Below are 268,378 nucleotides of genomic sequence, written 5' to 3' on the forward strand. Positions count from 1 at the left end.
AAATAATGGATATAATCCTCTAGGGATTGTCTCCCCAATAATAAAGGGTATGTACCTTAACTATTTTTTTAACAGTCAATAATAAATTTAACTATTTTATTAATCATAATCACAGAAAGTGCAAACTTCATGCAAATCTCTATAATTGCCTGAACAATTCTCTTGACAAATTTCAGTACAATATAATGCACCATTGGTGAGATATGGGTCCAAATAGCATGGACATGAATTTAATCAGTTAATTAATAATAGTTTTAATAATCATAAACACATCAAAATCAATAGAGTTCTTCCTCTGGGGGTCATCAATGTCCATACCAAATCTGAAAAGATTCTTATAAAAACTGTTCAAGTTATCACGTTCACATGGAGGATCTGTGGCGGACGCGGCGGCGGTTGGGGTGAATCCATAATATCCCTGAAAGTTATTTCGGGGATATAATAATAACTGTTGGTATTTGTAGGGGAGCTGTGATGCACTATAGTGAACCCCAGTCAGTTTCAAATGCCTAAACAGGAGCAGCTGAAAGTGGCCCTGGTTTGGAATGTTTCTGTTTGTGAATTCCCTTTGTGAATGTTTATGAAAACGTCTGTACTCTTGAAAGTCCGAAACACTGGTTGGTTAATTGTTGTTTCTTGTGTTTAGTGTTGTTTTAAGATGAGGAGCTGCACTCTGAGGACCGCAGGCCTATGGCTTCCTAACTCTGTGTGGACCTAAATATCTGGTATGTGATGCATCTTTAATAGGCCAGCGGTTATGTGCAATTTCTGGCTACTGTCATGCTTTGTATTATTGCAGTTTCAAGTGCTGATGAGTATCTACTGCAGCTTAATAGTTAGAGCTGCGATTTTAATATTTGCCATCTAACACTGGTCCCTCTACTCTCTGTAGGGTCTTTGTGGTAGCCAGTGGGCGCACTGGGGGAGGTTTCTTCCTTGGTGTAGCATATATATCCTTTTGCAGTGGAGTGGTTTATTTGTGGGAACATTACAGGTAATAGTAGTGTGGTGTGTCAATTTGTGTTATCTTACTATCACCCCTCTCCTGGTGTGTCGGTGTGTGTTGCTGTGCTGCCTCATTCTGTCTGTCATCTATCCCTCAGTTTTAATTAGTAAATAAAACTGCTTGTAACAGCACTTAAACTGCAAACCTGGCTGCTGGCTTCATTTAAAAGTGAATGTACCTGTTATGAATGGTATTGAGTAAGGGTGGTGCTATACTGTAGACATTTCTCCAATTTTGATTTGGTGGCTCCATGGGTGGTGCAGATGATTTTCTCCTTGATTCCTTGACTTTGCTATTTTTCTGTGGTGCAGCCTATTTTCACCAATGGGTCCCATTTTCTGCAAAAGAAAAATCACAGAATCGCAGAAAACCGGGGGGTAAGATAACATGTTATGCTACATATAAAACACGTCGATAAAGTACTGAAGATGCATTATAGAGCATCAATTTGTAGCAGCAATAAAGCCTATTAATTGAAGCCTTCTGACAAAGAACCATATAAATCTCTGTTGAACTTTTTAAACAGCTCCAATGTTGCAAACCATCTTGAAATACACAATATTTACAGTCTTCACAAGTGAACAAAAAATTCCAATTACAATCTTTTGATAATGGGATGTCAAGATATCACTCATGTAAAAACAGAAAACAGAATTATATGTCTCTTTGAAGGATTCAGCTAGTGACTAACCAACTGAATAAGACAGTAGGTTACTGGAAGAGCTATTTACCCTAGCATTTTCTTAAAAAAGCCACCAGCTCAACACTTTAACCACCAAACAACACAACAATCTCCAACAGTCTACCTCCATCATACAAAAACAACCTATCAGCCGAGGAAGCAGACGGCATTGTGCTATGATGCCATTTAGCTGCTATGCATCCCTGACTGGCTTTCCAGTACTCGCATTTTTTCCCAAGGAGGTTCCTAAATAATGTCTTTCAACATTCAGCAACCCCCTGAATGCCAGAATACCATTTCCTGTCTCCGCAGACTAAGGTGTAGATAGCAGCCATCAAAAAGCTCTGACATCCTGCACATTAAAAGCCACAAAGCACAGGAAGTTCACTTGCTTTTTTTTACATAGTATTTTGTGTGTGTGTGTGTGTGTGTGTGGGCAAATGCATACTGATGTCGAATTTAAATTTAAATGTTTATTTCCTATTTTTTCCTGAATGGTTAAAATAAAGGAAGTATAAAGAAATGTAAATTTTTTTCAGTAAAGTACAGGGAAGTTATTGTGTGGTTAGGTGATTCCTGTATGTCTGTGCCGATTGTGCATGCATGTGTGTACAATACCAGTCAAAAGTTTGGACGCACCACATTTTTGCTGTTTCCACATTTTAGAATAATAGTAAAGACATCAAACCTACAAAATAACACAAATGGAATTATACAGTGACCAAAAAAGTGTTAAACAAGTCAAAACTATCTTATATGTTAGATTCTTTAAAGTAGCCACCCTTTGTCTTGATGGAAAGGCAAAGGCTGTGGAAAGAAATTCATACATAGGCGTCAACAAAAAAATAAATTCCAAGCATTTAAGCATAAGCCTTTAGATCAAAATGGCTTTAAGATAATGAAAAACATAGTACATTCAATCAGGTTTGTCCAAACTTTTGACTGGTAGTGTATGTATGTATTGTTTTTGATCCCATACACACCATTGCAAACATGTCTGAGCCTACTATGAGGCAATTCGGGTTTTGTTTATGTGTCTTTTAGCGGGCCTGCCTATCTTGCGTGCTGCCCCAGCTTCCTGATTCCAGCGGTAGCCTTGTCTCCGTTCAGGCAGCTGCCTTCACAGCCACTAAATGGAGGGGGAAATCCTTCAAGAGCTTTCTTACAGGCTATCTGAGGAAGAGCAGGAAACTGGTCCCTACACCCACATTACCAGCAACATCAGGACTGCCCAGGCACACGCACACACACACACACACACACACACACACACACACACATCTACACTTACATACACGCACACGCACAGAACTCCCATTCCAATCAAGCAATACAGAGAAAGATATGATATCACTGTAATATTATGCAGGAGTATGTTTATCTTAGTGGGGCACAGGAGAGTGTGAGGACATACCAGCACTTACCTTATTTACTACATAAAGATGGATCTATCCCTTTCACTGATAAACCAACAGAGTTGTAGTTTGTCTTAGCTAACAAAATGAAATTGCCTATGTGTTATGTGTTAGAACTACTGTAGGAAATGGATTGGAAATGGATTGACAACTCAGAATCATCGAGAACAACTCTAACCTTATGCATGTAACTAACCCCCAGTTTTGTCAAAATGCGGTCAGTGGTGTCTCAGATATTGGGCGACACAGGGCAAACAAATTAACAAATCATTGCAATTTTAAAAATGCTGGAACACAGCAGTGAGATGCATCATTCTCCCAAGTTTCATCAAAATCCGATCAGCGGTGTCTGAGATGTCATGTGTGACGAACAAATGAATGAACGGGTGAACAAACAAACAAACAAAAAAACAAATTAACAGACAGAGACCAAGCTGTAATCCAACCCTCAAACAAGTGTCTGTCTTTCTCTCCCACACTCTCTCACTCTGACTCATACACTAATTCATGATTAGCATCTGTTATCCCTACCTCATCATCTCCCGGTCTTCTTCTACAGCTCAATCTCTTTATCAAGCATGATTTCAACATCACCCGAGCATACACACACACAGACACACACACACACGCACACGCACACGCACACACACACACACACACACACACACACACAGTCAGCTGTGCCAAGAAAAACAGGGGTGGACTAGTTCCGTAATCCACTCAGCCCTCAGACTTCGTGAAGACAGAGTTTCAGACTGACACCTCAGGTCACTGACTGGCCTCGAAGGTTACGACTGCTCCCCTCATCACTATCCACCATGGTGTTGTACCTGCTCTTTCCAGCCCTACTCTTAGGTATGTACACCACTTCATTTCACACACACTCTTTCTTCTTTTTGGGGGGGATAGGAGTTGTAGTAGTGTTGGGTTCTGTTGGCATTTCCTGTGGAAGTTTCGTAGAGTTTGTTGCATGATTCCCTCAGTGTCTATTGTCTTCTCCATTTGAGGATGCCGCTCTGGTACGATGGAAGGACAATGGCCGGGGACATTTTAGTTTAGGTAGCAGCAAACAAACAGGCCGGTGTGAAAGACTGTTAAAGTTGTTTAGAGTGTTTCTGAGATATTAAATTATACAAAATGGTTTCAATGCATCTGTACTGGCAGGTGTTGTGGAGTCGCAAACAGGCAACCTGACAGATGAAGAGTTGAGCAAACCTGGAGGGAAACTGGGGCGTCTGGGCAACCAAACATTCAGGATATCCAAGAATGACAGTAAGACTTTTTTTTTTTCAATCCTTGTAGTATATTAGTATAGCATATAGAAGTATATTAGTGAAACACTGTTATTGTACGAAAACCTTGTATCTTTAAAACGTCTTCTTGTAACTTCTTGTAGCTTTTCAGTAATTAAAACCAAAGCAATTCTGACAATAGTCTCTAGCCCTATGATCATCAGCCTTTCTTACCCAATAAAGGTGTAAACCTTCAAATAAAAACATGACAACTACTATTGGAGTTACTGTATGAGGCTTTGACATGACAGCAGTGTCAGTATGCAATATATCATTGTGTGGATTTGAGATAATTCACCCACCAGTCATGGCAAATCCTGCCCAAATTAAACAAATAAAATTATAAATTTATATAAAATTTATGTTTGCAGCTGCCATGAAACCAGGCAATGTGACATCCACTTCGTACGAAGATGAGTTGAGTGAACTTGAGGAGGAACTGGGGCTCCCGAGCAACCAGACATTTAATGTAATCACAGAGGATGATGGTAAAATGCTTTTTAATCTTGTTAATCTGCATGTTTGAATTGAGTGACTATACGGAAATCCCCCGTTCCTTATCACTGGCCTATAAGTCAAAATGTCCTGTGCTTGAGTAGTCACTCATTATAGCTGAAGCATTGCCAAACGAGCTGGCAATGAACCAGCAATCTAGTTTCACTTTCAGGAAAGTAATAGGTTTTGACATTAGTACTGTGCTGGCATTGAGGCTGTTACTGAACTAGTGATCTTGCAGCTGTGGTATTAAATGAAGTCTTAACATTAACATTACATGAAATTAAGAGGGGTAAACTTAGAACTATGTCAAAACAAAGCACCTGTACAGAAGACAAAATTGTACCATTCATTGCCGTCGATTATCATAGAAATGTACACTGAAGATTGAGGAAAGAAGACATTTAGGGGAGGAAAATCAGGAGAAATGGAAAGCATATTAACATATCATAATGTAACATTTAATTGAGACCGCCTTGGTACTTGTTTGATATTTGTGTGTCCCCAAACAGCACCTTGTGTATGTAGGAAGTGTTTGACTTTGTGTCTTTTCTTGCATTGCAGAGAGTTTTCAGGACCAGGAGCATAACCATCCACACATGCACTGCCTAGAGGAGGAGCTGGTGGTGCACAGTCACAGCTTGTGTGGTGCGCGGTTTCACGAGGATATGCTGACGATCAGCGTGGAAAACTGGTGTGACCTGGACTACGTCATCCGGTGAGCCATACTGTGTCTGTACAGAATTCAGTAGAAATTACACAGTGCGATTAGAGATATTAAAATGCATCATGATATGAATAATGTACTGTATAAGTATGTGTTTAGCTTCTTAGTGTCACTTGAAAAACTAATGCAGAGAAATTCTCATCTGCACTTCAAAGGAAAATGAAAAAGTATAGGCCTATATTTCTTTTTCCCCAGTCCTTAATTCAAATCTAGTCTAATTTGATAAAGCAAAGTGCAGTGGTAGATATAGATATACATAGAAAGATATAGAACAGGTTTGCCTACAGAAGTGATGCAGACACAGGCCCGCTACATGCTGAGTCATCTATCTAGCTCGAGGACCGCTCAAGTTCTGAATGAAAAATCAATAATTGTCAAGTTAGATCTTAGAATTTGCTCAGCTCCATATTGATCGGAGCTGCTGCTATACATCCTCCATGCTGTGCTGAAGAGAATAATGAGAAAGGAAAATGACTTGTGCCGATGCATGCGGTGCCATTACTGGTACATTATTGATTCATTGCTTTAGTTAGGATAACAGTCTACCCAACGTGCCAGAACCTCTGTGTTTCTTCATGCCAGTGGTCTAAGAGGTCCACATCCCCCACATTCCCTTCTAAATTGTTGTTAAAGCTGTTTGCCTTTTAAAGCCTAGGCAACACATTAAGGATTTCACTGCAAAATGCTACATAAGGCCTATCCATTTTGAGGGAAAATTGATGCTTGATATTAATAAGCTTATATTTGAAAGAAAAGTTTAAAGGTAATAGCTTAAATTATATATCCTAATGATGTGTGTCAGCAATCATTTTGTAAGAGGATGTTATTTTTCACCTCGTTTTGAAATGAAACTCTTCAGTTGGAACGTGTAGCACTGGAACAGTTTGAAACGTCTACCTTCAGCTAAGACTGAGACTGCAGCGGTTAAACTATTTCCTTTTTGAACATAAACAGAGCAGTAATTATGGAAGGGTGGGTCTACGGAAGAGGACACTGGTCACACTTAAATCTGCATTTACTTGGCAGCGGGAGAGGAAGACACTCAATCTACTTGGCAGACTCTTGATGATAGATACTTCCCAGTGGCATTCTGAGGGAGGTGGAAATGTTCAGACAAAAGCAAATACTTATGGAATTTCACACACACACACACACACACACACACACACACACACACATATTTACATTTACTATTTCCAGTTTACTATTGCTTAAATATTTTTTTATTTTAAGCTGTTCTTGGTTTTAACCATGCTTATGTCGGTTGCTCTTAGGATTGGCTGCAAGATTCAGTAAATCAAGCGCTCTTTTGAATTTCAAAAATATTTGAAGCATATATAACAACTGTTCAACTGTTACTTTGCCCAAGTCTGTTCACAGTTAACAGTTTTTTTTATTATCTATTGCAGACCATACAACGACATGACAATGTGCATGGAGTCGCTATCTGGTATCGTAGGGTGCTATTACCCAAACCCCAACGTTCAAGACTTCTTCCTGCACATCCACTCCCAGTACTTCCAAAACTGTCCTGAGGAAGAGCTGCTGCTGTCGGACGCTCCGCACGAGGTGGTGGTCATCCTCACCCTCATCCCCGTGAGCCTCATCCCCGTCTTGGTTTTCCTGGTGGTTTGGAAAAGTAAGGTCCGAGAGTGAGCTGGAACTACTGTGATGTTTTGTCAGAATATACAGTAGGATTCAGGCTATATCGCCTGGATTTAGCGATGTAACTGAGGGTGAACCCAACTAAACACAGTTTACCCACAATGTCATGCTTCAGTAAAGTCATAGTACAGATTGTAGCTAGTAGTATTACACTGATGCAGATTACATGAGAATTACTTCCAGGGAAATTAATACAATTATTAAAATACATACTGTATATCATTTCAGCTGTTTAAAATGACAAATTGTACAATTCAATCAGTGATGTAGAGATAAATAAATAGGTGAGTAAATTCTGAACCCCTGGGTATAAGGCCAACAACCACAATATTAAATTTAACCAATTAAAAATGCAACCAATTGTTTATATATATTAATTAATTCATTCATTCATCCACCCATATACATTGTATACATACATACATACTGTATATTCATACATGCACATTCAATTATCAGCACGGTTTTATCACATCATTGGCAAATCAGATTGCTTGGCCGAAACCACCCTTTGCAAAATGTAAGATATTGTGAATTGCTGTTGTCTGTTAATATATTATATTATTATATATTATGGATATCATGCCCAGCTACACAGTATGCGTAACACTGAGCCAGCATGTTGTGTATTTGATAAGATAATATGAATTATACTACATGCTCTTGTTCTGAATATGAGCGTAAAGGTGTATGTAAAATGACATTAATGTTCAATATGTTTTTGAGATAGCATATTGTGAGTTCTTTATATACTACTGTTAATGAGGATTTTTTTTAATTTTTTTTATTGTGTATACAGAATTCCAATTACCTTCCAATTTAATAATGTTAATTTGTGTAAAATTTTTATTATTTTTTGGAAAAAACAGTGCTCTTAAAATGATTCCCCATTTTATTGTCGTATTGTTTCTTATTGTACATTTCAGATAGATATTATTTCAATATCCTATCTTCTTGCAACAGACACTAGAATGATACATGGACAGCTGAGAGGAGCCCGCACACATGGGGATTAAAATCCAATAGAGTCATGTTACAAATGTACATAGCAAACAAGATATATGAGTGCAAAGTTTCTGAGAAAGTTGGTGAGAATGAGAGAGAGAGAGAGAGAGAGAGAGAGAGAGAGATACACAGAGAGATACACTAATCTACTGTAACAAAGGCCTTGTGATGTCCTTGGTTCCTGCTGGGCAGTAAAGGATGCTGAAGATAAGGAGAAGAGGCATCATTAGCACAGAATCCCACCAACACTATCTCTCCTCTGCTCAGTATGCACTGGTGTGAGTCCTGAACACACACACACACACACACACACACACACACACACACTGAGCTAATTGCTCTACTTCAGCCAGGTCAACTCAAGGTACAGTCCAATTTACTCCTCCAGACATATGCCACCCAATGCAATATACTCAGTCAACCCTCCAGTGTTCGGTCAACCAAACACGCTATGGGTTTTCTTCTCTGTGTGCTGAGACACTTTACTGGTGAGCGAGCGCCCGCCCAGTTGGCCGTCGACAGGAAATTCCATTCAATAATATTTTCCTGAAAGACTTTTCAATGGTCCAGCATACAGATTTAATGATTTCTGTGATTTCATGATCGGTCGATAAACTGCAGGAATACTACCAAGAATTATGAGGTAATCTATCATGTTACAGGCTGTCACGTTATTGTTCAATTAAACAATTGAGTTCATATAATGTAATTGGATTTGCCCATATATTGCTAACACAATGAGAACATACTTTAGTTTATCTGTATTGCATTGGGGCCCTGTGCACAGAAAAGGGGCCAAAAAGTTGAGAAGCCAGCAATGCATCAGCAGGTTTCCAGGAATGAATATATTGGTTTCAGCACAATGTATTGTTAAACAGATAGGTGAAGCTAGCAGGCTGTTAAAACAATGATGACCCGCATTTCCTTTCACATGTTTATCAGCCGTAATGTGTTTGTTTAGAGCCGGGCTTCTTGGGTTATTCCCACCGCAGATAAAGAGCATTCTCCCTCTTATCTCCAAGCCCCTGTTCCACTGACTGTTGTCACCAGATCCTGCTGACAATGGCCTGTTTGGCATTTCACAGTATCACAAAACACAAAATGATGCCTTCAAATAAACTGAATATTTGAAATGGTAGAAACTACTTGGGCAGGTTGTATTGTTTATGTACAATGTATGGTTTTTGTTTTTGTTATTTTAAATCAATACAGTCAATCACAGCAAAGGTTTTCCCTCTGACGATTTAAACCACATTTTCAAATGTTCAATATATTTTAAGGAATCATTATCTTGAATAAGACTTTGTTGTTGCATAGGACTCTAACTGAGAAAAGTACCTTCTTTATCTTTGCATAAAGCCTTGGAAATAGCTCCAGTGGCTTTCTTTTTGCCCCTAAAGTTGATTATGTGTCCTATGAGATTCATACACCACAGCACCCTAGAGATGTTGCCACGTCCTTAAAACCTGTAGCAAACTGCACAGTGCAGAACATATTGCCACCTACTGGTTCAAAGTAGGGAAAAGGGAATTATTGCTGGCATGCGTGAACAGGCAACTGTGAACACAGAAACACCAAATTCAAGTGAAATTTTATTAGTCATTCTTTCAATTCATCTAGTTTAATAGCTTTCTTATAGAATTTGTGAAAACTTTTAAAGGCACACCACTGAGAAACATCAACCAAGTCATTAGGTTTATGAGTAAGAAATTCAGTGTGGTAGTGGTAGGCCAAATCACAGCTGTGCCTCTTATAGCAGGCCACAAACTACACTATAATCAAATGATGCTGATACCCTGCATGACATTAAGACTATTGTTAAGTGGGAGATAAGGGGACATCAAACAGAACCGGCCATCAGTGGCTCTTCACTGGCCTATTTGAAGTAAAGCAACGGGGGGTGAGAGAGTTATAAATGAGTAGTAGGTAAACCAAGACACTCTCAGTTCTTTACCACAACTTACTGCATCTTCAGAAACACCAACAGTCTGAGCTTTTAGTGATAGTTTAGTTTCCCTTATTCCATTCAAACAGAACATTTGTTTTAATTGGATAACTTTTGCAACAAGTGAGGTAAGTCTGCCTTTGTAGAAACGTGTCTTTTTTTTAGAACTGATAGATCTGATATCAGCAACCATACTGATGATTCTATCTGTACTAGAAGTGGATTAAGATCTGAACTATTTCTGAATACTGTATCTGTACAAATTATAGCGTGGGTAGAGCAGTGATGAGACTGTGGTCCTTGATGATGCACAACAGGAAAACCACATAAACACTTCATCAGTAGGGCTAAAAAGCCTTTAAAGCGTGTTTTTCTGCTTTCTCTCTATGTCATGTCTAGCGACATACAATACACAATAGGTCTGAAGATGTGTGGTTTTGATTTTGAACAAGCGGGACTTTTATGTTTTCTGAGATATCTCAACCGCAGACAACACAGACGCAGACTTCACACCTGTAGTTCAAACTCAGACACAATGCAGCCTTTTTGACCGCGATACAATCAGTATTCAGCTAAACATTTAATTGCTGCCTAAGTCATCCTTGTTAGTGGGAGGGTATTTAAAAAAGGGATTTTTAAAAGCAACATTCTTGGATGTCTTCTGCTCTGTTGCTCTATTTCCCATCTACTTCTCTCTCTACTAAAGGCTCTCCTGTGTCTCTGGACCCTGAAATACTCTGCAAGTGAAATGGTGGGGCATCAGTGGCTCCCATGGATTAATAACCCATCGCCAGGAACAAATGCAATGACACCAGCCAAGCAGGAACGGGAAATATGTGAGTAATACATCGACTTCAGTACCAACTGTATCATACATACAGTACAATTCCTAGAGTGATCAGATTGAGCCTAACCTTGAAATAATACAGAAATAACTCTCTAGGTAGATTCTGTGTAAAAATCTATTTAATCTATCTATTTCTATATCTATTTGTTTCAGCTCCAGATTGCCCCCACACCAAGAAACCAGCTATGGGTCACCAACTCGGGACAGTTGTCGGTCTCTCAACTCTCTGCTTTGTGTTGCTTGTGGCCTGCATAGCACTTGCTATCTTGTGTAAGTACAAGTTATTAATTGGTGGCTCAGAGAGGGGATACACTCAAAAATGAGTTATCCACCATTGTAAAAAAAAAAAAAAAAAAAAAAGTGGCACTTGCCCTTACGAAATGATTGATGCCATAAAATAAAACGGATTAAAACACAGAAGGTAACATAAGTCATTGGATGAAAATGAAAAAAAAAAAAAAAAAAACATATCCGCTATATTTTAGAGATACAGTAATAATGATAATATTGATCTTCAGGTTTTTTCAGTTTTGATACATAGCACTTTTTAAAATCAAACTTTTCATTCATAAAACCTTCCCTACTTGTGCTGGAGTTACCTTGAGAAGCATATTGTGTTGTCTTTTGTTTTGACAAAGGTAATGATACTTAGTCTTTCATTTTTAGATAACCATGAATCAGACAACAAGCCTGAATGGAACAATCTTCTCTTTGACTACCAGAACATCAGTGACCACTACCTCACTGTTGCTAAGGCAAACAATGAACTGAAGAGAGACAACCAAAACTTAAAGGAGCACAACTCCTGGCTGGATGAGCAAACCAGACTCCTCAACAGGAGCTTTGCCAAACTCACTTCCATGAACCGTGCCTTGACTTTGGAAGGCACCCAGCTACAGCAGCAAATTGCAAATCTAACTTCTACAAACTTGCAGCTCTCACTAGACCATGACCAGCTGGTTCAGTACAGCAGTGAGCAGGAGGAAAAGAAGTTGAACATGTCCCAGTCTATTTCCGATCTGATCAACTCCCAAACCCAGCTGGAAGAGGAGAGACAGAGACTCTCTGAGACAAACACCTTTCTGAGGGAGGAGCTGTTTCAAGTGAAGGAAAATAATCGAGAACTTCTGGAACTAAATAACAAGCTCCAAGGAGAAATCCAAAGTCTGGACGAGAAAATTGAGGCAGACGCTTTTCTGAGGGACGACTGTGAGAAGGCATCAAAAGACAACACGCAGCTCCAGGAGACAGTCGCAGAGCTTCAACAACAGAAGCAGAACCTGAGCGCCCTGCTGGGGCAAGAGAGGCGGGACGCAGCAGAGCGAGAGAGAAGCAGGAGAGAGGAGATGGACCTGATGCTGGTGGACATGCGTTCGATGAATGAGGCCTATCACTCTCTAGACCGCTACTGTCCTGTGGTTAACCAGAAGACGAACGGTACATCAGCATTTTGTTCTTTGTTTTCTTGGTGAAAATGTACATGTCTTTCCCAAGTATCTCAATCAATCATCAACTAATGTGCACTAGGCACTTAATCCATGCTGTGATCTTACTCCTGATTAGTTGTTGCATAATATAGTGACAGTTTGTTAATAGTTCACAGTGTGGTAGTGCAGTCTAAAAGTACAGTTGCCATGGTACAGAGCAACTTAGAGTAAAGGAAACTTGCTTCAGGCAATGAATAGCAAAATGACTTTGTGGATCCACAGAGTGCTGGAGTTTTTATATGATAACAAACTTTATTCTACAGTAGAGTTATCAGGACTGAACCAGAAAATGTAACCTTATCCCCAGAGGGTTGTCATATAGTCACCTCTACTTGATGACATCAAAGGGCTCAAGTCTGGCTTCTGGCTTAGGGAGAAAGACATGCTTATTCATTAGCAGACCTGAGGAATAAAACATGCAATATCTACAATATTTCTAATTTAAAGCATTTCAACATTTCACACAACACATCATTCATGAAGGGATTAAAAACTAGTTCATAACAAAATGACAGTGAACTAGACCAAGCAACTGATGTTTTCTTAATCCTTTCCCACAGAGCGGATTTGCAAAAAATGTCACGATAGCTGGAAACTGTTCCAGACCAAGTGCTACTACTTCTCCTCTCGCACACTCGCCTGGAGGTCCAGCAGAGCCTGGTGCCAGACACAAGGGGGCGACCTGCTCATCATTAACAGTCAACAGGAACAGGTAGGGAAAAAAGAAAGGCGCTATCTCTTTTTGCTTAGATCAAATTAATATTATAGCATTTAATTACCATTGGATGTATCACTGAGTATCCTCTGTTCAATAAAAGATGTGAAACATGACACTGGAAGCAAATTTCTGAGGCAGTTGACAGTTTATTGATATCATCTAATCAAATATCATCTTTCTTCCCTTTCCAGACTTTCATTTTTGGCACCAGCCAGGCGATGGAGCAGGCCAGCACCAGGGTGTGGATAGGCATGACAGATGCAGAGATGGAAGGTGAATGGCACTGGGTGGATGGCAGCCCGGTCACTTCAGATCAACAGTAAGTCAACCAGATTGTTGCCTGGCAGAAATATCAGTGTTACTGTAGATTACAGCTACAGCTCACTGTTTCTCTGCCAACTGGCAGGGAAATCATTAACCTTTAACCTGTCTTGAGGTTTTGAGCATTGTAGAGGATAACTCTGTATAGTTGAAATCACCTCTTATCTGTTCAGTAGATTCATTCAAGCAAGGGCGTAACTTTGGTTTGAGAAGTGGGGGGGACACAATAAAAGTCTGGGGGAGTACCCCCAGACTCCCCGTTTTATTGTCCCAATCCCATTTCCTGCATTTCTACATACATTTAGAGACTACGGTAACCAATACAAAATCCGGGAAATAATTAAGTTGGTCATTATGCTAAATTCTGCCAGAATAGTACTAAATATGCATAAGAAAAACTCTCTTACTTTCTGTATTGTTTAACCCACAACTTTACTGAACTTCACATGTTGAGTTATTCAATTATGTATATATATATATTTTGAAGAATAGGACTGACAGGTCTATGGTACATTATTGTGGCACTATCGATAGATAATGTGTCATTTGCAACTTCAATCACAACAAATATATACAAAATGTATCAAAGAATATGAAACTTTTTTTTTTTAGAAGTTTTTTAGAAGTCACACACTGTCAATACTATAAGAGCACTGCCAATGAATGTGTTAGCTTTTTTATGTAAGTCTAGTGTGTAGTTATCTTTATTATGAGTATTGGTTATACCTGAGATTAGATAGGCTTTGGTTCTACCTTTTCACAGTGTCACTCAAAATACATGTCTTTTGCCTCATTCAGTGAGCATTTTTTTAAGTGCGCATGCGTGGAACACGTCCGCGTCCACAGCAGTGTTGCCAACTCTTTTCCAAGGAAAGTAGCTATTGGCTGCTCAGAAAGTCGCTATAAGTCGCCAGATGATGTCATACGATAATTTGCATATCAATATATAATGCTGCACTTGTTATGCACGCCACAGCGTAGCCCGTTTTAATGTAAGTGCTGACTCCGCCCACCCGGACCAGTTTCGGCGTACGCCGGTAGCAGTTACAAGTGGACCCTATCCTACAGTCCCTGCTCTCAGCGGAGGGAGGGGGCTATGCTCTGTGTGGGAAGCGCTGTGATCATCACACCTTTCTGGATTAGACAATCAAGTAGAGCAAACCGGCATCAGCCATACCAATTTATTGCCAAATGCTTTGGGATTCAACACATTAACATTGCTTCCCATGGTCAGAAAAAGTCGCCAGGTTTGTCGCTAGTCGCTTTTGAGAAGTAAAGTCACCAGGGGGGTCTGAAAAGAGTTGTCCGTGGCCGCTACTCGTCTGTGGCAATTTTTTGGAGTATATCAGGGCCTTACAATCAGCAACTCAATTCACATTCTCAGCCAGAATCTGACGGCTGGCCAAACAGTAGCGTATTAAGCACGATTTTTGCGGTTAAAAAAGTGGGGGGGACACAAACGGGATTTTGAAAAGATGGGGGGACATGTCCCCCCTGTCCCCAGTGGAAATTACGCCCCAGCATTCACGTATGTGTAAATGAGTTCTATTCCAAAGGGTTCTGTATACATTCCATCATTCAATATTTCTAAAATACAGAATCCATTTTCTTTGGGGAATTCATGCCTTTATTTCCTCATATGTACCTTACATGGCTGGCAAGAAATATCCATACACCCAGTCTGTAAATGTTTTATCATTTTATCAGCCCCAAGCATACCTACTATCCTTTAAAAAGCACAATCATTTTAATTTAGTGTTATCAATAATAATTTTTTATTATTTTATTATTAAACCTTTATTTAGACAGGTAATCTCATTGAGACACGGGGTCTCATTCACAAGAGAGACCTGGTAGTAGGTATCATTTAATTTCATTTTGGAAAGAAACTCTTCAAAAGTTTTCAGCGATTAAAGTAATTCTCATTACCTGCACACCGTATCAGTACCTTTAACTTTATCTACTCTATAAGGTTTTTTTAATTAAGTTTAATAATAATACTCCACTGCAATTATTCTGGTGCTCCATTAAATGTAATGCATTTCCAGCCAGTGGGATTAAGTGTCACACCATAATAAAGTTCAAGCAGTTGTATAAGGAATGTCTGCACCGAACAGAACAAAATGTGGCTTGCTTTAATAACGCTGAGATATAACAATGGCAGGATGATGTGACACAGTTGCTCTCATTAATTGTCTAGGTATTGGCTCAGCGGTGCAGGAAGGGCGACTGAGCCTGATGACTGGAAGTTGGATAATCCCCTAGGAGAAGACTGCGGACACATAGATTCCAGTGAAAGCGAACTCACTTCCTGGATGGACGGCTCCTGTGACGTCCCGTATAGATGGATCTGTGAGAAGAATGTTTAAAATATCCAAGAAACGTTTTTTTTATTTCATGTTGTAAATATACCACAAATAAGTTGAAGTGTGTCATTTTATTATTTACGTGGTTTATGGGAATCTGATATATGCAATCACTGAGCTATATTCAAATCAATGAGTCCTAGTGTGGTGACAGTGTACTGTATGCTGAATTACATGTTATGTATCAAAATAAAAGAAAAATAGTGGCATTCAGTGTTCAGAGTCCAATATTTTCAGCTACTGCAGCAGATAAAGACAGGCTGCCCCAAGCAATGATGATTTTTTTACCCTTTTATTTTCATCAACTCTAAATTTGAGGAACTATAACAGACCATTCTAGAAGTGATCAAATTACAATACAATTCAAATAAAATGATAAATTGAAGTTATTATAACTGTGTGGTGTTGTCAAAAAAAATGCAATACACAAAGACACACACACACACACACACACACACACACACAAAGTCTTCCTCTGAAGTTTCTTTTAGTGTGTATGTGTGTGTGTATGTGTCTGTGTGTTTAAGATGACTTGCTCATTTTTATGCATATGAGGAGTCAGTAACTACTCCTGCTTAGGTTTGCTCCTCCTGCACAGTCGGAAACACAGGAACCGTATTGATCCCACTGCAATGGCTGTCAGCATCAACAGCACAGCCAAGAAGAAGCAAATAACATCTAGAGAATGATATGAGTACCAGGGCATCTTATAGGACTCGGTGCGTAAATGTGAAGCTCCTTTGTGCCTCATAACAAACTCAATCCAGTAGAGGGCAGTATCCAAAGGACGCATTGGCTTGTCCCGATGGAGATTAGAGAGTCGCTTCATGTTATCTCTATAGGAGGGATTGTGGAGAACTTCTTGTACTGCTTCCAGAAAGTTCTGGCTGGTGAGTTTTGTTACATCCAGCATCTGAGCAGCCCCTCGCATCTCCAATCTCAAAAGGTTCTCAAACTGGTCAAACAGAAGGGGTACGCCTATAATTGGCACTCCATGGTAAATGGACTCATAGACCCCGTTAGTACCACCATGGGCCACAAAGGCTTTGGTCTTTGGGTGACCCAAGAGGTCATTCTGGGGCATCCATTTCACCAGCAGGGTGTTGTTGCCCAAATTGCTGGGGCGCTCGCCTGCGTGCCTCCATATGACCTTCTGTGGAAGTTGGGCAAAGGCAGCAGCAATTTCTGAGGTAATCTCCACAGGTAGACCTTTAACCAGTGTACCTAGCGACATCAGGATGACTCCATGCTCCCCTGAGCTTTCAACAAACTCCTCCAGCTCTGAAGGTAAAGGCTCCGAGGGCTTACACTGAAAGCCACCAATGTAAATAATGTTTGGCATGGTGGGCCTGGGGAACTCAAAGACAAAGTCCACCCTCATCAGCCAAATGTCTGTTCCTTGTAAGAGGTGATAGAAGCTCACATCCGGATCAAAGTACCTCTCTACCAGTCTCTCATAGTGAGGGCTTACGATAAATCTATCAATGCAAATGTTGAGGAAATAGTGGAACATGTTCTTGACCCTTTGGAGAAAGGTCATCTTGTCTGGTACTGCGTGTCCAGAGGCTGGAACATAGGACACTGGTGAGGGAGCTACCACAAAATGGCCCTCTCCACTGGTGATCCATCTCACATTAAAAACAGTAGGCAACTTTAGTTCGTGGGCCACCAGAACACCGACAGGCAATCCTGGGTCCAAAAGAACCGTGTCGTACTCAGTGTCACGAAGACTCTGCATCAGAGCCTTGTTTTCGAACATCGCCACCCCCAACAGACTGGCTTGTTGATGAATTTTTGACAATGACGTTAGCATTTCCCAGTAGAAGGACATAAAGGCCATTACAGATGCCCCCTGTTTCTGGATCGCCAGCATCTTGACGAGGAAGGTTACAAAGAAGTCCTGCTCCTCTATGCTGATGGCTTCTGGCAAGGTGATAGTGAGGGAGCGGTAGTGTGGTGCTTCTTCTTTGATGTACCAGCTAGTGGCTGTGCGGACCACAGTGACCTCATGACCCCTGGCATGGAGGCCTTGGATCAGCAGGTTCATGTTGACCCAGTGGCTGCCATCCACTGGGAACACCAGAATCTTACCCCCCTGGACACTGGGACCAGCCAGGAGGGAAACACTCACCACCAGCAGCACAGAGGTAACTCCTGGGAGACCCATGGATCAACTCTGAGGAGAAAAGAATGGATGCCAGTTTTCTGTGAGCAAAGTTAAACTTTACGAGGCACAATAATACAGTAATAACAAAGTAATTTTAAATTTTATAGCTACCATGCTGCTTAGAGGAATCCTTAATTTATGCTTGCTGTGTTAATGATCTCTATTAAGCTCCTCTATTAAGTTCCATCCTGCTGACAAATGTAACCAACTAAAATGATCTCAACTGCTTTTTTTTTGCGTTTTGCAGTAGGACACAAAAACTGTTCAGTAAGAACAATTTCAAATGAAAAAAAGCACAAAATCATGGTGTGTCACCTTCTACTCATGCTTATTGCCAGTTACTACCAAACAGAAACAATATTTTTAGAAGGGTTACAGGGAAAGACCAAGTTTGTAGGAGTGGTGGAGTAAATATGAGGAGTTGATAAGCTCTGTGTTCCAAATTGTTGAGATATCATCTTGATCATGAATGAACTTTTGATATAGCAATTCTTATTGCACAAATGTACAGGCACCACCAATGCTTAGGTTTTTCCCCTTGACTTTTATTAACAAAAAAAAAAAAAGTAAGAAGAAATACCTCTAAAAAAACTATGACCATACACAGAAATGAAAAAAATAGATTAAGTAATATATTCGTGTGTATAAGAAGTACAACTTTTGGCTAGGATTTCCGAATGAAACCAAGTGAGTGAAATCACTCCTGCGGAAGAAAACTCAGGATGAGAGAGTGGCAGTTTGACAGGTTTATTCAATCTGCAGGTTGGAAGCCAAGGAACTCAGAATCTGGATGATTACACAGAGTTTTATAGTGTTTAATATTCATGATTATGTTAATTCATAGAATATAATAAAGCTATTGATCAAAAAGTATAAGGTCATATAGTTCTAGCACTTTAAGAAGGTGTGTAATAAGAGGTGAGCACCTTCTTCTAGACAAGTCATTATTTTGTCAAGGCCATTTGGTCAATTTTTTGGGGGCATTTGCACATTCCAAGCTCACACACAAGATGTTACTTTAGAGTTTAATCTTATAATGATGAAGCAGATTCAGTATTCTCGAGTTCTTGAGCAAAAGGTGTGAATATGAGTAAATATGAGCATATAGGGATGTTGCTTAGTATAGATACTTTTCCATTTCTTCCTCAACACTATGGATACCTAAGACAGCTTGTAGTTAACTGATTGTGAACTTATGTGAAGGCAAGCATGGTCAAAAGTGCAAGTGGGGCTGGTTATTCGGATATGGATTAAGGTTAGTAGGCCTACTAGACTAAGATTTCATTTTCAGTGGAGACCTCCAATGGTGTAAAGTTTTTAGTTTAGTTTAATTTTAGTTTATCCATGTCCGGGCAACCTGCCATTGAAATATTACTTTGAGAAATCAAAGTCCAGCCTGAGTAATCTCTGGTCACAACATGGTCACTACTCTTATCTGTATTCAGCAGTGAAGTGACTTGCTAACAGTAACACTCTAAGCTATGTACACAGAGCACAATAACGTGCAAAAGAACATGCCTTTGGTGGCCAGTTTCCTTTCTGCATATTTCCTGACCAGAATGAGAAAGTTGAAAATAGAATCTAACACCTTGGATTTATGCCTTCAGCCAGGTTAAAGAATGAAAAACTAGTGAAAAATAGCATAAATCATTCAGAGGCCAGCAGACGTTGGTGCTGCAATTTTCATGCAGTCAACAAAACAGACAGACTCACATTTTCTCTATTGGTGTTAACTGAAATATCCTTCTGAGTTGTTTAGGTGTTGTAGAGAAGGAAAAATGTTGTAACCTACCTTAAATCCCTCAGACTGTGGAGCTGTGTACTTTGAGCCCTCTCTGGCTTAGTGAAGCCCAACTTCTAGTTTGAAAAAATATGTAAACTCCGAGCCAGACTATGGTGTGTTGCATAATATGGGAGAAGTGGTGCTGGAGGGGAACGGATGTTCAAAATGGATTGCAGATGTGTGTGTAGATTGAAAGCGTGACAGAAAAAACCTTTGTCAGAGAGGGAGGAAAAGTGGTTTAAACAAGCAAACAGTTTTCCTGCAGAGCCCGCCCTCTCTCTGTAATAACTTTTCCATATCTTCCCCAGCGTCACTCCTCTTTTCCAACAGAAACTGACCTGAAGTGACCTGTAGAATGAGCTTATCCACCCAAAAAACATTCCACTAAGACAAAAATAATGTGTATATAAAGAAAAATAAATGTTTTCCACAGCAGTGGTAAGTTTCAAGACCATCAAGTATGTTTTCATTGTTGTAGATATTCAGTCAATGGGAGACGTGTTGGACAAGTGAAAAAGTGAAGATTGGTTGGTCAAATGCTGAATACATTTTCACTCTTTTTAAGTTTAATGAATGTACCGATGTAGTTTTTAACAAGATATCCTTAATGCAACATGCAAGACCAGCTTGAAATCTATTTTGGTAATTTCCATACATATTTACGGATTTCAAATTAAAATGAGAAGTTAAAAGTTAAGCAAATAAAAGTTTGTCTGCATTTCTTTCTGTTTTTCCAAGAAAGTTCCCTGTTACCGGTTACTTCACTTCACTACTCCAGTCACATCCCTCACAACCTATAGTTACCTGAAGCAGCTATTATGTCTCATAAAGCCTTATCAAATCCTCTCAGCAGGTCTTTGCCCAGGTTTTGCAATCTCTCTTGATTTATTTGATTTGATTGACGTCTAGTGATAAGATTGATAGCTTTCTTTACTTTTCACTTTGTCCTGTTAAGCAAAAAATGGGCATGTCTCTGCATTACTATACCTATCTATTTGGGTTATGCACAAACTACATTTTTATAGAATCTTATATTAGGAGACAGCAAAAGACAACAAAACGTTAACTGTGAAGCTGTGTCTGTTACATCTGACAAAAGTTTAACTACAGTCCATAAATAACTGCATAATCAGTACGCTTCTAAAGTAATTTGCCTCTCTTCTTGATCTTTAATGAAATTAACTTATTAACTTTAATTTATGCAACTTATGCAGTTTCATCAACAGTAGCCTACTGTGTGATAAACTTTATGGCATATTGCAGTTAATCAATAGCGACAGTTGCTACACTGTTTCTGTGGAAATTAGGCCATAACAATCTAGGAGAATCAAAAAATAATATATAGAAAATGTGCAAATGGGTCTTTGATAGTCCTACACGTTATCTAGCACTTCTGCAATCTTTTGAGCTATGTTCATTTTTATAAGCAGTGTATATATAAACGTTGTCTGTCCCTGTCACAGTCGGCTACGTAGCAACTTTCAGAGCAGATGACTGCCTCTTCCTCGTCACTATTTCTGAACAACTTCACAACCTCCTCCTGTAAACTTTCGCCTCGCCATCTTTGGATTTGTCTCGTGAATGGACGCTTGCTCAACTACGTCTCCAAGGTAAACAAGACACTCTACGTGATGACGTCTACCGTCGAGTGATCAGTAAAGATGGCGGATTACATCGACTGATATACTGAAAGATAGGGCTAAGTCCATGTGCCATCAAGTAGTGACCTTTTACAACTTTACCCATTACTTTCAAAACGAAACCCAACGAAACGGGGCACATACACAATATTGACTTGAGCTTGCTAGTTAGTTGCGATTCTTTATTGTCGCTTGTAAAACCTTATCTCTCTAGCTCAAACTATTATGTTTTAAAGGACAATATGGCGTTTTGGTATCGGCCGCCATGCCGTGGGTCGTAGGTTTAAACAGTATGGAGCAGAAAACAGTCAGGCTACAATAGAGATTCTGCATCTTTCACATATATTTCCGCTGATGTTTATTGTGTGACAAAATACAAAAACATTTAAGTTTTCCGGGCGATAGAAATCAAGACTTGGTGAAGGACTACTGCGTGTGCTGACCACATGGCGAAAGCTCCTGCAAGATTTATTTTACTTACATTCCGTCACTTTAGTAGTTTGTGTTTCTGAGGACTGCATTTTCATGTAAGGTCTCCTGACCCAAAGGCCTGTCATATTTAGCCACACACAATATACACATTCCACCTTTCATTCAGTCTTACTTTGGGTGTTTTTTTCCCCCCTGTGGCTTATTTGGCCATTTACAAAGGTGATTTTCATAAGGTAGGCGATGTCATACAGTTTTAAACAGCAAAGTACTATCAACACTAAAAGTAATTCTCCCATGCATCATCAATGGGCTTATCTCCACACTGTTAAACTTGATGATATGACAGCTTCAGGAGAGATTTGCAAAACTAGACTGAAGTGCAATAGCGATAATATGCAAATTCGGTGGATTTTTCCTGCAGTGAGACACACCATTGCAGAAAGTGCACATTTTAAACTGCTTCCTCTTTCACAAAGAAGTCATGTGTTATTGAAAAGGGAACAGCTTTTCTAAATGAATTCACACTCCCTTGGATGTCACTTGAGAATGTAAACTTGAGACTTGACACTTGAGGGAGCATCTGACCGCTGGATTTTACCACCCTTTGTCAACCTTCACAATATGACACATTTCCACGCTCTGGCTGTGGCCCTCCTGGCCTTTACTGGAGGATGGTTCCTGTGTGCGGCTGATGTTGGGGATTTCACTCCATGCCTGCAGTTCTTCTACACCTCATGGCCTCCCAAAGGTCTGGCAGGGACCCAGATCTGCCAGCGTTATGTTAACCAGTACCGCTTCGCCACACTGTACAGTCGCCCACGTCGCTCCCCTTGGTTCTCAGCCTATTTATACAGTTCGCCAACAGGGAAGAGGCCCACAGCATCTTGGAAGTTTGAGCCACAGGTGAGGATACTTTAGAATCTTGTATCGTCTAATTTACAGGTTTGAAACAGATGCGATGATAGAAAGTGATGGAGAGCATGCCTTACGTTAAAGATTATTTATCTATCTGAGAGATGTTGAGAAGTGGGCTACTTCTTTGTAATCCAGCTAGAATATACAATCAATATTTTTATTGAACTATTTCGATTAGAACTGATGTGATGGTAGGAATCCCATGGTTGTTCTGTACAGACATTTCTTTTTTTTCTGAATTTGCTGCTTTATTCAGATTTGGCAGCTAATTCTACTTTCTCAGGTCCTCTAAACTGACATGTAAACACAAATATGTGTTTGCAATGTGTGAGAGAATTCTTAAAGAAAAACATGTTTTAACAGGCAATTCTTCAAGAAAAAGAAATGTAGAATGCTACAATCAATTTAACTGTTTTTGTAGATACTGATATCCCAATTTAGTACTAATACATTTGCACAGTAAGCACTTCAGTAGTGTCTTCAGTAAATTAAAAATGAGGAAATGAGCTCCCATAAAAGAGAACTGTCCCATCTGTGCTTTCATGGTGCCTCTACAAAAAATACTGTGCTGTTGTTCATATTTTCAGATTTACCTAGCAGTGAAAACTACATTCAATCCAGTATGTATTTGTGAAGGAGTGTAGTTTTCCACATGTGGCACTCTGGTCAGTAGACCTACTAGACCGCATTTTCATAAATCTTTTGTTCATAAACAATCCCTTAAGTTGAAAAACATATTCTGCAATCAGCTTATTGTATGTTTACTGGTAACACATGAGAACCTCAATTGCGTAACAAAAAAGTGGTTTTGTTCAGTCTTTTTCCCCCTGAATTACATAATGCAGTGTAAGTGCTTCTAAACATGTGGCCTACTTTAACTCCTTCAGTGTTTCCTTCCATCCTCCGATGTGTCCTTCCCTCCACAGTTAGCCTACCCAGCGGCCGATGGCAACATGATTCCCTTCCCTCCGGGCCCTGTAGACCAGAATGTGGTGGAGAGCCAGGCAGTGGATCTGGACTACATTAACTCCACCTATACCCGAGGCCACCTCAACCCGAGCCTTCACCACCAGAGCCACGAGGACCGTTCCTCCACCTTCACCCTGACCAATGTCGTTCCTCAGAAGACAGGCTCCAACGACGGGCCCTGGGAGGTCCTGGAGCAGACTGTCAACAAAACCCTAGCGGCCTACTGCCTCGGAGACGCTTACATAGTAACTGGGATCATCCCGTACCAGAAGGAGGAGCATTGGCTTAAGAATCATCGTGTGGCAGTACCTGAGTATCTTTGGTCGGCCTACTGCTGCCCAAAGTACAACAATAGTCGTCCAGAAGAACTGAAGGAGGCCTTTCCTACATATGCTGCCATCGGCCGCAACGACCGCAACAGCACCGAGGAGATCGTGCCTGTGGATAAGACCGCTAAGAAACAGTTCAGGGGATATGATGTGAGACAAATGCCACTCGCAACACTCGAGATGTATCTGAAGGACAGGTTCGGGACTGTTGTGAGTGTTTTTTATGAGCAGTGTTCTGGGTCAGAGTGATCAGACACTGATGCAGACACAAGCACACAGATTATTGTTACCAAGAATTAGATTGTTGCACAACTGTTTTTCAAATGGATGTTAATTTCATTTCATTCAAATTACATACCGTCCTACTTGTGTGTACTTGTCAATTACCTAAAGTAAACCTAAAACAGACTTAAGACAGACTTAAGACTGTATGAGTGCTGGTATGGAAGAAGACAACATTATGAAAACATAATTGCACTTGATGATCTTAGAATTTATATGTAATTGTATTACTTTTGTTTGAATATACTGTATAAGTAACTGTAGAAAACGGAGATACTAGCATCTAAGATCTTTTAGAGCCAGCGTGTTTCGACCATAAGTTCTTCATCATGGCTCTAAGCCATGATAATAAAGGCTTTTTGAATTTCCCTCCTTACTGGATTTAGAGAGCCTTGGACATTGTTCATACAGCTCAAGAGTTTACTTTTTTCTCACTGGAGGTTTTCAATCTTAGAGTTAGTATCTCCTATGTCTTCTACAGATTTGATTCCTGTTGCCAACAAGCATCTATAAAGCTAGTATAAACCTAAGGACCTCACTACTTAATCCATTAATCCATAAGAGCACCAAGTGTTACTTCTATAATTTTGTAATATGTAACTAACTGTTTGAACTAAAATCACTGCAGGTTTGCAGTTATGCATGCATCAAATTATGTAGACCACTAGGTGGCATCCTTGTGCAGTACATTTAGCCTCTGATATGAACTGCAGGTGGATGGTTGTTTTTAGGTCAGCCACTGTAACAAGCAACTAGAGGGATTTTACCATGAAGTTTCAAGTTTATAGAATCTGTTGCTGTCTGATGAGTTCTGATTGAAAGAAACACCGGATATCATTACCTTGCCTATCAAAATGTCTTTTATCTTGGTTCACTAAACTCTGAAGCAAAATGTAATCTTTCTCAGTTATGTTTGTGTTCATTTTTAATGGGTTTAGTATTTAGTATTTAGATTTTTTATTTCATTTTATTTTTTCTAAATGGCAACCCCGCCTCATACTATTCTGTGTGTATCACATTAATGTCCATGTGGCACTGGAGGTGAAGGCTGTGGTTGAGATTAAATTGCAGGAGAGACCGCCTTTGAAATGTGGATATCTTAACATTTAGTAAATATGCCAATTTGTTGTTCATACCATGAAGAAAGTCCGGGTAGTAAGGTGCAGATCTGACTCATTTATGTAAATATTAACTTGTTCCACCAGTTGGACTAGATCATTCTGAAGCTTTACAAAAACAACGCGTTTTCCTTCATAATAATCATTGAGACACGACACATGTTTTGTCAGTTTGGTTATGAATTTAATCCATTAATAGATGGTGTAGTAACACAAGTGCACATAACACATGAACACATCTGACAGTACACACTGGTGTCTGAAGCTCAAATTAATGCTCTGGGATCAAAAGCTTAGTAAGGATGTTGCGTGATGGGTGTGAAGAGCTTGTCCCACACTTCCACCTTCATAATGGCCCTGCCCATAGGGGACATAGTGGCCTTGATGTCCAGGTAACTGCCGTCATGGGTGATGCCAGAGCCATTTGCCTCCAGCCGGACAAAGCCCTCCTGCGTTTTGTTGTAATACATCTCTTTGAACAGAGCCTCGTTGCACTCTTTGCCCTTGCTGTGGATCCCAACGCCGAACCAGTTCTTGTACAGGTTAAAATCGTAGGGCACAGAGAACATTATAGCTAATGTCTCGATGTAGTCGTTCCTGCTCCTCTCGAACAGGTCATAGGTCAGGACGCCCACAGCACCGGAGGCTTTGGCGCTGGTCTTGCTGAAGTTGCACACCTCAGTTTTCAGTGGGCGCACAGTGGGTTGGGGTGGGATGTGGGTGTTGCCACTGTCCAGGAAAACCCTTTTTGAACAGAATGAGGAGAAATGGAATAAAAGTAAGAGCCAAAGTTACATTGACAGTGGGATACAGGTATTTAGGGACATTGTCAAAAGTGTCTGTGAAACTTATTTTCTAACCTTAATTTAACCAGGGAAGAAATTTTGTGAACATGCATGCTCTTTTTCAACAATGCCCTGCTTCACATGCATAAAGTTACACACATTCAGACCTGGGAGCTGCCCAGTACTACAGTCTTCTACTGTTGGGTCTTGTCCTGTAAGTCTTGTACTTACTTGGGGTTGAGCAGGCAGTAGTTATTGGTGAGGTTGCTGATCTCGATGGTGACATTTCTTCGGCTGCTGAGATTAGCTGCCACAGCCTCTGCTGATTCACTCATGCTGTTGCACGTTCAGGCTGTGATATTGCAAAAGAGGTGTAAAGTGTAATTTGCAGATCGGCATTACAGTACAATGGAACAATTCAATAGATGTTGCCGTTAACAAAGCCCATAATAGTATAGTGTTAAATCTTCCTCAGATACAATTCACTGAATCATATTTGTCAGTTGGTTAATTTAACCCAATAAAGCCCAAAATGTAGCATATAGGAATAAACTGGCTTACCTGTCCGAATCACTGCTGTGTTCCTTACTCAGGTAATGCCAGATTTGAAACAGTGGGTTCACTCTTCAGATCACTCTTGTTGGGGAATGCGTGACACTGGACTTCCACCCAAAACTGTCTCCACCCAGAGCACACGCCTACTCTCTCCTGCTCTGTCTCACTCTTGTTCTGCCTCCTTCCATCTAGGTATGTGTAGAAAGGTATGAAGACAGGGTGTAGACATCAATAACAACATACCACTGTCACCTTGCTAAGGCGAGAGCTTTGTTTGTACAGCTTTCACGACTTGGCTCCATTCAGCAGTGTCTCCCACGCACCACACCTATGTCTCTGCGTCTGTTTTGGAATTTAAGAGACTGTTATCGCCCAATGGGGAGATTAGATACCTGTAGTTTGAGTAATACTGCAGTTATTGTAATAAGTGTATCCAAAATATGATTCATATATTATGTCTACTGAAAAGAATATTGAAAAAGATGTAAGATGTTTTTAATCAAGCTTATTATGATGAACTGTCAGTGCAATCTGAAATAAGTAGATCATTTGTGATGTTAGTTATCTGCTCAAATAAACAAGGATACAGAAAAACGTCAGGGACAAGATATTGATGATATTGTTTTTTTATTTATTTAGAGCACCCACCATATGTGAATAACAAACAGACAAACTGTATCTAAGTTTTCAGAAACATCTTTGTAGATTATGTTCTAACTTCCAGTGATAAACTCCACGCCAGTGATTGGTGTGAGTGATACACATTTTATTCTCAGAGCATTACAATCAGTCTCATCTGCCCATCTTGTCATACAGCTCCAATTTTATGATAGCCCTGCCCTCATTGGACATGGTGGCTCTCACGTCCACCACCCTCCCGGCGTACATCACCCCAGAGCCGTCGGCCTCATGGCGCGAGAAGTTGGTGAAATTCTTGCTTTTGTACATGTGATCGTAGAGCTTCTCATCGCAGGTGTGCGTGTGCTCGAAGATGCCCACTCCCAGCCAGTTCTTGTAGAAGTTGTAGTCGAAGGGCACCGAGAACATGACGGCAATCAGCTCGTTGCAGTGGCGAGTGCGCATGTCGAACAGCTCGTAGGTCATGACGCCCACAGCGCCCGATGCCGTGTTGTCATCCTTGGTGAAAGAGCACACCTCGGTCTTGTTGGTGCGCAAGGTGGGCTGAGGAGGGTTGAAGCAGAAGCCACTGTTCATGTACACCCTAGTGGGTAAAAGAGGCAGAGAGCAGGTGTTTTAATCCACAATCATGCATGAATGGATTCAAGTACTGCATAGAGGACATCTGAATTATACATGTTAGTGATCCTAATCCTGATCACTGTCTTTATTGGTTCACACACAATGACAATAAGGACTCAAATGAGGAGATTTACCCATTCAGAGCAATATAGATTATAGCAAAGCAGCTTTACAATGTAGTCAAATCCACATTGTCTGATAGTGGCTCTTACTTTGGGTTGACAAGACAAAAGCTGGAGCTGATATTGGTGATCTCTATAGTACAGTTGCGGTTGGTGGTCAGTGAGGCAGAATGGGACTCTGCAGTCTCAGGCATGATGATGGCTGGTGGAGATGGCTCTAAGTGTAGTAGAGAGAGAGAGAGCAGCTGTAAACAACAGAAACGGACAATCCAGATTATATGACTGTGGGTGACAAACTAACTTCTAAGTTGTGAATTCCTACCATGAACTATTTTATGGTCTCTGTAGAGAATGCCTTGAAAGTTCTTCATTAAAGTTGCTTCAGGTAGAATCATTTGTCATCATGCTATGATACTGTCATTTGAATGACAGTCTGTCTGCAAGACCTGCCTCATCTCTTATGTGAAAGTCTACACTTGACTTACATAGACTGCTAAGAGCCATGCAAATAATATTTATATTTTTTAAGATACATGCTGTGACACAATTTTGCTGGACAGAACACAACACATTACAGCACCATACTATTCCACCTTGACACAGACTAAAGTACTATGCGTATTTCTTATTTATACTGGATCAGACTATTGTTAGACATTTGTTTCTCAAAACAATGTTACGTTTAATGAATACTGCCTAATTAGCTCAAAGTAAACTTACTTACTTTGTCTTATGTCACACACACAGGATGGCAGAGAGTCCTCTGAAAACAGCTCCGGGTTTGGTATGGAGGCAAGTGCAAAGTCACACCCCCCAAAGACACACAGTCACACCTCGCTTCTGAGGCTAGGTGTGTCTGCAACTGTAAAGTGCTCTTTTTTAATAGATTGTGGAACATCTGCCACAATGCAAAATACAGAGTAAATGGTAAAAGTTATACAGTAAAAGTTATATTCAAAAGGTTGTGGAAAACTGATAAACCGTATAAGCCAATATCCAACAGACATGTACACTGAAAATGTTTAACTCCGAGTTGATCTTTGTTGCTATAGCAAAGTACATTTGCTATCTTGCTAAAGCACTATCAAATTGGATAATTTAGAGAGACACAAGGGTGGTTGGTCCAATGTAATAAAAACATATGATAATTCTGAACACCTAGGCACAAGATGTTAATGAATGATAAATGGAAAAGCACTCTTTGCATAGGCATACACTAGATTCGGTTCAGTAGCTTCGTGTTGCCAGGTAAAAAAAAAAAACCTGAAAGTCAGCATAGATTTGTTAAGCCACCACACCCTTAGGCATTGAATACTTCTGTTGATGACTCATTTTTTTGGGCATAACTCAAACCTCACGGACCAGATCATCTGAAAGAACTGAACACAATGTGGCAATTGTGTGTGTGTGTGTGGCACAATATTATGGATTCAATTTATTTTCTATGACACCCACAGTCAGTCTGGTCATTCTGGTCTCAAGAGTGCATGTGGGTTTGCTGAGTTTAACTGTCATTTCCAAACAGTGCAAAGCATTTAGAGGTATTGAGGTATTATGCTTTGCTACGTTTGAGTGCATTTAATTACATTTCACATAAAGCTGACAAGTCAGCACAGGCCTTAATTCTAATGATTGTGTTTACCCACTTATTCCTATTTAGTGTCATGGGGGTCACAGCATATCCCAGCATGCATTGGGTGGAAGCCAGAGATACACCCTGGACAGGTTGTCAGTCCATCACATGTTTAATACAGATACACAGACAATCACAGTCACACTCCCATTCACACTTACGGGCAATTTAGAGTCTCCAATCCACCTGACCTGCATGTCTTTAGACTGTGGGACGAAAGGTGGAAGAAACATGCAAATGCCGCACAGAAAGGACCGGGGCTGGGACTCAAACTCGGGACGTTCTTGCTGTGAGCTAACAGTGCCAACCGCTGAGCCACCGTGCCGCCCTGCATGCATTAATTAAAAGAACAAAACATCCAATTAAAATGTCCACTTCAAGCTACGCTGAATGTGCATCGGGTTCATTCCAGGGTTGTCTTTATAAGACTTCAAGAGGTTGGTTGTCCAAAGCCACAGGACAGTAATGTTCTATGCCGGCAGCAAAGTGGAACCCTCCTGCCCACTCTTATAGTCATCTGTCAGGCCATGACAGTGGCATTGAGTCAGCCACCACTGGCTCTTCTGTCTCGCTGTGTCTCAAAGTCCCTCCAGACGATGACACAGTGCTCCTCCCTGCTCCCAAAGCCACAGACAACATTTACATGTCTCTGTGTTTATATACTTTGCAGGGAGTATACTGTCCCAGGAGTGTACTGTATGGCATTGCAGTAGAACTCGCCCACTTTGTTGTGAATTTGATATTTCAGTCCTATGTTAATGTCCCAAGATGAGGGAGCTCAAGCATGTCTTCAAAATGTCACTCAGACATGAAAAAGATCAATGTCAGCACTTGAAAACACATCACTTAAGCACGCAGTATTTGTACACTAGAATGTAAAAGAAATTACATTTTAGTAAAGCTTCATCGAACTCCCCAATTTTGTGGATATTAAGGCATGTAAACATACCATTGTGACATGCAGACTGAGACCAGTTGGGGGCACACTAGCTTTCAGTATATACTGTAGAGCTCATAACATGTACCATTCAGCTCAAGCCCAGTCACAGTTTGGATGGATGGATGGAGCCAAAAATATATTTTTTTTCTGCCACTTCCAGCAAAAAGTTATTCTCTGCACAAGCAGATCCACACTCTCATGACACCTTAATTGAATCAGGTGTGCAAGAGTAGAGTTGGGGCTAATAGACGTATTGCCATGGAAGAGTGTACAGGTTTTCATTCAAACCAAACACTGCACCAACTGATTTCATTAATTTGCACACCTTCAACCAGAGAGCGAAGAACTAATGAGTGAAACCAGCTTCTGCAGTGTTTGGTTGGAATGAGCACTTGCATGAGACTGAACACCACTGGCTTAAAGGGAACATTAGTGTACAATCCACAAATTAATCTGATGGCATTTAGTGTTGAAATTATCCACAGAAAAAAAATAAAGCATTATTAAGTCCATAAGTCCAGCGCAGGATTAAAATATATTGTGTTAATTAAACAGTGCATCCATTTATGAGTCTTCTAAGCGTGCAACATTAAAAAAAAACTGTTTAGTGCTGTCTCTTAGTGCTATCATTAACCTAGGGGAATCTTTGATTTTCATTATTTTTATTACATCGTAAAAGCAACAATTCTTGCTATAAAAATGCTGTGGAAAAAACAGTATCATTAGGAAACCAGTCATTTCATGACTGAAAGGTGAAAGGTAATGAAATGATTGTATGTTGTGATATTATTCTATGAATCTATAATTCCTCTCATATCTGTCTTCTAGCACAACATCATCTTGATAAATATTTACAGGTGTGAAATGGACTAAATTTTTGTATAGCCAAATGCCTTTTATATTGTAGAACTGTGTATAGCTCTGTTTAACAGTGTCTTCTGTATATGCTACTCTCAGTCTTCATATGGCATATGTGTATGTGATCAGATTCTATATTTATAACCTTTCCTGAAAGTGTGTTATTTAGTATTTTACATGTGCAGAAGGTTATAGACTGAAAAGAAAACAAAATATGTGTTTATCCCAGGACAGCCATGAGGTAAGACTGATGCATTGCAAAAGGCTGTGTTTGTTTTCACACATTTTTATACTGCATACTTGTACTTGTCTAGCAATGCCTGCTCCCTGCTGTATTTTCAAATTAGGCTAATATTGTTTTTTTTCTATTCATATTCTCTGTTGTGCTGGTGGTGCATTTTCTTGCCTTTATCTGTTAATGTCTGTCCACAGAATCACTTTGGTCGACCAGCTTCAGCCAGGAAAAGTTGATGCTCTTGGTCCTCCTGCAAGGAAAATTCAGCATGTATGTCCTTTAAGCCATCCTGTCACAAGAAATAAACAGTCTGGCTCCAATTCTGCCAAAACTTCAAAACGTATGGTCAATAAGCATTTTATTTACATTGACATATGGCCTCCAGGCTGTGTCATGTGACACTCTACACAGAGTTGTGAATATGATAATCCTCAGTAAGCTACTATACTCTCAGTATCCACTTTATTAGGTACACCTAGCTAGTACCAGATAGGACCAGGACCCCCTTTTGCCTCCAAAACAGCCTGAATTCTTTTAGGCATGGATTCAACAAAGATCTTGGTCCATGATGATTTTTCTTTGTTCCTGCAGATTTTTCAGTGGCATATTCATGCTGCAAACAGCCTGATCCATTGGCTTTATTGGGTTGAGAACTGGAGACTACACCAGCCATTGGAGTGAACTAAAGTCACCGCTATATTCCTGTAACTACCTTGAGATGATGCTTACTTTGTGACATGACGCACTATTCTTCTGGAAACATACATTTTTTTTAAAAAGTATAGACTATGGCCATGAAGATATGAATCTAGTCAGCAACAATGTTGAGATATGCTGTGACTTGCAATTTCGAGATGTGAGCTGTATGTAAATGAGGAGGCATGGTTGCCCATGGTTGTTCTATCACTCATGACCTTCAGTCATCGCCATGGGAGGGTGTTCACTGCATTCCAGGAAATATCTTGTCATCTGTGTTTGGCCAGTTATCTGCAGGAATAAAAAAAATACATCATCAAACAACAAGTAAACATGTCATCCCCCACAAATGATGCAGGCATCCCTTGGACCAATCAGTGTAATTTTGAAAACGCCGGAAGAGTGCAATGACAGGTATCATTACCTGAAGGCTCGTAAAAATCTAATCAGGGGCATCTGAGATATTGTGCGTGATGGACGGACGGACAGACGATCTATAGTCCCTCCCCTGATTTCATCATGGGAGGCAACAAAATGGGGCCCAGAAATGCAAGGTACATTGCCGATAGGTGTTTTGCAAATTGTTAAGTTTAGCTAACAAGTGCAACCACCAATATTACTTGGCAGTTTGCTTCATCACGTAGCTAATGTTACTCTACTAGTACAGCACGTTATTGATGAAGCGAGAGAGGTGAAAAGAACTCGCTATCCACTACAAGTATTACATATAATTATTCAGTAATGATTGCAAAACATCTACTACATTAATGTAGTACTGTTATCATACTCATTATCACCAGAAATTACCGGCATTTAACTTAGAAACTACACATTGTAATTACAAAATAGTTACTCGTTATTACCAGAAATTACCACTTACTTTCTGGTCATTTATCTGTAATTACACAGTAAGTACCCTGTAATTTGTGTACCATAATGTAAAGTCCTACCTATTAAGTTATTATTACTATTATTATTACATGTTTTTTCTACATACGACATACTTGCAGGACTGTAACAGTACACAAAGCTTTGTGCTGGAAGGAACCATTTCGCGTTAGAGGTGAACAATTGAATTTCTCTCTGTTAGAATGCTTTGTTGGTAACGTCTTTCTTGAAATACTTGTCTTCATCATATTTAATACGTGAGCATCTTTGTGACTTAAAGGTTGAAGTGTGTTGTGTCATCAGCTGGAGAGACTCAGCTAGAGAGCGCTGCTGGAGGTGTCTGACTCAGTACCGCTGCCGTGTCCTGTGACAATAGTGGCATCAAAAATGTGAAGGAGTGGAGAGGAGTCATCAAAACTACTCTATACTCTCATTACTCTCATCGAAACATGACATTGTGCAGTGCATGCATGATTCTATCATTTTTTATTAATCATACTGTAGCCAGATGTCTGTGTCATTGACTCCAGTGTGACTTTGGTTTGTTTTGTGGTTAGTTTTGTTGGTTGGAGCAAAGTAGGAAGGTAGTTATATCTAAAGAGGGATATACAGTATATATACAGGTAGTTGACTGAGGCGCTCATTTTGAAGATAGTGCATTGGCTCACTTGTACTTGTAAAACACAAAATAAGCTTGTTATCCGCTTGCCTTGGCAATGACTACAATGCTGGCTGGTTTCCCTCCAAAAAATGGGCTTAATCAACCACAGTTGCAACTAACTCACAAATTGTCAGACGTGTTCATTCATTCATTGTCATCATTATGTGACACCCAAACAGCGCACTACTTCATGGCGCAAGTACGATAATGTACAATTTGTTCAGCAGTTCAGTTGCTTACATATGGGTTAACAGCTCAGTTGCTCTATCGGGCATCTCTGGGTGGAACTGTACAAACCGTTCAGGCGCGTAGCCATGCCACCTTTTGGTCAAAAGACACAGCACAGATGTGAGTGATTTGTTCGCTCAGTGCATTCAGCAGTTCACTTCTGTGGGTTAGTAGCTTAGTAGTAGTTCAACCCAGTCTGATAAAATTTCATGAAATGACCACGAACTCTGAAATGCAGATTACGTGTTGTGGACACAAATTCTGTGAACGTTACATTCCTCCACCACAAACTGAATTATGTGACAATACTACACAAATTGGACATTTTGTCTTGTTCGTCACATGAAAATGTTAGCTAACGGTTCATTTTAGGGAAGTAAAACAATTTGGTTAAAGTTAGGGTAAGGCCATGGTTGGTGCTGGTTATGCTTGGTCATGGTTAAATAAGACTAATAATAACACTTTAGCTAAAAATTAAAACTTCACTCACAGTAGAAAACTTGTTTGCATGACTTGGGAATCAAACCTGGGTTGCTTGAGTTGAAGGCAGGTCCACGCTTCCTACCACGCTATTTCAATGTCAGACTACTTCCTGTTTCTAGTCATGTCTCCTTCGCGTAATCCTTTCATGGTGGGAAAATGTATTTCCCGCACTTTTTATGCAGGGAGCATATATTTGCATTTTAAAACATCATGCTCATTTCACAGAATTTCGGAGACCAGGCTCCAGTTGCCAGTTTCATCCTGAATGAACCATTTAGCGTTAGGTAGGTGTAGGCAGCGCCACCAGGTCAGAAGACACGGTGCAAATGTGAGTGATTTGTTTATTCAGTGGGTTAGCAGTTCACTTAATGGACAAACTAGACACCACTAGAGACAGGTTGTTTGTTACCAATACTAGTTCAGGTCCATGGGGCTAAGTACATAGCTGGTCAATATTTTGGATAAACAGAAAATGCTTCTACTTCATGATTGAAGAGATAGGCTTCATAAAATTCTGAACTGCCCCTTTAAAGTTTGGCGTTGTTGTGAAGGTCACAGCTTGACTGACCACAGAAGCCTGGAATCGTTCCAGTGTACAAGAGCCCCCACTATACACACACACACACACACACACACATGCTTGTGCGCGTGTGCACACGCACACACACACACACACACACACACACAAACACAAACACACACAAGCAGATAAGGAAAAGTCTACACATTTTGACCTTGATAAAACTCAGTGAAGCCAGTAGCAGTTCAAACTATGAAAACATTTCATTGATCTTGTCTTCTATCTATTTTTGCTGCTGACTGTTAGATATCCTCTATTAGGTCTCCTGGTATTCCATGACAAAATAAAACATCTTCCTACATAAGTGCACGCAAACAATGCCTATACTGTTTCAGTATAATCTTCATACAGGAGGCTATATGGCCACAGGAATGCAGTATATCAGTTTTAGTGGTACAAGCTGATGTATTTCTCAAAGGCTTTTCCCTAGAGGTTTGCCCTGATAAAACTAAATAAACTTCCCTCAAGTCTTTTTCCCCCATCTTTGTCTTCAGGGATGATCAATGAGCTCCCAAACAAAAATCTATCAACATAAAGAGGAATCCCTTGGTTATCTTCTTGCCTCCTTTCTCTCTCTATCACTCTCTTTTTCTGTATCTTCCCTCGCTTTTCACATCTGCCAGGAGGAAAGTGCCCCCCCCAGCCCTGACTCACATGGTTAGTGTGAGTGTATGTTGCTCACTCTCTCCTCCCCTCGCTTCTTTCCTTTTTTTTTCACTTGAGCTGTCTTACTCTCTCCCTCCTCCTCTTCCTCTTACTCTCTCTCCTCACTGTCTCTATCTCTCCCTCCTTTTGATCACTTTCGTCCCTTCCTTCACTCCCTCTTCCTGACTCCAACACGGCTCTGTCACTCACTCACACGCACAGCCAGGCTCTCCCTGCGCACCGTCTTCAGAGATCCTCGCCGTGTCTGCGTTTCGCCAGGTGGACGTGGTGCCTCACTCCCCGCAGTCACCATTTCCACCCCGGAGAGTTCCACGCTGGCAGCGCAGCCCCTTCCCCGGCTGAGCATCGGGCGGAAGACCCTGGTGGCGGCCGCTGTGGGGGTCATGCTGGTCCTGGTTCTGGTGGTCCTCATCCCTGTGCTGGTCAGCTCCGTTGGCACCGGCGGCACAGATGACAGCGCCAGCCACTACGAGATGCTGGGTACCTGCCGCATGGTGTGCGACCCCTTCCCCAGCACGGGCACCGCAGGCTCAGGGGCACAAGTGGGCACAGACACGGCCACCACGGGCCTCCAGCTGGACAACGAGGCGGACGCCCTGAGCGACCACAGCATCGGTCCGCCGCTGCCCACCTACAGCGCTCACGGGCCACAGGGCAAACCGGGACGTCCGGGGAAGCCTGGACCCCCGGGACCACCTGGAGAGCCGGGCCCGCCGGGACCCAAGGGGCCGCCTGGAGATGGCGTGGACATAGTACGGACAGGGGTACTAGGTGTAGGGAGTAAAGGGACGGTCAGCACAACCATCTACAACACCACGCCTCGGGTGGCGTTTTATGCGGGACTGCGAAACCCTCAAGAAGGCTACGATATTCTGAGGTTTGATGACGTGGTGACGAATATTGGTGATAACTACGAAGGCGCCACAGGCAAGTTCACCTGCAAGATCCCTGGCACCTACTTCTTCATCTACAACGTGCTGATGAGGGGAGGAGATGGCACCAGCATGTGGGCTGACCTGATCAAGAATGGCCTGGTGGGTGACAGTTTTAATGTGTGTTTGATGATTTAACAGTAAATTTAAAGAGATTGCAAAAGCATAGTTATTTGCAATACAAATATTTGAAAATTAGTGATTTTCTGGCATGGTGAGTTATGAAACTGTCAACCCTTGAATCATGCACTGGGATGAACCCACATCGCAATGCTCAGGGAAGAGTGCAACCAGTGTGCTGGCAGTCTAAATTGAGTAGTCATGCATTCATGTGTATCATGATTTTAGGTCTAGCTTAGTCTGGTGTTATAGTCCTGTATAATGACAATGCACAGTGGCAAGCTGCCAGCTTGTGTATCTGTGCGTATTACACATCCAATGATGTACACCATGAAGTGAGTGCAAATAGTGCAGCGCTATCTCAACTCCACACACATCAAAACACAGCCTGAGGTACTGTGTAGTTCAAAGCTGGTGCCCTTTGAAATACAACATAGTTCATGGAACCATGATGTGCTGGTAAGCATTATCAGACTACCTGTCAGACCTAAGCCTTTTAATATCAAATCATGATATTCGGCATATTCATGGGTAATATTCTAATGTCTTTTAAGCCCTGGGTGCTGACACTGATCAAACACCATGTAAATTTGAGCCTAGACATTCCCCTGCAAGCACTTTAGCCAGGCTCCAACAGGCTCTATATCGTTAAGCTTGATGGCTTGTATTTTCGCAAACATGGATTAACAGTGCAAAGTTACTCAGACAAATTCGTTTTTTGCACATTTCTCTGACATGAAGGAGGATACCCCATTACTGTTAATCAAATTATGAACCGGTATGAACAGTTAACATTGCGCTGTAAACAATACCTCTGGCCACCTGCATCACAATATCGGACATTGTTAGAGCAGAGGGAATCGTCAAGGTTACTGGCCACTGAGGTGGGAGGGAAGGAGGGTTTAGGCTGCATTGCCCTCATCTCTCTGACATCCATCATCATGCTGTCATCCATGGCTGGACCTCTCCTCTCAGACCCTGCGGCCCCATGACAGGCACTACCGTACTCCGCTGGCACTAATTAGAACTCCGTGCCGCCATTTTGGTTCTCACTTTGTTTGGAACCTGTCGCCACAGTCTGGTTGAAGGGGGATTACACTTTTATAGCTTGTCTTGTGAGGTTACAGCGTAGCAGCCAACCTGGCAACCCAGGCCCTTAGATATTAGCTGAAGCTTAGAAGGGATATGTCCTTCAGTGGCTAACTGTCTGAGCAAGGCCACCTCCCCCAGCCCAACTTTCACTTTCTTACAATCTAAAGAGATTCTGCCGCTCTGCTCCGGATTTAATACCGCTATCATTTTTTTAGTAATTAGCCTGTGTTGACGTGATCACACTCTCATACTGGGGACACATGGGATTCTCAGCACTCCACCCTGAGACATGTAGAAGTAGGAGTAAACCATTAAGCGTGTATGCACCGCCGTCCCTCCTCAGAGGCAGACTGAGTCAGGCTGGCCCTTTCAGTTGAGTCATGGGCTTTATTCACCGTGGAGAAAAACAAGATTTTTGCCACAGGGGACACACTTTACACAAGCACTGTGGTATCTCAAACTCTTATTTAGTCCACCCTTCTTGCAAATACCTTATTTTTGCATGCATACATTGCAAGCAAGCGTTGGTCACCGGTCTTAGCCGAGGGAATGTGTCGGTGAATCTGCAACTCATTTAATGTTTGTTTGCATCAAATTTGCATTTGTTTCACTGTATCTATCTACTTTAATACTGCCATCTGTTGATATTAACTTTTGTGCCAGATTGCAAATATCATTTGGCATTTTATTGTTAGATTTAGTGCAAGCACCTAATAGCAGTGCTTCACAACAGAAATTAAATTAAATTAAATTTAAAAAAAACAGGAATTCAATTCAGAAAGAACAACAATGTGCCAGAGTAAACAAATTGGTTTGTAAGAATTTTTGCTTTTAAATGTGGAATTGATTCCACAGATCTTATAGATTGGGGGAGGCAGTTCCATAATGTTGGTGCTAAAACTGAAAACGCAGTAAACACCTGCTGTTCATTAAATAATGGCACAGACAGTCTCTTCCTCTGTGTTCCAACATCTCAATTTCATTCTTTCTTCTCTTCTCTCTTTCTGTCTGTCTCTCTGTATCTCTGTCTTTCTGTGTGTGTGTGTGTGTGTGCGTGTGCGTGTGTGTGTGCGTGTGTGTGTGTGTCTTATTCCAGGTCAGGGCCAGTGCCATTGCCCAAGACCAGGACCAGAGTTATGACTACGCCAGCAACAGTGTCATCCTTCATTTGGACGCGGGCGATGAAGTTTTCATAAAATTGGACGGGGGCAAAGCTCACGGGGGCAACAGTAACAAATATAGCACCTTCTCAGGGTTCATCCTGTACGCCGACTGAGGACCGGACGGGACAGGGGCGCGGTGGTGAAAGGTCACAGCCAGCAGACATTCACTTCCTGTCTTTCACTCGGCTCTCGCAGTAAGGTTGATGTTGCCCGTAGCCACTGATCCACAGTCAGATATTTTTTACATACCTCTATTGTTTAAGGTCGGGGATGGTGCGGTGATTAAGGCCATGGATCTGTGGTTATTGGTAACTGTTTACCTCCTCATCCATGCTTCCATTGTGATACAGGGTGCCTATTGCCTCTATTGTGACGGACGCAAGCAACGTAAAAGTGACAGTCACTGCGATGTTTTATGCTGAGGTGCAGCAACAATTCTGACAGTGCAGACGCTTCACCGTCATTTTTGAGCTGTCATCTCAAATTCAAGTCTGGAAATCACACGCAAACAGTCACGCGACTGCTTTGTACGGTTGTTACGTGCTGCATTTACGTAAGATTATGGTTTCTCATGGTGTTTTGTATGGTAAGATGTTGTGCTTCAATGACTGGGGGGGAATTGTTTTGCCGCAAGAAACACAGATTTGTCAGATATTGGCCCCAGAGTGAGATTATGATTTTGGATGGCAGTCAGTGTCACAAAATGTCTCGTGTCTCAGTGTGATGATTCGGAAAATCATGTCATATTACCCCATTATATTTGGCATATTGTTAGTCTATAAACTTTAAACTGTAAATTTGATATTGAATTTTGATGTGCAACCACAGTCAAAGCAGTATCTGTACTGCACATGCATCCTATTGTGTGTGTATTAAACATCATATAGCTGTTAGTAGATTGTTGTGCAATTATATCATTAGTGTGGGGAACTTCTCTTGTAATGGTTAATGCGGTCATTTGTAAAGCCATGCATGCAGCATTTCTTATGTATGTTTCCACAAGTGAGAATACAGGAACATCTAGTGGTGTTGTTTTTTTATTTTGTTCTTTAATGTCCATGATTTTTCGTAATAAAACACGTTTTTTGCAATTCCTCTCATATTACCTGGGTAATGTCACTCGCTCTATCTATCTGTCGATTGGTTGCTCTGATCCCGCATTTTCCCCTGAACCCCATCTTTGGTCCAGCAAATGTTACGTACAAGAGGGAGCGACTGCACAGCAAGAAGCAATCAAAGCAGAGAAGATAGCTGAGGGAAAGAGAGAGGAAATCACAGCAGTGTTAAATGCCAAATGACTCGAGAGATAATTGTGTCTCACAATCAAAGAGATATAATTTCTTTTCCTGTAATGGGTGTGGAGACAACGTGTTGAGAGGCTGAGAGATGGCGAGGGAAAGTGAGGGGACGGGTGTTAGAACATATCATGACAAAGATTAGATCAGTGTTGGGAAGTAATCCAGACAAGAAAGTAGCTTCTAGGCATTAACTGTAAAAAACAATATATTTGGCTGTTTTGTTATGAAATATATGGGTCGTAATTCCCCCTTTTTGGCAACAGAGGCTCCACAAGGGTCCTTTACTTGGTTTGACACCGCAAGTTAGAGTTCAAGTTTATTTCTACCTGTTGGTGTCGAGTTACTCTCAATCCACTGAAATACGAAAACCACATTATCATCCACATTCACATTTTTAATGAAGCTGATAAAACTGAATGTCAAACATAGAATGTCGCCCCTTGCCAAAATGCCAGTTGAAGTTTCATTAAATTCAAGAATTATGGCGAGCTGCGTAAGTTGGTGTGATAGTTTGATCTATAGAGTTAATGGGACAGGAGGAAAAGAGGGTATTTTGTGGTGCTGTGCGGTGTTAGAGCACCCTGAAGTCTGTGTAACTGTTTTATGCGCTGAGAGCTGGGAAGCCCTCGGGTCCAAACTTCAGCTTGGGAGTCTTAAGACAGCAGAATTCCTCCAGACACAATTAAGACTGAGGGTCCGTACCCAAGCAGAGGTCACCCGAGCCACGGGGCAGCCGAACACTAGCGCAGGCTGTTTTCTCCTTGCAGGGTACATGAGCACATCGTCAAATTAGAGACTTCATGTCACAATGTCAAAGGCAAATGCCCCCGGTCTGCGAGAAACAGCTTTCACTGCCGAAACCGTCGGAACTGAACGTTGCCTGAGAGTCTGCAACATCTGTACTTTTCCTCAAGTGCCTGGGGAGAAATCCTCCAAACTCCAAACCATTATTATATAAAAACACTGAAGAGACAACAAAGATGAGGTCAGAGGTCCAGCTACATTTGCCATTTAAAATAAACTGTATTGTGTTGTTGTTCATATGATACCACATTAGCGGAAATACACTGTCAGTAGCATTCAGACAATTCACTAAAGCTAGACTCAGTTAAGTATGACTTCACAGGTAGGCAGCCAGGGGCCCTGTATGTGTGTGTGTGTGTGTGTGTGCCCTCTTTCCCAAAAGGCAATGTACGTTATTTGTGCCATTATGTTAGCAAATACAACGACTGCGCCATAGTCAAGACAAAAAAGACCCCCCTTGTCATCTGACTAATATTCATCTGACTAATATCTCAGAGACGGAGCAGAGAAGGCAGCGGCATGTAGAGAAACTCTCTTGGCAGGCGCCATCTTTGCCTCGTCTTGCAAAACTGGGAGATATTCACTCAAGCCATTGTGCCGGGGTAAGCGACAAAAAGCCCTCCTCGGGGGTGTTTGGTTTTGACGGTGACTTAGCTGAACAACCTACCCAACAGAACCGTCCGGGGCCAGTGTTTTTAATTTGTGATGAAACAGCATCTGGACTGTACACGGCGCTTGAACCCTTGACTCACATTTCATTTAATGTCCTTCCCGACTGTAAGCAGGTCCACCGTTTGAAGATAAGTATTCCCCTGAGAGCCGCTCTAAGCTGCTTTGTTGACGTAAGCTTCATCTCTTGGACTCGGCTGAGGGGATATTCGAGATTGTCTACTGTACCCCTTTTCATCATGTATAAGAAGGGGGATTTGAAAGATTATGTCTCTACTGCAGACTTGTTTTAATTCAGGTAATCTCCAGTTTTAGGCAAACGTAACTGAAGGAAATTTAGATTCATTCACTCCCACCCACTCCCTATCAGTAAACTGAGATGGCTTCAGCTTGACATTTGCAGGGGCCAATTGGTGAGGCATGAGTCTTATCAGGCTACTCCAGAGTGTGTGTGCGCGTCTGTGTGTGTGTGTGTGATTGTGCGGGTCTATGTATGGGTCAGTGTGCGCGTGTGTGTTTCTGTGTGTGTCTCACAGTCTCCACGAGGCAAGAGAATGCTAGGCTTGGAAAAAGTACCTCCTCTGAAATGTCTGATGTGACGTTAATGAGCCCTTGGTGTTGTTATCTTCAGCATCCCCACTTAACTCACCAGGGGAGATCCAAATTAGAGATAGATGTTTTAACCGTCTAACTAAATTGTCCTTCATGCTCATGTATACATCCTCCATCCAAATGAACAGCCACCTGCCCACATGTAAATGCACACTTGGTTGTACAAATACATTACATGATTACACTGCAACAAACAATCTGCATCTTAACAAGTCATTTAGTCTATTATTGGGTCCTAAAATCGTAATTTTCTTAAAACAAGTGATGAAAACTACCAATGCAGCGATATAATTTCACTTGTTTCCAACGCAAATCAACTTGTTTCAAGAATTTTGTAGAATCAAGTGTCATTTTCTTGATAGAGGTGCAGTGATCTGCCTTATTCTGACTTGTTTCCAGATACTGACACTCATTTCTAGAAAATTCCTGAAACTAGTGAAACTGCATTGGAAACAATTGGAGTCATCTCACCTCACTGGCAGAATTTTTCTCTTTTTTTTTAAAGAAAAATAAGATTTTAAGGCTGAATATGAGACTAAATGACTTAAGATGGGCGTTTTTTGTGTACATGTATGAGCGTGGACACACTCACACATCTGCTCACATATAATTTCGACACAAGACTGCAAAAAAAATCTGTGCTTGGCTGCACAAATGTATGACACACACATGTTGAATTGCTTATTTTAATGCTTTAGTTTATAGTCACAAGACACAAACAGCAAATGCAAACTGGAGGTTCCAAATGACATGCTACCTATATATTGTATGGGCTCAGCCTGATACAAAGCAAATGTTAAAGTTTGTTTTGTATCAGTGTCTCCTCGTCACTGTCTGCCTGTCAATAACTACTGACAGTGAACAGGATCTTGCCAGCTGCTCTGCCATCCGCGCTAGACCCATCATCTGAAGGGTCACCACAAGCCTGTGTACATTGCCTAGGATACTAAAAATACACAACAGTAGGTGGTATGCGTACAGACTAGCTGTGAAATGACCTGAGCTAGTTGTTGATACTTCAAAAGCCTCGCAAAAAACTCCTCCAGGCTACAATCTGAAGTACAGCATACTTCTAACATGAACACCTCTCTGAAATCCTCATTGACTATAACAACATCAGAGGTGTTAGCAATAATGTTTGAAAAGATGTCAGAATCATTATTACAGAGTGTGAACATGCAGGGATGGACAGCGGTGTGTTTAGGGTAGGAACATACATGCAATATCCTTTTTATACAATATTAAGTCATTATTTCTGGCTGTACAGGCATCTGTTGACATGGCAACCGTTTAGAGTAAGATGGTTTCAGTTATGTGCTCAAATTCATGATGAACACAGCAAGAGGCATGATTGCAAGACAGTCAAAGGTAGAGATTTATCTTCGCAAAATCTCCAATCTTGCTTTTATTGTGAAAGGGACAATGCTCTCATCAGTTGCTGCGTTTTTCAGAGCTTTATGGAAGGCAAAATGGGCAGCAGAGCCAATCTCTTCCTGTTGTGGTCTCAACTGTGTTGTCGTGAAGCTGGAGTGCTGGTCCATCTTTAGCCTCTCACAGGGATGTACAGGTCTGTGATCACCTCACATTAGATATTAGCTGTCTCACAATCACACTGTATAAGAAAGGCATTGTACCATAACCTTGTAATATATGATTAGCCAGCTATTTTACTTTCGTTGATAGGTCTTTAACTAGTCATGAGTGCAGCTCTTATACTCCTTGTTCACCAGCAATTTCCCTACGTTCGCCTGTCTTTTCTTTTACTGGCCATAGTTGTTCATCAAGTGGGAAAACTCGCACATTCAAAAAAAGGTTAGTGCAGGTGCATCGGAGAAACACAGTAAACTATACAATAGAATGAACTCCCGCACAGTGCTACTTGCAATGCAACACCTTTTATTGTACAGTAACGTTTCGGTCTAACCGGACCGTCGTCAGACTCGTCATAGTTGTGCATCTGTGACAAAGAAGTGAGTGCTTGGTCCATGTTGTTGCCGTGTAAGTATGTTTGAACCGTTTAATTGTTAAAAAAAAAAATTGTAAAACGTTAGTGAAGCTGCAGGGCATGAAGTTAAGCTCGCCAACCCGCCCAAAGCAAGTAATTTCAGGAGCTTCTCAGTTCAAGTTGCCTGCATTCTAATTCTTCAGTTCCACATTAAAGAGAGAATCAGCACTAAATCATGTTTTTTGAGTTGTAAACACGGTTATATGGCATCTATATAGTGAATAGCATTGATCCTATACTTGATTTCAGCATTTTTCTAATTACGTTCTGGATCCGCTTCTAGGGGCAGAAAATTGTTGTTGCACTGCTCTCTATGGGAGAAACTTTCAACAGTGTTGCACTTCTGGCTCAATCTGTGATGTCAAGGCAGGTATTTCACTGCTTTGCGATCAGAAAATTGTTCCCGCCCCCAAGTAGAGATGGGTGATCCATTATTGCAGACACACCCCACTATTCCCTCTTGCTCCCCACCCCACTTCTTCACATCTTTTTAAAATTGTGTATGTTTTTCCTGGCTCAAAAAGAGGCTTAGGTCTGACTTTGTCATCCTGGCCAACTGAACACCCAAACCCCTTCTATTCCAATTTTATGCTATTATAGACACCAGTTTTTGGCATAGACTAACATAACACTGTCCTCATTGAGTCATTCTTTAATCCAATTTTATTCATTTTTGACTAAGAGGACCAGAACAGACACATAAGTTTGTCAACAGTAATTCATCACTTATTTTGTTCCAGTGGATGTTTAGAAGTGACTGGGATCTCTTACTTTGATTCCATTGCCCTCACAATATCCAAGTATTCCTTAAGTTATGACAGGGGAAAGTCCAATTTGTTAATGTTATGATTAATACATTTTTGATTATGATTACGATTAATACAAATTTTCCCACACTGATGCAAGAACCATTTCGCTGTCTGATAATCACTCACCTCAGGAAATCTTGATGAAGCAGCCTTGCCTATCCATTCAATTAAACCGTTAGCTGTCCAACTGAAAGTCTGGCAATTTTGTGGACATGAGCAGGCAAACTGGTTCACTAATTAGGCAGGCTTCTGCACACAGGCCAGTAATTTGTAGCTAAAATGAAAATTGCAAACAGTAAGTTGTAAGTTCATAATAAGTGGCAGTTGGGAGACACACACACACACACACAAAATCACCCAAATACACTCTTTCTTGCACAGCAGTACACGTGTATGCGCCGATGCACATGTCCCCTCTCATACCACCCCCCGCCGCACCCAGAGAATCCTACAGCGGCTTTGGGAGAACATGACAACATACAACGCGCCTCTCCCTGTGATCATGCCTGATCTGGGAACTGTCCAGCGTGTCAGTGACTCAAAACCAACGGCCTTTTTCCCTCGTGGCCCTGACTGAGCCGGGGCTAACGCGCAGGGACAGGTTGAGTCATGTGGCCGGGGACGCTCCGCTGGCATGTTGCCTGTCTCTTCACCTCACCGCAGTCTCGTGGATGCGGCCTGACAATGGGCTGCGGAGGCTCTGTAAGTGCCCCTTCCTCGGCGTGACACGGGATGCCAGAGTTCAAGAACACTCCAGCGGTTCGGGAGGGTTTATTCTACCCGTTGGTGTCGGGTTGCATTCCCGACCTGTTGTGCAGAGGGAGAGTGGGCGCAACAGCAACTTTTTTTTTTTTGATTCTCTGTCACTGCTCCAAATCCCTTTTTGCTGGAAAATAATCAACATTTTGGGCCGTGTGCTTTATCAAAACAATCAAAATTTCAATTAACAAATCATCCGCTGACTCACAAATTCTCAAACTTGTTGAATTGGCCTACTTAAAAGGCAAATCCATCCTTGGATACTCTTGCATTGTTAGAAATCATCAATTTTTCAGTGGATTCCAGTTATTTTGTGATAATTTTTACTCTACCTGCCTTGTTCACCTCTACTTTCGTTAGTTGTTTCCTACATTTCCCAGAATGCCAGAATGCCTTTTGTTCTCTGTGCTGTACACATGTAGGTGGAGGCAGCAATAGTGATTCTGATAGCGCAGTTATCAATCAGTTATCAAGTTTTTCCAGTTGACAAAAAGTGAGAGTAGAGAGAGAGCAATGTGTGCTGTGCCAATTACAAAAAAATGCATCAAATCCATCAGGGTGTTGTATTTCACACACTACCGACAAGAGATCCACAGAGGTGTGGCTGCATTACATTCTGGTCTATTGAGGCCTCTGTCAATGGAGAAATTGATATCTCAGCCTCTTCTTTGATGAGTTTCTCCCTGTATGATTGTTGAACGTCGGTGCAAAATGGTGAGTCTAGAAAGAAGCCCTTGCGGTTTGATTCTGAGGGACTGACGCCAAAATTTACCGCTGATGTTTTAGACAGATTTTAACTTTGCGCTGAGAATATCTTGACGTGGTGTCATGTTGTTTATGTTTGGACAGTTATCTCCAGGAATAAGAAAACACACCACACAGAAATGCAAGGTACATCGCCAAAAGCTGTTTTTTTGTGTTAAAGTGTTTTGGGGCGTCCGTTTCCTTTTGAATCACGACCGAAAAATGTATTAGGGAGGGAATGAGTTAACAAATCAGTTTCTGAATCAGACAGTTTTATTCAGGCCTCCCATACCTACTCAATCACTCACACTGACCAAATCAAACACACAGCTTAACTAGGGGGGTTGAGCACAGTGAGAAGGCTGAATCAAACTTTCAGACAAAGACAGTTTGTAGCCTATACCTGCCTTGCCAATGACTGCAGCTGGCTGCTCTACAGGAACTGTCCTAATTACTGGAACCGCTTGAATGAATCGACATGACGAAAAACTGTCAGAACGAGGCTCATGTGAGCTGACTCACAACGGTGTGCAAGGACTTTGAGTAGTTTGTGAACGACAGTGTAATCAAACCAATCTTTTTATTGAGATTTAGCTTATAATCAAAGACTCAAATCATGAATATTTGATATTTACCAAAATCATTAGGATGTAAAACACTCACTTGAAATTGTTGGTTGTTCAATTCATCCCTTTTATAAGCATTTAAGCAATTTGTCTTGCGTTTGCATGTTCTGGCATTGTCTGTGGGGGTTCTGCGTCGGTCATAATGGGGCGGGGATCACGCAAAATGCTGCTGGTTATGAAATTATAATTTTTGTGTGAGAGAATCAAAAGAATTTATTTACCTCTATTGGACAGCCCGAATTATTCGAGTTAGTTACAAGAATCAGACTCCCCATTTCTATTTCACATGCACAGCTTGTGCTTATCAGCTAATTATGAAAATCAGAAATGGAAATTTAACCTTCCCACTTGCCGGCGGAGAGTACATACCAGGTTGGATGATGTAAACTAAGAAATCACCTGGTATGTTCTGTGGTTTGTGGCACTGACACTGTTAACATAACTGATAACATATAGATCCAAACCTGACTGTGTGACCTCAATGTTGCTGTTTGTCAGGAGTGAAATAATTGGTTACAGTGGATTGCATACACACCCTTTTCACTGTCTTCCACACACACTTCCCTCTCCCCACTGCTTTGTCCATACTGCAGTGGAGCAGAACACAAACAACAGAAGCAACACACACACACACACAATGGACAGGAGAGAGCAGTCAATCCTCCAGATTTCATTAAGACATTTGAGAGTCAGTAAATATAGCTGAGTGAGCAGTAACACTGCAGCTTATCACAGTAAATGTGTTACTATCTGTTCTCTCTACATTTAAATGCTTAGAAAAATGTGTTCAGAGAGAGAAACAATTGAGATTCTCTCGTATGCATTGATGATTCACTACAATGTTAAAATCTGAAACGCTTTAAACACACACCTGATTAATATTGAAAAAACTATAACTCTCTTGGCAGGAATTTATTAGGGGTCCAAGCACCGCAGGTGCTGGAACCCTATTGTTTTTGTTGGGATTACTATTATTATTACTATTCCGTTTCTGCCCTAAAAGTGGATCTGGATCTCTGAAACCGTAAGAGCTATAGCGACCAAACTTGGCAGATAAGTCCAAAGTCTCAGCCACTACTCAGGCAACGAAATCCAAGTCAATTGGCCTCATGGTGGCCCTATAACAAGCAACTTTACGTTTTGGCTTATAACTTCTGATCCGTAGGGCGTAGAATCAAAATTCCTTGGGTCATTCCGCATCTATCCGTATAGGCCCGGCCCATTTCCGCCAGACTAGATTTTCCGCCATTTTGAATTTTGTCCGAAACTCTTTTTTCGCTATTCCTCCTAGGCCGTTCATCCGATTCACACGAAACTTGGTGTGCAGCATCTCGGGACCTTGCTCTTTCAAATTTCTATTTGGATAATTGATTGCCATAATGGGTTGGATTTTATCAACTGATAAACTTTTAACGAAACATGCCCTAACACGATATTGGCCATAAGTCCTTGACCATTCATCTAATCAAGCTAAAATGTGTAACACGTTGAGGAGCGTTGCTTGAGCACGCCCACAAAAGCATCTGGAGTTCCATCACTAGTTGGCGCTACAAATGCAAAAAGTTTATATCTCATAATTGACTGAATAGATTTTTATGAAACTTTGTACACATGTTCTAGGACCATGTCCAAGTCGATATAATTGATTAATGGAGTGCACTAATACAGTTAAAATACTCTTTGTAAGGCTTTAAACGGCCTATAGGTTGGACAGTCTCATAACTTGGCCCTATTTTTTGGTGTTCCCTCGATGGCCATCCTGTGGAGTCAGTAGCCAAGAGGTTAGCGAGTAGGTCTGCAATGCAAATGATTGTGGGATCAAATCCTGTGGGTAACACTGTTGTCTCACACCGCTAAACTTGTGGTAACTAAGCGTAATGTCTTAAGTTTCTAATTTTTGGACAAATGACCATATTGAGCTCCGTTGCCGCTTGCGGCTATATTTTTCATTGCAGCTGTGATAAAATGAGCCTATGTAAACTTTACAAACCCGATGCTTTACGAAAACAATGCTGCATCATACAAAGTTCAGGAAAATGTGCTCATCCTGGCAATCAGCCTGGGTTACAACTGAGTTTGGTGCAAAGCTAATTATTTTGTTTGCCTTTGCCCTAGCTGCTTTACCTTCCCTGACAGCAGTGGGCGGGGGGATGATGAAAAATCACTCAGACAGGAGATTCCAAAATGTCGACACACTGTGGTGCCGTGGGCCAACTCTCTGAACATGATGTTGTGATTACGGAACTCTTCACCCCCTGCCATCAGAAAATTATTTGCTTTGCCCCCCGAAAGGCCCCGCGACGCACGCTAAAATGCCAGCTTGTGCCTGTACTCATGCATATTTGCGTGTGTTTAAGGCAACTTAGAACTCTCACCTTTGTAGCTTAACACCTTCTGAATTAAACCCCTATTTAAATTCAGACTGAGACTTTGCCACCCTTCTCTGCCTGAAGCGTTCACACTTGCTGGTACAGATATAGTCCTCCTTCCGCGTTCCGCATCGGGTCTCCGTCTGTGTCTCAAGCAGACTGAGGAAAGGGACACTTGGAAATCTCTGCTGAACAGCTGGCCGCCCAGTAAAGCACAGTGCCCCCTGGATGGACAGAGCAGCCAAGAAAAAAATCCAAGAATAGACCGTGTTCCTTATCACGGCTCTGGCTGATGAGCAGCTCTGCAGTGATTTGTGTTACACTGCAATTGTGTGTACGACGATGTGCGTTTATACGCGAGCAATTGTGTATTATATGCATGCGTGTGAAAGATTACATTATGTTAGTGTGTGTGATTTTGTGTATATGTGTGTGTGCAAGTGTGTGGCCAGGCGGCGCTGGTTCACTGCCCCCCTAGCCCAAGTCACTCTGCATTAATTCTGCAGTGCCTTGCTAAAAAACAAAGAGCAGACCAGCAGGGGTTTTGGACGGAGCCAAGTGAGCCACGCAGGCTCGCCCTGCTTCTGCAATGCCAAGACAAGCGGGACCACAGTGCCAGAGTGATGTCACTAAACCCGCCTTCGGGCTTGGATTTTCGTGCCTAAGCTCCGGTGTGGACAAAGGGCATGACAACTGGCCGCTAATACAAGTTCAATATTGATTCCTAAAAGACCAGTTAGGAACACATTTTCCTGTATGATTCTAGTTACTTGAAGAATTTCGGTGTTGTTTGCTGAGGATATTGGATTGGAGATGGATGCATTTCAATATTGTCAATAGGATTTATATTTATCAGCTTCATTAACTTTTGGCTGATATCTAGACTGGTGAGGTAGAAGAGAGTTAGGGATTTATCACTAAAAAGTAATTAAAAACCAAATAAGGGACGTTGAGACGTTGTGGTAGTTCTGGTTACTTTAAAACAGTAATGTATGATAATTTACATTCATCTCTGACAAGTTAAGCAGCTGATCTTACAAATTATGTATATTAGTTACAAGTGAGAGTGTGCATACCCAAAACAAAAACAAAAAAATCATTGACTTAGTATTTACAGAAGACAGTTTTAAGTGTAGGAAAATACAGTGGTAAATACAAAGTCTGCTTGTTAATTTCGCTTAACTTCCTAAAAATGTGTTAGTGTAAATTCACATTGTTTGTGTGAAAAGTGGATTGTCAACACATCCTTTCCTGTTCAACAGCTACAGTATGTCTTCATAGTACAGGTCGATAAAATATAACTTTAAAACATTCTGTAAAGGTCGGATCATTCATATTACTTTGTTCTATAAGGAATATTCCACCCAAATTAAAATTATTTCATGAATGTGGATAATTTTGCCATTTTGCACACGTATTCATTACCTTAAACAATTAAATAGACTTGTTTTAAGTGAGAGCTGTTGGGTAACATACCAACTAAATGTGTACACTATGAAAGACACCATAGTAAGATAAAGCTGAAGAAACCATGACTCCAGTGTATCACAGGTAGCAAAAATAAACCATTTCACTTGTTAATTTGCCCCTTGTAACGTCCTTGTGTTTCTATTTACAATCTATAAAATCAACCAAATTCCTGATTTGGATAAAATTATAAGGTGTAAAAGGTGTAACAAATTATAATCTCATTGTTCCCACTGTTATCAGTTTTGATGATCTTACTGATGTTAGGTATCTGCTGCACTAAAATAAGGATTTTAGCTTTAAGACCTTCGTTTTCTTCACTGAGGATCCCAACAAAAATTGCACATGAAACCCCTCTGAGTCGCTAAACCACATTTGTCAGTGCAAGTTATATGTCAACAATAACAGAGCACACTGCACCACTGAGCTCTAGCGGTGGGTGCTCTGATACTAATCTCACAGTATACTGCATCGGGACCTCCGACCTGGCTACGCCTACTTCTGACCATGACCACACCCTTGTTCCCCTCGCCTTTCCTCTGCTAGGACAAAAGCATCTTGGCTGCATAGAGTAGTATCCCACCCAGACCGGCGGAGGCGGCGATAGCGATGACCCTCACTAAGAGGAACTCCATGGAGTCCTCCAGCTTGGTGTGCAGCCGCAGGACCTGCCGGTGGGTGTCCTCCCGGCCGCCCGAGTTCTCAATGACATGCTTAGCCAAGCCACGCTTTTCGTTGAGCGGCATCTGGGCGGCCACGCGCTGCTCGGCCTGCTCCTGGGTCAGGCCGTCCCTCTGCATCAGGCGCAACAGCTGAGTGGCAGGGTCGCTGAAGAGGAACAGACAACGGAGGTTATTTATGGTACGGCCAGGGTGCCTTGTTAAAAATCCAGAGGCAGTGAGTCATGCTAATAAGGCATAGAGAGAGTTGGAGAGAAGAATCCAATAACTTGCAAAACTATGGACCTAATGGCCAGTTTCTGTCAAAAACAACTTCAAAATGTCACCTTCTAATGATATATTTAAAACCTGACACCTGTAAACAAAGTCTATAACTAAAAACCTAAAGTAAAATGGGAAAAATGAGCAGTGGTCTTACCAGTAGACCACCACAGTGTGGTTCAGAAACTGAGTGAGGCGCCGGGTCTCAAAGAGCAGGGGCACGTCCAGCACCACATAGCGGTACCCTTGGGACAAGGAGGAGGAGGGGGAGCATTGTGAACAACAGAATTAATTAGTGTCTTTGACACAATGCTGCAGTGAAGAGATGGTGTTTTCCAGTCCATGCACAACACATTTACACTCTCTGAAGGCAATGAGAATACTAGTAACACAATTAACTGAATTGTTTTTTAAAAAGCCCAAGAAGTTGTGTTTTAAATGTATATTTAAAGGCACCTCCTCATACTGTTTATGATGCACTGGACAGGAGAAGAGGAGTCGAAGGAGTTGCTCATGAATTCATCTATTGTGAGTTGGACTGAGGGTTGTTGCAGTATTTCAAATTTTTAAAAAAGATGGCTTAAAGGAATAGTTCGGTATTTTGAACCCTGGGCCCAAATAACATGTTTTCCGTCATGATCCCTATTAGTAGAAACCATAACTTTGCTGGCCGCCTGCTCTGCCCATCCGGTAACACCGGGCTGCAGCCTCCTACTCTACTGCAATAGAAACCTAGGGACATACGCGACAGTCTTTGAAAACTATGATAAACATTGTTTTGCAAAATACAACGCTCACAGTATAATCATAAAAAAAAAGTTTTCTGTCAATAGATGTGTTCTATTTGGATAGGAACTATTTTTTCTCAAAGACACACTACCTTCTAAGCCAGTGTAAGCTCTATGAGAGCCAGAAGAATCCAAAAATAACTGCTGACAGAAGGCTCATTTTTTTTTTTTTTCAAGATAACATACTGACACCGGTATGATTATACTGTGAGCGTCATGTTTTGCAAAACAACGGTTATCATAGTTTTCAAAGACTGTTGCATATGCCCCTAGGTTTCTATTGCAGTAGAGTGGGAGGGGGCTTCCCGGTGTTACAGGACGGGCGGAGCAGGTGGCTAGCGAAGTTATGGTTTCTACTAATAGGGATCATGACGGAAAACGGAAAAATGTTATTTGGGCCCAGGGTTCAAAAACCGAACTATTCCTTTAATTTAGGAAAAAACAAATGAAGAATAATGACAAATGCCCATCTATGTTTTACTATTATTGCCATCCATATGCAGATTGTGAGTTTGAATACAATGTTTCTAACCACTAAAGACTTGTTTGGATTAACAAGAACTGTGATGGTTTAAAAAGTTGACCGCCAAAGATCTAATGTATAGCAACCATTTACTACTCTCCACCTCTTAAAATGTTATAGACTTGGGAATATTTTTCTTGTTTTTAATTTAAGAGCAATTATTATGCTTATAGGAAGCTTTGTGAATAACGGCCTCAAATCTGATGGGCACTGCTGCCTCACAGTGAGCTAATTTTTCTCCTTTTTTTCCTGTATAAAGTCAACCTGTAACTGAGCCCTGTAACCCCGATTCCTCCCTCACCTCTGAGGAAGCAGAGCAGGATCTCTTTGAGCATGGCTTTATGGATCTCTGGGTGGGTGATGGAGTTCAGCAGCTTCCTCTTTTCCTCACTGGCGAAAATGAGCTGGCCCAGCTTCTGCCTGTCGATCTCCCCGCTCTCCAGCAGGATCTCTGGCCCGAAGTGGTAGACGATGCGGCAGTAGGCCGAACTGTGGGGCTCCACCACTGTTACAGACGCAAGGGCAGTTACAGTTGGTGCCTTTCTTAAATTGTTTTTTTTTTTTTTTTACCTAACCAAGTAGTGTTTTGTCCAGAATTATTTCAACTATATTTTCATTCATTGTGTGAACCAGAAGAGTTTGCACTGGAAAGAACCAGCAGAGAGAGAGAGAGAGAGAGACTGAGAGAGAGAGAGGGAGAGAGAGAGAGAGAGAGAGAGAGATTGGCCTACCTTTCCTGGCCACCACATCAGCATCAATAATGGGGCAACCAAGCTCTCGCAGCATTGAAGACACTGTGCTCTTCCCTGAGGCGATACCTCCCGTCAGCCCCACCAAAAACATCTTGAGGCAAAGGTAAAAGGACAAGATGTTACCAATCAGTGTATGATAGTATTATGACAATATTGACATTGTCATAATACTATCACTATCCATATTTATGGTGGTTCAAAGCCAAAGCCACACAAAAACTGCAATGGTGATAACATAAGACCAAAATTTGGAGATTGGTTAAAGATTGTCTATTTTGTTCAATTATTAATAGCCTAACATAATAGCCTCAAACTGAAAAAAAATATGAAACTCAAAATAAAAATGTCAGGGCATGGCTAACTTGAACAAATTAAAAATACCTGGATACAAGAAAATGACAAATTACAAATCTGCAGATCAACAGGTCATGCATTTGATATTGTATATAAAAAAGAGATCCACACATAACAGTGTCTATTAAAAGCTATTGAAAGAGTATACATTTACATTTACAAAAACATTTGAAAGAACAAAACAGTTTTATTCAGGCCGTTCGGAGTCTATGAGATAAATAAGTAAAAATCTGTGCAAAATGATGTTGGGCTGCTGCCTCTAAGGCTAATAAGGTATAAAAGTAGACTGGCTCAAAGCCATCTATAAACTGAATTGGGAGCCAGTATTAACTGGACTGATACATTAATTTCTAGAAAATCTAGTTAGGAGCCTTGATGCAGCATGTTGCATATTGAAAAATATTCTTCTATTCTGTGGAATAGAAGAATATTTAGAAGCGGGATGAATTATAACCATTTTAAATGAGAAGAAACAACACTGGGGTTACTAAAAACTGCTAAAAGATTGCCTCAATGTGTTTCCCAGTTAGGTTAATATACTGAACAAGCCTGTTGACTTGATCAAAACTGCATGTAAATAATTTCTAGGCTTCTTTCTGGCTACTGAATTGTTGTTCAATAGACTTTCTCAGGCTACCAGGAGGGAACACGCCCTCTGCTGTGAAAGTACTGCGCCACACCCACAACTGATGTTAGGCTCAGCAGCCAATTTATAGTGTCAGACTTGTTTGACTGGTTAGGAAAGTTAGCTGCATAGTCATTCTTGGTTTAATGGGCATGGCAAACCCCGAGGCTTAACAGATCCAAAATGTTAATTTGTCATTCAATTCAAAAGCATGAGAATACCTTACTGTTTGGAGACTACGGTTATTTGCTCCTGCTTTCCACATAGATAACTAATGTGCCTTTTCGCTTTACCTTATATACGTGCGGCACTCCTTAGTTCAACTGAAATGACACTGGAAATCCGTGCAGAGCCAGAGTGGGGAAGACGAAGTAAACAAACAAGCTTGCTAACAAGCTAGCGTTAGTACAAGTGTTGATCAGGTCAATACGACCACAGACATGTGAGCAAATGAAGCCGCAGCCATTTCCACCTCGAAATAAGAAACTATGCAGCCAGATGAAAAGGTTCGAGCGACTCGTATTTCTTGAAACTGCTATCTACAACTTTGAACTATAACGCATAGTCGACTGGCTAACTGCTAACAACCTAGCTTCTTAGCTTGACAGGCGCATCGCCAACAATCTTCCGGAGTTTCCTGCTATTTTGACTTGAGTTCCTCCTACAATTTTGTGTTGTAAGCCAAGCCCAGCCTTTGTTGACACACTCTCCAAAACTTGTTTATTTCACAGCCAAAACAAATATGTTTTTGTATGAAAGAAAAAGTACATAGTGTTTTTGCATGAAAGAAAAAGTAAATACAATGTTTTTGCATAAACAAAAACGTAATTACAAAGGTAATTACAAAGTATGATGTAGGCAAGTCCATTTTCTTGTAGAAAAATGTATTAATGTTCCGCTTTCTGATCCTCGCTTTGTTTTGAAGATGGCACTTCTAAGGCAACAGGCGGACTGGGGGCATTGTGGGAATGTTTGGACCTTTTGCCCCTGTGAACCATTTCCCCTCCGTTCTCCCCTTCCTCGCGCTCCAGCCTGCCTCTTTTCACAAAATGGTCTATCCTGGACTCCAGGCTCTCGCAGCACGGACGCTCCAGCAAGGGCCGATAGTTCCTTTGTCTGCTGCCCTCTATCAGCCAGCAATGGTTGGAGGACATCCCACCTGTGGTTGGAGAGGGGTGAAAAAAATTATACATTTTAAACCCTAAAGAAAGTTGAGTAATTCTACCTTATATAATATTTTACCTACACCTGAACTATTATGCATAATGGCAACCTCCAGGTTTGCAAGTCTGACATAATTCCTCATTCGTTTTATCCCACATTGTGATAAGTTCCTAATGAAAACACTGGGCTACTGTGCTCAGACCAAAATGTCAAGGTATTATCCTTATATCAAATGTCTATTTGAAAACTCATGTACCCATTTTCAAGTTCCTGGTGAAAAAACTTTAAAAGACTGAAACTCCAAATGTCAAGATGTTCCTCAAGTCTTACTGAATCCTACTGAACGTCTCACCTATGGCCTCCAAACCCTGGATCATCCCATGGAGGACGTGGGTCTTGACTGTGCTCTGGGTCCAGTGCTGCTGCAGTGTAGCCAGGGCATGGTTCACCTCTTCAGGCTCCTGCTGCCAGCTCAGCCCTTCAAAGTGGCAGTCGTGCAGCACCAGGGGGTAGTCTACTGCCATGCTGGAGAGAAGAAGAAGGAAAAAGTTGAAGTAGAATTCATACTGATGCAATCGTTTAACAGTATTATCCTCATCATTTCACAAAGCCTCAGACAGCATCAGTTGGGTATTAGTGATTTAGTTCTTTAGGTGGTTCAATTCCTCACACATGAGCTCACCTGTATTGGGGTTTCCTGGGGTTACTGTCAACATCCAGCAGCTGTCTGATTATCTCCGGGGTTTCCAACTTCTGCCCTATCAGGAGCAGCACTGCCATCATGCAGCGGACCTGCAGAGCAAGTAACACAACAGATATTTCACTGGCTGATAATAAGATACTGCAAATGCTCTTGATCAAAGCAGTCACATATGGAAAGAGATTAGTGCCCGCAGACATTCGTCATGCTCACACTGAACTCAAAGAATGATTTTTAAAAAATAAATGAATTCAAAAACTTTTTAAAGACACAATTTTAAATGCAATGAATGAATGCAATGGCTTGAAATTGAATGTGAACTTTTATCTCTGATTTTAAATTCAGTTTTGTCAATAAAAATTTAGTTTTCTTAATTCATTTTTTGTCACTTGTCACTTTTTCCAAAACGTGGAATCGGTCATTTTCGAACAAAAACCCTTGAGTTAGTGTCTCTCCACACCTGATGGTAAAGGAAGGCTAGTCCTTTGATCTCAAATATGAAGAGGTCATATGGGTCCGTGCTGGAGATGTGTTGAGGCTGGACAGGCTTGACCGAGGCCGACAAGATGGTCCTCTGGAACTGCAGCACTCCATTGCCCACGTCCATTTTGCACAGGTTGCGGAAGTCGTGGGTGCCTTCATAGCTGTTGGGTGTCAAGAGGATCACAAGTGAGAACTGTGACTTCATGGGATGAGAGAACATAATGTCTTCTTCTTTCCTTTGCATTCCCCCTCCTCTAAGCGCTACTTCTCACCTGCCTAAGCCACTGACTTCAATCAGCACTTGATGAACACTGGCTTACTATTGTGAAGGCAAACTACTGGCAGATCTTTTGTAAACATCTCATGGCTAAACCACATAGACTGCAATGGCCATTTTATAATCCCAAAGGTCCTTGGGTTGAGGATGGCATATGGTGGTTGAGGAGGGATATGGCAATGCTTTTTTCTTACACTTTTATATTCCTGATATAATTATGTATACTGATGTTTCTTAGAAGGGACAAGGGAGTCTAGATGTTAGTTCAGTCTTAATTTGTGAACATGAACAGGTTTCTCCTACAGCTAGAAGGAAAAGACCCAAAACTCCCTTGATGACAACTTCATGGAAAGTGCCCAGGATGATCTTACTGGGATGTGGGCACATTTTATGGTTCATACCTGCACTACATTAAAATGTGTGTCATTTGAATGGAAAAGCTCCAAAAAACATTCGACGCATCCAAAAATAAAATTTGTCTCTCAGCAGCCCCAAGACCAAATTCTCTGGTTTCAAGACTGGGGAGAGAGTCCATGTCCTCACATGCAGGTTAAACTGCCTAAGACATACATTTTTGCTTTAGTTATACAGATTATTATGAATTAGAAAAAAAACTCATAAAAAACAGACTGAGGAACCAATGTGTGTTTATTAGTTTGTGTCTCCACCCACCTTTTTGCAGCATCTGCCATCAACACCACATCCAAGGCCCCGCGGGGGAAGTAGTACCGGTATGTCCGGGACTGACAGTCAAAGCGTGCGCTGAAACCCTCTGCCACTGGTGCCCAGTCCAGGATCCTAATGTCCTGGGGCAGGACTCTGTTCAGCATCTTGCCATATGGCAGCTCAGAGCCAACAGCCTTTGTCTTGGCACTGGCGTCAACATTGGCTGGGAGCGTGACACCCAATCCTCCACCAAACTGTGTGGAGCGCAGATCTATGGTTATGACCTGGAGGAAAAAAACAACATACTTAACTATGTACAATTACAGAGATATTTGTTTGTGCAAGCGTAGCGCGCAAAAAGTGTACTGTCCCTCATCTTTATTCATATTTGCATATTAATGAGGAAAAACAGATTTTCTTGGAACTAACATAACTCCTTAATGCTTTAATGTACAGAGTTTATATTAATACCACCCATGTGTTATGCGAAGACAAGTTGACAGAAATATTTGCAAATTAATTCACTTTATTAATGACCTAATTAGCATAATTGTACTGAGATGTCATCTGATTTTTATGCTTCTTATTTGTTGGTACTGTGTGTGTGTTTTTATGCACATATCTGTGCAACGCCATGCTCACTGACTCTGCAAACAGTGTCCCTATGAAGACAAATGAATTTAACTTGAGTCTCAGTGAACTCACTTGGGAAAAGGCACTGACTCCCTTATCGGTGCGGCCACACCGGTGATAGTTGGAGCTCTGTCGATCCTGTATCAGCCGCGTCTTCACCAGAGCCTCGAACAGTCTGGCCTCCACTGTGTTGTCCGTGTTCTCCTGAACCGCGAACCCCTGGTAGGCCCAGCCCAGGTACGCCAGCCGCAGAGCCACGTGGCGCCGGGGGTGGGCAGAGAAGTCAAAAGGACGCTCTTTGCTCGCTTTCTTACCCCTTTTTCTGCTGGTGCCACCATCAGGCTTACAGTCTGTCTTTTCATCAGGACCTGGCTCGGCCATCATCTCATCCCCAGCTCCACTCCTCAATCTCAGCTGGGACCTGAGCCTCTCCACCTCTCCCTCCAGGTCCTTTATTCGCTGGATTAAGTCGTCTGACATGCTTCTTATAGTCAATGGCGAGTGCTTTGAGAGAGTAGATATGCCTGCAAGAATGAAAAAGTACCATGGTTAGCCAATGCATTACATCCAATAAGACCTGGCACTCTACTGAGCAAGATACTTACTATGTGTTTATACTTTTACTTACAGTGTCTAAGAAATCTACTCACTATATGTTCATACTTTTGCTTTACACAGTATTGAATTTGACCCCCAGTGTTTAGGCAGTTAGTGTTTGAAACAAGTCAACTAATGTTGACTAGCTTGTTACCGTTGCACACACACAGCTTTTTGGCTCGTATTGTAGATGGTAGCAGGATTGCAACAATGTGAGGTCGTCGTAAATAACATCGCAATAAAACAGTGTCTTTACCTTTACTCTGAGGTGCACCCTTTTCCCGATAAACTGATAAACAGTGCTTTATCCAGTGTGATAGGCTGCTGGCGCACACATGCTTCCTCTCATGCTGATGTGGGAGCTGAGTCGGACAAAGATTGAGCACGGACTCATTTCCTGTGGGGGGGTTCTGGGAAATGTTGTTTACCTGTAACTGCTTCGGCTTCTGAAACTGCTGATAAAAATGTGTTTTGTGTCAAGGTAAGGTTTTCAACTTTCTAAGATTTATTTTTAAACTTTTTTTTATTATTATGACGAGTCCCGGCTTTGCAGCTTGGGCAGAGAGAAGAATGAATTTACATCAAAATTATTTGTATCATACGTAGCCTAAAACTTGAGACTTATTTTCAGGTGGAGGGGTTCTTTACAATGCAATACTAATACTAATACTGGTACTGATATTGAAACCAATACTACTGCTTACAGTAATAATAATTATATATAACGTATATGTAGTCTAGGTTTATAACACTTTTCCAAAAGTTTACAAAGCACTTTATAGATAAACCCAAGTCATAAAATAGAAATAAAGAAAAGAAATCATGGGCAAAAAAAAAAACATTGAAGAAGAGCACATTTGTAAAAGTATATCTTAAAGCTGCAAGATGTTTATGTAAAAATACACCTGTCATGTCACCTGATTGATTTGCCCAAATGAAATTCTGGTTATTTACAGTAATCATTAAATGTCAAACAAATGACATGTAACATCTTTCTACTCTTAGTCTCAATAAGTAGTGCTGCTAAAAGATTAGAGGTGTTTTCTGTATCATGTCATAGAAAAACATAACTTACCATGATGCTCACAGCTGTTTTCAGTTGTTTTCCAAGACACAGACAATAGGCCAATAGAAAGAACAAATCATTTTCAAAAATGACTGGGCACACAAAGTTAAATCAAGTACATATATTAATCATTTTTATTTCACAGCTGAGAAAAGGCAGTTTCAAAGACATTGAAACAGGGTCCCATAATGTAATAACTATAAGTAAAAAATAGATGAAATTGTCATGTAGGAAGCCAGCTGTGCTTGGACATGATGACGCATCAGCCGAGGTCTTCATAGCTCCTTCGTTTTATATCCAGACACAAGCACATACCAAATAGTACATCAAGGACCTGGAACAAGAAGGTTATAAGTTACTGGCAGCAAATGAACTAATAGACAGAGCAAGAAAGCTGTTGCCTCTCTCAGTAAACTCTAACTGATCCTGGACAGGACTAGCTAGGCCTTATTTGGTGTATTATTCATGCCATCTTCCTCAATAAATCTGTAATTCCATTAACATCCCTTACAAAAAAAACACACATGAAAAGGAGGTTACATGTGAAATGTCCAAATTGCCATAATTTTTTAAAAAAGAAATTTACTTTTTAAAAAAAAAAAAAACAGGTGGATGTTTTTAAAGGATTATTGAAAAAGAAAAACCACCAGGACACCTTACCTTTATGATTTTTAATGTGAAAATCCACATGCAGGAAAAAAAAAAAAAAAAAAACTTAAATGTTTCATATGATAGACACAAAGTTTATCATGTGAAAACCTAATTTTCACATGTTTTCTTTGTAAGTGACTCCCTCCAGAGGTGATACAGTATGTGAGCAAAGGCATAGTGTCATACAGCCTAATCGAGTCAGTGTCATAGATATTTTAAGTTGGCCCTGTTAAGCCCTTGTTGGCACAGGTGTGGAAAATCAGCGAACCACAGTTTACCTGTAGGACTCCAAGAGCAATGCAGACAGCAGCGACCCACACCAGGTTCTTCAACAGAAACAACTTGACAGCCCAGATGCAGCCCTAAGGAGGAACACACACTCATATAATACTGTACCAGTTGTTCACAAAAATGAAATGAAATGGGTGTGAGATGAAGAGGGGTTTGTCCACAGACCTTCTTGTGTATGTTGGAGGGGCTGATATCCTGTCCGCAGGCCTCAGTCATCACCACGCAGCAGGAGTCTGGCACCGCATCGGTCTTTCCCCAGCCCGGACTGCTGAGCCAGTCAGCCTGGCCGTCCGCACCGCAGCAATGGAACTGTAACACAGCGTCCGCACATGGAGATGGCGCTACAGCACAGATACTACATCCAGTCTGAGGCGCTGCTGCTGCATATGTGCGTTCATGCTACACTGTAAAAATGAGATGTTGAGGATCCCAAACAGCCCTTGGTGGGCTTTGAGGACTCTTTTATGGAGGTTTAAGGAACATTAGAATTTGAATTTTGATTGACTGTTTTTAGGAATAATATGCCAGAGTGCTTTACAAATGTTCTTTTTTTAATGTTATGAATGTTTTAAATGGCTTTTGCATGCATTTTCAGGAGACATCCTTTAGTATGCATGTGTTGCTCCAGTTAGTGTAAACACTGTGGGTGGATTTGAGACGACTGTACTTGGTAACCCACTGACAGATTTATCAAAACACGTTGCAAAATATACCATGGAATTTGATCTAATGGACAGTTGTATTCCCAATAATTATGAGCAACAGTAAAACTGAGTTAAAGACTGAAACCAAAGAAATTATCTAATAAATTCCTAAATTCTTTGTTATTATCACTGGGTTTGGTGAGTTTCTGCAAGAGGCCTGTAAATCAGGCTTTTGCTTTTGTTGGAACAACCTTCCTGAAGTGCTGGGTCAGCAGAATCCATTGCCATTTTTAAAAATCATTAAATCAAGACCCACTTCTTCTCTATGGCCTTTCAGTGTGACTGATGTGTTTTATCTGCTTTTTTAAAAATGTGTTTGTTGTTTTTTGTCTGTTTATATTGTTTTCTTTTAGCCGTGTGAAGCGCTTTGTAACAAAGTGTTTAAGGCTCTACATAAATAAAGCAGACTTGGCTTGACTATAAGCTCAACATCTGCAAGTAAATTCTCAGAGGCCTTCATGGCGACTCCCAGTGTCCTCACTGAAAGGCATCCCCTGAAAACACTGACGATTTATTGTCTCATTTTAACCACATTTGTTTAGCCCTTCTTGACTCTGTCACTCCCTTCAAAATGAAAAAGTTAAAAATAAGAGTCCTGTCATGGCTTAATGATACAACTTGGGCCCTAAAAAGCAACTGAAAAGCTGAGCAACGATAGAAACTGATACCTAAGCTACAAATCCTTTAATATATTATTATTATTATTATTATCAGGTATCAGGAAGAGGTTAAGGATGGCAGAGTGACATATTTCTCTGATCTAAATAGAGTCATAACTCTATCGTTACTGTTCATGTTGTTAACTTAGTACTGAAGCCTCCTTTGAGAAGTGTCAAAAACACAGATCTCTGTATCCAATACATAAGAAAATGATTTTGGTTTACACTCTTTTGAACCTATTTCCCTAATGTTTTTTAAAGGAAATTGTCTCCCATAGCTACTGCTCTACTTGTCCACTAGATGTTGTTCCCACAATATTCCTCAAAATGTCTTTGATACAGTATGTCCTCCTCTCTTCTTGCTCTGCATGCCCCCCTTGGCAGCTTCATTTGTTAACATGTCTTTTTCCACTAATATGGAGACAATACCCAGGTTTACCTTACATTAAAAGTTAGTGAGTCAAACTGCATGAACACTCTCCAAAACTGCCTTTGAGACGTTTTATAACTCCATGCAAACTTGATGTCTTATCGGGCCCTTCCAACTCCAGAAATGTTATTCTAGATGATCTGTGTAGTTTATTTTTCGACACAAAGCCAGAAGTGATTTTGGACGGTAACTTGACTTTTGATGAGCAGGTAAACAGTGCTCCCTGCAGTTGAGAAACACAGCAAAAATCATGTCACTTTTATCCTCCACAGGTTGGTCATCTATGCTTTTATCTCATCTTGATTAGACCGTGGAACACCCTGCCTGAAGAACTTAGACCAGCTATTTCACGTTAAATCACTTCTTAAAATGCACTTGTATAGTGCATTTCAACAGCTGCAGGCCTCAATGTATGGTCTAAAGTTGGTTCTTAATGCTAAGAAAACCAAATTCATGATCTTTTCCAGAGCTCGCTCCCAGATCTCAGATAATGTTGGCATTCATACCTTAGGAGGGGACTCAATTGAAAGAGTATCATCCTTCAAGTACTTGGGTATTTGGGTGGATGACAGGCTCTCTTTTAGAGTGCATATTGAGAACCTAGTGAAGAAACTGAAGGTTAGGCTGGGTTTTTATTATCGAAATAGGGCCTGCCTTAATTTAGCAGTTAGGAAAACACTTGTACAGGCTACGTTCTTAAGTGTTCTAGACTATGGGGACATTATTTACATGCATGCTGCCTCCTCTACACTTCGCTGCCTAGACTCTGTGTATCACAGTTCTCTAAGTTTTATATCCAACTCATTGTCCCGTACACATCACTGTGTACTTTATGATCTGGTCTCCTGGTCTTCATTAAGCCTAAGGAGACAGCAGCATTGGTATATTTTTATTTACAAAGCCATACTGGGTAAACTCCCTTCATATCTGTGTAATCTCCTATCACTCACCAACAGCTATTATGATTTTGGCTCCACTAGATGGCTGCTCTACCAGGTACCCAGGATTTGCTCAGAACTTGGTAGAGCAGCTTTCTCCTATTTTGCACCCTGGTCATGGAATAACCTTCAGAACACACTACAGCTTAATGATTTTGTCTTTGGGAGAGTTCAAAGCTCTGATAAAAAACTGTGTAACTGAAGAGTGCAATAGCTATTCCTAAACTGGATTTTGTATTATGTATCTGTTGTCCCTTGTCTGTTTTTAACGTGCTCCATTTTTAAATTTTTGTAACCTTGTAATGATGTGCTATCTTGGCCAGGTCTCCCTCGAAAAAGAGATTTTAATCTCAAGGGACTTCCTGGTTAATTAAAGGTTAAATAAAAAAATAAAATAAAATAAAAATTAGACTTGCTGTTATGTTATGTTTTTATTTTTGCGCCCACTTTCTACTGTCATCCTGTGTTGTTTCTTACGTTTTTATTTTTAAACACCAAGTGTGGAGGTAAAACACCAAGTTTTATCTCCATCATATTTTTTGTTTTTCTTGTTTCCATGCATTTTGTAAAGCACTTGGTAAACTCAGCTTTAGATAAGTGCTGTATACATTCAATTTATCTTCATTATTAGCAATATTCCTCCACAGCTTAATTTAAAAAAAAAATCCTTTAGGTTCCTTGAAGAACATATTATTTTCACAGTGTATATCATGTTCTGTTTTACAAAGAAATCATGATCTGTTTTCTTCAAAGCTCTTTGAACAGAAGTGCTTTGCTTTGCCTGCTTGTATACTATCAGCAGCTGCTCCACAATCTCTCCAGCCTATCAAGCGCTACAGGCAAATAAAGCTCCGTGTGTCACCTTCTCTTGAATGTTGTCGATGATGTGTCTGTTCTTCAGGTTGTATTCGGAGATCACCGCTCGGGCTTTATTGTTGATGGCGCTATTCATCTTTAGGGGGGCAGTCTTCAGAGAGAAAAAGGTATTGTATTTAAGGCCACATCGCCTCTTGTATGTCTAGAGAAGCACTGCTAATGTTTTGATCTCAGAATATGAGTGTCTCACCTTGCTGCGAAATATGTAAAGGGCAATCCCTGTGATTATCTCCAGACCGATTATCACCACGAGGATACAGATGAACTATGGAGTGGCGGAGTGAACAGTGTTAGAGATGCTGATGGCCTGAATATAGCCGACAACCAGCCAGCCACCCTCCCCCATGTGACATTACAGCAACAATTCACTGCCCCTTGCACCAGAGAGAGAACTGTGGGCAACAACAACACATCACAACAAATCTGTTGAAACATCTCTGGTGAATGTTACACAACATTTTGAACCAGAAATCCAGCTATGCAATCTTAATGACAGAACCAAATATTTAGCCATTATAAATTTAGGAACAGGCAATCAAACCGCATATAAATTTTGATTTCCTTCATCCCAATCGACGTCCTTTCCCAACTGGCCAGCGGACACTCCTCTGTCCATATGGGAATCTGTGAGGAGAGAATCTCAAACCCGTATTGTGGAAGATGAAGTCACTTACAGTAGCCAGCATGGAAGAATTATCTACGAATGCCCCGAAAAAGCCCAAGAAGGAGATGAGGGTGATGAAGACGCCCACTGAAATGAGGAGCACAGCGGTCTGAGACAGGCCGCTGCTGGCAAAAACTCCAATTTCTGAGTAGGTGGTGTGAGACCGCGCTCCGATAATGATGAGGGCAACCCCAGACGCCTGTAGGACAAACACAGCAACTGGATTATGATGTGATACTTTAGTGATCTGGTATAGAAAAGCAGGATTCAATGTGTTGCTCAAGGGCATTGAACCCAGGTCCTCCAGTTGAATGGCAGTCTCCCTCACTGTGCCAAGATGCTGGATTATGGCACCAACAAAACCAAGAGTTTTAAGCTCAGCCCTCAGACCATCTTGCGGTTCAGATGGACATAATGAGACTGATCATGGTGTTCCCCTTCACTCTACCTCTCCATTGGGACCCTTGAGACCATTTAACAGGCTTGTGTTTGGTGTTGTTGGGAGGATAAACTAGTTCTCTTTCGAATGAGGTTGTCCATATGGAGCTCCTGGGATAGATCTTACTTCCATTCCATTTCCTTGCCTACAGACAGTAAATGTTCTCTCTTGGTTTACTGTGACCGGTAGTAATGGCAGACAAATGAAAGATTACAATTAAAGTAAACCTCCTGGACTTCAAAGCAGTTATAACAGGACCATAGTCACTTGGTACTGATTTGTTCTGGATTTTTGCCTAAAATTTAAATGGAATATTTAAGTAGGCCATTTATGCCTACCTGAATGTGCGAATATTTCAACACACAATTGTAATACTTCACGCCTATCAGTCCAAAATGAATGCTGCTGAAACAATTTACCCGTTTACTTGAAAATGATGACTATGAATAGGTTTTAGGAAAAAATTAGCAATATATTTATTTTATATATTTTTCTTAACCTCCACTACCATAGTTGCCTTTGAACATTTCGTCCTTTCCCATTTTAGGATGTTTAAAAAAAAGTATAAAAAATAAAAAATAAAAAAATCCAACATAGTTTTACAAACCATGCATAACACTTTAAATGTTATAGGAACATAATGGAACAGGTCTATATAATAAATAATAATGATGACGTTTCATGAAATAAAGTGATGTATCTAAATATTTTGTAAAATTTAAAAACAAATAAATAAATATTATTGATATATCAAATCAATCATCGACTTCATATATCATCATAAAGGCAGAGTATTTCCAAACATTTTAATAAATTCAATTACATGAGCGTTACTTACCAAGAAGAGACAATTGAAGAAAATGAACACGTATTTGATGTTGCAACACATTGTGTAAGGACTGGGTGCAATCCGATACTTTGTAGAGGAATTTATAGCCTAGTGGGATGAATGATTTCTAAATACATTTCTAAATTTCTAAATTGTATAGTATAGACAGTGAGAGGCGACTTGATTCAGTCGCATGAAGTCAAGTCTGAAGAGACGCAGGTTGAACACTTATCCAAATGAAGGTGAGCTGAAACGTAACTCAGTTGGGAGATCTTGCGATATTGACTGTTGTGGCCTTATGGAAATTAACTGGTAATCCTACTATAAATTGTAGCATGATATACCATGCAAATACTACATCAATTAAGTCCCTATATAGGAATATTACAGTGGTAGCGTACCACAGGCGATTAAAAAAGCACCGTAAAGTACTACGATAAGGTCATTAGAACTCACTAATAGCCTATTATGGGAATGTTATAAGAATATTATCGTAATTTTTAGTGTAGCCTATTCACTCCGTTATTAAAATGAAAATTAAGGCCACAAGACCAGATGAATGAGGTCTTTGATAGTAACAATTTCACAAACATTTCATCAGAAACTAACAAGGAGACTGAACCATTAATAAGAAGTGTTCATATTCATGGGGTCATCTTCTGTCTACAAACCTTTTCACAATGTCCCTCTCTCTCTCTCTCTCTCTCTCTCTCTCTCTCTCTCTCTCTCTCTCTCTCTCTCTCTCTCTCTCTCTCTCCCTCTCTCTCTCTCTCTCCTCTGTGTCTCTGCTCTCTGTCCTCAGCTGTCCATGGATCTCATCACTCCATCTGGGTCAAGGCGGACCTGCAGCTCAAGGTCAGGTGATTTGGACCAAGCTACAGTATCTTTGTGATTTCCTGACAGTAGAAAAATATCTGACCTCAGGAATCTTGAGATTGTGGTTAGAAAAGTAGTCTCCACCTTTCATTTTTATAATTTTGAGATGAGAATGAGAATCTCTACATGGGTGAACAGCACTTTCTCCATTAAAAAAAATCAGTGTTAAAAATCAACGCTATGCCAGAGTTTGTTAAGTCCACACCCATCAGAGTTAATCCTACACTTTTGATCATTTTGAACAGTCGCCACTTGCCAACAGAATCATGACTTATGAACACTGGAAAATATGCTGTACATGACATTTAGGATGATTACAGCCACAATGGCATCATGACTGATTTTCAAGATTGGACCAAATCCATTGGAATGGGTCAGCCTTTGTCCCATGTTATTAAAGTAATAATCCAGAATCTTTTCAAATAATAAATGTCCATTTTGTATGGGGCACCAACATAGTTTTGCTACTCTTTACACCATTCAAGAGTGATTCAATCTTTAGCCAGTTCATTAAAGCTTGTACATGCTGTACTAAATACCTGTGAGGGCATCCCTCTTTCCTCTGCTGCACAAGAAGTGATGTGTTTTATGTTTATGGAAGCAACAACTGCAGTTTGGTTGGAAGATATAAAATGATAGAGGAAATATAAGACACACTGAGAGTCTTTACTAGTACAGTATGTTGGGCTAGTGCCTACATATAATTTTCTCTCAAGACATTCTGTTTATTCCTTGTTCTCATATGAGTTCCCATCATCATTGAATCTCATGAGATATTCTATTACTTCATTTCTGCTTTATTGTGCAGATAAACTCAACTAATCAAACGAAACATTAGCTTTGACAGTAGAAACCATTAATACTCTTGGCTCCACAAAATATTAGACAAACATTACAGACCAGACAATACAGACCAGGCAAGACAATATCAACCTAATATGACTCTTTATTCTCAAAAAAAGAATATAAATATCATTCCTTTCTGCTCTGTTCCTCCGTCACAGTCCGAAGACGGTCTGCTTTCTGTCTGTTAGTCTGTTTCCTTCTTTCTCTTTTTCCCTTTTTTTCTCTCGTGCAAAGTTCATCAGAATCAGAGCATCAGAATTTCTGTTCTTTACTCTCTTCTCTCTGACCACTGAATCAAAGCAGGCACTTCGGCCTCTTTCTGCATGTAGACAGATGGAAAACAGACTCGGTTGTGGACTGAGTCACAAGGTCTTGGCCAAAAAGCTGCCTTCTTTGGTAGGACTGGATATACAGAGAGGAGTCTGTCTGGCTTATCGGTTATGGGACAAGTCATTTACATGTGCACGAGTCTCTGGTTTTGTCTTCTGTCAGCTCCTCAATAACCCTCTGTCCGTGGAAACTTATCTCCTCGCTCTTATTTGCCTGGAAAGAAATTCAAGCTTGACAGAGATAAAGGGGAATATTTTGGATGCTGGCAGCTAAGTCTGCATGTGTTCTCACGGTCTTCATAATACAGTCAATATGGTGACTTATATAGTCATACTGTCTTATGGGAGTCTTTGATGGATTTCAATGGGTCTTGGCATCTGTTGACCATCCTCTGAATGGTTAGATTTAATAATTTCTGCAGTGTGGCCTATACAACCACAGGAGGGCGCTGTTTGACTTTTTTCACTTTACTTATGTAGGGAAGGTACATTTATCCTGTAGTTGTTGAAGGAGAGCGTTAGTCTTTTGCTTTCTCCATCCATATTTTCACAGCTGGTCTGTAAAGTCAAACCACCATCTTCAAGCCTTCTCTAACTTTTGGGCTACCATCAGTCCATTTTAAGTTATTTGAACAGATCATGGTGTCAAAGGTCAGAAGCCTGCCCTCTGCCACATACCGTAAAAATTTAAGGAGCCTGCGTGTCTTTGAAGGATTTCGTGGGAACAGGATGCGAAACGATTACCATAGTTGGAATACGCTGTCACAGAGAGAGCGAACATTGTCCTTCCCACTCTTTGCTTTTCCTGTTTTGAATTCCTAAGACTTGGTCAAAACCTTGGACGATTTCCTTCTGATAACGATAATTGTGTAGTGACAGGGGAAGAGGTGGGGGTGAGGGCGCTATTTATGTAATATTAAGGTTAAAGCTCTGTGTTTGGTAATGACGTCATTCTACAGTGGAAAGACCCATATAAGGTAAAAGGTATAGAATGGGCCCTGTTTTGAAATTAAGGAGGACCTATACTCTTATACTTAAGTCCACGTTTTTCATGATTTATGTATATTTTATTGTTTTATTTATCATCCTTTTACATTTTACAACTGATGATATTTCAGTCAGTGTGTATGTCCAGTATGCCAAGTGGCTCTCCAACTCTGCTGGAGCACTTCAAATGCAGATATACTGTATATGTAGATGCCTCTCAATATATTTCTTGTAAATGTTTGCGTTTACAAAGTGAAATTCCACTCAAGAAAGCAAAACACCATTAGAAGTGTTTGTGCCTTTAGCTGCATTGCTGACTTTTCCTCGCGTCTGAGAGATTAGAAGAGCGTAGAGTGTGTCTGTCCAGCAGTAAACAATTAAATCACTATGCGTTTTGCACCAGGGGACAACATGTTTGTAGTCTAAAGTAAATAATGCCTGTGATCATCATGCCTCCCGCCATATGGGACTACTTAAGTGTACCAAGCCTTATTAACTCTGTTTTCTCTTACAGTCTGCCCAGCATTGAGTGAAATATGCCCATTTAAAAATTCAAAATAACAATTAATTATATTACTTTTACTATTATTATTGTACTCTCCGGATAAACAATTATTATGCAACTATTGTGTTTGTATTGTGGCAAAAATGTACTGCATGAGAAACTCTGGGAAGCATTTGATGTTTGTTTTCATAGCTAATCATTTACAAAAGTTATCTAATGTTTGTGGTTTGTCCCAAAGCCACATATCAGGATATATGCTTGTATTTAGATATGTGATTGTGGGTTGTATTGCACTGAATAGAACATTAACAAACTAATAAAGCAATGTAGTGGTTAATACAATATGGTATCATTTAATAGTAGTGGCAGTAGTAGCAGTTTTAATACTAGTACTATATTGATCCCACAATGTGAAATTCCTTTATTAATTGAAGCAAAATAATAAACACAATATAGCACTTTCCCATAAAGCAGAAAACTTCACATAAGTAAAAAACAGTCCAAGATACTTTGAATGTAACAAGGCTAGAGTCATTCAGTGAGACCGGTCTTCTGAATGGTCACAAAGTCACAAAAACAAAAAAAACACTGAAAGCCCATTAACAAGTGTCACAGGCTTTGAATATGCATGAGGAGTCTGTAGCTAAACAGCAGAGTGGTTACAACAAAAGGTAAAGGAGAACACACCTTGGAGACACACCCAAACAGAGGCCATACGATCCCCATATGAGCAGGATTAAAGACTTTTGAAGTTTCAAGTGCTGTGGTTACCTCTCATGGTCACATGATCACTGTAATCTGAAGAAACCCTACCAAGGAAATCCACAGTTTTAAAGTGTTACTCAAACGGAGATCACCTGAGTTTTCTATTTGTTGTCACACGGCGGATCAAATGCAAGCAAAAAGCCGTCCTACTGGCTCGCCTTGATTCCTGCTGCCTCATTAACAGTGAGCTGAACCTAACAATGAGGGGACGTCAGTTGCATATCGAGTGTTTACAGGGGGAAATATGTCAGAGGGAAGTTGGCAGAAGACATCAGTGATTATGTGCAGAAAACAGAGGCAGTCTTTTTGAAGTGTGCCACCAGGTACAGTAAGAATTGTTTTCATATTACTTCCTTATGTTTTTGTTTCTTTTTTTTACCACCCATCCCACTTACTGCTCTCTGTTTCTGTCCGTCCCTCTTGTTTTGTCTCTCCCACACGTTTCCTGCGGTCTCTCTCTTGTTTTCCATCACACATGTTTTCTGTTTCTCTCTCTCTCTCTCCTTTCCTCTGTTCTCGGCACAGAGGGACAGGGGCTGGATGCCTGCGTTTCTAATTGGCCTTCCGATAAAGCTAGTTGTTTCCTGTGTGCTGTGGGGCTGAGAGTGGGTTGTGATTGGGGAGGCAGTCCGAGAGCAAAGCCTCCTTCTGTTAGCAGCTCAGGAGATGTGTGAGTAGGGACAGGGGGAGTGTGCGACAGGACAGTCTCACACAGGAATATAGTGGGTGAGACACATAACCAAGAGAGACTGATCAGTGACCCTGTTTCATACTCAGCTGTTGTCCGGGTGTCGTTTTTGCTCCAGGATGGACAAGGGCGGTAGGACCCCAAAGACCTATGTGTCCACTTTCCGGCTGGACCTCAAGCCTGCTGGGCCTTTGTGTGTGGAGAAGCACAAAGAGAACGGACTGGACACCAGTAAAAGGATGGTTATGGGACACAGCAAACTGGGAGTCTCATCTTCAACAGGTAAAGGATGGAAGAACTAGCGGAGAGCATTTTCCACACTCCCATATAGGAATCACACATTCTATGGAGCTAGGGAATGAAGTGTTTGCCTTACAGTGTATTATCACCAGGCCTATTTGTAATGTGTCAGTGTCATTTATAACAAGTACAGATTTGTTTACACTTCTGTTGGGTGTGTCTTCTAATTGGGGGAACTCTTTTTTATTGTTTAGTAATTAGAAAGTGTTGAGTAAATGTATTAGTTGCACCCCACCCCAAGCCTCACCCCCTGCAGCCCCCACAGGCATTTATATGTTTCAATTTGAATTTCTTTTACTTGAACCCTTTGCAAGAGGCCCATCAGGGGAACCAGGAATACTGGAAACAGTGAGATGTTAGACTTACGTTGGTCTAATGAGGTTACCCCCATGGATAGTTTTCTATTACTTAGGGTGCAACTTTCTATACATGATTATTAAGATATGTGTGGTTTTTGTTGTTACAGTGATAACAGTGACACACACACACACACACACGCACACACACACACACATACACACACACACACACACGCACACACACACACACACACAGTTGACATTCCACTACCCACAAGGGACCACCCATTACCCATGGTAGACATTCCAACACCAAAAATACACATGTACAAACACACATGTGTAATGTGAAAAGCGTGTAAACACAAAGTAAAATTCCTTGTACTTGTTCTTGGAAGATAAAGCTGATTCTGATTGATAAATGTCACATGGATACAGCCAGATGATAAGAAGTGTGCAGTCCAATTGGTGCTCAGCCAAATAGATTACTTCTGTTTATTCCCATCAGTCAACAGTTCTCTGTTGCACCTCATTAACATAGAGGATAGCACACATTGCATGTATTGCTTTTCACAGTAACTTGTGTGCAGTTTGATCAGTTGATGTATTTTCACTTTAGTATAGAATAGCATTTTCACTATAATTTATTTCTTTGTGAGGTAAAAGACCTCTGAAACATCATTTACTCCACATAACATAAAAAAAAACTCTCCACAGAAACCAACACTAATGAAAATCCTTTCAGGCAAGCTGGCCCACCCTGATTGTTCAGTGGTAGAGGAAACTCTGGTGTATACAGAACCTCAATGAAGTATAATCAAAAACTAAATCTAATGCCCGTACCTCCTCTTCCCTCTTCAGATGCCAGACACACACCAGTCCAGACCGGGGTCGCACCTCACTTCAAAGAGCCACTGGCGGACTGTGCAGCCTCAGTGGGAAGTGATGCTACGTTTCAAGGTGTTATCACGGGAAGTCAGCCTCTAAGCATTTCCTGGCTACACAATGGTAAGAGTGTGATGACCATACCTCCGTCTTGTTAACGCATCGTCTGCTCTCCATAATGAGCAAGGAAATCACTTTACCAAGACTAAATACTGTTCTATTTATTAAGAGATGCTGCTAGAATATGGAGTAGGTCAATTTCTGACATCAGTGTAGCATCCAGAGGCATCAATATTACAAATCTACCACAACAGCATCAACATCTTCTATTTGGTGGGACTTTTAACATGCCTATCAAATACAATAAACAGAAACATGCATGTGTGTGTCCATATTTCTTGACATTTAGGTGAGAAGGTGCATTCAAGACAGACTTCCTTCAAAAGCGGTGTTGCCTGTCTGGCTGTGCTTGAATGTTCACCAGGAGATGCTGGGCTCTACACCTGTGTAGCGGAGAATACTGTTGGGAAACGGTCGAGCAGCGGCGCGTTACATATTAAAGGTAAAGTAGGAGTAAAGCGGGATTGTACATTTATCGATATACAGTAAGTCTTCGGATGTGTTTCACTCTATTGTTTTGGAACGGAACAGGAACAAAGGAAATCCCCAGGACAAGTGAGCATGAGCCGCCAAGGGAGCTGACATGCAAGGACAATGAACCTGAAAACACTCAGCTGTACTCCGCCTCTAAAGGGGAAAGCCAACACAGAGAAGAAGAGGAAGGTACTGTGGTTTCTGACCTTTGTTCAACTTCCAAAAAACTCATAAACCCTTCCTTCTTTCCTCCCTTTTTAATATTAATGCTTAAAAACTTCTTATAGAAATGTTGCTAAGTAAATGGTATTTATTCTCATAATTAGGGTAATGGAGGCATCAGCAAATTGTATTTTGAGTGGTATATTATATTGTGTATGATATTTTGTTTTGTGTGTGGTTAAGTTAATAAAACCATATGGAATATACTTTCAATGTTGATGCCAATAGTTTACTCAGTTTTTAGTTGGAGCTATTATGAATTTTTACAGTGCACTCACAAAAGTTTTTTGATGAGTGGAAATGGCATCCAACAAACAGCTCTGCAATCAAAAGTGCAACACATCAGCTGTCTGTTGAGTGCAAACAATTGTTTGCCATTGCAACCAAACATGGCTACTCACATGTGATTGGTTGGATACTTGTTAAACCTGCCTAACCTAAAGTGCCCCTGTAATCCCACCTACTTCTCCACAGATGCCAGACCTCAAAGAAAAGCCTCTGCTAGCAAAGGTGAGAGGAGTGGAACCATATCATCTGTGTTTTACTTAACAATTGGGTCCATTTCAGCCATGTTTGACTGGCTCTCACTTTTAAGCACACATTTATGGTAAAATCGAGTTGTTGTAGATGAACATGATAGCCCTTTGTGTGGCATATATCAAACAATGTCAGTGAGAGCATTAAAAACCAAACATCAATCCACTCGGTATCTCTATCTGGTGTGTTCATTGTCTCTGCCTCTCCTCAGGATCCCCTGTGGAGTTTGTGGACTCCCCAGAACAGGTGGAGGTTCGGGTGGGAGAGCAGGCCAGGCTGCACTGTGTGTTCAGCAGCAGCTGCGTCCCTGTGGCCTGCTGCTGGATCTACAACAGAGAGAAGGTAAGGGGGGAAGGGAAGTTTGTGAATATCATTTGATGCCTTATTTTTCACTCCCTAGTTGGAATTGGTGAGATTGCGGATACCAAAGAGCATGATATTCCAAAGCCCTTACACACATCAGTCATGCAGGTTTATAGATACAAACATTGCTTTGAATCCCTTTGCTAATGAAGCCGTTCATTCCTTTTTTAACAGTCTGCAAGGCATTTGAATTGGAAACACATGTCCCGATGCATTCTTCATCCTGCTCTCTGTTCCCCTGCAGGTGGTGGTGGGAGGGCCGCGGACCTGTGTCAGCAGCAGTGAGACGCAGAGCAGCATGGAGATCTCTCAGGCTTGTCCAGACGACACAGGCTCCTACACTGTTATAGTACGAAACCGAAGTGGCTCTGCCCAGCATACAGTCTCCCTCAGCGTCATAGGTGAGACTCGCTCAGGATTTTAGCTTGACAGTGGTCAGTCCAGCCTCTTAAAGGAATATATCAACATTTGGCAGTTAAACCATTTGGTGAACATGCCATTGTGTGATGACAAATTGATGCATTTTCACCTGTGTGTTCATTATTTAGTGGTCTCTGGTGCTTTTTAGAAGAGAGTTCCCACACCTTTTCACTGATGAAATTAATTAGACTGACTTAAAAAGTAGCCAGCAACTACACTAATTTTAAGCATTATTTTGTCTTTCACTGTAAAATTAAGGATTCTAATATTATTTCAACTCTGTCAACAAAAAACAGTCAGCAACCAACAATATTTTCCTCCAACAGGGAGGTCTAGACTGTTTCAGAGCCAGCCACAGCTTTTTGAGACATTTGACAGTATTCAGGAAAAAAAAATGTTAACTTCACAAATAAAATTTCATGACTTTTCCCAAACTATTCTTCCTTTTATCATTTTTCATAACTTTTCCAGGCCTGGAAAATACTATTTTAAAATTCCATGACATTTCCAGGTTTTTCAGGAGTCTGGGAACTCCTGCGTATGTACATTGTGTGCTCAAATGCATACTGGACACACAGTTGCACAGTTGTAAATTGCTCAGATGGCTCATTTGCCAAAAAACATTACTGCATTTCAAAGAGGGACAGGAAATATAGAGGAGAGAAATGTGTCATGCTAGGAGCATAATGTAAACCAGATTCAAAGTCTGCTCCAGAAAAGGGGTACAAAGACATGGCATTTCAAAGAACTGGACTAGAACTGATGATGACTATAAATATCTCAGATGCACCTGCAGCCTTGCAGTTGGATATACTGTAGAACCAAACTCAAAGCACTGACTCCTGAATGTCTCCTCAGACCGTCCCCACCCCCCAGCGTCCCATCCTGTTGTGTCCCAGCTGTCCACTCTGTCCCTGGTCCTGTCCTGGACGGGCCCCAGCTACGACGGAGGCACTGCCATCTTGGGCTATGTGGTGGAGGTCAGACAAGAGGGCGCCGACAAGCCTGGGAGCTGGACGGAGGTGACGAGCCGCTGTAAGAACACGTCCTATAAGGTCCGCTCGGGCCTGGAGCCCCTGGGGGAGTACCGCTTCCGTGTCCGGGCCTACAACTCCGCAGGGGTCAGCGAACCGAGCGAGGAGTCCGACCGCGTCAAGATGACCACTGCAAGTTAGTGATCTGTTGGATTTGAAGGGAGGGTTTGAGACGGAGTCTGATTCTGGTACTGTCATGGGAAATGTGTTTAATTTCTCACCACTCTGTATTGTCTGTGTGTGTTTGAAGACAAAAAGAAAGAAGAGCCCCAGTCGTACACAACGGTGACCATTGACACCACACATAAAGTCAAGGACTACTACAACGTGCATGAGAAGTTGGGAGTGTAAGTATGGATTCTGAGTGTATTGAAAATGTATTACATAAGACCAATTTATGTGGGACTGATATCAAATTCTTAATTTTTCCATGGTTAAACCAATTAATGTATCCTACACAGATGTAAGACATTGGAGACAAGAGTCACTGTTCTTCAGAGCACACTTGATCTTAAAGTTGACATTGTGCTTAGTTCAAGAAATCAGTAGAAAATCTTACTGAGGGTTTTTTTCCATTTATCTTGTGTTCATTGAAATCCTAATGCTCCTTTTTGTTTGGTTGAAACTTCCAGTGGGAAGTTTAGCCAGGTGTTCCGGCTGTCCCACAAGGAGACGGGTCAGGAGTGTGCAGGAAAGTTCTACCGCGCCCGGAGCTCCAAGGAGAAGTCAATGGCCCGCAGGGAGATTGAACTGATGAACTGTCTTCACCACCCGAAACTGGTCCAGTGTCTGGCCGCCTACGACACACGCTCTGAGTTGGTCATGGTCATGGAGTAGTGAGTATATCTGAGGAGTGAAAAGTCATTTGCTGTTGTGAAAAAGTACATTCTACTCAAGCAGAGACTTTGGTGATTGGGAGTTTCTGCTACTTTCATTCAGGATACAGATGGGGACAAGTGATCAAAATATCTTCTACTAATTGCAGTCCGGGTCGGGTAGCCCTGGTTTCACATCAGCCGCTGCTTGCTAATTGTTTTTTCTAGAAAAGGAACTTCTAGTTGCACAGACTCATCAGTACTCATCATGTGTATCACAGTACAGCAGTTAAACCAGTTAACAAATAAACTAGGAAGCTACGGGTAACAGACTACATGCAATAGGATATCAATCTGATCACAAAAATGGTAACTATGTTACTGTAAATACAGTAATGATATTACTGAAACGTGACAGGTAGGGTTACAGTGAAACATGTTTGAAGACTGTAAAATTGTGGACACAAATTTTACACAACTTGTAATGTTATATGTTATATATATATATATATATATATATATATATATATATATATATATATATATATTAACCGTAACATGCCCGCAAACCGTATGGGACAAAGGTTAAAAAATCATATTAGTCTTTACAGATTTTAGAAGCCAAGTAATCCAAAAGTAATCAGACCACATGACTGCACTGGATCATGGATTACACTGCAGATTACATCTTGTACCAGATAAACGCTAATTGGTACCAAAGACCACAAAAAAATATGCCTTTAAGTCATCATGAGAGCCCAGTGGAACTTGTCAACAGACTTGATAAATACAGCTAGACAGACAGAGTCAGAGCTACACAATTAAAGGTTGTTTTTGAAGCGTGGACCTGTATGGTGTGTCTTGTGTGTCCAGCATCGCCGGTGGGGAGCTCTTTGAACGCATCGTGGATGAGAACTTTGAGCACACAGAGCCCACCAGCGCCCGCTACATGCAGCAGATCCTGGAGGGTATGCAGTACGTTCACAAGCAGAACATCGTCCACCTGGACCTCAAGCCAGAGAACATCGTCTGTGTGGACACCACCGGGACACGGATCAAGATCATTGACTTTGGCTTGGCTAGTAAACTGGGTGAGTTTGGCTGGAACTGAGGTGTGTTTGTTTTCTGGATATTGAACTCACTGGGATCTCATGTCCTTATCTGGTAAATATGTTTACTGAAGCAGAATTAACAAAATGAAAGACACTGTTTTGAGAGGGAAATGCTCTTAGTTAAAAGCAGATTTTTTTGGAATGCCTTTTGCAACTGCTCTTAACCACTCACTAGGGACACTGGATGATGTGTCCCATGTGTATGCTACTGAAACTAATAAAAGAGGAAAAGCCAAGGTTCCTCTTAAGGCTTGTTTGTAAACAAGAGGGGGATTTCTTGCAAACAAGAAGCGTCATGCATGCAGCTTCTAGAGTGAAATGATTGTTGTAAGTCATGACAACAACTATATAAAAAATTCAAGACTCAAATTTGGTTTAAAATCTCTTTTATCACTATATAATACAAACAAACAATTCTGGTGATGCATTTAGTACCCGTGTTGTATGTTTCTTACTCTTGTCCTCTACTTCAGAGTCTGGTAAAAGTCTGATGGTGATGCATGGGACGCCGGAGTTTGTGGCTCCTGAGGTGATCAGCTATGAGCCTGTGGGTCTGGAGACGGACATGTGGAGCATTGGAGTCATCTGTTTCATCTTGTAAGTCAAAACACAACTGTGATGTCTTGAACTGTAGCTACAGTAACTCAAAGGCATAGCTGGAACTGTATTCTGATTAGATACTTACTAAAATTAGAGAATTTAGCTCAGAATAGTAGCAGATGTTCTATGTTTGTCTATGTCTTTATAAAATGTAGCATGGAACAAAACTTGTGTTTGTTTGCAAAACTGAAATAATTTATAAATAATTCAATTTAGGAAATAAACAATTTCCTGAATTTTGTAATGTTTCACTTTTTGTTCATCTGTACCTTTTTTTTTATAATTGAAATATGGGCAAAGTAACCTGGAGGTAACACAAGTAATCAGAATACAGTACTGTGTTTGGGCAATCCCTTGGATTACTTTACTAATTAAGCTACAATTTTAATGAAGTAACTAGTAACTGTAATGTAATACATTTCCAAAGTAACCTACCCTGTTCAAAGGCTCTGGTTACAAATGGCCTGTTTTCTCTCACTGAGCACTAAAAGTACACATTTGACGCCATCTGCTGGTATTGCCTTGCCATTACTAAGGAATGTGATTTTAATTTATTGCTTTCTTTATTATTGGTGTTGTAAAGGCCTTTGAGACTGTAGCTGTGATTAAGGACTTTACAAATAACTTTGACTTGAATTCAAACCATCACTTGCCCACACAGTCCTCCACAATTGTGGTGCAACACTTCTTTTAGCGCTGCATAGTTTCAACCTTCACTTTCCCATTAAGCATGCTGATTTATGTCAAGGCAAAAAATAGTGACACTAGAGTCATCTAATGAAAGCTATAATGACAGTCATTTTTAATGTGTTGTTTGTAAATGTTGGAGTACAACATATCCACATGGAGTCAGCAATGTATGTGTCCATCATAAAATATTCTGAATGGGGCTTAAACTACCAGTGCAGGTCACCCAGTCCAGTAGAATTCAGCATTTGTTGTTTTTTTTCGGGGTTTTTTTTTGATGCACAAACTGCCTTTAATTTCTAACTAGTGTTGTTCTTGCCTCTCTCTTGCTGTTTCTGTGTCCCAGGCTCAGCGGGGAGTCTCCCTTCCAGGGGAACAGTGATGCTGAGACCCTGACTCTAGTGACTGCTGCCAGCTACGAGTTTGACCAAGACAGTTTTGAAGATATCTCCGAACAAGCTAAGGAGTTCATCAGCTCTCTGCTGAAGAAAGACCGGAGGTTAGTCTGCTGTTAAAACGATGTATGGCCCATTCCTTTTTTATCAGGACACTGGTGTTTGGGGGAACTCTGTGCTCAGTTGAGCTACATAGGTAATTCTCACTGTGGGTGCCTATCTGTTTGATGTAATCTGTGCACACAAACTGCTTCACTTCAAATACCACACTGTGATACAATGACAGAAGACTGGCAGGTTCAGTTCCTGTGAAAAGCAAGCTGTGAGGGGAAGGGAAATGGGTGAAGGTACATAGCAAACTGCTTTCTGTGCATCAAGTACTCCTGCTTACCCTCCTGAAATGGTGTGGCCACAGCAATTGATAAAGAATTGGGACGGTGCAATTTTCAGTGACATCCATCCTCCACAAACCTGATCCATGTGAGCATAAGTAACTGATACCATGTCAGCTGATGTTAGGAATGTCACCATGATGATGTTACATATTCTAAGCACTGTTCCATATTCCCAGTCGATATTTCTTGGCTCTGTAGAAAGGATATTAACATGGTACCTAAAGCACAATCTAACCAAATGATTCATCAAGCTTTGAGTGTAAAATATGGGAGAGTCCAGGTCTTATTTATGCTGGGCAGCAGATGATACATTGGTTTGCATCCCAGTGTACATGTGAGTTTAGGATGATGGCTACTCCTGGCAGCCTTTGTTGACATTTTGTTTCAACTAGCACTCTGGCACTACATGAGGAACATGTGAGACTTTCCTTATACTGTCCTGTTACTTCAAACATTTTCTCCATCCTGTCCGTTTGTGCTCTAGATGCAGGCTGTCATGTGACGAGGCTCTGGCCCACCCCTGGATGGTCTCCTTCACCCCTCTGAACCGCAGGCCCACCAAGTCCCTCAAGAAGGAGAAGATGAGACACTTCCTGGCCAAGCGCAAGTGGAAGGTAATACACACAGACAACTGAAGGGGAGGGCACCAACTCAACTTTCTCTCTCTCGACATGGATTCCAACTACTAAACATGCAGCATTGGTCAACACCAAGTACCAATCTTAACTATTTAATCCGATCTTAATGAACAGTATAGAATTGGACCAATAGTTTGGTAGTTTGTGGTTGCTGGATAAAAATGACTGGGCTACAATCCATTTACCTCATTACTTTGGGGGGCATGAAATAAGGTCATATGGATCCTGGTATTGGATTTTAGTGTTGGGGAAATTCTCCAATACCCTATTTTAGCCCAGCAATTGGACAAATACCCAATATTCGTATTGGTGCATCCCTACTACGACCTTCAAATTCATTGTCCTTTATAGACCTGAAGCTTGGTTTCGAGTGTAGTTCATCATACTGTGGTATTTGTCCTTTCAACTTAGAAAACTGGTAAGGCTGTTCTGGCCCTTCAGCGGATGGCTAACCTCTCCAACAGACCAGACTCTCCTGGCAGTTCCTCAGAGGGTAAGACTGATAAACAAACACACACACACACACACACACACACACACAATCACAATGCCCGCCTAGATCCTAGAGCTACATATGGCAGATGACTCATCGTTTCAGATTGTCACTTCAAGTTTCCCCTTTCGTGATCAGTAAAGCCTCATTTCTCTTTTCCTCATCATCATTCTCCTCCAGAGCCAGGCTGGAGCCAAGAGGCAGAGAAGGCGATCCAGTCCCTGGACCAGCAGCTTCAGAGTGAGCCTCGCTTCCAGCAGGCCCTGAAGGACACTGCCCTACCTAAAGGAGCTACTGCCCAGCTAACATGCCTTGTCCACGGTAGGATGCCAGAACGTAAACTGTAGCCTATTAAATATCTTCCTCCTATGCCACATTCTACATGGTGAAAGTAAGGAAGAAAATATTGCCTCAAGCGCTGTGATTGCAGGTGCAGCAATATGCAGAGTCAGACTTTATGCATCATAGTGCAGTTCTGGGCTGCAGAGGCAATTTGTGATAACAATGTCCTCCTGCATGTATTCCTTTAAAGGCACAGTGTAATTTGTAGCAGAATTTTACCTTAAACATCTAAGTTACCACACAGCTTATTGTGAGCTTGAAGGGAAAAGCAGCTGTTACAATACTGTATAATCTAATCGGCATTTATCCCATAAAATAACTTAGAAGAATATTAAACACCTAGCTCATGTTGATACTGCAGACTATCTTGATAATACAAACCATTTGGACAAGTAAGGTTGGCATAATTGATGGTCTCATTCATTTTATATGCAATTGTTGTAGCCTATTATGGATATATGATATACGTGCTTATGTGTGTGTTAATGTGCTTAATGTAGTTTGCAATGGCATGGAATGACAGCAACTTTTTTATGGTCCAAGACAAATTTCTCTACAGAGACCAATAAATCTAAATGCTCTACCTTCTAAATGATCTTCTTGCCTTATGTAACCATATCTTATTGTGTCAATCCTAGGCTACCCAGAGCCGGAGGTGCAGTGGCTTCAGAATAAGGAGCGGGTGGAGGAGTCGTCCAGAGTAACCATGGAGCAACATGATGGACTCTGTTCTCTGGTTCTGGCTGACCTGAGGCCTTCTGACTGTGGGGTTTACATGTGCAGGGCCAGCAACAAGCTGGGGGAAGCACAGTGTTCTGCCAAACTGACAGTGGAGATGTAAAGGGAAAGTGACTGAGGAAAACCAGTGGGGTGAAGATATTGGTGCACCTCAACAATTTAAAATGGTTGCCTTCATTTACAAGGAGACTCTTCATTAGGAGACTCTCTAGACTGAATGGAATTTTAATAAGGCTTGGACAATGACACGAGGTGCCAAGATGGACAATCACTGCTGCTTTCACTTAATTTCAAGGCAAGTAGACTTGTTGTGGTCTTCTCCAGTCAAGTGGAAGATGAGGTTTGGACACATTCACTCACAACCCTGATTCACAAGTCACCACTTAGTTATTAGTGCACTTCTGGACTCTGTATTCTTTAGTGTGTGGTAAACATATGTTCAGTTACAAACACTCTCTTGGTTCTTGTCAAATTAGATGGCAATATTATGAATTATTATGGCTCGGCACGGCACTGTGCACTATTCACTAAACCAGTTACATGAAAATTTTTGATTTTGTGTATTTTTTTTAGATGGCTATCATGGCTTAAATGTAAATATTTTGAAAGCATAACATCAAAATTAAAGGCTGAATTTTACACAAAAAATAGTGTTGTTTTCCCAAAATGACATCAGCCCATGGTAATGAGCCACTGTTTACACTGAACGTAAATATTGAAATGCATATAATTTTGGAAATGTATTTTATCCAATAACTCAAGCAGATAAAGTTGGATAGACTGTAAAGTTGCATTGGACCTGCAACTTCAGATCCAAAGGAGGCATAAGGTCTGCTATAAATTTGTGCTCCTATTTTAGATTTATAGCCCCGCAACAGGCCTTTGAGATTGAAGATATGGCCAAAAATATGAAGCAGTATTTCATTATGGCTATGTAAATATTGATTTACAATTCACTGAAGGGCACAACATGAAATTTACTCTAACCAAAATCTCATCATTATAACTATACTTTCCACTCCTTGCCAGTTTCATTGCCATTTTCTTTCACATAGAACGGTGGAATTTTCAGGTGAGCAGAGTGGAGAGGGCTAATCATGTGACGACTGGCTCCAGTAAGACCTATGAAACACATGGTGGTCAATGCATTTCAAAGAATACCAATATTCTTCAATATTGTATTTATACAATTCATATTTTTAAAGGTATATTCTGCTAAAAATCTGTCAATGCCCATTTAAGTCTGCACTATCTACTACTTAGCCAAGTTAGCTAACTTGCTGAGTGAGCTATGGAGCTTTTCATATCCCACCCATAAGATACCACTGTGTTTACAACATGGAACTTTCCTCAAATCACACTGAATATTTGTTTATCCTCACTCAACTTGACAGAACAACATTGGAACTATTACAAAGGATCCTAATATAGTGCACACTAGAGTATACGTTTTCTTTTGGAAAGTGTGCTTTGTCTAGATATTTATGATCCCTTGTATTTTGAAGGCCATTAGGTAATGACAATCTAAGTTGTTACAATATTCCACAAAACACAAAGTAAGTCACATCATTTAATTCCATGATTCAACAGGGGCAGTCATACAATCTTTTTAATATGGTAACGCACAATCACCCAACCAATAGTTCCTTTAAGCTAGATTTATACTCCATTAAGCCTGACCTACAGGAGAAACTTGTAAAGTGTCATCAGTTGACAAAGTGCAACCTTTTGCCTGCAATGTTAGGACTTACAGAAAATTTTGGTCTTCAAAATGATCCTGTATTGTTGGATGCTGTGCATTCAGTTTAAACAACAGTATCCATATAAAAGCATGTCATTCATGGGACAAAATCTTTTGATAAAGTAAGAACGGCAATTCTTTACCAGCAAATCGCCAACTCATTCTGTGTTGGTCATTTTTGCAGTGCTGCTCTTCCAACATCCATCTTTGAATAACGCGTTGTGAAATAAAACTACAATTTAAAAACCTGTGAAAAGTCAATCAGGCACTGAGTCTTGGTCAGAGAGGTGAGGAACCTCGTTGGGTTTGCTGCAATGGCACAGTGACCATTCTCACACTTCCTCCTAAGGCAAATTTCCCCTATGTGGATCAGACATGTTTGCGCACGTCTCTGGGCCTGACACAACCTTGCACTGTATGTGCAAGTCACTGTTGAAATGGTGTATGAAACTGGAGTGGGGGTGTGTGTCCTAGTATGGTTCAGGATGGCAGGTTGGCTTCTTGTCTTTGTTGAATTCTCTTCTGGAGAAGATTCCAAGCCTTTAGTACCTTCAATATCAAAGATAAAGCAAAAATGATTATCAGGGGATATCCCATGGGAATATCTTGCAAATATACAGTCTTTCTTATTTTATAGAAACAAATGCTCTCCACTTAATGCAGATCTGTGAAGCCCACAGTGATGGGATTGTGTGTGTGTGTGTGAGTGTGTCTGACCTGTTTCTGAGTGATGTCTGGCTCCCACAGTGTGCTGAGCACTACGTTGGCGTGCTCTAACTGCTTAGCGTTGGACCACTGGCTGTGCAGCCTCCGCAGGGCGTCTTCTGCGGTCACACCGTCCCGCTCAGTTATCCTCAACACTGCCTGGGAGGGGGAGGAGTCAGAGGGGAGAGATGGGGGTTTAGGCACTGAGTGATAGCTTTAATGGTTAAAAACTTTACATTTTGAATTTTAATTGATTATATTCCTCCACCAGGCATTCCGCCACATTACAGTGGAAAAGTTGTTGCATTAAAACAACTTCTTCAAAAAGGGATTGACAGTTTGACTTGTCTGTTACTTTTCTTCACTTGTCACAATGTGGTGGCAAAGTTGCTGTGTTGACACATCAGTTCATTAAGAAACAGTGTCTTAGCACTGTTAGCATTCCTTGTGGAAACCAAATCTGGCTTTTTTTTTTCTTGCCAAACTGCCACATAAGATTCACAATGTCAAGATTTTGAACTCTCTGTGAAGGCATTTGTATATTCTGAGGTGGGATATGTGAGACGGTCATCAGCATTTGTTGGACATTTGCCTCACAGCCATTCAAACTATGGTGACTGCATGCCCACCCCCAAAAATGAGCCCAGGTACAGACAGCTTACCTCTTCCTCAGGGATGACTGTGACCCAGACCTCGTGGACCATGTCTGTCCAGCCTGCCTCCAGGAGAACCGCTGCGTCCACCACACATACCTGTTTACCTGGCGAGGACAGAGTGTCATGAGCGGTGAGGAAGTCTCTCCTATGCTAGTGCAAACAAGCATTAATCCTCTTTCTCTGTTTTCTCTATCACAGTAAGGAGTTAGTAGTGTAGAGGACAGAGTACAAAGGTCTTGTGTCACTGGTCTTCTGTAGAGGCCCAATGACTCCTCCAGATTAATCATCAATTCAATTTTGTTACATATCAACACAAGAACAATTTTAGTGCTGCACAAGAAACAAAACGGACTATAACCAAAATCACCTCCAACACCACATCTACAAAAACATTCTAGGGGAAAACACTGCCTGGCTGATGTTTACCAGTGTACAGTTCTATAGCACTGAGGTTAAAAAAATAATACCTTCCTCTCTGGCTTGCAGAATTCTCTTGTTGACCAGAAGAGCGATCTCAGGCCACACAATGTCTGTTAGGGCTTTTAACCGTTCCTGCAACAAAAACAACCACCTCAGTAAACTGGCAATATATTCTGACATTTGCAATGTCATAATGAGCTGAAACATTGATCATACTGGCCATTTTACCTTGTTTCCAAAAACTTTCTTTCCTAATGCACACCTGTTGATGGTTTTATCTTCATTCAGAATATCTACAAAAGACAAAATAATAAAACAAAACCACAAACTCACATCATTGCATTGCCAGAGACAACATGAAAATCAAGGCAAAAGTAAACATGTCGTCCCTGATGCATGATGCAGTCATTGTTTGGGCTACTATTGTTAAATTTAGTCATACAGTATATGTGTATAAATAGAGGAAAATTTGAATTCCTATAATATGGGACCTTTAAACGACAGAACACAGTGACAAGATACATTATCCCTCCAAGTTTTGTCAAAATCAGACCAGTGATGTAGCACTCATGGCCTTTCAAAATACCAAATTTTGACCTTTATTTATAGCGCCCTCATCAGGCCAACCAGTGTACCAAGTAAGTCATCCCACCCAGTTTCATCAAAATCAAACCAGTGCTGCCTATCACATTTAAATAAATATCAAGTTTAAAAGGTATCAAGTTTCAACATTTTGGCCTTTAATATATATTTAATATATATTTTATATCACCCACAGTGTGAAGATGCATTGCATCATTCCTCCCAAGTTTCGTCAAAATCAGACCGGTGGTGTCTGAGATATCGGCTGAGGTATCACAGACAGACAGACAGACGCACACAGCCGAATCATAGCCGCCCCTCGTTATAATATTGCCTGGTGGCAATATGCTTCCTCACCTGACCCAAACTCCTCCAGCACCCGGTGGTAGGCTGCTGTACCCGGCTGGTACGTCTCGTGGCCCAGCTTGTCACTGTCGATGCGGACCGCACCCAGGGCCTCCAGCCGCCGGGCGATGGAGCTCTTTCCACTGCCGCTGCCCCCCGTCAGGCCAATCACATATGGAAGGGGAGGGAGATGGGACGTGTCCTAGTTCAGGGGAAAAGTCAGAGAGGTGTAGAAGGGGGGCAGGTAATGATAAAAAAAAAAGAGTCATGACAGATATATTATGACAGATATATTGATTAAGAGCAAATTTTAGAAAATCTTGCTGTTCAAATCGTGAATTGTGCAACTGACATGATGCAATCTTGGTGACATGCCTACAACTGACAATCCACTGACTCATGGCTGTGATCACTAAAACTACTCCAGCTTTAGGTGAGCAGAAAAGTATATACATTGAATTTATATCAACAGACAAGAATATCAACAGACAAAATGGCACTAAACATGAAAATATCAAGATAACACAGAAAAGCCCCGAGACTTTTCTCCATTGTAATCCTTTAACAATGGAGGTTGGGATAGGGCTAGACAACACATCTGCCATAGCAAGAATGACAAACAGCTTCTAGGGCAAGTCAGGTGTGCTACAGAAATGGTCTCCGCCCTAGCCGGAGGGGAGTTAACCTTTTCTCTGAAAGCACTGACAATGCTCTCCGTCAGCCATGACAAAGTAGGTCACCTGTACGACAACTGATCTCAGTTTACTCCATTCCAGTTACGTCATGTTCTCTTCCCAGTCAGATTTACTCCACTGCAGTCAAGTCACATTTACTTCACAGTCAGATTTGTCATAGTGAGACAGTATCTGTCCGTCTCTTGCCATACTTTCTTGTTATCAGGAAAAATAAATCTTACAGATTCTCTGGTATCTAACAAATCAATCTGAACTATATTAATCCTTCACTCCTAGTTGTCTGCAAGTCCCTGTGTGGAAAACATGAAAATTGGCCTTGTGAGCGCTATTTCCCTTAACACTTAACATAGACATTGTACTTTAGCATATGCTGGCAAGAGGTAACTGATGCTGTAATGTTTTACCTAGTGAAGGATGGTTCCTATCAAAACAGTTACAAATTAAGGTTTCAACACATTGCTCATAGTGGTTGAAACGGAAAATGCCCTGCCACATTTTTTGTTATGAAACCGCTATTCCACGACTGTGCTCAAATGCTATGAGAAAACAGCAGGTCAGATTAAAAATGTACAATGTTTTGACTCAATGAGCTATTCATGGTCTAGTTGTAATTCAGAGCCCTATATGAGTTACTTACAATTAATTTAATTCTTGACTGGAAGCTGTAGTGCTTGTTTACCTTTTGAAACTAGAATTCATTAAACAGGTCTGAAAACTGACTTTGACTGATGCTGATGGTCTGCAAGTTATTCTTTTACTTTTTTTATATACTCAAGTTTTAACACATTTTTTCCCTTGTTGGCATATACTTTCTTTAAAGACAAATGGAGTATCACATTGCAACTATTTGGGTTGTACTTTTCATTAACTTGCAACCTAGTCTTAGAAAAGCAATATGAAAAATGCAATGCAAGGTAACATGTATATGACATTCTGGTGTGCAATATCCTTCGTCCTGCATTGGAATCCCTTATCAAAATGTAAACAATGTTGAAGGCCTTACTGTAGGGGTGGTGAGGAGGGTGCCCAGCAGACGAGAGCGGAGGCTGGAGGAGCTGATCTTCTCCTCCTCGGTCTCGGCATGGTGGGCATCCTTCAGCAACTGGATCTCATGGAGGACCAGACCTGGAAGACCCTGATTCAAGGAGCAGAGAACACAAGATACCAGATATGTAATAACGTGCTATGGATCAGTTCTGTTTGAATAGCCTATGAAAGCCTAGAACTTTCTGGGACATGCAACTTCACATGTTGGTTCAGGATTCTGCACCAGAATACCTTGTATAGGAGACCATGTGAAACACTTTTCATTGCGATTATTCCAAAAATTCGTAAATTGCAGTAATCAATATTGCAATTTGTTTTTTCCAACCCAATCAGTTGTGCAGCCCTACACCATCCCTTAAACATAGCAAAAAAATAGCATACATTTCTACACAAAACAGTATAGGCCAACTGCACAACAGTAAAACGGTGCAATTCAAGCAATTTAGTACAGATGAATTTCAAGCAATTTGTTAATGTCAGAAAAGTAAAAAAAATAGCCTATGGTTTGGACTCTGGATAAAAACTATTACAAATAATACACCCACATATTCAGAAAAAAGTTATAGCAAATGGCAAACCACTAACAGAACAGAAACATGGACATATACCTAACCCCAGTTCAAAGTTCACCAGCTGGGGTTGAAAACAAAATGGACTATAAAAGAAAATCTTTAACACCAATAAAAAATTAAACCAGATTACATATTAGATGACAACAGAAATAACTGTTCTACCTTCTTTGGTAACTGAAAAGTATGCTCAAAGCAACAGTAAAAATTGTCTGCTCTGATTTCTTAAGTAACCACTACACAGCTCACTGACACTAGACGCTGTTTAACAGAACAAACAGATAGGACTTTCCTGATCGTCTCCTGAAGGTCAAACTGATATTTCAAAGACACATCAATGGTCCTATTCCTTAAGAATGACTCAATCACACTGGTTTTGTTACCATTCACATTTATGTGGAAAAGCTGATGTTTAGGGGTATTTTCACAATTGGTCCAATTCCACATAAAGATGTAGCAGGAAGACCAGTGTATTCAAACTAGACTGACTTCCATCTTCGACGCTGGGTAGAGCTTTAAACTAACAAAGGTGTGCCAACTTTTAAACAATTGATAGAGTAGAAGGGCTAGGCTTTTCAAACACATGCTATTGCTCTAAATGCAAACAGGTTGACACCCAGAACTGTCAAGCATGCCCTGCATCACTTGTTGACTTGGATTCTTTACTTTAATAAGGAAAATAATAATAATAATAATAAATATATATATATATATATATATATATATATATATATATATATATATATATATATATATATATATATATTCGCTGTCCCAAACATGTAAAATCAGCATATGATCTCTCAGTCAATCAGCTGACACACTGGCCTCTCCCCGATGTGTGCCAAGTTGCCAACATATCAAATATCAAAGTCACAGACAAATTAAACTGTAGGGTTTAGTTTTTGCACGATTAGGCAGGCTCACTGTCTTGACAAGAAAATGATGTTAATTATAGCTACATTTTGGGCCTTCGTGTTGTTCAATCTACACAGTGCCACCCCATGCTGTCTTTTGTCTGAAATAATTGTACGATTATTCATCTCTGGTTCCCCCTCACTCTATAACCTTTAACACCTTCCTCCATTGTTCTAAAGGCACATTAGTAATTATATGTGTGAAATTAGGTTTGATAGAGTTTCAGTGTGTAATTGTGGCCAGTCAGTTGTTGTTAGAACAGCCTAATAATAGCCTAATCTCTCCTGAAGAGATGGAGAGACATCCACACCTTGGAAAAGTCCTGGGAAAAGTAGTGAAAGTCATAGAAAGAGCAAAACACTGCAATTAAAGTGCTTGAAGAATTCAATTTTTAAATCTCAAGGGCTATGGCAAAAAAACCTATATTACACAATAATTGTCCTTTTCCTGACTTACATTCTCAATACGCCTCTTGTTGACAGCCTCGCCTCCCTTCTTGGTCTCCTCGCTGACCACAATGCATTGCAGCTGGGAGTCAACCACAGAGGCTCCGAAGGGGTCGTCAAGGGGAACGATCTCCACACGCAGCGAGGGCTTGACGTCCTGCAGGAACTCCTGTAGTCTCTGCACCCGCTGGGAGTAGGGCTCGATCAGCTCCTTCAGGACCTTTTCTGCGGCCAGGAGGGAGAGGAGGTCAGGGGCACGGCCTTTCATTTGTCATTTCACATGTCATTTCACAATATGTCACTTTTAAGCCTCTGAAATGTTACGTCCTCATGGTACAGTTGGACAACATACAACTGGCCACATAATGCACTTCGCTCTACAGCTACATCATGCATGCCATGTTACATGAATGCACATACCTACATACCAGTAGTGAAGGTTAACGTTATATAAGTATAGTCTACTATCCATGGTATGTCTTGTCCCTTTCCATTGTAGCGTCCTGTTGTCCTTGTTCCATGTGTCAGTATGTACCATGAACTAACCCGTAACAATTATTGATGGTGATTAAAGTAATTGTGATTCTGAATATGAATCAGATATACGCCTGTATCAAAGCCATGCACAGTCATCAGTCTCACTCAAAACCACTCACTTTTCAGCATTTCTTGGTCACACACGCCAATAAGGAACCTTCTGTTGGCTAGTAGGCATGAAATGTTGAGCAGCGTCTTGTGGGCCCCATGGAGCCGGTCAAACGTCCCCCCCACCACCACATCACTGTAAGTCTCCAAGGGCTCTGCCTTTTCTTTGCCATTCTTCAGCTCTTCCACTGTCTCCTGCCCAACCCCCTCCCCGTTCTGCAGCTTCACCAGCTGCGGGTGGAGCAGCACGGAGGCCAGGCGGGGGCTACACACGTAGCAGTGGCCGGCGTACCTCTGCAGACACTGAGTAACCAGAGGGGACTGGCCTGGGTCCTGCACAGGGAAATCTGTTAGCACCACCTCTGGAGAGTGAGAGAGGGGTTGTGGGGTGGGGAAGGGGCAGCTTGGAGTCGTTCCCTGGCTGGAGGCAGCCGTCTGGGCACGAACATTGGTCAGCAACACGCGAACATCCAGGTGCCCACACACATCAGCTGCGTTGCTGTAGAGGCGGGTGATGAGGTTGGACAGGTCCACCACTGGTGGAATGAAAACGGGCCGAGGCTGGCTCCCGCTTTCCAGGTTCAGCCCGGGGTGGAGGTGGACGTACAGGGTGCGCTCGACCACCTGGGCAGCTGAGAGGAGCACTGGAGCAATCCGCGGGGGGAGGGTGTGGAGAGGAGAAGTCAGCACAAGGATGCCTGTGCTGAACATGGACATGTTGCCGGCTTGATGTCACAGGGGATTTGCTGAGGAGTCGCTGTTAGGGGGGGGGCAGAGAGAGAGAGAGAGAGAGAGAGAGAGAGAGAGAGAGAGAGAGAGAGAGAGAGAGAGAGAGAGAGAGAGAGAGAGAGAGAGAGAGAGAGAGAGAGAGAGAGAGAGAGAGAGAGAGAGAGAGAGAGAGAGAGAGAGAGAGAGAGAGAGAGAGAGAGAGAGAGCGTGGCCGTAAGAACCCAATAAATAATCTGTGTTTTCATAGCAAGAAAGTCAGTTACCAGACCTAGCTAGATAAAGTTGAGGCTAATGAGCTAAATAGAAGAAGACAAGAAAACAAGACAGGAACTATTTTCTTTCATTTCAAAAGAAGGAAAATAATGATCTGCTGCAAATTTCTGAGTTTGGGTTGCTCTGTTCTATAACATATATCTAATCTATGACAACTGTCTGGAAATAAAATCTTGCCAGAAATGGAAGAAAGCAGCACAGTACAAGCAATAACTAAAAATCATTAAAACAATGAAGAAACCAGTTCACTTGGCTCAGAAACTTGTTATATAATACCATGCTGACCTGCGGTCATCCAAACAAAAGGCTGAATATAAAATAAAAATACTTAAAGAAAACCCTGAGCATTTCACTGTGAACTACACATCAGAGAGAGAACAAAGGAAAAAAAAGTCAGACTTAATCTTCGTACATCTCACTGCATGGCATACTGCTCTCTGCCAAACCTACCGAAATATAAAAACAGAACAGTATTTGTAAAGGATGGCTGATTACAATTCACAAAGACCTCTTGGAATGTGCAGACAGACACAGCCCCGTCTCTCCTTGGTTGTCCCACCAAATAGCAACCTTAGAAGAGGAGGAGGACAATCAGGCCCTCAAGACTGAGTTTCAGAGGCTAGGAGAGGAGCTGACCTCCTCTACCCCACATCAACAAGTCCTGCTCAGTCTACAGACAGAGGTTCAGGAGCTGTGGGTACAGCTTCACAGACAACCAACCCATGCTGCTCCATCCTTCTCTGCCTCCCATCTTAACTGAAACCTTTACACCAGAACCAAACCTCAAAAGCCAAAAACCTAACCCAAGATCTTTCCACCACAGAGCATTCCTATAGCTCTTGTCCAGAGAGTGACCCCTTATATCAACTGGCTCTGAACAACAATGTTGAAACAAATTGAAAAGAGTAACAAAATTACAGCCACTATTGGCAAAATGAAATAAAACATAACAGATAAAAATGTAACGATGATCTGGAGAGAACGCTAACTTGCAGACTATCCTGTTAAAATAAAGGATAAGAAACAAAGACACATTTTAACAAAATACAGGCTTAGTTCTATTGAAAGAGGCTGCCAGAGAAGACAGTGTTCCCACTGCCAAACAGGAAAGGTAACTAGAAACAGAGTCACATCCTGCTGTCCTGTAAAAAACTACAAGGAAATCAGACAGTTGCACCTGCCCACCTTCAGGTACCACTAGGGGAAAACGTAAATACTTTAAATAAAGCAGGAATCTTTGTAACTAAAAGTCATCTGAAATGTGAGAAATGGAAATGTTGAAGGAAATGTATATGCAAACGTTTGTATGCATGTGCATGCACGGTTTGTTTATTTACATGTATGCATACACATACAGTATACTGCCCCTCCCCATTTTTCATCCTACACATCTATACAGGGAGGACATTATAATCAATAGAATGGAACAGTTGAATTGATTTAACAGAATTCATTTAAATTTAATTATCTAATGCTGATAACAATTATATGAATGAATGAATAACATTTCATTTTTGTGTCATGCCAAGTTGGCCCATCCCACATGAGATTGTATGACAGTGTTATATTTGATTGTTACTAGTCATTTGTTAATATCTATATCACCTGAGTCGATACACTATATTTCTTTGGCAACACGGGTTTCTGTCCTGTCATGCCAATAAGGCAGATCTGAATATTAATTTTGATTTGAAAACATATCTTGTGACCTCTGTTATGAAACCCACAACTCGCTTGTCACTACAAAACTGCCATAACCAAGGCTGGTTGACTAAATTGAAAGGGTGTAAAAGACGTAGGCTACTCACTGTTATTGTCGTTAATGATAAGCTAACTGTTAGTAGACAAGACTTTGCTTACAAGGTAAGTACTAGTAATAAGTAAGTAAAAAGTAAGCATCTTGAGGTCAGCTAGCCTATATTATTATTGTCTAAAAAGCTCTCGTATACATTACCGTTATCTTGAGTGCAGAGCTCGCAGCTCCCGTCTGGCTAATCGAGCTGCCTGCTAAATTATTCTTTCAGTCGCCGTCTCTGGATTAGCTAACTAATGGTAAATTGTTGCGCTAAACGGGCAGATGTGACCAGAAGCAGCCTTGCTAGATAAGGTTAGCAGTTTAGCATAATCTTACCAGTGTTCAACAAATCTAAAGCGATGTGAAGAAAGGACGACTAATGTAATGGGATAGTTGATGGACTCTCCAGCTATCCGGCTATTTTGATCATCTCCAAGAGCACATTGTCAAATCTTCTTATTCTCTGAGTTATTGGCGGACTGTTTGTCATATCCAGTCTACTCCAGTTAAAATGAGCCCAGCTGTAGCCTGCAGAACGGGGCGGGGCTACAGATCGGGGCGGGGGTACAGGTCGACCGCTAAACCAATGAAATCGTCCGCTAAAACAACGAAGTCGACCGCTAAACCAATGAAATCATCAATGGGCGGGATTACAGGTTCGATATGTAGCTAACGTTAGCAGCTAGCGATCTGTAGCTAACATTAGCAGCTAGCGAGCCAGTAATGATAGCATTGATGTTAACTATGCTTGTCGGTTGTGCATTGTGATGATTTTAATAGTGAGTACTGTAGTGAGTGAAAAGTAATGCTCTCTCTCTCTCTACACACACACACACACACACACTTAGTGTGAATTGTACTGTCTTTGTCATTTGAAAAAAATCGAAAAGGTAATAAATATATTTCACCATAAAAACATTTTATTTTAATTGCTGGTGTTATTGACTTTTCTTACATGCAACAGTGTTTGCGAATATATGTACGGTAGGAAACTAAATTGAATAACTACCGCTAAGTAAACAAACCACTACTTCTTTCGTTTCCAACCATAGTGGATTCTCAGTTTAGATTACAGGCGATCTGTAGTCCCGCCCTGTTTCGACCTCTAAACCAATGAAATCATCAATGGGCGGGATTACAGGTTCGCTAAACCAATGAAATCATCAATGGGCGGGATTACAGGTTCGATTTGTAGCCCCGCCCCGTTCCGCAGGCTGCAGCTGTCACTTACCATGTCACTTACAGATGAACTGGCTTTGATCACGTGACATTGTACATACCAAATTATTGGTTAAGAAAACCGTTTTGAGAGGTCTGGGATTTGTAGTCACATAACTTCACAGATTTCAACCACACTCCCTTTTCCAACGTAGTTCTGCACAATGCTTTACTGTTTCACACACTGTACCCAATTTGGCGACTTTGTATGGAGCGAGACCACTACCACATGCTGAATTTTCAAGCCAAGCGTTGAAACTTAGTTTTAAACGTTTGACGTTTAATCTTTGTCCCTGGTCAGAATGTTTTGCACACATGAAATAAAAAAAAAAATCTGTCTTTGTTATCCCATTTTGAATACTAGTGGAAAATGTGAATGCTGTTACTAAGGTCCAGTGCAATGATAACTGCATTTCCTATAGCCTATAATTTAACAAAGGACCTGTTAATGTTAAGTTACCCAAATCATTAAAACTGCCAGCACTGTGGAAATTTGACTAACTCACCCTCTGGCTGTCAACAGATTTAGAATTCCAATCTATTTCCTGGTGTAAACGATTTCACCTACACCCAGGTTTGGTCACAAGTATGCAGTTAATCAGGTGTCCCATAGTCTCTCGGACAATAGCCAGCCAGCTACTTACCAAATCAACCAAAATCTCTGTGCCTCCATTGTTGCTGGGTGCCGAAGAACCAACACTGGATATCTGATCCCCAAAGATAGAAATACTGGCATGCAGTGGAGCAGTACTGTAATTGTGTCTAAAACATTTAAATGCATTTCCTGCAATTCTACAGACTTTGGCATCACTATTGAGCTTTCTTGAATACAGTAAAAGATAGACTAAATCACCCTCATCAAAAAAGGAAAATGCTAAGTGACAAACTATTGATATATGTAGGGGTAAGTTTTGAACACAATTAAAACTGTTTTTAATACCATCCTTTTCTCTACATGGCCAAGAGCCGTATCAAAGAGTATTTTCTGGAGCTCCGTGAACGCACCTCTAGGCCACGGGAACGCTCCATGCGCATTCACTGCTTCTACTTCCACTGTTGACAAGCTATACAGCTAGCTGTTCGTTAGCGGAGGCTTTTAGCTGTATCCATCAAACTAGCAGTGGTGGGTAGAGTACTGAAAATCTATACTCAAGTAAAAGTACAATTACTCCCATAAAAAAATGACTCAAGTAAAAGTGAAAATTACCATTTGAGAAACCTACTCAAGCAAAAGTAAAAAAGTACCTGGTTAATAAATTACTCAAAGTACAAGTTACTTTCCATTTTAATATTTTTTAGGGTGTGCGGGACAGTGCAAAATAATGAAAAAACAGCACTTGTTGATAAAACTTTATTAGCCCTTTATAAAACAGAATATAAGTCTGTTTAACTCTAGTATTTACAGACATTATCAAAGTAACCAAACCTATTACAGCCCCAAAATGCAGTAGATACCGAATACAATACAATTAATTCAAACTCAGATTTTCTGTTCTGTAGTATTACTCCCTGTACCAAGACCTCAGTCAATCAACTAGAGAATGAAAACTTCTTTCCATTCACATTTTTCATTTGGGGATACCCATTTGTTGGAAGCTGCCTCTTCGTTCTGGGTTTTGCTCCGTCATCATCGCATCGTGGTCAAAAGACATGTGGTGCTTATTTTTCTTCCAGGCAGCTGGCAGCTTGGCATCTGCAGTAGAGGTGCTCCTCGCGCGCTCTCCCCCCTACACTCAATCCCCGCATTTAGAGCAGACTAGTTGTAACAAAGGTATAAATGGCAAATGTAGTGAAGTAAAAAGTAGATTACTGGCTCAAAATATATACTCGAGTAGAGAGTAGAAGTACGGTTTAAAAAAGGAACTAAAAGTACTCGTTCCTTAAAAAAAAACGACTTTTTTACTCATGTGCGTTACTTGTAATGCGTTACTACCCACCCCTGCAAACTAGATTACATTAAACTCAACCTACAAGCCCGCCGGTTTAACAGGCAAGACTTCAGAACAATAACGGATGGTTTCTATTAGGGTTTGCTGTAGTTAACCAGCTACATGTAGCATATGCAGTTCTATGCACCTACTTACTGTTGTATATTTATATCTCGAAATTCTCAGTTTACAGACTATGCCTAGTACCTTTCTTTATCCTATTAAAGCTATGAATATATGTGGGCTTTGATGGTTGTTCTAATTTCTTTTACTGTCTGTAAATTGATCTTTAGATGTCCAATTTGAGTTAACCTGCTTGAGATAATGTCTATTATGGCATATAGGGAGATCAAGCATATAGAAATGTTGCTATGACAGTGTCAAGATACTAATAACTACTTGCAAACTCAGGTAAACCTTGGCGTTGCTGTGACACCAAACAAACCTAGAATATCCCCAATGATAATCGTTTTTTTCACTAGCAAACCTTGCATTTAAGTTGCATAATGCAAACCTTTTTATTATTGTTTATATAGGACTGCATTTGATCAGAGAGCACTAATATTTATGTCATGGTCAAATGTTTTGAGGCGACTCACCTTTGATCCAGTGTAGTTCAATCCCATGTCTTAAATCATGACGTGCAGCAGAATAATAGCTACAAGCAATACTATCTCTACACTGAGGCAACAGCATGTTCATTCGTTTGGACTATGTGGTCTAGATGTGTGGCTACTGTCTGAAATTAGGGCCGTGCAAAAATTACTGATACAACGTTTCGGTCCTTAGATCTTCATCAGGTAAGGATTGAAACGTTGTATCAGTAATAAAGTTTATTGCAAGTAAAAGGACAGTGTGCGGGAATTCTCTCTTCTCTTGCCTATGGACATTTCCTCCTACGTACCTGTCTACAAGAAACTGAAGGTGTGCATGAGCCTCTACATTCAAAAAATGGACACAGATAAAATCCAGGCTGCATCTTCATCAGATGGTAAGACTATAAATTGTATTTGTATGGCGTTCATGTGATTAACCCATTACAAGTTCAAGTTCAAGTTTATTGTCATGTACTAGATAACAATGTACATCATTACCAGTAACGAAATTCTTGGTCTCAGAGCCACCTCAACTTTGCATAGTAAGAAATAAAACCAGTATTTAGAAATAAAACATTATTTGAAGAATAAAACAGTATTTAAAAAATAAAACAGTATTAGAAAATAAGAAAACAGTATTTACAGTATTTTGGATAATCTTGACAAAGACCTCAAATAATTCTGAAGCAATTTATTACAGGTCAGGCACAATCGTCGTCGGCCGCTGTGGATGTGCCTCTGTCACAGGCTCCACTGGACTCTGCCACTGCTAGCCGGAGGAGACCCTCAACCACCACTGCACCACCACGGGCGGAGGTGTGTCTGCCGCTGTCCTACAGAATCAAGAAATTATATTGCAAACCATTGGCCAAATTGCGGCCACACTGGCAGAAATGTCAAACACGCTGAAGGACATAAGTTCAGCTCTGAATGCTAAAAGTAAAAATAAATAAAAATGTGTATATGCCCAGTTATGCATCCTTACTTCAAAAATGAGCAATTAGTCGTTGGCGAAGTTGAACAGCAGGCCTGTTGTCAGCTCCAATAGGCGGGTCCTGTGGCATGTCCAGTGTAGGTGGCAGAACTGGTACAGGTACACCGCCTTTATTAGCGATGTTATGCAGGACACAGCAGGCCATGGTTATCCTACACACCTGTTATAGTAGATGGGAATGAATAGCTTCATCTCAGACTGCACAAAACATGAATTGGGTAATATTATAGCATACTGCTTTCAGGTCTTTGCCTAAACGGGAATGTGTAGGCTATATATTTTATTTGTATTTCATACTTTGTCAGGTTTATACAGGAGCTTTCCACCTGCTGTGTCCAAGCACTTCGAGCGGCCTTTCAGCACGCCTATGGCGCGCTCTATGACGGAGCGAGTGCGCGCATGGCGATAGTTATATGACCGCTCCTGAGGGGTCTGGGGGTTGGTCAGGGGTGTCATTAGCCATGTGTTCAGGGCATAACCTCTATCACCTACAGGTAGGTGAGAGATAAAGTAGTTAGCCATGAGATCCTGTAAATTGAATTTCCATTTAGTCAGTGAGAAAAACAACTTACCAATGAGCCATGCGTCTCCAGCAGCAATGGTCAAGGCGCAGGCCCACACTGCTGTTCTGAAGCATGAACGAGTCGTGGGCCCTCCTGGCCAACGGGAAAACCACATTCAGCAGGTTGAGGCTTGCGTCACCCGCCTGATCACCTATCTCCCTCTGGAATGTCCCGGTAGCTAGAAAACCCAGAGCAGACAGCACCTGGACATGTGGCGGGACAGGCTGGGACCTGTTTGTTCTCCTGGTCAGCTGTGGCTCCAGGGTGTTGCAGAGATCCAGGAGAATTGGCCTCGGTAGTCTGAGCCGCATGATCAGCCATTCATCGCTCTCTGCAAACATGTCTGCACGGTCCCTGAAGATGCGCTCTCTCCTCATGGCACGATTAGCCAAGTATTCCAATAACTGCAAATACACCATTGTTGCCGGGTTTGACAGCGAGCCCTTGGGTCCTTTATATAGCATCATTAACCACTTTGACCAAGCTGGTTATAATCAGTAGCCGATTAGGTCTTTTTTATTTATTTATTTTTTTTATTTTACAAATGTTGGCCACTGAAACATTTTGTTGTTAGTGAGGTTTGGCACTACTGTAATTGATTTTGCATAAAGAATAAGGTATTCTAAGTGCCTTCCCGCATGTTTCCAAACGCATACGGATGTTTAAAAGCACACGTGAGTTTTGTTTGTACCAATGAACAAATTCAGGTAAGAACAAAAATGATGAATCGGACTGTGTTCGTAGAAACACTCGTACGAGTGCTTTACGATCAAATCTGACCGTACGCACGTTTCGTGAATGAGGCCCATTATCGCTAACAAACCGCCAAAAGCGGCGATCGGGAGGAAATCTTAACAGATATGGACAGCCTGACAAGGTTTTTCCTGTTTTCGAGTAGACAAGTCTGTCAAAGAATTATTTCAGCACACTGCCTCCAACAGAGAGAAGGTACACTGAAAAAATGAACTTAATTGGCCTCCATCAATGTCCTTTTTCAATAAAGCTGGATAAATGATCCCACAGTGGCCTGAAGTGAAATACTTCGACATTTACCACTACTTAATTTAATCACCAGGTAAGATAAGTTGACTTTGAATAATTTCACTTCATATTTAAAAATTGGAAATACAGCTATGCTTTTCAGACTATAAGTTGGAGCGACGCTGATGTAACATTGGTTATTAAAGTGGATTGTTGTTAACTGTCTTATGTTAGCTAACAAGTCAGTGAGATTTCTCATTACTTTTGCACCCTGGACTGGCAGTCAATACAGAGCAAACTATCCTGACCCACACATGAATACAACTCATCTGTTTTATAGAGAGGAACTGGCTCAGTAATGTTAGCTTAGTAGCAGCCTAATGTTAGGACAGCATGGTAGCTTTTAAACACATTTTAACATTCAGGTTATCTCACAAGAATATAACTAGATAATTACTGGGGTCTCAGGGTCCCAAAGTTTCCCCCCTCTTCTACCATGTACCACTGTCAGTGCCTCTCTCCTTACGGCCTAGATCCTCATTTTTCTTCTCAACGACTCCCTTGTTTTACTCGGGAGCCCAAAAAACTGTAATTCACGGAATAATGACAATGATGAACATTCAGTCACACAAGGTGAATGGAAAGCGGTGCAGCGGTTTCCCCCACGATGGGTGTGGCCTATTTTATGCACTGTCTCTATTTACGCCATCTAAATAGACAGCGCGTCAGACTTTTAACGTGCTATGTATTTTGTTGACGTGTCGCGCTATGTATTTTCTTGACGTACAAACTTTTGTGTCTTTAGGGCAACATTATATTGTAGAAGAATGGGAAGAAATTAAGACATATTAAAACCTAATTCCAATTCCTGACAGGAAAAATTAAAATAAAATATCTCCCTCACACTACTATTCTATGGATTGAACCTGCTACATTGAGGTTGAAAGCCAGAAAACGAAACTGTGCACCACTAGATCTTACTTGGTCAGTATATGATAGTTTATACACGATATAATATATATTTTACTGTAAGCATTACCTCATAACACTTAACAAGTAAATCTCATATTGAGATGTAGACTAAACATAAGCAACACAGCATTAGCTATGCTGTAGTTAGCTCTCCGCCAAACATGGAATTCCCTAGCCTGAATGGAACATTCAACACACCATGACATCGCCAAATGCCCAAATGTCCTAGGCGCACTTGAATGCAACGCCGTCAAACACTGGAATTTCCTAGCCTGAACAAAATACATAGCGCGTCATGAGCGCCGCTGGGCGCTCTGGTCGCTGGCTGCTCGCTGCCAGCCCTCAGCAGTCGTCGCTAGGGGGCGGGCGTTCAAGCAGCGTTGCAGACATCAGTTCGGTTGTGGCCAATATATCAAGTTTGTAGTAGAGCTATTCGGCAGGCCTGCCGATATAACCTTCTTGGCCTGCCGTGAACTGTGACAAGCATGTTCAAATAAATAAACTTCCACGTTTTCCTGCAAAATATACCTAGTCTGTATTTCATAAAATAATACTACCACATGCTTCTGGCATTTGTATTTAAGCTAGTAGCACAGTATATTTAATTTTTCTACTTCTACACTGTACAGTAGGCCTAATCACGCTTACCAGAAATCCCTACTATCTCTGACACCTTCTTCCATGCATCATTTTTTTTTTGTTTATGTCTCTATAAACGAACAAGGACGGGTCATACAGCTCCGGGAAACCGGAGACCGCAACAATCAGTTTCTCCTCCATTGTCAGTATGGAACAAATATTTGCTAGGAACTTCAGTACATAGGGAGACGTTTACAGCGGGAAGAAAATCAAATCCCGATCTGCAATTGGTTGCTGCTTCAGCGCGTCGCTGCTAATTTGCATTAAGTTCACCATCAGGGAAGGTTAGACTCCCACTCAGTCCTACAAGCTTTGTACCATCTAACCATCAAAAACTGAAAAGAAATGTTGCTCATTGTGTTAGAAATCAACATCCTTTCCTGACTGAGTTTAAATCATAGCACTGGATCGTTAATGCTTATATTAATGAAATCAATTATAATGAAAACACAAAACTTTTCCATTTGAAGCATTAGCTTGCCTGGTAACACCACTCTATGTACTTTAGACATTTAGTGTGCTTTTTCTATATGTTTAGGGCACTGCGTTAAGCCCTGGGTCTGAAAAGGTTTCTGCAGGTCTTACTGCATCTTGGTGGGTTAACATGAGTTTGGTGTTGGTTCTTAAATTGATGGGGCATCTGGAGGAAGCTTTACCTCCCTATGCCTTTAACTGTCCAGGTGTTCCTGGACTCCTGCTTTGTTGTATTCAGACTCCCACTCTTTTCCTTGCAACAGTGATTTCACAAGTTTGAGTTTTGGTCCTTCCAAAAGTATTAATGTTATAGTTAATGGGAGATGCACTTCATTTATATAAAAATATCAAAAAAGCAAAAGGCTGCGTAAATAAATGACTGTTTCCATACTCAGCCAAAGACACTAAATTAATTAAAATGCTTTGAAACATTCATTGCAATTGTAAAGACTGAGGCAAACCACAACTCTTGGAGAGGATTTTTTAAATTTTCAATTTATACTTTGAGGCCAACAATTTGTTTTACAAAAATAATAAAAAGAAATCAAGTGTTGTCATCTTCATACTGTAGAAAGAGTTGCATGACGAAGCCCTAGGGTTGACTGGGCAGAGGCATTGCATATTTAGCAAAAAAGGACATCAACACAAGTAAAAACAACAGATTCAAGTAAAAAGTCATCTAAATCATAATGAAGTCACATTAAAGCCTTGTGGCAGCTCTTGGAAATTAAGACTCTTGCTCGGTTTCACTTTTGGTCAGAGGAGTCAAACTAAAGCAATGGGACCAGTCCCCCTCAGGACAGACATTGGGAGATTTGTATCTGGTTGTAGTCCTCACCAAGGCTTTACTGAAGTGCGAAACCGGCCGTTTGACAGAAATGTGCCAATTAAGATTCAGAGAACCCCTTTCAAGAACTCTAAACTACTATTAACTATGTAACCTTAAACAATTTCAAGTGGGTAATGAACTGTATGAGCAATTCTGATCAAAATGTGAATTGTGATAGAGAGACTGAAGTATAGGTTACATGCATGACATCTGCTGGGGATAGGTACCCAATGTACACACTACAGACACTACTGGTCCTTTTGTTTAGTTTAACTCCCCTGTTTCACATAAAGCCTGCTGAAATATATTAATTAATTTTCTTCTCGCTGGTGGCATCACTGGCAGCTGTGTCGTAATGGCACTTCTCCACGCATCGCCTTGGGAACCATCCCCTTATGCGGTCCCCCACTGATAGCCAAAACAGAGAAAGAACACAGACATGTATTGCTGACCATGGATTGTTCAATATGTGATTCAAAAATTATGAGAAATTAAAAAAAATCTGTCATTCAGTTTAGGCTATACCTTTCATTTGCTCCTCCCTCAAAACTTTGTCTCCGTACATCCACCATCTAAAAAGGGGAAGAAAAAAAAACATGAATTAGGTGCAATCCATTCTTGGAGACAGAAAAAAAGCCAATACTGTTCATCAAGGATTCACCATGAATCTTAAATCGGGACAATAACCAAGAAGGCTATTAGACAAACCACCACAATGATCACGGCGGACTCACTTGGTGCCACGGGTGGCCAGGATGGTGTCCCCCTTGCTGAGGGGGATCCTGGGCTCCTCGGTGCAGGGGGTTCTGAAGAAGGTGTGGAGACCCTTGCTGACGGGACAGCAGGCTCCGTTGTAGTCCTCCACCGCCTGGTACTGGACCTGCTGGCCGAGGCATGAGAGACATCTGGTTATTCTACTGCTCTGACCACAGCCTGGATTAAGGCAAGATAGATGTATTTATAGTCATGTTCCTAGGTATTAATGCATACATTACAAGTCTTTATTAATGCCCTTATAATGAATTACAGATACCGTGTGTTCTTTATAGAAAGTGCTACCAATATATGCTACTCTGAACATCTTATCTATCTTGATATATATATATATATATCATATCAACAGTGCTTTTATTGCCTTAAAATGGCACATTGGCTGTACTTAAAGGATACGGCTGGTGTTTTTAAATACATTTCGTATCGTCAACAAATCCTATGAAAATAACAAAATCATAACAAACAATGCGTTTGCTCTACTCCCATTACTTTCCGACTTCCTATGTTCCCTTTTTAGCCTTCAACCCGGAAGTCATTGGCTCCAATTGTAAGCTAAAAACCTTAAAATACAACTCACAAAGACATAGTTTCAATTTTAAAAATCGCTAACTGTTACCATGAGAAGTCTGGCTATTGTAGTTATTACCAAATTAAATGGGAACAAATTCTTCATTACGCTGGGGACTATTTTCGGTGCTACGGAACTACTTTCCTGAGATGGAAGACGTGTTTACGGTCGGCTTATGAAGTTGTTTGAGGAAAAAGTCGGCTGGCCCGGTGCATCGTGATGATGAAATATGTTGCCCAGAGCAACGGCATGGCTCTTTGACATGTTTTTAATAGTTTTTTACTACAATGGAGTTCTATGGCTACTAGGACATGGCTTCATTGGGCACCGGTTACATGGACGAGACTTGTTGGCAAAACAAAATCATTGCTGATTTTGTTATTTTCATAGGATTTGTTGACAGTAAGAAATGCATTAAAAAACACCAGCCTTATCCTTTAACTGTTCTTTGGCAAGTGATTTGCATGGGGACTGTTGGCAGCCATATCAAATTACATATTTAACTCCTTAAATCTCATAAACGTTACACCAAGATCACACACACCAGTCCAGCCTAAAAACACACGTGCTCTCCTCTGCTGTCTGGGAATCAACACCACACTCATGTTGCAATATAAATTTGGCAGGTACTTACACTTCTCACTCGCTTGTCAGCTTTCTGCTTCAGCTGCTCAATCTGTTCAGAGGAGAACAACACCACCACCAATAAATGGACTATTGTTCGACAGAGATGTCAGAGGTTTCTGCATTTGGGTGTCAACATGAACTCTGAATGGAAAAGATGCTTGCAGACACTGAAACGGTTTGGGCTTCATCTCATTATGGTACACACATTGTATATACAGTAGGACTGATTGTACTGTACTATCATTCTACAAATTAAAGATAAATTAACTATTCATCATTTCACATACACACTGACAATGCATGCAATGTGCACATTAAAAACAGTAAAAACTGTAGTGCAAGCATTACCTAACACAGGACAAACAAAGTAAACCTACAGTTAAGGTGTGCTGGTGACACTTGGGATGGACCGGCCATGCAATGCCATCACCCTTGGGCGTCCCTGACCAGGTGAAGACTTGTTTGAAGTTCTGCCAGCGGCTGCCGAGGTCATAGGGGAAGGTGAACTCCTCCCCTGTTTGGTAGTACTGGATTCTTTCTTTGGCCTAGTGGAGGAGAAGCAGTAGTATATTTATTTGAGTGTGAGCGCGCATGTGTGCGTGTCATGGCGATGGGGGTGGGGGGGTGGGGGTTGGGTGCATATTTGATTACTGTTTACTGTACTTGACCACAGAACTTGAATTTCTGCAATTTGTGGTGCTGCAGTCTGAATTCAAAATTGACTAAATTGAGAGTTTTTGTCAACAATCTACACAAAAAAATCCCATAAAGACCATCAGATCTATTTTTTCAGTGCATCCTTCATTTTGCTGCTTGGGCACAGACTTCTTGTGAGCTACTACCTGTGAGAACTCGCACTCCTTTGAATGGTGTTTCTTCAAATACCTGATTAAATTACTAGTATTGTAATTACCTCTGCTGCCTGTCACCCCTCGAAACACTCGAAATGCAAACATTACAATTGGCTGTGTGACTGCTTTTGCTCTCCGGTTAAAAGTAATTGCAGACTGCAGACATGACTGCTACCCAGCTGCTTTCAAACAGTGTTCTGCTCTGCTGTAAGTGGTGGACAGTGCTTGTATGTGAGTGTGTGTGTGGATGGGTGTGTGGGTGGGGGTTCAATAAATACATTTATAAATGGATCGAAAGTTGATCAAACAACCAGTAGCCCATACAGATGCCTCAAAATCCACCAAGATCAGCTCTGATTCTGATATCGGAGCAGTGCATCCCTAATTTCAGCTTTTAATTTTTAATGAATTTGTAGAAATTTGTGAATAAAAAAAAAAAAGCACTCTGACGTTATGGGTTATTGTCTGCAGATCAAACAATACAAAAGAACAAAACAAATCCTAAATGAATCTATCTTCAATTACGCTGTAACACCACACAATGCGGAAAAAGACGAGGGGGTTAAATACTTTATGAAGGCATCGTACAACAAAGACGGACATTCTGACCTTTTCCTCGATCCAGGCTTCGATCGAGGTCTTGTTCCGAAGGATGACTTTCATCTGGGAAGGACAGACTGGTTAAAAATGTTTAATTATCAAAGACAACTTTATTAAAATTATTAAAAAGAACATGTACTTCTAAACATTTTCTTTCATAATTATTTTATTATTGTCTATTCTGTATTGTCATACCAACCATTTTTGTATATATGTCTATATGTCTATTTTCTACTGCATACAAATTGTGGATGTTTCATGGAATGCAAGATGCTCACATGCTCATATTGAATGTCACATTTCATCGCCAATTACTGTGTAAATTCTGAACCACAATGCGCACAATATGAAAGGCTTACCTGTATGAAGAAAAGCATGCCGACGGCAATGGTGGTGCCCAGTGCCAAGCCTAAGGCGAAGAGCGTGGCAGCAAAGGCGGGCACACTAAAGGGCATGAGGGGCTGGAAACGCCGCATGGCACTCATGTCAATCTTCACAGTGCTCCAGCCAAATGAAATCTACAGTGAGAAAAAGGTAAACAGCTTGACATGTGTGGAAAGTATCAACAGCTACGCTGGGTGAGGAAACTGTGCCTGTGGAAAAGCTGTGGTGCTAACAAGCCATCTAGAGAATCACTATATACACAATGAAACCAAAAGACATAATAAAACACAAACTCAAAGAAATATAGCTTATGTGTGAGAGTAGATATTTTACCAATGGGTACTGCTGGTCCCAAACTAATAAGCTAACTTATTAGCTTACCTGTCACCTTTTTATTTACTTTTTTGAAATGCACCAATTCACTGTATTTTTAACACCAATGGAGACTACTGACCCTCTCATAGAGCTGAGTGTACATGGTCATAATGAAGATGATGGCGGCGTGCGAGCAGCCCAGGGGAGCCAGCAGCAGGAAGCTGGTGAAGTAGGCGTGGTTCTGGTGGCCACAGCAGTTGTTGATCCAGGGGCAGTGGTGGTCCATCTTCATTACGCACCTGGGGGACGGGAGGCAGAGGAGGAGAGGAGTGCTGGGGGATTTGACTGGTTGTTTCGGGAGGAGGTATAGTGACAGGTTCATCAACAAGATTCATAGCTTTTCAAGATGATAAGCATACAGATTATTTCAGTGTCAGGGTTCATTGTACATCTGTGTGATTGTTATCCATTATGAGTGTAACTGTAAAAAAAGAATGGCAAAAATAGATTAACATCTCAGACTTGACTTACCTGGACCAGCTTATTAGTATTATTAATTAATTCATTGTTCAATAATCACAGTCTCTGAGACAAGTTCCAATTAAGTCATTTTTTATGCTCCACCCGGATGATAGGAACACACAGTTTATTTTTGGGCGCTGGTGCCTTGAGTGTTCTTTAGGTCACCGGCCTATCTCACACAGGTGGAAACCTACCTACAGTGAAAACCTACTTCTGCCACTGGAAACAAATGTAGCTACCTGTTACACTTGCGACAGTGGTGGGATCTGGGGGCCTTGTACCCTTGGCACACTCTGCAGAACTGTAGGTACTGGGTATCTTGTTGATTCTCCTGTTTGGGGAAAGACAAATACATGACACCTACATACATGGGCTGTAGTGCAAAATCCCCAACCAGTGCTCCACACTATTTAAGCCGACATCAGTGACAAAGCTTACTATAGGCCCTCAACCCCACTGAGATCCTTACTGGTTTCCAGCCAAGGGGGATGTACCCAGGTCCAACAAACATAGCGTTGAAGTAGTTGTAGAGGATGAGGACAGTCCAGTTGATAAGCATGATGAAGTTAATGCTGCCTCCCGTCGTGTCTAGTGGCCAGTACCAGATGATGGAGTCCAGGATGGCCATGGTGGAGCACACAGCAATGACAGACAGGGCTATCACTGGACCCCAGTGGCACAATCGCCGAACCTCATGGAGGTTCTCAAATGACACAAAGGCTGATAAGAAGTTCATTTTTTTTCTTTTTACAAGGTTAGTCTTAGTATTTTGGCTGGTGAGTTCCTGAAATGTAGTGACAAAGCTTCAATGTGTTACTTTTTTCCACTGCTATCTTGCAGAGTGAGCAGTCCAGGAAATGCACATCCTCTTTCTCGTCTTCTGAGTACCCAGCGACTGGCTGGGTCGTGAGTCACAGGGGCTTTCTGTGTCCCATTGTCCTTTGCCCTGGCAAAGAGCAGCATCCTCTTGCACCAATCCTGGGAGCACACTATCCTTGTGACAGACTCAAATTCCCCATCTAAGAGAAAAACAGCAACAACACATCAGGAACAGTGATACTACAATTCACATGCTCAATGCGATCACTTTGACTGTGAAATACTTACAGTCCCAACAGTGTTGTGTATTTATGTTTCACACAAATGCACTTGGCATTAAATGTGTTAACCCGAATGTGAGGAGGCTAAGAATTCATACTTACTGACTGGTTGAATGTGGTAGTTATTAACAGTGTTAAATGTGACACCACTCTTTATGTCTTGGTTTGCTTAATACCAATGAATCGTAAAGTTGGGGATTGTCTGGGCGCCCAATAATTACACCAACTGCATCGAGTAACAGTGTCTCTTACAGTCCATGTTTTCCCGAAAACCATCTATTTTCTTAATAAGCGGTTTTCTTGTCCTTACACCCCTTTTCGCCCGTAGTTATGTTCTTATTTATGTTAGTTATGTTCACAGCTATACTCTAAACTCTGAAGCACCAAAGGATCAGCTTCTGCGTAACATTCCCACACTTCGGCTATCTTTAAGTAAATCCTACTTTTAAAAGTAATGTCTTATCAGCAGGTGGACTATAGACAGAAAACACAACATTGGATTGACGTTACATGGCAGCATTTCGAAGCAAGTTACTCCCTGGATGCAAAGACAAATCACTTCGCAACTAGCGACCTAATTAGCTAGCTAACGTTACCCAGCTAGCTAATTCCCATCAAGGAAAATAGCATAGCAGGATTAGGCTAGCACTGTCCATTATATTAACAGGCCAAAAAACACGAGAAACATCTTTTTGCAATGAATATCAAATCAGTCAGTACACCTTTTACTCCTCATTTTGATTCAATCACCACATCAGGTATCATCAGGGCTAAAGCTGCTAAAACTAGTTAGCTACTAGCTAGCCTGCTCGCCAGCTTGCCAAGGCTACGTGATTGACTACTGCCAGATAACAAAGGTGCAATGAAGAAACATGAATAACTATGCATCTTGAAGATAAAATGAATGCTTACTGATACAAGTATATGCACAGATTTTGTGAATGAAGTAAAAAGCTGTCACTTTAAATAACCAACCTGGCCACTTCCTTGATTTTTTCTTTCACCTCTTCAGTGGACGGAAAGGAACCTTCCTCATGTGTCTCAGAAGAATCACACTATTAACGTTACCCTTCCAAGAACCGCCCGGCCATATAACTTATCAGAGCGATTAGTTAGCTAGCTAGTCATTACAGAAGAGCACACAATTATTTATGTATTCATGTTAGGCAAAAAACAAACAAACAAACAAACAAACAAAGCTAGTGGAAAGAGTTTCATTGGGAGGGAAATTAAAAGAAAATCCTGTTTCTCGTCGAGCAAAATTTGCTGCGACTCAAGGAAGGGACTCCATTCCAGCCTTGTTTTCATTATTCTGAGCTAACTGTCAACCAGAAAACCACCTGTTTTAAACTTATACTTCAAAATGTCTTCAGACTTTGAAGCCTACGAACAGGACTTTGGAACCCTTACTGCAGAAATAACCAACAAAATTGGCAGAATTCCCAAACTAAGTGGAGGTAAGGGAGATAAATTCATTAGCTAGGGATCGCTGAGCTATATAGCTAGCAAGTCTCAGCTGAGAAGGCTAGCTACCGTTAGCAGGTGTAGCTTGCTTGTTGTTGTATCATGTCATCAAAGTACCAGTGCTTTAATTTGATCTTCTGGGAAAGCTTTATTAGAATAATTGGTGAAACACAGATAAAGTGCGTTCTTACTTTGTAAATAGACTAATTTAGTGTTAGTGGCTGACATGTTAGATATGTTATATAATGGATTTAGTGTAAAAAGTACTATTTGTATGCTTGGTGGCTAATAACATCCTATGGACTCCAGTGGCTCTGACAGACAGATGCTCTCCCAGGCTGCTACCTCTGTTAGTGATAGTTATACGAGGAGAACAGAGCCTCTGTCAGAGGTCCTTAATCCCTTTTATATGTTTAGTAAAATGTAATTATTATATTATTATAATATAATATATTGTTATATTATACAGAACATTTGTCATGCTCTGCTTTGTGAATTTGGATAAGGACAGTAATAAATGGTGAATTTGATACTTCAACCTGAGTATCTGTTGTAACTGGTACCTTAGAAACATCAATTTGTTGTACATTGTAGTTAATATTATATTAATGCTCTTAGTTTTTTTTTTATTTATGTTTTTTTTTTAATTACATTTCTATGTCAATATGTAGTAGCCTATCCATGTGGCATCTAAAATGTAGCCTACATTTTGTGTTTTTTGCATTTGTAAAATATTTTGTGTTGTACTAGCTTGCACATGGGTTGCATCTATGCAACCTAGTTTTCTAGTCAGATGGCTAGGCCTGATGTACAACAACATATAGCAAAACATGCTCAGCATAGGCTCAGAAACAGTACATTCACATTGTAGATGCTTTCCCTTTGTGATGGTTGGGCGTAGGCTATGCATTCACAAATGTTACAGGCCTTTTACTAGCATAGTTGAATGTATCCACTGAACTCTTACTCTATTGCTTAAGTAACTTACACCCAATATGCTGGATAAAGACTTCCACCAAGATCACTTTTAAAGTTAATGTTCATCACATTTCTATTTTATTAGTCTATATACAGTGGAGAAAGACACAAAGAAAGGGAGAGAGGTGGTAATGACAGGCAACAAAGGTGATAAATCCATGGAAGTATTAGCCTATATTATCGGGTCGGATAAATCTGATTTGAACTTACAACTTTGTGAGTACGTGACAGAATCCCTTTATTCATCAAGAATAGTAAATGTACAGGAATTTGTCATGGTTGAGGAACATATCCACAACTCACATAGTGACATAAGTATATTGTACACACACTTCTTCCAGGGACAACTCACACTCGTGTTGCATACAGAAGGTTGCAGCCACAGAGTGGGAAGGTGACATTCCATCAATACACTGAAACAAAATACCATGAAATAGTTACTGAGTAGGATGGTAAGCATGAAATACGTTCTGAGCCGCTATAGAGCATTGACATGGGGCTAAAGTGTTGTAGTGTAAAAAGGCATTTGCAGACATTATGGGTCCTGAAAGACTGTGGAAACAACAATAGGCAATGATAAATTGGATGGACAAGAACAGTGTTGGAATTGCAGTCAGTTCCCATAATAGGTGGCCCCAAGATTGTATGGATGTACAGGGGGAGTGTCTTAGGAGAGCTGTTGTGTAGGCTCATGCCTCTTGGCAAGAAGCTGTTAAAATGGTAACTCATCCGGGTGTTACTAGACTGACGCCATCTCCCAAAGGTGAAGTTTTGGAATAGGTGGTCGAATGGATCAGCAGGGTTGGTGGCAATCTTTCATGCATTTTTCTTGCACCTCCTTCATGGAGGGCATCTGACAGCTGATCACACACTTTGTAGTACAGATGATACGTTTGGCCTTGGTGTGGGTGGACGCAGGGTAGAACCAGATTGTGATGTGATTGTGACTGAGATACTGTATTGTGTGTCCTCTCTTGCCTCAGGATGAGCATCCTTTGTTGGGCTTTCTTGGTTAAACCAATGTTCTTATCCCATTTAAGGGTGTTGTCGCTAGGGTGAGACTCACACCCTATTGAGCAATTGATCATGAGTGGGTGACGAGCATGCGGGTTCCTCCTGAAGTTAATACTCATCTCCACAATTTTGAGTATGCTCTGTTCCAGGTTTTTGGTGGCACACCATGACATGAAATGGTCCACCTCTTTCCTGTATCTGGATATATGTTGAGGCCTGCAAACTTAAGCAGATTCATGAATGGGTGGCAGCAGGCACAGCCATTTGTATACAGGGAGACGAAGAGGGGATAAAACACACACCCATGTGGTGCTGCTGTAGTGTGCTTACAGTCAGGGCTTCAGACACGTAGGGGCCTAGCTGCACAAACTTCTGTCTGTCAGGATATCAGTTCAATCTGTTCACAGAGAGAAAGGCTTTTATGCCAGAGAGACTTAAGTTTTTTACCTCCTTTTCTTAAAAAGGATAATTGGCAGTCCATCCAGCCATATTCCTTAGAAATAATGGGAAGGTTACAGATAGGTAGGCTAATTGTAGTATAGAAAATTATGTAACTGGGAGTTACAATACACAGGGGGGCTTAAATGGGCAGAAAGATGGATGTGCTACAGGTTGCACACACTAATTTGCCCCCTAGTGGAGATGATGCACTTATTTTACCCATCTTATTCCTTGTAAAGATATTTTTCCTAATCATCTTCTAGCTTATCTTTTTGATCATGTGTCAGTGTTGTTGACTCAGCATGCTATCATGACTGTTATATTTTTACTATTAGACACTGGGTTCTCATAATCCCATCACTATTCCTCTCTACTGGACCTGCAGAGCTACCTGTAAGAAGCAGATATCGTCATTGGGCCATCATTGTGCTGATAGCAGTCCATTATGCGCAGTGTTTGTTCTCGTCTGTGTGAAGACCTGTCCTTATTTACATTACAAGGATCAGATGTGCACAGGCTGCCTCTTATATACACAATGTATACCACTGAATACTAATCATGGTTGGAACATTTATTGGACATTGTCTTCTGCTTCTGGGCTCACACTTGCTCATTCATTTTTCGAAGGGCACAACCTGTCAGAAATATTTTGCCTGACTGCATAGCTCTGGTTTGGAATTGGCATCTTTGCAGAAACGTGGTAGCCCCTTCCACAGACTGATTCCACTTTGCTTCCACCCACCATCTGTTGACTGTGTCAGAATAAACCCATATGAATATGTACAAAGCAAGGAAACACATTACAACCATAAGTAATTGTTCAGTGTCCTCTGCCACTACCAGAATAGTTTACACTTGAATTTCAATTCTCTTCCTACTCATTAAGGCATTTTTCCTCCTTTCCTTTCTTTTTTCTCCCTGGCTCCTCTTCCTGAAGTGCCTGAATTTTGCCCATGGTTCGACAGCCCTCCATTTAATACATTGATAATAGCCCCAGACAAAGGGCTTTTGTCATTGCTGTTGTTGCATCTCTCCATTTCACATGTGCACAATTGCTGATAATGGCCAGGGCATGCGAAAAACTGTCCTTGACTGTCTTCATTCACACAAGAATCAAATGAATGTGTGTTTATATATTTATTTGTTTGCTGTGTTACCATCCCCCAAAACTTAAGGGTTGAGGAAGATTTGAATAAGAATACAACAGAATGCTAGGCCTTGTTTCATTAAACATTAATGTCATTTTTTTCTCTTATGAGTGTTTACGGAAAAAGAAGGCCTGTCAATCATTGCTGCTCAAATATTGAACATTTATTAAATATAATTCTTCACTTGCCAAGCCCAACTTCTTCTTTTTCGCCTTCCTTCTCTCTGTTTACACAACTCCTCATCTGTCCGTCAGCAGGTTGTAGTCTTGGTAAATATCCATGCATATTTCACAGCCCTCCAGCTCAGGCCGGAGTTTGAGCAAGCAAGCACCATCTCACCTTGCAGAGAATCGCCTCTGGCTGTTTACTGTGTAGGCTGTGAGGTTGGACACAAGTTTTAAAAATGAATTTGAGGACTGGCAAAAGGCAATGTAGGCCCATAGGGCCCAAGAAATGAAGATCTTGACTCAGTTTTTTTGCACTGTTGCGATCCCACCACTGATAGCCTTGTGATTTGCTTTTGAGCTGGAAGTTTTGTTGAGTCTGCATTTCAATTATTGAAAATGCTGCTAATTATTTATTAAACTTTGCAACTGAAAGGTTGTGCTCATGATCCTTGACCCATTGGATTTCTTTTTGAATTCTCATCAGTTGAATTATCACTTCTAAGAATGATATCTAAAATGGCATTTAATATATAAAAAAAAGTATTTGGCTTGATCACAGTTGAGATTTTCTGAATGGTTGTTTTCTATTTTTGAGGCAGGAAATTGAGATTGGTCCGAGTCTAGGTTGGGTGTCTTTGTTTTTCCAAATCTACCAAGGAAGAGCAATACTAATATGCTGATATTTAGATTGCATCTTCTTTTCTGTTCATTGTGATACTTGGCTTATATTATCTTGGAAGAGCCTTAGTTGCAGGTATCCTTAAAATAATCTTTAGTTTTGCCACACTACTATGACATATAAAATGAACTTTGAGAGGACAAAGGAAGGCCCTGATCTTTACTTATTTTACATACGGGATATTTCTGTTTTTCAATGTGATATCAGATGGGGTCTTTGGCCTGAGAGTAGTCTAAGATCTTGGTGAAATTTTGTTCTTGGGTAATAGCCACACAAACCTTAGTAAAATAATGCTAAATGAATGTGAGTCATAACAGGAACCACAACAATGGATTTAAGATATTTATTTTCTCTCTGTGATTTATTCACAAAGCGTTTGAAGGGCGAACATATTGTTACAGCGAAACACTAGTTTGAGGATGTAGAGGGTTTGTTAAAGATGAACAACAGAGTTTTCCATGTAAACAACATGGATTTGTTTACATCCACAGACATAGCGTATGTTGCTAGACCCCAATGACTATGTTGAATATATTTATTTCCTTCAGTGTCAGCGACATTCGGAAAGTCTTAATTTTTAATGTTTACAAGGCTACAATGTTTACATCCAAATCTCAGTGCAGCGGCTTGGAGAGGAAGCTCCCGCCCCTTCATTTGATTGACAGCCTAAATTGCAGCCGTTCCAGGTAACCATCCCAGCTATTTCACCCATTGGCACATCATTTACTAGAATTTCCAGCTCAGTATAGCTAGACCAGCTAGCAAGCTGACTTACCAGTCGAGTAAGAAGAATGCTGCGGTCTGCATTTGTACAAAATGCTTTTTCTAACTTTTCTCTACCGTTCAAAAGCTTCTCCACTATTAATACAGTGTCTCCTTTTATCCATGAGTTTTCTCCACTCAACATTACGATCAGGTTTTCATTTCTTTGCTCTCCCAAACTCAGCTGTGTCTCTTTCTTCTGCCGACATGGTTATTGAGTGAGCAGAGAGGAAAAACAACCTGGAACGGTGTGCAGGCCCTGAAGCCTTCTGTCTCCACACAATATTGTGTAGCCTACTACATCACCTCCATGCTCATGGCGTGCTCACACATCCTTGTGTGCGTGCTTGAAAGCCACGTGAAAAGCGTTTTTGTTGTTGCACGGGGATCTACTTTTCTCACTAGTGCTACTAGTGTCCGAAAACTCTGTTGTTCAGCTTTTAGTTTTGTAAACTCTGGAGTATTATTGGTTAAGAAAGTTCCTAAAAGCTTAGGCCAGTTTTCTGTCTGTAAATTGAACTCTTAAAGAACATTTGAATAATATACTCAAAATTTAGGTGGTCAAATAAAGTTCGGCATTTATAAATATTGGTCAAACTTCTCTCCATTTTCATCTCCATTAACTGTTGTTTATGATGCTTGTATGGTGATCACTAGACCAAACCTCCCAGTTTCACATGGCTCTTAAACCACTCTCACGCCAAAGAACCAATACCACAACAAAATTCTTGCAGAATTAGAGGAAATCCCAAACCAGTCTCATCCATTAATAAATTAAGTGGTAATGTTGCTGCCTCAAATGATGATAGGGTTTAGTTTAACACAGAGTTGGTATATGCGCGCACACACACACAGATGCATACACACACACATTTACACACTTCTTTGGAACTCTCACAAGTCCTAATGAGTTTCAACGGGTAATGTAGAAGAGCAGCCACGGGGTGAGGCGCAGAACAGTGCGTTAGTCATTCTGAGTGGGACTCAGACTTCTGGCAAGCGAGCAAAGCTGACACCTCCCTTCCCTTTGAGTTGGCACGAGGTGTCTCACCGCTCCTCAACAGAAACCAACAAAGGCCTCATACACGCCAATAAATAAGAGACATCAAATGTTGGCTCGTCGTGCGGAGAGAATGTGTAAATATATCTTCAAATGTGTCCTCGTGTGTTGTTTTCTCTCAGTCTCTCTCTCTCTCCCCCTCTCTCCCCCCGTTGCGGGGGAGTTAGGTTGTTGTCATGAAGCGCTGTTCCTCTGTCGACTGATCAATATGTTACTGTTTTTTCCCTTTCAGAGGAGAAGACACAGCTGGTTCTAAATGTCGACAAACAGCTTGAAGAAGTCAGAGAGTTGGTACGTCTTTGATCAGTAATTTTCTCCACTTCCCATTTCCTAAATAATGAATTTGCAGAAGGAGGGAGGGGACAATTTTCACCGGCACCAGACAACAGCACCTGTATTATCCTGGTGGTGACATGACATGCACACACTCACACACACACACACTCTCGCACACTTCACATGGCGGAAAGGAGGCTTCCTCCTCACTACCGGCATGATTACTTTCCAATAATCTGCTTTTAAGTGACACCCCTATGACACATTTCAAGCCATTATCTTGAGGTGGGAGTCTTCATGTTGCTGGTTAAAAATGAGCAAAGTCAGCTGACAGAGACAAATTGTTGTTGCGGTTGTCTTATTATGTCACAGTGATTAGTTTCTTCCAAATCTGCCATAGAGAGACCTGTCTAGCCATGCGTCAAATGTACTTTTACTTCATTCAATGTGACATTGTTGGGCCTCTGCATGTCGTTGCAGTGAAGGGGCCCTCACATTTGATCATGTATTTATTTACAGAACAGCCTTTTTCTGTCACCACTTTTATCACAGTTGAGTGACATGAACGGGGAGCAGTCACTGTTTTTCCACAATCAACACTGGAACAGATTAAAGTTAATGCCACTGAAGTTGCTCATTTCAGAAAGTTTAACATTTTCACAACTGTCACGATTTCTGTTCTATCTTGAGCATCTTTCTTTTTTTGTCATAGATACTAACTTTTGTGAGAGTTTTAAAAATACAACATTTACAGGAATATCTAGATTATGAGAGAAACATGATCATTAGAGAATAAGGAAGCCTAGATTTTTGAGCATCTGTGCATGAATTGTATCAAATGATTGTAATCGAAAGTGTCCATTTAACTAGGTAGTAAGCTGTAATTTAACACTATGATGTAAAATGAATAATGAGCATTCTGAACGTATCGTATTTTGATTCTTCATTATATTGTAGTGTTAGTACAGTGTTAGTGGATAATTGTAATGTAATGGTTGTTGAATTAACTGGGTTGATTGCTGGCTGTAGCTGGAGCAGATGGACCTGGAGGTGCGGGAGATCCCCATCCAGAGCCGAGCCATGTACAACAGCAGACTGAAGAGCTACAAGCAGGAGATGGAGAAGCTGGAGAAAGACTTTGTAAGTACTTTGATGCTTCCCTAAGTCTCTGTAGACACATCTACTCGCCAAAAGATGCTGGATAGGAACATGTATTCTACTGTAAATGGAGTAGTGTTACTGCAGACACTGTTTGCCTTCACATGGGTAGACTAAGCCTAGCCTAGATCTAAGTTTTTCTTCATACTGGGACTCTACACTGACTGAGTTTTGCTATGAACAAGGCTTCTGCGTTCTCTGCCAGTGAACCATCAAATTTCCATTATAGTAGGTGAGTAAACTCTGAAGGTTAGGTTACTGTAGAGTGGCCTTCACGTTAGTATTCAGCTGTGTACATCATCCCACATCATATGCATATGACATAGTTCATGGTTGTCAGATGTGCACCTTCTCAATTCCTTTGGGGTTTGAGTTGTTGAGGTGAATTGTGAGTTGTTCAGGTTTACAAATACTGTTCAGACGTATGAGAACTCTTAAATTTAAGCACCGTTTCCTATTATGCCATGAGTAGGCTGACCTTGAATAGTTCAAACATTTATTGACTCATGAATGTGGCATAGATTTGCTTTAATTACTTCTGGACTGCAGAGTCCATGGTTAAATGACAAAGACAATCAGGCACTTATCATACTCACAGAGTTTCCTCAAAACCCTGAAATGAATTTAAGCTGAGACCTTCAAATGTTTACAAATGTAAAATATTTTTTCACTTTGATAAAGCTTTACATTTTCATTTTTTGGCCTTTTTAGTTGAACAATAAGAGTTCATGAATAGTCAGGGGGAAAAGCTTAATGGGCAGATTGGAGATCGATTGCTTTTGAACCAGAGGTTTTTCTGGAGGTGTGCATGCTGAAAAGTGAAATGTTTCACCATTGTGAAATAGCAGTTTAAGAGCATCACAACATTCCCTCGTGTGTGCCAGTGTTCAGTTTACCTTGTGCAACTTTCCTAATTCAGACATGATCAATGGTTAGCTTTTTGATGCAAAGATGATATAATCAGTAAATGTAGATTTAAAGAAAATCATTCAAAATGTACCTCTTTGAAATGCATATCAGTGCAAAAAGTAAATGTTTTTAAGCAGGGTCATGAGTGTAAAATCATTTTTTTTGGTGTGTGCTATAAAATTATAAGAAAGTCGTAAGAATCATAAAAAATAAACATATGATTCTGTGTCAGAAACTGAGAAATTGAGACATTTTAATTGTCAAAATTCATGACATCTCGTAACTCATCTGTATCTTATCCATGCCACTGACAATCCAATACCTGCCACTGACAATCCAAATTAATCTGAAGTAAATTCCTTCCTTAGTCCTAGAATATCTGAATCATTTGATAAATATATTAAATCATTCTCTACAATACAAAATTATTTTTGTTAAATCCCGACATGTCTGTGCCCCCACCCCCCTCACCCCCATTTCAAATATAGAACAAACAAGTAAACATGCATAAACAAGTCATTTTGATGGAGATATCAGGTGCTAGTGATCTGTGAGTACACCACAGAGACGCACTAACTCAGATCACAGAGGAGATCTCTACGCCATAGACGGTTCGCTTTCCTCGCCATGGGCATTTAATTGGCTGACGATTAATCTTTAGCTTTTCTTCTCCCCACACTTACCGTGGTTAATCATCAAGCAATTAACACCTGCTGTGGCTGATATTGGTGCTAATTTTCATTACTTGCATTTTTATGCCTGTGTTAGGGGCGTATGTGAGGCGACCCTGTTGTCATCACTGTATAATCTGGATTGGGGGGACATCCCTCTGTCCACTTTATAAGATGCTCATCACTTGTGTGTTAGTTAAGCATAACTGAACTTCTGTCCTCCTGCACAGATGGTACTTAAGCAGAACATGAATAAAAAGTTGCATAGTATTGAGCTTTGCCTCACCTCTAAACAGTTCTTCAGGGTTATGGATCATGGTGTGCGATACTGAAAAGAAAAGCAGAAACGCTGAATAGCTCTGAGCAAATTCGCTGGCAAACCTAGTGGACAAAGAAAAAAGGAACATCGACCTGCTTTAAACTGCGTCTCCCCAGTTTGACAGAGTAATTTGTATTTTTACACCTTTTGTGTGTGCTAGGGTCAAAAGTTGTGTACATTTAAACCCGGACCACCCACCTGTCACACTAACATCTACTATATCTGTTCTCTGGTAAATCTGATCGAAGGCAAGAAGTTCAGCCTCCTCCCTCAGATGTGTCAAACGCTACAGCCGAGCTCAGCCTCTCACTTCCTGCAGGCCCAGAGAGCGCATGACACTCGGCTCGAAAGGCGTCTAGTGGAAAAAAGGCGATCTCCTCTCTTTTTAATGTAAAAAGCTCAGGCTTTGTTGTGCTTTCCCTGGATATCAAGGTCTTGCCACTCCCCCACTACCCAATCCCCCCACTCCACCCCCTACTGGCCTCCCAGGGGTGTCTCCCCCCTTAACCTGCTCTCTCATCCTCTCGTTCACCCGCGGTTTGAAGTCTTCCTACCACTGGTGTGCCAGCTTGAGACCTCATCACCGCTCCATTCCAGACAGGGCCCGAGTCGACCTCGGTAACCTAGCCATTTTATCCAGGGAGACAAGTTATCAAACAGGCATCCCGAAGGTGTATATATGCGATGTGGCTTTGTTGGTTGACAGCTTCATTGCGATAATAGAGGGGACAGTAGGGGTCTTGAAGGTATTGGTCCACGACAAACAGGCATTGCAGCAGCCAAAGGGGATGCCGGCCCCACCAAAAAGCCCAAGTCAGAGGGGAAAAAAACAACAAAAAAACGATGAAAATCCTGTTTGATGGAGGCGGCTTGTTTAAGTCAGGGGAAGCAGAATGGCATGGCTCTTAGCAATGGCTTTGATCAGGCAGAAGAGAGGCCTAATGCAGGCTTAATTTAATGAAATCTATTGGGTAAACAGACCCACCATCTTCAAAGGGCCACGTTTTGGTCCATCCCAATGGGAAGATGGGGGTCCAGACGTCTGTGCTGTCTCACTAAACACACACTATTTTTGAGGGCCACACTGGGCTAATTGTAACTGTGTGAAACCTCTGACATGGGCATGATGTATTCATAAGCTGTCATTCAGCAACATTGGCTCAGAAAAATGTTTGAGATTTTTGTCACTCCTGGTGGTTAGCTGTCTTTTCTGTTAATATTTTGAATGTCATAGCCCATTCTTTCTTTCTTTTCAAAGGTTTTCTAGGTTGTATCACTAGATCTATGCTTCCAGTTGAATTATTGGTTCAGTAAACAGAACAGTTTTAATTCTAACACAATGAAGGCATGAAACAAACCTAAAGTTAACATTGTTAAAGTGTGTACAATGTGTCTGTTTTCCAGTATCATGATAATAGTGGTAACACAGATTTGAGACAAACATGTCCAACATTCAGGCCCATTTAACACATCAGGTAGAATTTCACCAGAGATGTTGGCCACAAATCATAAAGGAACATCTCTAAATTCACTGTAGTTACTTTTATTTACAATAGCTGAATTTGGTAAGTCTTCAATAAGCCTTGAATCACAAAACAAATTTACATTATTTATGTTTTTTTCTAGACCTAGTTCAACATATACAATGTTAGATTATTGTTTGGGAGATGACTTTGAATTGCATTTCTCACCAATTCATTCAGAGTGTGTTGCTTTTATTTACTCTATGAAACCCACTTTCATTTGCAGGAGATGCTGTTCATCTGCTTTTGCAGCAGATGGCGGTATTGCTCCAAGAATTTAGGTGTAGTGAGTTGCATGACAAAGACAATATGGGGCACATTTACCAATTAGTGCGTCTTCTTTCAGATGTATGGGTGGACTTGCTATGATAAGTCCCACCACTTATTGCTATTTCTGACCTCGGCCTTTATGCGTTGTAATAGAGCTTGAAAATAATGTTGTTACCAAAAAATGTCCATGTGGTGAAAGCCCTTCTGGGACCATCTATCTCATACTGGTCTGGGTTCCAACTCTTCTTCAACTCTTCTTCAGCTAAAGTTAAAAAAAAACTACAAGCAAAACAAAATATGAATCATGTAGTGTGTCAATCTAAAAGTTGAATTTATTTTCAAAATGGCATTGTAAACATGTCACATTGTCATTTTGTTGACTGTGGTAGTCACCGATTTTCATCTCTCCTTATCCAGTGAATCATTCAGACATAAAGTGTTGTTCCTAATAATTCACCTCCTTAAGCGGGACATCAAGTTTAAATCCTCTCTTTTCAATCGCACAAAGCTTCTGGTCCAAATGGTAGAGCCGTTGTTTTCAAGGATCCTTGACTCTGGTAAAAGCTAATTTGTCTTTATTCAATATCAAGAACCAACAAGTTTTATTGTTGATGAGAATAGTTCACATTTTTCTGTCATTACAGGCAAATTGGTGCCAGTAATGGTCAAGGCAGTTTTCTTGACAGTCATTGTATAATTTGTTATTAGAATTTGAGACATTCATTTCTTTACATCCACAGCAGTCCTGAATGAATAGAAAGGTATTGTGAATTTGTCATGATAGGTTGTAGACTATTTCTTCAGGGACCATGAAGATGTCATTCACTATTGAGCATCAGTGTTCCTTTTGAAATACATATTATTATCCAGTCATTAAATTAGAGATGGGTACATATGTTTTCAGAGCACATAATGCAAGTTATTGCAAGATATCAAAAATGGGATGAACTCGACCTTTTTATTCACCTGAAGTACTTCACTTCAAAAGAGGCCTATGCAGTAAAGATTAAACATATGTTGGAATGTTTTTCTTTTACCTCACACTCATTCATGCAGCCTCATTCCATGCTCTGCTGAAGTGGCACTCTGGCTCCATAGAAATATTTCTTATAGATACAGCAATTGTTGCTCTTGTTTGTGTTCTCTGATATTAAATCTCTAGGCCGACCGTCGCAGGGATGGAAGTCTCTGTTACCTCAACTATCTCTTCCTCTATTCTAATAGTCTATTAGAGTGTTGTTAGGAGTCACAGTCACGGTCAAGTAGGATCTCCGGACTGCTTTTTACTTTAATAAAACCTTTAGATGGAAAGCCTCCCAGTGTCTACCCAGGGAGATAATTAATGCATTTCCAAAGAGTCAGTCAGCCTTGAAATATTGAACAGTTTATTTGCCAGGTACACTGAGGTGAATAGAATGAAAAAGCTGTTGGCACCAATCCCATAATAGTTATTTTTTTCTTTTGCCTCGATATGTCAGTTTCATAAGTGGTCATCACTGACCTTCAAGAAATAATTTGATGAAATGTTGCTTCCTGTTAGGGCAGATATTGAGTGCTGTACTTACCACATTAGCACATTTGGCCTTTGTGTACTACTTGTAAATGGGGAAAAATGTTTTGACACAAATGTGGAAATGCAGATGAGTTCAAATCTGATGTGTGTCCCATCATAACATGCTTCAGATGAGACAAGGCATGGCAAACTTCAGTAACTCTTTATTTCTCTTTAGTCTCCCTTTCCAGGATAAATTGACTTGTGGTAGAGACTTGACTTGCCACACATAGCTCAGGCTACAGTTGGGTAACCATGAAGAATCCTATCAGTCTGAAGTTTGCCATCAGTCTGAAGTTTGCCATAAGCCTCTTTTTTTCTGGCTCCAAACCCAGGAGCTATTGGTTTCCTCCGAATCTGAGGGTCATCCATGATTGATTCATCACTGAAAATGAATTAACATTTTTCTTGGGTTTCTGAGATGCCATCTAGAATATAGGATATTATCTGTCTGCTTTCTGCATAAGGTTAGAGTTCACTGTGTAAAGCGTTATTTTCACAAACCGTGCTAATATCTTGATATATATTTGTCGAGCATCCCTTCATAATGTAGCCAAATGTAGATAGTGAGGCTGCTCTAAAGTCATCTATGAACATACCATGCTCGGTGTCAACTAGTGGTCATGGACAATTCAAGGGCATGGAGACTTTCCAACTTTAGCAATTAGTGGTCATAAACTCATGATGATAGGCACAATTAGCGTTCTAAGTAGAGAAATAAGTGTTTGCAAAGTCATTTTTCAGAAAGTTGCTTTTTGAGACACTCTGTCATCATAAATACATTATTTTTAAAGACCAATGCTGATAATTAAGTTGAGATTTAGGTTTTGATGAGAGATTTTAAGACCACTGTGCTTGTCTGTACTACTTGTGTTTAAACATTAGCAGTGTTTATAAATGTGCGTTGTTGTAATCCATCTTGGAGGTTCCTTGTTGTTTGCCCCCTGTCCTCCATTATGGCAACTCCTGCAAGCAGACGACATGACAGACAAACATTAGTTGGATGTTAGACACTTTAAATCGCCTTAGGTTGCCTTGGCTTGCTTGTTCTTATTAAACACTTATGTCTTGGCAAACCACTGAGGAGTAAAGGCAGATTACTTCTTTTCATGGTTTGTTGCTTAACGACCCATCAATGACACCAAAGTCCAATCACACATAACCGATTATAAAAAGACCCCCTCAATTGACAGGGATTTTTCCTCTATATTTCCTCTGAGCCCAGTACAGATTTAAGATGTAAACAAATCGATCTTCTTCTGTGTTTATGAATTATGTCTTTCATTTGGAAGTTGTTGTGCACAGTAACTCTTCCCCACGCTCTTTGTGGATTTGTGGCATTCAAGGCTTTTCCTTGTCCCCTTTATGGACACGAAGATGGGAGTCATTACCGGATTAGCCTCTTGTCACTCATGGTGAAACCATTTTTCCATGGGTTTGATGGTGTAATGGCAGTGATGGGTCAAAGCTTGGTTGAAGGACTGTGTCACAAGAAGGACAAAAAATTGTGTTGTCCCCAAGTGGTGCATGGCTAATTTCCAATCATTAGAAAAGATGGCAGAGAGACACATTATATAGCCAAAATATCACCATATGCAATAGTTTGTTTCTTATTAGTGACCATTTTGGGCTTAAAATGTGTGGATCATGTTTTACATAATGTGTACAGGGTATGTTTAAATTGCAGGAAACATTGAAGTGAAGGGTTCTGGTGGTTTTTACTGAAGTATATCACTTTTCCTGACATCAATCAATCCAATCATCCCTAAGACACCAAATTCTACTCACAACTAACATAATAATTCTAGTGATCACCTTGATTCAATAACCATGTCTGTCTTCCAGGTTGAAAATGCTCCTATTGACAAGGTGTGAGCGGTCACTCAATGATTTGAATAGCATGTCGATGCGTTTACCTATATGCCAAGCCATGCTCATCAACCAGATATGATGCCGATTAAGCTTTTGAATCTGAAACTCCATTTTCCACTGCTACTGTAATGATGGATTTTCCAGATAACTTAATGTCATTATGTTAGTGATTAGCATTGACCTTTCCCTCTAGAGGAAAAGCAGCACCCCACTTCATGACAGAGCCAGCGTCATGTCATCACACTGGTGCTACCTTTATTATGACTAAATTCTGTATGTGCTCCTGATATTAAAGGTACAGGGAATACAAGTGCGTAATTATCCCAGAGAAATCTGTTTCCCAGCCATAAAATAGGTGCTAAGATGAGGACAAAGAAGTGGGCATAATTTTTGAGGTCATTTGCCTCACTATCCTGAATTCCACAGTCATTAAGAAGATGAGTTCTTCTCATCAGTGATGGTTGACTTGCTGAAATCACATAACCTGTAATTTGTAAGCAGACCACCCCGTGCTCCCTCTCCATCTCTTTATGTTAACACTTGTCTGTGTGGATGGGGTGATGTGCATTATGCCTGGAGCGCAGGTTTTGTTTGGCAGTGTGCAAATTCGGCCGTTATCCTTCCACGCGATCGTTTCCTCTCTCGCTTATCTCTCCTGGCCCCTCCAAAGTCGCCGTACTTCCACACACACTGACAGCGATCAGTATAGCTTTCAGACGCTTGTCTGGCTGCCTCTGCCATGAAGTGAAGGCCCTCCCAGGTCCCCTCTCTGTCCTCAGGGCTTGTGTGATTGAGTGACTGGAGTGAGTGGGGGCCAAAGATAATAAGGGAGAAAATATAAAGACATGGGGCGATGATATGATAACTCCCCCCCTCCTCCTCCTCCTCCTTCTCTATACTCCCCTTTCCACCTCCCCTTCACTTTTCTTTCTGTTCTTCTTTCTGTCCTACCCCCGATTTCCGAGCGCTGAGCCTGTCCCACGTACTAGTGTAAACCAGAAGTGACATGTGACACCCACTCCCCAGTGATGTGCTGACAAGCGGGTACTAGAATAGGTGACAATGTTTTCTTTTTTGCCAGACTGGCTTAAGTATGGTGGAGGGATTCATGAAGTATTTATGAAATATATTATGAATCATTGGGTTATAGGCCTGTGTTTTTTTTCCTCTATTTTTTGGGGGGTGGCATTTGCTTTTTAATAAGGGAGCCTCTGAGAAGGAGAGAGTGAGGAAAGGGGTAAATAGAGGAAGAACTCTTTGCATTGCGTCTTCGCTGGTGCTTGCTGGTGGCTTTCCCCGTCGTTAAAGCCCCATGTTTACACATGTTTTACACCCCCCCACCCCCTCCTACCCACCCACCCACTCACACACCCACCCACACACACAGGCACGCGCACACGCACACATGCGGACACACAATCAAACTTGGTTTCCCCCTCTCATCCGTAAGTGTTTCTAATGAGGGAGCGTGCCAGAGAGAAAGGGAAAGTGTTTTTGCTCTCAGCGACCAACAATTTTGCCTTTTCTGTGTTTTTTGAAGCCTGCAGTGGAATCTGGCTGTGGCCTTGATCAGAATTACATTGTGGAGGATGAATTAAGGATTTGTTCAATTATCCCAGAGGTTGGCCGCCATTAGAGCATCAGCCCACTCCTGCAGTGAGACTAAACACTTTAGTTTTGTTTCCCTTGCCACCACAGAGCACTTGTTTGTTCTGCATTGTCAAGCTTTTTGTGGATTTTTGTCTTTGTACATTTCTACTCAGAAATAATCTGTTGCGTATAACACATATTTTTTGCTTATATCAAATGGCCAAGAATTCCTAGTAGTAAAATAAATTAAGTTTCAAGTTTTAGTGTTTAAAAAATGAATTTTCTAAGCCCTATTTCAAAAAATAATTGTAAATACTTGAATAGCTCGTCTATCAAATTCCAAAATTGTTTTTTTTTTTTTGTTTTGTTTGCAGCAGCCCTTTGGATTTTCTGTTCACAAAACGAGTATTTTTTTTTCCATGTACATGGACGCTGTTGCTTGAATAATGGTACACTGCAATAAGTTGAAATGGACTAAGTAGGTTAGCTAAAGGATAATTAGCATAATCAACATAATGGATGCTAGAACCTAAATTGCTAGATTCACAAAACATACTTAGAGGTCTTCACTTTTTTATGACCCTAAATGTGAATAAGCCATTGGACTCTCTGCTGTAGTGAACCCCCCCCTGGGTTTAGTGTAACGTGTTATTGTGTATCCCCATTCTGCTGCTTTTTCAAATCTGCTTAAGAGGTGTAAACAAGTCTTCTTTACAGCCCTCAATTGGCTATTTCTCATAGTTTTAGGATAACTGTTGTGAATTCCAGTACAAAACCTGCAGATTCCCAGGAAACCGGTAAGTGTATTGGGAAGTTCAGGAGGGCACATGTTGGAAGGGCTCTGGAAGAGGGCCTTACTGGCCTCATCAGCATTTGAATGTGTCCTGGCTAGTGAAATAAGAAAGTATACATAAATATATAGCGGTAATGATCTGGCTAAGTCCCTATGTATGCTGCTGTATTCTTATGCTAATGAGGTAGCTATTCAGCACAAACAATGGTCACATTACAAGAAAAGGCAAGGCACTGAAGAAGATAGTCTTCTCTGTGCATTTCCATAGATGGATTGACGGGTGGACACACACACACACACACACACACACACGCAGACGCAGACGCACGCACATGCTCACCAGGCCCAGCTCCTCTCCCTTTGTGTCTAGGTTTTTATTTTTTTTTTATTTTTTTATTTTTATTTATTTATTTTTACATTTTTCATTTTTAGATAACACTCCAAGAATAGACATCAAACAACAATGAATCATAAATCGAGGTCAGGAGTGAACCTCTTTCCAAAGCAGAGAAAGGGTTAAAAGTGAAGGTATTTCTTTCTTTAAAAAAAGATGGAAAGACTGATAGTAGAGGAGTTCTTCTCAGCAGAGGGTTCAGTGAACCATATGTAGGTAGCCACAGGCTAATGGGCCGGTTGGTCCCTGGCTTGCCAGGTATCCCGCAATGCACATCTCCTAACCCCCCCCCCCCTCTCCTCGTCACCCGCCCAAACACCCACCTCTCCTCCCTCTCCCTCCCTCCACTCTGTGAAAATCCCTCCTCCACTTTCCTCTAATCTCACCTTTTTCTCTGGTGCTGACCCGGGGAGGCCCACTTTATTCCCCACTGCACGCCAGAAGCCAGCGTTGTGATCGGAGCCTGGGCCCCTGTGCTGGTTCCCCCTCTCTCTCCTCTCCTCTCTCTCCTCTCTCTCCTTGCCCAGGCTGCCCGTCTCCCCGACGGCTCTGCTCTATTGATTTACTCCTCCAACCACTGCTGTCTGTCTCTATGTTTTGCACCACCAGCGCCTAGGTCCCTCGTCTCTATAACCCTCCGTCTCTTTCTCTCTCTTTCTCTCTCTTTCTCTCTGTCTCTTTCTCTCTCTACCCCTCTCTCTCTCTCCACTCTCCCTTTCTTTCTTTCTTTCCCCTCTCTCCTGCACGGCCATGTGCAGGGGGAGAAAAAATGAGAACAAGAGAGAAAGGAGGGAAAGAGAGAGATGGAAGGATGCGGGGGGGTGGGAGGAGAAACAGGGGCCTTTGATTTTTCATTAGAAGCGCCTCCATATTTTAATATTGGGTTTAATCGGGCCCTCATGCCTTAAAGAAATAACCATTGAGAGATGATCCCTCGGCCTTCAAAAAGTATATGGCGCTTCTTCAATCAAAGCTCTCTTCGAATTTGCTCTTTTGTTTGGAGTTCACTTGCAATCCTTTTCCCCCTCCTCCCTTCTCTTGCCGTCTCTCGCCCTCTTGCTTTGTGGGTACAGTCGTTAGGCTTATTGACTGATCTCGGCTCTACTTAGCAATAGAAATGACTTTGACAGGGAAATACACCACCGGTATCACAGAGGTAGGAGCATGAAAGGCCCCTATCAGAACAGTGTACTCTATCACCAGTGAAAGGCTAGATATTTTCCCCCTGAGATGAAATCTAAGTCTGTTTACTCGCAATCTAATATATAAATCTTTGATAGACATAGCAATGTGATGCTTAAATTGGAATTATCATTTTTAATGTTTATTGAATTTGACTGATTAAGAGAAGTTACAAGGCTGTTTCATGCTTTTTTCACTGCCGTCTCTGACCGAGTGTCGTTTTTTTAAAGTAAATGACACCAGATCTTTTTGAAGCTGATGCACCGTATACACTGTCACCCTGAAAAAAAAATCCCCTCACCTCATACCTGTTTAGATATGTCGCAGGCTCATTTATTACCTCGCCGCGGTTGATCATTCACCTTTATTTGTGTTTTCGACAACAGCTTCGGTGAGACTCCTTCAGGTTTTTCATGGAAGTACAACACAATGCCGTGTGCGTGGAAGCCACCAAAGCACCAACCTGTGAGCTAATGAGAGGCCCCATGCTGTTATCTAAGGCTCCGGCTTCTCTACCACTGCTGCACTTCTATTAAGGGAGAGAACACACACCGGGCTACCGTTCACATATGTGGCACATGTACGTTCTCTAAAGGAGGTTTCCCCGGGATGCAGAGGCTCGTAGAAGCCTCCATCCTACATACACATGCATGCGCAAAGCATGCACACGCACACACACGATAGACAGGAGTGGAGAATTTGATGGCACCAAAGACCACGACAAAACAAAGGCACAAATGACACCCTCCTGTGACAATCTCAATTGTAGCCGCTTGCCTTCATCTGATAATGTATCAAATGCATTTAAAAAGGACACTTACTTAATTGAACAACCTCTCCCAATTTGTTTGCGTTGAAGGAGCGAAGAAGAAGCTAGACAACAATTTTGTGTGTGTGTGGTTTCCTTTGTGCTGGCAGAGTGTGTGTGTGTGTGTGTGTGTTAAACCCCTGCCAAGCAGAGATGCATTATTTAAGATGCTGTTGTGATACTTGTGCCTGCTTAAAGGTCTCGGCTTCCTTTTAACGCCATGCCGCATCAGGCCACCTCTGCCCCTGCTTCTGGGGGGAACCAGAGAGCGACCTGCTGGCACCGGTCCACACATCACCTGGGAAAATATCACAGTGGGAGGAGGAAAGGAAGTGATATAGATAACCTTTTGAGTTTAGTACACATCCTTGCGCGCAGTTAGAGACGTTTCATTATCCCACATTATTGTGATTTTATAGCTGATTTTGAGACTTTTGTATTTTTAGATTGTATTTTTCTGTTTTGACAAGATATTTAAGGATATTAAAATACCAGAACAAAATTATTTCTGTATACTGTTTTTAATTGTATGCATTGCACGCTCAACTGAGAGTCATGTTAAAATGGGGGCTCCAATATGTTAAGAGGTCCACATTTGTGGAGCAGCTCCTCTCCAACGAGGTACGGTGATGACGACTGGGAAAATGAAAGGTTAAATGCCAATTTGTGGCCAGCATGCGGAGCTGGACATAAGTGTCATTAAGTCCAAATTTGGAAACGGCCAGCCGCTCTCCCACTGTTGAAAAAGCCTGTAATGGAACATAGTATTGTAAATTGAATATGGTTAATTACTCTTCACGCTATGCCACCAGCCGTGTGTGCAGGGCGAAAAGGAAAAGCTCGGGAAAGTGGAGGGAAAAAGCGTCTGCAGAGGAACTTCAGGGCCCCTCATTACACTCTGCCCCTGGGTATTTTTACGCCTTTTATTTCCCATCTAATGAACTGTTTACATTTTTCAGCTTTCCAGGCGCCACAATTATTTGCGCTTGTCCTTGTGTCGCTCGTTGCACTGGGCAAAAAGCGAGGAGGGGAGTTGGAGGGCATAGAAAATATGTATAATGAATATCAGTTTATTTGATTTTAATTATTCTGGTAGTTTATACAGAGGGAACTTTTTCTTCTTCATTTGCAAAGATGGTGATAGTCAACTGTTTAAAATGTGTGTGCAGTGTTTTTGCAATTACTGATAAATGTTCTTTTTTTTGCAAACAGATGTTTTTATAGATTTATTGTTTTCCTGTCTGGAATTTGATGGAGGAAACTTAAATATCAAGACATTTATTTATACATTATATACGCTTATGTTCCCATATACTAGTCAGGGATTGTGCAGAAAGTAGAGATTCATATATTTGTTATAATTATATAAATATCATTTGCTGCTTAGAGGATCATTCCTAATGATTAGCATATCTGATATGAATTGTTATGCATGCATATGTAATTACATTTTGATGGGTGAAGAAGAATCGTTTTTTTCTTCTGCCATCCATGTCAACAGAGGTAAAACGTGTGTTTTTGACAGGACACCAGCACCTCCATCTCCACATTTGATGAGATGTGTAGAGTTTTAAAGGCTGGCCACTTTGCATAAAGTTAAGATATATCTTTGTACTTTTTTGTGTGCTTCCGGGAATAGAAGCAAATTCTCACCCAAGATTAAAAAAGTGACAAAAGACAGACCTTTCAAAAGGATTAAAAAAAGCTTCTTTTTTTTCTTTTCTTTTCTGAGCAATAAGGTATCTTCTGAAAGTGCTCATTCTTTTTTAGATTACAAAGCCTGATCAGTTGGTTTCATCTTGTTTTAGATGCATTAATTCCAGAGCTCAATCTTCACCACATAATAACTAGAATGAGACAGTTTCAATGCATTTTCTTTATGAAATCTCCTTTTAAGTCATATGCTCAGTTGTAAGATTTTATTGTGGAACAGGTCTGCTCCAATAACTGATAGGCTAAATCTACTTTCCTGACCTCAAGAGCAACCCTGTTGTCAAAAATCCTAGAAAAGGCTGTCCAACCCTATGAGTTGTGCCTTTTTGCATAACACCCCAACTTGTAATTAAAATCCATCACTGGGTTAAGCAGTCAATATTGCACAGCTGTTTTTGTTTTACATCAAATAGGAAGGCAATAATCACTCAGGAATCTGTTGTTTTCCGGAGGGGGAATCCAAAACCTCAAGTATATAGGTACAGGGGAAGTAGCGGCAAGTCTTTTATTTCCGTGACATTTTCCATTCTTTCTACTTTCTTTGTTATCTGTGCTGTGCTCATTGCAGAAACGCTTCATACACTCATCTGTAACAAACAGCTATTTAGAAATACCAAAAAAACCCTGCATATGGTTTGAAGGCGACGTAAGCCTTAACATTCAAATCAATGCTTCTCCCAGGCTTCCTCGTCTCAATTACTGGTGAAGTCGTCTTTCCCCTAAGTTGCACTGCAGCTCTTTAAGATGAAACTCGACTTAAATGGAATATGTGGGTGTTTTCCCGGCAAAAAATCTGTGTGTGTGCCTTGTGTACGAGTGTATGTGCCGTCTCCAGATTGATGCTTATTGTCTTTCTAGTTTCACTCCAGTCTGAAAATCCTTTAATTTCATGACAACAGCAGCCAAGTGACCACGTATTGACCTGCTCACGGCAGATGGGGCTTTTTCAAAATAAAAAAAATAGAAATTAGGACTGTAATGGAAAAAAAAAAAGAATTTTAAAAACATTTTTTTTTTAGTCAGAAGATATGATTACTGCGATTATTACTGCATATATTTCTAAATTTACTGCAGAAATTACCATTGAGGCTGGGATTTAGAAGTAAAAAACAAACAAAAAAACTTCTATGATACACTTTGACCTTAATTGGAAGGGTGTTGAGGAGAGCAAATTGACATGTGTGATTTGAAGAATCTTGTATAATACAGACATGCATCAATCAATTATATACTGTATTTTTTGGAAGGTAACAGAATTTGGTTTTGCAACTAAAAAAGACAAACTTACAAATTGTATTTATTTTTTGCTTGTGCTGGAAGGGAAAAAAAAACAACTCTCAACATAATTGAGCTAAGTGGTAACTGTTACAAAGGAATTACAAAAAAAATTGCAAAAACTTCTGAAAACAGCAGGTTCACCGCTGCTATTTGATACACGAGGTGTCGATCTCCCGTGGTAATGTGTGTCAGGAGGGCCGACGCTGTGTTTTTTTTGAGTCCATGCTGCGGATCTTCTCTTTTCCCCACAGTAGCTGTTTGGTGGTTAGCTTAGGTCCCCGTGGTTGAGTAGCTGCCTGCCGAGTGTATTGTTTGGGTGCTCTCTTTATCTAATGGGTTTTGTGGTCCGGGTCAATCAGGCCCTCCGTCTAGTCAGTAATTACTCCAGAGAACTGTGGCCCTCGCCATCACGATAACAACAGCCAAATCACATCAGCCATGGCTTTCCACTCACTGCTCCAGATTATGAGGAGAGACAAATAAAAAAAAAATCAGCTGGCCTGATTGTGATTGGTTCCAAAGTTATTTCAATCAAGGAACTTGATATCGTCATTCTTGAGGTTAGATTTGGCATTTTCAATTTTGGTTTGCGCTTTTCTCGTGGAAAGTGGCATCAAAGTCCTTTTTGCAATAGCTTCTCCAAACTTTCACTGATAATAGAAAGATACTGGGAAAGGATACTGTATTTGAGAAAAAATGTCCCCACCAGGTAATTGGTGTTCCTACACTGATTCCCAGTCTTTGTTTTATTTATTTAGAATCGAGGACTAAGTAAATACAGAAAATAGAGAGAATTCATGTTGAGAAAAAGTGATATTTTCATTCCTATGCTAGTATTTGTCTTTGATTTTGCCCACCTCCTGCAGCCCACCTAGAAACCCTGTCAAGGCAGGGAGAGAAAGCGAAGGAGGCTTAGTAAACACTTTCTGTGTCTGCTGCTGGTGTGTATTTAGTTTAGAGGGCATGCCAAGAGGCTGTTTTTCCACGGGTCGGGCGTCTGTAAACAAGCGGTACAACGGCAGCCCACTCTTCCACAATCGGAGGTGGCACACTCTGAAGTGTGCATGAAATGTGTGTGTCTGAGTGTTTGTCTTTTTTTTTTTTTTTTTTTTTTTTTTTTTTTTTTTTTTGGACATGGCATTCCCTCTTTTCCCAGCCTATCTGGAGAGAGAGAAAGAGAGAGAGAGGGAGAGAGGGAGAGAGAGAGGCAGCCCCAAATCTGATGGGCCGCCAATGGGTGATGAATTATTCCCTGTCTGAGTCTCAGCATCGGTGTTATCACAGAGCCTGCCACTGCACTGGGATGACAGCAGTGACAGCCCCCAGAAAAGATTTAGCGCTGACAAGTGATACTTCCTCATAATACATCTCCCTGGCCCTTTCCCCTGTCCCCAGTTCCACAGCCTCTCCATGCACACAAGATGAGGGTTTTTTATCCCTCAACTTGTATTTGTTTAAGTGGGCAAGGGGGGAGGTCTTTGCCACCACTTCTGTGGCACAAGTGCACTAGGTAGATCACCTTGGAAGGAGGCATGGGCACAAACCCAGATGTACGTGTCGTCAATACAAGTGTTGTATGGGAGCACACACACGCACACACACACACACACACACACACACACACACACACACACACACACACACACACACACAACCTGCAGGTGTAAGGCTCAGTTTGTCAGGGAGTTCCATTAGGGGGCTCTCGTGCTTAAGGAATGTCTCTTCTGTTTTTCCACCAACAACGGCACTAAGGCATATTTCTCCCCCTTGTTTTCTCTCTTTCTGCTCTCTTCTGTTTTCCCCTTCTCTTCTTCTTTTCCTCCTTCTTCCTCCTCCCTCTCCTCCCCCTGCAGAAAAGGTCACGTATTGCCTACAGTGATGAGGTGCGCAACGAGCTCCTGGGGGATGACGCCAGCTCCTCGGAGAACCAGGTGAGGTGCTAATCAGGGGCCCGCCGGACTCCGGTGTGGGTGGCTGACTGGCCCCCAGGGTGAGGAGGAGGGCCCCTCATAGGGGCCGTCGAGGGCCACAACCACAGTATTGTCACCTAGTCATGCGGAAGGAACACTGTTTAATGCAAAGCTGGCCAGGCTGCCAGTGAGTGGGCTCAGGGCATGGGACCAGTGTCTGGCCAAAGCCAGATTGTGACCAAAACGCACACACACACACATACACACATGCACACAATCCAACCCAAACTCCAAAACCTTAGCCTCCCCCACTCCAACCGCCCCACAGCTGTTCTCCAGCCGGGTGTGGACTTAGGCCTACAAAAGATCCTCCACCAGTGTCCACACACACATACACACATACACACTCACGCATGCACGCACACACACGCACACACACGCACATACACGCACACACACACAGAATTCCCAAAATCTTGATCTCTCATCCTTTAAACTCCAAGGGAGGCAAAACCTGCACAATGCAGATACTCAAAATGAATAGGGACGCGGGTTCTAGTATTGTTGACAACTAGTATCAGAAAATCGTTGAAATGTTTTGATGTAATACTCCATAGAAATCATCATTTGGCTCTTAAATGTTTTTATTTATTATTTAATAATAGCCTTTGATCAAAAATCTCAAATTCTTTTTGTCTTCTTAGATATTATAATCTATTATCTATCAAACATATTCAATATTGGTATATTGTTTATAAAAAGACGGCAGTGACTGACATTTTGTTTGAATATCTTAGTACAGCTTGTTGAATTCAAGGGATATAAACAACAGATAAAGAACACATTAGAAATCTTTCTTTCATTGTCACTAGACCACAAGAAGCCAATACAAAAAACATGAGAAATTAGCAATGTCTACAAAAAGATTCATTCACAGCAGATATGAAAGTGGCAACGAAGAAGAAAAACAACTATCTTGAATTGTGATCTTAATTGCCCAAAATATGCCACATGTTCTTTTAAACTTATATTGTTTTGAATAAATGTCTGAAGTGCTGCATCAAAACAGCGGCACATCAACGGATTCAGCAAGCAGCGTTTTAACATTTAAGACGCGCTTACCTACTGCTCACCTGCACAGCTGCCACTCATAAGCAGCCACTCTCAACTATGACCAAACGTCCTTTGAATAATTATATATTTCCTTTAGAATTGGCTGTCAACTTACAGGGGTTGCTGTGTCTCAAGGCACACACACACACACACACAGAGACACACACACAAATAAATACTCTACATTTGCAAGCATGCACACTCAAAAAAGACAAAGATGAATACTCAAATGCACATTTGCACATTTAGTCCCACAGAGCTTTATAAAAGTATATTTAGATGATTCACAGCTGAGCAAAGCTAAATAAAGTTGCCTCGTCTTTTTTTTTTTTTTTGTTGTTTTTGAACGCTTCCCTATTACCATTTCAATGATGACCCATGAACTACACATCTTAGAAACATATGTATCACGAGCCAAGATGTGTAATTGATATGCATATTCCTGGCAAATTAGCGAGACACAAAAGTGACTCTGACATTTTATGCAGAAGTTGGAAGGAGATTTGCTGTCAGAAATGTCACATTTAAGACACTGATGAGTTCTATCAACATCTTGTCAAGGGAAAGCTGAAAAAAAAAGTATCATATCTAATTTCAAATGTTTCCATTTCTATTTCATTCAAAAATGTATGCACACAAATTTTAAACGTAATTATTCATAAACATAGAATTTACACATCTTAAAGAAAATTGTTTGTTGAAATAATAAAATGCACCAGTAGGCTTAATATTGTGGAGACGCTATTGATAATATCAAGTAATATTATTAATTTTGGTAATTGTTGCTGCTTTATTCAACAATAATTAGCAATTATTTGTTTTTTTTATGAGGATTATATTGCTAAAATAGGTTTGAGCAGGTTTTCCAGCAATGCAGTGCACTGAAATATTTAGATTTTGTTTTTGTTTTTTATGAGACATGCATGTCAGGGAAAAATAAAAAAAAAGTTGAATGTTGCAGTTAAACCTTAGAACAATATCCATTCTCACTTCAAATATTCACATAATGTAATATCAACAATAAAAAAAAATCCCAATTTATGTTAGATGTGTATTATACAGTTTGCTACAAATTAGATAAATTATATTTACCTAAAAACATGTTTGTAATTTTAGGTTAAACATAATGCATTTGAAAATTCTGCCTTGCTGAGTGACTATTTTTAATTCTGTCAAGTATTGCTTTCCAGGAGTAACTTAAAGCCTTAATATGTTTAATACATGAACTATTGATTATGAAATAGTGAAAGTAGAATAATAATCATCTTTGCCTACTGTGAAACTTTTTTTTTTCTTCCTAAAATGATAATGATGCATCTAAAACACACGCACGCAGGCATGGAAAGAGTTAATGTCAACCGGGGGCAAAAGCAAAGTAAATAGATGATACATATTTTCCCTTTTTCTCCCAGGTGCCATATTTACCTCATTTTCATTTTAAAACTTGTGGAGATAATACGAGTCTTGGTCTTGCTGTGAGTGGAGTGCTCGGAACTTCAGGGTTTTTTATCGAACGAGACGGCGGCGATAGGAGAGGGGAAAGGATGGTGGGGGCCGGGGCAAGTCGGTCAATTTAATTCCTGACGATCTGAAAGAGGTCAGGATCATTTCATATAGCCCTGGCTGAGCAGATCATTACCAGTCACAAATCTGTTGGTTACATGGCAAGGATTTATAGCTAAGTAAATAGGGAGCCGTCATAAGTTCTGAAAATGGCGTGTTGGCCCTGCGATAATGGCTAAAGGACGATTTAATAGAGTTCGGCATTTATTCGTTATCTGTATGCGGACAGAGACTGAATTGGCACTATCACTCGTTTTTTTAATAATGTGGTAGGCTACCATTGCACATTTTTTCTTTCTGTTTCTCCTCTGCATGCAACACACGCACAAACGTTGGTGTGCGCACACACACACACACAGACACCACACACAAAGCAGCAAGTGCACACACACATTTTTCACACACGAACGCTATACGGAATAGTTTCGATTTCAGTCACAGCAGAAGGCTTGGCCACAAGAGATTGTGCTGGTTTGAGCCGGCATGGACCAGATTTTACAGGCTACAAAGGAAGCAGATTACCACTTGTATCGAATTCCGTATTGGATAAAAAAAAAAATCTTTTGTTTGAAAAAAATTGCTGATTATCATAACAGAAAAATTGCAGCAGTGCAATTTTGAATACTGGCTGGCATCACAAAAACACAAGGAAAGGCGCTCGTGCAGGAGTAATTATAACATTTACAATATTCTGTGTTTACCACTCTATATCTCTCGAGCAAAGCTAGCATCGTTGGCTATACTAAAGAATGGATGCCAAAGGAAAAAATAAAGCTAAATGGGAAGAAAGAAGAAACGCTATGCAACAAACCCCTCATATAGTTTCAGCAAATCCTCCACGAGGACTTGCAATCAGTCAGGCAGCACAAATGAGCTAGAACAAGTTTTGTTTGGTACCCATTGACTCAGATGGCAGGACTGGGGTGAGGGATCGCAGGATCTGCTGGGCTTGTTCAAGCCCTAAATAACCACATCTATAGTGTAGTTTTAAACTTTGGCCTCGTCAATAATGCATTCTTGGTAGGGAGTTGTTACTTAAGGTAGAAAAGACAGTTTCCACTCTGCAAAGTGGTTCGTGTTACTGCTGACATTTCCAAGGCTGTGTAGAGAAACATATACATTTATGCTTGCTGTTACAAATATTGTGACAGCATTTTTTATTTTCAATTTTAAAATGATCCATCTTTGCCATACTGTTTTAATTTGAAAAAATAAAAAATAAATAAATAAAACCAACAAAAAAAACCCAGAAAAAAATGATGAATAAACTATTTTAGAGATGGCTTCTAAATTTAAAAGGGGGGAGGTTGTGACTTGACAAAGAAAATGTTCTAATAGATGAAACATTTGAGATTTTTGTTTTAGGCTGTTCATGTTTTCAAGTATAAATATCATTCTCAATTCATTATTGTATGACAAGATTATTCATGTGTTTACCAGTGGTGGAATAAAAACAGACATGTTGTATTTATTCAGCACAGTAAAGTTACTTTGTAATTTAAGAGGAGTTCAACATAAGATGGGTGCAAACATTAAATGACACTTCTTCGACTGATCCTTGTCATACAGTAGGTGCTGAAAGACAGAATTGGTGCTTCTCGGCCCCTCAGTGTGTCACTTGTTTTGAATTATTTGAACATTGAGGAGGCTGCCATTTCCTGACCTGTCCCAGCCAGGTTTACTTTTTCTTTTCTTTTTTTTCTTTTTTAACCTTTTAGTCAACAATCAAGTTTGTAATTCAGGATCCAAGTTCTGCCTTTTTCTGATATGATAGCAAATTATTTCAAACCCACAAAATTCAAAATTAATAGAACATACAAAATGAGATGAGAGAGAAGTAATGGTGGCCCTGAGCCTCCCTTTAGATCTGCTAACCTTTAATCTTGCCCAAGAAATAGAGATAAAAAAAATCACCTGCAAAGGCTGACAAATCAAGAAATTTGTCCTTCCCCTATTTCTGCCAAATGTTTTGCAATCCCATGATAAGCCTCAGCCTTCTCCTTCTTTTTCTTCAGTCGTCACTTGAGAATGAGCCATGGAAGCAACCTTTTAATTGTGATTAGGCTTGATTAATGGTAAATGGGATTATTGCCTTTCCTCGAATGTCTGACTCATTATCAAAGATGCAAGGTTTCCCAGGACAGGGAATAGGAGTAGCATCTCCTAGTAGCATCTCCTATTTACTTCACTTTAGATTTGCTATTCTCTTTCATCAAAAATGAATAGCTATGCTAAGATTCATTTTTCATGATCCATGGCTGTCCCAATAATAAGCTGCACTGTTATGTATTTATGTATATGTATACACACCGGTAGCCTCACATGACTTTCCATACATAATCTACGCAGCAGGCACCTTTATTGAGATACATAAGGTACATGAAATATTGACAACGTATCAGCATTGATGGACAGTGGCTCAGCATTTCCTCATCTCAGTTAAAAAAGCACAGTTTTTTTTCTGCTTTTCCATAGAATCCAGCAAAATGACAGATGCAATATCAATTTCCTTAAGATTTTATTCATACTGTACCCAAACTGTATTTTCTCACTGTGCTGACTGTATTCTAGCCTTTTTTCTTTTCTCTTGCCATATCAAGTTCTGTGATGTGACTTCCTTGATAACGCTAGTTGAGACGTCGCAAGTCGAGCAATCCATTCCCTCTCTTTGTTTAATGTGACAGCGCCAGAACTTGATCTTTGTTTGTTCAAAAAAGTCAGCGCGAGTGGCGTGTTTAGCTTCGTTTAATGTGTTTGTCTTGTGATTTCCAAATGCTAAACATGCAAACAGATAAATCGTCAAGGTTAATTCTGTACCCAGCCACATGACTGATCTCCTTCCTGCCATGTCTCTGCTTTTTATCTCTCCTTCACTCTCTTTCTATCTCTCTCTCTTCCCCCTTTTGCTTTCACGATGCAGTTGATAAAGTTACGTGAGGAGGTAAGTGCTTCTCTGCTTTTAACATTTTAAATTCTGCTTTCCCACTGAAATTTCCATTTGCCCTCCTCTCTCCTTTAGAAAATTAAAATCAGCTCATTTGGACACTTTTTTTGAATCTCTGATTGAGCAGCCTAAAGGCCAAGCCAAAGATAATGAATGCATTGATGGCCAGTTTCCCCTCCCTTAAAAATCTGAAAATGAAGATAAGATATTATTTCTGATACTCCTTTTTGAAGACAAATATTGGGAAATGAAGCAAGGCTCAGAATAGCTTCAGTTATGAGGCCCAATATAATTCAGAACTCGGTCAACTTCTTAGTTTCAAGTGGGAACAGCTGCTTGTACGATTTACCATCCCTTAATTTTATGAATGGGGCCAAATGAGTTGCGTTCTGCCTTTAGTAATGAATTGGATTAAGGTTATCATCATAATGGTGAAAGACAGTAGGGTAGTTGGTGCGGTCTAATTTGTTTCCTCATTCACCATTGCACACCATCACCACCATTGCCAAAGATGTACTCCATCTATCACATTATAATGTATCTGATAGCTCTTACACTTGACTGTGAATGTTGCAGTCTTAAAGATAAGAGGCAAAGGAAATAAAATGTAAACTGCCCCAATCATGTCTATGTACTTTAACTCAAATGTCAGTTCAAATAAACAGGCAGGTTAAGAAACATTGCCAGGTCTAAACCTGGCATAAAAAATAATTCTTGAAATTGTCACATTAAAATGTTCTATAGGTCAGCTACAGACCTATAGAACATTTTAATTTACAGTCATACAACACTGAAAATGAGTTTTTACTAAATACAGGTTATATCTTAGCTACAGGAGACAGCCAGTAGCAACAAGCATGGTAGCTAGCTTGTTGCTGTCTTCGCTAATTAGCTTGCTTGTCACCCTAATTTCGGTTCTGTTAATTAACTCTGGCTAAATAAGAATGTAAGCTAATAGGCATTTAAATTATTTTACTATTTATATACTTAACTTTATTTTACTATTCATAATACCTTTCAGGAGAAGTTTCCTGCATCCAGCTACGTTAGCAGTATAAGTTATACTTTAGCGCTATAATCTATATTGGCCTCTATGTTGGTCATAATTCTGTACCAAAGCCAGAAACTATGGAACCAAAACTAATCTGTGATCTCATCAAGACACACACAAAAAATCCTTTTAGCAGGTATAATGTGGAGCCACCATTACAACCGGTCCATACATCATGTTCCCTCAGACACCAGGTTGCTAAGCTGTTTTGCTCTGTGTTTGACTGAATAGCTTGAAGGTCTGTTGACTGGCATTTCTACTGTTGGTAAGATACCACACAATCTGCTAGTATGATGTGATTGATATTTACCTAACAACATTTAGATATGTGATATGGCATGCATGATAATGGAAATCAGATGTGCAAAAATACCAAAATCCTGATCTGACGATTGTAGGAGGCGCTTTATTGAGTTCAGGCCAAAATTCTGTAAAAATCAAACCAGCTATGATCTTCTACACAAGGCAGTGTATTTTGTAAGCAAGTGTACAAGCAGTTATTTTAGGTATAAAGCTTCTGCACTGATTCTTGGAATATCTAGCAATAACCCATGTCTACAGCCAGGTAAATTACACATTTTTGATCAGGTGCCAGTTGCACCTTACCTATAATGTCAAATTTCAATAACACTTTGCTGGTATGTTAATTGTAAACACAGCAGTAATCACAATATTTGTTATTTGTTATCATAAAGTAGTATTCACAATAGTTGTAGCATTATATTATAGAGGTAATTCAATTTATACTCATGTAGATCATATTTAGACAAAATTGTGGTATTTATTTCCTTTTTCTTTTTTTTACTGAAGCAGATTTTGTCAGTTTCTCTAGGTTACATGGTGTTGCCTTTCTTTGAAGCATGACTGAACTTGTGTGTGGAAGTGTACTTATGTTGTTAAATGTGCCTTTGAGTGAGACAGTGTTCAAGAAGGTTTCTGAACTGTCTCCTGAAGCTGAGTAATTCAATTCCTATCAAAGCCTCTCCATTCACAGCTATTCATAATTTAGAGCGCCAACCTGGCCCAGACGCCATGTTATCATGCTTTTTTCTTTTATTTAGCTGTACTTTTGTTTCCCCTTCTTCCTCCCATCTTTTATTTTTGTGCATTTCCCCCTAGCCTGAGGGTCAGGAGACATCTTCAGTTACCTCACCTGTCTTCCCCGTCTGGAAGGGCCCGAGCTGTGTAATCGGGCTTGATTCTGCGCCCTCTTCGCCATCGCACTTCTCCATTGCAGTCTTTTACCCTCCTGCTCTTCCTGCATTTGAATCAAAGGCTGGCACAGCTTATACACACTTAAGCCCCGCTTTTAAAAACTATACTTTTTTTTTCTTCAGCTGGAAAACATGTTTAAATATTTAGCACCCATATTCACAGCTGTTTGACACTTGTAATTCCTCGTCTTACAAGTCCCAAACAAACGGCAGAGAAGATCACACAGTCAGTCTGAATCACAGCTGTCATCATTATTCACTTTGACTCTCCCCCACCCTTATTGAAATAATAAGGAAATCATCTGAACTTTGGAAAATGGTGATAGTAACCGCCTGTGTTTGATATTGAAAAAAGGCAGGAGAGCGAAAGAAGAGGGGAGAGATTTCTTTTGAGCTACAGCTGCATTGTTCTGGGGCTCCCTGTTAATAACTTACAACTGAGAGTGTTTCTTGACGCAAAAAAGCACAACAAAAAAACACAATTTTTCGTGGTTCCTAAGAAGGTCTTTGTTCAAAATGTAGGTGTCAGATGAAAAGGCATACATGCATAGGCAGAAGTGGCGGGTGGGGGGGGCGGAGGTGCACCACTGCACTCATATATTCACAATATTTATCATATATTGTGTTTAAATCCTTTGCTAGAAGGCTCCATGAGATGATCAGATGTGATTTTGATAAGACCCTTAGGTTTTTCTTGAGTAGATAAATGGCAGATCCTGATTGCAAGCCAGTGTTCGTGCGTGGATGGGTGTTAGTGCATGTGTGTCTGTGCGTTTGCCTTATTCTTAAGGTTCCACAATAGCTTCTATCAGAGCCATGGGGGTCAAGCCTTGATATTGGAAGTTGTAGCTCACTAGGGGCTGGCAGCCACTTTGCATTTCTCTTAACAAAATTGCTGACGAGGATGTCTTGGATTTTCCTTGCTAACTGGCGAACAAAATCTGAGTTGAACACTTCCTTTTTGTAAGCCCACTGATGTTTATGCATCCATACTGTTGTTTTTGTTGTATAACATTCATCTGTTGGAGCAAAATTACTTGCCTGGAGAGAACAAGTCATCTCATTTTAGATGAAGTTTATAGGCGACATCTCTACATCAGCCTCGACAGGGAGTACCTGAAGCGTACTGAGGTATTTAGTTTTAATTATACATGTTCTTTTTCATTATTTTTCACGGTATCGTCCTGCGTTCTTGCCGGATTGTTTCATTAGGAGGGCCATCACAGTGTGCCGTTACTGGATCTTTAGTGGCTGAACTCTCACCCCTTACTTCAGGTTCTGTCACCGTCAAACTCGGGACACATTATTCTAATGATCACACACACATACACTGCCACTGCCACTGCCACCACTACCCCCCTCCACCCCCCCCCACCCCCACCCCTCCCTCCACACACACACATACACCTCGCACACCCACCCACACTCACACTCCCCCCACCCCCCCCACCCCCCAGCCCTAAAAGAAGACAGAACGAGGGAGAGAAGAGAGAGAGAGAAATTCAGGGGGAGAAAGCTTTGAAGTGGCTTTCCATCGCAGTGAGTCTGCCGGCCGTCTCCCCGAGACGTGTCACCTTTGCCGAGAGGGAATAGGAAAATCACGTTTCGAATGGTAATGATAACATACTAATCACTTGAGCTCTTTGAAGAACCCAGGGAGCGCGCTACTCTGTCAGTATCCCCGGCTGCCTCATGCTCCCAGGCACACACAGGCACTGCAGCCATGGTCTAGGTGTATTAGCTTAAGCATTGCATGTCAATACGTCCCCACCATCTCAGCTGATCCATAGGGGCTCATTAAAGCCCGAGCCCGGTATCCATTTCTTCGCAGCGTGCACACTGCCACCATCTCTGCCAATGCCACTACCACTTCCACACCCATGTGAACCCCCCACCCACCCCCTTCGCCAGAAACACACCATGCATTGCTTCCTCTCCCACTCACCCTCTTCCCGTCTCTTTCCCACCACAGCAGCCCATTTCACCACCCACCCACCCACCCATCCTCCCTCCCATCCCTCCATCCTCCCCCTGCCCTCCCTTTAACTATTAAAAAATATCTCTGCAATTTTAAATGACATCTGTCAGCGGCGGGAAGAAAAAGGGAGCGAGGGAAAGAAAAGAGTTCAGAGGGAGTTTTTTCCTCCCGCCTCTTTTCCCATCCCTCTCATTGTCAAACTTTGAAAAGTGTGTCGTCGTCTTATTTTTTTTTCCCTCTTTTTTTTCATTTCCTCTGAGTGATTAGCTGGTACACATTTTTGACAGCTTAACCAGAACTAGAGATTTCACTTCTCCCCCTGTCCCCTTCGCTCATGTGACGGGCATAAACCCTTTTCAGAGAGGGGGTTGTCATTCATTTGGTTGTTTTTGAGTGTCAAATGTGTTACATCTGATAGCTTGCTTAACATAGCATATTAGAAGGGCCATCAAAACCAACAACATCTAGTAGACATTTAAGTCTTCCAAGTTTATGTGACCCTCTCTTCCTCAGGCAGTACAGTTTGAATGGGGTGTAACCTGGGTCTCAGTTTGGACCTTTAGATGAAGTTTGTGGCAGCAGTAGACAATATGTGGGTGTTTTGGTTGTTTATGTCGATGTGTCAGATGGGTGGCTGAAACTTTGCACTAAACAAACATACATAAACTGCAGATTAACACCGCACATAATTTAGAATACACAGCACAGTGCCTGCACCCAATTAGCTACACAGCATAAGGACATTAACTAGCTAATTAGGAAACGATGTACAGACAGTATGCACATGCTGACAAACTCGAATTAAGTAATTTATTAAAATGTGGCCAAATATTTGAGTTGTAACTGGTAAAATAGTGAAAGTAGTCTAGTCGATGAATATCGCTGAAATATCTATAATGACCAATGGCCAATTTGTCCAATATTTAAAATACTGTATTATTAAAATCCCAAAAGTGACTGTGACAGTGACATAAAGTAAAACAAAACTACAATATAAAATTCTTAATGCATTGGCATCAATTGAAACCCGTCCAAATATGACTCAACTTGGATAGAGTACATCAGAATCTGTTAAATACAACCATAGCTTATTTGATTTTGGGACTGGTACCCATATTTGTTTCAGGACCTGGCAAATACTGAAATACATAAGAGCTTTCATTAAACAGAAAGATGTAATTCAACTTAATCCAAAATTTGGGGGATTGCCACAACACAATCTAACAATGAAGGGCCTTACAGGTTATGGATATCTACCTATCTTTTTTTGACGAAAAGGCCAATGTTAAAACAACAAACTTTAGCGATTTTCAGTGTCTTTCTCTATAAAACCAATGCTACAATTTAAACATTCTCTGATGAGCTAGCTAGCACTAGTTGAGCTAACAAGTCCTCTGTGTAGTCTGTTCATAAGAATCAAGAAAACAGCGTCAAGTAAAACATTCAACTAATAACTCACTGGAGTAACAAAGATGCATAGAAACACTCAATTTCCACTCATTTCTGAAAACTCTATATACCGGGAACATTGATATTTAATTGAGTTCAGGTTAACAAAGACCACACAGCCATGACAAATACAAATGTCAGGCGTAAGTTAACAAGGATTCTTGTGCCAGCAAGAGTTTAAGCCCAGCACCCGGCCCTTGTATAACTGTAGTGTTTTCTGATTATTTCTTTTTATTTGGATATGAAATGGAATTTACTGAATCAAATGGTTTGTGAAGCCAAGAAAATAAAGAAAGCATGATTCTGTATACTTTTCCATAGATGCTGCATGTATGTAATGTATGTAATAGTCTATCTGTTAATACATAGGAAGGGTAATTGGATACATGCACACAATGAAAGAAAACCATAATGTCACTTTCATATGTGTGAGAAGCAAGAAGGAACTCAAGGCCATCAATCAACATATCAGACCTTTTCTTGCTTTGCTTGTCAGAGATGAATTCTGTAGCCGTAGAGAATAAACCACTGGCTTTCTTGGTAGTTTTCTCGGTATCTTAGGAACTGTTATACCATCAATTGATGTTATCTGTGCTCATGATATAAGAGCCCTAGCTAGCACCGTGATACTCACAAACACCTCCATCTTTGAAAAATGATCAAATTGCTTACTTAATTATTTATGAAACACATCGTTCCTTGATATGCTCTCAAAACACCATGCTTTCAATGGGCAGCCTTGTCAATTGTTGATAGCTATGAATAAGCCAACATACGGGGGACTTTACTTTGAGATTCGCTGTAGAGTCATGTATCATGAATTACTGGTTTGGTCTACTATAGATTTCAAGTTACTGGGGTGTTAAGCTTGTCCATTAATGGCAAATGTGGAGAAATCAGGTTTAGAAAAAATGAACATTATGTTTTCTTCGACAAAATGATTGTTTTTCACACCTCTACAGTGATATTTAACAAGTCAAGTAGATTTTGTCATTGTCCTAACTATTTCCTAAGCCCTCTGGACACTGCCAATTTTGAAAAGGCTTTCTTTTGGAAACCTTGCGACTCTTTGGATATTGTAACTTTTTCAAATGATGTGAAAATGCAGCCATGTTGCCATTAACAATAGGCAGGCTTTAAAACACAGGTTTTGTTCATTCACTCCTGTTGGTCAGGGTTTTTGTACACACTAGCTGCTGTGGCCATGAACATGCTACACCGTCTGCCAACTTTTTTCAAAAAGCAATGTTATATATGTTCCATTACTAACTACAACTGAGTGAGTAAATGGGTTGATTTTGTCTTGAATCATTTCTCCTCAAGTTGGAAGCCAACCATTATTCTTTTTTTTTTTTTTTTTTTTTTTTCCTTGAAAGCTGCAAATCAATGTTATTAATTTTATTACTCCCTCCCTCAACTCTGCCCTCTGTGCAAAATTTCAAATAATGAAAGCTGGAGCTGTGAAACAAGATGAGGAAGCAAAACACCTTACAGCGCCTCTCGATTTTATGTCCGAGATGAGGCGACAGTACATTTTACATTGTCAGCCTCAACATGCATATGCTTGATATTCCATCAGCATATAACACACTGTCGTCCATGATGGTTATTGCCAACCTGGCTGTGTTATGTTGTTGCTGTGGATGTGGTCTGTCTGTTTAGGTGACAGTGTTGATGTGTTTCTTTGAAATGGGTCCCAGCCCTCTCAATCATTTTTTTTTTTTTTGTTTGTTTCTCTGGCTTTATTTTTCTTCCATTTGTTGCAGAGAGCACATCTGTTGGACAACACAGAGAAGCTGGAAAGGTCATCACGGAGACTGGAGGCCGGGTACCAGATAGCAGTAGAGACCGGTACGTATTCTGTTTTGGATTGGGTTGGGAAGGGGTGGGGTGGGGTTGGGCGGGGGTTCAAGATAGTGGTGGGGATGAGTGAGCGACAGCAAATTGTCTTGCTCATATGCGAGGTGGGCGGGTGTGTGTGTGTTGTGGAGGGGGGGTGTTAAAAAAAAAAAAAACGTTAAAAAAAAAAAAAACCTCGCCTTCACGACTGGTGACATTTTCAGGAGCACATCAAAGGCAAGCCAGGGTGGGAGAGAGAGAGGTGTACGGGCGACAGAGCGGGCGCCGCTTCTCCTTGCTCTGCTCCCGAAGAAAATTCATGCATCTGCATGGCTCTGTGTGTGTGTGTCTGTGTGTCTGTCTGGGTGGGTGTGTGGTGGTGTTTTTTTTTTTTTTTTTTTTTTTTTTTTATAGCACACAAACAGACAGGGGGTCTATGAAAATAAACAACGTCAGCGTTCCTCCAGAAGTTCTTAATTCAGAGAGCAGGAGGAAGAAAAAACAGTAATATCACTTTCTAAATAAACCATCCATAAAAACACACAAACTCATGTTTTTTTTTTCTCATTATCAAGGTTAGTTTTTATCTTAAAATAGGAAAAAAGCTCATTTGGATCTTAAATAGATTTAACCAGTTAGCATATTTCTTCCTGTCTTCCTTCCTGACAGTCACCACATTATTGAGGCACAGTGTATTCCTCAGAGAGGTATCAAAGCTCATTCTTGAAGTATCAACCAGCTTTCTGTGGCTTCCGTTGTAGTTTTGAAAAAGTTTGTCAATTTACACTATAATGGCGGGGTGGCTGGCGCGTGCGACATCGACAGATTTAATAATTCAAGTCAAGGAAGGGTTGCACGCAGACCACCGTCTTTTGATGTTCTCTGTAAGTTGCATTCACAAATTCATAAATACAATCTGCATTCTCTGCTTAAAAATGTTGTTTCATATGTCTCAGATGATCCTGCGGCACGACGTTATCCGGGTTTCTCGACTGTGTCAAATTCTGCGACAGCCCAGATTTTTAATTCCATTCAGTCGTATCTTTCAGTAGAGTGGCTCGATTTGATGTGTCGCCTCACAGCTCGGTCGATGTTAAAGAAGTGGGCCGTGGCTTAACGGTGTTCAGTACCTCCCGGGCCCAGCGGTTCCCCTGCCATGGCCGGCCACATGCCCCTTGACCCTCTGTCGCTGGTGGCCGTCTCATCCACTGTGTGTGCGGCTAACTGAGAACAATGCCTGTTTATCCTGCCCTGGTCCCACACACTTGGCTGGGTCCACACCAGCTGTGGGGTGTGTTTGTGGTTTGGTGGGGAAGCTTTGCCCTGTGTGTTTAATCCATGACCCCTTCCTTTACCCTGCTGTCGATACCAACCCTCCGCTCAGATGCACAACCTGAAATGGCAAAGGCTCTGGGTCAAACAGGGACCACATCTGTACAAAGACCATAGATGCACGGGGAATATACAGTCATACCACCAGACAACTAACTACTATATATGCCAAGGTCTCAAATACACCAAATACACAGGGAATACACATCAAGTAGCCATATTCATCCACCAGGTTTATGAGGTTTGACATGCCTATCCATCTGATCCCCAACTCTGTTTGGTCATTAATTTGGTGTTTTTCATCCCCATTCTCCAAACTGTATATTTATTCTTGTGGATAGTCCCACAACGGCACATCACAACACTTTTCAGACATCGTCAGGAAATCCTGCTCTATTTAGATCATAGTCCTACCATAGTCCTTAGTGTATGGAGACACAATACACTAAGGACTAGGATTTGTTTCTTTGCAAACAGTAAATTGTTTACTTTTATAGTCCAACAAAGGCCCCATTTAGTTCTTTCTCTTTCACACCAACAAATAAATAATAATAAAACAAAAAAAATCCAAGAAGTGCACCGGGCTTTATTCATGCACATTATGAAAATGGCATTGGCAATTGTTCAGGTATAAGCTTTGAGTTTTCAAACATAGAGGTGTGGCATCCATAGAGGTTAAACAAGAATAATTAGAGCATTAAGTGTTTCTCCAATCAGACACTCTCTAGTCACACTGTAAATACTTTTCTCACCACAAAACCTCAACTCTCCTCAGACATCTAAGAGCTGCACTTTTAGCGAAGAGCAGTTTAGCGTCGTTATTTCTCAGTAATTCAAAGTTGCATTCCCAATCCACAATGACACAGTAGCCTCCTAAGAACTGTAATTGACCAATGGGGGAAGAGGAACTTAAAGACATTTTATTTCAAAGAGAGAGTTCCTGAACAAAGAAATGGTGTTCAAACTCAGCTTTGCCCCCTTTCTCTTCGGCATCGACAATATATCTCTTAATGACCAGGAACAAAAAAGCCAGGATGCTACTAGGTCACATTTAAGGGAAAAAAGAGGGCTCTTAGTTCTGAGAAATGATGAATCTTCACACAGTACCATTTTATCAGATTTTATCAGGGGTTTTTTTTTCCACCATCCCCAATGTCTCCAGTGTATTTAGCGAAAACAAAGGCTTGCCAAAAGCAGTGAGAGCCCTTAGAGGGATATGGAGGAGGCTCTGTGGACATGCAGAGCTATTTACCACACGCACCCTCAAGAACCAGGGTCCTCTGTTTGTCTCATAAATAAAGTATAGAACTTCATTAGTGGAGAGCACTGACTTAAAAGCCTAGGCATAGCAACAAGCAGACGAGAGGGCTAGCCCAGTTAAAGAGGGCCCTAAATAAAGAGGGAGGGCATGCAGTTAGCCAATTTAAAGGCATTTGAGTCAGGGGCATCTGAAATGCCCAAATGCGGAGGCATGACTGATGTTAAATCAAAGACATGCCAGATTTCAGTCCTTCCCTCCACAGTTGAAAAGATTTTGAATGATTTATGATTGCTTGTTTAGAAATAGATAGCATGTCAGATAAGACATCTAAGTTGCACTGATTAGCTTTCTACCTTTTTGATTATTATTCATTGAAGAGGTAGAGAGCTGAGTCTTACATACTGATTGACATTTCACGCAGGATATGGCTTGGCTAGAAATATTCTATCTATACTATGCTGAATTTGCCATTTATGTTAATTTAACTCCATGTTTTTGTTCACTGCCGTAACTCAAAACATTACTTAAATCAAACTTGCTTTGTGGTGTCAACACAGAGCAACCTTTGCTGTTTGTACTGTAAAAGTACAATAATTCAGGAACATTATAATAAGTGTGAACTTTCTGTTCACTTACCTGTAAGGTCACTGTTATGCTGCTGATGCTATGGTGAGCCATAGCATCAATAGTTTTGTTGTTTACTAGGAGCCAGTTTTCTGTCAAGGAGACATGGCTAATGGCCTAAGTTTGGAAGTTTGTTTATACTGGAAATGTTCGTTTTTATCCTTTTTATGGCTACACTGGAAGTAAAGTTATGATAGTGACCTTAGTTGGTACAGAAGCATCTGTGAGAAGCAATAATATTTTAAAATCACATGACTTAACAAATCAGTGAACTTAGATTGGTAGATGTGGAGCAAATGCCCTTTGAAAACACATCCCCCTTCATATGAGTTCAGTTGACAGTCATTCACTAGATAATGCAAAAGGTTGGTTGAAAAAATAATTTTTATTCACTCCCTACACACACACACACACACACACACACACACACACACCTAAAACTCAGCAATCCAAGCAAAACGATGCAACTGACACAAACAATAAGACAAAAAGCAGTGCTGCTCTGCATTTTAAAAGAGGCCAGCCACGAGGCCGAGGACACTTCCCAGCCTGGCGGGCTTGGTGTTTGGGGGCCTGCAATCAATGCTGCAAAATGAAAACAGCTCATTAGGGATTGATTTCAGTCCCGTTTAGATAAGCAGAGAGGGTCGAGGCCTGGCCCCCGGGGGCCTCCGCCTAGCCCAAAGTTCACGCCATGCCAGGTAGAGAGCAGCACCGCAGGCCATCAACTTTATTAGGAGAGAGATAAGCTGATTAGACCTTGTCAATCAAAGGGTCCAGTGACTCAATCAAGATCCAGGGGACTTTCTTTCTCTCTCTCCCCCTTTCTCTCTCTCTTTTCCCACTCACACAATCTCCCTCTCTTTTTTGTGATAAATCATTGAAGCGACCAACAAAGTGGCAGGCATCGCTGGGCTAAGCTAAGCAGCCCTGCAGTTGTCACCAAGGCAGACGCGTGAGGACCCTGTGATGATGTGACGACTATATTAAAGAGTACATCAATTTGTTTTAGAGCGGTTTGATTTCCAACTGCAGTGGTATTAAAAGCGAGGGGGGAAAATGAGGGGAGGGTGAGCGTGTCGGCGTCATCGAACATGATTCCAGCGGCAGAGCACGGGGTGCTGGGACAGCAAGAAATAAATAGATAAATGATGGAGGGACAGAGAAATAAATAAATATGTTTTTGTAAACATAAAAAAAATCTTCATGGCTCCCTTTTGAAGCGGAGTGTGGCTTTGAGTCTTGCTGAGAGTCCATGGGCGCTGGAGTGGCCCAGTAACACAGCGCACGTTTGTCCCCGACTCTCTATCTCTCCCCCTCCATCTTAGTCTCTTTCTCTGTTTCTCTCCCACTCGCTTTATTTCTCCCTGTTCCCTCTAAAGATCAGGCTTGATCATTCTTTTGGTGCCGGGCCACCAAAGTGGCGCTTGCTCTTCAAATCCTTATAGCAAACACTTAACAAATGACATAATCAGTTATATTTATAAATACCCAGTGATATTTTTAAGCAAAGGCTATTATTAGTTCTTAAAGGATTTTTTTTCCAAATTTCAGTTAATCTAATGAGATACGATGTCTAATATTTAATAATGTAACCATTTTAATAAAACATCTATCTCTACAAAATAAAATGCAGAAGTAAAAAAAAGAATAAATGTTTTTATTGGTGTGGACATTTTTGGAAATTGTCCCAATAGGAGAAATCATAGTCCTTATCACTTTCATTTAATTTACTTTTTCGAAGCAAAGTCAAGTTTAAATGTTGTTTATTAATTTCCATGCACATTGTTTAACAATAAATTAAAGTGTATTAAGATTATTTGAAGTTTTATGACAGATACACCTGATATGCCTGCAGATACACAGAGAACAATCTCATATTTGGTTTTATTAATCAGCATATGAGAAAATGTTTTTAAGTCACTACATAAATGGCTTGTACAATTGTATATGCACTGTGAATCTTTTTCTTATTAACATATAGCTGGATTTTCTTTCACTTCTTTTTTAGTTTATTCACTCTGTTCTACAGTGTAGTTTGAATATTTCAGTGATTTCTTTTTCATTTCTCTTTTATAAGGACAGTTTGCTAAAGTGGATTTCCTCGAGGTATAGCATAATAAATAGTTCAGTTTTTTGTAGGCTGATAAAATCTGAATGTTGTATTGTGTTCAAAAAGAATATGAAGTTATTTGATAATTGTTTGATTAATGGGGCTGAGAGCTGGGACTTAAATATTTCACAGCTTGAGTTTGCAGCTGAGGAGCAAGGAGGCCTTTTTATGAAATACATTTTTAAGGGAAGAGCGTGTTTGTCTTTTACTATAAAAAAAAGGCAGCTAATTATTAAAAAAATAGCCCGGAATTTAGCTTGAAACCGTATTTCCTCTCTCTCTCTATATATATATATAAATATATATATACATATATATATATATATATATATATATATGCTTCAACGTATAACATTTTGCTCTCAGAAAATCTACCCACGGGTGAGCTGTTTATCGGTAAACCCCCCGGCGGATGAAAGGCGTCGCAATAATGATTTTTTCTCTCCTAATCGGGCCTTGTCAGCAAGGCGTCTTATCGTGGAGAGGAAAATGACACCGATCCTATCGAAGAGCCTGGAGTCCGAGTCGGCGGCGTGTGTCCCCCCCAATCATGGCCGGCCGCGGCCTAGCCATATCTAGCGCCGCCACAAACGGCGAGCGACGCTTTTTTCATGTGGACTTCAAAAACGGTGCGAGTCATTAAAATTGCACCCGCGTTCGGCTGCGGGGATCAGCCGCTCTGGAGCGAAAATGGGATGTGGGAAGAGGAGACTCGCTAAATGTGCTAATTCCATCCTCACATGTTTACGGCTTAATTTTAATCTGTTTGAGGGAGGAGGAGGGGCGGAGGGACGATTGGAAAGGGGGGCGGGAGGGGCAATGAGAGAGCCTCGCATTGCAATAAATCGCCATTATCTTTGACACCCTAGGACTCAGCTGTTCCAAGGATTTAGGGGTCCACTGGCAACAGTGTATATCGTAGTGCATGAAAACACTGTTTACGCTTGAACTGCGGTAGCTAAGGTGCAATCACCAGTTTCAGGCTGCACAGACAAAAGGCCTTACTCGCACAATGGCCAACTAGCATACGGACCCTCAATGGAAGAGCTGAACCAACAGACTTGAGTGTGTGTTTATGTGTGTGCGCCTGGTTGCCCGTGTGTGCGCGGGCCAATCTGTGTTTCTCTGTGTATCGGCAGGTGTTTGTCGCTAGAATCCAAATCCCGATGTTAGCTCAAGTTAAGTGGGGCTCCAGCGATGGCAGCCATATCAGAATGCAGCGAGTGAGATGTTTGTGCAAAATAAAATTAACCTTATGCCCGAGATAGATCGTTCGATAGATCAAGAATTATCAAGAATTCCTGACTGTAGAGTAAAGCTTCAGTTGAGTCCACCAGCTAGCTCCGCTAGCCTCCTTCTTTCCCACCATTGGGTCTGCACAGTACATGCAGAGTTCGCTAGCATTAACAGAATGCAAGGGAATCTAATAATTAGACCTTTAGTCAGTTATTAGCTACAACAAGGCTCTCGACATAATGAGACTCTTGGAAGTAATGATCTGACTAGAGAGCTCATTGGAGCTTTCCTGCTTAGTAAAACATTAGACAACATTGCTAAGAGAAACGTTGGTTTTCCCTGTTTTGAACTTAAGAGCCCGTTGTGAAATCTCAAAAGAGATCGATTTTGAATCTCAGCAACAATTTTTTCAGCGCAGATTTAATTAAACATTCAAATGTTGAAGATAGGTCTTAGATAACATACAGTATCACTACAGTCATAACCTTGCATTAAGCCATATTTGCGCAATTGGTAAATTGGTCTATATTCTCATCAAACCTCATACTGAATGATTCATTGATATGGTCTTATGTGTTTATAAATATGTTCCATCCTTATCTCAAAGTACGAAACACCTTCCAGTTGCTAGATAGTGTTATGCCACTATATCTTAAAAGACAGCTTATTCCCAACCTTAAATCGGCTTATTTTTTGCTATTTTTAGGTTACAATAACTATAAAGATACCCCCTGTCTCCTTGCATGCAGAAGAAAAAGTGTAGCATTGACCTCTGGCTGACACAGAGAAAGTTGGGTGGGAGGGGGGGGCAAGGGAGAGGGAGAAAAAGAAAAGCAGTAGAAAGAGCGACAGAGAGGCGAGCGCTGAGAAAACAACTGTGAAGAGCCGCATAGGGTTAAAGAAAAACTGTTTCAGAAGGAAATGGGAGACAAAAGCGAGGACTCGGGCCCCCCATGGGCGCTTTAAAGAGCCGCTACATCTGAGGCGCTGAAATCTTAAAAACGGAAAGGGAGAACCAAAAAAAAAAATTTAAATAGTGAAATAAAGTAAAGGAGTGGCAGCGAGAGAGAATTGTGCCACCTTGTCACCGGGGGGACACATATCAGATATATTAATTCTGTGATGAGACTGACGCACTGGCTGACAGTGGATTGATGTCAGTTGAAACCTTAAAAGGGGGTAAAAATTAGGAGACATTTATCACAGTGAAGATGGAGGGGCTGGATGTACAGTAGCAAGATGTGGAGATGGGCGGGGGGGGGGGGGGGGGGGGCTGTATTCATGACAGTCGTATTTATGTTTTTCAATTTTTACATAATGCCTCTCTGGCTTTTATTTGACCAGCAAACTCCTTTATATTTGTTCTCAGTTACAGTGTAGTAAGGTAATTAACCATCTTATTAAAGTATAAATGTATAGGCAAGGGACTACAAAGCACTTGTAATGACAACCAACTTTGAGTTAAACTATCACTAGCAGTGTGTCTTATTGAAATGTAAGCTACACAATCACAGTGGCTGGTCTGTCAAGCTGGCAGATATACATGGAGCACTTTATGATGGAAAGGAGATTTATAGGTAATGGATAGGGAATAGAGATAAAATCTGTAACAGAGTTTTAAGGAACAAAAGTGTAAAGGTCCAAAAATATTGCTGGTTGCATTTCCTTTCTACATTGCTGGCACTCATGTAAAATAGCCATTGTGTTAGTTTTACAGTGCCGGATAAAGTCTCCTGATGTTACCTGTTGTCATTATGTCAGTACTAGTTGCATTTTTTCATTTTCAATACAAAAATGAAATTGTTGAGAAGCAAAGGTCTGCATTTTCACTTTTCAAATAGACAAAAGTCATATGCAATCATACAATTTGATTTTTAATGAAAACCCACATTTGTCAGGGATTTAGCAGATTTTGGAGGATGGACATCATTTAAGCTCATATTGACAACTCTACCATCTGAAAAATATAAAAATATTTTCTGTTTATTTTCTGTTTATTTACACATGCACTCTTTGAAATATGAGTTGAGATTCATGTATGACAGTTAATGCTGAACTAGTCCAGTCAGAAAATAAGTCTGTTCCAGGATTTCTTTCAGATTTCAGCCAAGATGAACTTTCTGAGAGCAGAGAGACATCACAGTTCATACTGACCTAATGGCACCAGAATGAACTTTTCCCATTTTAAAACAATAGATCCACTGAAACAATTTCTTAATCAATCACATTAATTCACAGTGCCATTGTAATGGTGTTTCATATTTAGCAAGGCAGTAATAAGTCTAAGCAACTAATATTAGCTTGCTACCAAGCTGGCTGCTGATGGCATTTTAATGCAAGTAGTCTGCCTACATTCTACTGTATTGTAACTACTGTAGCTAGCTAGATAAAAGTTTGAGTTTGCAAAATTTATATCTAGGCTTATGCAGTCTGTGACAGGAAAATGAAATACTCAATACATGGAAATAGGTATAGCATCATTTTTCTGAGTTTAAATGCTGTCATTGCCAAAAAAGAAAAAAAAAAGTGAGGTTTATAAATAAATGCCTATTCAAGTTACTCTTGCCTCTTCTCTTGCCCTATACTCTTGCCCTATGCCCTATATAACCCTCTCACTTTTCTCTCAACGCTTCTTCACTTTTAACAGTACATATATCTTTAGATTTATATAATGCCTCCATTCACCAGTTCACATTTATTTTGTGAAGCCATATTTTGTTGCTTAAAATTGATTTGTGTTTATTTTATCCCTTAAAGACAGTAACTCTTGTCTTGTGGATTTACAATTACTATCCCATCATAGCCCAATTCAGTATTATGCCAATGTTTACACAGATACAAAATTTAACAACAGGTATGTGGCATCCCATTGTGTTTCCCATATTCCCGTGACTGTTTGAAACCCAGGCTGGGGAGTAATGGATCATATATAATGTGATTACAGTGATATGGTTCCAGAAATGATAACTGTATTCCTAGACAAAAAAGTCTGAATAAGTCTGTTACTTAATTAAGAAATACTTACTTATTAGACTATTTTGAATACTTGGAGATGCAGCATTTTGTTTGTAAGATTACAGATAACCATAATCATTTTGCACCTGTGGAAAAAATGGGTGGCTATTGTTGTAGATGATGACAGTAACACTATTCACATTGCAGTCTGTAAATGGTCAAAATTGTCCATTAACCTTTATGTGTTAAGGATTTTAAAATCATAATAGTCAGAAACTAATAAGAGGTTATCAAATTACAGCACTGAGTTAGAGTAATGTAGTGCATTATGGTACTGATTATAGTTTTAAACAAGTAATTGGTAAAGTAGAATGGATTACATTTTGGAAGTAACCCTCCCATTTGTGGTCAGGACTGCATCCAAAGGTCTGTGAAGGAATAACCCAACAGCAGCACTGCCTCCTTTTAGCTTTCGATGGTGTGGCTTGTGCTTTGTTGTTAGTCTCATGTATTGAATGCACTGTCTGTCAGGTCTAGCCAATTCACACAGATGTTTTACAGGAGCACAGATAGAGAGACCTTGTAGCCTCACGTCTGCACTTACAACTGTTGTTTGGCACCTTTTGTCTTTAAATAAGCAAGGCTGGTACTTTTAGATTTAAACTACTAAATCTAAAGTTAGTTGAAAAAGTACAAGTGCGCATAGTCGTTGTAACTGCGCTACAACAGTAAATGTTGGTTCTGGCCTTGAGGAGTGTATTTGGTCCTGAGTTAGAAAACCATATAAGGCTAAATGAAGTCATTAGCTCCGTCTTTATCGGCATCTTCTGTAGCCCAAACCCTAACCTCCCACCCCGCAAGACACACAATTATACTGTACAAACACACTGAAGCACATTAGCCATCTCCGTCTGTCCTTGCTCTTCTTTTCCTCAATGGTAGCCCCAAGGAGCATACCCCCCCCCCCCCACCCCCACCCGCCCCCGCCCCTCTCCCCTCCCTCCCCTGTCAAAGGAGCTTCCTCCTTGGCTGTCCCATGCCCATCAGACAGGGTGCCCGCCCGTTTAAGACACCCAGGGAACATGAAACAGAGCCGGGCCGAGATGTCAGCTGGTTGCCCCATCTGCCAGTCAGTGGGACAGTAAAGCTTTTGTCCTGGGGGGTAACCTTAGGAGTGCTCTGCGTGCGACTGCGCGTGCGTGTGCGTGCGTGTGTGTGTTTGTGTGTGTGCGTGTAGCTTTGGGAAGCGAGAGTATGCATCACAGTTTTGGACAAAGCTAGCCACAAACAACTAAACATACTGGATTTTCCCATTGTGGCACCAAAATGACCAACATTTAAATTTAGATTCACTGTTGTCAATCAAGGTGAAATTACCACCTTGTATATCACAACATTTTTGAATGGCACGTATTTCAAAGGAACACAAATGTGTGTGTCTTAAAGAATTGTCCTCGGCTGGATTGAAGTTAATTGGTCTCATTCCAGATCTCCCCCTCACTTCTTATGGAAATCACAGTTGGCGGAGCGCTCGTCAGAATTTTAAATTGCTTGGAACTTCTCTCTATCCTCTCCCTGTTCCCCCGTTAAATAACATAACCTTGACAGTACAAACAGTTTGACTCCCATATAAATGAACCAGCGTGCTGACTGGATGGCAGGCTGGCCGGCCGGCTGAATCCGGGGGAAAATTCCACTTGTGCATTCTACCGTTTGGTAGATAGGCCGCGCCCTTGAGCTGCCGTAGGAGGGAGGCGCCGCTTGTTCTCTCTCTGTAGAAGGTGCTGAATGGGGGCCTCTATACACACAAATGCATGCACGTACATGCACACACTGTTTAAGCCTTTGGACGGGTCTATGTGAGCCCAAGAGTTCCTGAAAAGAGAACGCACACAGGCAGCAGGAACTTATTTATTTACCACTGAGTTAGGCTTTTGTAGTTGCGCCTGTCAAGGATATCAACACAAGTTGATATGTGTGATTTTGTGTGTGTGTGTGTATGTGTGTGTGTGTGTGTGTGTGTGTCTGCTTGTATTATGTGCATGCTCTATGTGCTTTGCCCCTCTGTTATTTCAGTATCAGCTAAAATCTGATTTATAAGAACAAAGTCAGCCTTGTCCTGTACTGTAATCTTTTTTTGTCAACTTTGACTGTTGAATGCCATGTAGAAAGCCTCTCTTAAGTGGTCTACATAGTCCCCATGCTCATATCACTCAGCCTCACCACATGATGTATATAGTGGTAGTCCTGAAGGGCTGATGTATGCACAGCTCTGCACCAGCAAGTCCTCCCTGAGCACATCTATGATCTTTGGTTACTCAATCATCAATCAAGGCCCACTGCAGCGTACTGTACTGTCGCCCATCTTTTAAAGCACAGTTGTGAAGGACTGGCTAAGATGGCCTAAGGGACACTTTCCTTGGTCTGGCCTATCTCAGGTTTGATGTGAGTATGTGCCTAGTTAAGACTACACACAGAACAGAGACCATGCATTGATGTAGACTTTTTTTTTTTTATGTTCAGTTAAGGCCAAGTGATATCAGGGATGTGATTATTATTATTATTTTCATTTTTTCTTAGAATTTTGCGTAATTTTCCAGTAATTTGTTTAATGTTTTTCTGCTTTATCCCTCATCATTTCCAACTCTGTATTATCCTGATCACATTCCTCAATAGGAACAAAACCGTCATTTTTATATATGTATTATTTCGTATACTATATAGTGAATGATTTTAAGAAAAACATTTCATCATTATTTCATTAAATGATTTTCTCTGACCTCTTCCAGTGTGAGCAAAGACAGCAGTCTCTTAACAGCAACAAACATTGCAAATCTTTGGCTGACAGTGCATTTGCCAAACATTATTGCCAAACTTGCCACCTCTACAATAAGGTTTACCTGAAAAATGCAAAGCCTCCAAATTTGAGACATTTATGGATAGATTGAGCAGACAAAACAAGGCAGTGCCGGAGAACAATGCCAGAGAATCAAAAAGAAATATACATTCACTTTCTCCACATAGCCACTCTAAATTCATCATATTATCCGGAATGGACATTCAAAACCATAAGATATTGCTCTGATAGAGTTGCATGCCAATTTTCCTGTGTGCTTGAAGTGAGGTATTGTGCTATTTTAATGAGCTGTTTAGACTAGTGGCCGGTTGCATTTGGGCTATAACAACCTGCTTAATGCATAATTGTTATTGCCTCTTAAAGTCCAGATGTATGGAATTCATGCAAATTCGGAGCAAAGGGAATATGTGTGTGTATGTGTGTGTATACGTGTGTGTACACTTTTGAATAATTGTATTCCAGGTGTCCTTCTTTCATGTGAACTGCACACACAGACAGACATACACACACACACACACACACACTAAAAGGACAGAACAGATGATGGTGATGATGATTAAGATCTTAAGCATATGGAGAGACTGTGTTGTTTTAGTGGTTGTGTGTGTGTGTCTGGCTGTGGCGTTTTTGAACGTTTCTGCTCCCCCAGTCTCCTGTGACAGGTTCACCTGTCTCTCCTGGGGAGGCCTTCACTCCCAATTTAGACGCAAGCATCGTCAAATGACAACAATGGCTCCGGCACCCTACCTTTGCAATATGACTACAGTTAACTTAACAAGTCTCGATATGTGAGCTCCATCTTTGATGTAATTGATTTGAGTGGTTTGAGCATCTTTCCTGCGGAGCGGTTGAATTTTTTGGTGGAACTGTCAAGATGATCCTCGGAGACAAATGCAGGTCATTTCTGTCGCATTTTTAAACTAAAAAAAGTCATTCCCTTTTTATCATATTTCACATTATCAGAATCTGGACTGTATTGTGTGTGCTTGATGACCATCAGAAAAAGTGCTTCTTTTGCTTCAGACATCTCTGTTGAGACCCAAAGGGGCCGGAACACACAGTCATCAGGATGGATGGGCATGTGTGGCTCCACTGGACTCAGGTCTCTGAACAGGAGAAGAGCAGCAGCACAGTATCGCAATCCATCTGCCCAGGCCTGCTTGTTTTAGAGTGATCATAAATGTCAGCAGCAAAACAGGAATCAAAGAGCCCCCTGGTGCAAACCTGTTAGGAAGGTGGTCACTTTTACAAGCAAATGTTGCATTTCAATATGTTTAACGGCTACCTTGCACCTTTCCCGGGCCAGGCTTTAGTGTGCATGTAGAGAGTTTTTGTTGGGCTTTGTGTTGATGTGATTCAAGTACAGTGTATCTATTGTTTGTTCTCGTCTTTGATGTCCTTGCTGCCTCTGCAACACCTTAAACTTGGATGTTGCATCTGCTTTATAAAAAAAAAAAAAAAAAATGAGGAACCACATTACTGCAGTAAAATGAGCACATCAACGCAATATACTAAAATAGAATAGAAATAGATTAGAACCAGTTATCAAGCAAAAAACTAATACTAACATCAATCAGATAACAATTTAGATAAAGTTAAAAGCCAAAGCCACCATTTTAGTTTATGCTCTTAACTCTTGTCTGATTTTTCTTTTATTAGTGAAAATAATCTGAAATAAACAAATTAATCAATCAAATTAATATTGGTTTGATTGAATTAAAAAATCCACTTTGTTCATCTTAAATTAGTTAAAATTTTGGCCTTTTCATCTTCAGCAAAACTGACATTGTACCTCAAACAGCCATTCCCATGTTCCCCACAACCATGCTGAAGACCCCCTTCAAAACTAGGAGATTTTTGGTGAACCACATGTTTGTGAGTTTGTTTAGGAGTGTGCACAGTTCATTTGTGTGTGCACATGTGTGTGCCTGTATGTGTGTTTGAGGGGGGTGAAGTTGTGTTGAGTGACAAGGGCCAGCGTCATGGGCCACCTGGATTTATTTGGGCCAAACAAGAGGGGCCCGTGTCCGTCTGGGCCCCTCTTCTGTCCGCATCAGGGCCTCAGAGCCACGAACAGAAGGTGCCTCCTCACAACTCACACCTGAGCTCCCTCCCAGCCTGGGACCAACCTATCTCTCTCCATCTCTCTCTACATCCATGCAGCCTCTTCTCCCTCTCTTTCTTTCGCCTCCCTCTGTATCCTCTCCTCCTCTCCCAGGCCATGGCCTGGCCTACTTTTACCTCTCCCACTCTGGACCCTTTGATGTCGACTATGTTGGCCCTTTCCACAGATCATGTGTACGTTTTAAAATCGGCCCCTTTGCTCAATCCTCAGCCTGTTTATGAATATACATTTCACAAACAGGATATGTAGTTAATGGTCCACAAAGACATGCATTCTCTCTCATGCATTAGCCGTGCTTATCACAGTAAATAGTGCTAAGGTTCACAGTCAAAGCCACTCAGCTGTTCAATTGATTCACTCTTTTCTTTTTCAGACACTGCCGAGTTCGTTCCCCTTTTTTGTTGATGTTTTTCCTTAAGAATCTCTTAACTCAGTTCCTGGAAAAGAGGCTTTATTCAGGGAGGAAATGTGTGTTTGCCTGTCTGTTAGCATCTTTTTCATTTAGTCTTGAAGTGACAGGGTGAGAAGCTGGGTAGGCGTGTGCATCTCAAAAGAAGTCAAAAGCACAAACACTAACAAGACACCAAGTCGGCTGCTTTGTTTTTAAAGGTAAAATCAACTGAAAGTCAACATAAGATTCATATTTCTGGTTAGTTTGGCGTTTGATGAATCAGAGAATGTTGTTGAATGATATAAGTGTATTGTAGCAGATTTCACAGAAGCTTGGACTTAGTACTTTGACTTGGCCTACAGTTCTCATGGAGAACCATACAAACTCATCATTGGTTCAAATGGAAGTGCCTGTATGGATCCTGAGATGTGAGTGCAGATTTGTCACCTGACCTGAATACATTGGATATCAGAATATTTTCTAAAGCTTTGTTGTTATTTTCTTGACTACGAAATTCATTTTTGAAGCAGAAAATGTATTGGGTTGATTGTTCCCTCAGAGTGATATTTCACTTTGTGGGAGTTTTTTGCTTTTTATTACAGATACAGTACATCCAAAATTAATTAACATATTCCCCAGGTATATGAAGTGACATCACTCACCTGCCTTTATTTTGAAATTCTAGCCCATAAATTATACTTTTTTTCAAATATAAATTACAAAGTAGGTCCCTGTTAGTATATTTTTGTATCCATGGCAAATATTAATAATGAGTCAGAGGGAAGAAAGCCAGTATATTTTATCAAAAGCACTGCTGATCCTTCAATGACTGCAGAACCCCAGAGCAGCTTATGTCTAAGGTTAACGGTTATTCCTAAGATAACATGAAGATATAAATAGAGCAAAATAATATGTTCAACCAATAATCACTATCAACACTCTTGGATGTCAGGGCACAATTTCCTGGAGTCTTCTTAGTGCTGGATTGTGAACACCATTAAAAGACAAACCTGTAGTCTTTGAGGTGGTCCCAGAAAACTTGCATCTCCTTGAAGTTAATCAGGTTGTTAAGAGATCTCTGTAAAACCTGGCACTTATGCCCAAATTCCAAAGGACCCCGTTGTCTTCAGATTGGGTGTTTTTCACTCAACAACTCGGGTCACAACAGCTACACCCCTTAGACTTGGTTTGTGTTTTGGACAGAAACTTTTCTGGTCTGGGGAGGCATGCTCCAGTCATGCTGTATGCCTAAGGCTGTCACAGGCCAGACTGAAAGTGTAGCTTTTTTTTAAGTCGGATCTCACAAGGAAACTCTCACACAATATCAAGTTTATAATCCATTTAAGGATCAGCGGTGCTTTTGATAAAATAGACTGGCCTTGTTACTATTAATGTCAAATTGAAAAATGTAGTCTAATGAATGGCATATCAGTTTCTATGCAGGCAATTTAATATGTCTCATTTAAACTTACTAAAGGATCCTTTATAACTTGATTTTGACCCCAGAGATTGGTTGTTTTTGGCTATAATATCCACATTCCTTTAGAAAGCAATAACTGATCCAGTGTCAGGAGAGACAATCTAGATGTTCTTGCTTGCTCCTTCCACATATGGAGAATGGTATTGGCCTGTCATAGCAGCTGTAATCTAAGTAATCATGTCCTTCCTCCTCACATAGATTGTTTTTTTCTCATAGTGAATTGATCTATAGAAATTTTCTAATTCACACTAAAATAACTAGCTAAATCTAACTGATCACCTTCATAATCCAGCCTTTTCTTTTCAAAGTGATGGTAGTAGTAATTTCTCCAACGATGACAGTCCCTTTTTTCATAAAACACTAGGGGTTTTCCACTTGCATAATAATGTTGGAGTGCCCAAATTTTCAATCTGTATCACTGTTAGCTGAGATTACCAGTGTCCCTGCCCTCTAGGAGATCACTAGGTCAAAATCATGCCAGAAAAAGCACTGAGGTAAAAACGTATTCTGATGACCCTATTTTTCCTGTATATATTGCTGCTACCATTAGCGTTTTGGGGAAAGGGTGAACACATAACACAGCAAAAGGTAAAAGGCTGCAGCCTATGTCGAAGTGCTAATCAGTGCCCCCAGTGTCAGCTCCTCTGGACAAAAACATAGACAAAGCACTTGTTTCCTCGGTTTCCCACTGAAAGGCTAAAAGTGACTCGGTGTCGTTAGTGGTCAGCACTAACTCCTAATTGATCCCAACTGGTCTTTAAAGGCGGGGCAGGACCTGGACCATCGTTGCAACTAGTGGCATGGGAAACCCGACAATTAATGGGATGTGGTGGATGTCTCAGATTCAGCGGTATCGGCGGAGAGGTGGCTGCGCTGCAGCAGAGCACAAATTGAGCCCTCAGTCTGCTTGGGCTGTTTCAGTTGTAGAAAGCCTTTATATGACCTTTGACATTAAAATATAGCTGTTTCATACGGGCTTTGCAGAAACTCTGATCCAAACGTTGCAATTGATTTGACATTTATATAATATTGTTAAAAACTTTAATATCATCATTCTATTATTGTCCATCTCTTTTAGTCATGCTATCCATAACAAATACTCTTGAATACAATTCAACGACATGAGTGAGTCAAAGTGTAGAAAGTTTCTCAAAAACCTACACAGTGCATGTCCTTAAATTTCTGGGATAGTGCCAGTACAGGGACTAATCTGTCTGTGTGTGTGTGTGTGTGTGTGTGTGTGTGCACTGAGGAGGCTGTGTCATTTCTTTATCAGCCTAATAGTGTGTTAGTCCATTCTCCAAGATGTCTGAGACCGTAATTAGTGGATTGCTTTGAGTCAGGCCGGCCCAGGGCGACGGGAGGGACGGCGGGGAGAGAGGGGAGGGACAACGTGAGCGAGGCTAGAGAAGAAAAGGGCCGCCCATTTTATAGCCCTGATGGAGGTTATATTTTCTGTGACAACTGGACCAGAGTAATCAAAATGTGTTAATAATCCCTTCAAAGGGCTTGGCGGCGCATCAGTGAGAAGCCTCAGCGAACGCCAATCCCCCCGCTAGACCCCGGTTCTGACTGCCCCACCCTCACCGACCCTCCCTCGCTCTTTCTATCTTCTCTGCTCTGTCTTTATGTCTTTGTCTCTTGCTCTCATCTTTCGAGTTCACCCATTGTTTTTTCTTGTTTGTGACAAACTTGCACCAAAGTCACATGCCAAACTGTCTCTCTTCTTTCCCAAATCAAGGTAACAGCCAATTGTTCCCACTTAGTATACTTGTCACAAACCTCACGTTTTGTCATGTTGTAGTGGAGGCCAGGCCCAGAAGGGGGTATTGGCCTGAGTCTTATAGTCTTTACTTTAGCATCCTGCTGTTTGTGTCCAACCCCGCGGGACCATTCCAGGTCAGACTGTATACGTTCCAATAAGTTCTAGCTTTTGTTCGAGGATTAACACAAAGGTCAAAGTTCACAAAATGGCCAGATGGGGTCTACAGGGCCAGAATATCCCTACCTTCCTACCCCTAAAAGGAGTTTGAGCGTTTGGATCAATGGACTCAATCAATGTGCATAGTGGTGGAGGTAATGCCGGCAAAAAGTTTGATTGCATGCATATTGATCAGAGAGAGGGAAAGAAGCTGTAAGGGTATTGATTTAATTGTAGATTTGCACTATTTTGGTTTGTTTCATTTGTCAGATGTTTGGATGCAGTATGGTTGTATGTGCGCAGACAGAGGCAATACACACAGACACAGCAGATCTTAGTCAATGGTAATTGTATCAACCCAGCACTAGATTAATGTACATGAACTAAGACCCAAGTACTAGCGCAATTTTATCAGATGATTCTGAAATTATGTTACTCTGTTGATTAAATGCTTTTACTACAAAATGTATAAAACTGCCCCTTTTTAAATGTAATAACACAAATAACACACACACACACACACACACACACACACACACCCCTGTACTTTACTTGGGTGCTAGAGCAACCTAGAACCTCAAGACCAGAACCTCATCAAGTGTAATGTTTACACATACACCCACCCACAAATACACACACAACCTGATAGACATGCCAAAGATCTGAGGTATAACAATTTTGACACGTCTTTTGCAATTTCTTTCTCATTCACATTAACTTTCCTTGGAATTAACTCCATGCCAATTAAGCGAAACTCTAGTGTGAAGCTGCGTGTCAGGATCAGTTTGAAGCAGTTAAAAATGCATGGGGGTCCAGGTGAAACACCCAGGCCCCAATCTGACCTGGGAGCAGTTTGTGTGGCGTCTCAGGAGAGCCTGTGTCCAGTGTACAGGCTAGGAGAGGGGACCGTGCTTAATAATGGAGCCACCGCATCAAAGGCTGCAGACTGCTGCTGGCCGACATGGCATACATCAAGAAACAGATTTTTGTGTGTGTGTGTGTGTGTACATCAGTGTGAATGAAAGTTTTGTTTTATTTTGTTTTGGAACATTGATGTATTACGCTGTATTCCACCCATATTTACATAGAAGTGTGTGTATGTGCGTGTGCAAGCGCAGTTGCGTGTGTGTGTGCACGCATACGTGTGTATCCAGTTATACACTCCCTCTTGTGTGTGTGTATCACCAGTGTATCAATACTTGGCATGTATGCAGGAGGCAGCTGTTTAAGGTATATATTGTGTGTGTGTGTGTGTGTGTGTGCGTTTGTGTATGTATGTGCACAGTAGGCCCCTCACTGGCGGTGTGGCTCCCTGGGAAGGCTGGCGTAGCTGCAAGCGCTAGAGGACTCATTGACTTTCTAATGATTAGTGGTCAGGCCCCCAGCCCATGCTAGTACCAGGGGTTTGGCCTAGCCGCTGCTGCTAGCCTCTGGCCGCCGCCGCGCACCACTATCGACTCACCCCCAGCCCCTTCTCTCTCTGGCCTGCCGGCGATGTGTCAAAACCCATTAGCACAGAGTTCCGCACCCATAGAGAGAGATCATTTTAGGTTTTTCTTTCTTGCTCTCCTCTTCCTCCTCCACCGCCGTCTCCTCTTCCTCTCCCCCCTCTCATTCGCTCTCTCTCTCTCCCGCTCCTTATCCTCCTCCGCCCAGCTAAAATGAAGAGAGAAACACAGAGAAAAAGGAGTAACCTTTGACAGGAGTTGTTCCAGTTGTGGTATGTATGGCTGGGTATTGATCTGCATTGGCTTTAGGAACTATGGAGAGGAGAGCGAGCGAGTTGCCGCTGCTTTCAAGTCCCACACATTTTTCTGGGGAGAGAAAAGGAAGTTTCAGATGCACACTGACCTCCTTAGGTCCCATCAGCTATGGAGATTTGTTTGGAGAAAGGGGAAGAGGGGGTTGTAACATGTATATGTGTAACTACTACTGTAAGTGCAGGTTTCTATGATCCTATGTAATCTTCTATCATGTTAATTTCTTTGTATATTTAAGATGCTTATGTATTTGTGTGTGTGTGCGTACGTGTGTCTGTGTGTGTGTGTGTGTGTGTGCGTGTGCGTGTGCATATGCGTGTGTGCGCGCACACTCCTGTTTATCATTTATGTGTAGTTTGCCTCTGTGCTCTGCTTATTGGGTTTGACCTCTTGACATTGGTTGTTCCTTTCAAGTTATTGACCAACACAGCCAGTTTATCCAGATAACTATCTTAGGGAGTGGAACTTTTTTATTTTTAAAAAGCTAAGCCATGGATTGAATTTGAATAGATATTTGCACACACACAACACACACAGACACCACACACACACACACACACACACACACACACACACACACAACTCAGCGAGACAGCATCCTTCTAACCCAGCATTTCTTTTTCTGATAGGCTCAATCTCCCAAGAGAAAAGTGCCTGTCAAAGACTTTGTCCAAACAACGAGAAATGTGTGAAAAAAAAACCAAATACTTCCCCATCACTGTTCATCAATCCAGCTAGTTGTGAATTCATTATTTATTTATGGAACTTTGGGGCGCGTTATTTGAATAATGCGGGGTATGACGAAGGGGGAGCCGTACAAAAACAACAAAATGACAACCACACCAAAACCACCCGAGGGCACATGCCAACACGTCGCATCAGTGTCATCCTCCCTCGCTCTGCCCCTGTGGGCTCACTGCTCAGCAGGTAGCCGCGCGTACACACACACACACACACACACACACACACACACCCACACCAAGCATGCACACACCAACACTCACTATACAATATTCTGATACATACATAAACATATATATAAGCTTGCTTTCTTACCCTTGCGCATGCACACACTCACTCTATAGTTTTGACATAATACTGTACACAAACTTACTTATTTACACACACACATACACACACACACACACACACACACACACATATATATGCACCACACCCTCAGGCCCTGGAGACGGCAGCAGTGGCATCAGCGGTCTGATAGATGGATCCCATCTCCTTGTGATCTCCACTTGTCAGACAAGCGTCACACAAAGCCCAAACACAAATCAAAAACACAGGTATGGAGCACATGTCAGTTTGATAGGACCTCGTGGATGCCTCCCCATCCATCACCGGCTGAGATGCTCATCCATCGACTTGGAATGAGGGTGTTAAAGTAAGCCTGTCAGAGTGTTTGGGCTATTGATGTATCTAGTTTACAGACTAATGGGTTGAACAGTTGCAATTGGATTATGCTGTTAGTGCTCTTATCTCGAGCTTTGGTGTCAATGAGTAACATACTGTCAGTGCACTAATAGTGGTTTTGGAATAGCTGCTATTGTAGGCTGTTTGTGCGAGTAAGCACTGTTGGAAAAGGACAGATGTTTTTGTTTTTTTCATTTGAACCCTTAACATCACAATTGAACCATTAACCACACACAGCCAGACTTGCTTGGCTAAGTGTACATGCCCAAATTCTCATGCTGACACTCAACTATATCACCTCCCCACCACCACCACCGTCCCACCCCACCCTGTATCACCCTCCACAACACTCAGCCCCCTCAAACCCCCACCCCCCCAACCTGCACCTTATCACCTGCACCCTTTCACCTGCACCCTTCCACCAACACATATTGGGGAAGGGGGAGAGAAAATTTACATGCACGCACCCAGATACGCATTCTGTTACACAGACATACAAACATTCTCACGCATGATCCTGCAACAACCTTAGCCTCCAGTTGTAAATGCGGTCCCCACAGCTAACAAGGGCCGCTCGCTTAACACCCGACTGTCACAACCAAACCACAAAGGCAGCCAACTTGTCCAACAACGCAACACAATACCTAACACCCCTCCTTGCCAGACAGGAACAGCCCAAACCAGACCACAACAAAAACGAGGGAGAACCCACCTTTTGTTTACTATTCTCAAAGGTGGATCACGGGCCGAGCCTGGTAAGGGATTGTGACAGAGGTGATGTCTAAATTAATCATTCATGCTCTTTCACATGGGCTACAGTAACGGTCCTGAAATATTAATGACAGCTGCAGAATAAATTTGATTCCCTTTTCTCTCTGATTATAATCCACAGGCGCGCTCACACACACACACATGTTTATTTATGCCCTGGAGATGAGGCACGGGGGTCACTATCAGGAGTTTGCCTGCACACGTACACGCACACACTCCTTCCCTCTCCCTCTTGCCACTTGCACTTGTGTACCGCCTCATTGTTTTGGAATATGTACATATTTTTCGCATGTGGTGGGCGAGTGGGCTATACATTATACATTATATGCTTGTACCGCCAAGGTATGATATACTGTATGAATACTGTGCAGCCGGCAGCCAGGGTTTTTGTTTGTTATTTTAATTAGGTGAGAGGCCTTCTTCATACTTTTTGGAGAGCAGGACCAGAGTGGAGGGGAGTGGGTGCAGGGTGTAGTGTGGTCTTCTCACCTCTGGGTGGGAATTTGACTTGCTGTCTTGAAGTAATCTGACTTGCAAACTGAGACGGGCGCCTGTTGAGGTCATGTCTCCTTTGGATTGAGTTACTCCGTTATTTGGGTCATATTGGAACTTTGTCAGTTGTCCAGTGGTAAAACAATTCTCAGCGAATGCCTAAGGCAGTTTGCACTATCTTGTTAAGTGATCATAAACATGAGTAAATATTCTCCATTACAGACAAACCCTTACAATCCCTCTTTTTGTACGTAGCATAGCTGAGAGTCGGCCGTCAAAATGGCCCGTCCCTTGGTTGCGACCACCTGACTTCTCTCCAGCAGAGTGGAAGTTGTCTGTTATAAAATGTCTTGGGGTTTTGTTTTCCCATCCCAGACACCACTGCTGTAACTCTAACTCACAGCAATGTAACCTGGCCTTGGTGCACAGATAACTATCAGCTGTTTATGTCTCAACATGTCACTGGAGGTCTGTGTCTTTCTCCCTCACCTCCCTCTATCCCTCCTTCCCTCTATTCTTCCCTCGTTTCCTCTCCTGTAATGAGGAATGCAGAACGACCCAACAGGGTAGAAACCGGAGCTTATTTCTCAAAAAAGCTTATACGCACATCCACCTTTCTCACTGTTGCTGAGCAAGAATAAAATCGTAGTTTTTCAGTGTAGGCCTGCACACAGCTGTAGCCCCACAAAAAAATCATTACAGATATAAAAATATTTCAAGCTGAATGGGTCCTTGTTAGGTCAAAATGTTTGTCTGTCTCAAGAAAAGTTTTTGTTGAGCAGTAATGCTGTGTGCCGTACTTTACTTTACTGTAACAAACCCCAGCTCTGTCATGATTCATTCTCACAGCTCGACTGGGTAGTCCAGCAGCACACTTCTCTTAGCACTGAGTTTGTAGAAGCATTTATCTAAAAAGTTTCCTTTTAGGCTTGCTTTCATCCCCATTGTTTGTTTTCTTCAGCTCTACTTTGGAAAATTGAACAGGTGATGGGCCTAATTACACATCATTCTGTTGTCATTTCCTCTCAGGAGACAGGCTCATGAGGAAAAACTAGTCTGTCAAATCCCAAAGTTGCTCATTTAAATTCATCAAGGTGAGCTAATGCTATTGTCAAGTCGGTCTTCTCACAATTTGTCCATTTATCACAGATTATTTTAGTATTATTTGGAGTTATCAAATACTAAAAAAAAGGGGTTCAGGCCAGGGTCTGATTTGGTGAAACAAAAGTCCTTGTGCTTTTTGTTTTATTTTGTTTCAGTCTCTTTTGTTTGAGCTATTGAAGATATTCACACTGATTTGATTTGGTGTCTCACCCACTGCACTTCCTCATACCTCATTGTATGACACTCAATATGGACATTGATTTGTAGCTTGCAACACTGTCAGGTAATTTTAGGTTCATCTACAAACCTAATATTGTCTGGGAGTGATGTCTATATTATTCCATGCCATGTCCTGTGGAGTTATATTTAGTTGTGTGTTCATGCTTATATTTAGTTCTGCCTATAACTAAGCTGGGCTCTGTCCAATTATCTGTTTGTTTCTCCTGTCTGTTTTGGTTGTGTTTAGCCTTGTCTGGTTCTGTTGCATTGTGCTTGCCACTGTGACATGACAGCGGCCACAACTTCATGCTCCGTTTGAGGTAGACGGTCTCAGTCATGAAATGGTAGTTTTCTTTTTTTAACACATGTAGGCCTGCACACATTTTCACATGAGGTGTCTGATCATGTGTCTCCCATGCGCGCATTCTGTATGTCCATACTTGGCCAAGATGAATATTTGTGTGTGGATGTGTCTGTCTGTATTTGTATATTTGTGTGTCTGTGTATATGTGTGTGTGCTGGTGTGTGTGTGTGTGTGTGTGTGATCCTAATGATGCCTTCCTCCTCTACTCTATTGGGCTGTCAGCACGGTGCTGGTGACTGTCACACACACTGCCCCCCCTCCACATCTTGCTGAGATAGGTCATTTTTCAGTGTCAGGACAGACGATTCACATTGGCACCAGATTGATCCGGGACACGTTGGACTCATTATTCTCTGTTTGCATATGTCTGCTTCATACAGAACTACAAGCCGGCAAAAACAGAAGGCTTGAGCTGAAAACCTTTAGCATTTGTCAATATTTTGTTACCATTAGCCTAATTAAACTGCATTGTTGTGCATCTCAGGTGAAATGCAAGTGTGGAAGAACTGTCCAATACTTCATGCATAGTGAGAGCTATATGCTTTTTTTTTAAATATGATTTTGTTTTGTTATTTCTCAAGACAAAAGGCACTCCACTGTTTTATGGAGTCTTAATTAACTGACTTAGGAATTCAAAAAGGAATAGGCCTATATGCTGGAGACTTGATGATTTACTGTCTTCCTTAATGTATGGTGGCAATGAGGGACAGCCAGTGCAAAGTAGGGATGTTTTACTTGAACTATTTACATACAGTATATACAATACAACATATACGCTGCCTGATGCAAGACTGCCCATTGAAACGTGTAGTGTGTGTTTGTGTGCCATTTAAATGTAAATGTAAATAGCTCAAGTTATTTTTGCCTTGGGAGCCCAGTCCTTTTCCACTTTTTACCTAGTGGTGGCAATGAGGGACACAGATACTCAATAGGAATGATGACTGCATGGGAGTCACAGGTGAGAAGGCTCATCCAGGATTTGATCCCAAACCAGCAGTTAACCCACTGCATGTTTTTTCACTGCCGGAGGGGTGTTAGCCATTACTCACCATCCTCAGCATCTCTGCTCCATCTGGATTTCATTTCCTTGTTCGATGTGTAATCTTTCTTTCTTTCCATCGCCCTGGTACTGTTCATTTTTTATGCTACCTCACCTTTTTCTGTTATTGCTGATTCTCTGCATTTTTGCGAATGTCCAAAACCTTCTCTACCTTCTCTGTTCTCCAAGAATCTTTTACCCTGCCTTGGTGCCATTCTTCTGGTCAGCCGCCCTCTCATCCCAACCATCAACGTCATCCCAACCTCCTTATCCATCTATCTTTCCTGCTGTCCCTAACCCTAAGAGCCCCTCTGCTGTCCCACTCCCTCCAGTTTGACACAGTGGATGACTGTGAGTGTTTGTGTGTGTGCGTGTGTCTGTGTGGATGTTTGGTGATGGGGGGGTGGTTGGGGGTCAGGGCCTGGGCCCCGGTAGTGTGGTATTTTAATCTGGGCTATTTGTAATGACAGGCCTCCTATGAGCCCAGAGGAGTGGCAGGTTGAGAGGCTCTGACAGGTTCTAATCGCTGACAGGAAAAGTAGCTGAAGAATGTGCCAGCTACCCCCCCTCCCACCCCGACCCCCTTCCTATCCTCTCCCATAGCTCTTGTTCGCCACTGTCTCTGTGTCCCTCTCTGCCCCCCCCCCCCCCCCCCCCCCCCCCCACTCCCTCTGTAATTTTGGCTTGGTTCCAGGAGCCACTACCTGCCAATGTAATCCTTTTCTCCATCCCTCCCCCTCTTCCCTCCCTCCCTCTATTCGGCCCTCCTTCTCTCCTCCTGTGCTGCGGACAGTTGTTGACATTCGCTGGGTGTAAAGACTCGGCCCGTCTCTGTGCGTCCCATCGTCGTTGGCATGCCGCCTGATCAGGGCTCAGTGTCTTTCTGTCTGTCTGACTGCCCGTCGCCAAGTTGGCCAAGGTGGGGAGTGTATTGGGGTTGTGGAATCAGTGTGTGTGTGTGCATGTCCCCCCCATCTCCAATTTTATTAGATAGTGAACTGTTAGGGAACGATAGATCCTCTCTGTACTGTATGTATACAATGTGGGGTTACTGGAGGCCTGTTAGGACAGGAGTAGCTGTAGCTAGTAGTAGCTCAATGAACAGTGGGGGTCATATATGTGCATACTCCCTCTGCTCAGGCATACACACAGGCTCACCTGCCTTGGCCCTGCCTTGAACCCTCACCTGTTTGAAAGCACAAGCAGTCCCCACGGCCCTGTGGTCTTCAACAGTCAAAGTCAGGGTGGGCAGTCAGTCAGTGCGACACTTCATTCCGCTATACCTGGGTGCTATGGGCCCTTTCTGTGTGGAGTTTGCATGTGTTTGCATGGGTTTCCGGTTTCCTCCCACAATCCAAAGACATGCAGGACGGGTGAATTGGAGACTCTAAATTTCCCATAGGTGTGATTGTGAGTGTATTTGTCTGTCAGTGTGTTAGCCCTGTGATAGAGTGGTAACCTGTGTTTCCCTGCCTTGTGTCCTATGCCTGCTGGGAAAAGCTCCAACCCCCCATTACCCTGAATAGGAATAAGCGTGTAGGGAAAATGAATGAATGAATGTTCTCTATTGAGCAGTATCTAATAAATAAGAGGAAGAAAAAGTTGTATTACTATGAAACTATAACTTAAGTAATTATAAATCTTCACGTTAGTTGTGATTTTTCACACAACTCCCATAACCTTCTCGTAATGGCACTGTCCTGTAGACTGACTGGTTAGGCCCCCATGAATTTGAAAAATAATTTATTATTTATTATTTGTATTACACATAACATTTTGCAAATGTATACAAAATACCTGTTCTGGACTTCTATAAAAATACTAACTAGAACTGGAACTAAATACAAACTAAACTAAAACTAAACATTTGTAAATTAAATAAATAATAAATAAATAAAACTACCAAACCCACACTGTAAACTAACTAAAATGAAACTGAAATTGAAATAAAAATTAAAAAATATATAAAAATTAAAACTAATGAAAAGTCCAACACCATAATAACGCTGTTAGCAACAAAGTCACCAAGTTCAATGCATCAAAGCCAACAAACCAAGTATCTTAATGTTAAGTTATTCTCCATAGAAGAGAATAAGACTAGGGAGCCACATTCTAATAAAATGCTAATTAACAGATCTACATGTCATTACCACAAATGTGCTGTGGGAGTGTACAATCTGTACTTGTGGTGACTGCCTTTACATATGAAGTAGATTTTGGCCGTAGTGAAAGATAAACTTCCAGCAGTAGTTGTGGCTTGGCTGTGGATGGCTCCTGATCGGAGCAAAAGCTAAATCTTATCTTCTCAATCTTTGATCTGCGTTGTGTGTCTAAGTGATGGAGTCCCCCCTTGGTGCTGATCAGAAGAGAAGAGAGATCAGTGGATCAGCAGGATGCACTAACAAACATCTCACAGTAATTAAGCTGTATTATGTCTTTTAGGTCAATGAAAACACTCTTGGTAATGGGAATTATTCTCACATAATTTTCAGTTAATTTAGGACGCATTAACATTTTGTGAAGATACATTTTGTTGGTTTTAATGTGTATTCATGCTCATTCAGAGTACAATTTCAACACTGTTGTTTTATGGCTGGAAATGGCTCTGTGTTGATGCAAGCAAAGTTTCTGACATCGTTATTGTAGATGCAGTCACTATTCATCTAAAAATCAATGTTGAAAGAAGGTAACTGAAGAATCAACCCCAAGAAATTACTGTGAAAGCCTTTAAAAGTTGGTATAAAAATTTAAGATGGCGCTTGCTCCTAGACAGGTGAAACTCCAGATGTCTTCTATTCTTACTTTCCATTTTGACAGGTGTAGCTGGAAACGGACCAATTTGATTTACCATTCTGATGGGTCCATTTTCATTGAGAAGGCAGAGCGTCATGGCAGACGTTGTAATTTAGATGAGTTCAACTCTATTTCAACACTTGTTCATCATCTTTCACAGTTGTTTGTCACAGTATTGCTAATAAAAGGGTTTATCTAGGTTCACAGACAAACAATACTTGGCTGACAGTTTAGAAAAATAACTGGAGGTGCTGATAAATGAACAAACACACCCAGTAAAAAACATTATACTATACGGCTGCAGAGTTAAAAAGCCTTACAGATTTTTGACATTTGTTTTCTGTTGCAGCATTACTGATACAGTATTACTGTCTACAACTGTTAGTTATACTTCTGATCCACAATAAGGAAGTAATTTTCAATTTCCCCCTCAAGGACCAAGCCTTTATCTAAAATCTCAAAAGAGAGATATAAAGTACCTCAAGGAAATACAAGACGGCCAATATAACTTTTCAGGTGCATCGCAAACTTGCTGTTCTGCTTCTCTTCTCCTTTGGCACAGGACGGGGATGGCCAGGCTTGTGCCCAGGTGCCGTCTGTGCCATTGGCGCCAAAGCGAGCAGAAGCTGGCACACTTCGGGCATGGCCACGGCCCCTTCTTCCTCAAAGGCTCGCCTCGTTTCCCTCCTCTCCCCTCACGGTCCCCGCTGCTCCATAGCCCAGGGAGCTCATTAGGCCAGACTTCCTCTTCATTTAATCCATTTTTCATAGCCTAAAAAACAGCCCCTGATCTTAAAAATCCTGGCTAATTTAAGCCTGGATGTTGGGGAAAAGGGGGAAAGTATGATGAAAAAAGCAGGCCCGTGCACGCTTTTTCATATTTCTGATGTCAGAATTAAATGTTTTTTATAGAGGAGCGGCATGTCCAGAATGGGAAGATGCAGAACCAGCACTAAAATGAGCTGTTCTTCAACAGAGTTCTAGACCCCAACAGGCAACATCCCATCCACTTCCTTGCCTGCTGTCCATTGGTCTTGTGGGAGACCGATGCGTTAACTTGGCCTAATGAAAACATTGGTAATAACATGCTCCCTCTCCGTGTTCCTTTAATTATGTATCTCCGACTGGGTACCAGAAGGCCCCAGTAGGCTCCCAGCTTCACTTGTTGTGGAACTGAAGTTTCATTTGTAGTTTGGATCCTGGTGGGGAAGATTTGTACAGAGAAACTAACTCTCACCCTCTCTCTCTTCCTCTCACTCTCGCTCTCACCCTGAAACTCCCTTGCTCTCTCTCTCTCTAACATCGTGTTATTTCTATCCATCTCAGATACTTATTGACTGAGAGAAACTTCATATAAACATAGCTTCTTTCAGAATCACATAACCGAGCATCAGTATTTCCCTTTAGAGTGCAATGACTTTGGCACAGATACTACACAAGTTCATTTTCTGCCTTGGCTTTTACACTCATCCACATTATATCCACATTAACGCTGTCAAAGTTAACAGCCTCAAAAGTTGTCCAAGGCTTTGTCCTTTATCTCTCTCTACGAGGACAAAGCTCATTTTTTTTCTTCCTCCTTCCAGCCAGCCATCACAGCATTAATATACCTCCCAGGTATCAAGTGTTGATGAGCGCCTGTCTCCCCAAGCTGACACGTATTTCACCAAAGGTCTCAGAGCAGGGGGAGAGGAACACTGAGGGAAGGGAGGAAAAAAGAGGTGCTTGCATACCCAGCCAACGGATGTGGTGGAATTGTTAAGCAGTCTCGGCTGCCCTCTCGTTAGCCTCCAAGATGCCTGGTGACAGAGGTGAGGCAGTGAAGGTTGGGGGGAAGTTGAGAGGGGGAGGGTCAGTGCCCCCGGGGGTGCCGCGCCATGGCCGTGCCAGGCCGGGACCCTGTGCCACCGTCCCCTGTGCCTCCCCCGTCAGCGCGCCCTCTGCCCCGGGCCGCTGCGGAGGGGGCGCGTGGGGGGCTGTCACGCGTCGGCCTCAATTACAATCAGGGGATGGAACATGCAAAGGCTGCCCACTGTCACCGCTCATATTGCTGTTGTAATCGCTGCACTGTATCATAGCTGTCTGCGGGGCAGATAAGGCCTGCTGGATCTGTGTTTAACCCGATCACACCTACCACCACCAGGGGAATTTCTCTATCTCTCTCTTCCACACTTACTCTATCATTGAAGAACTTAAAGCGGAGAGGTAGTGTTTAGACTCTGAAGGGGTGTCAGGAACACTCATGAGAGTTTTCACACACAAGTCAGAACACAGTGCTGCATGCATGCATGTGTGACCGCACACACTAACACACACACCCACACATAATCACGAAGACCCCCACATATGCATGTTAAAAGCTTCAATGTCAATTTTTGATAGGCCTGTACCATTGACAGCGTGCACAAGTTGTGTTTTTTTAATCTCTTTCACTTTGACATTTGCCTGTGTCCAGGTCAGTATCTGCTTTCAACTCAATCTCAGACACTCCAAAATTTTGACTTAATCAAACACTGATAGAAACATTCCTGTCACTCTACTTGAAAGAGACTTTATTGCTGGTTATTGACAAGCCTTTGAAATGAGAGTTTTCACAGAATAAAAACACTTGGGCACCCTGGGACACATTCCATCAATCAAAGGACACCCATTGAATGTTCTTGAATTCAAGTCTTCAGTTCAGTTCTTCAATTTCTTGCTATTGTCAAAGTTATGAAAGTAGTTGTTTCATTAGATGAACTTGGGTCTGCCTCTGTTTATATTATTATACGTGTCACACATAAAATGAGATTTAAATGTTATGAACTATTTATGTAATTAATTTCATGTCTCAGAACACATTAAAAAATATTATTTTCTGAAAAGACCTCATTAAAAGGTTTTGGTTTAAACATATAACATTAATCCAACAACAAACACATACATCGATAGAAAGATAGTTGATTGAAAGATTTGATCATTGACACATGTACACAATTAATTAGTACTGTGAGAAATGGTAAATTGATTTATATCCCTTTCTCCCTGTGAAGAGAAATGACACAGTGGGCTTTCAGCCCCACTTAGTCTTAGCGGTGAGATACAGACGAGGGATGAAAGGAACAAAAATGTATGCAGTCACTGCTGTAAAGCATTAATGTTATACAGCTAATCATATGTCTATATTTATTCTGACATTTGTTTACAACCTCAATGCTAACAGCAAGTGTGAGCTACCATAATGACAGCAAGCTTGCTAGTTTCAAATGTCTATGGTATTTTACCACAAGTAGGCTAACAAGTTAGCAGGCTCACCATGAGTGCATTTTCAGCAAAGAAATACTTCATCTCAATACACAGTTAGCAATTTGATAATAATTGATGACATACGTGACATATCAGTGGTAACAAAGATTTTCTACTCACATTAACTAAGTTGTTTGAATTTGGACTGTCGCCAGCACCAGGCGCTTAATCGTTTGCCTACAAACGCATTTTATGTCGCACTTACTACGCCAAGTGTGGATGGTACATGGTTTCGAGCCCACCCAGAGCAACACCTCATGCCTTCACTGGACAAGCCATGGCCAGCACATGCACATTTCAAAATATCTAATGTTTACACAACTTCCTTAACATACCAGAAGACAAAACAACTGCTTGAGCTGGTCGCCAGCTGTGGCTACTGCCACCTGCTGGTCCAGCCAAAAAAGGCATTTTAGCCCATAGTTCACAGTTCAGATTAAATAGCCGTATCCAATAGGGTTTCTTGCCACTGCATTGTGCGGCATGGCAACAGACACAGGCTTGTTTCATGGTGGCCTTGGGATGGCCTATGGCCTCCCCTCTGAGGCTCTGTTTGTGAGGCTACTTGCCTTCAGTCCATCCAGCCCAGTATCGCTAACAACATGTCTTCTGTTCTCACCCACTGCACAGCTGTTCACACACACACACTCATGTGTGGTGTGTTTGTGGTTACTGTATGTATTTGTGTGTGTGTGTGTGTTTGGTGTGGCGAGGGTTGCATGCACATATGTATACATATATGCTCATAAGTGTTTGTGGCTTTGATTGATCTTTTGACCCTTTGTACATGGGTACTGCAGTTACACATGGATACTCTAGTGAGTTGACATTTAATTTATTGGTTTGAGAGAGCTATTTTTTTTTTTGTGTCTTTCTTTTGTTAGCCTGACTATGTTGACCACATGCTGGTTTGCACAGAGGATCCACATACTGATATGAGGAATCAGCATATTAGTATCCTCTCTATGCTAGTAGCCTTCAGAGTTGGTAGAGATGGGCTTCTCACTGTAGGGGTGTTGTAACCATGCCTGGCCATGCTGTTCCTGTCAGTCAAACAGGGTCGCATACCATCATCCTGCCCCTGAAAAGAAAATGACACCCAGCTTGAAGAACCGCTGTGTGTAAAATCGAAGTTGTCCCACCTCCTGGTGGCCAACCCGTCTAAACAACATTAAGGCAAGGTGGGCTTTGCCAGATGGCATACATTATTCATAAGGAGAAAAGAAAAGGTATCTTGGGTTGTGTTATTACAGACATGATGACTTTCTCTCTGTGTCTTTCTTTTTTTTTCTGTGGTGGAGCTGGCCCCGTCAGCATACTGCACAAACCCACAGGGAGCCGCGCCAATCGCAAAAACTCTCCCCTACCCCACTGCCACCTCCATCGGCAAACTTCAAAAAACAAAAAAGCAAATTATTTTGTTCAGTGGCTACAATGACAATGTGTAGTGCTCAGTTATAGATTAAAAGCGAAGGACTTGCTGTAAAAGAAAGGGAGCCCAAGACAAAAGAGAGCGACAGACCGGGGGGGTTTAAAAACAGGCCAGCCACTGAGTTGACAATTGAGTTATAATATCATGTCCTTTATGAATAATTAATTTGATGGTGCTAAGGCCCCTCAGAAGGTAGATTAAATTAGTTCTGCCATGTCTTAAAAGTTAGATATGCTTCATTAGTGTGGAAGATGGTGGCAGGCGTGTTGGGTATTCAGTCAGAGCTGTTTTAGTTAATACTGAGGAACAGGAGACACCTCGTCACCCTACCAGTGATACACAGTGTTATATCACACTTACGTCAGTTCACAGAGAAATACACAATTTGAACAGGTGTGCTATTTCCTCCTTGTCTGGTGGTCAGGTGAACTTGGAAATATTTCAGTCATATTTGCATGCTAGTCCTTTGATCTTGATGAATACAATATATAGGCCTATGTGTTTTGTAGAAGCTCAGTACTACAGCTATGACGTCAAGTTGTCTTTAGCCTTCGCAGTTGAATAAGCAAATGGATTTTCAAGCTCCACATCACTGCAGTAAATATTTCTATGCTGCAAATGAGCTTTGTCAAAATAGTTGATGGTGCTTATTGAGTTGGTAGTTTAGTTTCTTTTGAAATACTTGGAAATGTCCTAGTACCATCCATCATTGGCGATCATTGAAGTCATAGCTATTGTATTTCAGTGGAATATTGTAAATTAAGCCTTATACTTGACAGATTTTGCATTGACATGTCTGTATTTTTCAACAGTCAAACCTTCTTCATCCCATAATGAGAAATTCCATAAACCTCTTGCTTGGGAATGCGTATGCATTTTATATGGAACAAGTGAGTGCAAATAAACATTGTACAGTATACTGTACACAAGGGCTTTGCCGTGCCCTCACATGCAATGCCATGTTGTTTGTATTCACACTGGCAGCTGACAATAATCTGCCTTCAACTCTATGGCCCGGGTCATTGTTAAATGAGGCGCATGATGCGTCTCCCTTTTGTGAGTCCGCTCTATGCCTCGTATCCCCCCTATAATAGCAGTATTATTTTCCTTTCACCAGAGCAGGGAAGTGTGTTGGTATTACCCCAAAGTATGACACAAACTTCTGTTGTGCTGTGTGTCAGAGCCACAATGACGCAGTGTTCTGATAACAAGCTGCACTGTTGCTCGGTGAGATGAAATTCTCAGAGCACCTTAAACTTTGCTGGAGAATTTGATGTATCCTCTGCGCATGCAAGGGCAAATAAGCCAAGTCGTAATGATTTGTTACAAAGAAATAAAGCACATCTCCAATATGGACTTAAAATGTTCCAAGGTATGAAATATAAACAGTATTTTTCGTACCATTCAATGTCTGAATTATCAGAACTCCAACACCAAGAAAACTCGGTGAGGCAATTCTTTTGAGTTCAGTTTAAATAAAGTAACAGTAGGCCAAAGTGTTATAGTTCGGCACTGAGCTTTATTTCTTTAAAGGTGCAACTATCTGTCATGTCTAAAAAATGCAATTACTTAGACGTTCCATAACACTCTCTGTTAATTGTGAATATATTTGCATCCTGCGTGTTTTGTGGCTTGTCATTTGTCTTGTCATGTGTCATTACATTATCTCCTTTGTTTGTTTTGATGTTATGTGTCACTCTATTTCTAGTTCATAACTCTTGAGGGTTCTATCTGTGAGAATTTGTTTGTTTTTTTTCTTTTGGAAAATCATCAGTCATTTGAATTAAGGAAAAGTGATTGAGAAGAGATGAAGCAGAATTGATCTGGTTTTGGATGTCTTGTTTTATTTTTTTCATGATGCACAATGCAATAGTCTCTGATTCAGCAACCGACCCAATGAACAGATTTGTTAGCACCAAGATATTTAAGGGTTTATTCCACACTTTGAAATGAGCTCCGAAGAGACTGAGCTGGCCTGCTCAGTGCACCCTGTCACTCTTACAGCCAGCCTCTACACTTCGTCCGACCCTCTCCTTTTTTTTTTGCTGTGTTTTGGGAGTCGTAGCTCAGCTCATGAGTATTAATGAATTCAAAGTTTGAGGAAAAGAATCTTTAAGTGTTTCCAACTGTCAGATCCTGTCAGTGCAACCACTCCTAATGGCCTGCGCCTTCCATTCAGGCTAATGTTTGATGTCTCGCTTTCATGCCCTCCTTTTCCTCCATTGCTAAATTGCCGCCGACAGTCCTGTGTCCCCGTAGATTGTTTGTTTGTTTTTCGACCATGCATGTTTTACATATCATTGACGTAGCGAGGATTCATTTAGCGAACTGTTAATGGGGGAAGGGAGGGAGTGGTCCGTTGCTGTATTAAATTGGAATGTGATCATGAGTCAGGTCCCAATCTGGTGTTGCATTGAATGAGCTAAGGAACATTTAGGACTTTGAGAACATCCAAAGCGTTGATCCGTGTGAAGCCAAATCTTTTCAAAAAAGTAGGAAGAGTTTTTTTTTTCATGTCCAAACCACTTGACAGAGAACAGCTGGGCAGGAACAGTCAGGCTGCAGAAGGCGTCACATCCTTATCAGTTAAAACAGAAGTGGTGATCAAGCATTGATCAAGCCAGTCTAGAGGCTCCTCCGTCTGTACTTCACTCAGTGTTTGCATCAAGTTTTAACTTTAACTCACAAATGATGGGGTTGGGTGGGGGGACTGCAACAAAGCATAATTAACAAGTTATTTCATTCATTTGGAGACAAAAAACTTATTATCAGTAGGTGTTGAAAAGTGCTAAATACTCCTAGCGCTCTGATGAAGAAAAATAGAGGGGGGCTCCCAACAGGCCTTGTCAAAACATGCAAATGAGGGTGATGCCAAGTCCGATTTTGACAAACATAATTAAGGTGTTCCAATTTGGGACACGCTAATAAAGAGGACTGCAGGCCTCCCCCAGGTCTTCACTAATCATAAAGCTTTAAAGCTTTGTGTGTGGGGGTGTGTGTACGTGCGTGTGTGTATTTTCTCTCCCCCATCTCCCATTTTATTGGATAATGAACTGTTATAGAGTGTTAGATCTCCTTTCGCAGTCTTTCACTGAGTTTGAGGAGATAGGCAGGGAAGAGCCGCCCGAGGTGTGGTGTTGTACAGATAATTAAAAGGCAAGAAATTTGCGTTTCGCTCTTTGATCTGCCTGTCAACTTTCTGATTAGAGACGTAAAAGCCTTTAATCAAGAGTAATGCGATGATTAACGCTCCTAAACTGTTGAAAAAGAATCAGAGGAACGTCAAGTTTTCTCTCTCTTCCTCCCTCCTCCTCCATGTATCTCTCCCCGAGTCCATTTCCGACAAACTGGCAAACTTTTCCTCCTCAGCGAGTTCCGCCTGAGGTTGTTAAATCAGATGTTGTGTGTGATTAGGGCCAACTGACATGTTGTTTTCTCCTAGGTATACCGCTCTCTAGTCTTGGCAACGTTGGTAGAATTCACCCTTGCTCAATGTATTCGTCTTTTCTTCCAACAGGCTGTTCCCCTTTTTCCTCTCTTTATTCAATGTCAGCCTTTCGTCTCTCTACATAGCTTTGGCCATCAGTTCAAATATGCCTATTACCTGTATGTTAGTATGATTTATATGCTGTGATACAATAATCTAACTTCGCCGCTGCTCAATCGATAATAAATACAACTTTTCTCATTTCTTTAAGTTGCAGACTAAAGCACTCCATCTCTTATGGTTTTGTCATTCAGTGGTTTGAAAAGATTTTGATGTACTAGTGTTTTTTATTTGTAATGTGGCCCGTACAATCGGGTGCCACGAATGTCAGCACTATGAATAATACATACACTATTTAGCTCATTCGGATATGACTTTTAATTCTACACTTCATACATTTTTTACGCTTTTGACCAAGTTTAATCAACATATAGAAATAATTTCCCCAGCAGTGGAAATGGAATTAATAAGTCCGCTCTGTTTGAGCCTCACAATTGACCAGTGGGGATACACTTAGAATAGACGTATAGGCTGACCAGCCGTCTGTGGAAATTCCCTGTTTTTTTTAATTGAAGACCTTGGAAAGCAACGTTCCTGCCCGCACATTGTTGCGTGTGGGGCAATCACAGCAAGCACCCAAAGTCCATTAGTTTTCATTTGGATGGTTCAGTAAGACTGGTTGATTAAGTCCAGGCAATTTGCTGACAGGAACCCTCCCCCTCCCCCCCCCCTCGCTCACCCCTCCTTCTCCTCACCCCTCTGCCACCAGCAGGGTTGTCGTTCAGGTTAATTTAATCTGGATTGTTAGAAATTGTAACACAATAGCTTTGTGGCTGTCTAGATGCTTTGGAGCCAAGTAAAGCAGTTTGCTGTAGTTTATTATGGCAGAACTTGGCATATGAATGTTGTTGGATGTCTGACCACATCGGTAGCTACAGTGCAGTTACAGTAAGCTTCTTCAGCCAATGTTGCTAACCAGTGGACAGCTATGGCATTCTCTTGAGTGGAGAGCTCAGAGTATCTGTAGCTGTGTCTACAGGGACATGCAGGTATGGGTAATTTCATAAATGTAAAACAAGCTTCTCTCTTCTAAGCCTCATCTATTCTCATTCAATGAGGGTGAAAGGGACCTTGCTGTTAAAAAAAAAAATAGTCAATTTGGGTAGCTCAGAATTTGAGCTTTGAGGCTGAGGTGAAGGGAAAAGAGGAGGGGGAGTTGAAATAGAGGGAAAAGGCAGCTTTCAATTCTCTCCGCCCTGGTTCTACTTAAAACAAATGGTTCTATTACCAGCTGGTCTCCTACACGCCTGGTCATTTATACCCATTAAACTTGCGTCTTATCACCCATAAGACACTCTTACATCTCTCCATCCACCAATTGTCCATAATCAGCCATTTAAAACAGCGGCGGAAATTTCCTTTGCGCCTTGCTCCGGTCTGACGGACAGGCAAACGAGCCAGGAGGAGGAGGAACGGGGGAGGAGAGAGGGATATTTTCTGCGGAATGATGAATAGGCTAAGTTGAGTGGCTGACTAACAGAGATCTGTCTTAATCAGAAGTGATTTGTCAGAACAGGAGCTCTGCGGGGTCAGGGCGCAGGCGATGAATAAAACAGAGCCTGGCGGAGTGAAGAAAGGCCCCAGAAATCCACCCTGACTGCCCACCACCACTCATACACATGCAAAGGGAAGGGCCGACGGATGGGCTAAGCCAGGATGGACTGGTTTGGCCCCTGTATTCCTCGCCCAGAATATTCCTTGTTTCCCCCCTTTTAAGCGCTTACACTCTCGCCCCTCTTATTCTGAAAGTTTACCATCCCACCACAACCAATACGGTGAAAATCCCCAGTTGGACTGGCTGGCTGGTTTGTTGTTTCGAACACACAGAAAACACAGAAGAAATGTAAGGAAAAAAATGGTGTGGAAAAATCCTTATTGGGAAAAAAAATGCACCACTTCTCATGAAACAGTAGGAATCACATTCATTCCTTATTAAATCGTTTATTACAGACTTGCCCATCCTGCGGAGTAACAGTTCCTGATTAACATGCAACGGGGGACAAGTTATTATTATAAGTAAGCTGTCATAACATTGCTGAGCCCCCAGATGCTACATGCCCCCCCTGTGACCTAGCAGTTGGCACCTCTTTATTTTGAGCTATAGCTCAGTGTAGCGAAGGCGCTAGCCTCATGGCCTGTGGGCTCAGCATTACAAATACATCCCAGTGTGGGTACAACTTTGATGGGGGTGATGAAAGTGTGTCACCAGGCAGATGTAGACTTGAGAAGTCCTCAAAAAAAGCTTCTCTGGAAGTGTACAAAGACAGGTAACTTTGTTCACCTGGGAGTCCCAGGCATATAAGTTGACTGTGGTAGTGCGTGTGTGTGTGTGTGTGGGTGAGAGAGAGAGGGAGAGGGAGAACGTGTGGTTTATCAGGCTGCACCTTACCTCCCCACAACCCTCCCATGGGCTATCATACCCCGTTTGTTGGTATGTGTGAATTGTGTCCGGATATAAGTGTGTGTGGTAACCTTCAAAAAGTGGTCTCAACCGCTTAATGAAAAGGAGCTGTGCTGAGCCTCAGAGCGCACCAGTGTCAGGTCTTGTACCCTTTCAGCTCTAGGGACAGAGGGAGCAAGGCAAAAAAAAAAAAAGAAAAAAAATGCAACAGAGAAAGAGAGACGGGGGCCCCAGACATCCCACTGTGGAACTGCTCTGAAACAGCTCCTGTAAAATTGATGATGTGTCCAATTATATGTGTCCATGGACTGGAGAAAGTTGAGGGCTGCAGAGGACAGGGTGCCACTGGAATTGTTTGGCCATTTTTGCTGTGTTGTCCTGAGCTATGCTGAGCTGACATGCGCAGGTTACCATATTCACATTTTACATAAAATTGTCGGCACCTAGTTGAGCCTGTTCTTCAGATCATCTCACAATAAAACGGTAAAATAAATGAACATTCTCCTGTCACCACAAGCAACCTCGCAATAAACGAGTGCAAAGGATGACAAAAGAGTTATCCCTTATGTTCTTTATTTAAGAAAAGGAAAACTGAGATTGAAGATAAGCGCATGAGTTTCCCCCACATTCCGGGAATCTGACTTACAATGTACTGCATGTTCTCTCTTACTATGCAGTGTCTGCTCTGGAGAAAAGGTGACGCAAGTACAGAGACCACTGTCTGTGTGTTTTTGATTAGGCTTGCATTCAACACCCACTACAAAGACAACAGCCCCTTTTTTATTTATTTATTTTAGCCTAACTGATATATAATACAATATAGGCAACCTCTTAAACCTCAAGCCACTTCCAAATTATTGCACTTATTGAAATCAAATTAAATAAAACCACAGATTATCTTATTGCAGGCCTAATGAACTAACAATGCACTGATGCAAGTCCATATAATATGCTAATTAATAAAATAATATAATTGGAAATATGGCACAGCTTTTAGTCCTATTTGATCTACGCTATGTTTCTCTTTAGGCCTATGGAATTGTCAATTTCCCTAAATTAAAGGGCTTCTCCAAAAGGGAATGTGACTGGCCCACAAAAACATACTAATGTTAGAAACCTGGCAACCCAGTGGGCAAGTGTGAAAGAGGGGTAGTTTTAATATTCTCCCCTGCAGCGCCCCAACTCAGAGCTACGCACCTGTGTGGCACGAGTCAGAAAACGAGTATCTTGTCTCACATAGTTTTTGTTTTGGCTGAAGGATGTAGATGCATGACTTACATGGGAATATGACCAGCTTATCACCCTTAACTGACCAACAAAGTGGTGGAGAGATAAAATAGAACTGAACTGTGCTATGTGAAGGTTTTATGCAGAAGAATTCCTAATCCAGACATTATCTTTCCCCTCGATCTAATTTATGCCTTCAACTTTCCTACACTAATTCTTATCTACAGTTAACATTAGAGGAATGAGTTAAATTAAGGCTCTCTAGTGCTGGTGTGAGTGTAATGTAATGGAGTAATGGGCTTGTTAAATGGACCTTTGGGGATGTGGATCTTTAGCAAGTGAGTCAGAGCAAGGCCTCTGCGCCAGGGTCATTTAAATTGTTAATAGCTGTTTAAACAGGAGGGGAATATTTTACACACTAACGAGCAACAAGTCAGGAGCATTAACAGGAAATTATCTCTCTCCTCCTCTTATTTTGGTCAACTGTAATTTTTCCATCTTGAGAGGATGCCACTTTTTCCAATACCCCACATTTTCTAATTGTACTATTCTTGGTCCTATATATTCAACTTGATGAGATTATTGTGCAGTTAAGTATATTATAAACTTTAATGATGCCTAATATGTTGACATTACACAAGTCAGAATCTTACCAACCTACATGGAATCATTAGCTCAGCGATTAACAGCAAATTCAAACTTTAGCATGAGCTAAGACAATATCACCGGTGGGACCAATTCACTGTAAGATTTTACAAGTGCTGGCAATTTTGGGATGGAAAGCATGTCTACAGTTCATTGAGCATGTCGTGATCGTGAAATGCCTGCCACATTAGGGGAGTAGACTGTTATTTGAGAGGCCATCTTTCATTACGCTCTACATTAGCTTTGTTGTTTTTAAACTCAATATTTTGCCCCATTGGCCGCTCAGCAAGAACTTCCCCTTCCAGATGACTAATGAAGTTTACACAGATCACTGGAAAGCAGGGCTTAAATAAGATGGATGGAAATGTAGATACATGCCAGCGAGTGAGAAATGGAAGGGGAAGATGCAAGACACGCGATAGGAGAGAGTAGTTGGGAAGCCCAACCTCACCCTCCACACCCAGCTACCATGCGCTCCTTTGGGAGGTGTTGTGTACACTGCTAATGGTTCAGTGAGGTGGAGGCAACCCAGGGAGATATGATGAGAGATTTTGGAAGAGTGGGGAGAGATCTTAATAGGAGCAACCATTTCTGGGCCCACAGCTAAGGGAAATGTTTATCTTTGGGCACCTCAGACATGCTGTGCTGAAACTAGAATCTCTGTTTTTGTTTTTTTCCAGGCAGCTCATGGGACTCTTCTGTGGATTGCAATGTGCAGATAATAATGCAGATTTTACAATAACACACAATGGCCCAGTATGGACATCCATTGAAAGCGTACCTATTGAGCAGATATGCTGTCTCCAGTGTCATTATGTGATTCTTTTTCCTGCAATAGCATGTCATGATTTTTAGTAGCTAGAATTTCCTTGCTGTGTTGCAGAATAGTCGTTTACTATATGCAGTTGTTTCTGCTTCGGTGTATGTGCCATGTTCTCTAAAAAGTCTAGCAAGGTCTCTCTCTCGATCAAGGTTGTGCAGACTCAAAGTATTTGAAAACAGTAGCTGTCTTGTTTAGTAAGGTTAATAGAAATTGAGGTGATTTGAACAAATCAGCTATGTGTAAAGAAATTCATCTTTTCTTCATTTTTCCTTAGTGACTGCTTACATTTGTCAAGGGCAACTGCTTGCTAGGGTTAGTGGTTACATCCCCTTGGTATAGATAGCGTATAATAGTGGAGTTCTGTATTGGATAGAGCACTCCTGGAAACCTTGATGCTGTATCGTTCTTCAGATAGCGCCGGCACTATACCCTCTACAGCACCCTGGAATGGACAGAAACCTGAATCCACTGTGGTTCTTTTCTTGCCCAGTGAAAGGTAGCTCACTGCTGAGGCTGGTTTTCTTTTCCTTTCCCTTTGTGCATTTATACACCTCTCTGTTACTTAAAGTTGACCATTCAAGACCCAGGATTCTCTTGCAAAGCATGCCTTAACAGAATGTGTGTAATACTCTCTTGGTACTTTTGCGATATAAGATATCATTGGTGGTCTTTTCTCCTACTACCTCATCCATCTTGTCATGCATTGCAAGCCTTTCCAATAACGCACTTGCCATCAAAAAAATAAATAAAAAAAAACTCTGCTGGTGCAGTGTTTGTCACACTCATTTATTTAAAAAAAGCCACATCCCTGACAGAGATGGATAGATGTGCTTATTTGTCTCTTTAACAGAAGATTTCCGCTACAACTCCCTTCCTGTTTATCCCTTGTTCTCTTTCAATGGGGATAGGGGAGGGCTTGTATTATTATGGTTATTAATACCTGCACTCAGTCTTTTAATCTGCCCTATTTGTCACATGTGACTGTCTGACTGCACTGTTTAATCTGGGTATCCTTCAATCTGTCTCGTCCCAGATTAGAAATTAATGAAGGCAGGAAGAGACACATTTGAGTCAGTTATAGGCGAGGGGGGTAGAAGGGAAGGGATGAATGGGAGATGAACGTCGCTCATTCGACAGTGCTTTCTCTTTTTTCTACTTCTCCCTGATCCCCTCTCTCTGTCTCTGTATGTCTCTCTCTCTCTCTCTCTCTCTCTCTCTCTCTCTCTCTCTCTCTCTCTATCTTTCTCTCCATCTCTCTCTCCCTCTCTCCTCTCTTGTTCAGCTGCCAGATGTAGCCCATTTTTGCGCCGCTCCCCCCAAACAGGCGCTCAGCACGTGGGCCCTTTGGTGTGCGGCACCTGTGTAGTGTAATACAGTCAGCAACTGCGTTGTTTACTCCGGATTTGTTTGGTGCGCTTGAAAGCCTGTCTTTGATCCACGCAAAGATTCTTCACTTCTTTTTCTTTTTTTCCTGATTCTTCCTCTGCCTCCCTCATTTTTAAACGCTAATGCTGTAGCAATATGGTTACATTGATGGCAGCAGTGGGTTTTTTTGGGTAGGGAGGGGCTTATTTGGTTTATCTTTTTGCTTTCTTTTCTCGTCCCTAACCCAAGGGACCAGGAAAATGACAGTGACCACTGACGAGCTTGTCAGGCGCCTTGTTGGGGATGTTTTATAACCACGCGTTAATGTGTTTACATCTACAACTGACGAGAGGCATTTAAAAAAGAATGGCTTAATGAATATTGCATTGGCTTATTGGACCCCACTGGCAGGGTGGATGCTGGGATATTGTTGCCTAGAACTTCCTGGCTATCTACTGCTGCTTTCTAAGATATCTTTCTAAGACAATCGGTGTCACTACATACAGAATATTGCATGCTCACTGTATATAGAATGCATGCTAAGACTGACCAGGTGAATCCAGGAGAAAGATATGATCCCTTATTCATTTCACATTAATTCTACCTCTGCCATGAAGATGTAGTTGAAGGGAAGGAGACAGCTTATAGGAGGATTTTTAAGACTTGATACTACAGAAGGCATTCTTAGTATTGTGTACACAGTATATGGAATAGATGGGACATACAATAGAGCTGTTTACAAGTAGACAAGTGAAGTCATCTCCCATTCTTCTTTGACTCATTGGTTCATGTCCTTGGATGGATTTTTCCTCCTTACTTTGTCAGCGGTGGACATTTCTCTTCCTCATACTGTGTGTGTTTTCTGATTCTTTCACAGAACAAGTGGGTCAAGAGATTCTTGCTAACCTACACACTGACCGGGAGAAGATCCAGAGAGCCAGAGAAAGGGTGAGTACACACACACACACACACACACACACACACACACACATATATTCTAACAAGTGTTTGCAAGACCGTTGGATGAAGGACCAGCACAAGACATTGATGACACAAAGGCTTTACAGTTGGTTAGCAACATTGACAACATTCACCACTCTCCTCATGAAAGCGTTGCGTGTTTCAGGCTCTGATGCCATCCGTGTGTGATGTCAGATTAGCTAAGTAAACACACAAATGCAGGTCTACACACACAAACATACCACACACACTGCTTGTACATGCTTACAGCATAGACATACAGTACATTCAAAGGTCTCTGTCAGTAGTATTGTCCTGACTAGATACAGTATGTATCATGTTGCTACAGTCAGTGTTAACACTGTATTTAATTCAAAAGTGTGACCAATCGTAGTGCCATTTTCACAGCTTATTATGTTTATTTTGTTTCATTGGAGGTTAAATGTAGACTGACCCTACTTTGGCATGTTGCATATAGTAAATTCTTGGAATTCGGCCCTTCATGCCTATGCAACGCGCTTGGGGCCACATACTGCTCTCTGGCACACAGTGTGCGTCTTTCTGTGAGATTCTGCGAAAAGACTTCTTCCTTTCACCTGAATGGAGTCAGCTTGGCCAGCTGCCATCTTTCCTCGTCCCCCCCCTCCCCACCTTACCTCTCCATACTCCTCTCCACCCTCCCTCTTTCCTTCCCACTTTCCCTCAGAGAGTCCCCCAATCCTGAGCAGTGCCCCTCCTTACATCCAGCCAGCCAAACAGACAGACAGACAGGTAGGCAGAGACAGAAGGGACCGAGCACAGTAAGGGGGCCCGGCCCTGACGGCCCCCTCAACGCAGAATGCTTAAAGATCACAACATGGCAGTGGGCCTCGCGCAGGCAATTTCAAAGGAAATCAAACATCTCCTTTCAAAAAGGTCCATGGTGTCTGCTGAGAGTACCTGCTCTCTCTATATTTTGCTTTCTCTCTCTCTCTCTCTCTCTCTCTCTCTCTCTCTCTCTCTCTCTCCCTTCTTCCCGTGAGTCTTCTTTGCTAAACCCCCCTCACCCCCCTCCCACACACACACACACACACACACACACACACACACACACACACACATACCCACACACGCACGCAGAGCTTTAAAGGCAGTTTGTGGGGCTAAAGGAAAGTGAGAAAGAAGAAGAAAACCAAGATGTGAAGACACAGGATGGAAGGGTCGGTTAACGGCTCTTTTGCATGAAAGAGATTGAAGATGAAGGAGTTTGAGGGGCATAGTTTTAGCATAAATGCCAACACACAAGCACACGCACACACACACACAAAACACCCCCATACTCAGCAGGAGGTGTGGCCTTTTGTTTTGCTTTTATGGTACAAATAGAAGTCAATAGCAGGCTTCAGCACTGGGTCAAAGCAGCATGCTCCGAACACTCGACCCCTGACTGGATTATAGAATCTGACTTGACCATCCTTCATTCTAGCTTACAATACTTTATCACCCCCCTCAAAAAAGAAAGACATATTATTCATTGTTCACGTTTCATCTTCAAGAATGAAAGCTTTCCTGTGACTCTTTGCTGAATGCCCTCTTTTGGCTGTTAGAGATTGAAGGGACATGAATTAGAGACTGACATTGTGGACTCATAACAATAATATATAATAGTTTATCTAAGACGAATGTGGCCTTAAAAGTAACCCAGGATCAGAATCATAGTGACCTTTGCCACATTTTCCATTTCTCTCTTTGGAGTTGTACACTGTGGTTAAAAAGGTGGTAGAAATGCTTCTCTCATTTTCTGCATACAGGGGACAGAAATGACTTTTCACTAATAGAGACTGAACTGTCTTAGGGTGTAGTAAAAAATCCGCTTAAAATTCAGTGGTATTCCATTTTAAGATGGCAAGAGATTTGGTGAGGGGCTGTAGGGGAGAGAGGAATGGAGAGAAGGAATGATTCAGAGAGAGATGTATTTTAGGCGAAAGTGGGAAGTGTCTAGGGGACAGATCTGTGGGTAGAGGCAGACATCAGGCAACTGCAGGACTTGTTGTCTTTGCCAGAGGGCCCAAACCCCAGGCCCCCCACCTCCCACCCCATACCACATGCATCCTTGGCTCTGGCAACCGGCATCACACCGACCCTGGCTGCCAGAGGGAAGGAAGGAAGGATGGAAGAAGAGGAAGAAAGTAGTAGTGAAGGAGAGAGGGGGAGAGGAAAAGGGGGGGAAAGGACTGCGAGATGAACCATATTAAGCAGCGAATAGAGAGTGATGCTGGAACCTTGGAGAAGAGAGGAAGGGTGGAAGAAGAGACGTGCAGAGGGAAAGTGAGAAATAAAAGACTAGAATAGGGGGATGAAAACCATGAGAAATGTGGGAACATACTGAGTGAGGGTGACTTTATTGGAAATGCAGTTATTATTTCAGAGAGAGTGGGAGAGGGACGACTCCCTGCTGACTCTAGAGAGAAGCTCTCTGTGAAGACTCATCCCTGCACCCCCCACCACCCACTGGAAATGTGACTACAGGTAGACGTTAGTGGCAGCTCACTCAGTGCGGTGTCAGCATTTTTATACAGACACACGCACACACACCTTGTTGGCAACATCTTTCTGCCGATTCCTTTCCCTCTGAAAGTCCCAGCACCTGAAAAGAGAATGGAAAGAAAACATTTCTGTGACCCCTGGAAAAAAAAACAGAGAGAAGTGAAAGAGAGAAGATGGAGAAAGTAAAAAGGAAAATAGCTGAGGCAATTAGCCCTGAATAGCTGTGATCATTATTTCAAGTGCGCCTTCAAGGCCTACCTGTGCTTTCTACGTTAAGTCAGAAGTAAAGAGCCCTATTTCCTCTCCTCCCTAGACCCCTCTAATGTTTCCTCTGCAGCAGGATGAGCTGAAAGGTCACTAGAGTGATATGTCTTTCTAAGTGGGCGAGTGGGAATCTGCCATTGACTATGTTCCACAGTTTCTCTGCTTTTCTACCTGTCACATTAGCCGAAACGGCTCCCAACAGCTCTGCTTTATAGACTTCTGATAAATGGTGAAACTAACATGTGTTTTGTGCATGGTGGAGCTATTTGCATCTTTCTAAATCCATCAGCTCTTCAAAAAGCCCTACAAGTGTGTTTGGGAGAGGGGGATTGGGGGTTGTCTTAGGCCAGTAACCTGAAGGTAACGAAGCAAGCTTGTGACCGTAAGATTTCTGGTTTGACTTTCCAAACCAGCTTGGAAAATTTGGGTGGAATAACTGAACAAGAAATGTTCACCTGTCCCTTCCTCAACAACTACCACTTAAGCATCATTGAGCAAATCACTTCACCCTTAACTGCTCTAGTGGAGTTGCTCCGTGGCCAACAGTATAAGGCTATGCTTGTACTGGGCAGCTGCCACAGTTATGATACTAATAATTGTAATGACTTAATTTTAATAGCACTTTGCCAGCATTTGAATTGGTGTTTTCCTGTAAAAAGTGTGTCTATATGTACAACTACCCCTGCCATTAATCCTCCAGGCTGATGCTGTAATAAGAATGTAATGTGTTCTTAGTCAACTTGCTTGGTTTAATAGTGTTTGCTTCCCTCTCCAGCTCCTCTTGCCCTAAGGCCTATTGCACAAACTCTGTATTGAGAATTAATGGCATAATAATGTGAAATGGTGGATCAAAAGTTGATTTTTTTAACAACTTAATGCATTTTTTTAGTCGATGTTCAAGTTGTCATAGAAGACGTGACATTGTTTTTTCTCTTTAATTTTGACACGCTGTTTCTCTGTAGACTGCGTGTTCAATAACCTTGAGAGTTGTATCACCATGGAAACTTAAACCTGTCTTTCACCGTTTCTGTCCTTCCCACAGCTGAGAGAAACGGACGCCAACTTGGGCAAGAGTTCTCGCATCCTTACCGGCATGCTGAGAAGGTAAGAGGCAGGTAGGGACCCAGTTTCTACTGCACCTCTATGAATGTGGTGTGCTTCACCTGTGCTGTGAGCTTTGCTTTGAGTCACTTTTTATTTTTATTTTTTTAATGCAATGGCCATTCATTCATTTACCCTGCCCAAATTCAGTTTCATTTCACAACCAAGACAGAGACATGAAACAAAAACTCAAATGCTCGGGGGAAAAAACAAATTCATAACAAGCACACACCTAGCTGCGGTCACCGAGAGGCCGAGTCTTCACCCCCCACCAGTCTTAACATACATTGTTTACATATCCAACCATCCCATTCCATCTATGGTTAGTCCTTAACACTGGGTCACTGCTTACCACAAAGAAGTGGTTTTCAGGCATTTTTATGCCAAGGCACACACGTGAAAAAAAAAAAAAAAAAGAAGAAGAAAAGAAAAACAACACCACAGCACATCTCAGGTTAAAGTGTGATTTTAAGCTCATGAAATAAAATGAATGTAATGAAGTAAACTTTGTTTGAAAAGGTAGTAATTCATTTTTATTGACTTTCATCTGAGCAAAATTTAAACTATTTGAGCGCTCCTGAAGCTTTTCCACAGAGGATATCCACCCAAACATTTACTGTCCTCAAGGGTGGAAAGTAACTAAGTAACTTTTTTTTCAGGACTCTACTTAAGTGCATTTGTGCTTTACTTTAGTGTTGTGATTTTATGCAACCCTTTTCAAGTGTTTCATAAGTGTTTTAACGTATTTTACTGATGCATCTACATTTCAAAGGAAATATTCTACTTGATACTCCACTGCAATTATCCAGAACCTGCAGTCACTAGTTACCTTCAAGAAAAACCTTTTACTTGAATGGAATTTTTTTTGGTTGACACTTATCAGAGAACTACTCTACCAAGGTGCTGTGATTAGATAAAGAATTTTGGTACTTGTTCCACAACTGAGGTCATGTTTTCTTTGTCACATCTTCTTTTTTTTTTATTCTAATGAGTTGTATATTGTGATGATTTGACACTTCTGTCAGGACAACACACATGGTATGAATGCCTGTACTGTTTGTGTAACACCTGTTTATTTTACAAGCAATGCTATCGCTGCTTTGTTCCTGGGTGGACTGGGGAGAGAGTCCAGCATAGCATGCTTTACAAAAAGGGCTTGAAAAGACAAGCGTGTACTATACACACTAACTCTCCATTCTTTTCTTCTCCTTGCCTTTGTTTTTCACAAAATGGACTTACTGTACCACCCATAGACAACTTGCACTCTCTCTCTTTTTCCCCCTTGCTTGCTTTCTCCCTAGTTCATGCACAAGGAAGCCCCACCAGGCACACAAATACACTTACACACACACACACACACACACACACACACACACACACACCGTAATGTCTTGTCACATCTCCATTTCATAAAGTGCCTGTGTGCCTATCCCTGAACCGTGACGCCACGGTTTTGTTTCTCTCTCCCTCTTTCTTTTTTTTTTTCTCCCCGTCGCCCACTGTGGATTTTGATTAAGAGTAATATGTAAATGACACCAACTAAATGTAAAATCCTGGGGCCAGGAAGGAAGTGCCAATTGAAATAGATGCTTCAGTGCCCGTAGACAATTTGGAGGGCGGCTCACGGGGCGGCCGGCAGTTACTAGAGAGAGAAGGCCTGGGCAGGGCTGTTACGCCGACTGTAACCAATATTTCTGCATATGTCTCCATTTTGTCAAGTCTGATTATGGGAGGGGAGGGGAGGGGGGGGGGGGTCAACTCTCCTGGCATGTCACCCAAAGCTGTCCAGAAATCATTCATCATTCCCCCCCTCCTTCCTTCTCCTCTTCCCTCCTCCCCCTCTGGTGCCGAAGTAAATAACACACACTTATTTCAATATTATCATATTAATGTTAAAGTTCAGCTGTCACCTAATGGGAAGACTTAATCAGACGTAGCATTTTAAGAGGCGAGCTGCCACTCCCGCCCACTCGCCAGCCCCCTCCCCGACGCGCCTTACCTCCTCTGGTTAGCGCCCCGCTCAAATCAGGATTTATGAGGGCTTTCCAAAGCGGGGGCCCGGCTGCGAGCCTCTTCCGCTGCCGCCCGCCTTTCTGCTTGACGGGAGCACCACTACATACCCCCCCCCCCCCCTTCCCCACCCCACCCCCCTCCCCTCTTTCTTCCTTTCCTTTACAAAAACAATATTTTTTTCTCCCCGTTTATTCAGTGTTTGAATAAAAGAAAGTGTGTTTTGTTGTAAGGTTGTGGGGTTGGGGCGTCAACTCTGAAGTCATTTATAACCAGGGACAGAGGACTGAGACACAAAAGTGAGTTGCAGGATGGTTCCATGATTACACCCCTCCTTCCCCTCACCCCTCCCCATCGCCCTCCCCCTGTTTGGCAATTCTTCCTCATTTCCCCATTCATTTCATTATTTGCTCCCCTGGTTTTCATGCCTTTGATTAATAGTACATTTGTGTACGATGTCAGGGCAATTGTAGTTTGTTTTTACTGTTTGTTTTCTTGGGGGGGGGGGGGGGGGGGGGTAAGGTACTTTGTTATTCTCCACTTGTTTGTCTCAACTGTCTGTAGTGTATTGCTTTAAGTCTACCAGCAGTGTGCGAAAAACGTATAGTATTATGTGCAAATGAGGGAGCAAGGTAAATCTCTCCTGCTGTGTATTGTAACCTCAGCGCTTACGGACACAAAGCAGAGATGGGCACAAATACTCATTCACCCCCAGGTTAATGGACCGCTCATCTTTTATTTTTGGAAAAACTCACCGTGCCTGAACTGAAGAGAGGCTTTTTTATTTGAATGTATCAAGTAAAGCCAAACTGGAAGACAAATGTTTTATTTTTGCCCAAGCCAAGAGCATTTGGGGAATTGAATTATATCAATAATACAAAGAGAAAGATTTTATTTTTTGCCATTACGTGACCGCTGTAATCATTGGAAATATAATTAGCGATATGTTTTAAGATTATTTTGAACAATGGAAGTTCTGGCCTCGACCCATGCCTACTCAAATGTGAATGCTTCATAATGATGATGAAGTATGTTTGGAGGGATCTATTGTGATCTGAAGCATTTAAATCTATTGCCAACATAGGAGAAATGGAGCCCTTTTCACATTGCCAGTGTAGTTTCTCTACACTCACACCTCTCCTTGAAGGGTCCCCATGGTCTGGTAGCTATCACCCCAGCTGAGCAACAATTAGACACTCATTAAGCTAGCTGTCATGGTTCAAGGGAGCCAATTAACTTAAAGACTCTGTGAATATCACTTGTTGTAAGAAGCATTCAGAGATACACACATCTCAAATAGCTGTTGCTTTGTTTAAAAAGAATTCTTCACAAAATTCTGACTGTTTGAGTCATCTATGCCAATGAGGGTAATTAAGAAGAACAAAAAACCGCATACACTAGACGGTGTGGATTGGCTGCATCTTGAGTTTATACTAGTCCCACAAACTTCTCTGTCTGGCATGTCAGTGTTTCTCATTTACTCAGTGATTGTCGTTGGTCTAGCGGTGGGCTTCCAGAGGCATCCAGTCCTGGTAAATTATTCATCCGATCATCTGAAGTCCTGAGGGTTTTAATTATATTGTCACGGGCACAGTGATCTCATTAAGGTTTAAAGGAAAACATAATATTATTAAAAGTCATAATATCAATCATACTCATCAGCGAGTGTTACAATTGACAACATACAATTAAAATGCTTTCTTTTAATGTCTATTTAGACAGTGTCGCTCCACCAGTTCTTTTATACCAGAGCCGTAAAAAGTGTTGGAGGGATTCAGTAACAGTGCAACCTGTGTGAGTTTTCTCATCCACTCTGGTTGGCTCTATTCTTCATTCACAGAATCAGATCTTTTCAAATGGAGAAAAACACATTCTGCATGTGATTGAGAGAACATTTGAGACATTGTAGAATGGTCCTCTTATTGAAATAGAAACACTAAACCTTTCTAATATGAATGCTGAGTATCTGAGGGGAAAATCTGCTTTAAAATAAAATTGACATATGTTATTCCCATGACCATGGGCAGTGTAGTCTAGATTTGTGCACACAAGCAAGTATCTGCCAAAGTTAGAAACAATAGAGCTAAGACTTTAATCTGTGACTGAACCAAAAGGGATTTTAGTGTGAGACCTGTGGTATGTATACATTTTAGCATTCAGGATTGTTAGCACTTCTGTAAAATAAAGCGTATTTAAGTCTACAAACTCAAGCAAGAATTGAATCCCCAAATCACTCACTGTTGACAGAACAGCTCTAGAAAGTTCTGCTTGATGCCATCAAAGGCCTGAGTCTTAAATGTCACCTTTCTAGTTTTTGAAGAGACTTGTTCTTGTTCACAAATATTGGGTGAACTCTGTTTGATGGAGTTTGATAGAGGTGTGGGTGTGCTATGGGCTGCCATGGGACGGGGCACAGCTCAGGGTGTGGATCACCATGCCTGATTAGAGAGGCCACAGACCCTTTGATTAGGCATCTGTTATCACCGTTTCCATGGCACACTGACACTACGACTCGTCTCGCTAGAAACAAAATGGCCCTGTGACTTTGGCCTAGCTAAAGCATGCTGTAGCATGAGCCTTCCTGCTGCTGCACTGCAAACATCTCAGCCACCTCACCCACCACAGTCAGAACAGTTGGGAATGGGATGCAGCTCCAGACCCAGTTAGGACCACTGGGGCTCCTGGCAGCTTCATGGAAGGAGGGGGCACAGTGAAGGGCAATGAAGGAGGGAGGACGAAGGGGGGAGGAGGTGTATTTTGAAGCAGAGGGGTTGTCTGCTCTCGCTGGCAGCTGATCCCGCATGCAGGTGGTCGACTCAGTCGCCAGGCAGATCAAAAAGTCAAGGCCCCGGGTGGACCTCCCTTTGAAATGGGAATGGGGCCGAGATATCAGACAGAAAACATAAGCAAGCTCCCAGCCACAGAACAGCTCCATATTCATGGCTGAGACTGGCAGTAGCGGCGGGCAGGCAGGACGGACAGAGCCTCAGCCTTCAGAGGAGGGCTCGCGCACGCTCTGGACACTGATTAAGAGATCAGCCCCTGGGCCTGGGCGAGGATGATACAGTAGCTCGCAAGCTAGCACAGCCACACTATCACCAACACACTAGCTTGCTTTCTTGAGACATGTCCTGACAAGGTGGGCTAATGTGGCCAAGTCCATCTTTCTAATTTTACTCAGTATTTACAGGTGCCAAATTCATTGAAACGCTGATGAAGGCTTAGTGCTGAAACACATGCTGCTGTGCAAATAAAGAAGCATTAGCCTAATTTACACATTTGTAAGTGTAGACACCCTTTTGCATACCCAAATGAAAGCACAGCTAACTGCACACAGAGCATCCCATTAAATCCTGTTACACTGTTGATCTCTTCTCTTGCTGCAATGGAAAATAAAGCCATTCTTATGACTACTTTGCAAAAGCAACTTATATACAGCTCATCCTCACCCTATAGGAAAACCAAAGGTTGCCTGGTCTCCCTTTGCCTTTTGATTCAATGGAAAGTGGATTTACGACTTAGGTTTGTAAGAGGAAAGAATAACAAAAAAAAGAATAAGTGTGGCTGTTTTTGCTTGTTTGCTTGTCCCATTAAACTGACATTTGCAAACAATGTCAGGAGGGAAGAGATGAAAGTGCTTGGCCCCAGAAAAGCGTCTGCAATAGGGGACTTCTGATCTCTCTAAGATCTCCAAGTTTAGCCTCTTTCCCTTAGTATTGGCTAATATGATCTCTCTCTCTCTCTCTCTCTCTCTCTCTCTCTCTCTCTCTCTCTCTCTCTCTCTCTCTCTCTCTCTCTCTCTCTCTCTCTCTCTCTCTCTCTCTCTCTCTCTCTCTCTCTCTCTCTCTCTGGAATATTAACTACTGGGATATGTAGGTCACATAATTAATGGAATTCAACTCCACCAGTGGGCTGTGGTGGGATGCAAATGGATGGGAGTCTTGGGGCCCTCTTGAAGTCTTGTTGTGAAGTTGAACAAAAAGATTTGATTTTTTTTAATTGAAGCTGAAAGATAGAACAAATTATAGTTCTGCTGTTTTTTTTTTCCCCTCCTCCTTTGCCTTCTTCCCCTTCTTTTATTTATTTGTGTTGCCCTTTTTTTAGTGTGGAAGCAGAGGAAAGGCCTCATTACAACGCTGGGGGAGTCAAGGGAGTGGGCCCAGTGAAGCAGTGGCGGGCTTTGACGCGCTCTGTCCCACCCATATACATTCACACAGTGCATATACACGCACACACATGCTTCCACATGCATACACAATCCTACACACGCATGTGCTTCCTCTTATTCTGTATTTCACCAACTGGAAAACACACTTGTACACTATCTGTCTGTCTATCTCAGTCTCAGTCTGTCTCTCTCTCTCTTCTTGGTAATAAGCCCGCACCCACCAATGTATAATGATGGCCACAAGGAAACATAGTTCCCTTTTGAGTGAGAGAGACAATTGACTCCCACACTATGCTAACATGGCTATATCAATATGCAGGCCTTTGGTTGCAGCAGAGCATGAAAAGAGACACTAAAGGCTCTGGGTCTGGGCTGGGAGTGAGTAGCTCTGTGTCGTACAGTATACCTCAGGAAGAAGGGCCCTTGCCAATCTTTCAGTATGCTCTCATACAATAGGAAGTTAGAAATATGTGTAATATTAACATGCGCTTGGACAGTTCAACCCATAATAGTACACCTTCACTGCTATCTCCCATAGCTAGAGACAACGGTGTAACAGCATATCAAACAAAATTCTTTGGAGCCCTAGTTCACAGATGTAAAATTTGTTAAATGCATTTTTTTAACAAAATCAAAGCTTGTGTAAGACACATTTGCCCTGTTTTCCATTATATTCTATTTCCAGCTGAACTCGTCAGAGTGGCCGAAGCTGAGCTTCATGTTCCTCGTCCCGAGAGTGGCAGACCACTCCCAGTGGATCCCACTCGCTCTGATCTCCTCTCTATGTTGCTGCCACGATATAATTCCATGTACTACATTTGTACTCATTCCCTTTGCTTCGCAATTTGTTCAGCCTGGCATGATTACCCCCCCTTTTTTCCATATTGCTGCATCCCTCTGGGTCAGTTGTATCCCTGGCCTTTTCTGCCCCCTCCAGGGAAAACTTCTATACTTTTTTTATGTCCAGTCTCTTTCTCTGGCAAAGGAGCCAAGTGCCAAAGTGTGAAATGTATCTGCCCCCGCCGCAACCCCAACTAAACCTTATACATTTTGAAATAAAGGCAGCTGTTGTGCATATCTGCATGCGTGTATACGTGTGTGTTCAGGATAAGGATAGTGCGTCAGCCTACAGTGGGGGATACAGGGTCATGGTAGTTCACCTTTGGCAGCCAAGCAAGCAGTACTGGAAGACCACACAGGCATATGTGGATTGTAGGCCTGAGTAAGACCAGCACACAGAAGTTCCTTAGCACCAATCACTTAACTCTAGGGTGTGGATGTGATAGCCCTTAAGCTTCATCAACCTTCATCAACCAGAAGACCAGAGAGACAGCCGGTGTTTCAGAGACCACTTGAAAAAGTAGAGTGCCAAATGAAAATGAGCCATTACGCCACAAGATTGAACATTAGAGTGTGGAGATGTAACTCTTATGAATTTACCTAGTAGCTGATTATCTTGTCTTCAGGTGGCCCCATCATTTGATACTGAATTACCTATCGATTATTTTTTTTATCAAGCTTGTTGAATCCTTTTTTAGTCCACGTTTTTTGTTTGGAAAAGCAGATATGTGTCAACAATCTGCAGTTTTCTTCTCAATCTGTTTGGAGATGGGAGATACTTTTTAGTGTTCCTTTTTGCGTGTGTGAGTGTGTGTGTGTGGCTACGGCTGCTGCTGGGACAATGACAGGGTGCGCCTCAGCCTCATTACTCACTGCTCCTGAGCCAAACAAGCACCACTGCCACCTCTCTCTCTCGCTCTCCCTCCCTCTTTTTTCTCTCTTTTTTTCTCTTCCTCCACCTCGCCCATTAGAGAGTGCTGATGGGACGTTTTTTGCAGAAAGGAAAAGAAACACACAAGCCTGGGCTATAGAGGAAGGGGTTGTTGACAAGGGCAAAGACGTGTTGTTGTTTTATATAAGGGATGCATTTGTCTGTTGAGGATTGACTCGCGTAACTGGCTGCCAAAGCCCTCTTTTCTCCCTCACCATTTCTGCCTCTATTATACCGCCCATACCCGGCTTCTGTTTTGATACCTGAGGCCATAGTTGAATTCTAATTATTTCAAATGTGGTGGTAACAACTCTTTTGATTTTCTTTCTTAAATTCATTCCAAAAATATCAGAGGTTGAGAAGGACAGCTAGCTTTGTTAAAAATGGATAAACAGTGATTATTTGTAATACATTTTAAGGTTGACGTCATCACTAAAGCAATGGAAGCACAACGAGCAAAAACTACAGCGCAACTCAAATGCAGTGTGTAACCGCTGTGTCAGCACTATTAGCACCCTAGTGCTGGGATGGGCAATCACTTACCATGGAGGGCCAAGAGTATGCAGGTTTCTATTCCAGCCAAAGACTACAGCAGGTGATTTCACTGATTAGCGCATGTTCAAGCTGAGGTGAGGAACTGATCAGTGAAATCACCTGGTGTAGTCTTTGGTTGGAATGAAAACTTGCACGCTCAGCTCAACTCTCAGAAAACTCTCAGCCCTCCATGGCACATGATCGCTGCTCATCGCTGAAGTAGTGCATTCCAACATGGACCGCTCTTTGCGCCGTCACTTCTCCAAACATTGTAGGGTCAGCCAGCCGTGACATTGAGGTGATGCCTCGTTCGACCTCTCTCATTCCAACCTGGTTGAGACAGCTTTTTTTTTTTTCCTCCTTTAACCCTGACAGACTGTCGTTCTGACGAGCTGACTGGAGATCAGTGGCGCTCTCTTCCCTTGAAGTGGCTCCAGGTGTCACTCCAAGGGTACCCGCCCCGTTTGATCTGCCGTCGAGCGCCTGTCGGGCCACGGCACCCTCTGATTTCCCCGTCAGAGGGGAAAGAGGCGCTCCTGTCCAAAAGTTCCACTGCTACTTTTGAGTGACAGCAAGGGAGAGGGCTTGGCGGCAGCAGAATTGACAGCGGCCATGACAGTTTGGGAAGGGACTGTTTCGATGTCGCACCCTCCACCACTATTCCCTGGCTCCTGTTTTGCAGCCATAGGGAAATCCCCCTACCCCTCGTGGTAGCATTGTGTGGAGATGATCTTCATTGGATACGCCAGGCCCCAACAGCCCAAACAACAGAAAAAGGAAACAAAATAAACATCAGATGAAACCAAACCCTTTCACTGATCGTATTGTGGGCCTTGACTTAAGAAGAACAAAAAAAAAAACACCCTCTCAAACATCTTCAGATGCTGTCCAAAGGAGGTCCCTGCCTTCGCTGAGAAATGACAGAGGAGCTGCACAAACAAAAAGGATAGATAAAACAAAATGGAGGAAAATTCTGTAGATATCTGTTCGGCAAACATAGACGCCTGTATTCTTCCTTCCTTTCATTTTATTGTATCTGTTTCTTTTTTCCCCACCTACTGTGTGCTTCTGCTGAAATTACAGGTGAGATCTCAGTCTGTGGCGGGGCCTGCCTTTAGTCTGGAGGGAGCAGGGGGATGGGTGGGGGTTGGAGGGGGGGAAAAAAGGCTGAGAGGGAGAGGAAAAAGAGATTCATGCTTTGCAGTACTGCTGTGTTGTTTGCGGAGCCCACTCTTCCCTTTGTGTGTCTGGCGATAACTTATTCAGCACAGGGCCATTCATCCAGGGGTTGAGCGCGGGCGTCCGTCAAGACGGAAAATAATGAGGCGACAGCGGCGCAGAGGATAGCTTTCTCCCTCTGCCTAGGTCGCCCGCCCCCCTCCTCCTCCTCCTCCTCCTCCCTCTCCATCTCCTCCTCCTCCTCCTAGCCTCCCATTATCAGCCGATTTAAATAGATAATAGGGGGCCTTCTTCAGGACATTTTGAAGCAATTAGAACCTATCACATTGTCTCTCCCCTGACTGTCGCTCCCTCCCAGCATGCCATTGTGCGTACTTCTGGGCGTACTATGCAACAGCTGCCTGGAAGAATGTGGAATTACTGGATGCCAGTATTTGTGTGGAGGAGAAAAAAGGGCTAATTTGTTTCCTGTATCTTTGCAATACAGACGCTATGCCCACTTGCGCATGTCGGGCAGTATGCCATCCTGTGCCACGCCAGGACATGGGATCCTTGTGCCATGAAAAGTTGCTCTTGGGCTGCATTGGCTACCAGGGTGGAGTGGCCACTGCCCAAACACCTAAGTACCTTCCCTGCACTTTCACTCAGCTCCCATGCAACCCTCCCTCTCACCATCACCGTCTACTTTGGTGACTAAAAAGATACAATGGCAAAGGAAAACATGTTAGCCCTATGTGCACTTGAACTACAGTATTCCACATTGTTTTAAGCTCACAGCCTGCTCAAAAGGAAAATATTTCTAATTGGTCTGAAAATTCTAGATACTAGATTGCTGCTGTGTATGGTTTTATTCTCATTAGCAAAGATATCTAAGTAGTTTTTGCAAACAGTGGCAGAGAAAATAAGAAAATAAATAAGCTGTCTTGGTTTTGTTTGCATCTGGGTAGATGGTTAAGTACAGTCTTTGCAGTTATTGTTGTTGCCTCTCAGATCTCTCTTTGGCAGGGTGCAAGAGCTTGAAATATTAACAAATGCTGAAATTTGACTTTGTTTTTTTCTTTATAGTATTCTTTTCTAACCCATCAATCATGTACTGCGCCTCTCTATGTCTGTATCTCATAACATCCTAACAGACCCCCAGGATGGTGCAGTGAAACAAAGGCGGCATATTGTTGCCATGTTGTTGATGGCATAAAAGATCTCCTTTATCACAATGGGCAAAACAATACAAGCAGGACCACTTTTTTTTTCAAGGAAGTGAAGAGGTTGTAAGCCAAGGCATTTGTAGGCACCAGGATTCAAGAGGGGCTCCTGTCAAACTACTTCAACACAGGGTTTGGTCCCTTTTCTCATTGAAAAGCTTCTAACCTTGAGTGCTTTTATACAACACAGAAATAGTATTTTTACATTCCAGAGATTGGAAGGCGAATGGACAGACCCCCCATCACCCCACCCATCCCTTAGTTTGGTTTAGTGATGTTTGCTTTGAAGGGCATTCCAAGATTTGCAAAACACAACAGTTTTGACAAGTACTGTAGAAAACAATGCTTTGAAAAGATCTTATTTGCCAAATCCAATCTCACAGTGCTGTCTACTATTACCCCAAAATCCAATCTCAATCTTTGTTGAATTCCCTCTTTTGTCCTATGAAAATCCTTGGTGTGATTCTCTGCTGACAGAATATCAGTGTGCCAGATAAAATGAATATGACAAAGGAAGAGATGACAAAAAGCTAAGGAAAAATGTCTCTTTTTGGTCTGGGGTCATTTAATCATTAAATTTCAGGTCAAAAGTGTCACCACTGAAATTCCTCCTCATAGTTCTTGAAGTATATATTTCATCCTCATTGTATATCAGATGTCTCCCTAAAAAAGTAACAAATATAATCCCCACAGTCCCCACAATGTTTCAGCAATTAATAATGTACAGTACTACGGTATGAGATTTGAACTCTCCATCTGTAGAAATCATTAAGTGGACCAATACCATAGCAGATTTGTCATGGTTGTACAGCAGAAGTAAATCACTCCGAGCTGTTGTGGGGGGTCGTTGACCCAATTCAGCTTGGTCATTGACCCTTTAGAAAATGACTGATGTCCAAACGAAAGGGCTATCATTTTAAACTGCCACCCAGCAGCCTATGGTTCTAATGTCAGCCTTGCCAAGCTTGTGTGTTTGTGAACTCGACTCCAGACTCTCCACTGTAAGCCCTTAGAAAATACCAGGAATTCCAGGTTTGACATATTTGATACAACTTTTTACCATTGTGTTAAAGGTTAAGGTTTACCTGCAGCATGTATGCTTGCATGTGTGTTTCTATATTATACCAATCAGTGTTTAGGGTGTGTGTGTGTGTGTGTGTGTGTGTGTGTGTGTGTGTGTGAGAGAGAGAGAAACAGAGAGCGGCAAAGACAGAGTGTGTGTTGAGCTGGTGGCTCAGTTCACCAGCCTTTTCCCAAGATAAAGACACACAGCTACCACTTGTTCCTCTGTTTTATTTAAGCATGTCTCTTAAACACACACACACACTCTATCTCTCTCTCTCTCTCTCTTTCTCTCTCTCTCTCTCTCTCTCTCGCACACTCTCTCTCTCTCTCTCTCTCTCTCTCTCTCTCTCTCTCTCTCTCCTCTCAGTGCCCTTTTTAGTCAAGGCAGGGACTTTCATGTTGAGTCTTTGTCTTTAACTTAATGTTTTCTCTTCATCCCCCCCATATCTTATTGCCCCCATTAATTGTTGTATTTTAATTGAGTTGCCAAATTGGGAGAACATTCAGTGTCACTTACTTGACTGTGAATTTATGGGGCACACAGTACTGTGAAAGAGTCTCTTTTATGCAGCCTTGAGATACACTATCTGAGAGATAGAGGAACCCAATTGTTCTTTGTTATGTACCTAAAGCCTGTACCTAAAGGATTTTTTCTTGGAGAAATCTTTTATGAAAGTCCATTATCAAAAGTTTGATAAAATCTTAAAGTCCTGCATTTTTTAATTTTCTGTTTTGTTGTCTTTCTTCGGGAGTGTTAAAAGAGGACCAAGGCTTTAGTTTTAAATAGTAGTGAAAGACCTGTGAAATGAGTTCAGGTCATGTTGAAAGAGAGATGCGCTGCTGCAATGTCCGCCTCACTTCAGCGTGCACTCTTACTAGATTGAGCAGGGGCTGAATAACAGCAATGTTTGAAATGCAAATTCAAACTCAAAATAATTTGCATTTGCATTATTAATTTTCATCATTATTGGCCACATTTCATTATTGTCTATTATTATTATCATTATTGTTATTAGTAAAATGTAATTGCTTCCACAAAATGATAGTTATGCAATAATCATATTTATGTTTTTAAGTACATCTCAAAAGTTTTTTCTCTTCTGGTAATTTTATCCCAATGTAATGTATATACTATGTAGTATGATGATGATGATGATGATGATGATGATGATGATGATGATGATAATGATGATAATAATAATAATAATAATAATAATAATGATAATAAGGAAACAATAAACATGTCGTCCCCCAGGAATGGCACAGTCCCCCTCTGGGCCAATCACTAACACATATGTCACCTTCTTCTTTTGGCCTCTTAATTTCCCTGTTGCGCCAAATGGCAGAACATAGCGGTGAGATGCATCATTCCCCCATTTTTTGTTAAATCACATCAGTGATCACACTCAGTCATGTCTGAGATATCGCATGTGACACATGGACAAACAAACAAATGAACCAACGATGTAGCGCCCTCTCCTTGGGCAAATTAGTGTAATTCACAAAATACCGGAACACAGTGGTGAGATGCATCATTCACCCAAGTTTTGTCAAAATTCAATCGTGGCGTCTGAGATATTGCGTGTGACGCATGAACGAAACAGACAGAGACCGATCCATAGTCATTGGCATTAGCAGGCGGCTCTCTAAATGACTTGGGCATGACCGCTAAGAAATATGTTGTTTGCTTTTGTGGGGAGATAGAAGATTGAATTATGGGACTAATCCCACTGAAACAGTGTTTCTCTCTCAAATACTGACACAAGCAATTCATTACACAGGTTGTTTTGTTTGTTACTATGAGTCACTCCTTGGATGCCTTTGTCCCAGTGGTGCATTCCAGTGAAAGCAATGGCTGGACATTGGATCATAACGGCCCTCTCTCTGACTGATTAGTATTTAGTGATGTTGAGGACTCCTTTTTCATGAGGGATGCCTCAAACCATCATCCGTTGTAGCCAAGCATAAGGACAAAGCAGAGTTATGCCACGAAAGCCTACATAACCTTGATCAATGGAGAAAACCCCAGTTGGGGCCAATGCCCATAGAGTCCACTTTTAGCCTGGGGATCATAGGAAGTTGACTAGATGTTGTATAATTAGATGGTATGCAATTCATCCTAAGAGACGGTTTGGCAGGCGCTGTCTGTCCACTCTCAAGCTTTTCACTCATACACAATAGTCTTAAACTTATCATTCATGGATTTCGAATGGTTGTTCTCAGTGCTTTGAGAAGTGATCACATCCTTATTCAACATTACTTGTATTAGGTAGATAGACATGTATGCCATGATATGCTGATGATCTGGCATTATTCTGAAAAGGGAGTCTCCTATGACATACCCTGGCTGAGACATTTGCTAGTGTCAAGTGCAGTACACGTTCAAACCCTCGGCCTGGCCGGGGTTTTGGGGAGTGAACCAGCCACGCAAGGCCGGTAATGACAGGTTCCATGTTGCCCGTGGCTTGTGGCCCACTGCGCTGTTTGTTTGGAGAGTGGTGCTCGGCCGTGAAGTGCTGGCCCAGCTGGCAGCAGCCTCGTTGCCCCCTTGGCCCGACGGCTGGGGCTTGTTTGGCCCACACCAGCCAGGCAGACTGGCATCCAGGAGGCTGCGGAGGAAGAGGTGGAGGAGGGGGGCTGACAGAGGAGCGGAGCTGTTGGCTGAGCACCCTGGTGCTAGGCCAGGCCTGCTGCCAGCTGGAGAGAAGACTTCCCCGCTCAACCCCCGACCTTCACGTCTCTGTGGCGACAAGGAGCTCAGTTTGCACCTCAAGGGTCAACATCATCCCATCGCGACCTGTCTTAGCCCGGACGACCCTGCTCACAGAACAGCACTGTCCTCACTGAAAACTACACAACCGTTTTTTCCCTCTTTTTTTTCATTCTTCCTTTTTTTTGTTGGCAGTCAACACCTCTTCTTGTTGGCAGTCAACACAAAGTCTGGATTGAAGGCAGCCATTTCAGATTTTCTTTTCGGTTTTGCAGCTATATCACATTGTTTGCCTACGCCTATTTGACAGTTAACAATTGATGATTTTTTTGTTTTGTTTTGTGTTTTTCTTGTATTTACCTCTCTAGTACCTCTCTAGTGTAATTAATATGTGATATTACTTACACATACCCACACACATACACTTTCCCTCCACCAGCCCAAAAGTTCAGTTCTTCACGTTGCATCTGCCAAACGTCTTGCAAGGATGTGAGAATGAAAAATGCTGACCTGTCAAGTTGGTCCCCTCTCCTCAGGATTATTTCCTTTGCCAACATTTATGGCAAAAGAAATAATCTGAATTAATTAAATTGATTTAGCTCATCTATCTTTTTATACTGATATAGATTGAACTAGCAATAGCATTACCAGACAGTCAAGAAAAGGCTTTGTGATCATTACTTTCTCTAACCACTTCTGCAGACTATAGAATTGCCTGGGGTCAACAAGGGGCTGTGAACTCTGACCTCTGACCTTTGTGCACCTGTTTAGCTAGAGGCAACTGCCTGGACCTGGCCTTGGACACACAATAAAAGTTACACTAGGCCTTTCTCAGAACCTTTAATTATCAACCGAAAGGATTAGGTTAAACTTGATATTGATGACCTTGTCAAGGTTTGTGTGCTTGTGTGTGTATGTCTGTGTGTGAGACAGAGAGAGAGAGAGAGAGAGAGAGAAAGAAAGAGTTTTTGTGGGTCAAACTATTGCCTTACTCATGGATATCTTTTGTTAAGATTATTTTGACGGCATTTCTTCTTTATTAGATAGTGAACTGTGGAGAATAAAAAAGATGGGGTGTGAGAGAGAGAGAAAGAGAGGATGACATACAACATAGGTCATGAAGCTGATATGAACAAATAACATCATAAGTACATGGTATGTGCCTTAGACTGCTCGCAAACCGGAATGCCTCCCACACATACAGTATCTGAGGCTTCTTGAATCACCAAGCGCTGAAGCCCGTCGCCTCTCAAAATTCAGAACCACTTTGTTTATTTATTTGTTTGCTGGGTCACAGGGGTGCATCCTGTCAGCCGCCGTGCAAACTTTAACCCCGACCCCATATTCTGGTGGCGCCAGGGCTAACATTGCCTCAATGTTAAGGGGAAGTTGTGAGGACACTGGTGCCTTGGCCTAGCATCCTGGTGTCACTTTCCCAGCCTGTTTGTGGAGCCCGCCAATCCCTTCAATTTCCTCAACTGACCTGAATGCATCGCTGAGTATCACACACATGTGAGGAGCCTGATACCGCAGCCAACAACAAACATCCTAACGTTGTATTACCATTGTACAAATCTTAGTCCTCTGACCTGGCTGACACAGAGGCTCCGTCCACTCCTGTACATTTTTCCTGACTCTTTAGGCCAAGACTTTTTTATTTAATAAGACGTCGATGCACACCCATCCCATCTAAAAGTTGCCCTGTGGTATAGCATTTCAGGACAGACTTGACATAAACCATTTCTAAACACTGGTTTCATTTCACCAATCTTTAATTACATCGTTTGGTAGAGACTGAGGTACAGAGTTGAAGCAAAGCACCATGTTAGCAAAGCGTATAATAGTGAGGGATACCACAGCCAAACAGAGGACAGTGGGTAGCGGAGAAGGAAAAAATATCATACACAAACAAGGATTGAAAGAAAACTTAAGGTGTTGAGGGTTTGCAGACTTTTGAAATTGTTGATGTTGATTTCTTAAATTGTTTTTGGCCTACCACATGGCTAGGTTATCTTTCATTCTTTTCAAAAATATTTGGTTTGTGCAAAAATAGTGACGGAACATTATCAAGTGAGCGTTTTGTGATCATTTTCAAAGTAGTCACCTGAAGTTGTGTTCATTTATTGAACTGCACATAAAGTACCACAGATTGATATAAACATGGAAATAGTTTTTACCACTGTCTCTGCCATGACCTTTGAATGAACCTCAGCATGTCAAGAAGAGACTGTTCATTTCCTATCCAGGCATTCATTAGCATACAATATTTATTTCAGGATTCAAGCCTCATCCTGGCACCGTCATTGTTGCTAATTCAATTTGTGCCGTTATTTTGTCTGCCGTCTTTCATTTCTTTTGTCTCTTGCCTTATTGTTCAGTATATTTCAGTAAAAAAAATGCTACAACTATACACAGCTACCCCATTTCTTGAATAGCCTCATGCCAGCCATGGTCAGTCAGTTAATTGTAGGAATAAAACCCATTGGGTTGCATTCCAGTTGCACAGTGTTTCAGTGTATTATGGTGCCATGAAGAGTGCCATTGTAGCCTAGGGCGGTGGACAAGCCTTCCTCCAGCTCTGTCACAAAGGCGGCTGTGAGGTCGTGCCCTAGGCTAGGACTATCAGAGCTATCAGTCCGGCAGAGAAAGACCTTAACAACAAGCCCTGTCAGATAATGGTGTCAGCGGTGGGATTGTTTAGCTTCATTTGTGCAAGGAATGTCCCTGGTTAATGGTGACGTGTTGCTGTCTATTGACTCCGTGGGTCAGATTTTACCCGTTGTTGTTTTTGTCTCTGTCGTTCAATGCGTTTTCCCTGCAGAGTCGTGTATTGTGGTGTGTGCTGTAAGTTGTTGCACAATATTTCCATATCCTCAAACTTGTCAGAAAGGTCAGCTGTCAAAGCCGCATGATAGTTGGCCCTAAGACATAGTAGATGTGGGAGGTGACATGTAAGCTCATGTTCCTCCTCATTGAAGCCTATTCTTGCCTCCCACTGAGACTTGTACCATATTAGCTGTGGTCACAAATTCTCAGAATTTTTGCCCTCCCTGTTTACTAAGTTTGGTTGTAGTTCAGCCATGGACATTTAGATCAGGCCTAAATTCTGAAAGGCAGGCAGTGAGAATCAGTTGATTGTTAATAATGAAGGATGAATTGTCACATCCCTTTGCTCAACTTGCATGAACCCATCTCTCTGCATAGGGGTCTGGCTTCTGCAGTTATGAAGGGCCCACACAACTTCTAAGCTCTACAATCATTTGAATTGATAACATACATTTATTTCAATTGCCTTTCTTCCATGTGCAGTCCAGTGTTTTGAAATGGAACAGATTTCAGTGTTTAGTGTAACTACTGTGTTGGCTGATACTCTCCTCATCCAGGAGTGTTTCCAGGGTTCCGGATGACAGATGCCCTTTAAACTGTCAGAGTATCCATTATTATTGAGCCCCCTCTGCCGCGCCTCCCCCTCTGAGTTTCAGCACTTCCTCTACCTGACCAGCTGGATAAAATGATTTTTTTTTCTCCCTCCCTCCTTCTCTAGTCAGAATATTGCTTCTCCCCACCGCCCCACCGCATCCCCCACCCCCCTCTCCTAACGGTAAACGTTAAGATCCAGGAGTGGATCAATGGCTGTTTCCCTTTGATGTGCCGGGACGCATTACGAGCGGTGAGTTCTAATTGGAGCAGAGAGCCGGGGATCGATGTTGGCTGTAATTGCCTGACACAGGGATGGGTGTGAGACTTTATTATCATTAATATTTAGACATGATGTGGGAGGACCCAGCCGAGGCTAAATGTACAACGGCGGCGTGAGCCTTTCATCTCGGGAGATAAGCAGATCGATTGGGGGTTGGTGGGGGGTGGCTGAAGGAAAAGAGGTCGCGGAAGTGCGGCGAGCCGGACGAACAAATGAGCGAGGCCTGCTCCCTGGATTTTATCGGATTTCTCGGGGAAGTTTCCCTTCGGTTCGGGAAAGGTCATTCTAGGCCCCGTTCTCCCCTATAGCCGAAATAACAGCCTGGCATCTGGTCAGAGTCGAGGGAGGAAGGAGGGCAAGTGGACTTTCTTCTAAGCTTTGGACACAAATAGGAGACAACCATAACTTTTACAGAACAGACACCGTTGTGCATCCATTCGGTCAGTAGTTACTGAAAGAGCAAAAAAGTTTCAAAAACAAACAAGCCCACTGCCCTTATTTAGGTGTTTTTATATAACTTGTGACTTCACCGGGTTCAGTTGTGTCCATGAATCTAGGGTGTGTGGGGATGGATTGAGATTCAGCGGTGAGAAGGAGGAGGGATGAAGTGATATTTAGAGTTTGTCTTTTTGTCAGGGTCCATTGTTCGGGAGACGAAACAGAATATGGTGGAGGAGAAGGCCCTACGGGGCTCAGCGTTGCTTCGTTGGTGTCAGCCAATCCAAGACGCCGTTACCCAATCTCTGACGGGACTCTCCCTGTCTAGCAGCGTCACCAGGGGGGCTGGGGACTATCCCCTGTATCCATGGAGGCTAAGGGCATGCTGAAACCGTGAGGGTGTGATGTGTGTGCTCACTTCTGTCTCCTCTGTTTTTGTCACCTGGCTCCCCAAGGATTGATACCTTAATCATTGTACTTAATGGAACAAAGACGGGTAACAGGTAGGACAATGGCAGGCGTGTCAGTTTTCATGGCTGTGACCTGCTGCCTGATATTGGACAAAGTGAGAAACCCTCCAGGATCCAGGTCAGCAGGGATGGTGATAGTGACAAGAGATGGAGTGAGGGGCTGGGGCAGTGTTTCATACAGGAATATTAACATCTCAATACTTTAAGTTTCCTTTACGTTACATTTGGCTGTATAGCACACACCTTAAAATAGTTTAGGTCCACTTTAAATAAAAAAAAATCCTCTTTGCACCCACTCTCATCATTTTGAAGACGGACGGTGGTGTGTACAATTGTTGAAAGTTTTGTGCTAAATATGGACTATGGGCCAGCTTTGTCTTTGCATTCATTGCTTCCAGTTTTGTGTACATCCCTAACACACATACATGTTCCAGAGGCTAGCACCATTGTGAAAAAGCCCAGGGTTGAGCAACAAACGACCTATTATATAACATTTTGATCATTACGACAGCTTCAGCAATGTTAACACATCCATTATCTATTGTGTTGTGGTCGGTAAATGTGTACAAAGCATGCACTGTCTAAACCTAGTAGCCAAAGAACATGAAGTTTTCTCAATTATGAGTACAAAACGTATACAACAGTCATAAATAATAAACATGCTGCAAGAAAAATATAAGACAGATCTGGGCAGAAAGGAGCCAACATTTGCCATGTAGTACCTTGCTTTTCATCAATATTGAAAGCTCTTGTCCTTTTCTCAGTGAATGTTTTTACCATCTCAGTTTGGTGTTTTCAAGGTGTCCACGTTTTCAAAGTTCAAGTTTAGCTTCTTGTAAAGAGACTTGTCTTTAGACAGTTAATGTTACAAGTTTGTTCAGTATGCTCTCGTGTTCCTGACTGTGCCTGAATGTGCGTGTGTGTGTGTGCCATAGACTGTAAAGTGTGTGCATGTATATTTCTGAAGCATATGTGTGTGCATGCATGCTCACATTTGTGTATTTTTCTTTATTCCTGTGTGTGTCTGTGTGTGCGTGTGTGTGCGTGCGCGTGTGCACTTGCCTGTGTGCATGTGTATGAGGGAGTGAGATAAGAAAGAGATGAAGAGTCGCTCAGAGGAGCTTTCTCACTCAGAGGCGTCCCCATCTGTTCGCCTGGGCCTAATTGTTCCTGGGTGCGAAGACACGGAAAAAAGGGAAGAAAGCAACTGTACTCGTCCCCCGTCCCAGAGTTATTTCCGTAACATTAAAAGAGCGCCACCAGCACGCTCCAGATTATTGCCATGTAAATAATGGCACTTGGCTCGATTCCCTGCTAATGAATGTCATTTACTTTTCCAAACGAGGATTAATTATCGACCGAGGACCCCTCTCTCCTCCCACAGGGAGCAAGCCGCAATTAGCCACCAAAAGATGGCTGCTAATATTTGTGTTTTTTGAATACATCTATATGTATGTACATGTGCATATGTTCCTGTGACACGGCGGATAACCTCGCAATTAATTGTTTGCCTAATTCTGTGGTGAAACTGAGACAGACCAGTGAGGAGAAAAGCAAAAGAGTCGCATGTCGGCTTAATGTCCTCGGCTGAATAGAGTAGAAGGGTTTTTGTTGGACGTCGGTGTCGGACATTCTTGTTGTGAAACCAGAGGAAAAGAGAGAGTTGTGCTGCTTGGGAGCCGGCCTCCCTGTTGCAAAATAAGGCCAGGAAAACAAACACGGGCCTCAAATTAGATTTCCCAAAACATAGCATTCCCTCTCATTTTACACACCACTGTGGCCTGAAGACGAGAATAGAATAACCCGTGAAATCCGCTTCAGATTCAGAATGGCACAGTCATTCCTTGGAACTCTTGACAAACGAATGCCCTCTGGATCTATGCAGTGACCCCATTTTCTCCTGAAAAACAGCATGCCAATGCAAAAGTCTCACCTAATTTATCTAGGCATTTTATGAAACCGCCCGGCTAATTTGGATTTACTACCACTGATAGAACAGGTTAGTCCAACTATTAAAAACTTTTTTTCCTCACTCTCATGTCAGATTCCTCCTCTCTCGCTCTGCTCACTCCCTCACTCCCACGTGCTCTCTCTCTCTCTCTCTCGCGCTCTCCCTCCTTTTCCCTCCGTCAAACCGTCTCTCCTTGCGTGGGTTGCTTGAGCTGAGGCACTTAACCCAAATGAAGGGGAAGATGGGGATAAGGGTTATTTCTGTCGACAGTGGTGCTGTTTGAGGTGTGGACCCCCTCCTGAGAAGCCGAGACTTTGATAATGCTGCTAAGCTGAAAGGGTTAAATTCAAAAAGGCCCCGGCTTTTGAAGGAGAAATATTAAAAGAGATCTGTGCTGCCAGGTTTAAACCAACAAGTCGTTTTTCCAGCACATGTGAGCATTTTAATTTTTTGTTGCAGTGTTTGGTCTGACACTGTGTTATCAAGTGGTTATTGACCAGCTGACCAAGGCCAAGACTTTGGAAGTTGGACTGGTGACACTATTTTTTAGAAATCAAAAAAGTCCACTTTATGTTACAAAAGCCAAAGGAATTTTCCTATGAAAAACGACACAATAACCACTCACTGGGACATAAGGGAGTAATTGCAACTACAAAGAGCATTTGATATTTCAGCCTTTTCTTAATCAAACCGCATTTCCACCTGGTTTGTTTATGTCAAAAAGAGGCCAGCCAAGGTGAAAGCTGCCATTCAAAGAGGGCTTGTGTGTCAGGCGCGCCTGGAGAGACAGGGGTTATGATAATTGATAACTGTGAGAAAGGCAAGGAGGGAGGGAGTCAGAGAGGAGAGGCAGTTGGACACATACTATACCATGGCCCATAGTCGCCCTCCCCCCCTCCGCACTCCCTCCATGTTTTATGGCTGGATTCTGTTACTGCTCCCTGGCTCACCCCGCAGTGTGAAATGAACAAGTCTCCACTCCCCACCCCACCCCACCCCACCCCACGAGCACACAGACACACACACACACACACTCTCAAGAATGGCGTTTCTGTTTGGGTCTAAACCTGCGTATGTTTATGATCTGCTGAGCTTGTCATTTGAAATGTGTTTGTACAGTATGTCACAGTGCTCATGCGCATGTGTTTATGTGTGAATGTACGTACAAGTTTGTGTGTGTGTGTGTGTGTGTGTGAGAGGAGAGAAGGACTGTGCACACTTTCTGTCCTGCTGGCGTTACACTTACAATAGCAGGTAAACGATAGGAGGGCCTGGTGTTTACTCAGTGTAGATTGACACTTTAAGTCTGAGAATATTCTAGCACCCCAACATCGCCTCCCAACCTTGTCTCTGTGGCCTTTTCCCCCTCTCTCTCTCTCTCTCTCTCTCTCTCTCTCTCTCTCTCTCTCTCTCTCTCTCTGTGTCTCTCTCTGGGGGAGGGAAAGGGAGCATGCTCCAGGCTGCAGCAGGTTTAGCAGGTTCTTGGGAGTGCGGGAATTATTTTGGCTCTGCTCCGTTTCATCATTTCCTGCTGTCAGAAGTTTGTTTCTGAAGCAGGAGCCTAAGCACTTGCTTTCTCGGATGGGGTGTCACAAGTGGCACTTTGTTGAGCAGTTTTATTTGTCTCTGTCAGATTTTACATAGTGGAAATGAACAGGGATTGTACAGTGAGCAAGTTATGATCTCTGTTTAGTGTAAACCAGGGCTTTGTCAGAACGTGTATTCTTGTTGTAGTTTTTGTGTGTTCATTTCAGCGTTTGATTTGCATGTGCACTCAGGTCCCTGTTCCCGCAGTCTCACCCACAGACATACCCTTGACATGTAACTTGTGAACATAACATCTTTACTCACCATAAGATGATACATTGTGGCTAGTTTCACTATATTCACAACTATCTGGGAGTGGATCAAGTAAATATAAATCTTAAAAGGGAGTTAAAAAATGTTAAAAGGGAAGTGATTTGATTGTTTATCTAAGTAAAGCAAACCCACTATGATTATTCAGTAACTGTTTTCATGGTGGCTTGCCTGAGTGTATCAACCCTTGTGTCATATAATTGTTCCTTGCACAATCAAAACCCTAGAATAGATTTTCAAGCAATTTTCCTGGGTGGTTGAAAGTAAAATCTTGTGAAAACCTGTGGAAGTGGGTTTTAAGGAGTTGAAATGGTTTTCAAACTGCCAATGTGTATGAGGCGTAAGTGAATAAATAGATAAATAACCACTGGCCCTTGTAGAACGAGTCACTTTGGCCGCGGGCCAAACAGGTAATTCCTCCGGCATAGTTTCGGAAGGCCCACAGCAAGCCAAGCCTGCCTCAGCAGTCAGGCTGTCTGCACATTTCTGCCACTGATGGCATACCAGGGGCGCCATTTTCCTCCCGGAGACAGACAAGCCAGAGGATCTGATTGGCCTACCGCCAAAGCGCACTCACAAAGGCTCCTTTGACAGCAGGTCAGTCGGTTAACCAAGCAGTAGAGAGAGGGAGAAGCAAAAAAAAAAAACTCTTCTCCACCTCCTCACCCCTTAGCTTCATTATAAAAGGCTTCCTCATGATAAAAAAGATGCATCTTCCTGTTTGTCAAAGGACGAGGAGTGTGCATTTTCAGTAACTTGGTGTTTTTCAGGGAAGTAAGTAAATTAGTGACTCTGTGGACCTTTAACTCTCATTTGGAATACATTGGCTGCATGACAGCAAATATGGGTCTGAGCATGTGCATAGAAATCAAGGGTAAATCTGACCTATGCTTGTATATTCTGTGTGTGGGCCTGCATCCTCTGGGCTTTGTGTAGACATCCGGTGCTGGCAAGGACATGCCCTGAGTATGTAAAATAATCAGCCGCTGAAATTGACAGTAATCTGTGTCAGTTAAATTCCCCTGCCTGATATAATTGTCTAATAGAGGCTGCTTAAAGAAAATTTGTCCCATTTTCTGTGACCAAGGTGGCATGGCTGTATTTAATTATGTGGCAATAGTATGTGCTAACTCATCATTAATGGAACCGAGTCATTTCCAAAGTATTTCTGTCAGACTTGGCAGATACTACAACTCATTTCACAACAAGTAATTTGCGTTACACAGCTAATGGAAAATTTGGGGTGTAACTGGCACTCATAATATATGAGTATTGATTCTGCATTTTGGCCAAAATAAATATGTGCTCAAACATTAAGTCATCGTTGTTATGGTGTTGACGCAGCCTCACATCTTATATTTTCATCATAAGGCTGTGTTGGAGCTGACACAGTAGTGTTAAATAGCTGCTGCTGTTCTCCTGCGGGCTCCTGCGCTCATTATCTCTCCAGTCCAGGCCTTGCTTCTCTGCTTTCTCCTGCCGCCCATCTCCTCCCCTGTGTACCAGCCGCTTTGCATACGACTGATGTTTAAATGCTGCATTGTTAACTGACGTGGGGTAGCCCTTTGCTGACCCGGGAGGTATTTGCTCGTTTGATCATGGGGCAGCAGTTTTAATGTATCGAAGCACCGCCGCTCTGTAAAGCCCCCAGTATAGGTGGAGACAGAGGGCGAAGGCAGGACGGGGGATCCATTGGTTGCAGGCCTGACAGTACAGAAAGAAGGTGATTATTAGAATATCTATTGGTCAGCAAGGCCAGAGGGAACGCTGCTGACCCTGCACTTCCACTTCAGCTGCGATGGTGGGTGTTGGTATTTCGGGGAGGGAGGGGGGCTGTTTCAAAGACAGAACAGGGCCCCATTGATGATTGAAGTAGTTTCAATATTTCCCTCATATTGTGTTTGTTTTTTTGTGTGCATATTTGCATGCAAGTATGATTGTTTGCGTTAGGCCGTGTGCGGTTTCTATTTTTTCTTGTCGTCTACGCTCCTATCTGATTTGCATCCTCTAAAATAGACCCTCTCACCACAGTGCATCATTTGTATAAACAAAGGCTTTTTCATTCCCAAAGAAAACTTTTGTTCATTCTCTTCTCCTGAAGTCATTAATTTGCATGAGAATTTAACCGATATGTCTTGCAATCAGTTATAATATTGGTCAATCCTGTAACTAATTCTGGCCCTTGGTTTGTCTCAAATTGGTGAGAAAGGACTGGAAGAAGGTGATAGAAAAGCCCAGCGTCAGCGAAAACCACCTTGCCTTTACTTCAGTGTTACTGGGCATGAGAATCCCCCTTCGACAACTGACTGCAACGCAATAGAAAGAAGTGTTGAGAAAGAGGAGAAACATGGGCACAAACAATGTACAAGTTTTGTGTTTGCACCATGGGGACCTCTGTATCAAGACCCTGCTTCCGTTGAAGCTAACCAGGCTTTGGCCCCTCAAAAGAAACTATTGAACACCCATACACCCTTCTAGCCTTTCCTTACCCTTCTTTGCCCTTTTCCCTCTGTCTATCCTCTCCTTCTTTTCTCTTTGTTTTTTTTTCTTTGTGGGGAGACTCTTGGAGCAGCAGTGGCCATAGATGCCAGGGGAGAAAAAAACAGTGAGAAAAACCCACTTCGCTGGACTCGATCATTAATAATTGATGGGCAGTTCCCCCATGAATTTCCCATAGCGTTCCATAGTGGACTTGTGATGTGCAGGACGTATGGTTACAGATGGATACTATCTGAGAGAGGGACTTGATGCCCAGCACAGGGTCAGTGTCAAGACTACTGTGACCAGATGGACAGGCTTGACCAGAAACGGAAAACTATGGACATTTGTATCGAGATGTGTGTTTGTGTGTTTCTGAGTTCTGCAATGTACAGTATAGGGAGTTTGTTGGCCTTTGATATGTGCACAACATTAAGCATATTATCATCATTATTATTATTTATTATTACATCATTATGCAGGGATGGTTAAGATAGCGCTTTCTTTAATCGATCCCCTTCCGAATAATCACCTTACAATGTTTCAGATTAACTCTTTTTGTATATCCAAGTCGAGCATTATGGATCCTCTCGAGACCTCGTGGCTAGATTCTGCAAATATGGATTGGCTCTTCCATTTCCAAGAGTCCCTAAGCAGCCCACATGCCCCTTGACCTTTGAACCCTGGTTCACAGGGATGCAGAGGTGAACCACCAATCTCCATCTCTCATGGTGCCTCACGCCTACTCAACTAGTGAGAAAGAGAGAGAGAATGCCACATGAGTTTACCTCTGGAGTGGGGGAAGGAGAGAAAAGATGAATTGAAGGAGAATTCTCAGTCAATTAACTCAAGCTGTCAAAGTTAGCTCCTAAAGGGTTTGTCTTTCTCTCTTTCCATTGCCCCCTTCTGTCGTTCCTGCACTCAGCCTTCCATAGTTTTTTTTGTGTCTTTTTCTTTTTTTCTGGAGTTTTCTGCAGAAGACTGACCCTGCATGGCTGCAGGCCCTGATTAGCAGGGCTTCAGAGCCCAGAGTCTATTGATCGGGCCTCCAGGGCACTAAGCAAATGTAGCCGGAGCAACAAGTCAATAATGCCGTTATTGCAACAATCCCCGTCGCACTGGTGGCTTCCCCCGCACGCTCCAAGTGGTTATTTTTCATGGGTTAGGGAAGGGGGAGAGGTTTGGGGGTGAGGTAGGCAATCATGAGCAAATCAGTGTCACTCAAGGGCTGGATGTACACACTCTCTCTCTTTTTTTCACTCTTTCCCTCTCTGTCTCTCTTCATACACTGTCTTTTTCTCCATTTTAGGCCTCTCATTCTGTTCCCAACTTGGTTGTAACTGGTCGTTTCTCCCCTTAACAAGACTGTTGCTCGAGTTTATTCTCAACCATTGTCTAACTTCTCCCTGTATCCCTCTCTCAACTCTCAGCTCTCCTTGCTCCACCCCCTCCCCTCTCTCGCTCAGGCTCTCTCAGCTTAGACAGAGGTACTAGGGAAGCCGGTCTGCAAATTTAATGGAACAGCATGGATTATTTAGACTGACTAAAACCTCCCTTGTAGTGTCAAATGGTGGGTTGTGGGATGACATTATACCCCTACATTCTCTCTCTCTCTGTCTCTCTGTCTCTCTCTCTCTCTCTCTCTCTCTCTCTGGCTCTCACTCTCTCCTTCTCTCCCTCCCTCCCTCTCTCTCACTCTCTCTCCCTTTAAACCCTCTGCTCTGCTGGAGAAAGCGGTTGGTACCTGCGTGTCCAAACAAGGTGGTTCTCACCTGATGATTCACGTGGTCCTAAATTGTTTTGGGGAACTGGTGGTAATGCACTTGTTATTTCACACCATTCCGCCAGACGCTGTCCTTCAGTTTGCACACATTTTACACAACGCCCCCTTGAAGCGGACATGCACGTACACTAAATCACTCTCTCACAGTGTCTTACACATACATATGGTCACACACTGTGAACCTTGGCTGGCTTTTTCCTTCCGCGCCTGCACAGGGAAAGAGTGGCCTGAGGGTCACGAGGTCAAGTTCAAGTGTCCCTGATATCAAATCCCAGCTTGCTCAGTCGGCATTCTGTCCACACTAGCACCACAAACTTGAGCTTTAACCTCTGAACAGCAACCAACAAAACTTTGTTTATGTCCTAAAAGTGTGATTTTGAGACCTGTTTTGCCACACAATGGCAGTGAATGGAGAGAGAAAAAAAACGCAATTCTCCAATCGTCTCTACCGGAGCACCAGAGCAACAGATAACAGAGAATTGCCGTTTTTGGGGTTATATCATGTCCATGAAGCTACACAACCCAAGGTACTACCAAAGTTCAACATCACTTTAACAGGCATATTCAGACAACTATGCCTGAATCATTGCTGTGTGGCAGATTATAGCCAAACAAACAGCCTCAGCTCAACAGAGGCCAGCCGTTCTTTCTCTTCCTCAATTTGCTAGTTTTGAAAGTCAGTTGATTGCCACTCTATTGTACTTTTACCTTGCTGTTAAAGTGCTTTACTTTCGTCACCATACACACTGACTCAGAGTCTGGCCATGGCAAAGACAGCCAACGCTTCATACTATATGAACTGGTTTCCTTTTCTCTTTTCAGCAGTAGTTGAAGTGGCCTTAATTTGACACCATCATTCAGTGCTCCAGACAATTGTTAGATTGCATTACACACATTATTCCTCATTTATTACTCTTGTCAAAATTTTGTCAAATGTGTCAACATTAGTCAAGTGTGGGTTCTTACAATCAGCCTGGAATAAAGGAAGGCAGAGGCGTCATGTTGATGTGCTTAAAATTAGTGAGAAAAGAACTCTGAAAAACCTGACGTTTCATCATGTTATCATGTTCACTGTATGAAAACTTGCATTGATTCAATTTCCATACAAAAAGAATCTCCTCAATTGATTGGGCTGCTTAAGCCATACTTGAGTTTTTACATGGTCATATCTTAGCAAACATTATCGTAGATTATTGTTTATAATCATGTAACTGTTCTGATGATGTGCATGGATGCAGTATTTTGACAGGTGGAAAAATGTAGTAATTTTTCTAAGACAAGCAGAGGTGCTAGTTGTCATACTCTCCTGGTATGGATCCGCACTCTCAACAAAGACAGGAGATATGGACAAACTTTGGAGTAGGATGTTACAGTAGTATGTATGAAAAGGTTTCGTTTTGCAAGCCTTGTGTATTGGAATGTTTGCAGGCAAAAGAATGGTTGTGACTTGGCCAATGTACATTTGTATAAGGGGAGGGTCAGTATGTGTGGGTGTGTGTGTACTACTTGTATGTTCTTGTGCTCGGATGTGTTTGTGTGCATGCTGGTGGGCAATATCGCAACATCGTCCATATCTGGAGACACACAGGATGCAAAGCGAAACCACACGGGACTTAAAGCAAATATTTGGAGACTTGATTTGAAATGGCAAACAAACACCACGCAGAGCTTCCATACCAGTTAATAAAAAGACTCAGACATAAACACTAATATCCTCATCACTTCTTTGTCGTGGAATCCTAAACAGTCCTCTCTTTAGGTCTGAAGAGTTTAAAGCATTTATCTGATGGAGAGTTCATGTTTTTGGGCGGAAAACCACTTTCTGGCGCCTCACTGCATCAAACTGTGTCGTTTGGTCAAGAGAAGTTATTGTGAAGATAAGTGCTTTGATTCCAATTTGTACCACACAATTAAAACTAAAAACTCTATGGAGGATGAAAAGGAATCCATTGGAAATAGACGTTAGTGCCTTATAGAAAAGTCAGTTCTGTTGTGTTGTAATTGAACTTCTTTTTCACATTTTTTTCTATTTTTTGCAACGTGAGCCCGAGCATTTCTGCAGAAGTACACAATCCTGATCCAAAAGCTTGAAATAGCCAGATTGAATTTCACAACAATAGAGTAGGTATCAAGTGTCAACCCCTGGTTGTATTCCTCCCTGCTGCCTGCCACTAAGTCAAACAGAGGATCATCTCGGTATCTCTCTATTAAAGTAGCAAGAAATAAAAACATACTTAAAAAAGTTAGGTAGTGGCAAAACTGTGAAACAATCAGGAATCGGCGTGCAGAGTCTAACCAGTCTCTCTCCTGTATTGTGAACCAGTAATGCAGCACGCAGACGTCATAAACTATTGCCCCAGGTCTGTCCTACAGCTCCCAGAGCATCCCGGCTCCACTTCTCTTTCTGATTCCTCCTCTCTCTTTTCTTCCTTCTCATTCTCTCTCTCTCTCTCTCTCTCTCTCTCTCTAGTTTGGTGCAAGTGAGCAGTAGTGCGCACAAATGATTTATGTACTTTAATGAGATTTCAATACTGAACAAACAATAAAAATTTATGGACATCATAGTTTCGGAGGCCTACAGCTCTATGGCTAGTGTTACGCCCTTTTTTCACCAGGGCCAGTAATCGGATCCACAGCTGGCCCCAGGCCCTTGCAGAGTGTATGCAAGGGGGATTTTGTGTTTTGGGAAATCTTAGCCAGAAAGGAGAAATGGGGATAATTGTCAGCTATCAGGGTGTAAGGAAATTGCATCTATTTACACTGTAACCCCCAAGTCAAGTTGTAGTTTAAAAGCACATGCATGAGTTACATGTTCACTTATTCATGATATGGATCCAGACATATGTAAGTGAGCTGTCGGCAAACCAAGCAACACTGAACACATCATTAATTGATCAGCATCCTTTTGGTCTGCTCACTTACAGTGCTGCCGTCTAATTCACACAAGTGATGAGTCTGGCTTTCCTTTCTATCCCAGGCAATCTTGGTGACGACCATAACAGCTGAGAGCCAGAAAGAGAGAACTTCAGTCCAGCTCAGTTTGTCTTCCACAACAAATCCCCACCCTGTTTGTGCATAAGTTTCTATCCTGACAAGTCAGGTTTTCATTCATACACCACTATAGTACAAAACTACCATATTTTTCAGTGCAGAACACCTGCAGCATGCCAGTAATATTGGTGACTTTTTGCTCCATGTTCCAACGATGCCTTCTGGGTCAAGGCCTTCCAGTGTTTCCCATATTTGAACACATTCTGGTTCTCTTTTAACCTTTCACAATCACATGACCAAATTTGCCACCATATTGCAGGGAAATCCAGCTGACTGTAAGGGTCCTTATTCCAAATTATTTGAATATTCAAATGATCTAACTGCCTCTCCTGGCTTTTATTTGTTGTGACGCCACTGAGCCTTGTAACCCAGAAAAGCAAGTATACCGGGGCGCATAATGCTTCACACACCCCTATACAGTACCTTGTATTTTTACAGCAGCCTTGAACAGGGCTGTGTTAGTCAGCCTACATTGACCTTAGTGTGAATATCGGCTGTTGGCATGCTCCTGTTGGTGTGACTATACACCATTAACATAACAAGAACACAGGGCAAACCCGGGAAAACAAACTAACAAAAAAAAAAAAAAAAAACGTCTCACATCACCCCCACCCCTTCAGCAAGAGTGAGAGATGGGGGAACATGATTGGAGAAAGAAAGGGAAAGAGTGCGTGAAAAAGAATGCAATGGAAGATTTGAATAAAGGCACTGAAGGTGTAAGTGAGGCGATAAAGGGAAGACAAGATGGTCGAGGGAGAAAGAGGGAGAAGGAGGAAGAGAAGGAAGAGAGAGGAGGGAGAGGAGGGAGGCGCTGGCAGGTAGCCAGGCAGGGGAATGATCTGTGTATGTATGGAGCTCAAAAAGCCACCTGTACATCACACCGGGATGGGGAGAAGCTGCCGCAGCTGCCTGAAATCGCTGCCGGCAAAAAAGTTCTTAAAAATTCCAGAAAGAGTTGCAAACAATGTATTCTCTCTCTCTCTCCCTCTCTCTCTCTCTGTCTCTCTTTTTCCATTTCCCTCTCTATCTCTCTCTTTTTCTCTCTATTCCTCTTCCTTTCCCTCCATCTCTCCCTTTCTCATACACACAATCCCTTTCATATACACACACTCCTCCCACGCTGTATTTCCTCCTTCCTTCTGTCTGTCTCTCTCTCTCTCTCTCTCTCTCTCTCTCTCTCTCTCCATCCCTCCTCTCCCCTCCTTTCACTCGTCTTCTGCCTCGCTCCCTCCTTCCCTCCCTCCCTGCAACACTTTTCCAGGAGAGATCTAGGTCCCAGTCTAGGCTGCTGCTGGCCAGGGTTGTTAGCCGCCAAATAAAAAATGGATGAACTTGTAGAGCCCTGGTGCTGCTCTCCGGTATGAAGAGAGAGAGTAAAGTGGGAGAGAGAGAGAGGGAGAGGGAGAGAGAGAGAGAGAAACAGGCTGACATGAAATACCTTGCTCAGGCCACGTCCTCCAAATGAAAACCCGTCCATTTTTTATCTCAGTCTTCTCAGTTGCGTAAACAGACTTTGTTTATCAATACAGGTCAAAAAAAGGTCTGCGACTCCTTTTTGGACACAATTCCTTTATCTTTACATTCCCTTTATCTTTCCTTAGAAATACTGTATGTTTTTAAATGGTAGCACTGATCTTCAGAAGTGATGGCAAATTTTAGAATACATTTTTAAATTTGGAAATTAATTATATATATTTTTTATTTTCTTACTGCAAAATTATTTTCAAAAGAATCTAATTTGTTTAAGGTATTGTACATGCCAGAATAAATGTAGACATTTCAGTAGCCTCATAGTACAATAAAAATAGATTTAAGTAAAATATATAAATTGGATACAAAACATGAATAGTTAGTACAGTATTTTGTAATAGTACATTATTCTATACAGTATTACTTGTGTCATATTACATGGTTACTAACAACATGCCATTGAGTAATTACACACCAATTTTGCTAATAAACCCTTGTGAAACTGGGACACTGTAGTATTTAGGCTACTTCTCAGTACAGTACAGTGGTGTCTTGAGTGTGAACGTCGGTGTGTGTGTGTATATCCGTGTGTGTGTGTGTGTGTCTGCCTAAAGTATTGTTTTTCTTTTGTGAATTACATGATGGTGGCTTTTTAAATAAAGTAATAATGTGAACAACGTGCAATTAAAGAGCTGTTCCAGCAGTGTGTGTGTGTGGGTGTGTGGGTGGGTGTGTGAGAGAGAGAACTTCTGGACTATGTGTGTTTGTGTGTGTCAAAATTCATCATTTAGCTTGAACACCCCCTTGGGGGCAATAGGCGGAACATACATAGTGGGATCAAATCTCTAGCAAACAGGTCAAGTCATTATCTCTTTAGTGCAACACGAACCTGATCTGCTTGTTTTGGATTGTTTTGATAAAACCACCAGGAGTTTGTCCCATTCTGCCCTGTTTCATTCACTTGATTGAAACGTCGCAAGTTTGTCAGGTTACTTTGTCCAAATTGGATTGATCGGAAGCCCATTTACACATTCTGATTTGACGTGTGTGTATTCGTGTGTGTGTTGCAGAGCCAAGACCGAAAGCAGTATGTGTGCGTGCGTGTGTGCGTGCTTCGGCAATGAAACATTTATTTGTATTAGTTTGTGATAACAAGTCAGTGCGTTAGTCAGGATCTACCCCCGCCAGCGTTCCACCTCCATGTCCATCACTCAAACCATTTGTGAACACATTGATCCTTCCCTCCCTCCCTCGCTTCCTCCTCTCCCGTGCCGCATATTCCCAGGGTTTGGAGGGAGGAGAGCCAGAATGGCTCAGACAGCCATTGATTTTTATTTTATTGGTCTACTAGTGGAAAGAGGAGGGCTAGGGGAGGGCCTGAGAGATGCAACTCTGGAGCTAAGTTTGTTTTTAGTGGAGACGCTGTGTGTGTATGTGCGTGTGTGTGTGTGTTTGGGGGGGGGGTGGGCCTATCTGCTTATGTCTGTCTGACTGAGACTGTATTTGTTGGGGGGGTTATCTGCCTGTCTGAGAACTGTGTGTGTGTGTGTGTGTGTGTGTGTGTGTCCAGCCACCTCTGAGAACCATCAAAGGTGTGTGTGTCTGTGTGTGTGCATGCGCATGTGTGTGCCCACCCTCATGTGTTGTGTGTGGGTGTACATATGTGTGTGTCACTGAAGGGACTGGGGAATCTGGGGCACTGATGGAGCTGGCACTGGGGATCTGGACCCCTACACCCCCCTCACACACACATACACACACACACACACACACAGCTGAGGTGTATCCCGGTGCTCATTAGAGCTGGTAATAAGGCTGTGCTGCTGGAAAAGGAGGGGAAAAAAACAGGGAAAGGAAGAGAGAGAGAGGGAGGGAGAAGGGAGAGAGGGGAAAAAAAGAAAAAAAACGGGAGATTTTAAATTTTAATAACACTGGTACGATTTTGTAAATCTTTCCTGACAGAAAAGTCCTCATTATTTTCATCTGTCTCCGAGGAGCCTCTCCTCCAGCTCTGCCTCCCCGGGTAAACGGACTCCTCTCTCTCTCTCTCTCTCTGTCTCTCTGTCTCTCTCTCTCTCTCTCTCTCTCTTTCTCACACTCCCCCTCTCACTCACTCTGTTTCTTCTCCCCATCTCTCTATTTCTCTCTCTCTCCACTCACACTCTCTCTCTCACTGCTGCTTTATTGTCCATTTCTGTCCTTCCGCCTTGCTTTATTTTTTTTGCACTCCTTTGCACTCGTCATTTGACTATTCTTTCTTTTTTACTTTCTCTCTCTCTCTCTCTCTCTCTCTCTCTCTCTCTCTCCTGACAGTGTGCATAGCATCAGTGCTGTATTTCTGTCTAGTAAGGTGTTCGCTGACTGGCTGCCTGGGTTTGAAGGAATATCAGGAACCAATAGAACGGCCAGTATTAGTCGCTCTTATTGGCTGGTGTCTCAGTTACAGCTACTGTGGGTCTGTCTGTCTGTCTGTCTGCATACACATGTGTGAGAGCGTTTTTTTTTTTTTTTTTTGGAGGGGGGAAAGTACTTGGAGTGGGGATCATAGTAGGGAGTGGGGTAAAGGTAAGCCTTTCTTAAGCTGTGTGTGTGTAGGAGTGTGTGTATGTGGGCCAGCATGTACGTCTGCTGCACACTTGTACGTGCACAGTGTGCTTCACTCACACACACACACACACTCACACTCCCCACCCACCCACCACCACCACCACCACCCCTACCACCCCTTTCCTTCCCTTTCCTTTCCCCCCCTATGTCAAGTGTCAAAGCCAGAGGATGGATCCGGTTTGATAAGTTCTGTTCTGTCTGGCCACGTGTCAGGACGGGATCAACCATACGACAGAAGAAAACCATGTTCTTCACTCTCCTAACTCCCAATTTTGGGATTTTTTTTTGGTGGGGAATACAGGGGGGGTTTTTATATTTGCGGGGGAAGTTTTATTTTAGCTGCTTCTGTTGCCTGAGGAGTTTAAAAGGAAAGTAAAAATGACTTTTAGTAGCTCATTTGACTCGCGGGCTGATAAGAAGTGCTTTGTTGGACATATAATACAATCTGCAGATTACATCTACGCGTCACAGGATCTCAGAGACAAAAAAAAAAACAGATTTGCAAATGAGTTGTCCAGAGGATTATGAAAATGATCTGTCCTCTGGGATGTTAGTTTTTTGTTTTGTTTCGTTTTTAGAGCCCAGTTGTTATGAATGACTAAAAGGGAGAAGCTTAAACTGGATGCATTCTAATGTAAGATGAACAGGATGTTTCCTTATTTCTTATTATTTACCAATAACAATCATTAATCTTTTTTGTGAGATCATACACAGAATATTGATTTGTATTCTTTTGTGTCTTGTTTGATATTAACGTTATCTTGTGATTTGAATGGAAAAAGAATAATTTACCACCTAGCCTATAATGGAACATAACCCCTGGACCCCCCCCTTCCCTCCTTCCCTCCTTCTCTCCTTCCCTCCTTCCTTCTTTCCCTCTGTGGTGGGAGTGGGTGTATGATGCCTTTAATATCCTCGCTGCTCGGCTGTCAGAGGGCAGGACTGTGGCTCTTTACAGTGTCACAGACACTGTTTCTTAAATGGATTTCAGCATGGCTCATGTGAATTATAACTGGACACCCCCCCCCCCCCCCCCCAACCCCCCACCCGCGCCTCACCCCCTCCTCCCAGACTGTCTGGCTGGCTGCCTACATATGTATGTGTGCATGCGCCTGTGTGTGTGTGTGTGTGTGTGTGTGTGCGCACAGCTTGGGCCCTCTTGTCAAAGGTGTCCCTCCCTCCTAAAACCTCACAAGATCTTGTAGTTTGAAATGAATTCTTGTGTGTGTGGGTTTTGCAAGAGCATTAGAATAGAATGAGAGGTTTGAGGTTTTGTTTAGTTGCTTTGCCCTGACATGTTGCTCATACTGGATTCAAATACAGAGTTGGTAAACTGATATGCTTAGTTGTAGTTTGGACTGTGGCAAGATTAAAATGATTTAATTTATTCTGGAGAAATTGGGTGCTTTGACAGCTGAAAGTTTTTGACTAGGCAGTTCTAAATTTGTATCAAGCTTCTGTTTATGTTAAGTTGCCACAAATTAGATAAGCTACTGTATATTAAACTTCAAGATATATTTTCTTAGATTGGTGTACAGAGAGTCGGTTTAGGTCAAAAGAAATATTTTTAAATACGTGTCCCCAGAGAAAAAGTTCTAAAATTGCAGCGCTGTCATTCCTTACTGCTTTGAACATTGTTTGAAGATATTCAACATCATTTGATACCAAATCGGTCCTTAAATGAATACAATTTATACAAAATTGAACCCCTTCTCCTGGCACCCTGACTCCTCATCCATAAAGGCTAAAACAAACTTCCTGTATATATTTTTCCACCCAACTCCCCCAAGGCCTCCATTTGCCCTCCCCTCTTTTCCCCAGCTGTAAAATTAACAATCAGCACAACGCAATCTGGAACCCCCAACACACACACACACACACACACACACACACATACACACACAAACATCTTGGTGCACTAGCATCTCCACTGGGCATTGGGCTTGGATAAATAATGAGTCTAAATAATGGATGTCAATTAATAGGGGGAGACGCGGCCTTGCTAAGCACACTCTGATTAGTGTTTCTGTAGGATCCCCTCCCCAACTGGCTTCAGCCAATCGGTTCAGCATTATGCAAACAAGGCTATCCTATCATAACAACCCTACTGCTGCCTCCACTCTTATCACAGCACAGGGTTGTGGGCATATGACGTATACTCTACAATGTTTTATAGTATTCCGTTTTTTTGTTTTGTTTTGTTTTTTGTTTGAACAATGAAATAGTGACTGACACAATAAAACCTGTATCGTATGTTTGCCGTGTGTACACTCACAGGCTCTTGGACCCCTGTTTCGTGTGTATGTGTGTGTGTGTGTGTGTGTGTGTTAGAGAGAGATAGATAGAGAGAGAGTGGCAGAGGCTACAACAGGACTAGTATCAACAGGATAGGAGAGAGTATCATAACTATACCATAACTTTTACTTATATTTTTCAGTATAATAGTGTATAATACATTACACCTTCATAGTACTGCGTGCATATATTCAGGATATACTGGCTACTAAATCATTTTACCAATGAAGAATGACTATTGTCATTGCAAACATTAGCCCTAATAAGCTCTCTGTTTGCTTTCATTTAGCAGAACTTGGGATCAGATTTTTAGTGAGAAGCTTGGAAATCCTTTGCAATGGAGATATCAGATGAGACTTTTGAACCAGTTAAAATAGGCAAAGTCTTGTTCCCAGTGGAAGCAGGCCGGGCTGGGTTACAGGTGATTGGTTACAGTTTTTAGGAGCCTATAACAGTAGCCTCTTGATGTACTGCAGTGGTTAAAGTGTCATTTTTTTTGTATTGGGCTGGAGAGTGCTTTGTGTAAAGCGGTTGTGCAAGGTAAACAAAAGTCTCCGGGCTGAACTTTTTCTGTGAATAAAATACCACCATGCAAATACAAATACTACGACGTAAGCACAAAAGCACTACACACAAGTTCAAGTTTGATTCTGTGTGTTCCTACATTTTTCGGCATCTCAACAGAAGTGGGCTGCAGAATAAGTAGCTGGTTGTTGGTGCTGGGGATCTGAGTTGGAGCTGGTGGACTGGAGGAGGCTGATAGTTTGACTGGTCTAGGGGGCTGGGGCCGGGGCTTTGGAGGGTAGCAGGGTGAGTGAGCAACCAGCCAGCCCCCTCCCCAGTGATAAATGGCCACAGCATGGGCTATTCATCTCCTGCTTAGAGAAGTGGACACTGCCCCCCTCCCTCGCCGTCTCCTCCACCCCTCCACATGTCAGCAAATGTGATAATTCTGTCATTTGTCAGGAGCAATGGAGGGTTAGGGGATTGTGTGTGTGTGTGTGTGTGTGTGTGTGTGTGTGTGTGTGTGTGTGGGGAGACAGACTCTGGAGAATTTTGGGGACACACACATACACGTTGAGGCGTGCACACGTTGCACACACACTCCCAATGCGGCCGCTATGACCTACAACACTCTCCAGCTCACCAGTATCCATGCACACTCCCTGTCCCTCTTCTCCCTCCTGTTCTCCAGCATTCTCCTAAGCCCTCGCTCCCTCTTTCCCTCCCTCCCACCCTCCCACCCTCCCTCCGTCCCCGGGCTTGTGTTTTTTTGGTTCAAAGCCCCCTCTTGTCAAGTTTACTTAGGCCACAGTGGGAAAATTGAAATGTGCAAAAGAGTGAGTCGTTTTATGGCAAATTCCATCAGTAATTCAGTGATTTTATTACCTCCAGGAAACTACTGAGCCACTTTTTCCACTTTATTGTGCAAATAAACTTTTTAGAGTCTGTCTGCTGTGTGTGTGTGTATGTGTGTGTGTGTGCATGTTTTTGTTTGTGTGTGTGTGTGTGTGTGTGTGTGTGTGTTTTCAATTGTGCATGCCTTATTTATATGGGTCTTGCACTTTCTTTTGTATGTTTGTATGTGTATGCATGTCTGTATGAAAGTTTTAAAGAGGCTGAGTGTGTGTACACAATTCAGAGATAATTTGTGAGACATTTTAGATAGGAGCCATGAGCATATGTAGTTTTGGAAATATTGTCTGTCTCTGTGTGTGTGTCTGTCTGTGCGTGTGTGTGTGTCTGTCTGTGCGTGTGTGTGTATGTGTGTGTGTGTGTGTGATTCCCATGCCAGTGATTGTATACCAGTAAATACCATGTATGCAGGCCTCATGGTGGCTATTAAACATGATAACCCCCCCGGTTGATGGCTGGTCATTTAGTTTGCACATAAACATATGAATGTTTTGGGTGTGTTTTACATTTCTCTGTAGACACAACGTGACTACTGTGAACCCTGACTAACCTCTCTCTCTTTCTCTCTTTTTCTCTCTCTCTCTCTCTCTCTCTCTCTCTCTCTCTCTCTCTCTACAGGATCATCCAGAATCGCATCCTCGTCTTCATCCTCGGAGCCATCATCCTTCTCACCATCATCCTGGCCATCTATTTCAATCTGCGAGGCCACTGATCTCTCCCTGCACACACTCTGACACACACACACACACACACTCTCCGACACACACACACACACGTTCCCCCCTGACACAAACACAAACACACACACGTGTGATTAATAGCGACAAAAGCGTTGTTCTGGTGTAATTAGGACAAATGGTCCCCATGAATCACTGTTTCCAAGACCTGACAGGGAGCTTTTTTCCATCTCTTTCTCCTTTCCTGCTTTCCGTTCCCCCTTTCTTTCACTCTCTACCTTTTTCCACTTTGCACGCCCTCCCTCTTTCTTTCTTCCTTTCCTTTCCTCCTCTCGGTTTCGTCTTCTCCCTGTCAGGTTCTGTATCTCTCCCTCCTTTCCGGGGACAAGGGGAGTGTTTTTATGATAGTTGATATTATTCATGTTGTTGTCCTTTAGTGTGGTTTTGCATGGCAACAGCCCATCCTGTCCCCACCTGGGTGTTTTTTTTTTAGAAGTCCAAGCTGATTCAAATATGTAGAAACCATGTTTTTTTTTTGTGGGGTGGGGTGGTGGAGGGAGTCATGTCTTATTTAAGGTGTGTGTGAAGGAGAGAGAGAGTTGTGTGCATGTATGTGCTCGTGTGCATGAGTGACAGACATAGAGGGAGGGGGCCACAATGTGCAAGTATTAACACCAACAGCAGAGACATGTCCTGTAGCATGCATCAGCTCTCTTCTGTTACTGTATGATTCAGCTGTTCTCCACAAAGCCCCATGCAGCACAAAGGACAGTGCCTTCAGATAAGACATGCTGTTCACACACTCATTCCTTAAAAAGCTTTGGAGAGCCCAAAACAGAAGGGGCAGCGCCGCCTCGCAAACAAAAGGACGCACATAGAAAAGGTTGAGGTCAATTCAGCTTCAATCAATTAAGAAGAATGAAAGCGTTCTTCATTCGTTAATTATAACGTGCTTATTTTCAATGATTGCATTCAAGATGCGATACGTGAACCTTTTCAAGACATATTTTGGACTTTGGAAAAAAAATCAATCTCAGTTGGTTTAATAGAAAGGGAATTGACCCCAGCCTTGGCACATACAGTGTATGAATACAATACAGACACAGATGTACACACACACTGCAAGCACTCCACTGCATACTTTACAATGAGAACGGTTAGTCTATGTTTTCTACTGACATTATAAATAGATTTAATAACCACATTTGGTACAATGCCCCCTACACCTCCCCAACACACATTTCCACTGTTTTTGCCCCAATTCCCATTCCGATGGACTTTTTATTTAACATACCTGTCACTGTAGAAAATGAATAATTGTAGGCATCATACTGTATGTACTAACAGTCAAATCTACATAATGTATAGTGTTTTTGCTCTCATTACCAGTGATTCTGTTACTATTTATTTATAAATGCATAAATGAATTCTCGATTAAAGATTCCGTGCTAGAGTTGCATATTTTATGAAGGTTGAAGCTATTCTACATGAACATAGACCACAATTTTTTTTGTTGTTGTTTGTTTGGTTTTTGTTTTGTTTTGTTTTGTCTGTTTGATTTTGGGTTGTCAGTGAGTAGACTGAAATGTAGACTGCACACCAGGACCAAGTGAAAAAAGTGTGAATTTCTAGTTTGGTGTCTGAACTCAAAGGTTGTTTTTTTTCTTCTTCTTCTTCTTTTCATATAAATGGAGCTAACCTGTTTTAGAACTTGTACTTTTTTGTTCTGTATTTTCCTTGTCAAGTTCTAAAAGTCATAATGCAGTACGTTTTCTGTCGAGGATTTATCTGGAAGCTGACTGATGAAGTGATGTGTTTGCAGGTGTTTGAAAATGTGAGTCTACTGCTGTTTAGGTTTTTGAGAGGAAAGCCATTCTTGAGCGGAGGGGGAATCTGAATCAATCTGAAATCTGAATTCAAGATTTATATTTGGAGAATTCCAGTAAGTCAGGATTCGTGAAAATATCTCATGCTCTACACACCTGCGTTCAGCTGTGCCTGGTCATAGGAAACACACGCAAATTGGAGCGTTTGACCCGCACCCCGTCACCCTTGCACTGCGCACACACACACACACACACACACACACACACACACACAGACACACAGACGCACAGAGCCAGTCATGTGCTTGTGCCTCCCTGGTCGGTGTGGCGGTGCCCAGTGAGGACATTTGCTATTCTGTTTCAGGGCCACGGTTCATTTTGGAAGGTGCAGGGACTCAGCAGTGGGGGGGCTCCTCACCCACCCCACTCCCCCCCCCTCCCCCCCCCTCCCCACCCCCACCCCTCTCCCACCAACTACCATCTCACAGCCCCTCACCAGCCACGGCGCCACCGTCTGCTTCAAAGCCTCAAATTAATGGCCAACAAAATAGTGCGCCTCTGACCGTCCCATGTGGGGCCGACCCACCAAGAGTTATCATTAAGTCGAGGAAGAATGAAAGAACGGAGGGAGAAGGAAGGAAGGAAGTGAAGAAGGAAGGATTGGGAGGGGTTAAATCCCTGGCAGTTTGACAAACCTCATGTGATAATGACCCTCAGTGATTGCACAGTGTGTGTGTGTGTGTGTGTGTGTCATCACTGAATATTATCTCAGCGTTGGTGTGTCCCTGCTGATGTGTGTGTGTGTGTCTGCATGTGTAGCCTACCTACATGCCTGTGTGCTCTCCTCTCTTCCTCTTCCTCTCTCTCTCTCTCCCCCCCACATCACCACCTCATCCCTCTTGCCCCCCCTCCTCCCTTTACCTCTCTTGCCACCTTTTCTCCTCCTCCCTGTCGCCCCCCCACCCCACCCCTCCCCTCCCCTCCCTCTCCCAGCCTGTCAGATGAGCGGAGCGGTAGCTAGCGAGTGAGCGGTGGAAGGCAGCGTGGCGGCGGCTTCTATTTGAAGTTGTAATGGTGTCAAAAAGTCAGGGCTGACTGACAGACGTCAGTCCCACAGGGCCTCATTAAAAACAGACCCACTTGACAAGGAAATAATTGAGCGCCGGCGACAACTCGGGGGCCCCTCCGCGTTTTTAGATGTTTTTATTTTCTTTTCATTATTAGCGCCGAGCTATTATGTTCATTAAGAAATGGCATTAAAACAAGTTTTTAAAAGGGGGAAAGGGAGGGAGGGACAGAAGGAAGGAAGGATGCATGGAGGTGGGGAGATAACGATTTGTTTAGAGCCCCCGTCCTGTTTTATTATTTAAACAGGAGCACTGTCATGTGATACCTTGGCAGACGCCGGCGATCATCTGCCTCTCTTCCCTTTTTCCTCTCGCTCTCTCTCTTTCTAGCCTCCTCTCCCTTTTTTCCCCTTTACCCATCCCTCGCTTTCCCCCCCTCTTTTATCTTCCCCCTCTCTGTCCATCCGTCCCGCTTTCTCTCCCTCTTTCTCCACCTGCCCAGTTCTCGCTCCCTCTTTCCATCCCCGTCTTTCTCTCCCTCAGAGCGGCGGGTGTCTTTGGAATATGAACTAGATTATTCATCAATGCCCCCCCCCCCCCCTCCCCCCGTATCCACTGATTTGGTTTTCGACGAGCGTCTCACCGCAGAAGGCTGAGGATGAAAACTTGTCAAAAATAGGTTATATCTTATTCCAAGGGGCAACAATAGCAGCAGGTACAGACACCTTTTAATATTTAATTTAGACGGGTGTTAACCCTCCTTAAGTGACTGGAGCTGTGTCTTCCATACAGACACAGAGAGAGAGAGAGAAACAGGGGGAAGGGAGAGCAAGAGGGGAGAGCAATTAATTATTTGATGTCTGAAAAGTGATTTTGAAGCTTTCCCTGCCTGCTCCTGTTTGCCAGAAAGAGGATCTAGTCTTTGGGTGTCCCTGTTCGGAGCGGTACGATCATTGTCTACGCCAACCACGTCCTTAGCTCGGCCGTCCTGTGAGAGCTAAAACATTTCCACTCAAATCACATTTAGATCCTACCTCCGCTGTGCCTCGCTTGATATAGCGATGCTACACGAGTGATCATAGCATGGCTGATAAACCTCTAAGAGTTTAGGAGTTTTGAACTGATTTTCCAGAGGCGTTAGCTAAACATTGCGCCTGTCCCCCCCCCCCCCTCACGTCCCACGGTGTCCCCTGTGCCCGGCTCGCTCAGCAGTCGCTCCTGTCCTCTGGAAGCTTTACACCAAAGTAAAAGAAGGGGAAGGTTCCCCGTCAAGGAACCTCTCCCGACGCACCACCGTTACAGAAAGCCTGATGTTTGTCAGCCATTTAGGACGACAAGGGATTGTGACAAGCATCGTTTGAGCCGTCTGTCCCCCAGCGAAGGGCGGGCCTTAAACAGATAAACAGCTCCAGCGGTGGGATCACGACGGGAGGGTGGGCGTTTCATCTCCAGGAGTGTCCATGAGACTGCCCCCCCCCCCCCCCCCCCCCCCTCCACCAACACACACATACACACACATTGTATTGAAGGAGGCCCATCAACAACTAGCCAGGAAAAATCCACAATAGCACTGTTTGACAACTTGGGGATGAATCTGCCACTGTTTGATTCTGCACGCACACACACACACACACACACACACATTGTCATACATGCGGTGGATGTCCACCGTCAAACAGACACACACACACTCTAGTGTACGGCTGCAAAAGAGGAGCCATGTTCTCCGTTTGTACACGCCACCCGTCCTAGCAGAATGGCTTTCTTTCTCTCCTCAGCCCCTTTATCTGTCTTTTCTTTTCTTTCGCCCCCATCAGCACTGTCGACCATTTTAATGGTGTTTGTGCTCACAAAGACATGACAATGCCCCCCATTATTTGGGGAAGTCGCAGGGCTGTAGCCGTATATACATGGCATGTTTGTGTGCTTATGTGTGTGTGTGTGTGTGCATGCATGTGCTTCCATGTGTCCCCCACTGGTTGAGATAGAGCTGGAATGCTCAGTGTAAAAGCTTTTGTGTGTGTGTGTGTGTAAAAGCAGTGCACATAGATCTGTCTGTGTGTCCATCTGTCATGTCCGTGTGACTCATAATTCCTGTCGACCGGGATCTGGTGTTCATTATGTTCCCTTCATCTCAACTGAGCAGACCCTGTGCTGCTCTCCACCCAAAACCTAAACTCTACTCGGACAACTTTTGTGATCTCTGTCGACGCCGGTGTTGTTTCACATTTGTCATTAAAGCGGTACTGCATCTCTCTGCAACCGAGACGCTGTGTCATGACTCGCATCGCTCCCCCCCTCCGTCCGCCATGCCGGGTGGAAGAAGCTGACGCCCCGGGAAGAAGGAAGGAGGGGAAAGCCTGGAGTTGATGTTTTCACCCACGCTCACATGGCAGTCACATCCAGCAGCACCGTCTGCCTGCCTTTTGTTTTGGAAGACACACCTAGCCTTGCCCAGGAGAAGCGCTAATACCGCTAGGCCGCTGAGACAATAGAAACACAAAGAGCCGGGTCAGAGCTCGGCTGAGCCAGGCTAAACCAACTCAGCTTCCCCCCCCCCTTTCCCCTCCAAGCCTCCCTCCCCTCCCCTCCGCTCCCCTCCATCCCTATCTTACCCTCCGTCTCTCCTCCCTGTAGAATACTGCCACAGCCTTTGAGCTGAAATTAACGCTTTACCACTACAAAGACTATACAGTTGTAACCAGCGTTGTCATTTGCATGATAATGGAGACTTGGATATAATGGACCCAGTAGTACTAGCTGCGTTTTTTTTTTTTTTTTTGTATTTGTAAGCCCTTAGCGCTCTGTTAGGAGTTAAGTAAGGCACACCATTTAATTCCTCCATGTAACTGATGTTCAGTATGCCCAAGTAAATGTTTCAGGTAATGATAGTAATTATCTTTTGTGAGGTATTAAATATTGTGCTTATGTATATGATGGCCACCTGTACTGAATGCATATCTTTGCTATCAGGCCACTGGAATTACAGCGATGGACACAGCAAAAAGAGCAACCAATGAGCGGCAAATTCATGACGGCGTGATATATTTTTTTCTCTCTGTGGTTTTTCCTCTGTTGCTGTTAATTTGAAAGGTGGACGGATGATGGAAAGAGGCAAAGGAAGAGATGAGGGAGGATGAGCGCAAAGGAGGCCAGGTTGCCTGCGAGGCAGTCAGTGGCCCGGACGTTCTCAGAGAGAGAGAGAGAGAAGCTAGTTGGGCTCGCCCCTGTACAGTAATTTACTTTGCATATGGTGTCTTAGCAGACACGATTCTAAATTTCCAACTGGGAGGCATCAGTGGAGGAATCACTGTCTTCAAAAGACGGCCTGCCAGTCACGCTCCCCCCGTAGCCGGAGATCTGAGCGCACGGTGATAACCCGCGACATCTTTCTGGAAAAACGGGGAGTCGATCAGCTTTGATGGAGCACATCCGCCATGACAGGCTACTGAAGAGCTCGCTAATGAACTGGGGGGGGCATCGCTTAGCATGACAGCACGGAGGGGGTGAGGGGTGCTGGAGTGGGGGATGGATGGATGGATAGATGGATAGATGGACGGACGGAATAGGGAGACGGGAGGGAGAGAAATACCGGTGAGACCCAGCACCCATCCGAAGCACCTTCAGCTCCCAGACAGACAGCTGGACGCAAGGGTGGATGGATGGATGATAGAAAGAGAGAGAGAGAGAGAGGAGAGTGTATTGCATTGTCTGGGAAAAGGGCATTCCCCCCCCCCCCCCCCCCCCCCCCCCCCCCCCCCCCCCCCCCCTCTACGACACCTCCGCCTCAGATGGTTGGTGGTAATTAAATATTCATAAGAGGGCGTCCAATCCCGGAGCTCGTCGGCCGGTTTTTCTCCTCACAGGCCAGGAAGTGGAATTGGATTGTAGCGAGGGGGGGGGGGGGGGGCCCGCTGCAGGCTGGCGTGTGGGGGTCAATTGAATCGGGAGTTCAAAGGTTACAGAATCTGTATGATGTCGCCTTATATCCCTCCGCCTCCTCTCAGAAAATGGTGACGCGCTCGCCACACACACTGAGGAATCCTGGCTTGTCTATGCGGTGTTATATGTCCTATAAGAGGCAGATGTTGGCCTCAAACAGTTTAGATACACAAACTGGCTCGTTGCAGCGTTGGACCAAGCTTGATGTAATGCAGATCAGCCGCATTTAATCACATATATTTCACATAATTCACTCAAGATCCTAAGTATGGGCTTTCACAAATACACCTTGTACACAGTCTTACAACGCAATGCTGTATCTCTAAAGACACAGAAGCTCACACACACGCTCGCTCCGACACACAAACACACAACATACACACACCTCTCTATTGAGACGTATGGCTGTGGCAACAAAATGCACAACTTTTTGTTCATCTCAAGGACTTGTGAGGGCCCCAGTGAACTGAGAGGCCATATTGATTTTCCCTCTTTTCATGCTGTGACTCTGGGATTACCCATTTTCTCATTCATTTTTAAAGACAACTCGTGAGATTCTTCCCCTTTTCTCTCTGTTTTTTCCCTTTTCCATCACTCCCCTTTTCCCCCCACCAGCACAGCGGTTGTGCCCACCCCTTTTCCACAGCCAAGTCCCTCCTTGACCCTGAAAATTGTAATTCAGCTATAGATCACAGCTGCTGAATATTAGGGCTTACAAAAGCAGTTAAATAAAATATGTTGAAATCGTCCAATCCCAGAGGCCACGGCAGAAATTCTAATCAGGTGAGAGAAAGGGGAAGGAGTCAGCGGGGGATTATGGGTAAGAGAGAATCGTCTGAATCTACCGGGCAAGAGTGAAGAGCTGACACAGAGACGGGCTTGAACCCAAATCATAGCAATCATAACGCTGTGTCAAGTTCTGCGGGCCATGGGGTGCTGGAACGGGAAGCTTCAACTATATCATCATATATCATTCCTCTTAAACTCAAAAATGAGATTAAAGCAAGAGGATAAAATGTGATCCATAGTCTCTTTAAAAGGAAAATCAACCCCAGATTACAACAGCATTTGCATTTATTATTTCAATGATCTCAGACAATTCAATGAACAATATTAGTTTCCAAAACTCAGAAACCAGAGAACCTTCAATCTGATTCTATTGAAAGATCCTTTCTGAAGCATGCACATTGCTATATTGAGGCTAATTTTATAGACTCTGATTTTTTTTTTTTATTCTTAGCTTTTACACCCAAACGATGTGGAGTTCATGATAGAGCCAACTGTAGTGAACCAGAAAAAAGTTCCTATATCCCAGGAAAATCACCCTGGGTGATGTAAGGGTGAAATATACTGACAGAGATCACATGGTATGTAATTTCACATACAACATGAAATATATTTGTGGTTTTCCTATTAAGCTAAAGAAATTAAAAAAAATATATAATAATAATGAATGGGAATTGAATGGGAATCACCTGAAATACATAATATCTAGTAATCCACACCATATTATTATCCATAATTAGTGTCAATTCCAGTGTTGCCTCTAGCTAAAGGTCTTCAAAGGCCCCAGCTTCTCGTAACCTGCAGTGTCAACCAAACTATTTGCAAAATAATTGAGTCTCCGGGTATTAAATAGCATGCACTCATTTTATGCTAAACAGGGCAACACTTTTGGCCTATAGGCCTTCCTTTGACCAGTGTAGGCGGGGTCAAAACATATTAATTATGCTGTTGGCGTGCTTGTTAAAAGTGAACCACAAAGGTTGACCAAACTGAGGACCCTTATATGGGACAATGCTGCCCCAGAGTATCAAATTTAGTGTTGTTTTTCCATATAGTAAGGAAAAGATTACATCTATGCCATATAGTTGGAAACAATTAAACTGGCAATGTAAATCCAACATAAGCTCCTGAAACGAACTAATGAAAGATTTATGACTTAAAGAAACAACAAAATGTGTTGTTTTGTTTTGTGTGGCATAGTAAAAAAAAAAAAAATGAATAGCCCACGCATCAAAACACAGGCAAGTATTCCTTCAAGTGAAAGAGAACGTCATGCTACATCGATGTGATCGGAAAAAACACATACAAGCACGTCTCTGAGCAATCTGGTGCATTCCCAGTTAAGAGCAAACTTCTCATACTCTCTTCCCTCATCGTTCCCGCTGCAGAGAGCAGCTTGAACGCAGCCACATGTAAAGCGCCGGACAGTCCGGAGAGGGGTGATTGATCGAGGTTCAATCCCTCAGCGGCTCTGCAGACAAGGAGACGCTCGATTACACTCTGGGATTAAAATGCTGAATTCACAGACTCCCCTCCAACAAAACAAAAAATCAACAACAACAAAAAAAGACATGGCAGCCAAAGACCTTCGCCAGGCAAATTCAGCAGTTTGGCTTTCACAACTTGTGCTTTGTCTTTGGCAACCAAGTAAAGCATTCACCTTGATTCTGTCGTGTCTGGATAGTTGGTACCAAACAACAGCAATAACTTTCACAGCAGTCATGTGCGGTGTGGCTAAAATGAACCTTCATACCAAGTATACTAAGCAAACCACCTCTTTTTCTGGACTGTTGGAAATATAGAAGGGTGACAGAATCCCAGTTTCGTCAAGCCTGGTCTCCCGAAATTTTGTGAAACAGGCACGATGTCTTGAAATGCAATTACGTGCTACGTGTAAGAAATTTGAGAGATATACGACTCCCCACCACTAAAGGATTATGTGGAGGAGACACGACTCAAAATCAACACAGTCTCATTATATTTCATGAATGAGTGCGAACGCTGAAACGCAGATTACGTGTTGTGGACACAAATTATGTGAAGGTTTACGTTCCTCCGCCACAAAAGGATTATGTGACAACAGCACAAATTGGACGTGCCAGTTTTAAATGTTTGTCACATGGAAAGGTTAGGTAATGGTTAAGTGTAGGCTTGTAAAATAGCTTTGGTTGCAGTTAGGGTTATGGCTGAGGTTAGGCAACTAAAACGATTTGGTTAAGGTTAGGGTAAGGTTTTGGTCGTGGTTAAATAAAACAAAAAAAGCTTTTGCTAAAAATGAAAACTTCACACACAGGAGAAAAGTTCTTGGCATTAGTTGAGATTTGAACCCAGGTCAGTGAACTTGAAGGCAGATGCAGCCACCCATCCTCTTCAGCCATAACAGCCTCACTTTCTACAGCATTATTACAGTGTCAAACCACTGCCTGTTCACTGCAACACAGTGCTGACAGTAGTTATTTATAATGTGAACATGAGAAACTAAAAACAGGATTTGTATATTTGATTGGCCAATTTTAATTTCCAATTTTTTTCATTGACTCCAAATGCATCAATGTGCATATGATCATCGCTTTTAGCTTTCACTTTGATAGGAATAATAAAGACTGAAGTTAATAGCGCTTAATACACTTGCATGATAATCACTGATAACAATGGGAATTGTACTTTATGACAATTTTTACCAATGCCTTACAGCCTTTGAGAAGATTCTGTTTGTCATACCTGCCTGTTAAGGATTCAAAGTTTGATCAAATATTTGCCCAGACTGCGTGACCACATGGATTTATTTAGGATTTATCCTTTGTTTCATTGTTTGTCTAATGCTGTTGTGAAACCAGACTGAACCAATACAAGAGCGAAAGTGATTCAAACCAAGTCAAACACACCTTGGGCAACAAAAACACCTTCAACACTGTCTCGTGTGAAAAGGATTTTTATTTATTAATTTATATATATATATATGTTTATTTTTATCAGGACTAGCTACATAAACAAAACGGGAAATAGCTGACTGTTGATTCTGATTGGTTGAAAGGAAATGTACCCTTTTCACATGCAGGCAAGGCATTTAAGCCTGTTTGAATAATAATAATTGTTTGCATTCTACATAGCTTATAAATCTTTAATCATGAATCTATCTGGGGGATTTTGTCAAGGACTTGGGGCAGGGGGGGGCGGGATTCATGAAGAAAGGGGGGATAGCAGCAGAAACAGGGAGCGAGCGGAGCTGAACAAAGGTGATGTGGTCAATACTCCCAGCAAAAGCACTCTAGAACAGCATTTATGAAATGTACAGGCCAAAGAAATGACACCAAGGGACAAAACCAGAATATCTCTTTCATGACATGAATAGGTAGTTTCTTATTCAACCCAGCCACTGTTTGTGCCCATTGAAATCAAATGTAATCTTCTTGTATGCTGAGCTGATGGCAGTGGTTGAAGGACAGGCCATTTAGAAAGGGAATGGTCTTACAGTTGTACACATGTAGTGCCTTTCAATGGACGCTCAGAATCGCAGCGCTCATCTGGAGTGAAATGCCTCCTCAAGTGGTGGTCTTTCTCCAGCGGGGGACAGTAGGATGGAAAAGTAAGTAAAAGAAGGAGACAGTGTAACTAAGAACTTTTTTGTAAATATCTGTCGATCCACAAAGAAAGCAGGAAGGTCAGTAGCTGGAGCACTCATCTCCATTGGAGTGCTGCGTGTTGTGTGATTGTGCTGTGGCCTTGGGCTCCTATTGGTGCAGAGTGGACGTCTGTGCCAGAGTGTTCATTATGTTTGACTGTCAGGTAGCATCCTGGCTCTGTCCTCTCCATGCACTCCCTCTCTCTCTCTCTCTCTCACACACACACACACAACACCCTTTGTTGTCACATCGAAATTAACAAAGTAAGCTCTTCCTTTCTCCAATCCGAATTAAGAGATCCTGATTTTAACAAATGGACTCTACTCACAATCAAAGTGTGGAGAGAAATACAAAAAAAACGTAAAATGTCCACATCAATATCCAGTTTGTCCTCAATCGCTTATTTACATAACTTTCCCCCATCTACACTAGATGTTGGCTTTAAGAAATGGGCCAAATATGGCCTGATGTTTGTCCACCAACTCCTTCATGATGGACAAATGTTGTCATTTCAGGAGACTATGGATAAATATGCCATTCCCAAAACAGATTTTTATAGATACCTGCAGCTTAGACACTTTCTCCAAAAGCATAGCGACTGGAAAACTATCCAAACTCCCAACACCTTAGAAAAGTACTTGATTCAATATCAGGCAAAAACATCGACAGCTACTGGAATTTCCTCCCTATACTTCAATCTTCCATCACTAGAGGAATATAATTAATTTTATTTAAAAACTAAGTGGGAGACGGAAATCCAAGAGGTCATTTCGGAGATGGAGGGTTGTTTGTGCCGAGGCACATAAAGTAACCAACTCAAATTCCTGGCAAGAATTGAAATGGAAAACTAGAACCAGATACTTCAGGACACCATCACTCACTGCCAAATCAGGCACCGCTGATAGTAATGCCTGTTGGAGAATTTGTGGAGAGAACGGCAATCACCACCGCATACTCTGGTCATGCCCGAAACCTAAAAACTTTTGGGACAGAGTATTCAGAGACGTTAATTCAGTCTTTGACGTTATAATCCCACAAGATTTTAAAACGGCCATTCCTGGAGTGATACCGGAGGGTCTTAGCAGCAGAAAAGAGATATACATGTTACAAATACTGCTTGTAACAGCAGCGAAAGTTATCACACGGAAATGGCTTCAATCTGATCCCCCAACACATGAGCAATGGATATCCAAACTGAAAGAAGTACAAGAAATGGAAAGAATGACTCAGGTTAAGGTTACAATCTGACAATTTTATTTCTAGATGGGCTTTAGCAGATGACCTGATCCTCTCTAACCTATAAAAATATATCTATTAATAATTTTTTAATAATTTCATGTAAAACCGTACTAGACATATTACCACCCACCATGTCAGGTACCCCCCCCCCCCCCCCCTTTTTTTTTGTGGTCTGTTATCTCATTATTTCTTTATAAGGATGTGTTTTTGTATGTGAGTCTGTAATGACCTTTTTTTTTGTTGTTGTTTGTTTTTCTCACAAATAAAAAAAAAACGATTAGAAATTAACCAAGTAAAATCTTCGACAACGCCGGCTATTCTCATTGTCACGAGAGCCTGGTTACCTTTATTTTCATATATTAAAAAAAGCATACTGTCTGCAACCGCGGTTCAATTGAGAACCTTACTTTCTTATGTGAAGATTGAACTACAGTTGACTGTGCTGTTGCAATTGTCATGGGAGAATCCATAAGAATGGACTCAGACAGCCTTGTGACTGAGGGAACATGATAGAACTGTCTGGCTAGTTAGGATCTTAGTGAGGGTACAGTTGAAAGAAGCTATTTTGCTATTAGAAGTGACCATTTGCAGCAAGAATATATAGAAAGGCTAAGGTCATGACCCTGCCTTTGCATCCTAACAAATAACTGATTATATGCCTGTTTAAAATCTAATTGTGTGTCATGACCTCCTCTCAGCATGCTGCTAAACACCCATCCTGATCCTGCATGCGTTCCTTAAGGACTTACTACAAACAAACTTCAGGTATCAGTAAATTCAGACTTTCATTGTTGGATCGCTCGTGTGCACTCAACTCGTAATAGCATTTCTACCAGCAGTTGAATGCAGCATTACTGAGGGAAACATCAGTGTGTGCCTCACCCCCACACCCCCCCACCCCCCCACCCCCCGTAAGTCAGCTACTTGGGGGTCAATGGAATTCAGAACAGGGAAAGCTAAGAAGGCATCAAAATGGTAGCAGCCATTGATAATGCGCCATTCCTGCAGGAATGCGAGTTCAGGTTTCGGGGATCTCGAGATAAGTGGTTTGCTATGTGTACCTTACCTGTTGTGTGCAGCATCGAATGGCCCCGCATTCCAGAGCTAAGTAGATGGAGCCGTGCCTGGGACACGCCGCTGAGAGAGCAGAGGACCCTGCTAGGCCCACGGGCCTTTTCCACATGTGCATTTTACCGCCTGAAGTGGTGGGTCACACACGGGCGGAGATTTGGGGGGAGACAGGCGGACATGGACCCCTCAATATTTGGAGAAAGATTAATTGTCCCCTCAATTAGTTATTTATTCATTATACTGTATTTTATTCAGTCTGCATTTTTATACGTTCAGTTTTACTGAAGCTCATTATGTCATTGGCTTTGGTCACAAGCACAAACAACCCTACCCTTTTAAAAAATTGAGCCTTTTTCCTAGTTGTCTGATTCTCCTTTTAGTCCCTTTAAAGGCATCAAATTAGGCCGCTGTGTTTCATATTTTGATTAAAGTTTACCCATTAAATCAGGGATTCAGTTAGTTTCACAGTGACCAGTAATTCTCCTCACTCTCTCTCTCATACCTGCATATTTTTCTCATGTAAATTAGTATGTTCTGTTTCAATCTTTCTGACTAAGTGAAGGAAAGCAGGGTTGCGTTTTAGGCGACTGCTGTACCCATAATATGTCAGTGTGAATTGCTGCCCAGAGTTAGATTCAGAGCGCCCCCCGAAAAGCTGAAATGAAACCTACACCATTGGTTGCATACATACAGGGCCTTTAAAGGTCTGAAATATCCTTTAACTTTTACAATGTCTCGAAATCAACAAAATAATCTGCAAAAAGATATTTTCCAAATGTACTCAAATGTAATCTTTGCATTCGAGACAACACCACAAAAAAAACAACAACACCATGCTGTCTACAGATATAGTATCCTAACATTGTTTAAATCACCTTCAACTTATACTTTACGGTATAAAGCTAAAAATGAAATCAAACTCTTATCTAACAGCAACCCACACTTACAAAAAAGCCCACCTACTTACAAGTTCAACTCAAGTTCAACTTCTAAAATGTAAACGTACCATTAGATGCTAGAATGATGCTAGAATGACTGAGAAGCATGGTGTTTAATGTGTATTTTGTATATTATATATTGCGTGTTTGTTCCTTATGTTTATCAAGTAGGCCTAATAATAATATATATTCTGTATTTCTAAATCTAAATGGAATGTAACCTTATTTGTAACCTCCTGGTCCCACTGCTAGGGAGCAGGAGCAGCATGGTGGCTAGCAGTGTTTAGCACTGTCACCTCACAGCAAGAAGGTCCCAGGTTCGATTCCCGGCCTCGGCCTTCTCCATGTACAGTTTGCACGTTCTCCTCCAGGTGCTCCGGTTTCCCCCCACAGTCCAAAACACATGTCAGATGGATTGGAGATCCTCCATTCCCCATAGGTATGAATTGTCTGTCTATCTGTGTTAGCCCAGTGATGGACTGGTGACTCACGTCCCGTCCCCCATGACCCTGAATAGAATTAACTGGGTAGAAACATGAATGAATGACACTGGCAGGCTCATTTCAGCACCATGGACAGATTCAGTAACATCCAGGGTTAAGTTCCACTAAAGGGGAATAAAAGGGCAATTCTACCTAATTAAATGATTCATATCTGTTATTGCTGTGGTCAAGTACAATCCAATCAATATTTGTGAACATAAACAGCTCTCTTCCAATGCACGAAACCAGACACAAGACTCGCATCTGTGATGTTCCATAGACAATGAATGGGAGACCCACACAATTTTGTTTGAAATGTATTGTCTAAATAAGCTTTTATCTACAGTATATTTATTAGTTGTGGACCAGAACGTTCCCTTATCCTCAAAATATCCCCCTTTGTCCTAAATCAGTCTATGGAGCAGCTCCAGACTTAATAATGAATCAGTCTCGCAAGTCCTAGTCTTCCTTTCTGGCCTTGAAAGAGAGCTGTTTATGGTTACAAATGTTGATTCGACCATAGGACTGCCATATAGAAATCCATGAATTGAGTAGTATTTCCCTTAAAGAAATATATGTCACATTGGCCATGAAAGTAGTATAGCCCTATGTACAGGAGTTCCATTATTATTGAGAAACCAACCTATAAAGCAATACATTCCTGGCCAGAAAAGAAATACTAGTTTTACATGTGACACACACTGATACTCAGCCAGACAGGGTGTGATGAAGCAGAAGCCCTCCTGGTTACGTTGCGTCTCCTTAAAAACAAAAATCCCCCAGCGCAGCTCCAGCTCGGAGCTGATGTGCTGGGGAGCGAGGTCACCGGTTCATCCGTCAGAGAGGCTCCTCGCTGATGGATGGCACTCAGAGCAACGCGGCGCCCAATCCACTGTAGCCCTAACCGCCGAAAAAGGGCCTTCGCAGGCAGAGAAATAAATAAATAAACAGCAACATCAAAGGGATGTTCAAAAGAAAAACAAAGCCTGCACACGTTCGTTTGCAAACACACACACACACGCGCACGCACACATTGGCTCGCTCGCACACATCCGGCGAGAGAGAAAAAGGGAGGCGGAGGGGAAAAAAATACAAAGGGCTGAAAACATACACATAGTTTACTCTCCAATGACACTCGGCTTGAAGAAAATCTAGACAAAACAAAGCAGAGTGGCGAAAATTGGAGCGTTTGATGGTTCGATATTCACACTGAACAGCCTCGAAAACAAAGATAAGGCCAAAAACCATACAGTTTCAGTTGGTTTTTTTTCATGAAATGTAAAAAATACCCGCAATGATCTTTATCCTCAATCCTCCTATGTCTTGTTGATGGGATAAACTGGAACTGTAAGTCGCCTTTATCCACTGGGCGCACTGCTGTGGCTCACTGCTGAGGTTTCACACAATCTGTTGTAAGAAACCAAAGATCCAGAGGATGTGTGTGATCTATTACCTGTAACGCTTAACGATGAATTAATACATACCTTTCACAGATCTTCCTAAAGCATGATATATGCCATTTGGTGAGCGCTTTTATCCACAATGCCTTACAGCACCATGAGTATGTTATTGTTTGACCTCCAGCAGGAAATAAACTCTCAACCCCGGCAGTGTCTGCGCCATGCTTTGCCCATTAACCCACCCAGAATCACACGAATGTAAGAGCAGCTCTTTGTCTGAGCGTGTTAAAAGATTTACTGTAAGCATCCAACCAGGTTGGGGTTTTCATTTGATAAGTTTGTGGACAGAAACCTGTATTGAACAGCTGTCTAATGGGATCGGAAAGGAGGACCAGTTGGCCTAAATGAAGACAGAAAACTAGCAGAAAAAGTTGAAGAATCTTGCATGAGGTAACTTCATGCAATCCTGCAAAAACAAGTTTGAGCTCAGGAACTTTTACCTTTCCGAGACCCGGAGGACACTGTCGGAGATGAGTCTACTTTTAATTGTGTTTGGGTTCAGCCTTCCAAAATGCACAAAATTGATTGGCTTTCCACCGCGCATCGCTAAAAAAATGCTACCACGCTGTGTTCTGATACAGCTAGTCGGACTCGTCAACCTTCTCCACCCTCTGATTGATTTCCTCGCTTTTGGAACCGCGGCTTCACTTTCATTTAAAGAGGAAAACATAATATCATTTACATTTTCTGGCAATCATCTTGGATTCACCATGTTTTTCTCACTTATCTGATTGCTGTGAATTGCGGCTAAGTGTTATTGTTTCCAGGATCGTGGATATTGGCAACTAGGAACCTCACCAGACTATGAGAGCTTTGGTTGGTTAGGGAGGCTAGCCTGCATGGCCTTGAGTTACTCAGCATGGGCTCATCCTATGAAATATTGAGGAAGCTCGAAGGGGCCCTATGTAGGTGTATGTGTGTTTGTGTGTGTGTGTGTGTGTGTGTGTGGTGGGGAGTGCCTGACGGTGGAGGCAGTGGAGGTTGTGTCAGCTCCCCCAAACCAAAACAAACTCCTTAGCCCCCCAGCGTACTCCTAAAATCAGAAAAGTGGATTGCAATATACCTTCCATTGAAAATATTCCATTCTCTCTCTTGTTTTTGCACCCCCCCCTTGCCTTTCTCTCCCTCCCTTCTGTCTTACACACACACACACACACTCAAACACACACACACGCACCAACTCAGCTCTCCTAGATTAAATCTCATGCTTATTCTCCTGCCCTTAATCTTTACATTTCTTTACATCTCCATTTCTCCATGCAAATCAACTCTTCTCATCTTCCTCCCTATTCTCCTTCCCTCTCTCTTCTCTCCTCTTTCCCTCTGTTTCCACCCGCGTCCTAATCAGCCGACGGAGCCGCTGTGTGTCTAGTCAGTCGGTGAGCTGGGCTACAGACAGTTTAGTACAGTTGAAAGAGCACATCAGACTTCTGCCCTGCTCTCTCAGAGGGCTGATAATATGGGCCCTTCTTACCTGTTAGGAGCTAGTGAGCCGCTGCTCCTCCCTTTAAATGAACTTCAGAGGGGGAGCCAGATTGACAGGAACACAGAGAGGGCCGCCCCGTTTGACTGGCGGTCCTGTCAAGGTGAACCCAAGGTGCTCTCTCAGGCCCACACCGCTTTCCACTACGCTGCCCTGCTGAGCTGATTGGGTCTTAATGGTACAGTAATGACCAAAACAGGCGCACACACACACACACACACACACACACTCAAACCCTCCAAGTCCATTGTTTTAACCATGGACACATTATCTTAAAAGATTCTTGCGTGATAAACTGAAAGGTCTAAGCCAGCTAATTTAGCAAGTGAACATCAGTTGAGGCTCCCTATTAGTCTCTCTCGGTTGTGCTATTAATCTTTGTCTCAAAGTATGTGAGGGAAATATAAGGCAGAGCCTAGTAACTGTTTGAGAAACCATTAAGAGTGCGTGGTCTCGTTTTCCCTCCTCTGACAGATACTGCATAGTAATAAAGGCGAGGGGAAGCCTCTTTAAGGCCCAGCACCTTAATAGCCTGTATGATGACACTTTATCTATAGTTTGTGCATATAATCACCAAACTAAAGGGGGTGACCCCAGGGCGGGGGTGCACCCGCTGACATTTGACATCTTTATAATTAACTGGGAAGGTCTAATCTCTGCCTTCAAATGACGCGTGGCCACATTCCATTTAATATGCTTATAAGCACTATGTATTATTCAAATATGCAGATTAGGCTCCGTTAGAAAACAGACTTTTTGACACAGGTTTTTCTCTCTCGCCGTGGCGGGGTATGGGGCCACTAATAGACCTGTAGGGATCGAGGAGCAACAGACCTTGTGAAATTTTCATTCCCCAGGAAAGACGACAAACTTTTCGTCCACATCTCCTTTGTCCATATCCCACTTCTTGAATTTTAGTCAGTTAGGAAAGAGAGAACTGAAAGGAGCGTCCTCCAGTGCTTTGTTTTAAGTGCAAAAATAAAGGCACTGAAAAGCTTATTAAAACCTAACACTTAATCCCTTCATTGTGCTGCTGCTCTACTGTATGAGCCAGAGTGCACATTTATCAAGCCCTCATTACTCTATATAAAACATGTTTGAGACAGGGACCCTTCTGAACCGAGAGCTGCTTGTGTGGATTTTTCGAAAAAGGGGTTTTAATAGTTTTTGGTCTGAGATGTTTGGACGCGTCGGCCATCTTTAGACTGAGCGAACCAGCGGAGCTTTTTATGGATGCGGGCTCTAACAGGGCTGAAAGAAAGGGCCTCTTATGTTCACTTTTGGCTTGAGTTACTTTTGAGAGGCTGGTGGTCGCTGGGTCAGAGGCTTCAGTGAGCCGGTAACCACTACACGAAGCCCTCAGTCCTCACCGGAGCTTTTCAGCAGCAGCGCCTTGCCACATTCACAACCTTATATCCTCTCACTTTGGAGAAGGACTCAGTGTAAAAGGAGTTAGACTTATCAGCAGCACGTAGGTGTCTAATAACGCCGCGGATCCATTGCGTTTTCTTCAAGCTTATCTGTTGAGCAAATTAATTTTGGCATAACCCAGTTTAGCCTTATTCAGTATTCACTTAGGAATTAAATATCTCAATACATGATTGAAACAAAAGAAAGCAAAAGAATTGGCTTCCCTCCCAAAATCCAAAACATGGGAAGGAAGTTTTGTCTTTCCTAAAATTAACAGAGCTCTTGATCCACGAACTGCTACTAAACAACAGCTAAACAGACCTAATGATCATGATACAAAGATGGAAAAAGGCTATTTATGCTTTTATTGCTTGGAAACATTATTATGGGATGATAAAGTGTAAACATTTTAGTTTCTATGGATGTTACCCTTTCAAAAACATACATACAAGTATGCACATATACAAAAAATGAAAGCATTGTAAAAAGAAATCACAGATTCATGCATTAATATGCAGGATCCTTCCAGACACACAGGAATATTTGTTACATCTTTGAGGTGAGGTGCTGTGGCTCTGATCCTTGCACTCCTATTGTTTTCTTGTAATGTTGGTGATCTAGAAATTTAAGCTTTTGGCGCTCAAGTAAGTTGCTTTGGATAAGACCAGCAGCTCAGTGGATACAGAGTAAACTGTAAATGTTTAATGTTAAGTGATTTTTAAAAGACCCCAGTTTAAAATGATGATAGATTTAGAGCATTAAAAGAAAACTCTCTAACTTGAACCTGAAGGCTTCTTATGGTCAAAAGCTATACTGAACAACTTTCCCCACATGACCTCCTCTGTTTGGTTTACACTATACTGAGATCGGTCTATCTCCATGTACATTATATTTGCATAAGCAAAAATACAGACCTAAATGTGCTAACAACCTGTTTCTGAATTTGGCCTGGGTTTTCAGTTTGCTATTCAAAGCTCAAATTTGCAATTTCATCTTCAAGCCTTTCATGAGAAAAACTTACTACTTTTTTTCACAGACAGTCTGTTTCTTGCTGGTCGGTGATGTTTCGGAAACTGTACTGTTTGGTTTGAGACACTGTGAGTTTTGTGGGTGTGCTTTGAGAAGACGCAAACTAAGAAATATGAGTAACATCAGTTTGTATTACTTTTCAATTGAGCTCACATTGATATAATATGTGCCTGCACATGCTGTTTTGAAAAATTGTGTTATGTGTTATGTTGTCCTTTGCAGCACAGACATCCTTTGTAAGAGTTACTCAAACCTTTTGCCCTCTTCCACAGACAGAGTGTTCTCATTTTCTCAACTATTTAAACATTGAGAAGGTCCAGAGTAAAAAAAAAAAAAGGACCTTGGGTCAAAACAAATGTGAAAAAATAATAATAAAGACAAAAAAATAAACAAACCTGTGTCGTACCTGTATCCCCAATTTGCTATTTGGGGCGTTATTGATAATCGAACCGCATATTGACGCACCTTTTTCTGTTCCTTAAAGGATGTAAATATTTGTAAATGAGTGCTTGCATGTGTGGAAGGCGTATCAGGTTGTTCTCCCTCGTGTCCGTGGGGGATTATCGAGTGTGCGGTTGTTGGTGTAGGGCCGTGGATCCCCTCCCTGCCCTCTCCGCTGCCTGGAGCCTGCCCCCAGCCTCTCCACAGCCTCCCACTGTGCTGCCTCTCTCCCCGGCTTCAGCTGCAGCTCCGTCTGCCCGGCTCGCCATCGCGGCTCCCGCCTCCCGCCTCCTGTCTCGTGTCCCTTTTAACTGAACGCTCTTGTCTTTTTTCTTCATCTGCTCTACCCTTTTTCTAACCCTTTGTTATCCATCCTTCTCTTATTTCCTCATTTTTTTATGTAGCTGTTTCTTTGTCCCCTCTTTATCTTTACATCATTCATTTTTTTTAATCTTTTCTCTCACCTAATATGTCTTTTTCTCTGTTTTAATCCAACATATATTAGAGATTTCCGATGCCTGTTTCTCAGTGCTGTCAACATCACCTGTTGACAGTGCATCAAGAATTTTTTTTTCACCTTTTGAATGACATAAAACAATATGCAAATGTCTTTAGCTTCCCTCCCTGAGTGTACACTTTACATGGGCCCCTTTCAAAAAATGTAAATGCGGGCCAGAGGAGACAATAAAAGACTTAAAGCTTGTCGCAAGTGTTCCGGTTTTCATGACTCAGTGACACAGCGATTTGTCCAGTGTTCCTCACATACAGCTGTTATGTTAACTAGAGACTCCGTGCAATATTGTGCGTTCGTGTGCTGGTGGGAAGGTCCGACATCCGGGACTTCCGAGTCGGCTGCTAAACGGCGCAGCGTTCACGCGCCGTTTTGTCGGAACAATCAAGCCCTGAAAACATGCAATAAAAAAACACATGGACGTCCTGGAAAGGATGATGTGGATTTGGCTGCTTCTTGCTTTTAAAAGAGTTATGATGGTTAGTCTGGGTAATCATGTAATATATCAAGTGCATGTGCTAAATAAGTGTTTTCTTACAGCTGAGTGGCCCAAAATTTGATTTCTCCGGCATGTTGAGAAGGTTAAAGTCACATTGAAATGAAAAAAAAAAATACTTTTTCACATTTTTAACTCTATTCTAACTATCATACCATACACCTATTTGACAATTTATGACAAAACAAATGACAAAAAATGTATTTTCTTGTATTTTTGTATCAAAATCTCATTACTTTTACTTCCTGGAAAACAGAAAATCTTTAGTGGTGAGTTCATCATGTACCAGGAGGCGAATATCCAATAAAAACATCACAGATTTTTGAACAATATCGCCTCTCCATCCCTCTCATCAGATGAAACTGCCTTTCTCTCCCTAACTGATATCCCATTGGTTTACACTTCTGAATGATCCCTCCCTGCATTATGTCCCGCCCCAATATCCTAAGGAAGCAAGTTGCTCACAAAATGGCATTTCATTGTGACTTTAAAGGTTATCATTGTGCCATAATTCGGAAACTGGTGTATGAAATTTCCAAGTGGGAAATCAGTTTGTCCGATATATCCTATAGCACATGAATGCACGGATAGTTTTATCATCCCATAGGTCTTCTAACATCACTGCAAATTTGACCCACAAAATACCAGATGGAAATGATGTGTTTAAAAATGTGTGTATGGATGTAAACAACGTCTTTATGCATCTGTGAAGAGCGCATGTCCATGAAGCAGAGCGCTCTACACCACTTCCTCTTTGCAGACATGTAGAAGTAAAAAAACAGGAAAGCACAGGCTGAGGAAGGACAGCCCGGGCCACTCGGTTCCCTCTTTACCGCCGTTGGCAGCCATAATGGCCGAGTGATTTATTGCTTCTCTCGCATCCACCTGTTGTTTTTCGTAGGGTCTTAATTAGAAGCCTCCTGTGTGTGTCACGACGCAGCGTCACTCACACAAACACGGGGGCAGCCGTGTGAAATTCGATTCACCCAAAATAAACAAGGTAAGAAATATTTCCCGTCGTCGGCGCGAGTCGACGGCGCCAAATGGGCTTCGGTTATTCCGGTTGTCGTGGTTGTTGTCCGAGTTTCTCGGGACTGAATCACGTAATACAGAGCCGTGTTAAAGCCTCATGCTGCCATTCACTCACTTTTTCAACAGCCTAAATTTAACAAGTGAAATGATTTCCTCTTTCTCTCCTCTCTCCCTCTATCTCTCTTTCTCTCCCACTTAGCAATCTCTCTATATCTCTCACCGCATCTCTCTCTCTCTCTCTCTCTCTCTCTCTCTCTCTCTCTCTCTCCCCCTCTCTCTCTCTCCCTCTCTCCATTTCCAGGCCCTGCAGATTGTCACTGTTATTTACCAAATATAGTCTGACAAAGAAGAAGTGGGATTTTTTACTGATTGAAGATCAAAGTAGCAAAGTCTCCTCCTCGAAGCCCGCCCCTTCTATTAGCCGCCCTTAAGAACAGAGGAAAACATCAATTTCTCGCACATCAATGGCGGCTTCATAATCAATTGAAAAAGACACTTGTATGGGGATGCAAATCTTATCTTTGTCTTATTAGAGCTTTTAGAAGATGCATGTCGGGATTTAATGTTATGAAATAAAAGGGGGTCGCTTTTTTTAATCTAAAGATGCAGAGGCGTTAGTAATGGTCGAAATCAAAGCCCAGAGACTGTGGTAATTACTGGAGGAGTTTGCCTATCCTTATTAATATTGATCAAATATTACTGTGATCTGATCTCTGGGCTTATGATGAATTTGGAAGGTGGTTAACGAACACAAAGAAGAACATGGCACTCGTTTTCCCCATGCATGCGACCACGAGTGAATGTCCGTTGGTGCGATTTTGGCACAGAGAACAACGGGAAAATGCAGCTGTGTTCGGGGGTAGAACTGCTAAGGTGCTTTGCTGTGGCTCAATCAAAGGTTTTAGCCGCGCATCTTTCTCTTACGGCCTTTTCTTTTTCTCCATTTTGCCTTTTGCCTTGATTCGTTTAGGTCCTCGAGTGACGCACACTCACGCTGTTTGAGTGTTGGAAAAAGACAATTGTGTCAAAGGGAATTCAAGGTTGCTTTTTCATTGAACTGATGATGATGTGCGCAGCTTTAAAATGGCCCTAAATAAGCTGATGTCCTCTAGGCAAGGGGGATGCACAAAACACGCCGATTCATCCATGAACAATGCGGCGGAGGATCACAGAATGTTAAAAGATCCCCATTTTGAAGTGTAAATAAGGCAGGCTCAAAAGTGTTGCCGGTAAGGGCACCGTTTCCACACAACGTATCCCAATACTTAGAAAGCTTTCTAGCGTTAAGTGATACTTAAGTGGCGACCAAAGACATCATTTCATGCCCCAGAATATACTCCGTGCATCACAGAGGATCACGAAGGTGGAGAATTCATTAATGTTTGTTTCATTGAAATTCATATATCGAAATCCTCCAGCTACGAACACGTAAACAAAAGAGTGAGGGAGCTTTGGAGCCACCCATGTGGAAAGCATTGATTGCTGCTTGCTTGAAGCCTTCAGGAATATATTGGACACAAAACTTGAGGCCAATTGATTTTTCTGCATTAATTTCTCAATTAGGATCCTGGGTAGAAGACCATGAGGGGTGCTGCCAAAAACTCCAGTTGAGGCTGAGGCTTGAAGCTCAGGGGCCTTATCGGTGTATGTGTGTGTTTGTGTTTATGTTTGTGTGTGTGTGTGTATCCACGCCGTATCTGATCTACCTACCACTGAACTATCTGTGTGATTGCGAACGATTTTGAGATCAATTTTTAGGGAAAAAGGGATACTTCAGAGGTAAATCGATATTTGAACTAACTATGCCCTTAAACTTCATACACTCACATCGCACCATCGCAGTCAGACATTACAACAAAAGGCCAGCAGACCTGTGAGCAGAGCTGTGAGCATACAGTATGTATCATATTCAGTACAGTATACAGTATCATTGAAAACAAAGAGAGAAATTACAGTAAATAATGTGGTTTTGTATATTTTGTTGTCCTCCCTGTTTATTTTGCACTGCTTTCTTATATAATAACCATTGAATTAATATGTCTAGGGCCAATTCCATTAACATGACAATAGAGTAAATGATTTTTAAAATTTTATCTATTTAACCAGGTCGACTAATGGACAGAAATGGCCTGTGGGAGTAGTTACAGGGTCAAAGCTGGTTTACAACATACTGTACATAGTAATAATAAGTTGTTCTGTATGGATTTAATGGGTTTGGTGTCTTACTCAAAGGTACAGCAGGATTTTAGTGTTCCTCACCTTCCAGTTTTCTCTCAAATTTTCACACAAATTTCCATCTTGACTGAGAATTTGAATCTTTGGATCACAAGTTTGCTTCTCCAATTCAGACTTGAGTGTCTTTCAGTCTTTTCAGTGTTTTTCTCCCTCAGAAGGTTATTCGGCTTGTGTCATGTACTGATGCTATAATGGGTTCAAAACCGCCTCACAACCTTTGTCAAATGCCCCTCACCCACCTTTACTGTCATTCTCAACTGCATACTCTCTAATAAAGGCAACATTTTATTAAGACTAATTCTACCCTCTATGATAAATAATTCCCATGGTTTATAGAAGTACTTCACAATCTGATGAATATAAGATCTACATGCTTTTCTCCTTTTGGACTAATTCCATTTGGCTAAACAATGACAACAATATTTGACTGCACAGATATAAGGCTTTGCATCAACTATAACCTGCTCACAACTTAACCTTGGACAATATTCTGGTTTCTATTGGCCCCTATTGTACAAAGAACATAGACTCTGCTTTCTCATTCATCTAGGTGCATGTGCCCACCTGCCTGCTGTTAATGAAAACATACCCAAATGAACACAACGTAGCTCCAAATAGTATTGAGAGGCAATTCATTTCACTCAAGGTCACGGCTCCATTGTGTCGGTCATTAATGTGTATGCATGCACAGCGTTAAATACGCAATTGTTTCTCCCCGCTAAAGCTTTTCCAAGAATGTTCAGCATTGACAGAAAAACAGCCGCTGCGTTACAACTCAAATTCAAGTGTCAAGTTCAAAATGGGAAAAAAAAAAAGAACTTGCCGTATGTTTGATATGGCTTTAATTTCTTAGATTGTTGATTTTCTATAGAGATGGTGAGATAATAAAGATCCTTTGCAATCCAAACTTTTCCTTCACTATAACCTGTGTGTTGAATGTCTTGGTAAACGGCGCCGTGAACCTGGTCAGTGTGTATTGCAATTCAATGAGTACCTCTATGCGCAAGTGCCATCAGGCAATATCATGTTTCATATTAACAGTATGAGTTTCATTGTACAAAGTTATAGGCAGACAAGTGGAGAAAGTGCAACTAATATGAAAAGAGTCTTCAGTGAGGCTGTAAATGAATACACACATCGTTTCATATCAACCCACCTACGTGCACACACACACACACACACACAAAAACTTTGCCCACACACACACACACACACACACACACACTGTCACACACAGACAGCCCACCTCCAACAGCAACAACACACACATGATTACTCTTCATTCAGGCCCGAAGAGGTCAAATTGCCCTCAGCGTGCTTTTAATTATGGTTCCATTCTCATGAACATGAATAAGAAAACATTGTTCCTTCTGTTTCTTCTCGTTCTTTTTTCTTCTTCTCTGCACAATAAGGCCTCCTGTTTCCTGTTTGCCTTCTGTGAGATGCTCCCAGTCTCTTAACACACAATCAGAATGGGTTTTAGGTGGAGGTTTCCCACATACAAGACCATCACTGAAAGGGAGAGTTCCTTTTGCTCCTGAAACACAAAGCGGCTGCCTACAGGAAGCAACGGTGCTTTCTCCACACTTGTGCTGTGCATCTCCTTTTGGCTTCTTTATTCGTTTGGCTAGTCAAAGGTTCAAAAAGACAAAAGTCAAGAGAAAATCAGACAAAAAGATTGGTTCTCTGACTCCAGCTGTTGTGGTGGCTCAACAGTTGACAGCTGAATTTCTGAAAGCAGCAAGATATAGAAAGAGCTTATATCTCATCACAAGGGCCCACGCTCTTATGAAGAATACCCTTGGGTGTTTATCTGTGCATGATTCCTCTTCTGGTGTAATTACACAGATTGTCAGTGATTTTCTGTGTGATATGTGGTGATGACTCTGCATTGTAATCCAGATTGAATGCGTCCAGAGAACGGTAAACAAAGTCCAGTAAAACCATAACATCTACCCTCCCAATCGAGACATGAGTCAGTGTATAAAACTCCCATTGGCTGTTTGACAACTGATGCATTCATTGTAAAGCCGGTGTGAAAATATGATGCAAACCGCCGGGCCCGCTGGTGTGTATACCGTTGACCTTTAACTAACATTTACCAGTCAGCGGCGGCTTGGCTCGCCGCTCCCTGCGAGATGCTGCCGTGACGGACAGGTGGAACGGTGTGTGTGTGTCTCGGCCAGCGAGGCCACGGACCGCAGATCTGGAGCGGCCGAGTACATAGGTTACCTTGTCTCTCAGGTGGATTCCATGTTTAGAGAGTTCAGGACCTGCCTAGGACTCTGATTAATGACTGTCGCGTCCATTTCTGAAAAACGCTTGCCTGTTTGTTTTGGAGGCATGGGGAGACAGCTCACTTAGTTGGCCTAATATGGTTCCCACGATGCTGTGTTTCTTTTTTTTTTTTTTTTTTTTTTTCATGAGGTTGGATGAGTTCTGGAGACAGTCAGCTCCCGCTTGAGGCCAATACCTACAGAGATATGAAAAGCAGCGTGTCTCCATTAATCACGGGTGTCCGACCTGTTCCTAGCACAAGAAAACTCCTGACCCCACTCCTGGGATTCTTCTGGAAAAAAAGCGAGGCTTTATATACTGCTGTGGACAGATTTGATCTCTTTTGATTATTGATTCATAAGCCTCTAATCTAGCTGACTGTTGAACTGAATGTTTCTTATATTAGTAGAATTGTGTCAGGGTAGTAGTATTGATTTTAGATAAGTGCAGACTAACAGGCCAGTGTGACTCACTCTTCATCGCACTGTATTATTCCCTTCCTCCGCTGTCTTTGTTGTATATTTGTGTAGTGGATTGTAAACATAGACAAAAAAGTACATTTTCCAAAGAAAAGGTGTGTTTGCTGCATTTACTACTAGGGTTATTCACACATATACTGACGCAGAAGATGGACTGGACCTTCAGACGTTGTTGACTTTCAGGAATCTCACACATATTTCTCAAGTGAATGTGCCCACTGTATAGTCCTCATCAACAACAATGCATTTTATATTTCCGTCTGTGGAAATGATATGATCAGCCCCTGTGGCTTTGGTCAACATACCACACTGAGCCTTTTGCTTTTTGAGTATTATTTCTAAAGGAAAAGCCAGTGGAGTTCTAAATACAAAACCTGCACACACAAAGTCTTTATTATGCACATTCAAAAGTATTGTTCTAATGTTTCAAATGATTAGCCTGCTGATGGAGTAGATAGGGAGCAAAGAAGCTCATTTTCTCCAAACACAATAACAGAAAATATATATGTATCATGATTTTTTTTTTTTCAAGAAAGCAACCATTTCCTCATCATTTGCCATGTTTTGATGTATAGAATGTAAAACCCAAGCAAAGCAGCGACAGAGCAACGATTTGCACAGAATAATTAAAATACGTATGCACAGAAGTAATGTGCTGAATTTAACATGCGCAGTAATAAGTGGGCTATTCAAGAAAACAGAATTAACCATTTAAACAAAAACACAAGCTAGATATTTGTTGTCTGATTTGCTTTTACTCTAATGAGTAATATACATCATGACACAGCCTTTGCATAATCAGGTAAATCAGAAATCTATTTCTCCATTCCAGTCCATTGCAAAATGATGAGAACATTAGTATACATGTAATTATGGCTAACCACAGTATTATCCCTGTGATAGAGTTAATCTGAACCGCACAGCAAACAAATGCCAAAATGCTTAACAACATCTCTCCCAACAATAGAGGAAATTTGCAATTGACTAAATGCAACAAAAGTTAAATGCTAAGTTTCACTTATTATAGAGTGAACAAACTTCATCACAGGGCAATGGCATAAATCAAACCACAGTTACCATTAAGCAAGCATGTTGCTAGGAAAACAAGAGGAAAACTTACGCCCATGATATGTTAATCAGGAATGAGAGACCTTTTAGCTGGTGTGGTGGGGAACATGGATGCACGGTGGGTAATTAACTGTTAAACAAACTTAGTAGATGTGCACTGTGTACTGGCGCTACCTTGCTTGCTCAAGATGAAACAGTAGGGTCTTCACAAAGAATAGTAGGTGATTTCTCAAAGCAGTTTAGTCAGTTGCCATGGAATTCTATATGAGGATTTTTTAAACCTTTTTCTTTGATTATTTATTTAGCATTTATTTAACCAGGTATTCCCTGAAAGGTTATGTATCTTTTTCCAGAGAGATAAGAGCAGCAGACAAAACTAACGTTCGACCATATACTGTCGGTACAAATATAGAATGAAAACTGCAAAATAAAAATGACCACACATTCGGTGAAGGTCAGGGGAGTCAGGGATTTGAGTTCTTTAACAAGGGTTTTAAATTCTCCCAGGGAGCCCAGTTCCCTTAGTTTCATCACAAGACACAGACAGTTGATTTTTATTTATTTTTTTCCCTTCAAAAAAAATCTTTAATTCTAGACAGTGGATCGGACAGAGGGGGGTGACAATGGTAAAGTCCAATTCACACACATATGTCTTCATATCCTTATCTTACATCAGAGCAATTGCATGCTCTAAAATACCTGTGTGACATATTCAATAAAATAAATATTTTCACTCTACATATACCATGGAATCAATTCAAAAGAATGCGTTCGCCGCTCCGGAGAAAACAACACTGATGTCATGTCAGCAAAACCTTAAAGTCAAATTCTAATTTTGTAAAGATGGACAAATGAATACCAAAATATTGATCACTGAAATAGAATATGGGTTTTTTCACTCCTTTGCCTGTCTCTTTGTCCTGATCTGTATGAATAAACTGACAGCTTGGTAAGACTTGGGACGATACCCATATTATGTAAATGTTACTGTCATTCTACATCTTCAATTTGCTCTTTCACCTTTAAACCATAAAGCCCACAAACATAAACATAAGTGCTGTGAGATTCAGAAGACTTTTAACATTTAACAGCCCTCTTTATACAAGATGTATGCATATTCAAACACTGATTATTGACAATGGATTGACTGATAATCTATCAAGTCAATATTATAGGGAATTATGTCCCTAGAAACCTATAGTATGTTGAACTGATGGAACTTAAGAGTGATTTCTCTGCATTTCTGTAGGGCATAAATGACAAAAAAATGATGAATATTCAAAGCTAAAATGTCTACTGTGTAAAAACCTTTCTAGATACTTTTAAGAGTGTAACCCTAAAAATGTCCACAAATTTACAAAGCAGCCTTTATTAGCATACCTTAAAAAAGCAAAATAATCGGGTATATCTTCTCTATATGTAATTCAAGCCCCCAAAAATAAATTTAAAACAGTGTATATGATCGCACCATACTATTCTTCATCATTGCAGTGGTTTGTGTATGCCCTATATAGCAGTAGCATGAAAAACAAAACAAAACAAAGGATAAGGCGCTCAGGAGGCAAAAAGCATACGTAGGAGTCAGTGCTGTATGCAAAATAAATATTTATTGTGTATACTTCGAATCATTAGTTTTCAAAGGTCCCAGTAACATACAGAGCACAAGAATCACAACATGGCTGTCAGTCAGGTGACACAATATGATGTGAAATACGAAAGTATGTTATATGCCCTAGAAATGTGGTGTGGCTGTGACACACGTGGATCATGGAAAGAGATCGTCGTCGTGGGCTGAACCGGACTCAGTTTTTAATAGCTGAAACTCATAAGCATATGGAGATAGATAATTGAGTCTAATTAAATCTGGTCCAATCTGGTTGCCGCTCACATCAAAGTTGACAAAGTTGCTGAGGTCAAAACCACTGTGTGGATTTTCTATTTGGGCTGATGAAGACTCAGGAAGACTAACAGTACAGAGCTGAAGCCTGGTGATCACAGGCTACTGACTTCCTCCATGCTTTGAGAGATGGAAGTGCACAGATAAGAAGACTTTTACTCACATTACTCAATGGGGCGCACTCCACAGCTGTAACAAACGACTAGGTGGAGCTGGACTGGACATGAAAACCCATAACAAAACCCAGCTAAATAACACCAACAAAAACCCTGCGCGTGCCACTCCATCATTCAGAGCATCCGCAACGCAGCCTATCATCAGCTTATTAAAGGGTCCTGCAGATTAGAATCAGTAGGACGGCATCAGAGGCAGGTGTCCCCACTGCAGGCGTGATAACACGCTGCCAAGCCCCCAGTAAACTCTCAGGTACCTGCTGAGGCGATCCGGGGAGAGGCCGGCTCGGAGCTCCTGCGCTTTGGTCTGGTCTGTGTGGGCTCAGGTTTGTAGGGCCCCGAGCGGCGGGGTGCCTCTTCTTCCACTGGCTGCCTAAACACAGACACACTGGATGAGAGAACCAGAGACGGCGCCCCCTTTTCCCCCCTTCCTTCCTGCTCCCCAACACTGTTCCTGCTTTCACCTCATCCAGCTCAGCCAGATCAGTGATCGTTGAGCGGAATGGTGCTTTCATACTATTGCCTATAGTCTAGGTGTGCTGATAGGCAGATTCACAACGCTTATCTGCGCTACCCAGTGCACATAATCCCTCATCACTGCTATTTGACAACAGTGCTGAGAGGAGATACAGGGGAATCATTACCATAATGTCTGTATCTATGCCTCTAATTGCTCTATTACATTTTTAAAACAATATTTCTTCAGTAGTAATACTGTAATTACGCCCTGTTTTGCCTGAAATAACAGTGATTTATTTTTCAGTTGTTCCAACACCTGCTTGAAGGGAATCAGCCATTTTGCAACACAGCATAAGTATCACCTGGATGTATGTTTTCACTGTATTTCTTGGAGTAACATTTGAAATTCATTGTTGATTTTGTGATTGCTCCATCAAATGCTGGCTATAATAGAAACTGCATTTCCCGGGCTGACGAGATAAGGCTAGTGAATCACTGGTGCTGAGCTCATCACCAACACACACACACACACGCGCATGCACATGCAAACACGCAACACGCACACGCACGCACATACACACACACGCACACACACACACAAACAATCCCCTTGTACAGCAGGAGCAGGCTTCAGGGTCTTTTTTTTTTTTTTTTTCCCATAGCCTCCATATGAATGTCAGGTGGGTATCAACAGATTTATTTATTTTTTTGTTGTTTTGTGTTTATTAAAAAATCCCTTATAAACATGCTTTTATTCATAGGAAACAGTAAAATACTTAAAATTCAAACCGTTTTTTTCCTTTATTAGTCCATATTTTTAGGTTAAATTAATCTATCTGAAGCCACATTAATATTCATTGTTAATTGATTGGGACACAGAAAGTCCAAAATGCAATTTGTCCCATTGACTTTCATAAAAGAAGCTTATGTGTGTGTTTAAAATGAACAAACAATAGGCAACAAAAACAAAAACATGTTTTGCAGACATCTAGGTAGGGTATTTATTATTCTCTTATATGGCTAAATTATGTTTACTCAACACCATTTTCTATTGTCTGCAGCTTACACGTGTCTTTGACAGGCTAACATGGCTCTTTAGGCTATGTCTCTATATGAATAAG

At 41.8% G+C, this 268,378-nt stretch overlaps 13 protein-coding genes and 1 pseudogene across 20 annotated transcripts; 6 read left to right on the forward strand and 8 right to left on the reverse strand.

The window, feature by feature from the left end:
• Positions 1–3,672: 3,672 nt before the first annotated feature.
• LOC139923903 (uncharacterized) lies at positions 3,673–8,177 on the forward strand. Its single transcript, XM_078290806.1, has 5 exons — positions 3,673–3,958; positions 4,268–4,375; positions 4,767–4,883; positions 5,455–5,608; positions 7,027–8,177. Exons 1-5 carry the CDS (start codon positions 3,922–3,924, stop codon positions 7,271–7,273), a joined length of 663 nt encoding a protein of 220 aa, XP_078146932.1. The 5' UTR covers positions 3,673–3,921; the 3' UTR covers positions 7,274–8,177.
• A 2,787-nt stretch (positions 8,178–10,964) lies between these two features.
• LOC144542971 (uncharacterized) lies at positions 10,965–16,111 on the forward strand. Its single transcript, XM_078290748.1, has 6 exons — positions 10,965–11,068; positions 11,233–11,349; positions 11,746–12,516; positions 13,127–13,278; positions 13,476–13,603; positions 15,806–16,111. The coding sequence occupies exons 1-6, from the start codon at positions 10,981–10,983 to the stop codon at positions 15,972–15,974; spliced, it is 1,425 nt and encodes a 474-aa protein (XP_078146874.1). The 5' UTR covers positions 10,965–10,980; the 3' UTR covers positions 15,975–16,111.
• A 4-nt stretch (positions 16,112–16,115) lies between these two features.
• Positions 16,116–20,068, reverse strand: LOC139923890 (UDP-glucuronosyltransferase 1-2 pseudogene; annotated as a pseudogene). Its single transcript, XR_013507546.1, has 2 exons — positions 19,931–20,068; positions 16,116–18,147 (listed from the first exon to the last, which is right to left on the reverse strand). The product of XR_013507546.1 is annotated as a UDP-glucuronosyltransferase 1-2 pseudogene (transcript).
• A 2,382-nt stretch (positions 20,069–22,450) lies between these two features.
• Positions 22,451–24,616, forward strand: LOC139923896 (endonuclease domain-containing 1 protein-like). The gene is made up of 2 exons (XM_071914801.2): positions 22,451–22,896; positions 23,835–24,616. The coding sequence occupies exons 1-2, from the start codon at positions 22,615–22,617 to the stop codon at positions 24,453–24,455; spliced, it is 903 nt and encodes a 300-aa protein (XP_071770902.1). The 5' UTR covers positions 22,451–22,614; the 3' UTR covers positions 24,456–24,616.
• A 1,152-nt stretch (positions 24,617–25,768) lies between these two features.
• Positions 25,769–27,113, reverse strand: LOC139923897 (DELTA-stichotoxin-Hcr4a-like). Its single transcript, XM_071914803.1, has 3 exons — positions 26,953–27,113; positions 26,623–26,743; positions 25,769–26,350 (listed from the first exon to the last, which is right to left on the reverse strand). The coding sequence occupies exons 2-3, from the start codon at positions 26,724–26,726 to the stop codon at positions 25,900–25,902; spliced, it is 555 nt and encodes a 184-aa protein (XP_071770904.1). The 5' UTR covers positions 26,727–26,743; positions 26,953–27,113; the 3' UTR covers positions 25,769–25,899.
• A 443-nt stretch (positions 27,114–27,556) lies between these two features.
• LOC139923905 (DELTA-sagatoxin-Srs1a-like) lies at positions 27,557–29,200 on the reverse strand. Of its 2 annotated transcripts, none has more exons than XM_071914812.2 (3): positions 29,053–29,200; positions 28,419–28,545; positions 27,557–28,168 (listed from the first exon to the last, which is right to left on the reverse strand). In XM_071914812.2, exons 2-3 carry the CDS (start codon positions 28,520–28,522, stop codon positions 27,739–27,741), a joined length of 534 nt encoding a protein of 177 aa, XP_071770913.1. In that variant the 5' UTR covers positions 28,523–28,545; positions 29,053–29,200; the 3' UTR covers positions 27,557–27,738. The 2 variants fall into 2 exon arrangements, with proteins under 2 accessions (XP_071770913.1, XP_071770914.1); XM_071914813.2 differs by having other exon boundaries at positions 29,049–29,075.
• Positions 29,201–36,561: 7,361 nt separating this feature from the next.
• Positions 36,562–39,616, forward strand: c1ql1l (complement component 1, q subcomponent-like 1-like). The gene is made up of 2 exons (XM_071914809.1): positions 36,562–37,230; positions 39,437–39,616. The coding sequence occupies exons 1-2, from the start codon at positions 36,580–36,582 to the stop codon at positions 39,614–39,616; spliced, it is 831 nt and encodes a 276-aa protein (XP_071770910.1). The 5' UTR covers positions 36,562–36,579.
• Positions 39,617–51,170: 11,554 nt separating this feature from the next.
• Positions 51,171–56,245, reverse strand: dcakd (dephospho-CoA kinase domain containing). Its single transcript, XM_071914815.2, has 5 exons — positions 55,942–56,245; positions 54,649–54,760; positions 54,219–54,422; positions 52,764–52,851; positions 51,171–52,493 (listed from the first exon to the last, which is right to left on the reverse strand). Exons 2-5 carry the CDS (start codon positions 54,758–54,760, stop codon positions 52,208–52,210), a joined length of 690 nt encoding a protein of 229 aa, XP_071770916.1. The 5' UTR covers positions 55,942–56,245; the 3' UTR covers positions 51,171–52,207.
• A 179-nt stretch (positions 56,246–56,424) lies between these two features.
• Positions 56,425–60,524, reverse strand: pus3 (pseudouridylate synthase 3). Its single transcript, XM_071914817.2, has 7 exons — positions 60,425–60,524; positions 59,644–60,095; positions 58,945–59,222; positions 57,973–58,156; positions 57,495–57,604; positions 57,165–57,337; positions 56,425–56,807 (listed from the first exon to the last, which is right to left on the reverse strand). The coding sequence occupies exons 2-7, from the start codon at positions 60,049–60,051 to the stop codon at positions 56,536–56,538; spliced, it is 1,425 nt and encodes a 474-aa protein (XP_071770918.2). The 5' UTR covers positions 60,052–60,095; positions 60,425–60,524; the 3' UTR covers positions 56,425–56,535.
• A 916-nt stretch (positions 60,525–61,440) lies between these two features.
• On the reverse strand, positions 61,441–67,895 carry LOC139923912 (CD63 antigen-like). Its single transcript, XM_071914821.2, has 7 exons — positions 67,725–67,895; positions 66,458–66,646; positions 65,974–66,048; positions 65,770–65,874; positions 62,342–62,485; positions 62,164–62,247; positions 61,441–61,568 (listed from the first exon to the last, which is right to left on the reverse strand). The coding sequence occupies exons 1-7, from the start codon at positions 67,773–67,775 to the stop codon at positions 61,497–61,499; spliced, it is 720 nt and encodes a 239-aa protein (XP_071770922.2). The 5' UTR covers positions 67,776–67,895; the 3' UTR covers positions 61,441–61,496.
• Positions 67,896–72,330: 4,435 nt separating this feature from the next.
• Positions 72,331–84,812, forward strand: LOC139923898 (myosin light chain kinase, smooth muscle-like). 3 transcript variants are annotated; one of them, XM_078290652.1, is made up of 18 exons: positions 72,331–72,346; positions 72,801–72,993; positions 74,172–74,318; positions 74,605–74,757; positions 74,847–74,978; positions 75,486–75,521; positions 75,760–75,890; positions 76,156–76,312; positions 77,190–77,501; positions 77,616–77,712; positions 77,998–78,201; positions 79,054–79,271; positions 79,766–79,889; positions 80,926–81,078; positions 81,854–81,983; positions 82,419–82,500; positions 82,681–82,821; positions 83,481–84,811. In XM_078290652.1, exons 2-18 carry the CDS (start codon positions 72,831–72,833, stop codon positions 83,681–83,683), a joined length of 2,583 nt encoding a protein of 860 aa, XP_078146778.1. In that variant the 5' UTR covers positions 72,331–72,346; positions 72,801–72,830; the 3' UTR covers positions 83,684–84,811. The 3 variants fall into 3 exon arrangements, with proteins under 3 accessions (XP_078146778.1, XP_078146779.1, XP_078146780.1); XM_078290653.1 differs by lacking the exon at positions 72,331–72,346 and adding an exon at positions 72,647–72,693 and having other exon boundaries at positions 72,830–72,993; positions 83,481–84,812; XM_078290654.1 differs by lacking the exon at positions 72,331–72,346 and having other exon boundaries at positions 72,651–72,993; positions 74,680–74,757.
• Positions 84,813–85,154: 342 nt separating this feature from the next.
• On the reverse strand, positions 85,155–95,638 carry coasy (CoA synthase). Of its 2 annotated transcripts, none has more exons than XM_071914807.2 (10): positions 95,483–95,638; positions 92,361–93,106; positions 91,715–91,929; positions 89,728–89,859; positions 88,042–88,231; positions 87,331–87,395; positions 87,150–87,234; positions 86,689–86,786; positions 86,039–86,185; positions 85,155–85,870 (listed from the first exon to the last, which is right to left on the reverse strand). In XM_071914807.2, the coding sequence occupies exons 2-10, from the start codon at positions 93,064–93,066 to the stop codon at positions 85,802–85,804; spliced, it is 1,707 nt and encodes a 568-aa protein (XP_071770908.1). In that variant the 5' UTR covers positions 93,067–93,106; positions 95,483–95,638; the 3' UTR covers positions 85,155–85,801. The 2 variants fall into 2 exon arrangements, with proteins under 2 accessions (XP_071770908.1, XP_071770909.1); XM_071914808.2 differs by having other exon boundaries at positions 95,306–95,638.
• An 8,340-nt stretch (positions 95,639–103,978) lies between these two features.
• On the reverse strand, positions 103,979–111,177 carry zdhhc6 (zDHHC palmitoyltransferase 6). 2 transcript variants are annotated; one of them, XM_071914796.2, is made up of 11 exons: positions 111,057–111,177; positions 109,451–110,000; positions 109,221–109,312; positions 108,599–108,758; positions 108,120–108,278; positions 107,770–107,823; positions 106,687–106,854; positions 106,317–106,358; positions 105,075–105,220; positions 104,866–104,912; positions 103,979–104,748 (listed from the first exon to the last, which is right to left on the reverse strand). In XM_071914796.2, the coding sequence occupies exons 2-11, from the start codon at positions 109,715–109,717 to the stop codon at positions 104,648–104,650; spliced, it is 1,236 nt and encodes a 411-aa protein (XP_071770897.1). In that variant the 5' UTR covers positions 109,718–110,000; positions 111,057–111,177; the 3' UTR covers positions 103,979–104,647. The 2 variants fall into 2 exon arrangements, with proteins under 2 accessions (XP_071770897.1, XP_071770896.1); XM_071914795.2 differs by having other exon boundaries at positions 105,075–105,223; positions 111,057–111,176.
• Positions 111,178–111,370: 193 nt separating this feature from the next.
• On the forward strand, positions 111,371–237,537 carry vti1a (vesicle transport through interaction with t-SNAREs 1A). Of its 2 annotated transcripts, none has more exons than XM_071914797.2 (8): positions 111,371–111,538; positions 118,027–118,085; positions 119,100–119,210; positions 135,956–136,033; positions 149,091–149,175; positions 193,028–193,098; positions 196,943–197,004; positions 235,775–237,537. In XM_071914797.2, the coding sequence occupies exons 1-8, from the start codon at positions 111,445–111,447 to the stop codon at positions 235,866–235,868; spliced, it is 654 nt and encodes a 217-aa protein (XP_071770898.1). In that variant the 5' UTR covers positions 111,371–111,444; the 3' UTR covers positions 235,869–237,537. The 2 variants fall into 2 exon arrangements, with proteins under 2 accessions (XP_071770898.1, XP_071770900.1); XM_071914799.2 differs by having other exon boundaries at positions 196,943–197,015; positions 235,775–235,864.
• Positions 237,538–268,378: the final 30,841 nt, after the last annotated feature.

This window comes from Centroberyx gerrardi, chromosome 20 (assembly GCF_048128805.1).
Source record: "Centroberyx gerrardi isolate f3 chromosome 20, fCenGer3.hap1.cur.20231027, whole genome shotgun sequence".
NCBI classification, from domain to species: domain Eukaryota; kingdom Metazoa; phylum Chordata; class Actinopteri; order Beryciformes; family Berycidae; genus Centroberyx; species Centroberyx gerrardi.

Bases quoted from the DNA above. Each gene is read 5' to 3' on its own strand.
- pus3 (XM_071914817.2), bottom strand. From the start codon at position 60,051: ATGTCAGACGACTTAATCCAGCGAATAAAGGACCTGGAGGGAGAGGTG. The intron at 59,223-59,643 runs GTGAGTTCACTG...TTTTTCCTCCAG, and splicing joins GAGTCAGTGCCTTTTCCCAA to GTCATAACCATAGATCTGCG. The intron at 56,808-57,164 runs GTGAGACGTTCA...CTCCAACCACAG, and splicing joins CCAGGGTTTGGAGGCCATAG to GTGGGATGTCCTCCAACCAT.
- zdhhc6 (XM_071914795.2), bottom strand. From the start codon at position 109,717: ATGAACTTCTTATCAGCCTTTGTGTCATTTGAGAACCTCCATGAGGTT. The intron at 108,759-109,220 runs GTAGCTACATTT...CCCGTCCCCCAG, and splicing joins CACTGTCGCAAGTGTAACAG to GTGCGTAATGAAGATGGACC. The intron at 105,224-106,316 runs GTAAGTACCTGC...TGCCTCGGCCAG, and splicing joins CTGACAAGCGAGTGAGAAGT to CAGGTCCAGTACCAGGCGGT.
- LOC139923905 (XM_071914812.2), bottom strand. From the start codon at position 28,522: ATGCCTGAGACTGCAGAGTCCCATTCTGCCTCACTGACCACCAACCGC. The intron at 28,169-28,418 runs GTAAGAGCCACT...TTTACCCACTAG, and splicing joins TTTTGTCTTGTCAACCCAAA to GGTGTACATGAACAGTGGCT.
- LOC139923903 (XM_078290806.1), top strand. From the start codon at position 3,922: ATGGTGTTGTACCTGCTCTTTCCAGCCCTACTCTTAG. The intron at 3,959-4,267 runs GTATGTACACCA...CTGTACTGGCAG, and splicing joins CTTTCCAGCCCTACTCTTAG to GTGTTGTGGAGTCGCAAACA. The intron at 4,376-4,766 runs GTAAGACTTTTT...TTATGTTTGCAG, and splicing joins CAGGATATCCAAGAATGACA to CTGCCATGAAACCAGGCAAT.
- coasy (XM_071914807.2), bottom strand. From the start codon at position 93,066: ATGTCCATGTTCAGCACAGGCATCCTTGTGCTGACTTCTCCTCTCCAC. The intron at 86,787-87,149 runs GTATTATTTTTT...TGTCCTCGCCAG, and splicing joins TCTGCAAGCCAGAGAGGAAG to GTAAACAGGTATGTGTGGTG. The intron at 86,186-86,688 runs GTAAGCTGTCTG...TCCCCCTCCCAG, and splicing joins CAGTCATCCCTGAGGAAGAG to GCAGTGTTGAGGATAACTGA.
- vti1a (XM_071914797.2), top strand. From the start codon at position 111,445: ATGTCTTCAGACTTTGAAGCCTACGAACAGGACTTTGGAACCCTTACT. The intron at 136,034-149,090 runs GTGAGGTGCTAA...CATTTGTTGCAG, and splicing joins CCAGCTCCTCGGAGAACCAG to AGAGCACATCTGTTGGACAA. The intron at 197,005-235,774 runs GTAAGAGGCAGG...CTCTCTCTACAG, and splicing joins CTTACCGGCATGCTGAGAAG to GATCATCCAGAATCGCATCC.
- LOC139923897 (XM_071914803.1), bottom strand. From the start codon at position 26,726: ATGAGTGAATCAGCAGAGGCTGTGGCAGCTAATCTCAGCAGCCGAAGA. The intron at 26,351-26,622 runs GTAAGTACAAGA...CTGTTCAAAAAG, and splicing joins TACTGCCTGCTCAACCCCAA to GGTTTTCCTGGACAGTGGCA.
- c1ql1l (XM_071914809.1), top strand. From the start codon at position 36,580: ATGCTGGTCCTGGTTCTGGTGGTCCTCATCCCTGTGCTGGTCAGCTCC. The intron at 37,231-39,436 runs GTGGGTGACAGT...GTCTTATTCCAG, and splicing joins ACCTGATCAAGAATGGCCTG to GTCAGGGCCAGTGCCATTGC.
- LOC139923898 (XM_078290652.1), top strand. From the start codon at position 72,831: ATGGACAAGGGCGGTAGGACCCCAAAGACCTATGTGTCCACTTTCCGG. The intron at 72,994-74,171 runs GTAAAGGATGGA...TTCCCTCTTCAG, and splicing joins GGGAGTCTCATCTTCAACAG to ATGCCAGACACACACCAGTC. The intron at 75,522-75,759 runs GTGAGAGGAGTG...GCCTCTCCTCAG, and splicing joins AAAAGCCTCTGCTAGCAAAG to GATCCCCTGTGGAGTTTGTG.
- LOC139923896 (XM_071914801.2), top strand. From the start codon at position 22,615: ATGACACATTTCCACGCTCTGGCTGTGGCCCTCCTGGCCTTTACTGGA. The intron at 22,897-23,834 runs GTGAGGATACTT...TTCCCTCCACAG, and splicing joins CTTGGAAGTTTGAGCCACAG to TTAGCCTACCCAGCGGCCGA.
- dcakd (XM_071914815.2), bottom strand. From the start codon at position 54,760: ATGTTTTTGGTGGGGCTGACGGGAGGTATCGCCTCAGGGAAGAGCACA. The intron at 52,852-54,218 runs GTGAGGGAGGAA...CCTTGTCCCAAG, and splicing joins CCTGCTCTGCTTCCTCAGAG to GGTACCGCTATGTGGTGCTG. The intron at 52,494-52,763 runs GTAAGACCACTG...GTTCCTCTTCAG, and splicing joins CACACTGTGGTGGTCTACTG to CGACCCTGCCACTCAGCTGT.
- LOC144542971 (XM_078290748.1), top strand. From the start codon at position 10,981: ATGGTGGGGCATCAGTGGCTCCCATGGATTAATAACCCATCGCCAGGA. The intron at 11,069-11,232 runs GTGAGTAATACA...TATTTGTTTCAG, and splicing joins CAAGCAGGAACGGGAAATAT to CTCCAGATTGCCCCCACACC. The intron at 13,279-13,475 runs GTAGGGAAAAAA...TTCCCTTTCCAG, and splicing joins TTAACAGTCAACAGGAACAG to ACTTTCATTTTTGGCACCAG.
- LOC139923912 (XM_071914821.2), bottom strand. From the start codon at position 67,775: ATGTGTTGCAACATCAAATACGTGTTCATTTTCTTCAATTGTCTCTTC. The intron at 62,486-65,769 runs GTGACACACGGA...GCTGTGTTACAG, and splicing joins TCGACAACATTCAAGAGAAG to TTCCATTGCTGCGGTGCGGA. The intron at 62,248-62,341 runs GTCTGTGGACAA...GTTCCTCCTTAG, and splicing joins CCTCCAACATACACAAGAAG to GGCTGCATCTGGGCTGTCAA.